This window comes from Bidens hawaiensis, unplaced genomic scaffold (genome assembly GCF_021521415.1).
Source record: "Bidens hawaiensis isolate Kalapana, Puna unplaced genomic scaffold, B.hawaiensis_p1.1 tig00015249_1, whole genome shotgun sequence".
NCBI lineage: Eukaryota > Viridiplantae > Streptophyta > Magnoliopsida > Asterales > Asteraceae > Bidens > Bidens hawaiensis.
The window spans coordinates 12,970-284,973 of record NW_027492358.1 but is presented as its reverse complement, the minus strand read 5'-3'; the positions used below and the strand labels follow the sequence as shown (position 1 = coordinate 284,973).

The 272,004-nt window shown below is 36.7% G+C and overlaps 15 protein-coding genes, 3 non-coding genes and 1 pseudogene across 21 annotated transcripts; 8 read left to right on the top strand and 11 right to left on the bottom strand.

Annotated features, from left to right (window-relative positions):
- Positions 1 to 39,898: 39,898 nt before the first annotated feature.
- Positions 39,899 to 41,139, bottom strand: LOC143548781 (protein LURP-one-related 8-like). Its single transcript, XM_077039868.1, has 2 exons — positions 40,809 to 41,139; positions 39,899 to 40,303 (listed from the first exon to the last, which is right to left on the bottom strand). The coding sequence occupies exons 1-2, from the start codon at positions 41,052 to 41,054 to the stop codon at positions 39,926 to 39,928; spliced, it is 624 nt and encodes a 207-aa protein (XP_076895983.1). The 5' UTR covers positions 41,055 to 41,139; the 3' UTR covers positions 39,899 to 39,925.
- Positions 41,140 to 65,648: 24,509 nt separating this feature from the next.
- On the bottom strand, positions 65,649 to 74,521 carry LOC143548777 (ethanolamine-phosphate cytidylyltransferase-like). The gene is made up of 9 exons (XM_077039865.1): positions 74,137 to 74,521; positions 72,241 to 72,476; positions 71,357 to 71,535; positions 70,261 to 70,332; positions 69,653 to 69,720; positions 68,972 to 69,092; positions 68,720 to 68,785; positions 67,980 to 68,102; positions 65,649 to 66,098 (listed from the first exon to the last, which is right to left on the bottom strand). Exons 1-9 carry the CDS (start codon positions 74,430 to 74,432, stop codon positions 66,027 to 66,029), a joined length of 1,233 nt encoding a protein of 410 aa, XP_076895980.1. The 5' UTR covers positions 74,433 to 74,521; the 3' UTR covers positions 65,649 to 66,026.
- Positions 74,522 to 76,844: 2,323 nt separating this feature from the next.
- LOC143548776 (putative galacturonosyltransferase 7) lies at positions 76,845 to 83,493 on the bottom strand. Its single transcript, XM_077039864.1, has 9 exons — positions 83,321 to 83,493; positions 82,927 to 82,985; positions 82,446 to 82,505; positions 81,124 to 81,178; positions 80,963 to 81,009; positions 80,143 to 80,441; positions 79,324 to 79,651; positions 77,851 to 78,375; positions 76,845 to 77,533 (listed from the first exon to the last, which is right to left on the bottom strand). Exons 1-9 carry the CDS (start codon positions 83,463 to 83,465, stop codon positions 77,270 to 77,272), a joined length of 1,782 nt encoding a protein of 593 aa, XP_076895979.1. The 5' UTR covers positions 83,466 to 83,493; the 3' UTR covers positions 76,845 to 77,269.
- A 6,262-nt stretch (positions 83,494 to 89,755) lies between these two features.
- LOC143548775 (uncharacterized) lies at positions 89,756 to 107,992 on the top strand. Of its 2 annotated transcripts, XM_077039862.1 has the most exons (19): positions 89,756 to 90,043; positions 90,250 to 90,384; positions 91,182 to 91,253; positions 91,611 to 91,681; positions 91,783 to 91,882; positions 91,983 to 92,081; positions 92,704 to 92,830; positions 92,911 to 93,044; positions 93,731 to 93,790; positions 93,892 to 94,109; positions 95,131 to 95,560; positions 96,321 to 96,644; positions 96,970 to 97,557; positions 98,705 to 98,878; positions 102,900 to 103,136; positions 103,920 to 104,203; positions 105,505 to 105,753; positions 106,554 to 106,676; positions 107,564 to 107,992. In XM_077039862.1, exons 1-19 carry the CDS (start codon positions 89,900 to 89,902, stop codon positions 107,694 to 107,696), a joined length of 3,702 nt encoding a protein of 1,233 aa, XP_076895977.1. In that variant the 5' UTR covers positions 89,756 to 89,899; the 3' UTR covers positions 107,697 to 107,992. The 2 variants fall into 2 exon arrangements, with proteins under 2 accessions (XP_076895977.1, XP_076895978.1); XM_077039863.1 differs by lacking the exons at positions 89,756 to 90,043; positions 90,250 to 90,384; positions 91,182 to 91,253; positions 91,611 to 91,681 and having other exon boundaries at positions 91,779 to 91,860.
- Positions 107,993 to 111,252: 3,260 nt separating this feature from the next.
- Positions 111,253 to 119,058, top strand: LOC143548749 (protoporphyrinogen oxidase 1, chloroplastic-like). The gene is made up of 11 exons (XM_077039839.1): positions 111,253 to 111,258; positions 111,798 to 111,816; positions 111,878 to 112,254; positions 112,417 to 112,602; positions 112,678 to 112,762; positions 114,824 to 114,971; positions 115,595 to 115,675; positions 115,923 to 116,094; positions 116,698 to 116,857; positions 116,943 to 117,046; positions 118,567 to 119,058. The coding sequence occupies exons 1-11, from the start codon at positions 111,253 to 111,255 to the stop codon at positions 118,864 to 118,866; spliced, it is 1,638 nt and encodes a 545-aa protein (XP_076895954.1). The 3' UTR covers positions 118,867 to 119,058.
- A 449-nt stretch (positions 119,059 to 119,507) lies between these two features.
- LOC143548774 (ABC transporter B family member 21-like) lies at positions 119,508 to 128,710 on the bottom strand. The gene is made up of 10 exons (XM_077039861.1): positions 128,471 to 128,710; positions 127,620 to 127,674; positions 126,218 to 126,393; positions 125,930 to 126,151; positions 124,543 to 124,781; positions 122,885 to 123,410; positions 122,382 to 122,655; positions 120,905 to 122,253; positions 120,450 to 120,743; positions 119,508 to 119,864 (listed from the first exon to the last, which is right to left on the bottom strand). Exons 1-10 carry the CDS (start codon positions 128,708 to 128,710, stop codon positions 119,511 to 119,513), a joined length of 3,729 nt encoding a protein of 1,242 aa, XP_076895976.1. The 3' UTR covers positions 119,508 to 119,510.
- Positions 128,711 to 140,420: 11,710 nt separating this feature from the next.
- LOC143548773 (ABC transporter B family member 4-like) lies at positions 140,421 to 149,029 on the bottom strand. The gene is made up of 10 exons (XM_077039860.1): positions 148,724 to 149,029; positions 148,582 to 148,636; positions 145,653 to 145,828; positions 145,351 to 145,572; positions 144,943 to 145,181; positions 143,954 to 144,479; positions 143,553 to 143,826; positions 141,511 to 142,877; positions 141,018 to 141,308; positions 140,421 to 140,903 (listed from the first exon to the last, which is right to left on the bottom strand). The coding sequence occupies exons 1-10, from the start codon at positions 149,018 to 149,020 to the stop codon at positions 140,553 to 140,555; spliced, it is 3,798 nt and encodes a 1,265-aa protein (XP_076895975.1). The 5' UTR covers positions 149,021 to 149,029; the 3' UTR covers positions 140,421 to 140,552.
- A 17,224-nt stretch (positions 149,030 to 166,253) lies between these two features.
- LOC143548756 (glycosyl hydrolase 5 family protein-like) lies at positions 166,254 to 168,540 on the top strand. The gene is made up of 3 exons (XM_077039845.1): positions 166,254 to 166,503; positions 166,620 to 167,140; positions 168,041 to 168,540. Exons 1-3 carry the CDS (start codon positions 166,289 to 166,291, stop codon positions 168,520 to 168,522), a joined length of 1,218 nt encoding a protein of 405 aa, XP_076895960.1. The 5' UTR covers positions 166,254 to 166,288; the 3' UTR covers positions 168,523 to 168,540.
- Positions 168,541 to 169,556: 1,016 nt separating this feature from the next.
- On the bottom strand, positions 169,557 to 169,659 carry LOC143548791 (small nucleolar RNA Z103). The gene has a single exon (XR_013138012.1). It is a non-coding gene; the product is annotated as a small nucleolar RNA Z103 (small nucleolar RNA).
- A 210-nt stretch (positions 169,660 to 169,869) lies between these two features.
- Positions 169,870 to 169,963, bottom strand: LOC143548794 (small nucleolar RNA Z159/U59; annotated as a pseudogene).
- A 47-nt stretch (positions 169,964 to 170,010) lies between these two features.
- Positions 170,011 to 170,115, bottom strand: LOC143548793 (small nucleolar RNA Z103). The gene has a single exon (XR_013138014.1). It is a non-coding gene; the product is annotated as a small nucleolar RNA Z103 (small nucleolar RNA).
- An 83-nt stretch (positions 170,116 to 170,198) lies between these two features.
- Positions 170,199 to 170,301, bottom strand: LOC143548792 (small nucleolar RNA Z103). The gene has a single exon (XR_013138013.1). It is a non-coding gene; the product is annotated as a small nucleolar RNA Z103 (small nucleolar RNA).
- A 14,474-nt stretch (positions 170,302 to 184,775) lies between these two features.
- On the top strand, positions 184,776 to 193,545 carry LOC143548772 (putative multidrug resistance protein). The gene is made up of 7 exons (XM_077039859.1): positions 184,776 to 185,015; positions 185,230 to 185,284; positions 185,636 to 185,820; positions 185,926 to 186,383; positions 187,789 to 189,699; positions 191,473 to 192,069; positions 193,122 to 193,545. The coding sequence occupies exons 1-7, from the start codon at positions 184,830 to 184,832 to the stop codon at positions 193,480 to 193,482; spliced, it is 3,753 nt and encodes a 1,250-aa protein (XP_076895974.1). The 5' UTR covers positions 184,776 to 184,829; the 3' UTR covers positions 193,483 to 193,545.
- A 1,148-nt stretch (positions 193,546 to 194,693) lies between these two features.
- Positions 194,694 to 200,083, top strand: LOC143548771 (uncharacterized). 2 transcript variants are annotated; one of them, XM_077039858.1, is made up of 16 exons: positions 194,694 to 195,137; positions 196,733 to 196,909; positions 197,000 to 197,124; positions 197,210 to 197,345; positions 197,445 to 197,597; positions 197,672 to 197,725; positions 197,820 to 197,915; positions 198,030 to 198,089; positions 198,199 to 198,273; positions 198,365 to 198,418; positions 198,538 to 198,639; positions 198,737 to 198,986; positions 199,017 to 199,309; positions 199,385 to 199,519; positions 199,609 to 199,716; positions 199,803 to 200,083. In XM_077039858.1, the coding sequence occupies exons 1-16, from the start codon at positions 194,730 to 194,732 to the stop codon at positions 199,950 to 199,952; spliced, it is 2,376 nt and encodes a 791-aa protein (XP_076895973.1). In that variant the 5' UTR covers positions 194,694 to 194,729; the 3' UTR covers positions 199,953 to 200,083. The 2 variants fall into 2 exon arrangements, with proteins under 2 accessions (XP_076895973.1, XP_076895972.1); XM_077039857.1 differs by having other exon boundaries at positions 198,737 to 199,309.
- Positions 200,084 to 221,462: 21,379 nt separating this feature from the next.
- LOC143548748 (protein neprosin-like) lies at positions 221,463 to 223,191 on the top strand. Its single transcript, XM_077039838.1, has 3 exons — positions 221,463 to 221,555; positions 221,615 to 221,743; positions 222,823 to 223,191. The coding sequence occupies exons 1-3, from the start codon at positions 221,463 to 221,465 to the stop codon at positions 223,189 to 223,191; spliced, it is 591 nt and encodes a 196-aa protein (XP_076895953.1).
- A 2,705-nt stretch (positions 223,192 to 225,896) lies between these two features.
- LOC143548747 (protein neprosin-like) lies at positions 225,897 to 230,060 on the top strand. Its single transcript, XM_077039837.1, has 5 exons — positions 225,897 to 226,061; positions 226,134 to 226,223; positions 226,318 to 226,515; positions 226,982 to 227,041; positions 229,683 to 230,060. Exons 1-5 carry the CDS (start codon positions 225,897 to 225,899, stop codon positions 230,058 to 230,060), a joined length of 891 nt encoding a protein of 296 aa, XP_076895952.1.
- A 5,667-nt stretch (positions 230,061 to 235,727) lies between these two features.
- Positions 235,728 to 237,804, top strand: LOC143548770 (putative pectate lyase 5). The gene is made up of 4 exons (XM_077039856.1): positions 235,728 to 235,948; positions 236,258 to 236,998; positions 237,117 to 237,255; positions 237,336 to 237,804. Exons 1-4 carry the CDS (start codon positions 235,842 to 235,844, stop codon positions 237,555 to 237,557), a joined length of 1,209 nt encoding a protein of 402 aa, XP_076895971.1. The 5' UTR covers positions 235,728 to 235,841; the 3' UTR covers positions 237,558 to 237,804.
- A 10,094-nt stretch (positions 237,805 to 247,898) lies between these two features.
- On the bottom strand, positions 247,899 to 253,304 carry LOC143548768 (uncharacterized). Of its 2 annotated transcripts, XM_077039855.1 has the most exons (16): positions 252,861 to 253,304; positions 251,053 to 251,229; positions 250,838 to 250,962; positions 250,617 to 250,752; positions 250,365 to 250,517; positions 250,237 to 250,290; positions 250,047 to 250,142; positions 249,873 to 249,932; positions 249,689 to 249,763; positions 249,544 to 249,597; positions 249,323 to 249,424; positions 248,976 to 249,225; positions 248,653 to 248,945; positions 248,443 to 248,577; positions 248,247 to 248,354; positions 247,899 to 248,160 (listed from the first exon to the last, which is right to left on the bottom strand). In XM_077039855.1, exons 1-16 carry the CDS (start codon positions 253,266 to 253,268, stop codon positions 248,011 to 248,013), a joined length of 2,376 nt encoding a protein of 791 aa, XP_076895970.1. In that variant the 5' UTR covers positions 253,269 to 253,304; the 3' UTR covers positions 247,899 to 248,010. The 2 variants fall into 2 exon arrangements, with proteins under 2 accessions (XP_076895970.1, XP_076895969.1); XM_077039854.1 differs by having other exon boundaries at positions 248,653 to 249,225.
- Positions 253,305 to 254,558: 1,254 nt separating this feature from the next.
- On the bottom strand, positions 254,559 to 263,348 carry LOC143548755 (putative multidrug resistance protein). Its single transcript, XM_077039844.1, has 7 exons — positions 263,133 to 263,348; positions 262,864 to 262,918; positions 262,285 to 262,469; positions 261,722 to 262,179; positions 258,396 to 260,306; positions 256,024 to 256,620; positions 254,559 to 254,971 (listed from the first exon to the last, which is right to left on the bottom strand). The coding sequence occupies exons 1-7, from the start codon at positions 263,316 to 263,318 to the stop codon at positions 254,611 to 254,613; spliced, it is 3,753 nt and encodes a 1,250-aa protein (XP_076895959.1). The 5' UTR covers positions 263,319 to 263,348; the 3' UTR covers positions 254,559 to 254,610.
- Positions 263,349 to 272,004: the final 8,656 nt, after the last annotated feature.

Here is a 272,004-nt window from a genome sequence, read left to right as displayed (position 1 = left end):
AACTGTGTAACACCAGCTAAATCGAATGATTCGGCCGGGTAATGAGTAATTAGTCCGGTTTACAAATTAAAAAACCAAACTGTTTGGCAAATCCGGCCAACTCAGCTAGCTACTTGCATGTCCTTTTAGTTTCTCCAAAAGTTTTAGTTACGAGTTCAGAATAGAAATTTCATCATAACCGGCTTAGCAAAACCGCAAACATCTGTCGTTACATTTGGTCAATTTGAAATTTCTTTTGACAAATGTGCTTCTAGGAATCTTTTAAATTTAAAGTGTTTTTGATATTTTATGCTAGACATACGAGGTTTGTCTAAAGTGTTATAACTGTAAAACAAATTCGTAAGTTCTCAAGAGTAAATCATATAATTAAATCATTTACAAGTGGTTGATACAAATCAAATCTGGGATGTTACAACTTACAACCCCCAATCGGTATCAGGGTCACTCAAATCATGTTTACCATGGTTAAGGAAATCTTATCATTGTGTTTGCTTGATTATATGCAAAAAATGTATCTCAAATATAAATGCTTGATTTATTATATTTTTTAATTTTAAAATTAAGAATAAAACAAACACAAAAATAACATTACTTTTTGGGACCAATTTAAAAGCATATTATGCGTGTGAGGTTTGGATTGTTGTTACTTGACTCTTAAAACTAGTATCAGGCCTTCGCATTGCGATGGAGCGTCAAACATTGAAATATGCAATGTTGAAATGTTGCATTGGGCTCGTGCTTTGTGACGGGATTGTCAAACTAAACGGAAAGTAGAAATAAAAACCGTTCAACCAGGAACACCTATAGTGATGTCATAACATGTAAAAATTAGACTAAAACAGAGAAAAAAAATAACTAAGTCACCTTATGATCGAAACGTTGAACGTGAAAAGATATAGGAAAACCGTTAAACCACACACGTGCGTTGCAGTGCGTTAACTCGCAAAATTCAAAGTGAAATGTTTAACGCAAAATTTGAAGAAGTAAAAATTATTGGGAACCAAAATTGAATGTGGAAAAGTGTTACTAGTTGGAGTTGAAAATAAAAAAATGTCTTATGACAAAGTTGTAAAAGTTAAAAAAGTATAGGATTAAAATTGAAACTGAAAATTAAAGTTATGAATTAAAATAAAAATAAAAAACTCTTACACCCAATATAAAAGTTTTTATGCACAAAGTTCATGTTTGTCTATATGTAAATTTCGACTGTTAAGAGTTAAAAATGGACCTAGACACAGACACTCTCAACAAATTTCAATCATTAGATAAAAATGAATCGATGATAGTATCTATTGTACTTTCTTTTATTTATTCTACTCCGTTTTTGTTCTCTCTTCACGTTAACAGTTTTCAATCAATATTCTTTCTATTTAAAGATATTTACTATGTATTGAAAAATCATGTAAATAATATGATTCAGATATCCCTAGACAACAATGATTATTCTAAAACAGTTACTTGTAATTGATCATTGTTACTTGAGTCTAGCTAAGAATCATCATTATATAAGAACGGTTTTTATTCACCGAGATAAACATAACATGACTATGCAACCAAATTAACTTGAATAGTTGTAATTGCTTTGATTAAACATGGAGTTGTAATTACTTTGATTAAATAGGATGGGTTGTGATTAAATAAGTATTAAGTATTCTCATTATGTGTTTAAAAGTTCATTTGGGTGCCAATTATCCATTCTAAACTTATAAAAACACAAAACGTCGTAGGTTATAAGTCATTGGATCAGGATCATGAGAGAACCTTTTTGAAATTGAGAATTATGAGAACCATTTTGAACAAAAAAAAAAACCCAAAAATAAAAAAAATCATAAAATTAAAAAAACACAAAAATCAAAAAAGTAAAAAAACCAAAATTCTTATTTTATCATCCCGGTTTCATAAAAAAATAAAAAAAACTCGGTTTAGCTAAATTATATACACATATGTATAATATATACATATATGTACATTTACATGTTTTTTTGCACACATGTGTATAATTTAAGATAAATGATACTGTACATATGTGTATATTACGTAACTAAAGATTATATAAAATTATACATATGTGTATATTACGACGTTTTTTTTATTTTATTATTATTATTTTTTATTTTTTTTAATGAAACCGGAATGAAACATAAGAATTTTGGTTTTTTTACTTTTTTATTATTTTTTGTTGTATGATTTTTTTAAATATTTTTTCAAAAGCTGTTTTTAGTGGCCTAAATATTTCTCAAATTTCTCAATTTGTAAAGTGTTCTCTTAGGATCCTTACCCATAAGTCATTATTATAAACTATATGTATGATTATTAACAAGTAATTTTAATCAAATCATATCTCATATTTGTGGTAAAGATAGTTACAGTATGGCAATAATTAAGTATGTGACGTAGAATCCCTCAAATTTTTTTCCTTTTCGTTTGGTGATATGATGTAGCTCCATTCCTCGGTTTCTTTGGAAAAGAAAGAAAAGGATATTTTGCACAAATTAGTTATAACCGTATGTTAGAGACTTTGAAAAGATGGAAATGAAAAGTTTCATTTACATAAACACGTTAAGATTGAAGACATAATGGGCGATGTTAAAACTTTGAACTTTCCATGGCTAAAAGATAGATCAAATAAACATGTGGGAGATACGTTAAGATTGAAGACATAATAGGCGATGTTAAAACTTTGAACTTTCCATGGCTAAAAGATAGATCAAATAAACATGTGGGAGATTGGGATAGTTGGTGTAACTTCGCGTCAATATAATCTCGTTTTTTTTGGCAGTTGCTCATCAGACCTCTCTAGAGGAGCCTACTAATTTGTCGTTTTGTATATGTTGTGGCTGGTTTTTAATGAAATTCATCTTTCGGAAAAAAATAATAATAAAACATATTATTAATAAACTATTCTAAAAACGTCTTGACATATCAGATATTAAGTTACACTTCTAAATATTTTATAAATTTTAAATAATCTAATTTTGTAACAACGTGAATATAATTAATTAAACTTTTTAGTTTATACGACGTGTTAATATTTTCAGTTTCGAACTCAAGCAATTCGAATAATAAAGTTAAGATACCATCTAATAATATTTCAAAATAATATATCAATTGCTAAACTAATAGTTGTATTTCGATTATACTAATAAACGAAATACCCAAAAGAATACTAATATTTGGGAACAGTTTAAAAGGAATATGAATATGATGCATGTGAGATTCGTACGTCTAGCTCAAGTGAAAGTCATAACCAAAATATCTCTTGAAACTTACTATGGCTTGCTCGACACATTTGCTTTTGCTTATTCCGCCACATCAAATGTGTCGATAGTTGACCTTTTTGTTTCAATATAACTTTTAACATAAATTGCACGTATCTTTCATATGTTAAAGTGAAATTAACTTTTTTATAAAGTGAACGTCTGTCTACTTTGCGAACCAAATGTGTTACACACTTATACTCGAGTAAACGGTTGTAACGCTATACATAGTTTCTTAAAATAAACAACTAAAATAGGAATTTCGACTCACCACACATAACATTATTTTAGAGAATGTTACTAAAGTGAAATATTATGTAGATAATACTTTGATTAAGATTTTAAAACTTCATCCGGTTTATCTTTAATTTAGCCTAGAGGCGGATCCAATGCATAACAAGGGTGGGCCAGTGCCCACCGTCCGACTGTCGGAGTGCCACTTGCCCGTGCTTGCAGGTACGTGTTAGTATATTATTACTCAACAATCAGTATGTGCCCACCGTCCGGCACCAGTCTGTGCTCACAGTTTTAGATACCATTATCGACGGATTTATAGAGGTTTTGAGCTGCGCCTGAAGGATTAATCTTGAATTATTAGTAAAGTTAAGGGTTTATATTGTTAAGTTATAATTTAGTTATTTGAATTTTAGTATGTTAGGAAAGATATGTCTTGTAGAGCAAGTTTAGTAAGTCTATAAATAGGGTCTAGATTATTAGTTTTATGAGTGTGAGAAGTTGAGAGAGAGTCAAGAGAGAGTTAGGAGTCTCATCTCCATGTTCGTTTGATAAGTTCGTGAAGTTCGTTTGGTATGTTCGTTTGATTATATGAAAAGAGTCGAGGGTTGTCACCCCAATATCTCGTGTTAGTTTGTTTGATAGGTTCGTTTGATTCGGTTATTTGATCCGCCTGGACCAACAATTGGTATCAAAGCTTAGGCTCGTTGAAGACACGGTTCGTTGCACGGGAGACGAGTCGCAAAGGAGTTTTGGAAGTCGGTTGGGTTTTGTTCTTTTGGTCAGTTGTAGATCATAAAATCACCCTCTTGGGAGCCGTGTTGAGAAGTATCGTGGAATTTGGTATGCCTTTTCTATTTATCTCGCATCAATCTTAAAGTGTGGATTAAAAATAACACAACTATCGTGTTTGATAATATCAGCCGCCACTTGCAAAATTAGTTTTGCAATTGAAATTAGGTGTTTCGCCTTATGTGAATTAATATTGCAATAATTGTTAGTAGGAGAGTATATTATTCTCGTGAGATTGCAATATATATTGTTTTGTTTCATCAAAAATCAATATAGCAACTTGTGTCAATTGCTTTGTTCGAGAGACGTTTAATAGGAGGCTGTTATTTTGTGGGCACTGGAAACGAAGTGGAAGGTTTTACAATTAATTCACATTGTGGTAATTTTTGAATTGGGTTTGTAAGCAAGGTCGGTGGAAGATTCATTAACAACGGCTAGGCTAGTTAAGCAAAAGAAAAAAATAAGCAAGTTGTTTCTTGCTCGAGTGAAAAGAGAAGTCGAATTAAAGAAAAGTTTGTAGCGTTTGTTTAGTTATTAGAGATTGGTTTTCGGATCGGGTATCAATTCCAACTAAAATAGCAAACTGGAGAAGAAAGTGAAGATAGGAAAGAAACGATGATGATTGGAGGACTTCCAGCATTGACGAAATCGAATTACAAAGTATGGTCGATCAAGATGGAGGGATTTTGAAAGAGTATGGTTTTTGGGAAGTTATTGAACCTACAGTCGGCGTAGCTGTAGATGAAAGGGAGATGTATACAGCGTTAAGGTTCATATGTCAAACCCTACCGGAAGATATCTTGGTACAAGTTGGCATACTTATGAATGCTAGGGAAGTATGGCGTGCTTTGAAGATTCGATATCTTGGAATTGATTATGTACGAAAGGTAGAAGATGAAAAAGCAGCTCAAGAAGCCGCTAAGAAAGAAAGATTGGATAAGATCGTTGAGAAGGAAAGATTGGATGCTATTGTTCAAGAAGAATAAGCACGTAATAATGAAGCTCAGGAAGCTACTGGGAATGAAGAAGCACAAGCTGTTTTGAGAAGTGAGGGAAAAGAAAGGTTGAATGAAGAAAAAGAAAGAAATTCTTCAGAAGAAGAAGAGAAGATGGAGAATCTTAAGGTATGTTTTTATGACTCAAACATTCTTGAAGATGAGAAAATTGATAAGATAAGTGAGAAAGGAAGCAAGAAATTTTCTAGTGATGATGATGAGAGAAAGGTTATGGAATTGAATGAAGGGAATGATGCAGCTAACAAGTCTGCAGATTTAGAATCGTGTGTGAAAGTCAACAATGCATTCGTTGATCAAAAGTCAGAACCGAATGAAAGGTTGAGAAGAATTGCAAGAATGGAAGGTCCAGTAGGGTCTGATAAAGAAGGAATGGATAGCTCATCTGCAAGTTTTGATGAGCAAATAAAGAAAAGAAAAGTGAGAAAGAAGAACGTGGTGAATAAAGTGGTATGTGTAACATCTGCCCCGATCCGACCCGACCCAGGTATTCGTTTCCCTTATCCGATCTCTTTCTTTTGTGATTTAATATTTATTTATACTTATATTTTACTTTTAATAATAATAATATATTTTCCTTCCCGCTCTTTCTTTCCGCCGTCCCCTCCCTCTTCCTTCTCTCTTTCCGCCTTCTTTTCCCTCTTGTCGCCGTCCCGCCCTTAAGCCTTGTTTCCCTCTTTTTCTCCTTGCTCCTTGCTGTCCTTTGTTTCTTCCCGCCTAAGGTTGTCTGCGCAGCTCCACGCGCCAGACTCCTTACAAGGAAGCCTGCGTGAAGACCACCTGTTACTGCGATATGCGAGACGAACTGTCCCCGCAGCGCGCTAAGGATTTTAGTTCTTCCCGCGGCGCGCTATGGATACCGTTCTTCCCGCGACGCGCTAAGGAATATAGTTCTTCTCGCGACGCGCTTAGAATTGAAGTTCTTCCCGCGGCGCGCTTAGAAATGTAGTTCTTCCCGCGACGCGTTAAGGTTGGTTCTGTCTGCCTTCGCGCTCGCGCACTCTTGACCTTCTGTGTCTGCCTTCGCGCTCAAGCTTTCTCGCGCTGTCTTGAGTCTTTTCTTCTGTTTAATCCAGCCGTTTACTTTGTGTTGTCTTATCTTCTGTGCTGTTGACCTGACCTATCTTATGTCTGAAAAGCCACTTTTGGCGCAGCATGCGCACCAACCCCATTGGTTGACAGAAAAAGTGACTGACATTATCTTTTGAGATCTGCTTTCCCATGCTTGACCAGTACCTTTATCTGACCCTCCCATGCCTGTTTACTGTTCCCTGTCAGCTTTCTCTTGTCCCCTGCAGCTGCCATATCTTTTGATATCTTTTGCTTTTGGAATCTTTTACTTTTTGGAGATCTTTTCCTCTTTTCTAGGGATTGTGTTCCCTAGGGTTTCCCTATAAATAATAATATTATTTTTCCTAACACATCACACACAAAGCACTTAAACTCTCCTGTTCTCTCTTGCTCCTTGCCGTTGTTCTTCCTCTGCCGTCTCCTCTCTCTTTGCCTTCGTCTTCTACCCTGTTCTGCCCTGCTTTTCCGGTAATATATATTATATATAATAATTTACTTATTAATTATGCTAACTTATAATCAAGACTTAAAACCAATCATTAAAACAATAATCTTATTTATAGGTTAACTTGTGCTTGTTTAAAGTTGGTTCTTGCTTTATCTTACACCGCACCGATTATCAAGTGAGTAATCTCGTACCTAATCCCTTTTTGCTTTTAATGTTTTGGGATGTTCATGTGTTCATACAAACTTAGAGTCTTAACTGTTTATGAACTTTAGTCGCGCAGTATCCCATGTGTTGAGGATGTAGACTTGGCTGTTTATTTGTATGTGTGGATCATTAACCGTCTTGTCGGTCTATTCCGCAGTTCTCATGGTACCATTGGATGAACACGGGAGAACTATAGTTTATGATTTTCTCTTTTGTTTACACTTGCACAGTCTTTCTTGTTTGTGAGCTCAATTGTGAGCACTGGCAGTCTATGAATCTTAGAGTTGGTCCCGATCGGATTACACCCTTGTTGAAAACCAGACATACACATGTTGCGCGCAGATTTATTGTTATCTATGTATTGTATTAAACTTGATTTCTCACCAACACGCAAGTGTTTGACGTTTATTTTAACACATGTTCAGGTTTGCAGTAGCTGTTTTGGAGTTCGAGGACACGTAGGAAGTTTTCTTTATTTTGGACCTAGATTAAAATGTATCAAGACAAGTTATTGCTGTTCGAATATTATGATTTATAATATATTGATTTATGATGATTTATGTTATCTTATGTCTACTTTGCGCGTGCGCGAATGAATATATTTATTAAATATTGACACCCAATAGTGTCACGGGTAATGAAACAATATGTGGCGCCCCGATGTATAATCCGCCTTTGGTCGGGGTGTTACAGATTGGTATCAGAGCTCGTTGACTTTAGGATAGGTGGTTAGACGTAACGGCCTAGAATACCTAAGAGTCCCTTCTCGCGCATGAGAGAAATCTCATGTTTGCGCGCTTATTGTTAATTACTCGTTATTTATGAATATGCTCGCGCCTGCGCAGTATATGATTTTATGTTTTATTCCGTGATATTTCGATTTTTGTTGAATTTCGATTTTTATTGATTTTACTTACATATTCGTTGTTTGGATTTGAAAATCCGAAAAGTCATGGTGATACATGAATAGTTGATTTTCAATTTCCATTTACGATTATGTACTGAGGTTGGAGACTTGAAAAGTCATGGTGATACATGAATTGTCAACCTCCAATACTCATTTTCTTGTTTATTTCATATTGAAGATTGAAAAGTCATGGTGATACATGAATCGTCAATCTCCAATACTCGTTTGCTCGTATATTTTAAATTGGGAATTCGGAAAGTCATGGTGATACATGAATTGTCGATTCTTGATTCGAATTTGTTACCTTTATTAAGTCTGCATTTAGGGTCATTTATTTTACTTTAATTTTTGACAGTAACTGACTCCGCGAAACCAAGCTTTTCGAGGTTATACTTTGCGCTAAAACCAAGATATTAACTAGAATTAAAACTTTTATAGAATGCCTCCGCTATCTCGCCGCCATCTGAGGAGAGAAGCCTCGCGCAGACGATCGCAGCAACGTTCCCAGGAAATGGCCGCCGCAATAGCCCAAGCTTTGAGCCAAAACAATACCAACACCTCCGGTTACAACATTAAGTCCTTTAACGCGGGTAACCCTCCAAAGTTCACAGGTCTTGAAGGAGCCACCGTGATGCTCCAGTGGCTTGAGAAAATAGAAAACACTTTCCTCCACACCCAATGCCCCTCAGACAGACGAACCCTATATGCCTCCAGTGTCCTGGAAGCAAGGGCGCTTACATGGTGGAATGGAGTAGCTCATGCGCGTGGCGCAGAAGCTGCTTCTAGCATGACATGGGAGGAATTCAAGGAAATTCTGACGCGAGAATTCTGCCCTCCCAACGAAGTTAAGCGCCTGGAGGAGGAATTTTGGAATCTTAAGCAATACAGCGGTGAAGCGCGCGAGTACGCGACGCGCTTCCATGAACTAAGCCTGCTTGTCCCTCACCTTGTTACCCCTTCCCGCCGAGCAATAGAGAAATTCCTTGGGGGTCTCCCCATGGAAATTCAAGATTCTGTATGGGCCAGAAACCCAGTTACCCTCTCTGACGCCATCGAGTTGGCAGCTGTGCTCAGCGACAACCATGTCAGAGCAGGAACTCTGTTCCTGCGGGGAGCTGAGAAGACCAAACCCACCAAGACTGTCCCTGAACCCGCAGAAACCAAACCTGAACCCTCACACCATAACAACCCGAAACGTAGGCGCAGACAAGCTTACGCGCTTACCAGCCCGCCCATAGTCCAGCAACCCGCCTACCAACCTCTAGTATACGCGCCTAACCCACTGTCAGCCTACCCAACACCTCCTGTAGTCCACAACTATGCCCTAACCAATCCAGCACTCCCTGCCTAGCCAACTAAGAAACCTTACACAGGAAACCACCCCTTTTGCCCAACCTGTAGACTCCACCACCCACCTCAAGTCCCATGTCGACTTTGTAACCAATGTGGCCGCGCTGGTCACCTTGCAGAAAACTGTAGAGTCCTTCCCGCCAATCCAATTGCGCCAACACCACCAGTCTACCCGCAGAACCCACAACCAACCTACCAAAACCCACGACCCAGATCGTGCTTCAACTGCGGTGATCCCAGTCATTTCCGGAACGCATGCCCGAGACTACAAGTTCAGATTACGCAAGCGAATCCGGTGAACCAGATTTCGAACCAAGTGACACGCGGGCGAGCTTTTAACATAACCGCGCACCAAGCGCAAGCGAATAATGACGTAGTTAATGGTACATTTTTGTTTAACGGATTTTATGCTTCTGTACTTTTTGATACTGGCGCCGATCGAAGTTTTATTTCTCGCGCGTTTGAGCAGAAGCTTGCGCGACCGCGCGATAACTTAAAAGAAAATTTTTCAGTTGAATTGGCTAATGGTGAAACTGTTTTAATTAACTCCGTGATTAAGGATTGCACGCTTAACCTTAACGAAAACAATTTTCTGATCGACCTCATCCCCATGCCTCTTGGAAGTTTTGATGTTATCATTGGTATGGACTGGCTCTCGAAGAATCGCGCCGAAGTTATTTGCGCCAAGAAGATGATTCGCATACCTCGAGAAAATGGTGATCTTCATATCTACGGCGAGAAACCCTCCCGCGGTCTTAAACTTATGTCTTGCGCCGAAGCCCGAAGGCTCATGCGGAAAAGGTGTATTGCATTCTTAGCCCATGTGGTTAAACCTGCTGAAGAAAAGAAGCTTCGCGATAATCCTGTTGTGCGTGATTTCCCTGAAGTTTTTCCTGATGATCTTCCTGGTATCCCTCCCGCTCGTGAAGTCGAGTTTCGTATTGATCTTATCCCTGGTGCTTCCCCCGTAGCTAAATCTCCTTACCGTCTTGCGCCCGCTGAGATGCAAGAATTGGCAAGCCAACTTCAAGAGTTGACTGCTAAAGGATTCACTTGCCCTAGCTCTTCGCCCTGGGTGCTCCGGTGTTGTTCGTTAAAAAGAAAGATGGATCGTTTCGCATGTGTATTGATTACCGCGAGTTGAACAAACTCACCATTAAAAACCGGTATCCCTTACCGCGTATTGACGACCTCTTTGATCAACTCCAAGGTGCCTCTTGTTTCTCCAAGATCGATCTCCGCTCTGGCTATCACCAGTTGCGCATCCGCAATGAAGATGTTCCGAAGACTGCTTTTCGAACTCGTTATGGCCATTTTGAATTCTTGGTCATGTCCTTCGGTTTAACCAACGCACCCGCCGTTTTCATGGATCTAATGAATCGGGTGTGTAGGCCTTTCTTGGATAAATTCGTGATTGTGTTTATCGATGACGTTCTGATTTATTCTAAGACCAAGGCCGAGCATGAGCAACATCTTCGGTTGGTGTTGCAAAAGCTTAGAGCCGAGCAGCTCTTTGCTAAGCTTTCCAAGTGTGAATTCTGGTCTGATGAAGTACAGTTTCTTGGTCATGTTGTAAACAAGATGGGTATTCATGTCGACCCATCCAAAATTGAAGCAATCAAGAACTGGATTACGCCGACCACTCCTTCCGAGATCCGTTCCTTTCTGGGCTTAGCTGGTTATTACCGGCGCTTCATTTCGAACTTCTCGAAGATCGCTTTGCCTTTAACAGCTCTAACGCACAAAGGTAAACCGTATATTTGGGGCTCGAAGCAAGAAGAAGCCTTTCTAACGCTCAAGCGTTTGTTGTGTGAAGCTCCTGTCCTTGCGCTACCTGAGGGTAATGATGATTTTGTCGTGTACTGCGATGCCTCCAACCAAGGTCTCGGTTGTGTTCTTATGCAACGAGGCAAGGTTATCGCTTACGCATCGAGGCAACTCAAGGTTCACGAGAAGAATTATACAACTCACGACCTCGAACTAGGCGCAGTTGTTTTTGCCTTGAAGATTTGGAGACACTACCTTTATGGTACTAAGTGTATCCTTTACACCGACCATAAAAGCCTTCAGCATATCTTTGATCAGAAGGAACTTAACATGAGGCAACGCCGATGGAACGAACTCATCAGCGATTACGATTGTGAGATCCGGTATCATCCTTGTAAGGCTAATGTGGTAGCCGATGCGCTCAGCCGAAAACCCTGCCAGCTTAACTGTATCTTGCCGCGCACGCAGCTTCACTTTGCGCCGATTCGGAGCAATCTGGAATCACGCATTCGTGACGCGCAGCGCGCATCCATCAGTAATGGTAACCTTCGCGCCGAGTTAGCGTGTGGCGCGGAAGCACATTTTGTGCCCAATCTGAGTGGGATTCTCTGCTACCTCAATCGCATCTGGGTTCCCTTTGATGAGAATCTTCGCGCTGATCTCCTGAGTGAAGCGCACAAATCTCGGTATTCCGTTCATCCTGGCGCTGATAAGATGTACAAGGATTTGCGCATTACTTATTGGTGGCCCGGCATGAAAAAGGATATTGCTGTGTTCGTAGCTAAATGCCTGACTTGTTCTAAGGTAAAAGCTGAACATCAACGCCCATCTGGTTTGCTCGAACAACCAGAAATTCCTACGTGGAAATGGGAATGTGTAGCGATGGACTTTATTACCAAGTTACCTTTGACAGCAAGCAAACATGATAGCATTTGGGTAATAGTGGATCGTTTGACTAAGTCTGCTCACTTTCTGCCCATTCGTGAAAACTACCGTGTTGAGCAACTCGCGCAGCTTTATGTCAAGGAAATTGTCTGCCGCCATGGTACTCCTTTGAGCATCATATCCGATCGCGATGGCCGTTTTATATCTCGCTTTTGGAAATCTCTCCAATCTGCGCTAGGAACTCGCTTGGACATGAGTACGGCATATCATCCTCAGACTGACGGTCAGTCTGAACGAACTATTCAAACTCTTGAGGATATGCTCCGATCTTGTGTTCTTGATTTTGGAGGTAATTGGGATTCACACCTGCCTTTGATTGAGTTCTCTTATAATAACAGCTATCATTCCAGTATCGGTATGGCCCCATTTGAAGCACTTTACGGTCGTAAGTGCCGCTCCCCGATTTGTTGGAGCGAAGTGGGAGAAGCTCAAATCACAGGACCCGAACTTATCCAAGAGACAACCGATAAAATCGCCAAGATCCGTGATCATCTGCTGACTGCCAGAAGCCGACAGAAGAGTTACGCAGATCGTAGGCGGAAGCCTCTCGAATTTCAAGTTGGTGATCTTGTTCTCCTCAAAGTGTCGCCCTGGAAGGGTGTTGTCCGCTTTGGGAAGAAAGGTAAGCTTGCTCCTCGATATGTTGGACCATTTAAGATTCTCGCGCGTGTAGGAAGAGTTGCCTACAGACTTGACCTGCCGCCGGCGCTCAGTAATGTGCATCCAACGTTCCATGTATCCAATCTCAAGAAGTGTTTAGCTGACGAGAACCTTCACATTCCACTTGATGAAGTTCAAGTTGATGAATCTATGCATTTCGTTGAGAAGCCTGTTGAGATTATGGATCGTGAGGTTAAGCAAACCAAGCGCAGTCGCATCCCTATCGTGAAAGTTCGCTGGGAGTCCAAGCGCGGAGCCGAGTTTACATGGGAAAGGGAAGATCAGATGAAGATCAAGTACCCGCACCTGTTCTCTGCGCAACCTACTTCGAGATAAATTTCGGGACGAAATTTCTTAAAGTAGGGGAGACAGTAACATCTGCCCCGATCCGACCCGACCCAGGTACTTGTTTCCCTTATCCGATCTCTTTCTTTTTTGATTTAATATTTATTTATACTTATATTTTACTTTTAATAATAATAATATATTTTCCTTCCCGCTCTTTCTTTCCGCCGTCCCCTCCCTCTTCCTTCTCTCTTTCCGCCTTCTTTTCCCTCTTGTCGCCGTCCCGCCCTTAAGCCTTGTTTCCCTCTTTTTCTCCTTGCTCCTTGCTGTCCTTTGTTTCTTCCCGCCTAAGGTTGTCTGCGCAGCTCCACGCGCCAGACTCCTTACAAGGAAGCCTGCGTGAAGACCACCTGTTACTGCGATATGCGAGACGAACTGTCCCCGCAGCGCGCTAAGGATTTTAGTTCTTCCCGCGGCGCGCTATGGATACCGTTCTTCCCGCGACGCGCTAAGGAATATAGTTCTTCTCGCGACGCGCTTAGAATTGAAGTTCTTCCCGCGGCGCGCTTAGAAATGTAGTTCTTCCCGCGACGCGTTAAGGTTGGTTCTGTCTGCCTTCGCGCTCGCGCACTCTTGACCTTTTGTGTCTGCCTTCGCGCTCAAGCTTTCTCGCGCTGTCTTGAGTCTTTTCTTCTGTTTAATCCAGCCGTTTACTTTTGTGTTGTCTTATCTTCTGTGCTGTTGACCTGACCTATCTTATGTCTGAAAAGCCACTTTTGGCGCAGCATGCGCACCAACCCCATTGGTTGACAGAAAAAGTGACTGACATTATCTTTTGAGATCTGCTTTCCCATGCTTGACCAGTACCTTTATCTGACCCTCCCATGCCTGTTTACTGTTCCCTGTCAGCTTTCTCTTGTCCCCTGCAGCTGCCATATCTTTTGATATCTTTTGCTTTTGGAATCTTTTACTTTTTGGAGATCTTTTCCTCTTTTCTAGGGATTGTGTTCCCTAGGGTTTCCCTATAAATAATAATATTATTTTTCCTAACACATCACACACAAAGCACTTAAACTCTCCTGTTCTCTCTTGCTCATTGCCGTTGTTCTTCCTCTGCCGTCTCCTCTCTCTTTGCCTTCGTCTTCTACCCTGTTCTGCCCTGCTTTTCCGGTAATATATATTATATATAATAATTTACTTATTAATTATGCTAACTTATAATCAAGACTTAAAACCAATCATTAAAACAATAATCTTATTTATAGGTTAACTTGTGCTTGTTTAAAGTTGGTTCTTGCTTTATCTTACACCGCACCGATTATCAAGTGAGTAATCTCGTACCTAATCCCTTTTTGCTTTTAATGTTTTGGGATGTTCATGTGTTCATACAAACTTAGAGTCTTAACTGTTTATGAACTTTAGTCGCGCAGTATCCCATGTGTTGAGGATGTAGACTTGGCTGTTTATTTGTATGTGTGGATCATTAACCGTCTTGTCGGTCTATTCCGCAGTTCTCATGGTACCATTGGATGAACACGGGAGAACTATAGTTTATGATTTTCTCTTTTGTTTACACTTGCACAGTCTTTCTTGTTTGTGAGCTCAATTGTGAGCACTGGCAGTCTATGAATCTTAGAGTTGGTCCCGATCGGATTACACCCTTGTTGAAAACCAGACATACACATGTTGCGCGCAGATTTATTGTTATCTATGTATTGTATTAAACTTGATTTCTCACCAACACGCAAGTGTTTGACGTTTATTTTAACACATGTTCAGGTTTGCAGTAGCTGTTTTGGAGTTCGAGGACACGTAGGAAGTTTTCTTTATTTTGGACCTAGATTAAAATGTATCAAGACAAGTTATTGCTGTTCGAATATTATGATTTATAATATATTGATTTATGATGATTTATGTTATCTTATGTCTACTTTGCGCGTGCGCGAATGAATATATTTATTAAATATTGACACCCAATAGTGTCACGGGTAATGAAACAATATGTGGCGCCCCGATGTATAATCCGCCTTTGGTCGGGGTGTTACAGATTGGTATCAGAGCTCGTTGACTTTAGGATAGGTGGTTAGACGTAACGGCCTAGAATACCTAAGAGTCCCTTCTCGCGCATGAGAGAAATCTCATGTTTGCGCGCTTATTGTTAATTACTCGTTATTTATGAATATGCTCGCGCCTGCGCAGTATATGATTTTATGTTTTATTCCGCGATATTTCGATTTTTGTTGAATTTCGATTTTTATTGATTTTACTTACATATTCGTTGTTTGGATTTGAAAATCCGAAAAGTCATGGTGATACATGAATAGTTGATTTTCAATTTCCATTTACGATTATGTACTGAGGTTGGAGACTTGAAAAGTCATGGTGATACATGAATTGTCAACCTCCAATACTCATTTTCTTGTATATTTCATATTGAAGATTGAAAAGTCATGGTGATACATGAATCGTCAATCTCCAATACTCGTTTGCTCGTATATTTTAAATTGGGAATTCGGAAAGTCATGGTGATACATGAATTGTCGATTCTTGATTCGAATTTGTTACCTTTATTAAGTCTGCATTTAGGGTCATTTATTTTACTTTAATTTTTGACAGTAACTGACTCCGCGAAACCAAGCTTTTCGAGGTTATACTTTGCGCTAAAACCAAGATATTAACTAGAATTAAAACTTTTATAGAATGCCTCCGCTATCTCGCCGCCATCTGAGGAGAGAAGCCTCGCGCAGACGATCGCAGCAACGTTCCCAGGAAATGGCCGCCGCAATAGCCCAAGCTTTGAGCCAAAACAATACCAACACCTCCGGTTACAACATTAAGTCCTTTAACGCGGGTAACCCTCCAAAGTTCACAGGTCTTGAAGGAGCCACCGTGATGCTCCAGTGGCTTGAGAAAATAGAAAACACTTTCCTCCACACCCAATGCCCCTCAGACAGACGAACCCTATATGCCTCCAGTGTCCTGGAAGCAAGGGCGCTTACATGGTGGAATGGAGTAGCTCATGCGCGTGGCGCAGAAGCTGCTTCTAGCATGACATGGGAGGAATTCAAGGAAATTCTGACGCGAGAATTCTGCCCTCCCAACGAAGTTAAGCGCCTGGAGGAGGAATTTTGGAATCTTAAGCAATACAGCGGTGAAGCGCGCGAGTACGCGACGCGCTTCCATGAACTAAGCCTGCTTGTCCTTCACCTTGTTACCCCTTCCCGCCGAGCAATAGAGAAATTCCTTGGGGGTCTCCCCATGGAAATTCAAGATTCTGTATGGGCCAGAAACCCAGTTACCCTCTCTGACGCCATCGAGTTGGCAGCTGTGCTCAGCGACAACCATGTCAGAGCAGGAACTCTGTTCCTGCGGGGAGCTGAGAAGACCAAACCCACCAAGACTGTCCCTGAACCTGCAGAAACCAAACCTGAACCCTCACACCATAACAACCCGAAACGTAGGCGCAGACAAGCTTACGCGCTTACCAGCCCGCCCATAGTCCAGCAACCCGCCTACCAACCTCTAGTATACGCGCCTAACCCACTGTCAGCCTACCCAACACCTCCTGTAGTCCACAACTATGCCCTAACCAATCCAGCACTCCCTGCCTAGCCAACTAAGAAACCTTACACAGGAAACCACCCCTTTTGCCCAACCTGTAGACTCCACCACCCACCTCAAGTCCCATGTCGACTTTGTAACCAATGTGGCCGCGCTGGTCACCTTGCAGAAAACTGTAGAGTCCTTCCCGCCAATCCAATTGCGCCAACACCACCAGTCTACCCGCAGAACCCACAACCAACCTACCAAAACCCACGACCCAGATCGTGCTTCAACTGCGGTGATCCCAGTCATTTCCGGAACGCATGCCCGAGACTACAAGTTCAGATTACGCAAGCGAATCCGGTGAACCAGATTTCGAACCAAGTGACACGCGGGCGAGCTTTTAACATAACCGCGCACCAAGCGCAAGCGAATAATGACGTAGTTAATGGTACATTTTTGCTTAACGGATTTTATGCTTCTGTACTTTTTGATACTGGCGCCGATCGAAGTTTTATTTCTCGCGCGTTTGAGCAGAAGCTTGCGCGACCGCGCGATAACTTAAAAGAAAATTTTTCAGTTGAATTGGCTAATGGTGAAACTGTTTTAATTAACTCCGTGATTAAGGATTGCACGCTTAACCTTAACGAAAACAATTTTCTGATCGACCTCATCCCCATGCCTCTTGGAAGTTTTGATGTTATCATTGGTATGGACTGGCTCTCGAAGAATCGCGCCGAAGTTATTTGCGCCAAGAAGATGATTCGCATACCTCGAGAAAATGGTGATCTTCATATCTACGGCGAGAAACCCTCCCGCGGTCTTAAACTTATGTCTTGCGCCGAAGCCCGAAGGCTCATGCGGAAAAGGTGTATTGCATTCTTAGCCCATGTGGTTAAACCTGCTGAAGAAAAGAAGCTTCGCGATAATCCTGTTGTGCGTGATTTCCCTGAAGTTTTTCCTGATGATCTTCCTGGTATCCCTCCCGCTCGTGAAGTCGAGTTTCGTATTGATCTTATCCCTGGTGCTTCCCCCGTAGCTAAATCTCCTTACCGTCTTGCGCCCGCTGAGATGCAAGAATTGGCAAGCCAACTTCAAGAGTTGACTGCTAAAGGATTCACTCGCCCTAGCTCTTCGCCCTGGGTGCTCCGGTGTTGTTCGTTAAAAAGAAAGATGGATCGTTTCGCATGTGTATTGATTACCGCGAATTGAACAAACTCACCATTAAAAACCGGTATCCCTTACTTCGTATTGACGACCTCTTTGATCAACTCCAAGGTGCCTCTTGTTTCTCCAAGATCGATCTCCGCTCTGGCTATCACCAGTTGCGCATCCGCAATGAAGATGTTCCGAAGACTGCTTTTCGAACTCGTTATGGCCATTTTGAATTCTTGGTCATGTCCTTCGGTTTAACCAACGCACCCGCCGTTTTCATGGATCTAATGAATCGGGTGTGTAGGCCTTTCTTGGATAAATTCGTGATTGTGTTTATCGATGACGTTCTGATTTAGTCTAAGACCAAGGCCGAGCATGAGCAACATCTTCGGTTGGTGTTGCAAAAGCTTAGAGCCGAGCAGCTCTTTGCTAAGCTTTCCAAGTGTGAATTCTGGTCTGATGAAGTACAGTTTCTTGGTCATGTTGTAAACAAGATGGGTATTCATGTCGACCCATCCAAAATTGAAGCAATCAAGAACTGGATTACGCCGACCACTCCTTCCGAGATCCGTTCCTTTCTGGGCTTAGCTGGTTATTACCGGCGCTTCATTTCGAACTTCTCGAAGATCGCTTTGCCTTTAACAGCTCTAACGCACAAAGGTAAACCGTATATTTGGGGCTCGAAGCAAGAAGAAGCCTTTCTAACGCTCAAGCGTTTGTTGTGTGAAGCTCCTGTCCTTGCGCTACCTGAGGGTAATGATGATTTTGTCGTGTACTGCGATGCCTCCTACCAAGGTCTCGGTTGTGTTCTTATGCAACGAGGCAAGGTTATCGCTTACGCATCGAGGCAACTCAAGGTTCACGAGAAGAATTATATAACTCACGACCTCGAACTAGGCGCAGTTGTTTTTGCCTTGAAGATCTGGAGACACTACCTTTATGGTACTAAGTGTATCCTTTACACCGACCATAAAAGCCTTCAGCATATCTTTGATCAGAAGGAACTTAACATGAGGCAACGCCGATGGAACGAACTCATCAGCGATTACGATTGTGAGATCCGGTATCATCCTTGTAAGGCTAATGTGGTAGCCGATGCGCTCAGCCGAAAACCCTGCCAGCTTAACTGTATCTTGCCGCGCACGCAGCTTCACTTTGCGCCGATTCGGAGCAATCTGGAATCACGCATTCGTGACGCGCAGCGCGCATCCATCAGTAATGGTAACCTTCGCGCCGAGTTAGCGTGTGGCGCGGAAGCACATTTTGTGCCCAATCTGAGTGGGATTCTCTGCTACCTCAATCGCATCTGGGTTCCCTTTGATGAGAATCTTCGCGCTGATCTCCTGAGTGAAGCGCACAAATCTCGGTATTCCGTTCATCCTGGCGCTGATAAGATGTACAAGGATTTGCGCATTACTTATTGGTGGCCCGGCATGAAAAAGGATATTGCTGTGTTCGTAGCTAAATGCCTGACTTGTTCTAAGGTAAAAGCTGAACATCAACGCCCATCTGGTTTGCTCGAACAACCAGAAATTCCTACGTGGAAATGGGAATGTGTAGCGATGGACTTTATTACCAAGTTACCTTTGACAGCAAGCAAACATGATAGCATTTGGGTAATAGTGGATCGTTTGACTAAGTCTGCTCACTTTCTGCCCATTCGTGAAAACTACCGTGTTGAGCAACTCGCGCAGCTTTATGTCAAGGAAATTGTCTGCCGCCATGGTACTCCTTTGAGCATCATATCCGATCGCGATGGCCGTTTTATATCTCGCTTTTGGAAATCTCTCCAATCTGCGCTAGGAACTCGCTTGGACATGAGTACGGCATATCATCCTCAGACTGACGGTCAGTCTGAACGAACTATTCAAACTCTTGAGGATATGCTCCGATCTTGTGTTCTTGATTTTGGAGGTAATTGGGATTCACACCTGCCTTTGATTGAGTTCTCTTATAATAACAGCTATCATTCCAGTATCGGTATGGCCCCATTTGAAGCACTTTACGGTCGTAAGTGCCGCTCCCCGATTTGTTGGAGCGAAGTGGGAGAAGCTCAAATCACAGGACCCGAACTTATCCAAGAGACAACCGATAAAATCGCCAAGATCCGTGATCATCTGCTGACTGCCAGAAGCCGACAGAAGAGTTACGCAGATCGTAGGCGGAAGCCTCTCGAATTTCAAGTTGGTGATCTTGTTCTCCTCAAAGTGTCGCCCTGGAAGGGTGTTGTCCGCTTTGGGAAGAAAGGTAAGCTTGCTCCTCGATATGTTGGACCATTTAAGATTCTCGCGCGTGTAGGAAGAGTTGCCTACAGACTTGACCTGCCGCCGGCGCTCAGTAATGTGCATCCAACGTTCCATGTATCCAATCTCAAGAAGTGTTTAGCTGACGAGAACCTTCACATTCCACTTGATGAAGTTCAAGTTGATGAATCTATGCATTTCGTTGAGAAGCCTGTTGAGATTATGGATCGTGAGGTTAAGCAAACCAAGCGCAGTCGCATCCCTATCGTGAAAGTTCGCTGGGAGTCCAAGCGCGGAGCCGAGTTTACATGGGAAAGGGAAGATCATATGAAGATCAAGTACCCGCACCTGTTCTCTGCGCAACCTACTTCGAGATAAATTTCGGGACGAAATTTCTTAAAGTAGGGGAGACTGTAACATCTGCCCCGATCCGACCCGACCCAGGTACTCGTTTCCCTTATCCGATCTCTTTCTTTTGTGATTTAATATTTATTTATACTTATATTTTACTTTTAATAATAATAATATATTTTCCTTCCCGCTCTTTCTTTCCGCCGTCCCCTCCCTCTTCCTTCTCTCTTTCCGCCTTCTTTTCCCTCTTGTCGCCGTCCCGCCCTTAAGCCATGTTTCCCTCTTTTTCTCCTTGCTCCTTGCTGTCCTTTGTTTCTTCCCGCCTAAGGTTGTCTGCGCAGCTCCACGCGCCAGACTCCTTACAAGGAAGCCTGCGTGAAGACCACCTGTTACTGCGATATGCGAGACGAACTGTCCCCGCAGCGCGCTAAGGATTTTAGTTCTTCCCGCGGCGCGCTATAGATACCGTTCTTCCCGCGACGCGCTAAGGAATATAGTTCTTCTCGCGACGCGCTTAGAATTGAAGTTCTTCCCGCGGCGCGCTTAGAAATGTAGTTCTTCCCGCTACGCGTTAAAGTTGGTTCTGTCTGCCTTCGCGCTCGCGCACTCTTGACCTTCTGTGTCTGCCTTCGCGCTCAAGCTTTCTCGCGCTGTCTTGAGTCTTTTCTTCTGTTTAATCCAGCCGTTTACTTTTGTGTTGTCTTATCTTCTGTGCTGTTGACCTGACCTATCTTATGTCTGAAAAGCCACTTTTGGCGCAGCATGCGCACCAACCCCATTGGTTGACAGAAAAAGTGACTGACATTATCTTTTGAGATCTGCTTTCCCATGCTTGACCAGTACCTTTATCTGACCCTCCCATGCCTGTTTACTGTTCCCTGTCAGCTTTCTCTTGTCCCCTGCAGCTGCCATATCTTTTGATATCTTTTGCTTTTGGAATCTTTTACTTTTTGGAGATCTTTTCCTCTTTTCTAGGGATTGTGTTCCCTAGGGTTTCCCTATAAATAATAATATTATTTTTCCTAACACATCACACACAAAGCACTTAAACTCTCCTGTTCTCTCTTGCTCCTTGTCGTTGTTCTTCCTCTGCCGTCTCCTCTCTCTTTGCCTTCGTCTTCTACCCTGTTCTGCCCTGCTTTTCCGGTAATATATATTATATATAATAATTTACTTATTAATTATGCTAACTTATAATCAAGACTTAAAACCAATCATTAAAACAATAATCTTATTTATAGGTTAACTTGTGCTTGTTTAAAGTTGGTTCTTGCTTTATCTTACACCGCACCGATTATCAAGTGAGTAATCTCGTACCTAATCCCTTTTTGCTTTTAATGTTTTGGGATGTTCATGTGTTCATACAAACTTAGAGTCTTAACTGTTTATGAACTTTAGTCGCGCAGTATCCCATGTGTTGAGGATGTAGACTTGGCTGTTTATTTGTATGTGTGGATCATTAACCGTCTTGTCGGTCTATTCCGCAGTTCTCATGGTACCATTGGATGAACACGGGAGAACTATAGTTTATGATTTTCTCTTTTGTTTACACTTGCACAGTCTTTCTTGTTTGTGAGCTCAATTGTGAGCACTGGCAGTCTATGAATCTTAGAGTTGGTCCCGATCGGATTACACCCTTGTTGAAAACCAGACATACACATGTTGCGCGCAGATTTATTGTTATCTATGTATTGTATTAAACTTGATTTCTCACCAACACGCAAGTGTTTGACGTTTATTTTAACACATGTTCAGGTTTGCAGTAGCTGTTTTGGAGTTCGAGGACACGTAGGAAGTTTTCTTTATTTTGGACCTAGATTAAAATGTATCAAGACAAGTTATTGCTGTTCGAATATTATGATTTATAATATATTGATTTATGATGATTTATGTTATCTTATGTCTACTTTGCGCGTGCGCGAATGAATATATTTATTAAATATTGACACCCAATAGTGTCACGGGTAATGAAACAATATGTGGCGCCCCGATGTATAATCCGCCTTTGGTCGGGGTGTTACAGTATGTGAGATCAATGTGGATGGTATGAATGATGAATGTGAAGAACTTGTTAAACAAGTTTGTTACAAACAACTGAGAAGAAAGGGTAAAGATGAACCAATGATTAAATTTGAATTGTTGAGAGTGCTATTGGGAATTCAAGACCTTGGTGGTACAAAAGAGATGAACAATTCAAGATTAAAGGGGTGAATGAAGGATTAATCTTGAATTATTAGTAAAGTTAAGGGTTTATATTGTTAAGTTATAATTTAGTTATTTGAATTTTAGTAGGTTTAGGAAAGATATGTCTTGTAGAGCAAGTTTAGTAAGTCTATAAATAGAGTCTAGATTATTAGTTTTATGAGTGTGAGAAGTTGAGAGAGAGTTAGGAGTCTCATCTCCATGTTCGTTTGATAAGTTCGTGAAGTTCGTTTGGTATGTTTGTTTGATTATATGAAAAGAGTCTAGGGTTGTCACCCCAATATCTCGTGTTAGTTTGTTTGATAAGTTCGTTTGATTCGGTTATTTGATCCGCCTGGACCAACAGCGACAGTCTTGCGATGTTGAAGAATATGAAGTGGAGAGAGAGAATGAGGAAGATGAAAATTAAAATACTTAGGTGAAAATGAAAACTGAGTACTTATATGCTCTTTTTATTTTCGTACATATCTTGTAAACCTAACTTTATTTAACTAAAGGCTTGGTGTTATTATAAACAAAAAGTATACAACGACCATCCAATTAAAAGTTTATGATTCCATCACTGAAGGTCGTGATAATGAATGTGGTGACTGGTGATAGTGTATAATAATCAAGGAGGTGGGTCTAAAATGCAACTTAATTACATATATTACATATGTAATAAAATATGTATTCTAACTTTTAAAGGATAGTGTGTAAAAATACCAATTTACCCTTTCATGTACCCCGAAAGTTTATTCCGCTCTGGGCATCCAAAATGCTTGGTCGGCGTTGGTCTCATTGGCCTGACCCATTTTTAACCTATTCCATTTCGTGCCCGTAGCGAAAATTTCTGAATCCGTCTTTGCTTCCGCCTAATGTTTGCCGTGTGTTTTGCAGATATCTACATGTAGCATTCTACATTCTAGATATGGATGAAAGGTTTGAAAATCTACTTGGTATGTTTTATTTTTTGTATTTGACATTCTTCTTGTAGTAGAAAGTATGCATATTTTAAATATAAACTATACTTTTACAAGTTATGCTATTCTAAACTTAATGAAAACGGATACAATAACTAACATTTCATATCGTGTGGAATATTCCATAAAGAAAATTTGTTTCACATTTACGGTGAAAGAAATATGTTGCATGTTTATCAAATTTATAACTATCATACACATTTTAAGAAATAAAAATGACAATCATGTTCTTTTAGAAACACATACCTTTATTAAAATGCGAATATAGAGGTATACTTCATAGCAACGAAACTGTGAAGCTGTTTTTCACAGTTTTCATTTACTTTTAAAATAGGGGTTAAATGTTTTTATAACTAAACTAAGAGCATTCATCTTTCATTCTCAACCTATAATTTATCTTAAATTATATTTTTTTAAAGTTCTTTTTATCATTTTTTTAAAAACCTTCTAGATCTCATTCACCATGTTTTAACCCGCAAACCAAAGCGTCAACATTCTCATTCACCATGTTGGGGGGATTGGTGTAATTTTGTGAATATGTAGTTGTTTGTTTTTTCCGGCCGGCCCGGTTTTCGGGTTCGGTGTTGTTTTATGAAGTTCACGTTTCAAAAAATATATATATATATATTCTCAATAGCTTTTACTTTCTAAGTTTACTTTTCCTTTTTAAATCCTGGCAACTGACTCTTAACTTGCCCCACCTCGTTGCAAGTCCAACACCTCACATTATTCCGAGCTCTAGACGAACTCCTTCTTCGACTCCCACTATTCCTATTATTTCACATATCAAAAGATGACCCACCACTAGCGACTTTTTCAACAAGTATCCTCATCCGACAAAATATCCAGGACCCCACCCAAAGGTTACGACATCATTGTGCTAGTTTAACGTTAGGCCGTAGTGGCGTAGACATATAACTACAGTTAGTACCTTTTTTATTTTTCTTTCTTTGAGTTAATATGCAATAGAAAACTGTTTGTTTATTATAAAAAAAAATATTTAGCATACACTTCATAAAATAGTGAAATTAAATACTTGTACTGAAAATGCTCGTTACGACGTTACGGTACCAAGTACCAAAGGGGAAAAATCAGTAAAATACTAGTACTGTACCGACCTCGTAACCTCAAAAGGTAGGTACCAAATTGATATGCTATGTAAATAGGTAGGTGATGACATGCTTTTGGGTGTTAACAGGGAATGGTATGTTATGAAGCCACATTTTCTGTACCTAAATTATAAACTCCACAGGACATATATGATTGCACTTCTTTTGCAGAACTAATCCTTTTCATCATGCTATAAACTTCATTCAAGAGTCAAGAGTTAGGGTTCATCAAGAGTCAAACCGAGTTAAGGTTTGACAGCTTGTAATCAGCTTTTTTGAGTTATATTTTCTGATTAATAAACAATAGTTATTTGTTTAAAAGAAAGAAAGATAAGTTAGTCTTATTTTATTTAATCCTATTTGTTTTGAATTCAAATTCTGTATTTGAGTTAGTATAGGATTAGGAACCATGGGTTTATATATACCATTGGTTCAATGTGTTAGTAATTATTAAGTTTTTCTCGTTAGTCGTTTTCTTAATAAAAGAGTCGATCATGTGTTGATCAAATCTCGTGTTTGTGTTCTTGATTCACCTGCTTAAAGTTTAACAAGTGGTATCATAGCCAAGGGCTCGTATCGGGAAGCGTTTTGAAGATCGGGGCAGCCTCCACCGGCGAGTGGGTCCGTCGGTGGAGGGCATGCGTGAAAGAAAGGCTTTGGGTCACAACTAGAAGACTAACAACAGAAGTAGACGAAGAAGGTGATGTGTTCCGCGTCAGTAGGTGTCATGCGGGAGTGCCGCTTGTGACGACATGGGTGGCTGGTAATGAATATTTGGTTTTCTTAGAGACAAGTTTATAATCTCGATTTGAACGAAGGTGTGTTCGGGTTCCGATCGTGAACGAGTTGTGACTTGTTTGTCGGGTTAGTGATTTAACCAATTGAATTTGAAGGAAGCGAATGCCGGCTGTTTTAGTTCGTTTAAAACATAGAATCCGATCGAAGGTGTGTCCATGTTCCGATCGCGGTGAGTTTCCGATCGAACGAAGTTGTGTTTGTTTTCGATTAGCGGTACGATCAAACGAAGGTGTGTCCAGGTTTCGATCGCATTACGTTTCCGATCGAAGGTGTCTGTGTTCCAATCGCAGTATCAATTCGATTAAATGTTATGCCAAGAATTTATTGAAGTGAACCAAGAACGGCAGTAACAACCTTTGATGTGCGAAAAAGAAAATTAACATAGGTCGTTATCATGGTCGAACAGTTTGATGATGACGGCTTCTGTTATGGTGAATTCGTTGTCCGATTGGATGGATGAATACGATAGTCATAAACAAGTATGTTGCAATGGTTTGGTGAATTGTCAGCAACTAGTGAGCATTGCCACATGGGGTTGCATGGTAATGTGGTCTTAAAGTGGTGAAACCTTTTCGGTGGAAAGTTGGTAATTGTTGAAGAATTATTTTGTTTGGCAAATAATATTCTGATTCCATTTATTTGTTATTCGTGGGTCGAGGTTATCCAAAGAAGTAATTGGTTTAAGTTTCAAACCAAATCTGTGTGAGTGGGATTAGTTCCTTGAAGCCAAAGTTACATTTTAGTTCTGAAGAAACACTAATCGACCCCGGGCAGATTACGGATAATCTGGGGGTTAAATAGATGTTTACCACGAGGGGTTAGATCCGGCAAAGATGGTTCTTCTGATAACCTGCAAAACAGACACCGGGAGCTCGTCACTGAGAAGGGGGGGTACCTCCTTGTGACCACCCTCCGGCGTGAGAATCAGACTAGATTGCTCTTGAATATAAGTGTATATTAAGAGAATGACTAGAGCAGATATCAGGTAATATATCAAGATATGAGATATGATATAAGATATAAGATGAGATAATACCATTCCAAGGTGTTGGAGTATTTATAGCCGAATGTAGGTTTCCAAGCAGGTACAGCCGGCTGAATAGTGTTTCTGTTCTGCCAACTGTGGGCTACGCACATGCCATGCTGGTGGTTGGTGGATAGGCAGCGGCTGATAGTGACCAGGCCGGCTGTGTACTATTCCTGTTCCACCAACTGCAGGCCATGCCATGCACGTCCTCCGACAGGTTGGTGAGTAGGCAGCGGCTAATAGTGACATACAGTACAAGAGCGTGCTGCTCGTCATACTGTTGTCAGTGAGCTGTCGTATCTTTGGTCAGATCTTTTGTCCATACCTCGTCAGGTACATTACAAAAGATCCTCCAGTATCATACGGACTGGCTCATTTGGGCGGGAGTTTTCCCGGCTTTGTGCGGGAGTATTCCCGGCTTTGCTCATTCTTTCTTCAGGTGACATTACTGAATTATTATGAGTTAAGTGCCTTGTGCGTGTAGCTTTGCTGCGCAGGTAGCCTTCCCTGATGGCTTGTATCCGCAGCTGCGGGAACAGGCAGAGTACTTCACCATTGGGAGGCTTTTCCTGCGGGAACAGCTTGCGTACTGCGCGTAAGGACGTCACGTCTCTGAGCATGGTGGGTCCTTCGGACCCAGTTGGTTTCTGCGCAGACGTCCTTATAGGTGAGTCTTGCGGGTCCAACTGGGCTCTGCTGGGACATACCTCTTCAAGTCCCCCCAGTCCAATGTTCTTCTCATGAATTTAATAAGTGAGGTGAACTTTTGGACTTAAGCAAAGGGTTTTGAAAAGGGTTTAGTTTCAAGGTTTTCCATGGGGATTCTTCCCGCGGAAGTCCTAATGTCACGTGCAGAAATTCCCGACTTTTCTGCTTGATCTTTGGGTGTGATGCGGGTAGGTCTGTAACCTCCTCGCAAGTCAGGAGCGTTGAGTTCCACTTGTGTAGATTCTCAATGAGGTTTTGGTAGTTTTGAACATAGTGATCAATTATGTTTAAACAACCAATTCCATCTTGGAGGTTCAAACAATCTAGTTCTCGACGTTCCCGCTATGCGGGGATGTTATTCCCGTTTCCGCAAGCACTGCCCAGAAGATCCTTCTTGGTTTCAATTCCCTGCGGAGTGCTAGGTATGTGAAGGGTTTCGCCTTGACACTGTACCCGCACTCGTCTTATAGTTACTTTACTTCCAAGGTATTCCTGGCTTCAATTCCCTGCGGGTGCTAAGTATGTGAAGGGTTTTGCCTTGACACTGTACTCGCACCCGTCTTATGGTTACTTGGTTGCCGAGGTATTCTTGGCTTCAATTCCCTGCAGGTGCTAAGTATGTGAAGGGTTTTGCCTTAACACTGTACTCGCATCTGTCTTATAGTTACTTGGTTGCCAAGGTAAGGGGTATTTTCCCGCTTACTTTTGAATCTTTTTGAAATTCGAAGAGTTGGTGAAAGGATAAGAACAGTCCAAACTGGTGAAACGTCGTCCGATGGTTTCATCTGACAGTGTCAGGACGTGCAGGAAGTTATGGCGACGTGACAGTATATGGTAATTCCAGGCGCTTTTTCAGGCGCGTGGGCGCGATTTTTCGGGCGCGTGGCCGCGAAATTAATGGCACGCGTCCTTTCAACAGCTGTTGCCAGCTTGCTCTTTGCCACGTGTCATAGTTTCACTGCACCTGCGATTTCTCTATCTTCCGCATTAAATTCATCGCATTAATTGCGATGAGTATATAAAGGGCGAGAGGGTGCACCTTAGTTCACACTTTCACTTCTCTCTTCATCTTCTAAACGATTTCCGGCGAATACTCACCATTCCGTCGAGCATTCTTCTGAAATCGTTGTTATGTACATCCAAAACATGTCTTCTACCCGTGATTTTGAGGCCACTGCCGAGGAGTCTGAGTTGTTCGTCGAGAACCCGACGTCGACGTCCGAAAAGGACGACAAGAGCACTGCTGGCGAGTGCCAGTGCGCTCTTCCTATTGACCTCTACCAGTACATCGTCCGGAAGTTCATGCTCGAGCCGTTCGAGCCTGAGTTTCCGGAGCCACACCAGACGGTGTACGATGCCCCCAAGGGCAAGATAGGGGTGTACGCTGCATTTTTCGTTTATGGGAATCTCATGTTCCCACTGACGAAGTTTGTATACCGTGTCTTGGAGAGGTACGGTGTGCATCTGACGGAGGTACACCCGATGGCGATCGCCAAGATCCGCCACTTTGAGTGGGTGTGCCTCATTCTGGGCGTGGAGCCCCATGTTGATCGGTTGATGACTTTCTACTCCTGGAGGTGCATCCAGGGGTGGTACACCTTGGTCAATCGGATCAAGGGTTTGAAGATCTGCGCTACCGAGCGCAGTCTTCGGTCGTGGAAGCGGGAGTTTTTCTATATCTCCGCTCGCTTCGTCCCCCTTGCGATGACGTTTAAGAATGGGAGAGCACTCCCCGCCCTTCACGCCCCCAATTACCAGGAGGCGGATTGGTTCGCCAATATCTCCCGGGTCCAGACTCCGGTGTACCGCTTTGCGGAGTCTGGGATGGCGATGCTCGGGATGAGCCGGGTGTGAAAGGAGGCGTCACAGATTCCCATCGTCCTCGAATACGGTTTGAACTCTGTCCCTTACGGTATGCTCTGTCTTTTTTGTTGATATAGGTTTTTCTTCTAACTGTTTCTTCTTTTTATTTCAGAGGGAAACGACTTGCAGTCGCTCCTGCATCCGCGGGAGGCTGATGGTCCCGCTCGGATGGGTACTCGTGCTCTCGATGAGAACGAGTTGCCCATCTTGGAGCAAACGAGTGATCGGTTTGTGGAGGTCTACCCGCCAGGCCACCCCATTCTGAGTGCCACGCGGCCAGGTAAGGAGTTATTCAACCCTCGACCTCTCAATGCTGAAACCTCTGCTGGAATTCCTCTAATCTTGTCATCTTCTGATGAGGAATCCGCAGATGGTCCTCCGTTGGTGCGGAAAAAGAAGGCCACTGGCGCGAAGGGCAAGGCGAAGGTTGCCTCCACCGCCGATCCGGTTGTCCGGTCTGACTCGGAAACCCAGAGCGAGGAGGCGGCGGGGAACCCTGGTGGTAGTGAGACCACTGTTCCGGAGGTTGAGACGGCTGTCACCTCCGGGCAGCCCAGTGTGACGACGGTGAGCGGCGTGAAGAGGCCGGCTCCATCGGGTTCGTCCCCGCCTGTCAGAACCTTTAGGCTCAAGAAAACCCGTAAGTATAATCTTCCTTTACTTTAACTGCATAGCTTTCCACCATTATACTTATATCTTCTTTGTGCAGGCGTGGATGTTACCGCATTCCAGGGTGGAGCGGGGGGGAGCAACTCCGGACCCATGACGGTAGGTTTGGTCAACCTACCTGAGGCGATGACCCAGGCGTCTGCGCCTGCTTCAGTTGGTTCAGTTGCTCACCCGGTTGAGCCAACTGTTCCAACTGTGATGACATCTCCGCCGGCTGTCAGTGCCATATTTACTGATTCCTTCACTGAGCCGGCAGTGAATGTTACTGTGGATTCTTCCGCAGCCGCTGCCGCGGTTGTGAGTTCACCTCCGGTGAGTTCACCTCCGCTGGTTTCTACCAAGGCAGCCTCCGCTATGCCTCCTCCTGCGCCGGCGACTACGGCCGGTCCTTCAGGTATGTCCGGGGTTGGGGCGTTAAGCCAATCTCTGCCTCCTTCCCATCTGCCTGACCTCTTGGATGGATATCCGTTAGGTTCGGGTGATGGGTTTGGCGGCTACAGGCCTGTCGTCGACCCTACAGGTGCGTAGGGTTATTTTGGCCTTTATTTATATATATATATATATATATATATATATATATATATATATATATTTTATCATCTTTCCTAACTGCTTTTTTGCTTTTGCAGTGTCGGATTCCAATGAAGTGTATGTTCCACGATGGAACATCCGCCTAGGAACAACCCTTCGGACGCCTGTAGAATGCGTCGAATGGGCGCGCCACGCCGCCCCCGCCGGTGCGCTGGGGGAAGCCATGTCCAGCTACCAGGAGGGTAGGCTGTCGAATGAATTGCGGATTCTCCTTGCCCGGATGCAGCCGCGCGTCGAGTTACTTTGTCGTGAAAACGACAAGTTAAAGACGGCGCGTAGCCTGGAAGTGGCTCAGGCGCGGGCCATCCGGGAGGAGAACAAGAGGCTTGCCGCAGTGGCTGCGGAAAAGGAGAAGGCCTTCCAGGCCCTTGAAGTTGAAGTTCAGGCCCGTCTCGAGGCCCGTTCCAAGGCTGCCCAAGCTGTTAATGAACAGCTTCGGCTGGCTAAGGAAACTGCCCGGAACGCAACTGAGAGGGCCACCAAGGCTGAAGCTGTTGCTGAGCCTCTACGCATTGAGAATGAGGAGCTTAAAGCCAAGCTAGAGAGGCTCCAGCAGGCTCATGATGCCTTGGCTATGGAAGACGCCAAGAAGCTCCAAGAGATCTTGGACCAGAGGGGCGTGCTTGACCACACTGAGCGGAAGCTAAAGGGCGTTGAAGAGGCTGCTGCTAAGGAAGTGTTGCTTGCCAACCTTAACAAAAGTGAAGCCGAACGCGCCCGTAACCAAGCTCAAGCCGCCCTCCAGGAGGCTCTGGTTGCCAAGGAATGGCTTCTTTGAGAAGCGTTGTCTCAGGTATGCGTAATTTTATAATATCTTTACGCTTTTCTTTGTAAATAGAAAAGGTTTTGATACTTATATTTTTTCTTGTAGGTTGTGCATCGAGTCTTCACGGACACATCATACGACGATGCCATGAGCGCAGCCCTCAACGCTTCTCATGAGGATGGGGAAAAGGCCGGCTTCCTGCTTGGTCTAGGATTCGTTGAGAAAGGCATCCCGCCTTCCAACTTCCCTTTATATGATGTGGATACTGAAGCTGTATATGACCAAGCAGTGAACCAGTATGCCGCCTTCCCGCATCCGGTGGTGGAGAAGGTGAACGAAGTTGCTGCTGCTGATGATGGGCTAGCCATTCTAAAGACCTTCCTTGAACCGCCACAGCCAACTGATGGTGCGGGTACAAGTGGGTTTGGAGAGAGTGGTCCTGAAGCTTGAACCTTAAGATCCCTTCCCACTGTTAGGATATGTTTACATTGTATAGATTTATATTCATGTAGGCGGGTAGTTACCCGGCCATTCTTGTAATGAATTATTATGAAATATAAATCTTTGTGCGGGTAGGACCGCTACTTTCACTGGATGACTTGCTTTACAAACGTTATATGACTTGCTCATGCATACTTTAGTTTAAATTAGCAACCTTCCAAGTGTTCTAAATAAGTTAACCTTTGAACGTGGTAGATAATAGGTTGAAGTTTTGCTTCCTCCTTCGTGATTGTGCGAGTAAGACCGTCACTTGCACTTAGGATGGCTAAACTTACCTATATCTGACCTGCGTGGAGGTTTTCCTCATCTTTTCTTTAGAAATTTTCTAAGTGTTTAGAATAAGTTAACCTTTGAACGTGGTAGATAATAGGTTGAAGTTTTGCTTCCTCCTTCGTGATTGTGCGGGTAAGACCGTCACTTGCACTTAGGATGGCTAAACTTTACCAATATCTGACCTGCGTGGAGGTTTTCCTGATCCTTCTGTTAGAAATTTTCTATAAGTATTTTGAATAAGTTAACCGTTCGACGCGCGATTGTCAATAGGTTAGTTCGGTTTCTTCTATCATGATTTGTGCGGTTAGGACCGGCACTTTCATTTAGTGGGATGACCAAACTTTACCTATGACTGACCTGCGTGAAGGTTTGCCGTTTTTTTGTGTTTATGCGGGTTTTGCCGACTTCCACACGCAACGATTTCTTTACACTTATTTATGCGGTGAAAACCGGCATATCAGTGTTTTGAATAAATTAACCGTTCGACGCATGGTTGTCAATAGGTTAGTTCGGTGTCCTCTATCATGATTTGTGCGGTTAGGACCGGCACTTTCATTTAGTGGGATGACCAAACTTTACCTATGACTGACCTGCGTGAAGGTTTGCCGTTTTTTTTTTGTTTATGCGGGTTTTGCCGCCTTCCACACGCAACGACTTCTTTACACTTATTTATGCGGTGAAAACCGGCATATCAGTGTTTTGAATAAATTAACCGTTCGACGCATGGTTGTCAATAGGTTAGTTCGGTGTCCTCTATCATGATTTGTGCGGTTAGGACCGGCTCTTTCATTTAGTGGGATGACCAAACTTTACCTATGACTGACCTGCGTGAAGTTTGCCGTTTTTTTTTATGCGGGTTTTGCCGCCTTCCACACGCAACGACTTCTTTCCCCACTTATGTATGCGGTGAAGACCGGCATATCAGTGTGAAAAGTTCGTAAGTATAAATGTAAGACCATCAGCGTCAATGTGATAAGGAGAATCATTTCCATTAGAAGTGGCTCTGGGCATTTTCTTTTACAAGTTTGGAATTGATCTACATGCAGACTGTGTAATTGAGCTCCCTTCCATGTTCTTGGGAGTGTCATCGAGCCTTTCGAGCCGATATGCACTTGGTTCGGAATCTCGTTGTTTACGCAGTATGTAGTCTCCAACATTGAAGCTGCAGTTTTATTCGTGTTTTCCCCAACTGGGGTTCTACACGCATCAGCCTGCTCAGCGTTCGTTACGCCACGAGGTGCGCGAGCGTCCCATCTCTGACAAATGCTTCGACGACGTCCTTCACGTCTGTGCATTCTTTAGTGTTGTGGCCTTTTGTCCTGTGAAAGTCACAGTATTTGTTCCGATCAGCATTGTGACGATGTCGGATTATTGGAGCCTTTGGCCATGGGAGCTTCTCAGTGGCGAATATCTCGGTGACGCTTTTGGTGAGTGGCGTCCATCTGGAGTTCTGGTTCGACTGTACGTTATCCCTTCCGCCTAACCGATGTTGCAAGCCGGATGAGGTGTCAAAGTTTACCCTTGACTGCCAAATGCCTAGCTTCCGCTTTTTGTTTAGTCGGGCGGTAAGGACGTTGTCTTCTCTTGTTTTCTGGGTGTAGAGGTTTGTGCTCTAGGGGAGATCTCTACCCAGTTGCTTCTCCGTTTCCGCAAAGCGTTTAGCTGCTGTCATGATGGCATCCCATGTGGATGGCATGCCATCTTTACCCGTTAAGGTGCGGATGAGCTCTGGGTCGTTCGCGCCCTGGATGAAAGCAGCGCGAACAAGATCTTCGCTAATATTACCCAGACTTAGCTTCTTTGAGTTGAAGCGAGTGATAAATTCTGGCAAAGATTCATCTTCTTCTCGAATGCAATTGAAGATTGTCCATTGCTCTTCGGTATACTTTCTTTGTTGGCTGAAGTGTTGGCTGAACTTCTGCTGGAAGTCTGCCCAATCGTAGATGTGGTGGACCGGTAGACGATCGAACCACGCTCTAGCTGCCCCAACAAGCGTCATTTGGAACATGTAACACCACGTGGGTTCCGTCCAACTACTGACGGCTGCCCCCGCTATGAATCTGTTCAAATGATCGTCTGGATCAGATATACCATCGTAAGTGCCGATGTTGGACATCTGTTTGGCACTTTTCGGGGCGATTGCTTCCGCAATGTCCCTTGCAAATTTGGACGTTCCCGCATTTGCAGCAGTTGGTCTAAATGTTTTGGAGAAGTCACGTGGGTTTCCCCCCGCGTTTTTTGGTTTGAAGGTTTCTCCAAAATGCCTTCTCGGTTGGGAGTCCGTTTCCTTACGCTTCCCTTTCGCCCTATGACGAGGGTTTGCGTCACTATCGGATTCCTCCGAATCATCGTCCAAGTACTCTCCGAATTCATCAGCCTGTTGGAGTGAACGTAAGCGTTCATCCAACTCAGCTTGGAATTCTTTTTGACGTGCTTCCGCCCACGCTTTAACTTCATCGAGTGTTTGGCGGGGGAGCCTCGTCCGTTGTCTCTCTAACTGGGTATCGGTGAATCCCAGTGAGAGATTATTTACTGCACTTGCCCCAGCTCGGGTAACTGGGGTAGTGTTCGTAAATTTTACTGCACTTGCCCCGGTTTGGGTAACCGGGGTGGTGTTCGTAAAAACTGTATAGTCGCCGGTATTCCCCCCAGTAGCTGGGGTTGTGGTTACCGGGGTTTCTTGGTCACTCGTTGGTTTTTGGACCGGAGTGACTTTAACCATCTTTCCAGAAGTTTTGAGAAAACTGAAAGAATTAAGTTCTAGCTTTTATGCACGGATGGCGCCAATGAAGAAACACTAATCGACCCCGGGCAGATTACGAATAATCTGGGGGTTAAATAGATGTTTCCCACGAGGGGTTAGATCCGGCAAAGATGGTTCTTCTGATAACCTGCAAAACAGACACCGGGAGCTCGTCACTGAGAAGGGGGGTGTACCTCCTTGTGACCACCCTCCGGCGTGAGAATCAGACTAGATTGCTCTTGAATATAAGTGTATATTAAGAGAATGACTAGAGCAGATATCAGGTAATATATCAAGATATGAGATATGATATAAGATATAAGATGAGATAATACCATTCCAAGGTGTTGGAGTATTTATAGCCGAAGGTAGGTTTCCAAGCAGGTACAGCCGGCTGAATAGTGTTCCTGTTCTGCCAACTGTGGGCTACGCACATGCCATGCTGGTGGTTGGTGGATAGGCAGCGGCTGATAGTGATCAGGCCGGCTGTGTACTATTCATGTTCCACCAACTGCAGGCCATGCCATGCACGTCCTCCGACAGGTTGGTGAGTAGGCAGCGGCTAATAGTGACATACAGTACAAGAGCGTGCTGCTCGTCATACTGTTGTCAGTGAGCTGTCGTATCTTTGGTCAGATCTTTTGTCCATACCTCGTCAGGTACAGTACAAAAGATCCTCCAGTATCGTACGGACTGGCTCATTTGGGCGGGAGTTTTCCCGGCTTTGTGCGGGAGTATTCCCGGCTTTGCTCATTCCTTCTTCAGGTGACATTACTGAATTATTATGAGTTAAGTGCCTTGTGCGTGTAGCTTTGCTGCGCAGATAGCCTTCCCTGATGGCTTGTATCCGCAGCTGCGGGAACAGGCAGAGTACTTCACCATTGGGAGGCTTTTCCTGCGGGAACAGCTTGCGTACTGCGCGTAAGGACGTCACGTCTCTGAGCATGGTGGGTCCTGCGGACCCAGTTGGTTTCTGCGCAGACGTCCTTAAAGGTGAGTCTTGCGGGTCCAACTGGGCTCTGCTGGGACCTACCTCTTCAAGTTCTTTCTTGTTCATACTGAAGAGGTGGATCAAGTGCAACTCTTTACTTGGTTTTTTTGTGATTATCACTTTTGAAACTCTCCTTGGTTTAAGTTTGAAGTTGTTTTTCGAGAGATGTTTAACTGATTCATAGTGGTTGACCGGCTAATTAGTGATAGTGAGGGAGGTATAAGGTGGTTCATGTATGCCGATATAACGAAGTACAACGAGGTTGTGTGTCAACTTGGTTTTGGTGTTCATCGAGTTGAAGGTTTCGGTGATGATGAGCCATCACCGTGAGTATGACAAACTGAAATTTTTCTTACTTTTTCAGACACTCATCACGACTTGACTCAAATTTTCGGCACGAAAATTCTTTAACATGGGAATGATGTGACAATCGTCAATTTCAGGTTAACTCAACTCTGTCAATTCAAACTTAAGATCATTGAATCTATAACGCACACTTCATTACATTTAAACTAGGGTTTAAATGACGCTTAACACTTACTACATGTGTAGTCTTTCGGGATTTGCACCGAAACGCAAACGAGTTGACGCAAACGATTGATGAATAAACGAAAAACGTTAAAACAGTAATTATGTGATAATTATGTGTTAGACTTATGTGTTATGTGATAACATGGTTATAGACGTTAACTCAAGATGTAAACAAGTAGTTAGGCTAGAAAAGTAACACTTGAAAGTAGAGGGACTTGAGTGTAACTTGTATATCTATAAATATATCCTTAACAAACCCTAACGCATTATTACTCTAAACCCAAAAACCCCGATCGGAGCTTCTCATACCCCTCCCCTAAGGCTGCCGTCCATAATACACACACATACAACATCAAATCAAGTGTTTGATTGAAGAACTAGGTGCTAGGAAGGTATAATTGATCATCCTTTACATTCTTGTTGCTTGATTTTGATGTTTAATGGGTTAATTGAAAACCCTAGGCAGCCGATTTGGTGTGTATGTATAACTAATATGATTGTTGTTGATTGAATGATGATTTGATAACTAGATTGAATCTTGTTGCATGTTGATTGTTGTGTCTTTGATTTGAGTTCAAACACAAACCCTAATCAAGTATGTAATATGTAATTGATGTGCATGGATGGTGTTTATGGAGTCTAGAGGGTTATATGAATGCATGATAGTTCATAGATTGTTATCATGTGGAGTTTGGATGCAAACAGTTTCTGGACAGAATGTGTATACGATGTTTAAGTGACTGTAACGAAGTGTAAACGTGAAAGTTGGTTGAGATTGTGGGTACTGCAGTAAACTAGGTTGAGTCTAGTTTCTATAAAGTATAAGTTTGTAATTTTTGGACAAGTAGAAGTTAACTTTTATGATTTTATAAAAACGTTGTGCAAAGCTGAGCTGTTAGACCTGCTGTTAGGTTATGTTGTAAATGTTATATCTCATGAACTACGAGACCAATTGGGTTGGTTCCACTTCTGGAAGTTGACTCATTGAGTTAGGAACCAAACCCAAGTGGTCTTGCATTTATTGGATTTTTCGTTTAACGGGAATTGCAAGTAACATTCTGTTGTGCATGAATCTGACTGTTATGAGTTTGCTGTATTGATTTGATGATTGTGAGAAAACTATGAGGAATAAAAATGTAATAAAATATGTTCTGGAAACCTAAGACATATGTGCTTCTGTGATGATTTTTGGTAAATTAATTGAGATGCTATGATCGGTGAAATAGTAAAATCTTTCTAGTAGGATTTCTGTCTCGGTGAAACTAGCTGCTGAGTTTTGTGAAAATGCATGAAATATGATACTTGCTAATTTATTATCGTGTTATGACCAAATTGCCCTTGAGGGGAATGATTGCAAGATAATTGTCGTGTTTTGACTAAAATGCCCTTGCGGGGAGTAACTGCTAATTGATTGTCATAATTTGACCAAAATGCCCTTATGGGGAATAATGGCTAGTTAATTGTTATTTGTTGACCAAAATGCCCTTACGGGAAAAATTGCTAGTAATGTACGATATGAATACATGAAACGTATATGATTGCTTACACATGTGAGGTGTCACAAAAACACTTGTTAAAGTCACACACGATTCACAAACGAAACACGAAACATGTTATGTGCATAGGTATTATGTGCCGGGTCTAGAGACTCGATAATATTCCGACACTTAGAAAAATCTCTTTGTTGTTTTAGAACGTTAGAGAGAGTTTTTCGGTGACGCGCATCTTGGTGATTTATTTTGGGAAATTCTTCGCAAACAGTGAGTTTCACTTTCCCCTCTTTTAACTGTTTTCAAACGCTTTTCACTTGGGGGAGATAACATACTCCACAACGCATTTAAGATTTTGTTATAAATTATATATCACTTGTAAAGGCTAAGTGGCAAAAGAAATATTTGAAGTCCTACACATCGAACCGGTTAATATTTAGAATAGCGAGTCACTGTTGAGTAGTACTACTGGGTTTGACAAACCCCACCCAACGCTAAACTCGACTGGAGGTCGAGCGGGTGTAATTTTGGCTAACACGTACCATGGTCTGGAGGACCTGGTGACAAGGCACTTACTAAACGAGTCAGCTTCGGTGTCGAACACTTAGTAATACTTGTTGTATAGACTAGCTACCTATCGATATATAATTTGACATAACACTATCTGGTAACGCAAAACGCCGTAACGTGGTTACGCAAAACGCTTAACGTAAAACGCTGAACGCAAATGCTAAACGATTTATTTTATATAACTTGTGAACTCACCAACCTTGTGTTGACACTTTTAGTATGTTATTCTCAAGTAGCCAAGGCGGGCGCGCGGTTTAGGAACATGCATTGATTGAAAACGCTTTTGTCATGCAAACTTATTTTTAACGATTATCTTTGGTTTTAAGTCGTCCTGCATGACGCAACTTTTGATTAAAGGTTTTTACGCTTCCGCATTTAAATTACTCGTAAACGTTTTCATGGTTTTGAAACTTTATTTTATGGTTTGATTATAACTGATGATTCCGATCCTGCCAGTTCACACCCTCTGACGGTAAAACTCCGTTAGTGGATTTTGAGGGTGTGACAGTGAGTCGGGATGGTTAACTCTCCAGGTGTCGGGCAGTGATATGATGTGCCATTACTGTGTTTCGGGATGGTTAAATCTTCGTGTTTCGAGCAATGTTGTTGTGCCATGATCGTGTGTCGATATGGTTAAATCTCCGTGTGTCGGGATGGTTAAAGCTCTGTGTGTCGAGCAATGATGTTATGCCATGATCGAGTGTCGGTATGGTTAAATCTCCGTTTGTCGGGGTAGTTTAGTGGGTTGGATCGATGACCCAACAGTCCGAGTGGTAGCGTTATCGGGCTGTCTAAACGAGACAACAACATCATATGTTGGGATCCGATTTCGGGACCAAATCGTAATGTACAGGTCACTGGCGGTTTAGGTTGTTGACAACAACGAGAGGTGAATTTCGGAGCTGGAACCGGTGGCTAAAAATGGCCACATAGTTATGGTTTTGGGGCTGTCAAAATAGAATACAGCGGACTCAATGGTTTCGGTTTGTACGAACAATGGGTTCGTAGGAGACCACCGGAGTAAGGCATGCAACAAATGTGTTTAGAGGTAGTAAGTTGAATATATCCTAGATCTTGTGTAGATTAAGGAGTGACGGACCAAGATGCAACTTTGTGTGAAGGCGTGTGACGAGTCCAAGAATCAAGTCCAAAGATATACGAGTGTTGAAGGTTGTGAAAGACCTTAAAGGAACAAGTATGAATCTAGAGGGAGTGTTGAATTTGACACTTGAGTCGAAGTCGAAAGACGTGTTGTGTTGATTCGCGGGTTGTTTTGAGTTGAGGTGCTTCGTGTGTGTCATGGTTAGAAGAAGTTTGGTGTTGAGAGGGAGTGTTAACCGTGTCCAACACCAAATCAGATTGTCTAGGAGAATATTTAATATAATAATTTGTTTATTATAATAAGATAAGTTAGTCTTATTTTATTTAATCCTATTTGTTTTGAATTCAAATTCTGTATTTGAGTTAGTATAGGATTAGGAACCATGGTTTATATATACCATTGGTTCAATGTGTTAGTAATTATAAAGTTTTCCTCGTTAGTCGTTTTCTTAATAAAAGAGTCGATCGTGTGTTGATCGGATCTCGTGTTTGTGTTCTTGATTCACCCGCTTAAAGTTTAACAATCTAGACTGGCTTTTTCGATCCATAGCAACACGCGAGTTACAACAACTAGTTGAGTCTTTAATTGATAATATACCAAAACAAAAGTCACTATGGTAATTCTAACATTTGATGATCTCCTTACGGAAGAACAGCGTACACAGTCTATAAACTCACTCATACTCAGTTCCAACAAATGTATGCTGGGCCACCTAATCCATCTCTCTTTATTTTTCCTATAGCCCAAGCTCAAAGTGGAAGTATTTTGATCCAAATGTCAATTTGTCTTCACGTCGGAAGTGATTCACGTATGGAACCTTCTAGAAGAACCACCATACATTTGATCTAGAACCACCACGAGACCCATTGCAACCGTGGAATCGATCTCCGGCTGCATAACCAGACGGAAAACATCTCCGCCAAACGCCACACCTCCCACGGCTTCCTTCCGCTTGATCTCGGCCACACACCGCCGCTTGTCATCGTACACCACGCAGCACCTCTGCGCATATGAGCCTTCGACCTCGTACACCAGGCTCTTTTTCTTCGGTGATCCTGCTGCACTACTCACATGAGCTAGCGACTTTGCTTTCATTAAATTCACGTGTTTCGCCACCGAGAAACGAGGATTCACCGTCGTTTCTCCATCGTACACTAGCCAGTTGTCGGTAATGCTTGCTCTCTGTTGAATTCAAAGATTTGCAAATTCAGTCATAATTACCCAATCAAATGATCAAATGTTGCACCATTTATCCAATACCGGTACATTGTTACCGTACAACACAGTTGGTACCAGTATTGGTACTTGTTTTTAAAATTTTAGTGTTTTCTGTACCAGTACCTTTAGTTTTCGAATCTAATTGGTGCTGGTACCAGACCGGAAAAAAAATAGGTACTGTGGTTATTAAATTTAAATGTTTTCGGTAAAAGTACCTTTTAGTTTTCGAATTTAATTGGTACCGGTATCGGACCAGAAAAAAAAATAGGTACTGTTGTTTTTAAATTTTAATGTTTTCGGTGCTAGCATCCTTTAGTTTTCGAATCTAGTTGGTACCGGTATCATAATGAAAAAAAAAGGTACAGTATTCAGTATATGGTTTCATTTGTTTTTGGTGTAGTATTTTTCTTAACACGTTTGGTTTGGTACCGGTACAATACTGATCTCATCCCTGTTTATTTATATATACCTTGTGGCGGACGGTGAGGAGAGGGTGGCCAGAGGCGTCCATGAGAACAACTTCTGATTTTTTGCTGCCAGCGTAATTATCGACTCGAAAGACGAGATTGCCGTTGGAATCGTAGACCGTAAATCCATCGCAATTGAACAGAAGTGATTTTTTCCAAACGGTGAGGACGACGGGGTTAATATTCCGGCTGGAGGTGGAGGTTTGCTGTTGAGGGGGGCTAGCAGCTTTAGGGTATACTTTTGTCATATTGTTGAAGTTAAGGGGTGGATTGTGTAAGCTTAATTGTAAGGAAATGAGAGAGATGAGATTTTGTTTTTGATGAATGGCTTTGAGCTTTGAGCAAGTGGTGTGATGGGGATATTTATAGTGTCAAGTAACATGGGAGAAAATGACCAAAGTACCCTGGCAGGAGATAAAGATTGAAAACGTTGCTATTGATTTGTTTGCCCTTATGAGGACTTGTAGGGGATAGGTCAAAACTCAAATGCGTGTCTACTGTTCAATTTTTTTATTTTTTAAATTACCAAATACAACTCACCCCTCATATGAGAGGGCTTGTGAATTTGAATTGAGGTTTATTTGAGAAGATAACAAAACTCCTCACATGAGGGAGCACACTGATGAGTTTAACGACCATATTTACTAGGGTAAAAAATTCGGGTTTAATTCCTAGTGAAATGAAACCACACGACGAAAATCGCAAATTTGAAACTATTTGACTAAAACAGCATATTTGGACAAACCACAGTTCACTCAAAAATAAAAGAAAAGGGTCAAACCGTGGTTTCAAACCACGACTTGACTAGCAAAACCGGCACACAGTTGGAAGTGGTATTAGGTTTAATTTTTTGATGTAATCCGTGGTTTCGAACCATAGCTTGACTTATTTTAATCAAAAGTATTATTTTATGAAATACTCATATGATATATTCATGGAGAAAGTAGCCAAACCGTGTTTTCAAACCACGGTTACACCATCTTTGTAACAATCCTTAAAATCATACCATTTTTTAAACAACTTTTATATATAAACACCATTTGTAAAAAAATTTCTCATATATTAAATAAAAAAAATATCATTGAAAAATATGCATTGATCCCATAATTTCTAAGCATATCTTTTCTCTGATTTTTTACTGGTATGTCTATTAAATTTATAAATGTTTTCTTTTACCTAATCATTTTATTACATGTAACCATTTTTTAAAATGAACTATCAACATTTCAAATGGTTATTATATTTTGCTTGATTTTATCATGTTTAATTTTTTAAAATACCAATTAAATAATCACAAAGTTTTCCATTCAATTGTAATTGTAAGTCTACATACACCCAAGAATAAACTTACAATTTCTTTATTCATGGGACCAATTTAAAAGCATATGTGGTTTGGACTTTGGACATATGACACTAACAAATTTCAATCGTTTTTAGTTTTAAAAATGAATCGGTATAGAAGTATCTCGTGAACTCCCTTTATTCTCATATTCTCATCAACATAATATAATTTTTGTTCAGAGGAAATTACTAAAGTGAGAAATTTTATTATATGCAACATTTTTTAAATTAAATTTAAAACCTCACCTACTTTGTCTTTAATTTCCTATGATTCATCTTCACATGCGTAGTAAGATAGATAGATTTACAATTTTTCCGTTTTAATGGTAAATTTTACGCTCTAAAATGATTAAACTCTGACCTTTTATTTTACACATAACCAATTATCATGTCAGTATAAGAGGAATGAGTATTGGTTTTTAATACTCTCAACTTTCATCTGTTTGCTGATATCACTCCCAACTTTTGATTTGTTATCCACTACTCCCAACTTTTAATATATTTTCTTCCACCACTCCCGAACTTAACGGACCCTAACCCCGCTAGTGTTTTTGCTGAGGTGGCATTTTTTGCTGACATGGCTTGCATTGGTGGCGTTTTTATATGAAAATCTGGTCCCACATTACCACTTCATTATTAAAAATTAAAAGGCCTAAAATAAAAACAAAATATAATATCTCAATATATCAAGACTCTCTAACTCTTCCCAACTCAAATCCACTAGCCTATACCACCACTGACCACCAACACCCAGCTCCGCCACTACCCACCCTTCCCCATGAATTTCCGGTCACAAACTTTTACCTCTCTTCTAGCACGTTAGGTTAACTGCCACCACCATGAAATCACTACCCCCACTCAATGAATCACCACCAATATGTAGTTCCGATTACCACTATGCACCCCAGCATGAACCTCGACATCACCTCCGGCGGCCCCACCATAACGCATCTCATCCTTCAATCGTTTTCTACCACAAGTGTCTCCAGAAGATATAGGTTTCAACACCGGAAAAAGGAGATATATGATGACCTGCAACCAAATGAAACATATAGATCGAGAGAGATACAATGGATGAAGTCAACTTCTCTGTTTACGGTTGTTGATTGAAGCCCAACTGTTGAGTGAAGCCCTAATCGGAAAGTTGAGGGTGAGGTTCCTGATGCAAAGTTTTGTTGGCGTCCATATTTGGGGGATTACGATTCTAGTTTCATCTTGAGTAGAGATGGTGGTTATGAGGCAGATATGGTGGTCGGTGGTAGAAGGGGATGAATAGATGATGATTTCTGGATTTTAGGGTTAATAGGATGGGATGTATAGATGATGAATTCTGGATTTTAAGGTTGATAGGAGGGGATGAATAGATGATGATTTCTGGATATTAGGGTTGATGGGCAGGGGGAAAGTGGTCTGGGTATAATGGATTAAAAAAAGAATAAAAAAATGCCACCTATTCATGCCAAGTCATCAAAAAATGTCACGTCAACAAGAAAAACTAACGGAGTTAGGGTCCGTTATTCGGGAGTACCATAAACAAATAAAGTGGAAGTTGGGAGTGATGGGTAACAAATCGAAAGTTGGGAGTGATATCAACTAACGGGTGAAAATTAAGAGTATTAAAAACCAATATCCCTAAAAGGAATGACAACAAGTTTCAGAAGGAATGACAACAAGTTTTCGATGGAAAAGCTCAATCCAATTTATGTAATTATCAAACAATTTCACTCTACTTTAATTTTGTAAATTAAAAATAATTATTTATGTTTTGCAATAAACCCCCTCCCTATTTTGACGTCAAATTTAGGGTTAAGCTAAATGTACCCCCCTGGTTGTTTGTCATACCCCCTCCCCCTTGGAAAAATCAACTTTCATATTAACCCTTGAAATCATATAATTACCAAATTAGCACAAAAGTAAAGATTTAATATTATTTTTTTACAAGTTGCGTTTTCTTTTTATGATTTCGAGTTTAGAGTTTTGGGTTTCGGTTTTAGGGTTTAGGGTTTAGGGTTCGGTTTCGGGTTTCGGGTTTAGGGTTCGGTTTCGGGTTTAGGGTTCGGTTTCGGGTTTAGGGTTCGGTTTCGGGTTTAGGGTTTAGGGTTCGGTTTCGAGTTTCGGGTTTAGGGTTTATGATTTCGGGTTTAGGGTTTCGGGTTTAGGGTTTTGGGTGTTGGGTTTTTAGTTTATTTTGTAAAAGATAAAGTGGTAAAATAAGAATATTATAAATATATATATTATTAAAATTAAAAAAAGGTATTATAAATATTTATAATATTAATATTAAAAATATTAATATTAAAAAAATAAATTAATAGTAATACTTGATAGTTTTTAATTTAATATATGTAGTGGAGGTTATCAAATGAAAGTAATGTTGTAGGGACTAATATTTATATAAATAATGTCAAGATCTAATTGTAAATTATGTAACAAGTTCAGTGAGGGAGTATATTTAGTAAAAATGGAGTAAATGAGGGTACGTTTAGCAGTTCTTTTCATTTTTATTGTTTGTGAGATCTAAACTTAAAGTGTTTAAATGCTTTGTCTTTGTTAATCTACCGCCAACCCTACTTGCAATACTCCTATGTTGCCTCTAAATAGTCATGAACAAACGTTAATAAAGTAATTATCCAGAAACCAATTATTAGAATTTATTAGAAAACTATTAGAGATATTTAAGGAAGGATAATATATTTTTTGTATTAGAATAAGTAGTATTATCTATTTGTTGTTTAGTTTGGATGGAATAATATTAAGAATGATGGAAATCTGTGGCCGAGGATGAGTTTCCGGTGAAGAGGCGGGCCCACAGCTGAAAGATTTCTCATGGGGCGGCTACGTTATACGTAGATATATTATTAGTTTATTACAATATTCATTTCTCTTTGACCTAATTTTCTTATTATTATTTTAATTATCGTAAAATATACCCAAATCATCTTAGATCTATCGCTATTGATGTTTTCGTCATCATACCGTTATCAAATCGGTTTCATAATCTATTGGTTGGATAACTTTTAAAAATCAAGAAACATTATGAATATCTTAAGTACAAAATTATGTATAATGAATTTAAGTAAAATACTAATTAATTTTATTTATTGCGTAAGTTAGAACGTTAACAAAATCCGAAGGATTATGTAATAGATAAATCGAAAAATAAGATTTTAGAATGACTTTATTTTTTATAAAATTCAATATAATAATCGTTTTGGTTCACCAATTTAACCAGATTCTATAACCAGCTGAGCCACATTAACATATTTCAAGCTAGTCAAGTATACCAATTGTATATGCTGTTTCGACCGACTATTTTGGTTCTGGAAAGTGGAAACACACTTATAATAAAAAATATAAAGTAGTTATTCTAAGAACTTATTACAATTTTATAACCATTAAGTATAAATTTATTTTCAAAGCTATAACCAACACCCGTATTTATACCCTTTTAATTATTCTTAAATGTTGTTATTAAAACTATAGTAGGTGGTTAAAATTTCAAGTCCTTGGTTTTTTCAAGACCACAAAATTAGTTTTCTTCAAAACAAGTACAAAAATGCCATGTTTTGTATTTTCTAATAAAAAAAAGTTGTATAAATCTATCAATATAGTTTTTTTAATATATAAATATATCAATGTAGTATTGACTTCAAGATCTTCAATGTAGTGTTTAAAAGATTGCAATTCAAAAATGACTCGCGGCGCGACTTGTTACCCGTTTGCCTTCTATCTTAATTAAACATTATATTTTATTAAAATAAATTTGAATAAATAATTATTTTAAAAAAAAGTCCATAATATTTTTTTTTTCACACGTTTTCATTAGTATAAATGTAGTGATGTACAATGATTTCGTTATGACGATTAAATTCATGTTTTTTTCTAGAATGTTTTTAACATAATAGTAATGTAACAAAGTACATGCTATTCAATAATATTTTAGCATTATAATTACAATTTTAAAAATACCCAGGTTGATAAATTAGCACATAAACGACTAATATAGCCGTCATTAGACATGTCAGCCGTCAAAGCACGTCATTAGAAGTAAACTATAGTTTGATAGCTAATTTCAAAACTTAATGATAAATTAACCATCTCATGTTATTTGTGTATAACTATCATAGCGAGCCATCACATCAGCCGTATTACATTTTATCAGGCCAAGGGAGAAAAAAGGAGACATATTGGATTATCGTCTTCGAATTTTTTTAATCAATAAATGTGATCAAAGTGCAAGAAAAAAAAAGAGAGAATAGTATTTTTAAATTAGTCATTTTTGTTGGACAGAATTACAAATTTTGTCCTTTAAAAAAAGCCAAAAACCGGTTCGTGTCCTTTTCTAAGTTTCCTTGCAGGCGGTGTACTTTAAACTTTTTTTTTCTGCACGTTATGTCCTTTACGCTAACTGGGTTAGAAAAACTCAGTTAAATGCCCTCACGTGAGACGCATGTGAGGGCATTTTTGTCTTTTCACCACCTGCAACTTCTTCTTCCTCTTTCTTCTTCATTTCATTTTTGTTCTTCATTTCACCACCTGCAATTTGTAATTCTGTCAAAAACAAAAACAAAAACCATCTGTCTCTCTCACCCTTTCCAATCCATCCCCCATAATTCCAAACCCCCCAAAATCAACAGCACCACCGTACCCGATACATCTCACCGCCGACCCGCCACCAACAGGACTGCCGCGCCTATTGCATCCCACCATCACGGACGGCCACCATAGGCATCTCAATCATCATCGTCTTCTGCTAGCAATCCACCATAGCTGACCACTTCATCTTCTTTTCCAAATGTAATACCAAGAGTTTGATTAGGAGTTTTAAGAGATAAATCGAGGATCATAGACTGATAGTGATCGCATAGATCTACCTTAGCTAAAAGTCGAAGTTTCCGGCGACCTCCAACACCATCGCCTGAAACCGAAGCCGCCGCCACCGCCATCAAACCAACCCATTCCTCCTCGGCTAGATCTACAATGATCGAAACCCTAGATCTATGCTAGAACAAACCAAAATCCACCACAAAACCCTATTTTGAATCAATAAGGGATTTGGGTTTGCAAACAGTGAACAGTGAAATGATTTAGGGTTTGGGTTTGGATCTTTAGTGGCCTCCCAAATCTCTATTCAATTTCAACCTTCTGCTGCCGGTGGAAATTAGTGGTCGCAACAGCAGGTGATGGGTGGTGATGGCGGTGGTGGCATGTGGTGGCTGGTTGGTGATGGTGGTAGTTCTGAATCTTATGAATGTTAGAGAGAGAGAGAGAGAGAGAGAGAGTGAAGAAGATGAATGTTATAAGAGTGTGTTGGTAGGATGAAAGAACAAAAATGAAATGAAGAAGAAAGAGGAAGAAGAAGTTACAGGTGGTGAAAAGACAAAAATGCCCTCACATGCGTCTCACGTGAGGGCATTTAACTGAGTTTTTCTAACCCAGTTAGCGTAAAGGACATAACGTGCAGAAAAAAAAAGTTTAAAGTACACCGCCTGCAAGGAAACTTAGAAAAGGACACGAACCGGTTTTTGGCTTTTTTTAAAGGACAAAATTTGTAATTCTGTCTTTTTGTTGATTTTATTTTTAAACATTATCCTTTTTATTAATGTCTTAAATGATATTATTTATAACAAAAAATAAAATTACATCATAAAATCGAGTATTTTTGTATTTGTATAACATTTTGTGCTAAATATTGACGGAAACAAAGTGTGAGCCTTGTTTTAGGACCAAAATCCTCGTAAATCCTATTTCTTAGGATCGTTAAATATCATATTTATAATCTTTTTAATTATGTTACTTACAATCACACCTTTCAGGGGATCCTCCCCTTATATTTTATTTTACTTTATCTTCGTATTCGATAAATTCTATCAACAGTAAAACTATGCTAACGTCTGAGGAAAAGAGAGGATCCCAGCAGTGAGACCCCCGACTCGATAGCGGTTTGCATCAAGCCTTGGATATAAGACACATAACATTCAACCATCGAGACACTGGTTGATTTGTGCATACACATTTGTCTTTCGGTTGTCAACACCACCACATTAACATTTTGCCACTTTTAATGCTATTTTCACGAAACTAGTAAAATAATGTCAAAATTAATGCAGTTTCACGTTTCCTATAAATACAAATCAAACAATATGTAAATCAAACAATGAGGGCAAAATTTATTTATAATTAAATTCGATTCTTTGTGATTGGTGTTTAGGTATTTTTATTAGACTGTTCGTACGTTAAAAATTAAGGTGTGGTTAACGAGTAATAAGTGTTGATATAACTTTACCATTATTCCATTCACTATGTAGATACCCACTTACCACGAAGTATATGTACTATCGTGTGGAGTGATAATTTTCTACACTATCGAAATTATATTTTTACGTCGATTTCAACGGGTTATGCATAGTAATATTATAACTTCAAAATCAATCAATGTAGTTCATAAAAGATATAGTTTTGTGATCCAAAAAGAGCTAATGACGCAGGTTGTTACCCGTTTGTATTCTATTTCGTTGTAGATCACTCTTTATATAAATGATTATAAATTCAACATGTTTAATAAATGGGTCCTTTACTCATATTTGAGTTTATCTGTATAACTAAACGAACCGTGTCCAGATTAACTTGTTTAATTAAATAGACCGACTCGCTATCCTGTCTATTAAATGTTTAATCCATTGTTTACAACTCATCATTAAAATGTCTACAACTTGATTACTAGGTGTAAATTAGTCAACCCGTTTAATAAATTTAGATAAAGAGTTATGGTTGTGTTTGGGTTAGATGATTTTAAGTTTCTCCACATCCGCTGACGTTTTATATATGAATAAAAATGTTGGTCCTATCTGCGTTGTAAAAGCTAACCCACCACTTAGAAACTTATTAACCGAAACTAGAATTAGCCGCTTTGTACCAATATAAATAATTTAATCTAGTTTTAACGGTTTATCAGTAACATTAACCACTTTGATAAATGTTTAAATATTGTTATTCCATTTCCGATGTTGATATCCACTATATATGCATTATTGCATCTTGATGTTCATTTGCTCTTTTATAAACGCTAACAATATAACATTACCAACAACTTTGTTTTTTGTTTTTTTTTTCACGTTTTTTTAATATCTAAAAACTTTCACCATCCGTAATCAGTGAATCACCCTGAAGAAACACTAAGTGACCCCGGCAGATTATGGATAATCTGAGGGTTAAGTAGATGTTTCCCACGAGGGTTAGGTCCGGCAAAGATGGTTATTCTTCTTGACCTGCAAAACAGACACCGTGAGCTCGTCACTGAGAAGGGGGGGTTCCTCCTTGTGACCACCCTCCGGCGTGAGAATCAGACTAGATTGCTCTGAATATAAGTGTATATTAAGAGAAATAGCTAGGGAGGATCAGATAAGATAAGATGCCAATACCGTTTCAAGGTGTTGGAGTATTTATAGCCGAAGGTAGGTTTCCAAGCAGGTACGGCCAGCTTTATAATATTCCTTTTCCACCAACTACGGGCTATGTACGTGCCACGATCGGAGTTGGTGGGTAGGCAGCGGCTGATAGTGACATGGTCGGCTGTATACTATTCCTTTTCCACCAACTACGGGCTATGTACGTGCCACGATGGGAGTTGGTGGGTAGGCAGCGGCTGATAGTGACATTTTGTACTAGAGCGTGCTCCTCCTCGTACTATTGTCGGTGAGCTGTCACCCTGTGATTGGTTCATGGGCTTCTTTGGTCAGATCTTGTCTATTTTGTCCATACCTTGGCAGGTATAGTACAAAAGATCTTCCAGAAGCGTACGGACTGACTCTTTTGGGCGGGAATATTCCCGCCTTGCTCATTCCTTCTTCAGGTGACATTGCTGAAGTATAAGAGTTAGTGCTTTATGCGTGTAGTCTTACCGTTAGTGCGGGTAGCCTTCCTTCTTGGCTTGTACCCATAGCTGCGGGAACAGGCAGGGTACTGTACCAAGGGAGGCTTTCCTGCGGGAACAGCTGGCTTACTGCGTATAAGGTCTTCATCTCTCCGAGCATGGTGGGTCCTGCGGGACCAGTTAGTCTTTGCGCAGACGTACCTCTTCAAGGTGTGTCTTGCCGGTCCAACTGGGCTTTGCGGGGACCTACCTCTTCAAGTCCCCCCAGTCCATTGTTCTTTTCATGAATTGTTAATGAGTGAGGTGAACTTTTGGACTTTAAGCAAGGGGTTTTAAAGAGGTTTTTGTTTTTTAAGGTTTTCCGTGGGGATTCTTCCCGCGGTATTCCTAATGTCACTTGCAGAAATTCCCGACTTTTCTGCCTGATCTTTGGTTATGATGCGGGTAGGTGTTTAACCTCTTCGCAAGTCGGGAGCGTTGCATTTCACTTGTATAGACTTCACGAGGTTTTGGTAGTTTTGGACATAGTGATCAGTTATGCTAAACTACCAATTCCACCTTGAAGTTTCAAACAATCTAGTTCTCAACGTTCCCGCCATGCGGAGGTGTTATTTCCCTTTCGGCAAGCATGGCCCATAAGATCCTTCTTGGCTTCAATTCCCTGCAAGTGCTAAGTATGTGAAGGGTTTTGCCTTGACACTGTACCCGCACTTGTCTTATGGTTTTTTGCTTCCCAAGGTAAGGGGGTATATTCCCTCTTATTTTTGAATCTTTTTGAATCTTTTTGAAATTCGAAGAGTTAGTGAGGATAAGAACAGTCCAAACTGTTGAAGTGACGTTGGCGTCTCTTGACGGTTTCTTCTGACGGTTTCAGGACGTGCAGGAAGTTATGGCGACGTGACAGTATATGGTCATTCTGGACGCTTTTTCAGGCGCGTGGGCGCGAGTTTTCTGGCGCGTGGGCGCGATTTTTACGGCACGCGTCCTTTCGACAGCTGTTGCCAGCCTGTTTTTTCCACGTGTCGCCGTTTCATTGCACCTGCGCTTTCTCTCTCCTCCGCATTAAATTCATCGCATTTATTGCGATGAGTATATAAAGGGGGAGAGGGTGCATCTCAATTCACACCTTCACTTCACTCTTCTTCTTCTAAGCGATTTCCGGCGAATACTCTAACTTTTCTGTCGAGCATTCTCCTGAAATCGTTCTCTTTCATACCCAAAACATGTCTTTTATTCATGATCCTGAGGTTACTGCGGAGGAGTCCGATGTATACCCCGAAAACCCGATGTCCGCGTCTGACAAGGACGACAAGAGTACTGCTGGCGAGTGCCAGTGTGCTCTTTCTGTCGATCTATACAACTATATCGTCAAGAAGTTCATGCTCGATCCTTACGAGCCTGAGTTTCCGGATCCTCACCAGACGGTGTATACCCAAGGGCAAGATAGGGGTTTATGCCTCATTCTTCATGTATGGGAATCTCAGATTCCCATTAACGAAGTTTGTATACCGTGTTTTGGAGAAACACGGTGTACACTTGACGGAGGTACACCCAATGGCGATCGCTAAGGTCCGCCTTTTTGAATGGGTGTGCCACATTCTGGGCATCGAGCCCCGTGTCGACCGCCTGATGACCTTCTACTCCTGGAGGTGCATCCAGGGCTGGTATACCTTGGTCACTCGGATCAAGGGTTTGAAGATCTGCGCTACCGAGCGCAGTCTTCGGTCTTGGAAACGGGAGTTCTTCTACATCTCTGCCCGCGTCTTCCCCATTGCGATGACGTTCAAGAACGGGAGAGCACTCCCCAACCTTCACGCCTCCAACTACCAGGAGACGGAATGGTTTACCAAGATCTCCCAGATCCAGACTCCGGCTTACCGCTTTGCGGAGTCTGGGATGGTGATGCTCGGGATGAAACGGGTATGGAAGGATGCCGGTTCAGGGACGCCGCAAGTACCTATCATCCTCGAATACGGTTTGAATTCTACTCCCTACGGTATGCTCCGTCTTTTGTGCTGATTTAGGGTTTTTCTTCTAACTGTTTCTTTCTTTTTATTTTCAGAGGGAAACAACTTACAATCGCTTCTGCAACCGCGGGAAACTGGTGGTCCCGCTCGACTGGGTACTCGTGATCTCGACGAGAACGAGTTGCCCATTTTGGAGCAAACGGCGGATAGGTTCGTGGAGGTCTACCCGCCGGGCCACGAGATTTTGAGCGCCACGCGGCCAGGTAAGGGATTCTTTAACCCTCGCCCTTTTCATGCTGAAACCTCTGCTGGAGTTCCTCTAATTTTGTCATCTTCTGATGAGGAATCCGCAGATGGTCTTTTCTTCGTGAGGAAGAAGAAAGCTGCCGGCGTGAAGGGCAAGGCGAAGGTTACCTCCACCGCTGATCAGGGAAATCGGTCTGATTCGGAGACCGAAAGCGATGAGGCGGCGGGGAACCCTGGTGAGACCATTTTCTCGGAGGTTGGGACAGCTGTCACCTCCGAGCAGCCAAACGTTACGACGGTGACTGGCGTGAAGAGGCCAGTTCCATCGGGTTCGTCCCCGCCCGTCAGAACCTTCAAGCTTAAGAAAACCCGTAAGTATAAATTTTATTTATCTTTCCCGCATTTCTTTCCGCCGTTGTTTCTAATATTTTATCTTCATGCAGGCGTGGATGCAACCGCATTCCAGAGTGGTGTGGGCGGAAGCAGTTCTGGACCCACGACGATAGGTTTGGTCAACCTATCCGAGGCGATGACCCAGGCGGCTGCGCCTGTTTCCCGTGTTGGTTCAGTTGCTCATCCCGTTGAGTCAACTGTTCCAATTGTGTCGTCATCTCCGCCGGCTGTCAGTGCCATCTTCACCGCATCCTTCACTGAGCCGGCGGTGATTTTTTCTGCGGGCTCCTCCGCAGCGGCGGCCACGGTTGTGGGTTCACCTCCAGTGAGTTCACCTCCGATGGTCTCTACCGCGGCGGCTTCTACCGTGCCTTCTCCGGCACCGGCGACTACCTCGTCCGTGGCCGGTTCATCAGGTATGTTCAGGGTTGGGGCTTCTAGCCAATCTTTGCCTCCTTCCCATCTCTTTGACCTCTTGGATGGATATCCCTTAGGTTCAGGTGATGGGTTTGGTGGCTACCGGCCTGTTACCGACCCTACAGGTGCGTGGGGTTCTTTTGGCCCATTATCCATTTTTATCATTTTTTCCTAACTGTTTTTTTTTTGTTTTTGCAGTTTCGGATTCTAATGAGGTGTATGTTCCACGGTGGAACATCTGCCGGGGAACAACCCTTCGAACGGCTGTGGACTGCGTCGAATGGGCGCGCCATGCCGCCCCAAGCGGTGCGTTGGGGGAGGCAATGGCTAGCTACCAGGAGGGTAGGCTAACCAATGAGCTCCGAATTCTCCTTGCTCGGATGCAGCCGCGCGTCGAGTTGCTTTATCGTGAAAACGACAAGTTAAAGACGGCGCGTAGCCTGGAAGTGGCTCAGGCGCGAGCATTGCGGGAGGAGAATAGGAGGCTTGCTGCTACTGCTGCAGAGAAGGAGAAGACCTTCAAGGACCTTGAGTTCGAGGTTCAGGCCAGGCATGAGGCCCGTTCCAAGGCTACCCAAGCTGTTAACGAACAGCTTAGGTTGGCCAAGGAAACTGCGCGGAACGCGACCGAGAGGGCCACCAAAGCTGAAGCCATTGCTGAGCCTTTGAGCACTGAGAACGAAGAGCTTAAAGCCAAATTAGAAAAGCTCCAGCAGGCTCATGATGCTTTGGCCTTAGAAGATGCCAAGAAGCTCCAAGAGCTCCTGGATCAGAAGGGTATGCTTGACCGCACTGAGCGTAAGCTGAAGGACGTTGAAGAGGCTGCTGCTAAGGATGTGTTGCTTGCCAACCTTAACAAAAATGAAGCCGAACGCGCCCGTGATCAAGCTCAAGCTGCCCTCCAGGAAGCTCTGATCACCAAGGAATGGCTTCTACGAGAAGCGTTGTCGCAGGTATGCGTAGTTCCGTAATTTCTTTACGCTTTTCTTCATACTTAGAAAAGTTTTTGATATATATATATATATATTTTTTGTATTCACGAACACATCTTATGACGATGCCATGAGCGCAGTCCTCAACGCTTCTCATGAGGATGGGGAAAAGGCTGGTTTCCTGCTTGGTCTGGGGTTTGTTGAGAAGGGCATCCCGCCTTCCAACTTTCCTCTATATGACGTAGACACTGAAGCTGCCTACGACCAAGCAGTGAACCAGTATGCTGCCTTCCCGCATCCGGTGGTGGAGAAGGTGAACGCGATTGCTGCTGCTGATGATGGGCTAACTATTCTCAAGGCTTTCCTTGAACCGCCACAGCCAACTGATGGTACGGGTTCAAGTGGATTTGGAGGGAGTGGTCCTGAAGTTTGAACCTTGAGATCCCTTCCCACCATTATGATAGATTTATATTTTTGTAGGCGGGTAGATACCCAACTATTCTTGTAATGTTTGAATCTTTATGGAATATAAATGTTTTGTTAATGCCTTGCCTTGTAAACCTTATATGTTTTGCTCATGCATATTTTAGTTTAACTTAGCAACTTTCTAAGTGTTTTGGATAAGTTAACCTGTCAACGTGGTAGATAATAAGTTCAAGTTTTGCTTCCTCTATCATGATTGTGCGGGTAAGACCGTCACTTTCACTTAGTAGGATGGCCAAACTTTACCTATATCTGACCTGCGTGAAGGTTTTCCTCATCTTTTCCTTAGAAATTTTTACCGTTTTTATGTTTATGCGGGTTTTGCCGCCTTCCACACGCAACGACTTACTTCTTTCCACACTTATTTATGCGGTGAATACCGGCATATCAGTGTGGAAAGTTCATAAGTATAAAGGTAAGGCTATCAACACAATGTGATAAAGGAGAATCATTTCCATTAGAAGTGGCTCTAGGCCTTTTCTTTACATGTTTGGAATTGATCTACATGTAACATTTGCGTAATTGAGCTCCATTCCATGTTCTTGGGATGGGGGTGCCATCGAGCCTTTCGAGCCGGTATGCGCCCTTTTCCAAAACTTCTTTGATAATATATGGCCCTTCCCAGATCGGGGCCAGCTTTCCTGGGCGTTCTTGGTTCGAAGCCTCGTTGTTACGCAGTATGTAGTCTCCGACATTGAAGTTGCAGAGTTTTACCCGCGTGTTGTAGTACTTTTGCATTTGTCGCTTGTAGTTCTCTTCACGCGCTGCGGCTAAGTCTCTGCGTTCTTCGGTTAGCATAAGGTCTAACCGTCTTTCCGCATCATTGTTTTCTGGTTGAGTCAAGACCCTTGGTGAGGGTAGACCAATTTCGACCGGGACCATGGCTTCAGTGCCATAGGTGAGGCTGAACGGGGTTTCTCCCGTACTTGCCTTTTTTAACGTAAACGTTCATCCAACTCAGCTTGGAATTCTTTCTAACGTGCTTCCGCCCACGCTTTAACTTGATCAAGTGTTTGGCGGAGGAGACTCGTCTGTTGTTTCTCCAACTGGGTATCAATGAATCCCAGGGAAGGATTGTTTACTGCACTTGCCCCGGCTTGGGTAACCGGGGTAGTGTTCGTAAAAATTGTGTACTCGCCGGTGTTCCCCCCAGTAGCTGGGGTTGTGGTTACCGGAGTTTCTTGGTCACTCGTTGGCCTTGGCATCAGAGTAACCTTAACCATCTTTCCTGACTGGGGTTGTGGTTACCGGAATTAGTTCTAGCTTTTATGCACGGATGGCGCCAATGAAGAAACACTAAGTGACCCCGGCAGATTATGGATAATCTGAGGGTTAAGTAGATGTTTCCCACGAGGGTTAGGTCCGACAAAGATGGTTATTCTTCTTGACCTGCAAAACAGACACCGTGAGCTCGTCACTGAGAAGGGGGGGTTCCTCCTTGTGACCACCCTCCGGCGTGAGAATCAGACTAGATTGCTCTGAATATAAGTGTATATTAAGAGAAATAGCTAGAGAGGATCAGATAAGATAAGATGTCGATACCGTTCCAAGGTGTTGGAGTATTTATAGCCGAAGGTAGGTTTCCAAGCAGGTACGGCCAGCTGTATAATATTCCTTTCCCACCAACTACGGGCTATGTACGTGCCACGATGGGAGTTGGTGGGTAGGCAGCGGCTGATAGTGACATGGCCGGCTGTATACTATTCATTTTCCACCAACTACGGGCTATGTACGTGCCACGATGGGAGTTGGTGGGTAGGCAGCGGCTGATAGTGACATTTTGTACTAGAGCGTGTTCCTCCTCGTACTATTGTCGGTGAGCTGTCACCCTGTGATTGGTTCATGGGCTTCTTTGGTCAGATCTTGTCTATTTTGTCCTTACCTTGGCAGGTATAGTACAAAAGATCTTCCAGAAGCGTACGGACTGGCTCTTTTGGGCGGGAATATTCCCGCCTTGCTCATTCCTTCTTCAGGTGACATTGCTGAAGTATAAGAGTTAGTGCTTTATGCGTGTAGTCTTACCGTTAGTGCGGGTAGCCTTCTTTCTTGGCTTGTACCCATAGCTGCGGGAACAGGCAGGGTACTGTACCAAGGGAGGCTTTCCTGCGGGAACAGCTGGCTTACTGCGTATAAGGTCTTCATCTCTCTGAGCATGGTGGGTCCTGCGGGACCAGTTAGTCTTTGCGCTGACGTACCTCTTCAAGGTGTGTCTTGCGGGTCTAACTGGGCTTTGCGGAGACCTACCTCTTCACACCCACTTCCTGAAGCTATTAAATAATCTGTAGTTTAACCTTTTCTTTTATATAAAACAAATCAAGAAGAAAAAAAAAATTAAAATAATCTTCTTATGACGAGTCACGACACAATGGATGAAGAGATAACGTTCCTTTAAAAGGTTAATTTCTAGGTCGTCTATTTAAACAATATTATTACAGACTTAAATTTGGACTACATTATTTCTTTTATTATTGATTATGATTTTGGAATACGTATATTATAGTTGATTATTAATAAACTTTGTTTAGTTTTAAGACAGAATTACAAATTTTGTCCTTTAAAATAAGACGAATTTCGGTTCGTGTCCTTTTCTAAGTTTCCTTGCAGGCGGTGTACTTTAAACTTTTTTTTCCTACAAGTTTTGTCCTTTATGCTAACTGGGTTAGAAAAAGTCAGTTAAATCCCATCACGTGAGTCGCATGTGAGGGTACTTTTGTCCTTTCTTATATCTCTGCAACTAAGCCTCTGTATCACTCTTCCCCCTCCCTCTCAATCGAATCAAGTGCCGGCGATCAAAAACCTTAAACCCTCGTGTCCGACGACGCGACTCAATTAGGGCTTCAATCAATTGCAAATCATTCTCAGAACTTAAACACGTAAGATGGATGATCTTCCTCATCCTCCATTCTACATTCGTGAAGCTGATGAACAATCAGATGCTGATGCGTTTTATGGTAAGTTAAAACTTTAGGGTTTATAATTGGGTTTATTTAACTAACAGCTGTTTAATCTTGTTTGTATAGTAAATAATCCACATTTGTTCACGATCAAGATGCACCATGGTGGCAGTTTCACTAAATTTCCAGGACGGGTTTATAAGAGAGCCGTTGTCCATTTTGTTGACATGCTAGATATTGACAAGTTTTCAGTTCACGAGCTTGATCGAATCTTGCTTGAATTATCCTATCCTACAGATAAGGTTAGATTCTACCATTATGTAGTACCGGGTTCAGTATTGGATTGGGGGCTTAGAGCTTTGGGAAGTGATGATGATGTTAGGGGATTTGCTAAGTATATTGGAGCTTTTAATCAGTTAATGAATGTGTATGTTGAGCATGAGTTCACCTCTATACACACATACTTCTGCTCACCCTCAAAGTTTACCATTGAAGAGATAACAGATGAGGAGTTTCTTGCAAGTGAGGTCGTACTAGATAAAGCAAACTCAGTTAAGAAAATGTTGTTGTTGGAATGGCAAGATAGCACAAATGAGGTAGTTGTGGAACAAGACAAACAGGATGCAAATGTGAATGTTGTAGAAGAGAATAATGTTGGTGTTGTTGAACAACAAGACCAGATTGATATATGTCATGAGGATCCAGAATTTGACCCTATGTTTGGAGAGGATGCTTTTGGTGTGCAACCTACAAATGAGGTGGAGATTGATTACAATGGTGATGTAGATGGAGGTGGGGATGGAGGTGGATATGGTGTGCAGCCTACAAATGAGGTGGATATGGATTACAATGGAGGTGGGGATGGAGGTGGGGATGGAGGTGGGGATGAAGATAGTGAAGATTCTTCAATTTCAGATGAAGACAGTGGAGATGAGTCTTCAAGTTCAGATGAAAGTGGAACTGATGATAGTAGGGATTCTAACTATGAAATGAGAGATGAGAGTTCTGATGATGATGAACATCTAGAGGGTTGTCCAGTTAAGAAACCAAAGAATGTGAAGAAATCTAAGAACAAAAAGAAATCTAAAAATGTTAAGAAAACTAGGGATGGTGATGAAGATTCAGAAAGTGATTCAGATAGTGACTTCAACTATGAAGATGGTGAAATACATGATGTAGATGTAGATATGAGGGATTTCAGACTGCATACTGATTTTGAAGTTGAACAGCAGGATGCAAATTGTAGTTTAGAGGTTTTGGACATAGAAATGGATGATGTGATGTTGGATAATGATAGGATGTATAATGAGAAACATATAATTGGAAATTTCAGAGGCCAATATGGGTTATTGAGGGATTATATTGAAGAGTTGAAGATGACTAATCCAGATACAACAGTGAAGCTTGAATTAGAAGAATGCTCAGATCCAACATCTGAGACAAGACAATTCAAGAGGATATACATCTGTTTGGGGTCTTTGAAAAAGGGGTTCAAAGCAATAGGTAGGGATCTGTTGGGACTGGATGGGGCTTTCCTTAAAAGTGCTTGGCCTGGTCAACTTTTAACAGCAGTTGCTCTAGATCCAAACAATGGATACTACCCTGTTGCATATGCTGTAGTTGAAGCTGAAACATTGAACTCTTGGGAATGGTTCTTGGAATGCCTTGGTGATGACTTGGATATAAACAACAGATCCAAGTTTACCTTTATGAGTGACAGGCAAAAGGGTCTTATACAGGCTGTAGATAAGTTGTTTCCTTCTGCAGAGCATAGGTTTTGTGTGAGGCACATTGAAGATAACCTAAGATCACTCTTCAAAGGAAAGCTTTTAAGGGATGCTCTTTGGAAGCTGGCTAGATGTACATCACCTACACAATATGAGAGAGAGATGAACAACCTAAAAAACTTGAACAAAAGGTGTCATCTTTGGGTATCTAAGATCCCACCAGAAACATGGTCAAGGTCACACTTCTCTGGTAAGTTTTTAATTTTGTATCCTTTATTCTCTCATAACTTTCAAGTTTTGTCCTTTATCTGTTGTGTTTTGTTATAATAGGTAGAGCAATGTCTGATGTGTTGACCAACAACATGTGTGAATGTTTCAATTCAAAGCTGGTAGATGGAAGGGACAAGCCTATTATCACATTGCTGGAATACATCAGAGAATATGTGATGAGGAAGATTGTTACTGTGTTGAAGGTAATTGATAGGTCATCAGGGTTACTAACACCATATGCTACACAAATTATGGAGTCAGTGAAGAAGGAAGCAAGCGGGTGAGTTGTATGTGAATATTTACTTGTCTTGTAAATGATGTGAATGGTTTACATATTTGGATGATAGGTACACTGTGAATTGGAACGGTGAGGATCATTATCAGGTAACAGGTCCATATGGTGATCAGTGTGTAGTGAACATGAGCACAAGTACATGTGCATGTAGGAGATGGGAGATAACTGGGATACCTTGTAGACATGTGGTGGCATGTATTTGGGTGAAGGGTGCACATGACAGATCTGTTGGCAGGCCAGAAACATTTGTCAAACCAATTTACACAATGGATAGGTGGAAGGCAGTGTATAGCTACAAGGTGTATCCCATCAATGGTATGAGTATGTGGCCCAAATCACAAGTCCCAATCCAGATCACAGCTCCTAAATTAAAAAAGCAAACTGGAAGGCCAAAGAAATCAAGGAAAAAGTCAGTAGTGGAAAGGGAAGATGGTGGTTCAAGGAAAAAGTCAAAGGTTGATGCAAAGGGCAAGGGAAAGGCTGTGGAGGGTGAAGGCCAGAAAGTGAAGGCAGTGAGAAAGACAAAGCCAAAAGGATCAAACACTTGTGGGACATGTGGTCAAAAGGGTCACAACAAGAGATCATGCATGAAAAATTTTGCAGATTAATGTGCCTACTGTTTGACTGTTTTTGTAGTTTTTATGACTTTATGGTATGGATATTTTTATGACTGTTTTTGCAGATTAAGTTGTTAGACTTTTTTTGAAGTTTTTCATGGTATGGATGTATTAAGTTGTTGTCTGGACTTATTTTAAGTTTTTCAAACACTTGTATGGATGTATTAAGTTGTTATGGATGTATTAAGTTTTTCATGTTTTTGAAGTTTTTCATGGTATGGTAATGGTTGTGCATAACTGCAGATGGATGGATAAATGTTACTTATTTTAAGGGTTTGGACATATTTGCCCTTGGATCAGATTTTACTTAATTTAATGGTTTGGCAGTTTTTACTTATTTGTCCTTGGATCAGATGTGCAGATAGATAGTGCACAATGTGCAGATTGTGCATGATGTGCAGATAGATGGATGTGTAGATAGATAGTGCACAATGTGCAGATTGTGCATGATGTGCAGATAGATGGATGTGCAGATTGCAGATTGTGCATGATGTGCAGATAGATGGATGTGCAGATTGTGTATGATGTGCAGATTGTGCATGATGTGCAGATAGATGGATGTGCAGATTGCAGATTGTGCATGATGTGCAGATAGATGGATGTGCAGATTGTGTATGATGTGCAGATTGTGCATGATGTGCAGATAGATGGATGTGTAGATAGATAGTGCACAATGTGCAGATTGTGCATGATGTGCAGATAGATGGATGTGCAGATTGTGTATGATGTGCAGATTGTGCATAATGTGCAGATTCTGCATAATGTGTAGATTGTGCATAATGTGTAGATAGTGCACAATGTGCAGATTGTGCATCATGTGTAGATAGTGCACAATGTGCAGATTGTGTATACAATCCATCCAAAAGTCCAAAATAAACTAACCAAAGATCCAAAATAAACTGATGATACATTGCTTAAAAGGGATCCAAAATTACATCCAAAATAAAGTCAAAATACATAATACTTAAACTGCATAAAGTCCTAAATTAACTAATAAAGTCAAAATACAAATAGTCAACAACTTCAAATTCAGTCAACTAGTTACATTTTCATTGCAATTACAGTTGCAATGAAAATGATCCAACTAATGACCAATCTGTTCTTCATCTTCCTTGCTTGTTCTTTATAACTCTCTAAACTTTGTTCAACCTTGTTTTTCGACTTCAATAAGCCCGGGATAATCTCCAATGCCCGTTCACACATTGGTGGGTCACGCCATCCAAGAAAGGGGCAATCCGATGTCTGGAAAAGAGGAGAAACATGAAGTATAAACAATTGACTGGAACTTAAATCGAATTACACACTTACCATGTCCGGACAAGAGAAAAACCGACGACCTGGATTTCTATCAGTCCATGAAGTTCGAACAACTGCTACCTTGCCACAAACACAGTAAGCCATCATCAATTGAGCCCTGGTATTTGAATTTCGCATCGAGCCCTAATTGATTGAAGCCCTAATTGAGTCGCGTCGGACACGAGCCCTAATTGAAGCCCGATTGAAGCCCTAATTGAGTCGCGTCGCCGGAGAATTGAATCGATTGAAGGACACACTGATGGAAAAGAGGGGGAAGAGTGATACAGAGGCTTAGTTGCAGGTAATACGAAATGACAAAAATGCCCTCACATGCGTCTCACGTGAGGGCATTTAACTGAGTTTTTCTAACCCAGTTAGCGTAAAGGACAAAACTTGTAGGAAAAAAAAGTTTAAAGTACACCGCCTGCAAGGAAACTTAGAAAAGGACACGAACCGAAATTCGTCTTATTTTAAAGGACAAAATTTGTAATTCTGTCTAGTTTTAAATGTCACGACTTTTCAGTTTTATATTTTACTATAATCGTTATTTATAAGATAAGAAACCCTTAAATTATGTTAGATATTAAATTATGCTAAATTTTGGCATAAACTATCTGATGGCCAAAAATTATTAATAATTTTATAAATAAATGTTAGGTTAGTATTGGGAGCTCGTTTAGTTATTGAGGCTGAGATCGAGCCTTGTATGGGGAGCTCGTTTAGGCTAGTCGAGCCTTCACGAACATTGTGTAAGTTTGGGTCGGTTTTGGGCTAAATCCGAAGTTTCATTTATTGGATTTGAAACCGTTCATTTTTCTTTTTTTCGGTTTTCATTGATTTACATTCGGTTTCGTCATTGAAGCTTAAAAATTTTGGGTCAAAAATAAAAAAATTGTCCCATAAAATTAGTTATAGGCCTAAATATTTTTCTAATTATTGTACATTTGATCTATTATTAGAGTTACATACTTAATAAGTTTATGTAAATTACTTAGAATAGAAAATAATTAATGCAAATCTAGAAATTTGATTCATTGCGTTTTTCTGGTTACATACAAAACCAAAACCGAACCATAACTTTAGTTTTTAAAAAAACATAAAACCAAAAAATCGATTTTTGTTTCGGTTTTTTTTGTTTCGAATGAGTTTATTCAATTTCATGCACACCCAACAAGAATAGGAATATGCATGAGTGCAAACGAACCAAGCAGCTTGCGAGCTACTTGAGAACAGATTGATCAAAAGCTCGAAACATATGAAAATAACTTGAAACAAACAAGCACATACTGATTAATGGAGTGATGACGAGAAGTTGAAACAAGGTAATCCGAATCCACCTCTGGTAGTCGTTAAGAAAGTGGCAATCGAGACGATAACACCAACAGCGATGGTGAGAAGGGAGCTTATGGCTACGATCGAGTAGATCCTAGTCGTACGAATAAATGACGTTTGCGTTAGTCTAGTCTCCAAGTCGGTCTCCCCGATAGGCGGATGGTTCAGCATCTTGATGAAAGTAAGGTTTGTGATTGGAGAAATGGCATAAGATTCATATCACAATAATAGTGATGATGGTGATTTTCTGTTGAAGCTTGAAATTTGAGTCTTTGCATAAAGGACATCCAAAAACAGCATGGTGGAATGGGATTGGATGTATACATTTTAAACTTTATGTAACAGTATATAATTATTAGTTTCATATCATTTTCAACTAAATGATTTGTTTTGATCAACTAAACACTTTGTTAAAAATAATATAAGTAATTATTCTTGATATATACATAATTACTCTAAATTGTGAACCAAGTCAGTTTCTCGTATCTTGAATCATTCTCTTATAAACATACCTTATTATTTTGACATAGTATCGATGAGTTTTTGCTCGGTGACGGTATTGATTTGGGTCTAGTGGTGTTTTTGGTGAGAGTCTTGGGCAGGGACTGCCTATTTTGTTTTTGCTAGGTGATACCTTATTCAAGACAATGCTTCCGATATAATGACTACGCAAGACCACGAAGGCTATTGATATCCTAAAATCTCCCCCTAGCTAATCACAGACAGTGGGCAAGTTATCGTTTGTAATGTTGGTTCAGTTATTACAATCAAGGACGGTAAATAGCAATTGAGAACGAAACGATTACAAAGTTTTTCAAACTCTTGATAAGATAAGCAGCACCTGCGGAAGTTTGCTTGAGTTTGAAAAGGGTTGCATGGTGGTACTCATAGGTCGGAAGGGCCAAATTAAAGTTCAAGGGTCCGTCGACCAAGTACCCAACAGCCTAGTGGTGTTTTTGGTGAGAGTCTTGGGCAGGTCGGAAGGGCCAAATTAAAGTTCAAGGGTCCGTCGACCAAGTACCCAACAGCCTAGATACTTAGGTGCTCTGCAGTGTGTTTGTTTTTGCGAAGACGTTTCATTAAAAAACGTCTGCGCGTCCTCTTCCCCTAGAAGTCTTGTACATGTGACTTCTCACCTCTTCTCCACTTCTTCTTCTTTGTTCCTTCATCATCAGACACTTCACTCCAACCCTTTCTCCTCTCCAACCCTAACCTCTCTTCCTCCACTCCTCCACTGTCTCGGCCGACGGCGGCCTCCACTCCACCGCCTCCACTCCTCCACTTCTCCACCGCCGCCTCCACTCCTCCACCGCCGGCCCCTCCACTTACCATCAAGCTCAATCAGGGTTGACCCGGATGGACCAGGTTTTCACCCGGTTAACCGTATATCACAGGCGAGGTCATACCCGCACCCGATTGTAGACACCTCCTTCTCAGCCGCTGATTGAAGATAGAAGAAATTGTTCTTGTAAATTGACATCGGAATTCTCGAATCAATTGGGGTTTCTGGGTTTTGGAATTTATTTATTTATAAAATTGGTGGGTGTGAATGCCAGGTGGAAATTGATTAGTTAATGGTGTTTACCCATAATGAATGATATGAACGTAAATGGTGTAAGGGGTTGAACTTTCGGACCCAAATTCCTTTATCCGGAGCATGATTTTGAATTGATGATATCTCTCAAATTAAGATGGTGTTTGGGATTGCTTATCAAAACAACTTATTAACTTTTAAATTTTATAAATTAAAAAGATGTATGGGTAACGTTATTTTTTAACTTTTTAAAGAAGGAAAAATGAGTTTTTGATAAGTCAGAAGGGAATGACTTATCAAAACAACTTATAAAAGTTAAAAAGAGGTAATATATAAGCAATCTCGGCCTTATTAGTCATTTTGATTGGTTACTTACGCTAAATTTAGATTTATGTTTGAACAGCGGGAGTTGAAGTTGAAAGGTACTTGCTTTTATATAAAGGTTTTGTTTTTAATGACTTTATTTTAACAGTTTGCAGACGTTAAAAAACAAACAGTCTTCTTCTTACAGTCTGCAGATGTTTGGTCCACCTCTTCTGCTGCAGATGCCTGCAGATATGGTCCGCAGACTGCAGATGTTTTACCTCTGAAAAACAAACAGCACCTTATACTCAAGGCCTCCCCCATGAATTGCTTGGGTTTCGAGGATGTTAGTAGTTGTCGGCTTGGAAAAGCCAGTCTAACTAACTGGTTAAGAAAAGAAGTGTATTCGTTCATGCTCGTCTGTTAATAGTATAAACAAACGGTTCATGAATGTAAAGGAACACAAATGAATGAACATCTATATAATAGATGAAAGAGACATAATCGGGAGAATTAGACGTGCACAAATCGGGTATTTAAAAAACCCGGAACCGGTTCAAATCGGGTATTTAAAAAACCCGGAACCGGGTAGGAACCGGTTCCGGGTATGGTCAACAAAAGTCAAACCAGGTTCGGTTCCGGAACCGGTTCCGGGTATAGTCGGGTATTTGACCGGGTTTTGACCAGTTCCGGGTCGGGTTTTGACCGGTTCCTCCGGGTTTTTTCCACCGGTTCCGGGGTCGGTTCCGGTTCCGGAACCGGCTCCGAGGAGAAATCCTATACCCGGTCAGGAACCGGTTCCGGGTATGGGTTAGAACCGGTTCCGGGTCGGTTCCACCGGTTCGGTTCCGGAACCGGTTATTTTGTGCACGTCTAGGGTGAATATCAACTAAAAGTACACGTAAGCATCGATATATTGTGCCTAAAAAAATCATAAAACTAGATTAAAGTGTAATGAGCCTAAATATTTAAATAATATACTAATGAATGTAAGCAAACAAAGATAAACAAACTTAAACTAACGAACAAATACGTTCATAACACAAATAAATAGCTTTTCATTCTATTAGCATTATTACAAAGACAACAGAAAGTTACGGGATTAGGGGAACAAATTTTGTCCAATAAGACATCTTAAAGTAAATCTACACGAATCCTACACGCGGTCAAAGTCAACGTCAAAGATTCAAATGCCGATCCCCCAACACCAAGAAAACAAAAATGTATTGGCGAAGACGAGCTTTTCACTACTCAGCTACACACATACCCTTCAAAATATGACTTCATGTGTATGCATATATTAATCACCTGATATGTAACTCTTACCCTCGTAATACCTTCTCTCACTTTCTCCCTTCCTTTCGTTACATTTCTGAAAAGCGACCGAGAGTTAGTGCAAACCCATCTAAGATTTTAGGTTTTGTGTATTGAAACTATATATATTTAGAATCAGATAAGTAGTTGTAATATGAGACGATCATTTGTTCGAGTGTTGAACAAAATCTGATTTAATGATGAAGTGGTCGAAAAGGACACTTTTTTTATGATGGTATAAAAAAAGACAGAATTACAAATTTTGTCCTTTAAAATAAGACGAATTACGGTTCGTGTCCTTTTCTAAGTTTCCTTGCAGGCGGTGTACTTTAAACTTTTTTTTCCTACAAGTTATGTCCTTTACGCTAACTGGGTTAGAAAAACTCTGTTAAATCCCATCACGTGAGAAGCATGTGAGGGCATTTTTGTCTTTTCACATGTACCTGCAACTTCTTCTTCTTCTTCAAAATAGAAAAATACCAAAAAACTCGCTGGCCGGACTCGAACCCGCGACCTCAGGCCGGACCAGAGCGTAACACACACACACCAGCCAACTGCGCTGGTGTGTCAGTTGGTTTAAGATCGTAAACGTTTTAATATATACATAAACATATCTAAACCCAATTTAATATATACATAAACTAATTATCTTATACGTGTTACAATTGATTGCAGCATTGCATACAGAAAATTAAGCATATGAGTTATGAGAAATCATCAGCCATTCTTTCAAAAGCTATAAAGGATCAAGCAGAGGGGTCTGGACCTAATATCGATAGCAGGTCAAAGATTTCCGAGTTTCTTAACTTGAAGTCGAACCAAGAGCTTCTAATCGAGGCTGTTGCACTAGAAAAATTAAAGGAAAATGCTGAACAAGCTGAAAAATCGGAAGATTTAGAGTGCATTGAGGAAATGATTGCCCTCGTGACCTACATGAACGATTGTTTAATCGAGGCCAAGCAGGCCCAAACCTCTAACCCTGTGCCCATACCTCCTGATTTCTGTTGCCCGTTATCACTTGAACTCATGACTGACCCTGTAATTGTGGCTTCTGGACAGACGATTGAGGTGATGAATTGTATGTTTGAATTCGTCACAGTGAGCTTTACAAAAGCCCTAACATTAATTAAACGAACATAGAACGAATTAATCAATTGCATGGTTAGGGTTTATAATCAAATTGGGTTTAGATATGTTTATGTATATATTAAAACGTTTACGATCTTAAACAAACTGACACACTAGCGCAGTTGGCTGGTGTGTGTGTGTTACGCTCTGGTCCGGCCTGAGGTCGCGGGTTCGAGTCCGGCCAGCGAGTTTTTTGGTATTTTTCTATTTTGAAGAAGAAGAAGAAGTTGCAGGTACATGTGAAAAGACAAAAATGCCCTCACATGCTTCTCAAGTGATGGGATTTAACAGAGTTTTTCTAACCCAGTTAGCGTAAAGGACATAACTTGTAGGAAAAAAAAGTTTAAAGTACACCGCCTGCAAGGAAACTTAGAAAAGGACACGAACCGTAATTCGTCTTATTTTAAAGGACAAAATTTGTAATTCTGTCATAAAAAAAAGATATAATACATTACACAAAATGGCCAGCACGAAATGGTGTAATAAACCCTTAAAAGATATAGATGCTTTTATCAAGTATAACAATCATATGTTTTTATGAATTGTTTATTAATATATATACATATAATAAGTGAGAAAACTACACCCAAATTATATCAATATATAAAAAACAATAAAAAATGGTTGGTTGTTAAGAGTTCTTAAAGTTCTTAAATTATTTATAAGTTATGTAACGATATATAATATGTATTAACTTAACCTAATTTCATCAATATAAACATATAACAAGCCGAGCCAGCTCACTCACACCCCCGAATTTTGGTTAGTTACTGCTTATAAAAATTATGCATTCGAAGGAAAGCAAAGGAACCTGATAAGCCTCATGATTTGATACAATCCTCTTTATTATTGTGCTTGTAGTGATGTCAATAGGACTTTCTAAAACCTTTAATATGTCCATACTTCTTGGAACATCATATGGATCGCGATCATCCTGTCAGATCAATGACAGTAAAAGTTTATGTCAAAGCAGTAAAAAAGATATTTAAAAACACAAAGCTATAAACAATAAAATACAGGACAGTCTGCATGAACAGAGATGAGCTATACAGTTTCTCTGTTTTTCAAACAACCTTAAATTATACACAAAATAGAAACTGATTAACATTTTATTACCAGTTTTAGCAACAAATGATATACCTATAAGGACCATAAAGATTTAATTGCAAAGTTTAAGGACTAAAAGCTCGACTCCATAAAGGATTAAAGGGTATAATGGTACTTAAAAAAATTTAACAGCCGAACTGCCAAATATAAGTTTCAAATTTAAGCACCACCTATGTAATTTTGAAAAGTTAAAAAGAAGAAATCATAATTTCGCACAATCCACAGGCATGATTGATCTATTTTACTCAAATATAAATAAGAATAGATTTAAGTACTATTTCAAACTTGTACATATAATCTTTGTAAAAACTTTTTATGCTCAAGCATTTTTTTTCCATATGTGGTGACTAGTTTGACATCAACCAGTGCCACATCAGCAATTTACAAATAAAATTAGTAAAGTTCATTTTTATTTTGTGCAGCTTGCCCTATAATTTATCATACCTTTTCATAATCATCATCCTCTGCCACTGTACCATGGACAACCAAAGAGATATTAAAGGTTGTGATCTGCATATTTGAAACAAGAGCGATTAAGAATCTCTTTAAACCAAATATGTTTAGACAGAGGAATAAATGATGTATCTTAAAAGGCAATCAAAAGACAGCAATGTAACTTTAAAAGGCAAAAGAGGAATAAATGATGTATCTTATTTAATGAAAAAAGAATATATTTTGAATTCTAATGTAACTCACCATATCCTTTGAAATCTCCCATGGAGCACCAATAATAACCTCATCCACATACCGACAAGCCAAAACACTTAAGCTTCGTTCATGGAGGTTCATGATTGGACGGTGGGCCCCTCTATTAGCGCTGAATTAACAATTAAACAATTTATGTAAGCTTTGCAGCCAAAAATCATACAAGAGGCTAAAGGTAGCAAGATGGACGGGTTGGAGAACAGGTCAAAACGGGTCGGTTTGATTGAAACAGGCCGGGACAGGTTGTCCCGCTTGTCAGTCCATTTAGAAAAAATATAATTAGTTATGATTATGAAAACAATAATATCACAGCTAAAATCTAAATCTTCAAATAGATTATTTAATAGGTTGTATATTTTATAACGTTAAAAGTGGCGGAAGGTTAATCATTCATAATGTGGCGGCGTCTGATAGCCAAAAGACGAGAGTACATGCACCAATCGGCCGGTGTCCCGATGGTGAGTGCTATGTGCCTTATGTCCAAGGCTTGATGAAAATACTATCGAGCTGGGGGTCTCACCGGAAGCAGCCTCTCTATTCCTACGGGGTAAAGGTAAGATTGTCTACATCTTATCCTCCTCAGACACTACCATAACTTTGCTATCACGATTTACTGAGTATGATGATGATGATGCACATAAGCACACATGATTTTGAGGAGGGGGGTCATACCTCACTGTTTGATCTGTGTGGATCCCAACAAGCAGAAAATCTCCAAGCCCATGAGCAAGTCTTAGAATCTGTAATAACACAATTATCTTTGCTGTCAAAGATTTTTAAACACAACTCACAAGAGACGCATAAACCAGATCATAACAATAAATCTTTGTCAAAATATCAACTACTGGTATCCTAATTATGGAAGTCCAAAAATTACTTTGTTAACACTTGTCAAAAAGGTGTATTAATTTCATCTACTTTCTTCTTAAGAGTTCAAAATTCCATACATGCATTTACCCTTTGAAAGCTCTAAAAATACCATATCGATCCACTACATAGTATAATAAAAAGAAAATCAATTAACTATAACAATCTGTTTCACATGAATAAACAAACTGGAAAACATCATTTCTATGGATCATTTAAGCACATAATGTGTTCAGTAAAACCTACTGACATAAGAAACTAATCTTAATTTAAGTGTTTTAAAAAGGCAAATATGATATTGCAAAATTCAGAATGTTGTATCTAAAATTTTGAACTTTTAAGAGGGATAAATGCAAAATACTGACAAAAAATAACAATAGATAACCAGTTATGTGATATAAAAATTGTCCTACCTCCACATGTCCAGCATGGAAAAGGTCAAATGCACCATCTATATAAACTATACGAGCATTAGGCCCAGCTCCCTGCAAAAAGAAAAAAATATATAAAATATAAAAAATAAAAATATGTATAAAGTAATCAGATACTTATAGCTAACTAAGTAAACTTGTATTTAGGGGTCAAAAAAATATAAAATATAAAAATATGTATAAACATATGTGACAAAAAACATACAGGCTGTCACATAATCTTGTGCATATCCCATGTATTGGGATAATGTATGTGGAGGCATCTAACTATACAACTTTTTTTCATTAATGCCACATATATATTAAAATTACTTAACTGGCCTTAAAAAGATTTAGAAAAGACAAGTATATCTTTGATGTGTTGTCAACATAACATGGGTTATAATATTGTACTTCAAATAATTAAGGGCATTTCGTCATCCGTCGTGATTGTATTTTCAGAACTCGTAAAAGTGACATATCTGACAAAATTTGACATTTATATCAATGACCATGTGTTCCAAAAACATGTTAAAAAAGTTGCAATTTTCAATAAAATTGACAGCTTGTCAAGAAAAAGGTTGCAACGGATCTTTTAATGCACCTTTTATGTTGAACAAAGTTCCTTTATAATCAAATGCAACAAACATTAAAAAGGTTGCTTCTAAAAGGTCACATTAAACTCAATTTCTAGTATTGACTTAAAGATGTTGAACAACAAACATACTTGGGTGACCTACAAAGTATCTTTTCAAGGTATAGGTGGCCTTTATGAAAAAAATTGAATACTCGGGTGGCCTTTATGAAAAAATTTGAATACTCCAGTGGCTTCACATACATTATCCCCAATAATTTCTATAATTTGTAATCTTTAATTTATTTATAAGCCCAAAAATCTCATTAATGTATAATCCTTTGCCTTTTGGAAATGAATGGTTCCTTAATCCATATAGCTTTATGAAACATAACTGGCCTAGAAATGTGAAATATTTGAGTCACATTTATAATCATTTTATAGAGTACAGCATAAGGAAATCAAGACTGCAAATACTATAGCTATCAGCCCCTAGAAAACTGAAAACACTATATGAATGAGCACCTTTTCATTAGAAAACTGAACAATCCTGCGAGATGTAGGAAGAAAATGAGAAACGCGGGTCCTACTTCCAGAGCCACCATCATCATATTTCTGGTTGTGACCGTGGCTAAATTGTCTTTGCAAAGAAGCATGACTAGGACTCTCACTACTTCTCTCTCGTACACAAAGAAGCATTCGCCCTGTATTTGTCATATTGCCCGAAAAAAAATGAAAAAGTTATTCACCAAACCAAACAAAACTTAACCTATGGCCAACAAGAGAGCGGGTTATACACAGTTCTAATATTTTTTGAGTTTAAGCATTTATCTAGGGGTGTGCATGAGTCGGTTTTGGCCCAACACAGCAACCATTACAGAACTTTCTGTTAACTGGAGAATGAATGATAACCGATAGATTATCGTTAAATCAGTTATGGTTAATTGGTTTTACATGTAGATTAAGTTCGGTTATGGATCACTTAACCGAAAATAGGTCAGGAAATGCTTGGGACTGACTAAAATAGCCCAAAACAATGTATTGGGTATGAAAGTTTCGACTTGAAATTATTTAATTGTTATTCGACAATTGGGCTTAAAAAATTTGACTAAATCATCGGTTATGGATTGGTTAAAGGTAGTGGGCTGGGTCGATTAGCCATGGTTTACTAAAACATGGGTCAGTCGGTTATGGACTAAATCTCTGTGCAAGTTCGTTCACTTAAACATGCTTATACCTGTTCTTTTACTTTCATTTAGTTACGTGTGTTTATTTCCATTAACATTTTAGGCCCAATATATCGTAGTCTAGTTTTAACAACCTTTAGGCCCAACGTATAGCTCAGTTATGGTCGTTCATCTATGTTGAGTTTGTTATAAAAATGAAGCAAAATGAAGTATAGTTCATACCAACAATATCTGTGCTTGATACACCTTCGGTTCTTTTTATTTGCTTATAACGGCCCACTTTCTTTGCAAGAGCATATGCATCGGTTCCATCAGGGAGAATACACGGATCATCTCCATGAATAATATAATCTATATTATATTCATCAAACAGTTTCCTCATAAATTCTTCAGTTATAGCGTAAGGTGCATCAGGAATGACTTCGTCAACCCATTTCACAGCACTAACCATAAGCATCCTAATATAAACAAAAAAAAGGTGAAAATCACATAATTTGTATTTGATGCTATAATAGATGTAATCATTTAGACAGATAAAATATGCTTACCTTATTATGTATTGATGTCGATAATATTCATATTCTTATTATTCTTTTGGAGAATTACGGGGTAGAATGATGGAAGAAAACCCAGAAATCAATCAGAACCTCAACGGAAACACACAACAATATAGGATTTTAGAATAACTAGCTTAAAGGGGCATAAAACCTCAATGCATAATATTGGTTACAAGCCAATAAGAATATGCCCAGTTGGTACACTAGTGACCACGACAAAAAACATAAGCAAAAGAGACCTAAAAATGCAAAACTAAATACGTATCAGGAAAATAGAAGATAGGAAAACAAGATTACCCAAACGAAAAAAGTTTACGCAGCATTCAACTTCTACGTATTTGCATGTGTAATTGTCAAACTTACATATATAGCATCATAAAAGGCTCAAGGGATTGCCACTTAAGAGGGAATATCTATTTCACACCTTTTTTAGTTGAAGTCACAAGAACGGTGGGTGCCATTTAAATTTAGTGGCATCCATCCTTTGTCATCTAATTTTCTCATAAATTTTATCTACGCAACAAACCACATTAATTCAAGAATTGCCAATATAAAGCAAACATGAAAATGAGAAGGTGTAAACCTATAAACTAAAAATGTCATTTCCAATTTCCATGTATTTATATGTTATAACAACTTATTATCTCGTGTTCACTTTTAGGATTACTCCACTCAACGTGGCACTAATTTTGCCCTCAAGTCCACACAGGTCACCTTTCATAGAACTCACAGTAACTAAAATAATATCAAGTAGTGCTCTACCTAATTGCTAACCCCTTAGACTAGTTATGTTCTTATTTATCGTTATCATAGTGTATAGGGTATCTGTGTGATATCCAACTCTACATATAGAGGCCATATGAACACAGTCAATATACATTACGCTCAGTGGCGAAGCTTGGACTAAAACACCGAGGAGGCCAAATTCAAATTGTATACAAAATTTCACAAACGAAGGGCCCGGGCTCAAATTTTCGGCAAAAACGTCTATATTTACAACACGTATAAAAAAATTCGGGCGAAAATGGCTAAATTTTACACTACGTATAAATAATTTCGGCCGAAAACGGTTAAATTTTTTACACTACGTATAAAAAATTTCGGACAAAAACGGGTAGATTTACACTACTGCATAAAAAACAGGGGAGCCACCCCGGGCCCTAAGCAATCTTCGCCATTGATTATGCTCCTTGGTTTTAAAAAAGTCTGCCATGTAAAAGCCCTGTCTACCATTGGTCAACGACAAAAACTAATCATCGACTCAGTATTAAGCTTATAATGCCCTTTTTCCTTAGTTATTAAAAGCCTCCTCCACTTCTTGCGCCTTCAGTGCGCCTAGCGCCTTTGATACCTATGGTTTTTTCAATCGCCTAATGGTATCATATTTACGGAAATGACAACACATAATTAGATATGGCCCCACACATCTTAACCTGAGTAACAAGCAGTAGACCTAGCAAGATTACAAAGCAAATGCATCAACTAATAACCTAACCAAACATTAGCATCAATTTCCAAATAATAATAATGAACCTAAAAGTGAAGTGAGATAAACTATTACCTTTCATTGAGAGGTGTAACAGGAGGTCCTTTATTAGCAATGATTTCAGCGTCGCTAACAACTCCAACAATCAATTCATATCCCAGAGCACGTGCTTGGCGGAGAGCGTTACAGTGTCCGTAATGCATCATGTCAAAACACCCGTCCATGTACACACGCACAGACCTCTTCTTCTTCTTCAGTTCCGGCCAGGCCGCGGTGGTTACCGCCACTAACGACAGTCCGGCTACCAGACCTCCGATCAACCATGTAGCCAATAATCGCTTCGAAGAAGAAGCTTCTACATCTGAACCCATATTTAGACTGATTGAGATGGATCTTGTTTGTTTGATTGATTGTTATTGTTATGTGTTCGTTTTTACCCTTAATTGCTGCTTTCTCTCGGCTTGTGCTTTGCCTTTTCCTTTTTCATTTTATTCTTCCTTTTTTATATTCCGTCTTTTCTTTTTTCCTCTTTTTAGCATTTTCGGTATTTCACGAATTTTCCACAAAATATATTGACACTGAACCGAATATTTTGGTACCGGTGTCATCCTGAGCTCATCCTTGAATACATGTGTTATGTTCCCAAGTTTTATTTGATGTCAATTGTTCATACTGATTTAATGTTTCAGACGTAACTCACCAAAGAGACTAGAAACATCATCAAGAATGTACTCATTAAGTCAAGTCTCAAACCTAACATCATAAATTCAACCATCATCCTCATGATGGTCATCGTATGGTTGGACATGAATGCCTGTTATTTTTTCTTTTCTTTTCTTAGGTTAAAGGTTTTATGAGAAAACTAAATTTTATGGTGGAAATGTAGCGGGAATACAGTCGATGTCGGTTTTTTTAGTTACAGTGTTGACTCATAGGATATTGAAACTTATGGGGTTGTTTGTGTGCCATTGAATTTGAGGGTTACCAAACTAAAATGTTGTATTTGTGGGTTAAATGTAAAATAAATGAAACTTGTGAGGCAGAGTATGTTAATAAGCTTGTCTAGATTTCAAAACTATACTTTTAATATATATTATAGTGTAAACTGTATAATAAACATATTTTAGATCGTTGTTGAACAGTGCGCGTACATTAACTTGCATGAAGTAATAAAATTTAGACCTTGATGTAAAATATTCATGTAAAAAAGAATAACCAAGTCGTGAAAGTAAAAAAACCCAGATAATAATAATAAGCATGTCGTAACAATATACTTGTAACTTTATAAAATATTATGTTTTAAAGATTATAGGAGAGAATCAAAAATTAAGGATGCAAATAAAATAATAATTAAGAAAATATAAAAGTTGTCCTGTACTCACGTGTAGGGATGAGATCGGGACCGTACCGGTACCGACTGGTCCCGGTCCCGAAAATCGCGGATTCTTGGTACCGGTACCGGTATCGAAATATTCGGTTCGGTACCGGTACCGGGACGGTACCGGTATTTAAGGTAACATTTCGGGAAAATTCGGGAAATATCGGTCCCGTACCGTACCGGTACCGAAACTCAAAACGTTGGTACCGATTCGGTACTGACGATACCAAATCGGTACTGATTTCGGTACCGGTACCAGTCCCGAATTTGCCCATCCCTACTCACGTGTACTAGTGACATGTAAGAAATGTAGACGTCATCTTCTAATTGTTAATTGATCGACTTATTTTGCAACTCTATTTTACTTTTGTGAATGGGTATATTCTTTTATCAAAATGCCCTTGTTTCTTTTTATTCTTCTCAAACACGAAAATATTTGAGAGATTTATGTCCAAATCATATAGATGACAAGATGGTATTCAAGATTTCGAGCCCACAAACTTTTATGACTCAATTGGTGGATATATTTCTTATATTTCTCGTTAGACGGCCAATTTGAGATTTTTTTTAAGGTGACACAACTTTTGTAGCATAATGCTTCTCATAGGAACCAATATCATATACTTGGTTTATTAGGAGCATTTTTGTTTTATGATTATACAAACAAGGGGAGACTTCCAGCAAGATCACCCGTTAGAATTTTTTTTATTTATAGACGCTTAATCGTGAAATCATTCTCTCGCCCACAACCAAAAGTATCAACATGTTGACATTTGAGACCAAATATTCTTTTGGCACATATATGATGAACGAAGTGGGAGGTTATGCATTCTCAAAATCATGTAATTAATAGTATGAGATTTATCTAAGATGTAATATATTAAAAATAAAATCAATCGTAAATTCTTTACTGTAAATTGGAAAAAAGTGTAATCACTTTCAATATTGAAAACTTTTGTGACTTTGACCTTTCTCTAAACATTCATTTTATTTTGATTTTGATTGTACGTCTAAATAAAAAAAATCACTTAATTAATATTCTATTATTGTTTAACAAAAAGAAAAGAAAAATGATGGTGATTTCTAAATAACTCCATATTTGGTAATAAGATTTCTTTCCAATCTCTTATGTTAAGAGGCGAATGCTGAGGGTTTAGATCTTGCAATGTGTAAATGCGGATCGCTTATAGGAGTATTTAGAATTAGATGCGGTGGTAAAACGTTTTCCATCTATCTTAGTCCTTATATGGGGAGTTCAAATTATGCACTATGCAGAGGTATATGTGGTTTAACAAAACAGTCATTCAAAAATAATAATAACAGTAAAAACGTCACGTGTGAAATGATATTTGTTTCATTTTACATTCAAATTCCAGCGAAAGCAATATAGAAGGATATTAGTAGAAATATTAGCTAGTGGCAAGTACAAGTTTACACCAATTAGTCTCGACTCGTTTACACCCTTACAACTTATCAACTCGCCTACACCCTTACGGCTATAAGCCGAGCAAGCTAAAAGGTACATTTTGTAAGTAAATGAATTATTTGCTATCCCTTAATCACCATAATATCCCTAATTACCATGAATACAAATGCTATAGCGACCGTGGAAAAACAAAAACGAAAATCTTATCACTTTCCTACCTACTTTAACATCAACCATTCTTCATATTCCTATCAGTCACATGCGATCACCACAAGAATGATCTCTGAAAATACACACGTTTGCCACATCATCACTTGTGTATCCACAGTTTCTGGAAACCGGGCCCACATATCGAACTTCTCTCTTCCAATTAAAGAATTTGGGCTTCAAATGATGAACCACAATCACGGATTGACATTGCAATCGGTCAAGAAACGGTTTTGTTGATTTAGAAACTTTCTCCAGTGGATTTTATAATTTGGAATACCGAGTTCAAGCCAGGGTTTCATGTTGCCATTGAAGTGTAATACATATGCTTTGTTAATTGCTTCCTTAGTGATACCATAATTATGACCCAGCCCGGATAATACCCATTTGTCATCAAGAGCAAAAAGTAAGCCTTGAAATGTCAACATTGTTGCTCCTAGAGTCGTCGTTTCGGTCAACCGCTGTTCATAGAGAAATAGTGATGGTCAAAATGTGTCCTTGGTGATGTGTGTTTTATTCTAACGGGTATAGCTAATAAATTAATAACAAAATGGTTTTAAAGGAAAGGCGTGAAATGCACTGAACGAGACGAAGGTCACTTTAGAGTGCCTTGGATATCGTTTTATTTAAAATATATATTATTATTAAAAATCGTTTTAACTAACTTATTTTAGGCTCAAGCTCGCTTAAGCTCGGCTTGATTCGAAGCTTTTAACAGGCTGATATCGAGCAGGCCACGAGCGTAAATAAAGAAAGAACAAATCAAGAAATAACTCACCCGCTGCACCAAACCTTGAAACGTTCTAGTGACATTTCTTTCCCTCCACCGAACCAAGTCAACAACATTTAACCCAGACATCCACGTACAGGAATCAGCATCATAACTCTCCTTCCCCAAATAACTCTTAATCGCACCCAGTTTCACCATGCAAAACGGCACTGCGCCGATAACTTTGTCCTTCATATCAACATTCCATAATTCTGACAGATCCCGTTGGGCAACAATATCATCATCAAGAATAATAATTTTCTTCAAAGTCGGGAATATTCTTGGTAGGGAATAATGTAAATGAGAAAACACAGAGATATATTCGGTTCTGCTTTTGGATGTAGATAGGAATGAGACGCGTAACTCTTGTGGCATTGATACATGAGTAGACAGATGACCTTCTAGAAGGTCAAGATCTTCAATGTTCAAAACTTGAACTGTTGCATCTTTGTAAGAATTAGTGAAGAACCACATTTTCATGGAGAAGAAGCTTTGCTTATCTGTTAACACGTGAAATACCTGCTTCTTACTGACCTGAAAATAATATTGATTAGTTCATGTTATAGAAAATAGAGAAAGTATAATTTTATTCATAAAACCCATTTACTTATAAAGTGTAACTTGTGTAATCATATTATAACCCATTTACTTATAAACGAGTCAATTGGGGTAATGTTCTGATTTCCAAGAAGTCAAATAAAAAAATCTGCTAAAAGTAAAACATATGAAAAATCACCCAAAGTGTATTTTTAAAGCATAAAACCACCTAAATCGTTTTTTATTCAAAATCCAACATTATTATTGAAATGAACTTTTTAATCATAATTGACACATTAAAAAAGGATACTGTATGTACATGCCACCAAGTGTTCAGCCTTTTTTCATTGATGCCACCAAGTATATTGAACCTAATATATAACTGATACAAGGGTAGTTTTTGTCTTTTCAAAATGTCTAAGGGCATGTTCATCATTAGGCATGTTTTTCAACCTAGTTTGGTATGAACAAAACCTCAGGCATACTTTAATGAACTATAAAGAAGAATCAATATGTGGCCTTAATGACAGCTTTTGAATACTTGGGTGGCCCCCACATACATTGTCTCTAAAGTAGTTTTTATACATCGATAGCATTGAAAAGGTTAATACTTGAGTCACCTCCACATATATTATCTCTAGAAAGTTTGCAAATTATGGGAAAAAATAATCGCTAGCCCTGTAAACCAGCCGAAAGAACACGAATGAGCATGTTCGTGTTCGTTCGTTTAACTTTAACCAATCGAATACAAACAATTAAACAAATGCCTTCATGTTCAACAAGCATAAATGAACTTCCTGACGAACGGTTAACTAGACGTTTGGTTCGTTTACAAGCCTAGCAAACAAACTTGACCCGACCCGGCCCATTTTAACCAGTACAACAGTTGACCTGTTTTGACCATCTCTTAACATATAGATTATAAATATAGATGCAAGAGCATACCTTTGCATGCATAACAGTCGAGTTGATCACTACGGATGATGCGAGCACGTTGTTGGAGAACATAACATAGTGATGCAGATCCAGGTTCGACAAACTCTCTGACAGATCAGCATCATCAGGTGAAGTTTTAAAATACTCAACAGTTAGTCTCATTGACAAACAATGTAGACTTTTTGGTGTTGTTTGGACTGCAAGTTGGTAAAGAAAAGCACTCTGTTTCATGTGAAAGTTGGCTTCATCTTCTGTTAAGTCAACTAATTGTCTTAATTTTTTGTCAACATTGTTACAGTCAACAACGGTTTCCATTTTTTGAAGCTTCTTGTCAATCCTGATAATAAACAGGTCTTTATTTTAAGTGTGTATCGAGAAACAAGGGAAGTAGAATAAAGTTATAAAAGACAAACTGCACAAAATCAGAAATGAAGTTTACAGTATTCTGCAATGTTTTTTACAGATTGTACCAATCAAGAATCTTGTGTCATAAAGTTTTAGTAAAATAAGGGTAAAATAGTCTCTAAAACTTATTTTAACAAAAACAAATCAAAATGGGTAAGAAAAATTCATTAAGGAAGGGGATATATGCATTTTAGTTTTGGGTTGGATAAATTGCAATTAGTGAAGTTTACAAGGGGATATATCATATAATGCAATTCTCCCTACAATTAAAGAGGAAAAAGACAATATATTCTTAAAAACTTACTGTGGTGAAATATTAGTTTTGGGTTGGGTAAACATGCAATTAGTGAAGTTTACAAGAGGATATATGCAATTCTCCCTAGAACTAAAGAGGAAAACACTGATATATTCTTAAAAACTTACTGTGGTGGAAGATCTGTATCTGAAGAACTTTCACTGAGAATCCGTTCAAACTCTTGAATATTTTGCTTTATTTCTTGGGTAAATTGTTCAAGTTTTGGAAGCTTTGCAACACTAGGGTAATAAGCTCGAGCCACATAAAGCCGGTCCTTCATTTTTTTAACAATAAAATCTTTCATTTTTTCCTTATGTTGTTGTCGCCATAAGCAATAGCTCCCAAATTTTAACTCACACATTTTTTCATTCTGACCAATAACTTGAGCTGTTTTAGTGCCTTCAGTTGACGAACCAGCTCCAACACTCTATAAAATGGGATTAACTAAAATTGCATGAGATGGAAACAGACTTTACGCTCTTTTCTGATTCTAGCAACCAACTTCATATTGGGGCGTCAAATATAAACCAAGTGGTAAATTGCTGGCATGGCACTGGTTAATGGCATGCCAATCAAGACATGAAATGGCACATGTGCAAGTAGGGGTGTAAATGAAACAAGCTGGCCATGAGCTCGTCTAGGCTCGATCTGTTTGACTTACGAGAGCTCAAGCTCGAGCTTGGCTCGTGTAGTTTTAAAAGCTCGAGCTTGGCTCGTTTATTATAATTTATTAATATTCATTTGCTGCTACTGTCAGTAATAAAAAGTAATGAGGTTACTATAACCGGTAATAAAAAAGTGAGTTGGCTTCAATTTTGAGCCAAGTTTAAAGTTGTTGATAAAATAGGGAACATATGTAAGTTTGTTTATATTTTGTGCAGTATAGCCTAAATTCATATAGTACTAAGACAATTTAAATCTTACAAATCATAAAAGAAATATGCATACATGTTTTTTTGGAGGTGGGTTTAATACTTGTGTAGGCACAGCAAAACCTGCAGTCATATCAAAGATGCATAAATGGTTTTGGTTATAAAGGTTGAAAGTCCATGAAAACCAAATTGATTTAAAAGAATAAAATGAAACACATTCTAAGAACAATGATCTACCAGTGGTTTTATTTTCAGTTTCCTTGACAGAGTTGACAGAGTGCCTTCTAAAATCCTGTTAAAAAAAACATACATGACAATGAGGTAACTGGCTTAATTATTCCAGGTATCTTTTTTTCCTTGGCAAAAGTATATTTTTTCTGCATAAAAGTGTTCTTAAGCTTACAAATCTATTATCACGTGGAGATCTAAAGACGTGAATCCAAAATGTAACTAACTATTCAAGGGAGTTTAAAAACCAGTCCCCAAAAAGAGCATGGGCATACATAAGTAGCAAATAAATACAAGTATATACATACAAAGAAGTTCAAACATACTATAATTTAGTTTAGAAACCAATCCTGGAAAGGAGGAGCATACATACATACATATAAATATTTAAATAGTTATGCAAGAAGTTTTAGAACATTCGTATTGTCCTGCAATGAGGAGCACGAATAAGCAGCAGTAAAATATAACAATTTAAATATCTTTAAGGGTTATGCAAGAAGTTTCGAATATGTCAACGATAGTTGGAATCTTTACCATTGGGGAGAGTGTAAATTCATTTTTTCATGCGTGGTTCACAGAATATCACCTAAAATAAAATAGCTATCCCATCATAAGTAGTTTACTAACTCTAAGCAGATATAAGAAGAATTAAGTATCTTTTATTTACACCGACTGTTTAACTGAAAAAAGTTCCTTTTTCCTTTATGCCTGACTAGCTATAGCCCAAATAGGTTACATAGGTCAATAAATCACTAATCACTGGTTTAGTTGAAAAAAGTTCTTTTTCCCTTCATGTCTGACTAGCAATAAATCAAGTACAATATATATATATACATATGTGTGTGTATATATATATACATATGTATATGTGTGGTTACCCGTTATTCTACATTTTAACTTTCAAATGATATACATATGGCTTTTACTGTTAGTGAACATAGCGTTGATGATATTAGTGAGTTGTTGGCACTTAACATAAAAGTTATTAACTAATCAAAAGTTTGAAACTAAAATGCCAAGTTGTTAATGACAACAAAAGTAGAAGATAGTTTCAACTTTCAATCATCAAAAATGTCAAAAGCAATGAAATAGCTGCAGATGTTTGCATAAAGGAACAACAACGAAATAATAGTCCTTTTGTACGCATGATCTAAATGTATAAAAATAGCTTGGGGATGCAACATTAACATGATTGGCTTATTACCAACAGATAAAATTTTGTTAAAACTACTATTAATACCTACAAGAAAACACAGATTGGTTATAGCCAGCATATTGATACAGTTAGTACAAAAGTTGAGTCTTAACCATCAAAGCAGTATGCAATGAACCTTTGGAAGAGTTGGTCCAGGATTTCTCAAGATTCCATGTACATGTTTTGGTAGCCCTTCCTGCAAATAGATCATGTCAGTATACAAGTATACAGATAGTCACATATTCAACTCATATCATAAATTCATAACAAGCATATAACCATGGTTGTGAAAATCCTGCCTAGGAGCCGATTAATCGCAAGTTGGTACCCCACCGACTAGAGGCCGATTAACCGCTGTTTGGTCAAAATCAGTCAAAATTGAAAATCTTATATATAAAGTTATAAACTTGGTATTGTATATTTGAAAAATTACATATAAATTCCAAACCGGTTAATCGCCATTCCCTACCACACCGCTCGACTAGCGCCTAGCGATTTCTACAACACTGCATACAACTATTACATGGTATCGACACTTCATTTGATTAGATTTTTTATCTTTCTTTTAGTTAAACAACAAGCATTAACATAATCAGAGTATGAGAATAAATACTCACTTTAATTAACGGTGACTTTAACGCTGCACCACTTCTCGATGAAGCAGAATTCCTTTGCCCTAGAAAACCATATACAAATAATATTATATCAAGTTCAATTCACTCACGAACATAGTCTTTCAAATAACACAGATCCTGATTTCGAAACACTAATTTTAAACCAAAACCTCACTAAACCTATCCAATCCTCTAAATCTCAAACCACAAAACACAAAACTAACACAATCAGTCTAGATCTAACAACCGCTTGTACAATTGCATAAATGACTACACTGGATCTGATAACTATCAACAGACATTACGAATTCGGTAACAGATCTGGTTGATGACGTGACGGAATTAGGGCAAAATGATGAGTGAAGGATAGGATATATATATATATATATATATATACCTGAGTGAGTAACAGAGTGAAATCCGTTGTGAAGACCGAGTAAGAAGGCAAGAGGAACGAACATTGAAAGCAAAACGAGGCCTAAGACGGCGATTACCAGCCAACTCCATCGTTTCTTCATCACCGTCGTGGCACCACCCTTCATTATGCAGCGTCACTGCTACTTCACTTTCTTTATTATTTATTACTGTATTGTGGTTTAAAGTAGTACAGTAATATTTATGGGGTGGTAAACTAACCGGGATGGATGCTCAGAACGGGTACGGGACTATGGATAAAGTTAGTGGACAAATCGGGTATGGACCGACATAAAGTCGGCACGTAGGGTCGGGTAAGGAGAAACCAGTTTTGTTCAATATCTGGTTTTTGTTTTTGTTTTTGTTTTATACTTTGGGTGTGTTTGGGATTGCTTATTTTAATAAAAAAAATATTTTTTGTTAAAAGCACTTATAAACTTACGGATTTTTTAAAAGAAGTTTTTCAAAAATTGTTTGGATTAGCTTATGTGTTGAAGGAAACCAAAATGACTAAAAAGGACACTCTTTTTTTTAAATGAGTGTAATGTGTTTTGAGAGTTAGAGGGGTGTAATAGATAAATCAAACAATTAAGTTAATAAATTACATATTTCTAACTTTTCAAAACCCTTTTATTTTGCCTTCTCATTAAGTTAATATTCTTAAGTCCTTATGGTTTGCCAAACACCTTATACATTTTATTAACTTTTCAAAAAGTTTGTAAGTTATAAATTGATGAAAATAAGAAATCCCAAACACAACCCTGTATGAGATTAATTTTAAAAAGTTGGGCGTTTATGGTATTAAATGCTATCAGCTCGATATATAAATTCAGTTATATGAAACATATGTATCCGTTTACCCAAACCAAATATACATTTTTTATTATTTTCCTTCTCGTCGATAAGGGTAGGGTACTAATTTGACATTGTTACCAAAAAGTAAATATTTTAGCATTTTAAAGTATGTGAAAAGATGTTTTGATCATGTGGTTGAGACTTATGGGAAATATAATCTCATGATACATAAACGTGTGAATTTAACATTTTTTCCCTTCTATCACGTGTACTCAACTTCATTTATTTTGTTTTTAAGAAATGACAGTATTTAGAAGAAGTAATAAAATTTAGCCTCCGTTTTGTTTAAGTCGCATATAAAACTCCAATGTTTTAAGAACTTACTTAAAGCACACAAGTTTAAGTGAACTTGTAACTCTTCTAAATTATTACTTCTATTAAAAATCAATTTCTATGCCCCTCACCAAAGAATAGTACCTTTAATACACATGTATTTGCCCTATATACAAGTTATCTTGCATCCTTACATTACATGCATCTTTTCCCCACATCGTAGCCCACTCGATGCCACACCCATATGCATATTTTGGTCCTCACATCCTTTCCCGCTTGGTTTCACCATGCCATGCAAAGCAGTTTCTACCGCCACTGTCCTTTACCCCTAAGCCCTTTGAACAATGTCTTTTTAAACGAATTCTCTTTAATTTTCCCATGCAAGTTTTTATTTAATTCATCTCTATGTCCTACATTTTCCATCAATATAACTTTCTTCATCAGTTTCAATTCCAACCTCCTCCACATGACCCATTTTGTTAACCATCACCACCTCTTCGCCGCCAAGACTAGACTCTCAGTTTTCCACATCAACATCGTTTTACTGAAATGAAGGCGCCCATCCAAAGAACTCCCAAACATGAATATCAATCCATTGTCCATAGATGCATACCTTTACTTGGTGTTACCTCTTTAGGCTGCCACACCTTGTGTTGGTATCGTACGGATAAGTATCGTCGAACTTGCACGGGAAATTATACTAGTTTTAATGTAATCATCACAGTCACAGGTATATTGTATAGGACTTAAAACTGGTTTCTTATTGATTTTTTTTAAGTGAAAAGGAAATGAGTAATGCTTGGAAATTGGTCTATGTTCGATCAAAAAATGTTCGATTTGATATTCGCTCGATTTATAAATGAGCCATTCAGTTCGGTTTGTAAATGAGTCAAGCAACGAGCAAGCCCTCGTTCGATTTAGCTCAGCTAATGAACAACCCTACTCCCACCTACCTATTTCACACCAATTAGCAACCACCCATAAACCATTTTTACTAAATTAATACGATTTATATATAATAAAAATGTTTATTTTTTTCAAACTTAAATATAGAAAATTATTTAAAATAAACGAACATTTACGTTCATCATACATAATTGAAGTTACATGCGTGACACTGAAGGTAACAATTACATATACATAAACTACTTAATTACTCATAAAGGGAAGATATTTGCCATATATGCTCAACCATATCATTTTTAGAGTGTTACGAGCTTCCCTGTTGTGAACGTGTGCCATATTACTCATTGTAAGGCCCCGTTACCGGTAGCCCTACTTTCGTGTTGGATTTACTCATAAACGCAGTTCTAAATATCAGAGTTAATTAAAACATTCGCGGAATATAAAAGCTTTCATAAAACATTTCATAACAAAACACGTCTTGTCTTAAAACATCATTTTGTCTTTCAAAGTAAACGAAACATTAAACTTAAACGTCTTGAGTCTTCCGATGCCAGCCTCTTATTCAGTGCCACGTGTCTCCTCAAGCGAGCTGCCTCATCCTACTCACCTGCGTGCATACTAAAAGTCAGCTACGCTGAGTGATTTCTAGTTAATCATACACTATACAATACACATAAACTTATATTCTTTCATTCATACTTTCATACTTTCTTTTGTATTAACTTACTTTCATATCTTACGTTATAAAGAGCATTACGCCCTACATTCCTCGAGTATTATTAGGGCTCGGTACCCTCCTTCCTCGAGTATTATTAGGGCTCGGTATTCTCCTTCCTCGAGTATTATCAGGGCTCGGTACCCTACATTCCTCGAGTATTATTAGGGCTCGGTGCCCTCCTTCCTCGAGTATTATTAGGGCTCGGTGTCCTCCTTCCTCGGGTATTATTAGGGCTCGGTACCCTCTTTCCTCGGGTATTATTAGGGCTCCGTACCCTCTTTCCTCGAATATTAGTAGGGTTCGGTTCCCTAGTTCTCGAATATTAGTAGGGTTCGATTCCCTCCTCGTTACCATACAACCATACATCATACCTCGAGTATTATTAGGGCCCGGTACCCTCTTCGTAACCATACAACCATCATTTCCTTCATTTATTAACTTTATCACATTCATACACATAAGCATACATATCATACTTACCTTATACTTAGCGTTACAACCTGACAGTACGTGCAATACCCGAAGATCGTTCACGTACCGTCAAGCCATCATTCATACATATCACATCATTCACATAAGGCATACACTTATCTCTTAGGATAAGCGTATTAACAAACATATCGAGTAGGCACACAGCCCCGAAAACATAACACATAATTGGGGCTAGAAACTCACCTGAACACGGTTACGTTCACCGTTAATCGTAATCCCTTTATTCAGTTGTGCACGGCTGACTGTATAACAAGTATACGTATCAATTAACTATCACTACTCATATCATCTTTCTAGTCTTAACTTCTACCCACAACGAATGGGGGTCCGGGGGCAGCGCCCCTGGCAGCGGGGTCTAGGGGCGGCAGCCCCTGGCAGGGTCCAAGGGGCAGAGCCCCTGGCTGAGGTCGAGCTGCCAGGTCAGCTTGGAAAAATTTTATTTACATTAACTGTCTTAACACATTTTCCATTAGGTTTTTAATTTATTTTCTAAGCGAACTTAACTTTAGGCGAAGTTAAACCTTAAGCGAACTTGGCCTTAGGCGAAGTTATCAGTTGGGCGAACTTGGCCTTAGGCGAAGTTATCAGTTAGGCGAACTTGGCCGTAGGCGAAGTTATCAATTAGGCGAACTTGGCCGTATGCGAAGTTAAGCTTTGAAGGCCAAGTTAAGCTTTTGCAGGCGAAGTTGTTCAGGTCAGCTACGGGTTTGGTTTTTATCAAGCATTTTGACGATTTTAATACCCTTGTTATGGTTCGACATCACCCCCTACGTTCCCTAACCGTTTTCGTTCGTATATATATCCCGTATATACTATAAAGCTTGGACCTTTAAGGTAAAAACGTTCAATACTACGTAAACTTTAAAGGTCAAGAACATACATTTTATACGTTCGGTGTGGTCGCGGTTTGCTTGGTTATCTCGTATATTGAAGATCTAATAATGGTCGGCTTGATTCTTGGTCTTGGATGTCTCTCTCTCTCTCTCGGCCAAATATGGCGTAGTGTATGTGTGTGTTTTTTTTTTTGAGTGTGTAGAGATTATGATGGAAATGAAATGAGGGTTTAGGTTGGTTTAGGGGATATTTATATCCCTTAAAGCCCATGGACCTAAGGCCTATTCTCATTTAACCCATCTTAATTAATCTAAGTCCATGATCCGTTCTTTACTCGACATTAATTAATTAATAACGCGAAATCACTAAACGTAACTTTCTTTATTTAACATTATAAATTTTAGGATGTTACAATCATATAACTAGATAGATCTATAATTCGTTCAATGGAGTATTGTAAAGATTGTCCATCATCTCCAATAGAGCATGTTTGTTGTTGGTTTGTAGAGGTATCATTTCGAAATTTTGATGGATCATAATAATGAATGTATGTGTCTCGTAACTTGTTCATCCTCAACGATCATATTATAAATGGTTATACATGCAATCATAACTTTCCCCATCATATCCTATTATCCCACACAAGATACGGTTGTAGAAGAAATGAAAATCGAGCTTGTGGAGCTCCAAATGCTCGTTCAGCATCTTTTCTAACGGCCTCATGATACATGACATCCGTGAGATAATACATCCTATTATGTCATAGTGTCGTGTTTCCAGGTGCCTGTTAGTGTATGGCGAGTCAACAATCAATTAGCGTGCACCGTCCATTACCACCATTAATACTCGTAGATTTATTTAAGTGTAGAAAATATAATCAAATTATTTTCCAACAACGTTGACCTCTTAAGGTTGAAGCTCTCTTCAATTGAGAAAATATGATAGAGAGAAGGGAGAATGGAGAAGAAAATGACGTGTTCTATTCAGTTTGAATTTTTTAAGAACATTCATAATAAAGATTCTCAAAACACCAAAAACATGTATAGGAGGATGCCACATTATAAAAACACAATTCTTTAAAAACATCTAAACCCACCCACTATGAAATATTACAAAACACTCTAAAAAACATTGTCACATCATCACCACATTTAAAAAAAAAAAAAGGCCAACCCCCTACTTGCAAAAAAATGATGTTTTTGGTAGTTCCTATGAAAAAGCTCCACTAAAAATACATGTTAAAAACTACATCCACAGTTAAAAAAAAGTGATATACCCAAACAACCAAAAACACTCCCTAAAATACATATTTATACATCAACTTCATTTGTTATTTTATTATTCATTTTTGAACCGTGATTTGTATTAAATTTATTGATTGTAACATTAATATAAATTATTGTTAAGAGACTTGAGATTATTATATATTTCAAAAGTTTATGTTGATCATTTGGTAAGCAAATTAATAACAATACCTTTAAAAAGTAAACAACTTTATACATATATGAATTAAATGTTATAATTACATTTTAGATTAGTTTATCAAGTTTGTTATACATGGTAAGAGATAAATGATATAGATTAGTGAACGTAGAGAAAAAGTATATTATGACCATCTGATTAAAAGCGTTTTTTTTTACCACTGATGGCCATAATAACGACGATGGTGCTTGGTGATAGTGTGTGCAGAGAGATAGGTCCAAAATGCAACTTAATTATATATTATTTTTATTATATATAATATAAAATGAATTTTAACTTTTAAACGGTGATGTGTACAAAACCGATTTACTCACTCATGTGTCTCGAAATCTGTCCTGTTCTCTTTGACCATGCCCATCCTTTACCCAAGACATTCTGTGCCCCCCTGTGCGGGCTTTCCTAGCAAAAATACATAGGTCTACATCTGTCTATGCATAGAAGCGTATATCAATCCATCGGTCACATCATACGAGCTGTATGATGTCAAATAAAGTCCGTACATAAAAGCCTGCCATATTTTGTAGATGATAAAAGATAATATGATTCTTATGAGTTATGAAATAAATCATTTTTTTATGAGCAAAACTCATGATATAATTTTGATTATCTATAATTTTTGTTGTTTATATATAAAAATGAAACACGTTTAAGCACGTGAAAGGTGGATATTCGTTTTACACGGCATCATAAAGAAACGAATCCGATTAGTTCACGCACCCACTTTATGCCCAGCCAGCCACTACCAATCCACACCACTACCCAAACATCCTTCATTCATTCATTCATTCATTCATCCTTGTTCTCGATCCGTTGATCTAACTACTTCCTGCCTGCCGTACCAATCAATAAATGTTGATTAAATCTCACTAGCTCTCTCTTATCCAATACTTGTTCTTTAATTTCATCTCATCATCAAATTGCACATTACATGCACCGATTTAGCATCGTAATCACCGTCAATTGATTGAATAAGTGTACGTGATTAGGTCAGAATCAATCATCATGTCTAAGGAGCCTGAGCAGGTGATGAAGCAACGAGACGGATCTGTGCTTGGAAAGAAGACGATTCTCAAGAGCGATCACTTTCCTGGTTGTCAGAATAAGCGTCTCTCTCCTCAAATCGACGGTGCCCCTAATTACCGTCAGGTTATTTTTCCAATTCAGTGCACACTTTAATATTATGTAACTCGTTTCTAAACCTAGGGTTTGAGATTTTTTCTGGTACACAGTTTTGTTGTTATTGATTAATTAAATGATACTCATATTACTTATCGGACTGGTTTTTCGATCGTGTAGTGATCTGGAAATTATTTGTAATGTTTATGTTTATATTTCGATCGTATTACTATCAGGCTGACTCGTTGCGCGTTCATGGTGTTGCCATCCCTACCATTGATGGGATCCGGAATGTTTTTACGTATCTCGGAGCTCAAGTCGATGGGAAGCAGCAAGCCAATGTGCTTTGGATCAACCTTCGTGAGGAACCGGTAATAAGTTTTAACTTGTTCGTTTTGATTAAGAAGAGTAGATATTTTATCGTCGATAGCCCTGACACTTGACTGTGTTTTGTGGAATATGAATCCGAGTTTAATATATATTTGTTAGTACACATATGCTCTTCCTTGTGAGAAAAATTGAAAGTTGTCTACGTTAGGGACCACAATAGAATGCATCAATTGCAAGGGGCAAACGGGTATTTGACAATGAACTAGGGCTGAACTAAGAAGGCGAATCCATTCTAGTTCTTTTTTTTTCTATATATGGTTAATAACAGCGACAGCAATCTTAAATGAAAAATCAATGATTACAGTTAGAAAGGTGATGAAATCAACAGATGCCTAGAAGAATCAGTTATATGTTTAAAGCATCCTGTGTCGTCACTCGTCAGTCCTCACTAACCGCTCACCACATTGATGTCAATCATTAAATTGCACCGTGCTCCAGTTTTATGAATAAATTATACTCTATTGGGTCTATTTAGTGTGGAAGAGTTTAAAACCATTAAGTAATCTTCAAACTAACATGTTTCATCTAAGAGAAAAACATGGAACAAACACCCCTATCACCTCATAACTCATAAGAAGAGGATCGTGTGTATATATAGTTATATACACACATGTAGAATTTCACTTTAGATAATATATAATGTGTGTGTGTATATATATTTATGTATGTATAAATGGCAACATGCAGATGCACACTGTTGTATTGGTGTGTGTTGTGTGCATATATACATATGTGGTTTGCGTATGTGTGTGACACTGCACCTTTTCTTCTTGAACAGGTGGTTTATATCAATGGACGGCCATTTGTGTTGCGCGAGGTTGAAAGACCCTTCTCCAATCTTGAATACACGGTGAGTTTATTCTTTCTCTACTTTTGTTTACTCTTCACATATAGGAATGATCATGTGCTTGCTATTTACTTAAGTTACACCATTTTGGTGTTTAGATGCATACATTGTAGTTGGTCTAACAGTCACTATTCAGATGAAACCAAATTTAAACAGAACAGATTATATTTGATTGTGAAATTAATCTCTAGTATTTTTGAGAACTTTCAAACACAGTACTCTGACACAAAATGGGAAATGAACATTTGGGTTTTGAGAGAAATTTGAAGATGGATAAAAGAATTTAACAAAATTTTATGGTTTGTTCATTATGGCAGTGTTTTTCATAATAATAATGTGGTGTCACATGTTGATAAACAGGGTATCAATAGAGCACGGGTGGAGCAAATGGAAGACCGGTTAAAGGAAGACATACTGCTAGAAGCTGCTAGGTATTAATTTTGATTGTTTGAATTTTTATGTGTCTTTTATGTATAGTCATCTTTCATCAGTAGTCATTATGCGTTATATGAAAGCTTAACTGACTAAACAGATATGGAAACAAGATCCTAGTAACTGATGAACTGCCAGATGGTCAAATGGTGGACCAATGGGAGCCCGTTACACCTGAGTCCGTGAAAACACCACTACAGGTTTATTAATACCACTTTTCACCGTCACTCTACTTGAACAAAATGAAATTTCATACAAATATATAAATATATTATGTACAATGCTTCTTATCTATTGTAGGTATACATGGAGCTACAAACAAAACAATTCCTTGTCGACTATGAACGCATTCCAGTAACAGATGAGAAGTCGCCAAAGGAACAGGATTTTGATACATTGGTATGCCTTATATTCAGTTTTTCATTTGATTTATTTAAATGATAACGATTTGAGTTTTTTAGTTTTGTAGTTTTTTTGGTTTCCCTTTTCTAGTCTTTTATCTTATAAATAGAGGTCATTACTGCATGGAAAATAAACTCGATTTTTTTGTTGAAGTTTGATCACATCCTGTCATTGTATAATTGGGAGGGGTGTGCATGGGCCAGTTTTGGGCTAAAACCGAACCAAAAACTGAAAATTCGATCTTTGAGTTTTACAAAACTGCTATGTTTTGGTTTTATCATTTGGACTTGAAATTTTTGGCCTGAAATTGTTGTCAAATAGTAATTATTATGGGCCTTAAACTTTGGACTAAATTTTTTATTTATTAATATTTAAGTTAATTATACATTTGGGTTAAAATATTTACGGGTAACACTATTTATTAATTTCTTAGCTACATATAGACATAAATGTATTAACAACATTTTATACGTAACATGTGGCTATAAAATGCTGAAAGTGCATTATGCTGTTTGTACATCATAGTGTAACATCATAGTGTACTCTCTAGTCTCTAGTCTCTACCATACATTTTAAAGTGGAAATATGTAATTTGGTTTCTGTATGGTTTTGTTATCAGGTTGATCGAATTTCTAGAGCTGATCTAAATACGGAAATCATATTTAATTGTCAAATGGGACGGGGTCGAACTACCACAGGGATGGTGATTGCTACATTGATCTATTTTAACAGAATAGGAGCTTCTGGTACTTCTTTATAGTTTTATGTGACTTTTCTTGAGTACTCTTAGTAGACTTTGAAAGTATTATTTCTATGTTATTGTTAGGAATCCCAAGGACAAATTCAATTGGAAAAGTTTCTGTGTATGGGTCAAATGCTAGTGACAATATGATAAATACAGAGGAGGCACTTCGTAGAGGGGAATATACTGTTATAAGAAGCTTAATTCGAGTGTTAGAGGTATTAAACGGTTAATACCGGGTTGTGTTTCTGCCCTAGAAAATATTTTTTTATAGCTAGGACCGATTTTTGTCTGTTTTCTTTTTCCACTAGGCTCGAGCTCAGTTCGTTTAACTTACAGAGAGCTTGAGCTTGGCTTGTTTTGAGCACAATTTCAAAAGCTCGAGCTTGGATTGTGAATAATTTCTCACGCTCGGCTTGTTTATTATGTTCTAATTAGTTTGTGCATATTTGTAAATTGTAATTGCATTTTACATATACGTTGTAATTTTATTTTTAATTTCTATATATAACATAATATATGTTGTTGAATTATTTTCATCTTACATATATATATATTATGTATAATTATAATTATATAAATATATGCAAACCAGACCCATTGTTTTTTTTTGTTTTTTTTTCAAAAAGCTAAAAATCATCATTTTTCCGTGAAACATTTGTCATTCATTACTTACAACAAAGTAACTTTTAAAAAAACTTTCGACAAAATATTATTAATCTTCTATATAACCTGGAATGTAGACAAGAAAACCGAAATCTTGGAAACGAACCGATGAACTGCTCTTTAGGAGGGATTCTGGTCTGATTTTGGACTGTATTTGGTTTTGACCTGTTTTGGATTGTTTTTTGTCCCATTTTGAACTGTTCAGTTTGTTTTCTTCATGATTTTTTCATGCTTTTAGGGTGGTGTTGAAGGCAAACGACAAGTGGACAAAGTAATTGACAAGTGTGCCTCCATGCAGGTTTCTTTTCATTATTCCTTCATCTTGTTTCATACTGAACTTTTCTGACAGTAATTGATTGTGAAATTAACAACTTAAGTACACATTTTTGTGTGTAACAGAATTTACGTGAAGCAATTGCTACATATCGAAATAGTTTTATGAAACAACCCGATGAAATGAAGAGGGCAGCATTGCTTTCGTTTTTTGTTGAATATCTTGAAAGATATTACTACCTCATTTGCTTTGCTGTTTATCTCCATACAGAGAAATCCTCTTCAAATTTCACTTTTTATCATTGGATGAAAGCCAGACCTGAACTTTATACCATCATTCGCAGGTAACAGTTTCTCGGTTCTGTATTTAGGACACGTTTACACAAATTCATAAAATAGCAACGTATTCATTATATGGTCCACTTTGATTATCATACCTTTTTATGTAACATAATTAAGAATGACCAAATATGAGCAAGAAATTGGTCCACTCTTTGAAATCGTCCAATTTGGTTTAATTTTATTTTTGTCTAGGCCTGTAAACGAACACGATAGGGGCATGTTCATGTTCGTTCGTATAACTTTAACTGAACAGCTGGACACGGACAGTTAAACGAAAAGGGTTTTCTTGTTCGTGTTTGTTGACTTGTTCATTAAGAAAACGAACGTGTTCATGTTCGTTTGTTAATAGTATAAACGAACAGTTTACGAACGTGAACAAACATAAATGAACAAATTTATCTGAATGTAGATGATTGAATATAAACGAACATAACTGAGCAAACACCAATTAAAAGTAAACGTGAATATCAAACTGGGTTTAAAAAATAATAAAACTAGACTAAATTGTAATGGGAGTAACAGTTTAATGAATATATTAACGAACAAACTTAGACCAAAAGTAAACTATTTAGCAACGAACGAGATATGTGTTCATGTTCGTTCGTTTAACTAATATAACAAGATGTTTTGTTCATGTTTGTTCGTTTATTAATTTAAGGAACTTCCGCCTAACGGTTCATAGTTTGTTCACTGAATGTTCAGTTTGTTTGCAAGCTAATATGGTAATTGTAGTATAAATAGAAGTTACCAAATAGGGGCAAACAATTATCCACTTTGATAATTTTTTTACTTAGTGTCCCAACTTGGTAATTAAAGTAGTCTGATACTCTGATTCTGATATGGTAATAATAGCGTAAACAATAATCCCCAAATAGGAGCAAAGTATCTCTAATTACCAGATTGGGACATAAAAAAGAATATACTCACCAAATTGGACTATTTTCAAAGTATGCTGCTATTTTATGGAATTTATACACTTTTATAAAACCGGGTTGACTTTTATGTTCTTGAATCTGTTAAAAGGCTGTTGAGGCGGGACCCAATGGGTGCACTTGGTTATGCAAATATAAAACCACTGAACAAAGTAAACGAACCTGGTGACGGTCACCACCCTTCTGAGATGGGCATAGTGGCAGTTTCAAGAACCGGGGAGGTTTTGGGAAGTCAAACTGTTCTTAAAAGTGATCATTGTCCTGGCTGTCAACAACCAAGTTTACCCGAGAGGGTTGAGGGTGCACCTAACTTTAGAGAAATTCCCGGTTTTCCTGTATATGGTGTTGCAAACCCAACTGTTGAAGGGATTAAATCTGTTATACAAAGGGTTGGCAGTTCCAAAAAGGGTAGACCCGTCTTTTGGCATAATATGAGAGAAGAGCCCGTTATCTATATTAATGGAAAACCGTTTGTGCTTCGTGAGGTTGAAAGACCTTACAAAAACATGCTTGAGTATACGGTATTCTATTCATCTCTTTTACCATTTATAAATTAATTATAAAAATTATCCATGTGCTTGAGCTCTAGTTTTGTTTTTTCGTCTCTAAGTTGTTGTAATTGCACCCTTGAGTTCTTATGAGTTTAGCTTTAAAGAAAATAAAAAAATTAAGAAAAATAGCGGTTGAATATGATGGTATTTTGATCATTTTCCAGCATAATAGACTTTGGACCAAAAGGATCTAATTGACACTATTTAGTGGGACCAAAAAGGCAAAACTTTTGTTTTTTTTTCCGTATAAATCGTAGTTTCAGTTTGGTTTCTCTTTTGCATGTAACCAAACCGTGAAAACCAAACCGAATTTATTGATTTCATTTTAAGTATCTTATAAGAATTTAATAAATAGTGTAACCCAAGTTTATTAGCCCAGATGGATAATAGTCAGTTAATTATTGATTAACGGAAACAATTAAGCCCAAATCATTATTTTAGGCCTATTTTTTTCGGCCGAATAATTTCAAGCCCAAATGGCAAAGCCCATAACTGAAATTGAATGCACCTTATGCACTGTTAAATTCAAGGAGGTGGAATATACGCAACAAAAAGTTGATTCATACACGACAACCAGTTCTTTTAATTTACTCTTATGTTTAAAACATTTGTATTTGGCCTTTTTTTTATTTGAGGAAACGATTGTCAATTGATTATATTTGTTAATCACTCCTTGATATAAATCACTTGTTGGGAATGAATTTGATAATTAAAAAAATATTACATGTAGGGAATTGACCGTGAACGAGTAGAGAGAATGGAAGCCCGATTGAAAGAAGATATCCTAAAAGAATCTGAACGTTACGGTGGTGATATTATGGTTATTCATGAAACCGAGGATGGAAAAATATATGATTCTTGGGAGCATGTTAGCAAAAATGTAGTCCAGACCCCATTAGAGGTTTTTAAATCATTAGAAGCTGATGGGTTCCCTATTAAATATGCACGTGTACCCATAACTGATGGAAAAGCCCCCAAAAGTTCAGATTTTGACAGATTGGCTCTTAATATTTCATCCGCATCCAAAGATACGGCTTTTGTGTTTAACTGTCAGGTATTTATCTGCCTTTTGGTAAATTTAAGACACAAATATGTTGAATGAAGTTCAAAGAGAGACACACACACTGACGCACATACAATCCTTCTACATTTCATAATATCCTATTTATCTACCTTTTGGTGACTTTAAGACACAAATATGTTGAATGATCGTTCAAAGATAAACACACACGCACACACCCACCCCCCACACCCCCCCACATATATATATCATATTTATCTGTTTTATATAATATAATATATAATCATTTTCTTACTATGTATTTAATTTTCATTACGAAAGCTAAATCCTTCTTTTTACTTTTTTTTCATCTCTTTAGATGGGTAGAGGGAGAACAACTACTGGCACAGTAATAGCCTGCCTTGTGAAACTTCGACTCGATCACGGTCGACCAGTCAGAATTCTCCATGATGACATGGCATGTGGAGGCGAGTCAGACAACGGGACATCGAGCGGTGACGAAAGTGGGCCCGAATCTATATCTAAAACCAGAACACAAACCAATGCAAGTCATGCATTTGGTATAAACGACATTCTTCTGTTATGGAAAATAACTAGCTTTTTTGACAACGGTGTTGAATGTCGAGAAGCATTAGATGCAGTTATTGACAGGTGTTCAGCACTTCAAAATATTCGCCAGGCTGTACTCCGATATAGAAAGTTATTTAACCAACAACATGTTGAACCGAGAGAAAGACGGGTGGCTTTAAACCGTGGCGCTGAGTATTTAGAACGGTATTTTCGGTTAATTGCGTTTTCAGCGTATCTTGGAAGTGAAGCGTTTGATGGGTTTTGTGAACAAGAGGAATCTAGGGTTACTTTTAAAAGTTGGTTACATCAACGACCCGAAGTTCAAGCCATGAAGTGGTCCATAAGATTGAGACCCGGGCGGTTTTTTACTGTCCCTGTAAGTATTTTCTTTTGTATTGCTTCAACAATAATGATCTAATTATGTGAATATAATGATTTGGAGTAAACAAACACGAAGGGAACATGTTCATGTTCATTTCTTTTACTTTTACCAAACACGAACAACTAAACGAACGGGGTTTTCTTGTCCGTGTTCGTTCATTAAGAAAACGGACATGTTCGTCTTCATTTATGTTCGTTTGTTAACGATATAAACAAACGGTTCCTGAACGTAAATAACTAAGCTAAAACTAGTTAAAAGTAGTGTGAAGAACAATGCGTTGGGCCTAAAAAGTTATTAAAGGTAGAGTAAGCTCTAATGGTCCAAATTTTTTTGAAATGAATATATTAACACTTAGCAGAATGTACACGAACAAACTTAAACAAACATAAACGAACGTTCATGAATGCGACATGTGCTCATGTTTATTTTTAATCAACACAATTTTCTGTTCATGTTCGTTCACTTATTAAATACGTGGACATACATGAACTTCCCTCTGAACGGTTCACAAACTGTTCACTGAACGTTTGGTATGGTTACATGCCAAGGGAGATTAGACACTATAAACAAATGCTTGGTGCCTTTTTTTCAACTCATTGATCTTGTGGTTTTTCATGCAAGTTACTTTAATTTTACCCAGTTGACCTGTTAAATATAAAACGTGACCCGAATTGACCCGTTACTAATATAACCCCTTCGTAAATGAACGTGTATATTAATTGGGATAACATATGCGGAGGCTCCCCAAATATATATATATATTTTTGTTTATACTAGTTTCAGCCTAAAATTTGCCAGATGGTAAAGCATGGCCTTAAAAGACTAGGAAAAGGAAAAAAAGGTTATTAATAATAATCTAATTTAAAATTAAATGATTTAGGAGATTGTGCACATCAAAGTACATTTTGTACGATTTTTAACCCACTGAACTTGTTTTCTTGTATGCTAATTTACTGGATTTTACATGTAAATTGAAAAATGGCCTGAATTGGCTTGTTTCCTATGATGTTAATCCGATTTGACCCATTAGGAGTCAAACTTGAGACAAATCAACCCACTTACAAGTAAACATGCCAAAACTGCCTTCTATTTCTTATCAAGCTTACCTTTTTGCGTAAATTTGGTATGTTTTTTTTTTCAGGAAGAATTAAGAGCTCCACAAGAGTCCCAACACGGTGATGCAGTAATGGAATCCATTGTTAAAAAGCGAAGCGGTTCTGTTTTAGGAAAGGGGTCGATACTCAAGATGTACTTTTTCCCCGGTCAAAGAACTTCTAGTCATATACAAATCCATGGTGCTCCACATGTTTACAAGGTAATATGGTACATAACATTTATAAAAATAAATTGCAGAAATTAAATATAAAAGTAAATTTTAAACTACATAAATTATGTAGTATGTCTAAGGTAGACGGTTTTAATTTTGTTTTTGAAGGATGTAATCCCACTGTTCACTCTCTTATAGCGAGCATAGCAGTGGCGGACACCAGATTCATCTTAATGATGAAAAAAACGGTAAGATTTTTCTCCCTTGAGTCGAATATAGACTTTTGGGAGTCAACAAGGTCACTTTAACTTCAAATTTCAAGCATTAATATTTTAGGTTTATAAAAAGTATAAACCTTAGGTTTTTAATAATCTTAGTTAGGCAAGAAAGTTCTATTTTAGGTTTTGTGAGGTATTAATTTGTTGTTATAAGTGGGGTGGAGCATCTAGTTTAGGTAATGCATATAAAATGTAACACCCCAGCCCGTTCCAACCCGGAACGGGCTGACGTGTCACTATTACAGATATCAAATCAACCTAAGTCACATTATTAAACCAAAATGAATTAACTTTTAAAAGCTTGAACTTCATTATTCTCTCATCACTAGTATCCCCGAGTCCCGGATTACCTGAAAACAAAATAAGAAAAACAAAACAAGAAAAATACGGTTGAGCCAAAAATTGCCCAGTAACGGAAAGAACAATAGTACATGTAAAGACGGGCATACATAAAGCAAATATACATACTGAACTGAAACTGAACTACGTTGACACCAAAACCGATTCGAATATAAACTCGGAACCAATACCAAATCAGGACAGATGCTACCAAAATCCGATACACGATCGGAACATAATCAGAGGTTTATATATAAACATATTAAAACATATCAGAACTATATAACAGAAACATATACAGATACTAAACTACACGACTTGTGATGTAATAATAATAATAAAATAAGCCATGTAAACAGAAGCACCCAGAGCCAGAAACAGAAACAGAGGGGTACGCAGTTAGCTAATCTATGCACCAATGAGATGGCACGTGTGGCGTACACGCGTTGTTCCATCCCCCAGAAATCAGAAGTCAGAAACAGAACAGAACTAGGATCGATCCATACGTCCCTAAGTGACCCTAATACTTCACAAGTACTAATTAGAGACGCCGTGAACTTTAATTGCGCACCGTCACGACAAGTGCCACGCCGTTGACGCCCCAACGACAAGTCAGAAATTGCTCGGGTAACAGAGTACTAAAACTAAAAACATATAACTAAAATATATTATATTAAAATAACTGAACTCAAAATATAACTGTCGCGTAACAAAAATCCGTACTACAACGTAACGGAATAGAGTCAATACTATAAGTAAACGAAAACGGAAACCGTACTATGACGTAACAGAATATAATTTATACTATGAGTGACAGAAACCATAACCCGTACTATGAAGTAACAAGAAGCAGAATCCGTACCTTAGTTGTCAATAAGTAAGCACGCAAAGTCGAGCCACGTTAAGTTGTACTAACACCTACATGTTATTTATAGTTTGAATTAAATTTACAAAACTTAGTTTAGTTGTTTTATTCGTTGGTACCTTCTGCTCCGGGCGACGGAAGCTTTTAAATATTTACTTTGCCATGATGGTGATTGTGTGCATGATGATTGTGTCCAGGTGCGTGTTTACTTGTGTGTTTTGGGTTTTTACCCATATGATCAAATTAAATAGTGATAAAGTAGTTTATTTTATCAAGTACTGTGATTATGATTTTAAGAATTTAATAAGTTTGTTTCACACCTTTTGAACAAAACCATGCACACAGTATACACATGCATTTACACATGCTAACCCACGTACACTTATCACCACACACACACCATACACAAACACGAAAAACGCATGCATCACACACCGCACCCATCCAACACACACATGTTCTTCGTTGAACCAAAACTAAACGAAACCGCGGTCGCCGAAACTAATCAAAACGATACCAAAATTTATATCTTTAAGTTTAAATGATCAGACGGAGGTTTCTATTTGGTACCTTAATAGTCGAACCAACAATCAGAGTATGAGACGAGTGATGGCGCACGAATGCGGGATGGCGGCTAGTTCAGAATGATGGCCAAGGCGGAGAAGTGCATCGGTGGTGGTTAACTACGATCGCGACAACAAGCAGCGAGGAGGGTGGCAGCGTCACAAGGTGGTGCAGCGGCGGATTACCAGACGTGGAGAGCGTGACCTTACTTCTCCTTTGTAAAACAAAGCTTCATATTAGTGAGTATTAGTCGCCGGCCGGAACCAAACAAGGTGGTGTACGTATATAACATAAACACACAAAACAAATTATTAAAACTCACCTCAATGGTTTAGCGAAACGAATAAGAGGACTGAGACGGCAGCGACGTAACTCAAGAACGCGTGCGGGCTGATGATAGTCGTCTCCGACAGCAATCTATAGCGGTGGCGGTAGCTTCCGACACGTTGTGGGACGATGGTGGGGTTAAACTCAGTCGCGAACGGAGGCTGGCGGTGCAACGGAGCCGAAGAAGAATAGTGGCAGTTTATTAACGGGGCGACGGTGTCAAAAGGTGGCGTTGGGTCCTTAAAACAAAGACAGAAGCGGCAGCGGTGGTTGTCTACGGTGATAACAGATTGCGGTGATTATGGTGGGTCACGGCGGGTCGTCAGGGAGTATGAAATTCGTGATGGGTTTAGAATTGATTTACGTGGCTTAAGGGTTATATAAGTCGAGTGATAGGGTTCCCGTCGTGATGCTCATACTTCGGATATTTAGTTTGTAGCAGATAAGAGATAAATGAGGTTCTTGGTCAAAATATCAACACATGATGGAAGGGAAAATAATTTTACGTAGGCTTGTTTTACAAGGATTCAAATCATTAAATAGATTTCTTTTAGTTTATCTAGTTATGTATATAATTCCCTTTTAGCCAAATCTATTTTCAATATTTATTATCATATAAACATTAATATATCCTATTTTATAAAACTTAAATTTACGGGCATTACATAAAAAGTAAAAATCGTTTATTCTTTGCGGTATGAGGATTATTTGTTTGATAAAGAGTAATCTAATTAAACCTAACATAAAAACATGATTAACGTTTCTTGATTGTTTAATTGGCTTCTATATTGAGATTCTTTTATCTATTGGTGATAAGATGGGTGGGTCCTGCGGGTTGTGTAATGGGTCAAAACGGGTCAGGTTAGAATATGTAATATTTTAGTGTGTTGGGTTAACCCACAATCTATTTTTTTGTTAAAAAAATTGTATTAGGTGAATTTCGGGTTTGGATCAAATACAAATTAAATTAGCATGCTAATTGTGAGAATCAAGTAGTGTAATTATATTTACAAGTAGTGTAATTATGTAATTACATCGTAGTGTAATTGTAATTACACTACACTATATTACACTATGCTTTATATATAATTACACTACTTGATTCTCACAATTAGCACATTAATTTAATTTGTACGTTAAATTTCCCCTATATTCCTACAAACTTCTAAAATATCACATATTTACCCATTTCAATCAAATTACTTCAAATTCACCCATTTCAATAAAATTAATTCAAAACATGACTATTTTACTCTTAATATTCTCAAAACAAGATAATTTTATATTTTCTTATTTTAATTTTAAAATATCCATTATGAAACGAATACTCAAAAGTTTTGAAGAAGATATTGGAAGGTAATAAAAAAGATTGCAAAGTAATATATTTGATAAGGGTAAAATTGTCATTGAGTTAAAAAATTATTTGCAAAGGGAATTTATGATTCTTTTCTAATTAAGTTGGGTATATATGATATTTCACAAGTTTTGTAGGGGTATATACAAAATTCTTCCAGTATATTTAAGGCTTTAACTTTAGTACTATTAACCAAAACAATGTCATTGCAATAATGATACAAATATACAAATAAATATCAGACATAGACTTTGGGTGACTTTCAATCCATTTGACCAGTCTGATATAAAAGTTAAACACGGCCCAAATCAATTCATTTACAAGTTTTGACCTTTTTTTCAGGTGGATGGTTATCCTGTGTATTGCATGGCAACTCCCACAGTTGTGGGTGCCAAAGAGATGCTAACTTATTTAGGTGCGGGGCCCGAACCCCCTTCAGAAGGAAATGGTCCTCAAAAAGTAATTTTAACCGATTTGCGGGAAGAAGCTGTTGTATACATCAATGGCACACCCTTTGTTCTTAGAGAACTAAATAAACCTGTAGAGACACTCAAACACGTGGGGATCACCGGTTCAGTGGTTCGTCTTTTTCTTATACAAACTTAAACCCAGAAAAAGTACAGGTGTCAATATGGACGGGTTGGATAGATTGGGTTACAGGTCAAACGGGTTCGGGTAGATTGGGTTACACGTCAAACGGGTTGGGTAGATTGGGTTACAGGTCAAACGGGTTGGGTAGATTGGGTTACAGGTCAAACGGGTTTGGGTAGATTGGGTTACAGGTCAAACAGGGTCGGGTAGATTGGCTTACAGGTTTAACGGGTTCCAGTAGATTGGGTTGATCAACAAACACTTTTTTCCTTTCTGGAAATCTTTGGTACACCTTTTACCTTTTTAGTACGGGTCAAAACTAGCCGGATCATGTTCGGTTTACACACACACACACACACACACTTTCTTTCCTTTTCTAAAGATTTGGTAGGTAGTTAACGTGCTAATGACAATTATGAATAAATTCTTTAAGAAAACAATTTAGGAGGTTTTATTCATTGAAAGTAGACTTTGGGCGTCTTTTAACCCGTCTGACCCGTTTTAACTCTTTTAGCTATGTTTTAAATTTGACGCGTTTGATATAATACAAAACCCTAATTCAACGCATTAAAAATGGACTTTGGGTGACTTTAAACTCGTTTAACCCATTCAATCTGTGATCTTTTAGCTAGCTTTTAAACTGGACCTGTTTAATATAAAACAAAACCCGAGTTCGACCTATTTAAGAAAATGGGTTGAAATTGACACCTCTACAAAAAAAATAACTTGAGTGAATCTGTTTTCAACATGTTTGCTTCTGAACATATGCAGGTAGAACACATGGAGGCTCGGTTAAAGGAGGATATTATATCCGAAATTAAAAAATGTGGTGGTCGAATGCTTTTACACCGTGAAGAATATAACCCTACATCAAATCAAGCGAGTGTAGTAGGATATTGGGAAAATATATTCATAGAAGATGTAAAAACACCTACAGAAGTGTATTCTGCCTTGAGTAATGAAGGGTATGATATGGTGTACAAAAGGATTCCAATGACTCGAGAGAGGGAAGCCTTGCCTTCTGATGTTGATGCAATTCAGAACTGTATGGACAAGTAAGTAGTTTTTTTTGGTTTTATTTAACCATGAGGCCATATACGTACATACATATATGCATGTGGGTGTGTTTATATATATATATCTGTGTGTGTGCATATGTATATATATGTGTATGTATACATATATGTATGTGTGTGTGTATATACATCATGCACTTTATTAACAATTTTAGCAAAAACAGTTGCACCTTATTACTGACTGTAGCAGCGAGTGGCCTGTTCAACTTGACATAGTATTTGTTATAGGCTTGTAAACGTGAACAAGCATGAACGGAGCGTGTTCGTGCTCGTTTAACTTTAATAAGAAAAACGATCGAACACGAACAAATAAACGAACTGGGTTTTCTTGTTTGTGTTCGGTTGTTAAGAAAACGAACATGTTTGTGTTCCTTTATGTTCGTTCGCTAACCGTATAAACGAACGGTTCACGAACGGATATAACTGAACTACTGGACATAGATTAACGAACATATCCGAGCTAAAACTAGTAAAAACTAACGTGAAGAAAAATGTGTTGCACCTAAAACATTATTAAAACTAGACTGTTTTAATGGACCCAAAAAGTTGCAACGAGTATATTAACGAACTTATACAGACGTAAAATAACGAACATAAATGATTTTGAATGACCGAGATTTTAAATGAATGAACGAACGTTCATGAACATAAATGAACAAACGAGACATGTGTTTATGTTCATTTTTTAACTGTATGAACAAATTTTTTTGTTCATTTTTGTTCGTTTATTAAATATAAAAAACATAAGCGATCTGTCGAACGGATTACGAACTGTTCACTGAACATTTGGTTCGTTTACATGCCTGATTTTGTTTGTCATTATAATGTATAATCTTATTGGATATTTTATAATTATTTTCAAATACAAGTTTTAAAAACCTAATATTATGAAAGTTGTACATAGTTTGATTCATAAATTTTTTATTTTACACAATTTTTTCTGCATATAAGTCAGCAATTAGTTGTAAGCCATTTTCTGTTTTTTTCCTGATTTAAGTTGGTTGCTAAGAGAGGAGAAAAGTGTAAAGTTTGTTTCTACTTCGTGTAGTTACATACTATAAGATTATACATACTTTTTTTTAATAGGAGAAAAGTTGTAAGCCATTTTCTGTTACATACCTTTTTTAATCCCTTTTTTTAATCGTTTACAAACTTACCAATTCTTACCGAATTAGGCACTACACATTAGAAGATTAAGAAAACATACATTGCATATATCAGTATATCACAAAAATATGAATATTGAATAATATATTGCACTAACGTGGATTGTTGTGCAGTGGTGCAGGGTCTTATCTGTTTGTGTCACACACAGGATTTGGGGGCGTTGCATATGCTATGGCGATTATATGTTTAAGACTTGAATCAGAAGGAAAATTAGCATCTGATAATCGATATTTATTATCTTCTGATGAAAATCCATGTTTTGAAGCACGTGAAAGGGGTGACTACCGTGATATACTTAGCCTTACCAGAGTTTTGTTGCGTGGGTCCGAGAGCAAATCAGATGTTGACATTTTTATAGAAAGGTATCAAAATTTTAAACTTGTAAAGAACTATATTTATATTCTTTTTTTTCGTACAAGTGTTCTTTTCACATACGTGGCATCGATGGGGCACACGACATCATTTAGTGCCACATCAGCGATTTACGGCAAGTTTGGTTAAAACGAGGTTAAATGCTTAAATTGGTAATACGATGTAAGTTGCTTTCAGTTTGCACCAAACTTAAAGCTGGTTGTTAAAGTTAGGAAAAAAAGTTTAATCTTCATTATAATTGTTAACCATTTATATAGACAAATAGATTCTGATTCTCATTATTTACGGTCAAAATTGACATGATACTAATTTTTTGTTCTTATTGCCAATTGGGTATTAACTTGTTGATTCTAATAAGTTAATTCTAACTGCTAATAATATATATTATTTTTATTGAATATTTGAATGATACTAATGTTAGCTTAATTTGGATCGCTTATTTTTGGTTTTTAACTTTTTTTATTAATTTATTTTGATTAGTATTTATTACTCCCTTATTTTAATTGGTAAGATTTGAATTTGATTAAACAATATGCATATATATCATTTGATTAAACAGAATTTGGGAAACACCCAAATAACTACTTATTTAATTATTAGTACTTCAAGCTGCAAAAGCACATCCAAATACTATATTCTGGCATCCAGTTTTATTGCAGCTAATTATCTGATTAATACAATCCCATATCAGTTAATTACTTTCAAACACCCCCCCCTTTCCCGCGTAATGTGTTTATACATGGTATATTAATGTTATATAATTGTAACAACATTATTTTACTGATATAAGGTGTGCTGGAGCCGGGCATCTTCGAGACGACATTCTGTTCTACAGCAAGGAACTTGAGAAGTTTGATGGTAATGATGATGAACGTAAAGCATACATCATGGATATGGGTATCAAAGCATTAAGGTTAGTTGTACATTTTAAATATTATTTTACAAAGCTTTCTTATGTTAAATACCATTAGTGGTAATATTAGTTTCTCTGTATTAGTTTCAAATACTTCCTTCTAGAAGTTCAAAATTTCATATATCCTAAATTTCGTTATATCATATTTATCATTTCAAAACGCTAAAATTGTCATATTTTTCCATTCCATAGTAAATTAAACATAATCAGTCAGTACTTATGACAGAACTTAATAAACAAATATGATAAAAATGATACTCTTAGTTTGTTATTTTGCTATGAAATTGGTAAATGTGATATTTTTGCTATGAAATTTGTAACTGATTCTTTTAATATAGTCTATGAAATTGGTAAATGTGATATTTTTATTGTTTTGAGAGCATAAATAGGATATTATGAAATGTGGAAGGATGTATATGAAGTTTTAAACCTTTTGGATTATGTCTTGCAAATTGCAATACACTTGTGAAATATTAAAATTGATTATAAAAGTTATATTACTTCAATAATAATCTAGTTTTTTCTTCTTAAAATGATTTAAGAGGTTTTATTTATCTATATACTCATGTTGTCACTAAGATACACAATTTTCAATTTTCAAATTAAATGAGTCGGAATCCAGTGTTAGAAGGGCTGACTGGTAATTTTCCTCGTGTTTTCATCTAAATCCACAAAATAATTGGTTAGCTATTTATATTCGATTGTAAAAGTTAATACTATTTTAATAATAATCTAGTTTGTCTTCTTAAAATTATTTTAGGAGGTTTTATTTATCTATTTCTATTAATGTTACCATTAAGATACAAATAGTTCAATTCTCAAACTAAATGAGTAGGTATCCAGGGTAATAAAACGGATGGTTAACTATTTATCTTATTAATTTGCAGGCGTTATTTTCTACTAATAATGTTTAGATCATATCTTTACGGTACTTCACCTATGGAGACGAAATTCACAACTTGGATGAAAAGCAGGCCCGAACTTGGTCATCTTTGCAACAACCTCAGGATCGATAAATGATGCCGCGTGTGTAAAATGTCTATAATGTCCTTTTATCTTATTCCTGTATAGTCAGCAGCAATCTTTGTTTCTAGTTTATCACAGTTATGCTATTCTACCTATCGACACCCCGAATATTTATGAGGCTATCGTTCCTTGGGATGCTATATGCTGATGATATTGTATCAGTGGTAAAGGTAGGTGGGATCTTATGTAGATTATGAGATGTATGTAGGAGGATAAAACTAGCACAATGTGTTTGTTTTCAAGATTCTTGCTGATCTACCTTAATATTATATATGTAACTTTTAGGACTAGTTTATTTTCAACAATTTTTTTATTGAAGTGGCATTGATCCAAAGCGGTGATTAGGGATGTTCATGGCCAAGTTTGTTTGGTTTTTGACAAATAAAAGTGTCGAAACTGTTGACTACGGTTTTTGTGGAACGCCAAACCAAACCAAACCAGCTGCTGGTTTGTATATCGTAAATACTAGAATATTTGTGGATGTTGAATTCCAAGACATTATGTTGATATGATTATGTTTTGATTACTATGTTAAGTGTTTAGCTGATTTGTTTGGAATTATGATATATGTAATCGTTTATGTCGATTTGCCCGTTAGAGTCATTTCTTTTTGCTTGACCGCTAGAGTTATTTATGCTCGTTTGTCCACTGATGTCCGTACGTTTATTTGTCCATTAGTGTTTATGAACCGATTGTCCGACAAAACTTAACGGACGAACAAGTGCACGGATTTTCGTTTGGTGGAGTGTTTGTGAACTGTTCGTTGTCCGAAAAAAGCTTAACGAACGGACATGTACAAGGTCCCGTTTGATTTGGTTCGTTTACAGCCCTAACCACCACTGACCGTTGCCTAGGCACCATCAAATCGAACAAACAAAAAAATGTTCTTTCAAGGTTTGAAGGTTTTACATATTGTTTGAGGTTGAATTCTCCACTCGTGACACGAGATTTAAGTTTCCATATCACACACTGTAACATACGAAAATCGAAAACCAAAAAAATATCAATTGTCGAATTAATAAGTCGGATATTGTAAGGGTTAATAACCGGTAGGATAGATAAAACGTTAACGAAGAAAAATCGAAGATTTTAAATATAAATGTATTTTGCTAGCTAATAAGGAAAAGATTTTAACAACGACAAGATTAGGGTTGTTTAAAATTATTTCTAAACTTAAAGGTTGGAAGTGTAAATGTTTAAATTAATGGAATGACCATTATTGCCCTTTCATGAAACCTCAATTTGAAGAATGCATGAACTATAACTCTTGGCAGCCGACTTTCCGGCGAAAGGTGATCAACTAAATATTAGATATTACTAACTAATAGATATTATCGCAAATTTTGCGGATCAACTCGTATAAGTATACGTGATAACATGAAGATTTCTTATATCAAACCTTAAAGTCTCTACTTCTCCCTACCGTTTCGCCATCACCACTACCCCTACGAATCGCCAGAAAACCGTCGCCACCGCTAACGGTTGTAGCTTGAGGCAACCATCACTGCCGCATACGTTTTAGTGTTAGCCAGAAATCACCAACATAGTCGTTCCTGTCCATTCGAGTTACGCCACCGACAACGGAACCGCGAGTGCTGGAATACGCCGCCGCCGCCCTGCAACTAGCCGGAGAAACCGCTGACACCGCAGCCACCTCTACGCGGGTTCTCGCTGACGCTGTTGGTAGCCAGGCAACCACCGCTCGCTTGCACTCCCTGCTCGTACACGTGAGGTCTTCGCCGCTACCGTAACCTGTTGTTGCCGGGAATCACCGACGCTATCACATCTCGAGTCGACCTTCCAACTGAATCGCAGTAGAAGGTAAACCCATATGGCCATATCGATCTATAATTGTTTCGTATATCAGTTAACAAAGGACCGGCTTAACAACTCTTGGCTAATGGGTTTAAAGAACAAAAACAAAACATATGTTTTAAGATATATATATATATGTTCGAAACCAAATCTGAAGTCTGAAATAAGAATGCCAACTTTAATATGTTGCTTTTATTCTTATTTATTTACTGTTTATGAATCCAAAGCCAATATTAAATTATATCAATAAAAGTGGAATTACCTATTTAAGTTATGTTGAGAAGCTTGTATAATAGTTTTAGTACTAATATATATAATTGGAATTCAACGTAAACAATTTTATGAATATGAAATAACTACTAAAGTATGTAGTATATATTAATGAAATTGGGGAAATAGTAATTATAATAAGACTATTATATACGTATACAGAGAACATTACCAAATAAATAAAGTGTACATGGATATCAAAGCATAATCTAAATTACAATAATATTATAGGTCCCCGCGACATATAATTCAAGCTTACGGTTACCGCTATTTCGCTTAAAAGGTACGGATTCCGTGTTTCTCTTCTTTTAGCTTTATATTATTTTCACCGTTCTTGCAATGTACGGATTTTGTGGTCTTTTACTTGTAGCGTAAATATTGTTTTTCATCATTCTCATAGTGTACGGACTTTGTGGTCTTGCACTTGTAGCGCCATACCGTGTCTTCGCTATCATAGTATGTGAGTTCTTGGGTTATTGATCGCGTTATAATTATTGAGTTGATTCATAGTATCTTGTCACCATTATTAAATAGTTTCGCTCTTTATTTATTGCAAATTGTTATTGTTATATTGTCATGCATGCGATATATAATATTTTATTGCACTCATTGTCGCATGTTCCTAATAGTCCATTGTACATTGATTGATTGTTATTGAGACATATTATATTGATATTGATCATTGTTATCGTAATTTATTTGACCTCAATACCCGAGCATTTATCCACCTATGGGGACGTAGGGCATCAATCGAGGCACCTTTGACGTGCTCTATCTGTGGCGGAGCGATTAATCCACAGCGTCTCTATTTTGTTGTGCGATTGTGCGATGAGAGCATATACTGATTACTGAGAGGCGTATGGATCGATCCTAGGTAAAATGTTACTGGAGTGAGATGGTTAGGTGTGTGTGTCCACATTCCTATCTCACTTAATTATTGGTGCATTAGTCTGCAACTAATGTACATACTGTTACTGTTACTGGCTCACATGGGTATTTCCAATATATTGTTATTGTACTGATTCATAACTGATCGTTCAGCGTATTGCTAGTGTTATCGGCTCACAGACTGTACTTGTTTCTCCTGTGATCGTTTATTGTATTGCATACACCGTTTGTTACTGCTATTTTCCTCCGTTACTGGGCAATTTTTGGCTCATCCGTGTTTCTTTGTTTTGTGTTTTCTTTAATTTGTTACAGGTACTCAAGGGAATCCGGGGAACGTGTGATAAGAGAGTAAAAGTAAAAGTCTTAATTTGGAAAATGAGGAACTTAAATAATTTCTTTTGAGTGAAACAACTTTATTTATGTTCGTTGTCAATGATATTGAACCTTTTTGGTATTGAATGAGTTTAAACTTTTAAATTTGGATTTTTTATTTATCGTATCAATTGTGGCAGCAACAGTGTTTTAAAAACCGGTTCAAACCGGCCGGTTGAACCGGTTAAACTGGATTTCGCACAACATGCCGGTATTTTCAATCCGGTATTTTTGGCCGGTTTGCTAGAACATCGTATTGGCGGTTTTTGTCTAAAATACCAGTTTTTACCGGCAAACCGGTTCCATGTCAGAGAAATTTTTGATATTTACGGCCCACATTTTTTCAACATTACTTTTAACCCAACAATTAACATTGAAACGTATAAACTTAGAATTATTTTTATAAAAATTGAGTGCTTTTGCATTATTCGTTTTGATATGGATTAACTTTTTGATTACTGTTTGTTATGGAATCATTTATTTTTGGATTGAAGTTATATTTGTAGGAAATTATAAGATAAACTATTCAACCGGTTGAACCTTCTGGTATAACCCGGTTCAACCGGTTGTACCATTTTTTAGCAAAATCCGTTACAAGTAAAATACCAGTTTTTAAAACATTGGTCAGCAATACTATCTTTTTCAACGGTGCCATTCGGATTTAATCGTTCCTTTTTAAAGATTTTGAGTTATAGTTTTTTTATTATTTTGTTGAATTGTTTTAAATCTCCCTCCCTTTATATTGTTGAGCATTGGAAAGTCAACGAGGGTAACAGATTGAAAAGATCAAGGATGATAAGAATAATATCATTTCGCCCAATAATAATAAGATGTCATCTCTTACCTACCTCCCGTCCGTACACCACAACCACCGCCACTTCCGGCACGGCGTCCGTCGACACAAACCAACAGATTGAGATTGAGATTCCGTTGCTCAATAGCCAAGGACTCCCAAACTTCTCCTCCAGTCTCCACCGACTCCGCTTCTCAGCCGTTGCTGGACTGCGTGATCGTCGGCGCAGGAATCAGCGGCCTCTGCATTGCGCAAGCGTTAGCCACCAAGCACGCTGACGTGTCCGCTGACGTCATCGTGACGGAGGCCAGGGATAGGGTTGGGGGAAACATATCGACGGTTGAGAGAGATGGATACCTTTGGGAAGAAGGTCCCAATAGCTTCCAGCCGTCTGATCCCATGCTCACGATGGTGGTATGTATAATGTATGTCATGATTATATAATAGTTATTAGGGTTTTAAATGAACTAGGTTCTGCGTTTATGTTTGTTTGTTTGTTAATGGGATAAACAAACGGTTAGTGGTGAATGTAAGTGGAATTAACGTACTTACATCAATATCATTTTTGCATGACAGGTGGATAGTGGGTTGAAGGATGATTTGGTTTTAGGGGACCCCACTTCACCTCGATTTGTGTTATGGGGTGGTGGTTTGAAGCCGGTACCTTCGAGTCCAACTGATTTGCCTTTCTTTGATCTAATGAGCTTTCCTGGAAAACTCAGAGCGGGATTTGGTGCTCTGGGCCTCCGCCCTCCACCGCCAGTCTGTACCTCCGTTATTCATGTGTCTTTAAATCATTTATCACTATCTTTTCTAGATTTTGATGAAGTTTTACAGGATCGCGAGGAATCCGTTGAAGAATTTGTTCGGTGGAATCTTGGGGATGAAGTTTTTGAACGCTTGATAGAACCATTTTGCTCAGGTAATATCTTGTTCGCTTAATAGAACCAGGTTATGCTATGCCCATTTATCTTAACAAGCTAAAATGTTGGGCTCTAGCCTGGCTTGTCAAGCCGGCTCGTTATTCTTAAAATTTTTGTAATTTAATTACACACAAGTTAATCTTGGTATCGTGATTGTATTGTTGTGAATAATGATGATTAAAAAGGGATAATATAATATAGAAAAAACATAAATTGTAACTCTAAGAGACTTTTCAAAACTTTAGCTATTCATATTCAGTCTAATATTCCCTCGCAATCTAAGGCTGGGTAGTGAGCTGTAGCTTGTCCCATAAAGTCACAAATCTTTCTGAAGGCAGTGGCTTTGTAAAAGCGTCAACAATCTGGCCATTTGCAAAATGAGAATCAATCTCTACTTGTTTTTTACGAGCATGGAAAATAGGATTTGCTGATAAGTATGTGGCTCCTAAGTTGTCACACCATAAGATAGGAATAGACTTTACTAGGACGTCAAGTTCACTTAGAAGGGCTTCAAGCCAAGTGAGTTCGGCAATTGCCTCCGCTACTAACGCTTTGTATTTAGATTCAGTTGATGACCGAGACACTGTTCATTGTTTCCTAGCTGTCCAGGTGACATGATTTGAACTGAGATAGATGGCAAAACCCCCGGTGGATTATTGTTCATCTGGACAACATGCTCAATCCGCATCGGAGAAAGCTGTACGAGACCGGTGATAAGCATCTGTATAGACATGCAACATGGATCCAGAATCCCACTGAATTAGAAGACCATGATTCAAGCTTCCCTGTAGTTGCCTGAGTATTCTTTAAACCCATCGGCGGCTTTCTGTGGGTGAGTGCATAAATTGACAGACTTTGTTTACTGCAAACGTTATGTCAGGTTGTTTCAGGGTGAGATACTGCAGAGCCCCGACAACCAGTCGATATCTTATCGGATTGTCAGAAGGTGGACTGTTACCAAGGGCCAGAATGCCAGATTAGCAGAACTGGAGCAAGGCGAGTGAACAGGTTTTGATTGTGAAAGACCAGCCTTGTATAAAAGCTCCATTATATACTTCCTCAGAGAGAGAACCAAATCAAATCCTTTTGAAGTAACTTAAATACCCAAGAAGTAAGGGAGAGTGCCCATGTCTTGCACTGCAAGTGTAACTCAGATTTCTGACTATGCGATCAATGGCTGCCGAACTGTTGCTTGTCACGATGATGTCGTCAACATATACAAGGATGTATAAACGAGTGCTTGCAGATGAGTGAATAAAGAGTGAAGGATCTGTTTTGGATCCTTTGAAGCCCAATTTGTGAAGTGCTCCAGATTCGCGTTGGAAACATGCTCATGGGGCCTGTTATAAACCATATAGGGACTTGTGCAAAAGACAAGATGGTTCAGTTTGGCGAGATCTACAAATCCAGGAAGTTGGCTCAAATAAAGTGTTTCATGTTGATGAGTTGATCACCATGCAGGATAATGATTGAGTTGAGTCCGAGCTCGGCTCTTTTAACTTACAAGAGCCTGAGCTAGAACCCGGCTCGTTTCGAGCTCTGCCCGTGAGTAGTATTTCAAGCTTGACTGGCTTATTGTTTATTAATTAATTTATATACCTTTTTATTTTTTTTATATTTTTATTTGTAGCTGTTATATATAAAATATAATATATATATGGGTTAGTTATTAGTATTGTAGTTTAATATATAATAGTAATTATTATATAAATATATATTAATATATTAAATAAAAATTGCATAAATAATAGGTTTGCATGCCAGTTAGAACTCGATACGTGAAGTATAGCTCGAGCTCATGTAAGCTCGGCTCAAATCGAGCTTTTAGTGACCCAATCTCGAGTAGCTCATGGGTGGCTTGACTCGTTTACACTCCTAATCTTGACCAGTTAAGGTTTGAATTTTTGGAAGTTGGTTACATAAAATCAAACTTTTTGAAGCTTTGATGGTTTCTTCTGGTACCAAAAGTAGAAACCGGACCAATGCTATCTTTTTATAAAAGTACATTATTTACCCTGTTTAGGTTAGAGGTGGTAAAATGTGAAATTGTGATATTTCAGGTGTTTATGCTGGTGATCCATCAAAACTTAGTATGAAAGCAGCATTTGGAAAGGTTTGGAAGCTGGAACAAAATGGTGGTAGCATTATTGGTGGAGCTATTAAAGCAATCCAGAACAAAAGTAATAGCACCAAACCTCCGAGAGACCCGTAATGCTCTGTAATTGGCCTTCTTTTACCTTTCTGTTAAATATTATTTTTCATAATATACATTTGTAGGGGTTTAAACGAGCCAAGCCCGAGCTCGATCCTGTTTTAGCCATTGTTTATGTAAACGAGCCGAGCCGAGAGCTCGTTTAATTTACGAGAGGTCGAGCTCGAGTTCGCTTATTAAAGCTTGAGCTATTGAGAAGTTTTTTAAGCTCGAGCTCCTCTCGGGATCGACACGCTTATTATATATTGATTAATTTATAACATTTATAGTTGTTTTGCATATGCATTTATAATTATAATATTTATATATAACATTTTATATACTGTTTATTTATTTTTATCATAAAAATATAAATTATTAACTTTTTAAAGCTGACATATTAAGTTATTTACCCAAATGATAAATATATAAGTAAAATTATATAAATAAAGGCTCGTTTGGGCTTGTGAGCTGGCTCAAGCTCGATAAGTGAAGCTTGGGAAGTATTGGCCACTTTATTAATGACTAAAACAGGACAAACCTTTTTACAAGTTGACATATTAACCCAAATGATACATAAATCCGCATAATGACCCAAAACCATTTTGTTCTATTCTTAAATATATGTGGAACCTGACAGGAGATTACCAAAACCAAAGGGGCAAACAGTTGGATCTTTTAGGAAAGGACAACAAATGCTGCCTAATGCAATCTCAGAAAGGTAATCTTCATTCATTAATGACCTATTCAGCTGGTAGCAGGTAATTTTTTGGAAATTTTTCAACAAGTTGCTGACATGGCATCTTATGTCATTCTAGTGTGTAAGATGTCATCTGGCATTTGGTAATTCTTTTTATGACATGGCATCTTGTTTGTCATTTTGGTTAAAGTTTGTTTCCATTTCTTGTAGTTTTTCTTCTAGATGTTATAAATTCTTATGAATAATAATATCATATGCATGCTTGTAGGTTGGGTAACAAAGTGAAGTTGTCATGGAAACTAGTAAGTATTTCAAAATTGAAGAATAAAGGGTACAAATTGACATATGAAACACCAAATGGAGTTATAAATGTGGAGACTAAAACAGTTGTCATGACTGTTCCATCCTACGTTGCAAGTGACTTGTTACGCCCTCTTTCGGTATGTCAAACTTAAGTAAAAAGTTTGAAAAACATTGGAATTTAATGTGATTATATATTAATGCCCATTTATTTTAATTTTTGTTGGAGTAAACCAACTTACAGCTTGCCACTTCTTTTAGCAACCAACCTCATTTGAACTGCTTATACCTAATTGCTGATGTGGCATGGTTGATGCCATGTCAACGGCCAGATCATATTAAGCAAATGCTTATGTGAATAATTTTATTTATAATATAATTGAGATGCTTTTATTTAATTGTGTTCTAAAATAGATCACATCAGATGTCACCTGGCATACCACCAAATTGACAAATAAGATGAGAGTTTTTGAAAATTAACAAACAAATTGATATGTAACTTGGTTACTAAAATCAGTAATAGATGTAAGTTGTTTTCTATTCTGCTCCTAATTTACAGTCGATTATTAAAATGCAAAAGTTATATGGTTTGTTATTTTTAAAGATAACAAGTAGTCAAGTAGATGTAACATTATTATAATTTTATTTTAAAGAAAAAGAAAAATATGCCGGGTCTCCTAACACTTAAGTCACTTCTTTCTAGAAATGATAATAATATTAAAATGCATTATTTTTTGTTTCAGTCAGGAGCAGCAGATGCTTTGTCAAAATTCTATTATCCTCCAGTTGCAGCTGTATCTGTTTCCTATCCAAAAGAGGCAATTCGTGCTGACCGTTTGATTGATGGTCAACTCAAGGGTTTCGGTCAATTACATCCACGTAGTCAAGGCGTCGAAACTTTAGGTCAACTTTCATTTCACTTCTCTACATAAATCACTTCTTGCCCTCTATATTTATTTTTCAATTTGTTTGTTATTGAAATCTTTAGGTACCATTTACAGCTCATCCCTTTTCCCTAACCGGGCCCCACCCAGAAGGGTTTTACTCCTGAACTACATTGGAGGGGCTACAAATCCTGGTATATTAGAAAAGGTAGCCGATATTTTTTTTATGGCAATAAAAAACCATTAAAAGCTTTAACTGCTTTGATTAAGGTAACAAGTTTAAAAAAATTTGGGTTCAAAATGATGCTGTGGCAGCTGGCGTGTCGGTAACTTTTAGGGTTGCAATGATTGTTCAACACTAGACCTCACCAAAATGAAACTGAATTGAAAATATCGTAACCGGGAACCGTATAATGTTGTGAGGGTTTGGTGTTGGTTTAGAATCGGGTGTTAATAAACCGTTTAAAACTAACCGAACCGCTCAAAATCAAAATAAGTCGGCAGGTTTGATATCCAAACAATTCGGTTTGGTTTTCGCTTTTTGGTTGTTTTAACGGTTCGGTCCGGTTCAGCTTGAAACTTGGAACCGGCCGTGTCAACCAAACCGGACATTTCACCTTTATTGTTTTTATATTTCTTTTTTATTTTTGAATTATGTAGTTTGTATATATGCATTATAAATTTATGAGTTAATTACGTCGTTAATGCTTGGGGTTTTTAAAAAGTAACAAGTTTGGGTATTAAGGTTTTTAAGTAACAGGTTTGGGTACTATGCTTTATTTTTGGTAACACACTTAAGTACTAAGTACTAACTCTAACGAGCGTTAAAACTTAACCGAGAAGCTCCTCACATGCCTATCAATAGAGGATATTTTTGCAATTTTTAAATTGAATTGCCCAAATAAATCAAATTTTTAGATAATTACCCCTTTTACAAATACATGCTCGTATTCATCACAATTTCAACCGTCATTCAAGAACTAATCAAGTGCCAGTTAAATATGTGGTTAATCCGAACGGATGATTTTCATTTCGATTACGATATATATCGCAATTATACTCAGCTTTTTTTGTAAATTTCTTTGTGCGAATTGCGATTACATTAAAGGAAGACGAAGACAAAAACTTTTTGGATAAATCTTTGAAACAAAATATCATTATCTTCGTCATCTTTTAATGAAATCACACAAAGAAATTAACATAAAAATTAACTTTTCGATTATGTTATATTTGAAATCATTCCTTCGAATCAACCACATGTTACGATCGTAATTGGCGCCTGATTAGTTCTTGATTAGTTCTGGAATGATTGTTGGAATTGTGATGAACACAAGCAGGGATTTTTAAAAGGGGTATTTATCTAAAAAGTTGATTAATTTGGGCAATTCAATAAAAAAATGATGAAAATACCTTCACATAGACATGTGAGGGGCTTCTCAGTTAAGTTTTGACTTTTATTAGTGTTACTACCTAAGTGTGTTACAAAAAATAAAACATAGTACCCAAATATGTTTCTTAACCTTAATACCCAAACCTGGCGTAAATAACTCCAAGTTTATAATAATGAACCATATTTATCATTTTAAAGAAATACATACATATTGATGACTTTAAGAAAATGAAAGCACCAAGTTTAAATCGCCAAACAAACTAGCAAACTAGTCTTTAGTTTGAAATTTGTTTTATCTATTTTGATTGATGATATAACTTGTATATATTCTATATCAGACTGAAAGTCAAATAGTGGAAGCAGTTGACCAAGACCTAAGGAAAATGCTGATAAACCCGAATGCAGGAGATCCGTTGACTTTGGGGGTCAAAGTATGGCCTCGTGCGATCCCGCAGTTTCTAATTGGTCATTTTGACATTTTAGATGCTGCAAAAAGTGCTCTTAAATATGTCGGATTTGGAGGTATGTTTCTTGGTGGAAACTATGTATCTGGTGTAGCTTTAGGTCGATGTGTGGAGAGTGCTTATGATGTTGCGGACAATGTAAGTAGTTTTTTGTCACAAAGCGTGTATAAGTGATAATAATATGTCACGTTTTGGGATGTTAGCCAGTAATTCATTTTTTTCTGTCACAAGGCATGTAGAATAAATTGTATTCCAGAGAATAAAAGTTGTGTTTTATAAATTTGTTTATTGATTTTCCTTCTAGTTGATCACTGCTGGTCGCTTCTACATGACGCCACAGACCAGTTGAAATGGTTGTTATTGGCCGTGCCAGTCGCACGTCTTAGTAAGTGGACATAGAACGAGGAACGGGCTCAAACAAATTTCTACAAGGCATTCGATATTTCGATCTACCAGAACAGCTACTCAATACTAAGTCTACTTATTATACAAGGCATCACTATATGTAATATAATAATTATAAAAGAGAAATACTTCATACGATCATACATGTAAAAATTAAAACAAAACATAGTAGTAGTAATTTATAGGTTCATACAATTTATTGGAAAGTAGTAAAAACTATTTGAACAAATAACTAACCGTTTAAACATAGAATAATCGCCTAACCACATGTCGTCAGTGTCGCTAGAAAACATTGAAAACTTTTAACAATCATAAGCTTGGATTTGAAAAAGTACAACATATTGAAACACATCACCATTCATTTACCACTAAAATTTAGTACTAAAGATCACACTTTAATAATGAAAAGGCAGCTAATTTGAAGAACTCATATGAAGTGCAACCAAAGATGCATAGAATCCATCCTCAATACTGATGAGTTTTTCATGCTTTCCTTCCTCAACGATTACTCCATTTTTTAAAACAGCAATGTTGTCTGCGCCCTTAATGGTCGATAACCGGTGAGCCACGACTACTGTGGTCCGGTTAACCATGACCTTATCCAATGCATCTTGAACCACTCCTTCTGACTCGGCATCTAATGCACTTGTGGCCTCATCAAGTAGTAGTATCGTGGGACTTTTTACAATGGCTCTAGCAATTGCTATTCTTTGTTTCTGGCCACCCGACATTTGTACTCCTCTTTCCCCTACCATCGTATTGTAACCCTGCAAAAAAATGGTGCGTGTTATTTAGTTCATTGTTACCAATTATTAAATCTTTTTTAATGGAGGTGTCCGTTGATCCGTTAACTTATAAATAAGTTAATTTATTTCAAACGTGTCAAAGTCATATTATAGCTAAAAGTAAGCACATTAGACAAGAGGGTCTTGCATATATTATTATTACTGCATATAAACTTCTAAAAAACACTTTATTTTCATGTATTTAAATTATTATTCTTGTTATCATATTCATTACACTATCTATTAAAAATTTTGCAAACATAAAAAAATAGCTTTAAAGGGCACAAATAAAAAATTTTGCAAACACAATTCTTGATGAATTACTTCTTAAATGTATTTATTCAGACATGTAGATTATTATTAGTTTTAGTAGTGTTTCAAAATCACTTTAGAAACATTACTTATTAAACAATTTTTTTTTTTTTGGAAAATAGTGTTTGCGACCAAACATATTTATCTAAAAGGCGAACGAGTCAAAAGGAATTGAAAGTAACCCAAAGCCCATTTTTTAAGATAAACATAATTTAAAACCATAATTTAGTTATTAGTAATATGGAACAGACAAACCTCAGCAAACCCGCTGATGAAGTTGTGGGCATTAGCCAACTCGGAAGCAGCTAATATTTCAGCCTCGGTTGCATCACCGTCCTTTCCAAAAGCAATATTGGCACGAATGGTGTCATTGAACAACACGGGTTCTTGGCTCACCAGACCCATATGCAACCTTAGCCACTTGAGTTGAAATTTGTGTAACTCGGTTCCATCCAATGTGATACAACCCGAATCTGGATTGTAAAATCTTTGTAAGAGTTGGATAACCGTAGATTTTCCACTCCCACTCTCACCAACCAACGCTACCGTCTGAAGAAAAAAAATAAACAGATTGTGACTTTTAATCGGTTTTTAAACACGCCCAAACAAATTCCTTAAAAGTTGAAAGTTGAAGTGAAATTTCTTATTGAAAGATCATCCATAAAATTTACTACAAGTAAAATAATTATAGTAAAAAGTAGGGAAGTTACCTTGCCACTATGGATGGTTAAGCATAAATCACGAAATATATGAACATCAGGTCGGGTAGGATACGTAAAACTAACATTACGAATCTCAATATCCCCTTTTACGGTTTCCAAAGTCAAACCCGATTCATCACTAGGGTCAATTTCCGACTCTCGGTCGAGAATTGCAAAAACCGAGGCCGCAGAGTTTGTAGCTTTACTTGTATCGGGTGCCAACGCGCTTGTTTCAGAGACTCCCATCGCTGCCATTGTTAAAGCAAAGAAAACCTTAAAAACATCTTCGAATTTTGTTAATCCCGCCTCAACAAACCGAGCTCCTGCGTAAAAACTGGCCGCATACAAACAAAAAATGAAAAAAAGCGAAGCCCCGAACCCAATCCCGCTTATTAAACCTTGTTTAATCCCGGCTCTTTTTGGACCCTCACATTTATTCCTATAAAGTTTCATGATCTTCTCTTCAGCGCAAAAAGATGCTACTGTCCTTATACTCCCAACAGCATCACTCGCGACCTGGCTTGCTTCTTCGTACATCAGTTTAGCATCAGCACTAAACCCTTTTATGAACTCCAACTGAGCATATGCGCTAAAAGTCATTAGCGGAATCAGAGTTAGAACTATGAGAGTTAACTGCCAGCAAGCCGCAAATGAGATTATTAAACTGACGACAGCAGCCGCCAAGTTTTGAACAAGTTGACCAAGCGCGTCACCGGTCAACCCACGAACACTGGCGGCATCTACCGACAGCCTTGCACCAATAGCACCGCTAGAGTTTTCGGGGCGGTCAAACCAACCGACCTCCATGCTGACCACTTTCTTAAAGCATAGTGATCTGATTCTTTTTATAAGTTTAGATCCCGCAACAGCAAAAAGATAAGATCTCCCAGGATAAACTGTAAACGACACTAGTCCCAGGATTAAGAACATCAAAGCCCAGAACTTTGAGTCTGATTTCATTTTTTCCGGTGGTTCATAAAATGTTTTGATCATGCTGGAAAGCATTATGCCAAGAAGCGGGTTTAAGGAACCATTAATAATAGCAGCTATTGAACCGATTATAAGAACTGGTAATTCTGGTTTGTTAAGAAATGCAAGTCGTCGGAGTGGGACTTTTGGCGGGTGTTTTGAAGGTTCATCGGTGTCTTTTTCAATGGATTCTGGCGGCTGGTCATCGATTTGTGGCGGCAAACCAAATGACCGAGACTTTGAGTGGCGGTGGCGGGATATCTTTGCACTTGTGAGTTCTTTATCTTGGTCCTCTAAGTTATGAGGCATGGAATCATTATTAACTTCTTGCAATTTTATAAGCTGAGAATATGCTCCTTCAGGATCCTGGACTAGCTCTGAGTGCGATCCTGATCAAAACCGAATATATTTATACAATATATAATTTAAGAAACATTATATTTATGTTTACCCCCAATAAAACCGAAATGTTGGAATTAATCAAGTCATTGAATGTCATAATAAGGGTAAAAAGTACCTTTCTCAACCATCTTTCCCCTGTGAATAACTGCAATCATGTCAGCATTTCTAACTGTGCTTAAACGATGTGCAACGACGACTGTTGTTCTGTTGACCATTATCCTATCCAAAGCCTCTTGCACAACTCTCTCAGATTCTGCATCCAGAGCACTTGTTGCTTCATCTAGAAGAAGGATTCTTGGATTTTTTATAATGGCTCGAGCAATAGCAATTCTTTGCTTCTGTCCACCAGAGAGTTGTGTTCCATGCTCACCAACCATCGTGTCCAATCCCTAGACGTTTACAAATTATAAAAGCAAATGGGATAATATTTGAACAACTAAACAAGAATATTAATATAGTAATAATTATAACTTATAGTATAAGTGACAACACGGATCTATGAAGTAATTTTTATATAGTAGTTTTTAATCTTTAACTATTCATGTGAGCAATCCTAAACAGCATTAGTTACATATAAAACACAATCAGCAAATAAGGAGTATTAATAAGTTGCAATACCTGTGGCAGTTTATCAATGAACTTAGCAGCATTGGCCAGCTCAACCGCGACTCTAATTTCATCCATAGACGCATCATCTTTCCCATACAAAATATTATCCTTAATGCTTGATGTAAACAGAACTGGTTCTTGGCTAACAAGGCCAATTTTCTCTCTAATCCATTTTAGTTGAAATTCTTTTAAATTAATATTATCAATAAGAATTTCCCCTTGTTGAGGATCATAAAATCTCTCTATTAGGCTAATCACCGTTGACTTTCCGCTTCCGCTTTCGCCAACCAAAGCCACGGTTGTCCCACTAGAGATACAAAGTGAAAAACCACTAAATATTTCTTCATCTGGTCTCGTTGGATATCTGAAATACACATCTTTTAATTCTATGTCACCATGAATATCATTTAATATTTTCCCCTTTGTGTCATACGTGTCTATTTCAGGCTTTCGGTCTATAGTTTCAAACATTTTGAATGCTGCCGCCCGACCCGCAGCAAATGCACTCAAACAAGGAGATGCCTGCCCAAGTGACCTGGAAAACATAATTTTCTGAATTGTTTTAGATGTTCAAAATTAACTGTAGAGGTGACTAAATGGGCAAATCAGATAAGTATATTCGGGTCTAAACAGGTTGCTTCGGGTTGGGTTTAGGGGTGTAAATCTCTCACACGACACAAACCTAACACGAAATTCACGGGTTCGGGTCAGTTTTAGGTTGAACGTGCAAGCCTGTTGATCTAAACTGGACAAAGTTAGGATCAACCTGGTGTGTTCCCTGGACCCTGGTTGGCCCGTATAACGCATCTATTTTTATTTAATTTTTAAAATGCGTATAATGTAATAAATCAAGTTGGTTGGGCATCTTATGCCATTTAAATCTAAAATGGCCATTCATATAAAATGTAAATTTAAAGTATTAATATGTGAAAACATTGATAAGTAAAAAACTCTTGGGTCAAACGGGTAATGTTAGGGTCAACCCGCGAATATGCGTGTCATGTTCGGGCTCACGTGTCAATTTTTGGGGTTCGTGTTCGTGTCAGGTTGGGCCCGTCAACCCATAAACACGATTACACGACCCGTTTACCACCGGTAGTTGGGTTAGGTTGGCAAGAAACACTTTTTATCACGAAAATAAGTTGTTTTTAAATTTATAGTGTGTGCCACATATTTTCACTAAACTTATGTTGTTTTGATAATAACATAATTTATTGAATAAAATGGTTTAAGATGTTTTATACTTATGGGTATCAGTCCAGTCGTGTCAGATTAGCAACTTGAATTGTTCAACCCGAACACGACCCACGTTTTTATTCGTATAAGAAACAACTCTAATGCCAACACACCTGTTTAACCCATGATTCTAGATGTGTCAAGCGGGTTGACGAGTAGTAAACATCTCAAATGGGTTGGAAGGTAGTAAAAAAGTTGTAAACATGTTAATGTGGTTGATGGATTGTGAAAAACGGATTAATCGGGTCAACATGTTTAATTAAAAAGATTTGCAGCTCGACTGTTTGATTAAACTGTTAAATATGGTCACCTCAAACATGACCGGTTTGATAAACAGGTCAACCAGAACACGACTTGTTTATTAAACGAGTTGGACAGAGTCCCACATCTAATTAAATCGAATTGGTAAAGAAAGACAAAAATCTGCTTACATGGATGCAGTCAGCATAGCAAAAACTATAGCCACCACATCCCCACCAGTGTATCCCTTTTCTAGTACCAACTTTGCACCGTACCAAAGAGACAATGCGTAACTACAAAACACAATAAGAGACAATGCTCCCATACCGAAGCCCGTGACCAGGCCTTCATGAACACTAGCATTGTAAGCGTCAACAAGTGATTTATTGTAATCTGCAACTGCTTTTTTCTCCCCTGTGAAAGATGCAACCTAGAACCAAAAAAAATGGTGATCCTTAGACAATCTTAATATGAATGCTGTAAAACTTTAGATATTTTTTTTAAATGCAATTTCAATATTTCATACATATCATTCTAATGCTTTAAATAATTTCATTACTTAAAAAAAATAACGTTAAATGCAATTTCAATATTTCATACATGTGCCCTTGTCTTTCGGCTATCAACGCCCTGCTTGCGGTGCGCGCATATAATGTATATATGTGTGAACCCTCGGGTGGGCAAAAGTAAAATTGCACTAATTTTGACGTTATTTTACTAATCTCGTGAAAATAACGTTAAAAGTGGCGGAAGGTTAATCAGGCATCATGTGGTGGCGTTGATAGCCGAAAGACAAGGGCACATGCACCGATCAGCCGGTGTCCCGATGATTGAGTGCTATGTGCCTTATGTCCAAGGCTTGATGCAAAACTACTATCGAGCCGGGGGTCTCACCGGAAGCAGCCTCTCTATCCCTATGGGATAGAGGTAAGGCTGTCTACATCTTACCCTCCTCAGACCCTACCATAGCATTGCTATTGGTGGTATATACTGAGTACGATGATGATGATGAAAAAAAATCATTAAATAATATGGGGTGGGATCCGGTACAAATAAAAATAACCTACTAAACATACAAATAACTAGTGGAATTAAAGTTTTGAACTAGAGTAATTATGTTATAAAAAATAAAATAGTAATAATTACTATAGTTCAAAAGCTAGAGTAATAATAATAACATTGGTGTTAACATAATTACTATAGACTATAGTTATTTGTACACTTCTCATAATAAAAGTCATTTGTATGTGGTTCATACACATATAATATTTACCCTTTCAAAACAGTTAAAATAACATAGTCACAAATTTCAAAGTAAATAAAACAAAAACCTTACTTATTTAGTGAAACACACTTTTATACGCGCTGATATGATTTAGTGTGATAATGTTGTTTTTCTTTACGTTTATTTAGTGAAACACACTTTTATACGTAACTGAATTATTACATAGAAAATAGATTACTATGATGTGTAGTGTCTTTTGAAAGGATAAATGTGTATAACATTTTAGAATGACATGTATGAAATTTTGAACTTTTGAAAGTACATATACCAAATTATTCCTTTTACTTAATTACCGTCCTGATTGAGCCGATTGTTTGTTCGACTACATTGGCTGCCTTAGCATAAGAGGTTTGGCCACACGATGCCATCTTGGCTATCATAACTGACATGACCCCACCAGAAATTACCATGGGAGGAATTGTGGTTAACAGCACTAGTGTTAGTAACCATCCCCTGCATAATGCCATCGCAAAACCTCCCACAAATGCCGCAACTAGTTGTATAAACTTTCCAACCTACAAAAGAAATCGTTTATTAGGTTCTTTTATATGTTTTGAAAATAGAAATGAAAATATTCAAACCTTTTCCCCCATGGCATCTTGTATGCGTACGGTGTCACCCGACATCCTGCCAACAACTTCCCCTGTATTTGTTTCTTTGTCAAAAAAGGATACATCTTGTCTTAATATGGTTTTTAGATACAAACTCCTTATTCTTGCAGCTTGTCGTTCTCCCGTTATCATCCAGCATGAAACCTCTACAAAAACACTTAAAAAACACTTTTTAGAACAATCAGAGGGTCGCATATTCATAACTGTGGGATGTTTGTAGGGGTGTTTATGAACCGTTGAAATCAAGTGAACGGTCCAAATCAAAGCATTTGAGATTCTGGTTTGGTTAAAAGTTTGTTTTTTTGACGGTTTGGGGTTGGAACTTTGAATAGTAAAGTGAACCAGAAAGTTTATTATTATTTTTTTAACAGTTGAAATATGCAATTATGTGTGTGTGTGCTTCATGCATAACTTATATGTGTATATAAGTTATTCATGAATCATATTTATAATTTTAAAAACTTAACACAAGTCATGAAATAAAACACAATAAAACATTTCCTGTAGATCCAACAGACCCAATTTAGTTTCATGGTGACTCATTTGTGAAAGACAAAGAAGCCTAAGAGGAGGCGGAATGGGCTAGGAGAAACCCAGGGAAGCGCCACTCCTGGCTGGGAGTTTTTAAGAACACCATCACCCCCGGAATGCCGGATACCAGGGGTCTTCTTTTCCATGGAATCCGCGGACTCACCACCGGTTCACGAGGAATGGGGAATGGTAATGTGACCGTTGTCAACGTCACTATGCCATTTTTTGAAAAAAAAATGGCATAGAGTGACCGCTTTTACGTTTGAAGAAAACCAAAAATCATTAAGAAGGTTTTATTATTTTTAATGTATTATTATTTATTTTATTTTACTATTTTTTATGTTTTAACTTATTAATTATTTTTAACAAGGCATGTGCATAGAGATGACCGTCAAGAGTCTCATAACCGGTTAGTGAAACAATACTTCGATGATGACAATCCAACATTCGCACCCCGAAAGTTTTTGAAGAATATTTCGAATGAACAAAGAACTATTTTTAAAAATAGTTAGTGACTTAGAGGTATAATTTGTGTACTTCCAAATGCGTTATAAAAAAACCCTGTGGGAGAAAATGTGTTTAAAGTTGTGCCTGTTCTCATACATTTCTTTAGTTGGATTAGCAATTGTCCAATAACTTAAAGTTTGGATCATTAAAATCCAATTTTCCTTAATTTTATTAATCAAAATCGTTTCCTATTATTTTATCACCTTTTGTTATTTTCTTTGACTTGACCCAAACGTGATTATCAAGTAATCAACTTTGTTTATCAATTTCATAACCCAAAGCGAAAACAATTGAACTAACAAGATTAGGTTGCAATGATAACATGTGTACTTACGGAGGAACGACGCAATACCAGACCCAATAGCCAGGTAAAGAAATTTCAATGATACCTGTATATAGCCCAATCGGTTGATTCATCAATAAGACTTTGTGGATAACAAATATTTATGGTAAATCATTTAATTAGCAGGTTATATAAAAAAAAAATAGGCTGGCAAATCGTGTCTCATGTTAGAGACGACATGATATTAATACAAGCAGTGGCGTAGCTTAGTTGGGGCCAGGGGTGGCCCCGGCCCCATTCGTTTTTTCGCTCGGTGGTGTAAATTTATCATTTTTCAGCCGAAATTTTTTATACATAGTGTAAATATACTTGTTTCAGAAAGAAATTTTGAGTCCGGCTCCATCCGTTTTTCGCTCGGTAGGGTTAATTTATCCTTTTTCGGGCGCAAATTTTTATACATAGTGTAAATTTATTCGTTTCCGGCCGAAATTTTGAGCATGGCCCCTCCGTTTTTATGCTCAGTAGTGTAAATTTATCCCTTTTCGGCCGAAAAATTTTATACATGGTGTGAATTTACTCTTTTCCGACTGAAATTTTGAGCCCTCCCCTCTCTGGTTTATGAATTTTTTTATACATATTGAGTCTAACCCATCGACGTGTATGTACGTCTAAGCTTCGCCACTGAATACAAGTATCAAACATGAAAATGACTGGTTTAACACTTGGCTTTAATGGTTTGAGCATGACCAGTTATATATTTTATGTATCAAAAAAGAGAAATGATGAAACCTTAGAAATAAAAATGAAAAGGAATTTATAAATTCGAGGCCTCCAAATTCAAATTCCAAAACTTTCCATGAACCAAGTGTCCCTTATAAACTTATATATAATATTTGTAGTACCTTGGCAACAAGGGCGGTAACTTGATTACCATTATTGATGTTCTGACCAAAAGAATTAACAAGGTCCCCGAATATAATAGTCATGAGAGGCATGCTCACTCCGTTACTCATCCCGCAAACGGTACCCACCACCATTAACATATAATCAGTGACATCAGCGAACGCAAACAGCTTATGAAACGGCACCGTTTCAGTGCTGCTCTCTTTCCCCAAATTTGACTCCTCTACACCGTCGTTCATCTTAATCACTGATTAATTACTAGATGATTGATTAACATGCAAGCAATGGATTAAATTAATTAGATGATTTTAGGGCTCAGAAGTTGCGAATCCGAATCCAGATCCGAAGTGAAGTGGAACAACTTAATTAATGCATGCATACAGAGAATAATAATTAATAAGTTGAAAAGAGAAGTGAAGCTTACTTGTAATTAGAATGGCGGTGTGATTGATGAGAGTGAAGATGCTGCTTGTAGTTGAGAATATGCGCCACGTATATATGAGCAGGATTTGGGAATAGTGAAGGTTGACGGTGAAAGTGAAAGATCGGTACTTTTGCATGCGGATTGCCATTCCTCATTGGCTCTCCCATATTATTATTATTATTATTATTATTATTATTATTATTATTTGTTTTAGAGGCGGATGATACATTGGTTTTTGAAAATTCTTGATTTCTATAATATAATTGTTTACTTTTTTCAACTGTGTGTTTGAAAGTTGAAACCATTATCAATACCATCAAGAAGAAGAAAACTAATTAATGTGGAAAAATATACTTTACTTAGGTTTTGAAGTTGAGACCTTAAAATCTGAAGTATTAACTATCAATCTTATGCTATTAAACCAGAATACTAATGACATCAATATAATTGTTGCAAAAAGGTTTTTTTTTTATGCTTTAATAAGGCTAAAGGGTGTGGTTCGGTGAAGAACCTTATCTGGTCTTATGTGGCACATCTTTTCTCCCAATGACCACATTTAAACACCCCCACCCCCACTCTTTCTCATTTCAGTAGTGAAATGAGGGGAATGACCATCGTCAAACGTCTCATTCATTTCAAAGGGGGAGGAGGTAAGAGCCAATCACAATTTTATTTCTATTTTTCGTTTTCAGTCTTTTTTTCTTTTTTAATTATTTATATTATTTAGTAATGAAATGATGGAGATGAAGAGAATGATTTATACCACTAGTTGAAGGGTGAAATTGAATGATGAAGGAAAAGTTGACGTGACGAATGAAAGCAAATGACTCAAATTAGCCATACCCTTTGCTAAGGTGTTTGAAAGTAGGAATGAAAAGTTGGTGAAAATCTGTCAAATTGTTTTAAGTCTATTTTCATTTCAACTTCATTTTAATTATTAGTTTCCAATTTTATATTTACACGTTTGTCCAAGTTAATTTTAATTGATGAAATTATAAGCTTACATTTATTTTTCATTTATGACCGGCACAACTTGTAACGTCTTGAACTCTTTTGTAGTAGTTTAGGACTTTAGGTTGTTTTCGAATACCACTTTCTTGAACAGCTTGTTGTTGGGAACCTTAAAGAAGTAGGCCATTCGCTCATGTGTGTAATGAATTCGATGCAGTTGTTTCCAAGATGGCATGAGAAGATTGATATGTCAAGTTTGTTTTTTGGATGAGCTAGTCTAAGTTACACAGGATTTGAAATGTTTGAATTAGACCATCCTCTATAGTGGTGGGGGTGGGGGAGGGGGATCGAAGTCCTCCACAGTGCCACGTCAGCGCCCCGTAAGTAATGAGGGCATCTAAGTCCCAACCAATGATGCTTCCCTATGGTTTAATGCCCCAAGGGCGCCTATATATATATATGTATGCGCATATGTATGTGTGAGAGAGACGGAGAGAGCTGTTGGAGAGGGGGGGCACCTTCACACCACAAAGGCGCCAATCGTTGGAACGCCCCTTGACTTCGCGTCCCATCAACAAGGGCGCCCATTTTGGCCATCAACGGCGCCCCATAGTGAGTGGTCTTAGACGGAGGAAGAAGGAAATTAAATCGGGTTTTCTTTTTTGGCTATTATTATTCAACACATAATTTATTTTTAATGATACATTGATACGCAACATTTAACATTTTAAGAACAAATAATTTCAAATCACATTAATTTTTTTTTTGTTGTCATATGAATAAAGAAAATAATGAATAAACAAACAACAGGATTTGCTTAAGAAAAATGTAAATTATCTAAAACTAATGTTAAAAAACACTAAAAATTTATAGAAAAAACGTTTTTTTTTTGTTATTTTAAAGAGTTTATTATTTAAAAATAAACAATAATGCTTTTTATTACTTAATATTTTTGTGATATAAAAAACCTTAGAAAACGTTCTCTTTAAAAAGGTCAAAAGAAATTTTTAATAATATTTTTGCAGTTAGTTTTTTCATCTTTTTTTTTTGTATTTATCTTATTGTTTGCTCCGTTTCCGAACTAAGATTATCCACTATCACAACTCAAACTAACCCAACCCAATCATTTATTAAAAACTATTTTTTTTCTCTTTCACCTATACAACCCAACCCAATCCAATATTTAACTCACTATAACAACCAAGGGTGAGCAAAAAACGGTTCGGAACAGCCAAAACCGCAGAATTGGAACCGAACCGGTGTCTCAGAACCGCTAACCTGTGTTACATTACGGTTCTTGGTTCTCAGAATTTGCATTAAACGGTTCGCGGTTCGGTTCCTGTTAAACCCAACGGTTCTAGACTTGGAACCGAAGAACCGGAATATTAAAAACGTTTTAACTAAATTTATCAATACCCATTTTTTATAGAGCAACTTATTAACCCGCATCCATTCAATTATTATTTAATTCAAATATTCTTTCTTTGCGTTCAAGACCTAGCAACCATGATCAATTTTAACTTAAGCTATCAAGGTAATTTAATATAAAATGATATGATCTTCCTTTAATCTATCGTTGCTAATGATTTATTTAACTTTGACAATTAAGTTTTAATAAAAAAATATAACAGATGTTCATGTTTTAACCTAAATTAATTTTACCGTGAAAGAAGACATACAATTATATAAACTTGTTTTGTAATTTGCAAAGTTTGGACAACATATTTGATAAATATACAACGGAAACGGTTCTGGCCAGAACCGATTAGCGAGAATCGACTTTACCGGTTCTGGAACCGAACCGGTTACTATAATAGGTTCCGGTTCCGGTTCTAAATTTTAGTCATTTTCGGTTCCGGTTCAGTTCTCACGGTTCTGAACCGTTGCACAGCCCTAATCACAACCCAACCTAAACCAATATTTTATTAAAATTTTTTATCAAATTTATATCAAAATGTTCAATATATTTTTATGAATAAAACCCATGTTGTTACATTTTTTTTAAAAGGTTAAAAGTTGTAATTTTGATGAAAAAACCAAATTAGATATAAAAGTTTGGTTGCAAACTTGGGTTGCTGGAACAACTTAGGTTGCAACCGGTTGTGGATAAAAAATAATTTCTTATTTAATTAAAATATCTTTTTGTCATTTTATGTCACCTTACTGGTTATGATAAATGATCACTATAATGGACAAAAAAAGAAAGTCAAATCACATTGATTTTTTTGTTGTCATATGAATAAAGAAAAGAATGAATAACAAAAAAAAATATGATTTGCTTTCAGAGAAATGGAAATTATCTAAAACTAATGTTAAAAAATATCTAATTAATTATAGAAAAAAACATTTTTTGTTATCATAAAGAATTTAGTTTAACGTTAATAAATATAAAAAAACAAAATGAACTCTTTCTTTAAAAAATTAAAAAGAACATTTTTTAAAACAAAAGGATTTGAATAGTATTAACCTCATATATAAAGAATGGAGCACATTCAACAAAAATAAAAGGGACACCCAATATTAATACATGACGCAATATTTAATATCCACCAATATCATACAAATATTAATGTTTGATGTCAAAATACATTAATGGTTTGTGCTTTATAAATTAACAGTGCTTCAACTATTTGAAAGGACTCATCCATCTATAATCTTCTGTTTTCAATATATCAAGAAATTATAAGTCATGTCATCTAAGAAGGTTTATGTTGTAATTTTGCTTATACTTATAGTTGCTGGTAAGGCACATCTTTGTTGATACTTATAGAATGTTTATGATTTCACTTTGAAAATTGTCACTTATGACTAAAGCTTTATTAATTATTTACTTTTTTTAATTGTTGATCGGCGTTTCTTTACCAAATTAAGAAAGCATGGTGATGATTGGTGAAGCGTGTGAAGAAAGTTGGGACGATTATCCATGTGATTGGAACCGTTGTCAGAGAGCATGCAAGGCTAAAAGAGGGCAACGGGCGCGTGGTCGATGCTCGTATGTAGATACTTGTACATGCACCTATCGTTGTCCAGTGAATTTTCCTAAAATGTTTGTTCATTAAGTTTTCAATAAAAGAGTTTTGCGTTTGAAGAACATGATATCCATTTAGGAGTATGAAAATGTTTTAGGTAAGAAATTGAGAAGATATATTAACACACTGTGACACAGATTAGTCGTTTAAAGTATTGGACATAATATGTATCTGACTTGTTTTTTTAGGAAGAAAGTGAATAAGGTGCTGTAACACGTGTAACCTTTCACGTAAAATCAATCAAAACTGCGTAGTTTTTATTTAAAACCCCTATTTAATTAAAATCTTTTCGTATTTACAAAAATTTCTTAGCTATAGCTCGTCCACTTTTAGTGCTTTAGAAGGTGAAAACATTGACTCTAAAAAATTCAATGTTGAGAAACATAATTATTTTGGCTATTTTGTATTAGAAAAAAACAAAAGATTTTGCGGGTTTTTAAAGATGGAATTTTAATGTTTTTATTGATTAAATTTGATTTACACTTATGTAACATCTTACTTTTGATTATAATAAATAAATGGAATTTCGTTTATTCGATAAAGTGTCGTGTGTCGGTTTAGATAAATAAACTATATGATGATGGGCTTGGACCTTAAAGATAGAATAAAAGATGGAATGGGCCTTAGGTCCATGGGCTTAAGGGAGTATAAATACCAATTAAACCCTAAACCTTTCCATTTTTATCCATCTCTACACCCTAGCCTACACCATCAAAAACACACACAAACCCGAACAAAGATCCGAAGGCGAAAACCCGAGCTTGTTGGTGCTGGAACGTCGTGACGGACCAAAACAACATCAAAGACCAGCTCGTGTTCGTATACCGACTCGTTTAAGGTACGTTTATATTTAGAAATTGTTCATATAGGTTCGGTTTGGTTTGAGTAATCATAGACCTGTGTTAGTTTGTTATAAACGAATCCGAAACAACAAATTTTATGGAAATTGATTAACATTTGATGGGTTAATTGTTAACCTAAAGAAACCCGTATATGTATGCCCAAATCGCACCCTGTAAACGTGAATGTTTGGCCTATTGGACATCTAGGGTTTGTAGGCGCTATGATTCCGAGTTCATTGATACCCAAATCGTAATATTTCGTTGAGAAATGAAGGTTTAATTGTAGATCTGGTATATGTTGACTGATTCGTGTTCTTGGCAATTTTGACTTTGACTCTCAGTCAAAGCCTGAATAAGAACAGGGATGATTCGTTAAGATTGATACAATTCGTCATGTTCGGGTAGCGAATTAGCTCACCCGGTTCGTTACATCAAGTTAACGAAGTAGACTAACGAACTAGGATGGTGAACCAGGTAACGAATCAGGTGATTCGTTACTCACCAGTTCGCTAAGCTCGAATAACGAATTAGAACACGAATCTAGTCATGTGCAGATAATGAATTAGAATGGCGAATCAGAGGATAAGATGACGAATTAAGATAACGAGTTAAGGAAGAAAACATAACGAATCATATCAAAGGATAACGAATTAGCTATCGAATTAGGCTTAATTCGTTAAAGAAAATGAGTTAGCAAATTAGAAAATAATTCAAAATCCTAATGGAAAATGTGTTAAGACAGTTAATGGAAATAAAACTTTTCCAAGCTGACCTGGCAGCTTAACCCCAGCCAGGGGCTCTGCCCCTTGGACCCCGCTAGGGGTTGCCGCCCCTAGAACCCTGCTGCCAGGGGCGCTGCCCCCGGACCCTCGTTCGTTGTGGGTTATAGAAAGATAGAAATACGATATGAGTAGTAATACTTAATTGATACATGCAAATATTATACAGTTAGCCGTGCGCAGCTCAAGAAGGGAATAACTATTAACGGTGAACGTAACCGCATTCAGGTGAGTTTCTAGCCCCACTTCCTTTACGTTTTCAGGGCTGTGTGCATACTCGATGTGATAGTTAATACACTTACCTTGAGTGGGAAGTGTATGCCTTGTATGATTTATGTATGACGATTGCTTAACGGTGTGTGAACGATCTTCGGATATTGCATGTGCCGACTGTAACACCCTGACCAATGGCGGATTATACATCGGGGCGCCACGTATTGTTTCATTACTCGTAACACTAATTGGGTGTCAATATTTATTAAATACATTTACCGCGCACGCGCAACACAATTTCACGAAGTAACATAAAATTAATCATATCATAACTCAAAATATTCAAATAACATAAACTTGTCTTGTTACATTTTAAACTAGGTCCAAAAGAAAAGAAAACATCCTATGTGTCCTCAAGCTTTCAGAAACAGCTACAGCAAACCTGAACATGTGTTAAAATAAAACGTCAACACTTGCGTGTCGGTGAGAAATCAAGTTTAATACATATAAATAGATAACAATAACTGCGCGCATCATGTGTATAACTGGTGTTCAACAAGGGTGTAATCAGATTGTGATCAAGCCTAATAGATCATAGCTCATAGTTCAACCCGTGCTCCCAATTGAGCACAAAAACAAGAAAACTGTGCAAGTGTAAACAAAAGAGAAATCATAAACGATAGTTCTCCCGTGTTCATCTAATGGATCCATGAAAACTGCGGAATAGGCCGACAAGACGGTTAATGATCCACACATACAAATAAACAGCCAAGTCTACGTCCATAACACATGGGGTTTTGCGCGACAAAAGTTTATAAACAAGTTTAAGACTCAAGTTTGTACGAACACATGAACATCCCAAAACATTGAAAATAAAAAAAAAAAGGGATTAGGTACGAGATTACTCACTTGTAAACGGTGCAAAGAAAGATAATGCAAGAACCAACTTTTAAACAAGCACAAGCTAACCTAAAATAAGAGGTTATTGATTTAATGATTTGTTTTATGCCTTGAATATATGTTAGCATATTAATGTGAATCTTTAACAAATTATTATATATTATATATTACCGGAAATCTGGGCAGGACAAGGGAAAAGACGAAGGCAGAGAGAGGAGGCGGCTGAGGAACAACGGCAGAGGGCAAAGAGAAGAGAGCAGAGGGGAGTTTAAGTGTTTGTGTGTGTAGTGTTAAATAACAAGAAAATAATATTATATATAGGGAAACCCTAGGGAACACAATCCCATAAAAAGAGGAAAAGATCAGATCAAATCAAGCAAAAGATATCAAAAGGCAAAAGATTCCAAAAGCAAAAGATACCAAAAGATATGGCAGAAGGGGAACAGGAAAAAGGGCTGACAGGTTACAGAATAAAGCATGGGAGGAGTCTGATAAAGGTACTGGTCAAGGCATGGGAAAAGCAGATTTCAAAAGATTATGTCAGTCACTTTTTCTGCCAACCAATGGGGTTGGTGCGCATGCTGCGCCGAAAGTGACAATTCAGACAGAAGATAAGATATCACAAAAGTAAACGGGCTGGCAAAAACAGAAAAAGATACAAGTCTAGCGCGAGAAAGCTGCGCGCGAGGGCGAAGGCACAGAGAACAATCCTTAGCGCGCCGCGGGAAGAACTACAATCCTTAGCGCGCTGCGGGAAGAACTATAATCCTTAGCGCACCGCGGGAAGGACTATAATCCTTCGCGCGCTGCGGGAAGAAATACCATTCTTAGCGCGCCGCGGGAATAGTTCGCCTCGCGTATCGCAGGAACAGCTGGTCTCCCTTGTAAGGAGTCTGGCGCGTGGAGCTGCGCAGACATCCTTAGGCGGGAAGAACCAAAGGACAAGCAAGGAGTTAGAGAAAGGGGGTCAAGGCTCAAGGGTTAAGCAAAGGGGCGGGACGGCGACAAGAGAGAAAAAGGAAGGCGGGACGGCGACAAGAGAGAAAGGAGCGGGACGGCGGAAAGAAAGAGAGGGGAAATTATTACTAGTAATAAAAATGTATATATATATAATTTATTAAATGTTAAACTTACAAAGATTAATAATCAAATTTTAAATTATAAAAAGAATCGGATTCGAAAACGGGTACCTGGGTCGGGTCGGATAGGGCAGTTGTCACAGTCTCCCCTACTTTAAGAAATTTCGTCCCGAAATTTATCTCGAAGTAGGTTGCGCAGAGAAAAGGTGCGGGTACTTGATCTTCATCTGATCTTCCCTTTCCCAAGTGAACTCGGCTCCGCGCTTGGACTGCCAACGAACTTTCACGATAGGGATGCGACTGCGCTTGGTTTGCTTCACTTCGCGCCGATTCAAAGCAATCTTGAATCACGCATTCGTGACGCGCAGCGCGCATCCATCAGCAATGGCAACCTTCGTGCCGAGTTAGCGTGTGGCGCGGAAGCGCATTTTGTCCCTAATCTGAGTGGAATTTTCTGCTATCTCGATCGCATCTGGATTCCCAATGATGAGAATCTTCGCACTGTCCTTCTGTGTGAAGCGCACAAATCTCGGTATTCCGTTCATCCTGGTGCTGACAATATTTATTAAATATTGTTTCATTACTCGTAACACTATTTGGGTGTCAATATTTATTAAATACATTTACCGCGCACGCGCAACACAATTTCACGAAGTAACATAAAATTAATCATATCATAACTCAAAATATTCAAATAACATAAACTTGTCTTGTTACATTTTAAACTAGGTCCAAAAGAAAAGAAAACATCCTATGTGTCCTCAAGCTTTCAGAAACAGCTACATCAAACCTGAACATGTGTTAAAATAAAACGTCAACACTTGCGTGTCGGTGAGAAATCAAGTTTAATACATATAAATAGATAACAATAACTGCGCGCATCATGTGTATAACTGGTGTTCAACAAGGGTGTAATCAGATTGTGATCAAGCCTAATAGATCATAGCTCATAGTTCAACCCGTGCTCCCAATTGAGCACAAAAACAAGAAAACTGTGCAAGTGTAAACAAAAGAGAAATCATAAACGATAGTTCTCCCGTGTTCATCTAATGGATCCATGAAAACTGCGGAATAGGCCGACAAGACGGTTAATGATCCACACATACAAATAAACAGCCAAGTTTACGTCCATAACACATGGGGTTTTGCGCGACAAAAGTTTATAAACAAGTTTAAGACTCAAGTTTGTACGAACACATGAACATCCCAAAACATTGAAAATAAAAAAAAAGGGATTAGGTACGAGATTACTCACTTGTATACGGTGCAAAGAAAGATAATGCAAGAACCAACTTTTAAACAAGCACAAGCTAACCTATAATAAGAGGTTATTGATTTAATGATTTGTTTTATGCCTTGAATATATGTTAGCATATTAATGTGAATCTTTAACAAATTATTATATATTATATATTACCGGAAATCTGGGCAGGACAAGGGAAAAGACGAAGGCAGAGAGAGGAGGCGGCTGAGGAACAACGGCAGAGGGCAAAGAGAAGAGAGCAGAGGGGAGTTTAAGTGTTTGTGTGTGTAGTGTTAAATAACAAGAAAATAGTATTATATATAGGGAAATCCTAGGGAACACAATCCCATAAAAGAGGAAAAGATCAGATCAAATCAAGCAAAAGATATCAAAAGGCAAAAGATTCCAAAAGCAAAAGATACCAAAAGATATGGCAGAAGGGGAACAGGAAAAAGGGCTGACAGGTTACAGAATAAAGCATGGGAGGAGTCTGATAAAGGTACTGGTCAAGGCATGGGAAAAGCAGATTTCAAAAGATTATGTCAGTCACTTTTTCTGCCAACCAATGGGGTTGGTGCGCATGCTGCGCCGAAAGTGACAATTCAGACAGAAGATAAGATATCACAAAAGTAAACGGGCTGGCAAAAACAGAAAAAGATACAAGTCTAGCGCGAGAAAGCTGCGCGCGAGGGCGAAGGCACAGAGAACAATCCTTAGCGCGCCGCGGGAAGAACTACAATCCTTAGCGCGCTGCGGGAAGAACTATAATCCTTAGCGCACCGCGGGAAGGACTATAATCCTTCGCGCGCTGCGGGAAGAAATACCATTCTTAGCGCGCCGCGGGAATAGTTCGCCTCGCGTATCGCAGGAACAGCTGGTCTCCCTTGTAAGGAGTCTGGCGCGTGGAGCTGCGCAGACATCCTTAGGCGGGAAGAACCAAAGGACAAGCAAGGAGTTAGAGAAATGGGGTCAAGGCTCAAGGGTTAAGCAAAGGGGCGGGACGGCGACAAGAGAGAAAAAGGAAGGCGGGACGGCGACAAGAGAGAAAGGAGCGGGACGGCGGAAAGAAAGAGAGGGGAAATTATTACTAGTAATAAAAATGTATATATATATAATTTATTAAATGTTAAACTTACAAAGATTAATAATCAAATTTTAAATTATAAAAAGAATCGGATTCGAAAACGGGTACCTGGGTCGGGTCGGATAGGGCAGTTGTCACACCGACAGGTAGTAGTTAACGATATGATTGATATATATGATGTATGAATGTTGTATGTATGAATATACATGATGTATAAATGATGTATGAAAGGTTAAGTATGATGTAAGTATGATATGTTGCTGGTACGTGAACGCTCTTCGGAGATTGCACGTACTGTCAAGGAAAATACGTAAAGGACCGGTAGGTTATAGTAGTACGAAACAAAGGGTGACCGGACCCTAATAATATCCGAGGATGGAGGGTGACCGGACCCTAATAATATCCGAGGTATGTAGGGCGAATGCTCTTTATAATGTACGGTTAGTTATGAATGTATATGAAGGACTGATTGACAGGTTAAGTATGAAATGCGTACCTTCGGGCACGTATATGTGTATGTAAAGTAAGTTATGTGATTAACTAGAACTCACTCAGCGTAGCTGATTTTTAGTATGCACGCAGACAAATAGGTTGAGGCAGCTCGCATGATTGAAGACGCATGGCATGGAGTCGAAGATACTGGCATATTGAAGAAATGTTGTGATGTTTTAAAAGACTATGTTTTGTTTTAAATGACTATGAATGTTTTATAAGATAAGATTTGAAGGTTATGTAAGATATTATGATTGAGGTTTTATATTCCGCGTAAAGTTTTAATTAACTCTGATATTTAAAACTGTGTTTATGAGTAAATCCAACACTAAAGTAGGGTTATCGGTAACAGGGCCTTACAACTTATATTTAATTGATGTATTATCTATGACATCATTGTGAATATGAGGTTTTCGTGTATTTATTATATAAATATGTTTTTCATTTATTTATTACTAAACTATCATATATATAACCTCATTGTGAATACATAAATTATATTAAAAAAATAGAATAATCCAAGAACGTCAAGCCAATTATGTACAAGCTGATCTAATGAAAATTAAGTTATGTTTTGTGGTAGAATTTGAGAAAAACTTAAGAAAAAAATGTTTTTAACATTCAAGATTACTATATAATATTATCATAAATGGGGAAGGTATTTTACTTGACTTTTTTTTTTTTGTTTTTTTTTTTCAAAACTATGTAGTTTTGATTGGTTTTGCGTGTAAGGTTACACGTCTCATAACATTGTATTCGCTTTCCCCATATAATAAATAGTAAATTATAAAAATCCAGTCCAACTTTGTATCAAGCTCATCGGTTCAATCAATCGACGCTCTAACCCAAATGAATACACTTTAATAAATAACAGTTTTTGATCAATTACGAGTACGGTAAAACTCCCACTACATTATACATATCATAATCTTGTATATATATAAAAAATTGACATTTACTGAAACACATTAACATTCACGCTCCAATGATATTTAAAAAAGTATACACTTCTATAATACAAACCACAAAATAAACTTGAGGGTAGCTAATTTGAAGAGTTACGAAGTGCAACTAATGATGCATAGAATCCATCCTTAATATTGATCAATTTTTCATGATTTTCCTTTTCAACGATTACTCCATTTTTTACAACCGCGATGACATCAGCTCCCTTAACTGTCGTTAATCGATGAGCCACCACCACTGTGGTCCGGCTAACCATGACCCTATCCAAAGCGTCTTGAACCACTCTTTCTGACTCAGCATCCAGTGCACTTGTGGCCTCGTCTAGTAGTAGTATCTTGGGACTTTTTACGATGGCTCTAGCAATTGCCACTCTTTGTTTTTGGCCACCCGACATTTGTACCCCTCTTTCCCCTACCATCGTATTGTAACCCTGGAAATTCACATGTTATTTAGTTACCAATTATTGAACCTTTATTTGTATATATTTTAATAGAACGTACTTTTAAACATTAATTTACTTTTTAGCAATATGAAACATACTAACCTGGTGCAACCCGCTGATGAAGTTGTGGGCATTGGCTAACTCAGAAGCAGCTAATATTTCGGCCTCGGTTGCATCCTCCTTTCCATAAGCAATATTGGCTCGAATAGTGTCATTGAACAACACCGGCTCTTGACTAACCAAACCCATCTGCATCCTTAGCCATTTTAGTTGAAATTTGTGTAACTCGATTCCATCTAATGTGATAGAACCCGAATCCGGATTGTAAAATCTTTGTAAGAGCTGGATCACCGTTGATTTTCCACTTCCGCTCTCACCAACCAATGCCACCGTCTAAATTGACATCCATTTTGTTAGATCCTACGACACATCAGCGCAAAAATACGGAAATTGTACACCCCTTGCGCCATGTTAAGCGCAAGATAGAATTGATAAAAAGTTTTAAAAACTTTTATAAGTTAATAAAATGTTAATAAGTAACATTCTTGAAATTTACACTAACAAAAATAATACTAGTAAAGAGATGGCAAGTTACCTTGCCACTATGGATGGTTAAGCATAAATCACGAAATATCTGAACATCAGGGCGGGTAGGATACGTAAAACTAACGTGACGAATCTTGATTTCACCTTTGACCGTCTCCAAAGTCAAACCCGATTCATCACTCGGGTCAATTTCCGACTCTCGGTCAAGAATTGCAAAAACCGAGACCGCAGAGCTTTTAGCTTTAGTTGCATCGGGCGCAAACGAGCTCGATTGAGACACTCCTAACGCCGCAAACGTGAGAGCAAAGAAAACCCTAAAAACATCTCCGAAATTTGTTATACCCGCTTCAACAAACCGGGCTCCCGCATAAAAACTCGTCGCATACATACAAAAAAGTAAAAAGAACGAAACCCCAAACCCGATCCCGCTTATTAAACCCTGCTTAATTCCTGTCTTTTTCGGGCCCTCGCATTTATTTTTATACAGTTTCATAACCTTCTCTTCCGCGCAAAAAGACGCTACTGTCCTTATACTCCCGACAGCATCATTCGCCACCTGGCTCGCTTCCTCGTACATCAATTTAGCATCAGCACTAAACCCTTTCATGAACTGCATTTGGACATACCCATTGACACTCATCAAGGGAATCAATGCAAGAATAATGAATGCTAACTGCCAGCAAGCCACGAAAGCGATCACTAAACCGGCGGCTGCAGAAGCCGAGTCTTGCACAATTTGAGCAAGTGCATCACCTACCAACCCACGAACACTGGCTGCGTCCGCAGACAGCCGTGCACCGATGGCACCACTAGAGTTTTCGGGCTTATCAAACCAACCCACCTCCATGTTAACCACTTTCTCAAAACATAGTGATCTAATTCTTTTTACAAGTTTAGACCCGGCAACCGCAAACATATAAGATCTCCCAGGATACGCTATTAATGATACCACTCCCAATATTACAAACATTATAGCCCAGAACTTTGAGTCGGATTTCATTTTATTCGGTGGTTCATAAAATGTTTTGATCATGTTGGCAAGTATTAGGCTAAAAATTGGGTATATTGCACCATTAATAATAGCACCTATTGAACCGGCTACAAGAACTGGTATTTCTGGTTTGTTAAGATATGCAAGTCGTCGAAGTGGGACTTTCGACGGGTTCTTTGAGGGTTCATCGACTTCTTTTTCCATGGATTCTGGATGCAGGGCTTCTCTTTGTGGTGACAAGCCAAATGACATAGACTTTGAGTGACCAAAGCTGCTAGATGACCGCCGATGGGATATCTTTCTGTCTGATAGACTTCTGAGTTCTTGATCTTGGTTGTCTTGTTCTGATACATTACTAACTTCTTGTAGTTCTATAAGTTGAGAGTATGCTCCTTCAGGATCTAGGATTAGCTCTGAATGTGATCCTGAATAATGTTTAAACACGGTAATTAGAAATAGGGACAACGTGAAAGGCCCAACCAAAAAATAAGTCATCTTAGAACGTTGCCATGTCGATCAATTACGTTAAATCATAGCAAAATGTAAGGAGCATGCGCTTTTTGGCACTGAACCCCTTTATAAGCACCACGAGTCCCACCAGACGATCACTCAAAGAGTGACACGTGTCCACTCGAAGGCTAAATTTAGCCTTCCAATCCACCTCTTTAACCCACACTGCCACGTAGATCAGTAGGCTATATTAGCCTGCCAAATAACACTCGGTTTGATCTACGCAAGCATAGGCTAAATATTTTAGAGCGTAGAGTAGTTCAGATGTTTAGCCAACGCTTTCAGATGGTTAGCCTACACTTACATAAATGATTACCCAAACCCGTCTCGTGCCCATCCCATAGTGATTCCTCATCATAACCATCTTGAAGTTATTAAGCAAATAAGCATATTTTATTAAGCAACCCCAAACACACAAAATGTTAAATAACATAAGAACATCTGCAACGTTGAGGTCACAGATGTCACTGTGCCACACGGCTCGAAGCTGGCAGAGGGAAGGACACAGACGGAACCATATACAGACCAAAAGCATGTGGCCCGTCCATCATATTCCCAACTATATATTCTATAATAAGGATAAAGAGTACCTTTCTCGACCATCTTTCCTTTGTGAATTACTGCAATCATGTCAGCATTTCTGACTGTGCTTAAACGATGCGCAACAACAATGGTTGTTCTATTGACCATTATCCTGTCCAAAGCCTCTTGCACAACTCTCTCAGATTCTGCATCCAAAGCACTTGTTGCTTCGTCCAGAAGAAGGATTCTGGGATCTTTAAGAATGGCTCGAGCAATAGCAATTCTTTGCTTCTGTCCACCAGAGAGTTGTGTTCCGTGCTCACCAACCATCGTGTCCAATCCCTAAATGTTAGTATATATACTTAAGTGATATAAAAATGTATGAATGACATGTTTGAAAGTACATCCATGCTTTCTCAATTATTATTCAAAAATACAAGTAGAAAATAAGTTTTAATAAGATAGAAACCTGAGGTAGTTTATCAATGAACTTAGCAGCATTTGCAAGCTCGATCGCAACTCTAATTTCATCCATAGATGCGCCATCTTTCCCGTACAAAATATTATCCTTAATGCTGGATGTAAACAGAACTGGTTCTTGGCTAACAAGACCTATTTTTTGTCTAATCCATTTTAGTTGAAATTCTTTTAAGTTAATATTATCAATTAGAACTTCTCCTTGTTGAGGGTCATAAAATCTTTCTATTAGGCTAATCACCGTTGACTTTCCGCTCCCACTTTGACCAACCAAAGCTGCAGTTGTTCCACTAGAGATGCAAAGTGAAAACCCACTAAATATTTCTTCATCTGGTCTGGCTGGATATCTAAAATACACATCTTTTAATTCAATGTCACCGCGGATATCGTTTAGCACTTTCCCCTTTGTGTCATATGCGTCTATTTCAGGCTTTCGGTTTATAGTTTCAAACATCTTGAATGCCGCTGCCCGACCCGCAGCAAATGCACTCAAACAGGGAGATGCCTGCCCAAGTGACCTAAAAAACATATAATGGGCAAGTTAAGTAAATGGTCAAAATGGGTAAATGTTGTGCCGGTCGAAACGGGTGGGTTGGTTTGACTAAAAACACTTTTATCCTGTAAAAATTAGGTTATATACGCTGCAAGTGCAAAAGGAACAAATCTGAAGTGTAAAAAATTTTCTATGAATGGTTCATATTTTTAAATCTTGTATTTCTTACATACAAATGTCCACTGTTATACTTATGTATGAAATAAGTCATTAAACTAATTTGTTTAAATGTTTAATTTTCCATTTTGAAATGTTTGCCTATGTTCAAAATTCATTTTGGACTATGTTCTACCCGTTGGACGTTTTCTAACCATTTGACGCGTTTCCTTTAAAGCTAACTTTTTTACCCGCTGAAGTTAAAACATGATCCAACCCGACCCATATCTAGTTAATTAGGTAAAAATAAAAGGAATTCTTTTTTTGCTTACATGGATCCAGTAAGTACAGCAAAAACTACAGTAAGCACATCTCCACCAGTGTACCCATTTTCTAGTATCATCTTTGTACCATACCAAACTGCCATTGCGTAACTGCTGAACATAATAAAAACCATCGATCCAAGACCGAAGCCAGCGACCATGCCTTCAGTAACACTAGAGTTATAAGCATCAATAAGTGATTTATTGTAATCTGCAACCGCTTTTTTCTCGCCTGTGAAAGATGCAACCTAGAACAAAAAGAAACAGGTGATCCTTAAAAATAACATATTTCCCAATTCCATAATCCATATTAAAAATATAACGAAACTCTTCGTTTTTACAACTTGTTTCTTGTAATAACATTGATTTTATTAATCCATATGAAATTTTGAACTTATAAAACTACATATTTATTACCGTCCTGATTGAGCCGATAGTTTGTTCGACTACAGTAGCTGCTTTAGCATAAGCAGTTTGGCCACGCGATGCCATTTTGGCTATCACTACCGACATAATTGAAACCGAAATAACCATTGGAGGAATTGAAGTTAACATAACTAGTGTAAGAAGCCATCCCTTGACTAATGCTACCACAAAACCTCCCACAAATGTTGAAAATAGTTGTGTGAATTTTCCAACCTGGAATAGATTATATTTTATCAGTTTTGAGCAATGTTTTTTTTATAAAAATAGGAAATAAAAAATAAAAATATACAAACCTTCTCCCCCATGGCATCTTGTATGCGTACAGTATCACCCGACATCCTACCAATAACTTCCCCGGTGTTTGTTTCTTTGTCGAAGAAGGATACATCTTGTCGTAATATAGTTTTAAGATACAAACTCCTTATTCTTGCAGCCTGTCTTTCTCCAGTTATCATCCAGCATGAAACCTCTACAAAAACACAAACACTTAGATCAATTGGTAACTAGCTGTTGGGTTATGGAAACTCGATCGGTTTGTTTAGAAACTAAATTGTGGCAGCAGTTAAAGGGCAGGCAGCCTGGTTTTAATATATATCTAGCATGTTTATGATTTTCTAGTTGAACTTAACCTGTGACCTTAATCTGTAATTATAAAAAAGCGAAGTAGTGAGTGGCTGAGAAATAAAGAAATACTACATGGTTGCAGCCCGTGCACGCAGGTCAGTTTAAACTTAATCACATTAAATTCTTGCGTTCTTTTATTTTATAGCGTTTGATTGTGATTGTGTGTTGTTGCTTCCATGTGCATATACTCTTTAACACTAGCAGCTGTTTCTATTCTCTTAACACCATCATGGTATTTTCTTTACATATATTATTATTATTATTATTATTAATTTTTATATTACTGTTGTTTAACTTTGATTTCCTTTGTATTGTTTCATATATATGTACTTTAGAGCTGAGGGTCTCTCTGAAAGCCACCTCTTTATCCCTTTGGATAGAGGTACGGTGTGCCTACATTCCACCCTCCCCGGACCCTACTTATAACTTTGCTGTTGATGAAAGTTTACTGGGTATAATTGATTGATTGATTGACTAACAGTTGTTTCTAGGAGTGTCTATAAGTTGTTGAATTGAATAATTATTGCATAGTTCACCGCAAGTTACTGATCAACCGTTTGGAACTTTGAGTTGTAAAGTGAACCAGCGGTTCATACCTTTTTATTTATTTATTGATTGATTTTATTATTATTATTATTATTATTATTATTATTATTATTTCTGAAAAACTTCCAAAAAAAATGTAAGAAAAGTAGAGGTGAGTCTCACTGAGAACATCTAATCCATCACCCACTAACTCTTACGTCTAAAATTCTACTGGTACATTTGTTTGTTATTTATAAATATGATGATATATGAATTATATTCATAAACTGTAAAATCATTTGAAAAACATTAATACAAACAAAATAGTCAAACATTTAGTGGCCCGACCGGCGGATTGGTTGACCCACTTATGAAAGAGAAAAAGAAAAAAAAACAAATAGACTTTTTCTTGACCTTTCTTTTTCTTGTGCACACATGAATAAAAATAAAAAACACTCGATTGATTAAATGACCCACTGATAGCTAGCACTAACCCACTAAACCAGCAACCTGGAATCCACTAACAAATACAAAATCATAGGACTAATTAATGGTTAAAATATGCAGCAACCCACACTTATCACGTGTACATGGCATGGAACCCATTGGGAATGGCTATTATCATAAGCCTTTTCAATGGGATATTGGTTTTTAATACTCCCAACTTTCTCTCATTGGTAGATAACAATCCCAACTTTCGATTTGTCACCCACCACTCCCAACTTTCATCATATTTTCCTGTACCACTCTCCATCTAAATGAACACTAACCTCGTTAATGTTTTGGACTAAAAATGTCATTCAAATTAGTTGAGGGGGTAAAACAGAAATTTTATTTTTAACACACAACCTCCATTTCCGGTGACCTCGTTTTTCCGGCGACCTCTTTTTTCCGGCGAATTTGAGTTTTCCGACTATCTCGTCTTTCAGAAAATGGAGAGGGTTCAGAGGTGTAAAAGGGTGATGGAGATCATGAAGATTGTGTACCGGTGGAGATATGATGAAGATGGTGCTCGCCGGAAACTTGCAACTCGATTTTCCGGCAGGCAGTCGATCCCGGAAGGTGGTTGGGTGAGACACTGGTGGTGCCGGGGGGGGGGGTTGCGGTTTTGGGGCGGTGGGCGGTGAAATGATGGATATGGTGTTCGCCGGAAACCTGCAACTCGCCGGAAAAATCAAATTCATATGTGAAGCTCCGTGAAATTATGGATATGGTGTTCTGTAAGACAAGATAGCCGGAAAACTCAAATTCTCCGGAAAAAATGAGGTCGCCGGAAAAACGAGGTCACCGGAAATGGAGGTTGTGTGTTAAAAATAAAATTTCTGTTTTACCCCATCAACTAATTTGAATGACATTTTTAGTCCAAAACATTAATGAGGTTAGTGTTCATTTAGACGATGAGTGGTACATGAAATAATGGTGAAAGTTGAGAGTGGTGGGTGACAAATCAAAAGTTACGAGTGGTATCTACCAATGCGGGAAAGTTGAGAGTATTAAAACCAATATCCCCTTTTCAATCAATGGCTAAGTTTCTAGGGGAACCCCTTGAAACAGTGTCCAGGACTTTCGGTCTCTCTATATACTGATTCAAGCTTCGTCATTGTTTTCAACTTATATCCTAAGTTTTAAGGGAATCGAGTTAGTTTCTAAATCCAATAATTTAATTTAAAATTTTAAAAATTTAAAAATTCTAAACATAGAGCTTAAATCTTAATCATCTTCTAAAACATTGAACAAGTGTTATGAATAATCATTACTTAACTAATTACTAGACTAGTTAATATAACTAGTTTCGTTTAATTTAATAACTTCATTTGTCATTATTTATTTGTCATTTTTATTTGTCACTATGGCGTTCCCATCAAACCTATCTTGTTTTGTTGTTTCCTAAACTCATAGTTAGTGGTTCGGCATAGGCATAGAATTATTCTCGGCCGCCACATGCAAGAATCATACATTCATACTCATACAATTAGCTGTAACAAAACGTTATAATCAAGTAATCAACTATGTTTAATCAGTTATCACAATTAGCTAGGTACCGTAATCAAGTTTGGTAACATTTGTACTTACGGAGGAATGATGCCACACCACACCCAACACCAAGGTACACATATTTTAGCGTAACCTGTACATATATATTGCCCAAACAAGTGATAAATATATTAACTTGTAATTGATAACTCATATATATATATATATATAATATTCGTACCTTGGAAACAACTTCGACAGTATGATGAACATTATTCTGGTTGTGACCAAAAGAATTAATAAGATCACCCAAAAGAACAGTCATTAGAGGGAGACATAATCCATTACCAATAGCACTAATGGTACCAGTAATCATTAAGACATAATCAGTAAGATCAGCGAAAGCAAATAGCTTATAAAACGGCACCGTTTCGGTGCTTTCCTTTTCCTTTTCCTTTCCTTTCTTTAATTCCGAGTCTTCAACACCCGTGATGGAGCTGGTTGATGCGTCTGTCTTCTTTTCATGACCCGGGTTCATCGTGCCGGCTTAATCAGTGATTACTGAATTTGCAGATTTATAAGTACGTAAAGATGATGGCAGAATACACAGCTTACTCTAAACGATGGCAGGAAGGAATATGATTGATGAAAGAAATGAGAAGATTGAATACGTATATGTATGTGTATGTATCATCAGTTGGGATAGTGAGGGTTGGTGGATGAGAGAGTGATTTGAATGTTTCTCCTCGATGGTCAAAGCAGCACTCATGAAGCATGTAACATGATAATGATAAATTATAATATTTGTTTGAGATAATGCTTCACTAAAGAAGATTCTATTCGAATGGGTTCGGTTTCTAGTTTAAATTTCGGTTGCAGCAACGTATGTGGCTTGACAGTATTACAAAAAGAACAAAAAAGTTTATTAATGAAAACATAAAAATTTAACATATATATATATACACACACACACAAGTTTAGGGGAAGGAAAGTTAACTTACAAATGAAATTAATGTGTTAAACGTGAGAATTAAATAGAGTAATTATGTAATTACATCATAGAGTAATATGTAATTACTCTACTTGATTCTCACGTTTAACACGTTAACTTTATTTGTATTTGATCCAAACTATATATATGTATAAATATATATTAAAACTTACATGAAAGTGTCCGTTTGTTATTAGCCAACATAACATAAGTAGTTAGGTGAGGTGTCATACTATCTTTGATACTATCTTTCAGTATCATCTTTGATCCTTCTATTTAATTCTAGTTAACGAGATATGTCTTCTATTTAATTGTCTGTTTCGCTCTTAATGGATGGCTAATTCAAGAACTTATGGATTTGTTTTTTATTTTCTTGGTGGAGATTTCTCAGAAGGTCACTCATCCTACTACTAGTCCTATTTAAGCACGCTTAACTATGGTGTTTTCATATGCTCCACAACCAACTAAACCCACAATACGTTGATGATTTAAGAGGCAATGCATTCCTTATGTTTAATCTTCTCCGTGTTTTTACAAAAAGGAATGTCATGCCACTTAAATCAACGCATTTTGGGATTAGTTGGTCGTGGAGCATGTGAAAACTACGTAGTTAAGTACATGGTTTTGAAACCCGGCCCGGCCTTAATACCGGCCCGGGTCAGGGTGTATAACCCGTTTTCTATTGGACCGGCTGGACTGCGCGGGTGCCGGTTGGACCGGACCCGGTGACTCAGCGGTCGGACCGGTAAAACCACTTTTTTTGGTATTAAATCAAAATACCCTCCGGTTGGACCGGACCCGGTGACTCGGCGGTCGGACCGGTAAAACCACTTTTTTTGGTATTAAATCAAAATTTTTGAACCAAACGGGAATCGAACGGACCGGTAAAACCACTTTTTTTGGTATTAAATCAAAATTTTTGAACCAAACGGGAATCGAACTCGAGCAGATACCGGCTTGAATGCATAATGAATCATCAAATGCCAACTAGCCAAGCCGTTTGGATGTTGTAGTTGTCGATTTGTGATACTAAAACCATTTGAAAGCAGGCATGGAACTTCAAAAGAAAAGCCATGCAAGAGTAAAACCTCACGTTATGAATTCGGCACCATCTGTTTAGTAGTTATTAGTGTGATAGTTTTATTTTTTTTTTACTTTTCCAAAGTGTAGCTCCACATGAAGTTGATTATTATTATTAATATTATTTTATATATATATATATATATATATATATATATATATATATATATATATATATATAAATTATTTACGCCATCATCCGGGTCAAATATCGGTCCGCCCTCCCGGGTCGATCCGACCTTTGACCCGGTAAGGCGTCCGGGCCGGGTCTGAAAACATTGGTTAAGTATCCTCATGTGTGAGCAATGCCAGAATGGGCGATTTTCTGGAAAGTCTACAACAACCAAAAACAAATGTATGAGTACCTAGATGAACTATTCATCATATCAAAACGAACAATATTGATGATAAGAGAGGTCGGATGGTACACAAGAACACATAGTTAAAAAAAACCAAACATTCTTAATAAAAAGATTCGAAAGTCTAAAGGCTTTGATCGAGTTCTAAAATAAAAAAAAGTAAAGTCTAAAAAAACCATAGACTTAGATCCCGATATTAGATAGGACCTTATTACAAATAGGAGACAAACATAAAAAATAAGAAATCAAAATTGAAACAGTTTCCAAATATAGTAAAAAACAAAAAAACCTCAGTTCTTTATAGTTCCATGACGACCATCCTTACCTAGACGAACCCACACTCGATCTTAATGCCACACAAGATTAATATACTTAGAGCTTCCACAACAAGGTGTGGATACCAAAATTTGGATAGGTGAATTCTAATGAATAAGAGAGACATGAACTTTCCTTGTTATGAGCTAAAAGTTTTTTTTTTTTTTGCAAAGTCTGCATACACAAACTTCTTCCAAACCACATGGGGGTAAAGGGTGAGGACTTACTCTCCCAAACACACACACACATATATATATATGGTGGGTTTATAATAAGAAGTGGAATGTGTCTAAGAAGTGTAAGAAGTAATTTGGTGCGTTAGATATATTGATTGGACGATGAATATGAAAAGTGTATTTATTGTGTGGTGTGTTTTATTAGATCTAATGGTGAAAACACATTTTTTATACTTTTTAGGAAAAAACTGCTTATTATAACCTTGCTCTCTCTCTCTCTCTTTATATATATATATATATATATATATATATATATATATATAATATATATAAACGAAAACATAAAAATTCTATGTGTCGCGATGTGTTCGCTCCCCTTTTATTTTGGAGTTATCAGATTTGCTTGATTTTTAAATGAAGGCGTCTCATGTATTTGACCCAAATTCACGGGTATGGGTCTAACCAAACCCGGATATTCATTAAACGGGTTATAAATACTCATTAATTTAAAAATTATTCTCACCAAGTTATTGATGTGAAAATCCTATTAAATAGGATATACTGAAAATTATTATATGATTTTTTTAAAAAAAATATTATTTATAATTAAGAAACAATTTTATAGTAAAAAAAATAAGCGGGTCTTGGGTCTTACTAAACCCAGTAACTTTTAAACCGGGTTATAACACCTTAGTTATTTGTGAAACCTTTTTATCATCAAACAATGTAGTCACTCCCCCTTTTTTTGGAGTTATCAGATTTGCTTGATTTTTTAATGGAGGCTTCTCATGCATTTGACCCGAATTCACGGGTACGGGTCTTACTAAACCCAGATATTCCTTAAATGGGTTATAACATCTCATTAAATTAAAAATTATTCTCACCAAGTTATTGATTTGAAAATCCTATAAAATAGGATATACTAAAAATTATTATATGATTTTTTTTAAAAAAAATATTATTTATAATTAAAAAATAATTTTATAGTAAAAAAATAAGCGGGTCTTGTGTCTTACCAAACCTATTTTAAACCGGGTTATAACATCTTAGTTATTTGTAAAACTTTTTTATTATCAAACTCTAAGTATATTATAAATTTCATTAAAATAAATATACTTAAACCCAAAAAGGTATATAAATATTAAAAACGAGTAATGTAAAACAGCCACCGTAATACAGGGGATAAAAACTAGTGTATATATATATGTATATTGTATTATTATAATATTATTTGATGAGGTTTGTGAGGGTTTGTGTGAAAAAATATGAAGTTTTTAAGAAAAGTTTGAAATCAAACGTGACGATATAACGGTTTGTGAAGGTTTGTTGTTGTAGATGCTGTTAGACGCAACCTGACTATGCACACGAGTCAAGCATGGGAGCATGTAGATTCTCTTGTCGCTAATAGTCTTTTGACTTGTAATGCCTATTTTCTTCCACATGGATATTTGACAATGCATTCGATCAACTAAAAAAACATATATATTTGATTATGTGTTGTCATTGAATTCATCCCCAGAATTGATCATCAAATAATATTGTGTCATACGATGTTGAGTGGACGCTTACTGTATACTTATTGAAGCCCGTTAAAGCCATTGTTAAAGTCACCTGAGCATGTTTGGTTTACACGAACGGTGACTTCAATGAATTTTTTGTTGTTAATATAAAACAATATTGTAAACTTAAAAAAATTATAATAAAAAAACATTAAACATCTTAAAAACGTAAAAAAAATACAAATTAAAAAATACAAAATTATTCCCTAGCTCCGTCTCTTCCTCTCCGCCTTTGTTCTTGATCTTTTCTGATTTCCTCTAGAACAAGTGTCTGTTCTTGATCAAATACCTCTCGGCGTATCGGTCCTATGTTGCTAAAGTTATTGGTAAGAAAGTATAGCTTCTTAAACCTTTCTTTGAAATTTTCAACTCCGCTGCTTCGATACTACTCAATATTTTGTGGATGTCTTTGGAAATTCTGGATTGACATCGGTAGTTGTTCTTTTTTCCCTGGTCCCTTCCGACTGAATGACGTAGGACTTATGGTTGATCTTCTTGTCTGACCACGTTTAGGTCAATCCCTATATGAGTATTCGAGCTACTAGATGAGACATATGCACCCACCAAAGAAGTTTTCATACGCTTTGGCATCGAGCCACCTTGTACACCTGAACTAAATCGACCCATTTCGAGCACGGCCTAGGAATTTTCAACAAGTAGTCGTCCAACATTTTTACCATCCCGTACATATTCAACAAGGGACATGTCCTTAACCCTGCCTAGGTGCTACCCCAAACTTGCCAAGAGGTGGTGTCCCTTGCAACCTACTTATTGTATCAAATTTTGTAAGAACAAAAAATAATAACCTATGATCCGCCCCTCTTTCATTTTCGTACTCGGAAAACCAATACCTGTCTTCCAAAGTTGCTAACAACCCCAATCTACGACCACGGGGACTTATGACCTCCCAACGTTTTATGAAAAATAATGTTCCACTCCTATAAGAGGGGTGGTTGTTGACACGTCAAGGGTGAGAAGTGGACGTCACCTCAACATAAATCATAGAGGAACATCGTCCACACGTGGTTTCAGTTTGGTATCGAAAGGGACGACATACCACATACCCATGCCAAATGACTATTATAAAGAAAATCAGTTATATAAATAGCTTTAACCAACACATATTTTTACACCAATTTCATATCAATCTTCTTTCTCCACCATTTTTATTTTTCAAAGACTATTTTTTTTTCAATACCAAATAATACATCTTCAATAACTTTAGATTTTTTGTTTCTTTTCTTGTTTTTTATTATGCGGCAACTTCAAGCACGAAAACGTATATAGATAAAGATTGTGTGGCTTCTCAATAACATCTCATGAATATTATTTGGCCAAGTTTGTTTACATGGTGCTGACATGAAAAATGGAATACCTTATTTTTAGAGTATCAAGAAAGTGCATAAAGAATTACATTGCTAAGAATCCTTCCACGGCATACGAGCCCGGTCGAGCATGTTTCAATGAATTTTAATTTTTGAATATATTATTAGTTTATTATTATTATTATTATTTTATTCTTGTTAGTATATTTTAAGGCTTATGCTACTTAAAAGTTAAAACAATCACCATAAAGATCCGAATAAAAAAGTCTATAATCCGGATGACAACATTATTTGTCAAGTCTTTCTAAAATTCACCATTTGTACAAAAACAAGCAACTGATTAGAGAACAAACATTTGAGATTGATAACTACATATTTTGTTCTTAATAGTTCGTAATCTTTGGGATAATTGATCAATGACATTTGAGAGATTCCATATCTCAAATTCCACATCTCAGTTATAACAATTTCTCGAAATGGCAACATCTCTAGTTCATCAAGTTATAACAATTCACAATTTAATGCGAATTTTCATAACTTACAATTTCTCGTTACAGCTGTTTAAAGTAACATCTCTTTCAGCACGTAATGAAGTTGAAGATATCGCAAGTTCAGAAGTTCGTATTGAAAGAGATTCAGGATCGCTAATTAGCAGCATTGGTTATACACATTGGACTTGGAGTAAGTGTTTAAGTAAATATCAAGGGAAATACGAGAGGTGCTCATCAATACCCGATTATTACGCTCGAAATGGTAACCTTGCAAGAGAGAGAGGTTTTGCATGTTTTCATTAACGTAGTCGATTTCAACAATGACAAAAACGTCCTCCATCAATTGTCATTATTGAACGACGTTGTACACGAAGCCAAATCCAAGTGTCAATCTTAGCCTCTTAGGTAAATAAAGTATATATAATACACGCATAGGTATTATAAGTTGGAGGGTCAAAATTGAACTGCTTTACGTAAACATGTGGTAGTGAAGAACTGAAGAATAGCTATGTTTTTACAAACCAAAATAGGGAATCTTTTGAAACACTATACTAAAATTACTTTTTTTTTTACAATAATTGTACGTTTTTTGTTTTGTATTCTTCTTAAAGGTATCAAAAAGTCGGCTTATATATTTTTTTCATAAAATTTATTTGATTTTGTTTTTACTTTGAAGTACTCCATCGATGGTGATCATCATCGGTGAAGAGGTAGGTCCCAGCAGAGCCCAGTTGGACCCGCAAGACTCACCTTAAACAGGGACGTCTGCGCAGAGACCAACTGGATCCGCAGGACCAACCATGCTCAGAGACGTAACGTCCTTACGCGCAGTACGCAAGCTGGTCCCGCAGGAAATGCCTCCCAATGGTGAAGGACTCCGCCTGTCCCCGCAGCCTCGGATACAAGCCATTAGGGAAGGCCACCCGCGCAGCATGGCTACACGCACAAGGCACTTAACTCTCCCCAGTGTCACCTGAAGGAATGAGCAAAGGCGGGAGGGGGAAAACTCCCGCCTAAATGAGCCAGTCCGTATGGAGGATCTTTTGTGTGATATCTGACGAGGTACAGACAAAAGATCTGACCAAGAATGCGACAGCTCACTGACAGCAGCATGGCAGACAGCACGCCACAGCACTGTGACCAATAGCCGCCGCCTACCCACCAACTCCTGCCATACCACGTGCCTAGCCTGTAGTTGGCAGAAGAGGAAGAGTGCACGACACGCCTGCTCTGTGTCAGCCGCTACCTATCCACCACTCACAGGCAGGGCACGTGCATAGGTTACAGTTGGTAGCGTGTTGGGCCGGCTAAACCCCTTGGAAACCTACCTTCGGCTATAAATACCCCAATGGTATGATCATCTTACAACATCTTATCTTATCATATATACCTGATATCTGCTCTAGCAATCTCTTAATATACTTTTATATTTAAAGAGCAATCTAGTCTGATTCTCACGCCGGAGGGTGGTCACAAGGAGGAACCCCCCCTTCTCAGTGACGAGCTCACGGTGTCTGTTTTGCAGGTTATCAGAAGAACCATCTTCCAAGGGTCTAACCCCTCGTGGGAAACATCTATCCAACCCCCAGGTTACCAGTAATCTGCCCGGGGTCCGGTTAGTGTTTCTTCATTGGCGCCATCCGTGCATAAAGCTAGAACTTCATTTTTCTCCAGTTTTTTCAAACTTCTAGAAAGATGGTTAAAGAAACTCCGGTAACCACAACCCCAGCTACTGGAGGGAATACCGGCAACACAGTTTTTACAAACACTACCCCGGTTACCCAAGCCGGGGCAAGTGAAGTAAATTTTACGAACACTACCCCAGTTACCCAAGCTGGGGCAAGTGCAGTAAATAATCGCCCACTGGGATTCACCGATACCCAGTTTAAAAAACGAACAAGACTCCCCCGCCAAACTCTCGATGAAGTTAAGGCATGGGCGGAGGCACGACAAAAGGAATTCCAAGCTGAGTTGGACGAACGCTTGCGTTCCGTCCAACAGGCCGACGAATTCGAAGAATACTTGGACAATGACTCGGAGGAATCCGACTCCGACGCGAACCCTCGCCATAGGGCAAAAGGGAAGCGTAAGGAAACGGACTCCCAACCGAGAAGGCATTTTGGACAAGCCTTCAAACCAAAAAGCACAGGTGGAAGTTCACGAGACTTCTCCAAAACGTATAGACCGAACGTTGCAAATGCGGGAACGTCCAAATTTGCAAGGGACATTGCGGAAGCAATTGCCCCAAAAAGTGCCAAACAAATGCCCAACATAGGCACTTATGATGGTATGTCCGACCCAGACGACCATTTGAACAGGTTCATAGCAGGGGCAACCGTCAGCAACTGGACGGAACCCACGTGGTGTTACATGTTTCAAATGACGCTGGTGGGGGCTGCTAGGGTTTGGTTTGATCGTTTACCGGTTAACCACATTTACGACTGGGCAGACTTCCAGCAGAAGTTTAGCCAACACTTCAGCCAGCAGCGAAAGTATACCGAGGAGCAATGGACAATCCTCAAATGCATACGGGAAGAAGATGAATCTCTGCCAAACTTCATCACTCGCTTCAACTCAAAGAAGTTAAGTTTGGGCAATATCAGCGAGGATCTTGTTCGCGCAGCCTTCATCCAGGGCGCGCAGGACCCAGAGCTTATCCGCACCCTAACGGGTAAAGATGGAATGCCATCCACATGGGATGGCATCATGACAGCAGCTAAACGCTATGCGGAAACGGAGAAGCAACTGGGTAGAGACCTTCCGCAGAGCACAAACCTTTACACCCAGAGGACGAGAGAGGACAACGTCCTCACCGCCCGATTGAACAAAAAACGGAAGCAAGGCATTTGGCAGTCAAGGGTAAACTTTGACACCTCATCCGGCTTACAGCACCGATTGGGTGAAAGGGATAATGTAAAGCTGCACCGGAACTCCAGATGGACGCCACTTACCAAAAGCGTCACTGACATATTTGCTACTGAAGAGCTCCCATGGCCAAAGCCTCCAGTAATCCGACATCGTCACGATGCTGATCGGAGCAAGTACTGTGACTATCACAGAACAAAAGGCCACAACACTGAAGAATGCATAGACGTAAAAGACATGGTCGAAACATTCGTCAGAGATGGGACGCTCGCACACCTCGTGGCGAAATAAAAGCTAAGCAGGCAGGCAGGTGCGTGTGGAACCATGGCTGGGGTAAACATGAATAAAAAATCAGCTTCAATATGGAGACTACATGCTGCGTAAAGAACGAGATCCCGAAACAGGTGCGTGTCGGCTCGATGGCACTCCTGTCCCAACATGGAAGGGAGTTCAATTACACAGTTTGCATGTAATCAATTCCAATTTGTACAGAAAAGGCCAAGAGCCACTTCTAATGGAAATGATTCTCTTTCAAACGTCGAAGCTGATGATTTACATTTATACTTTTGTACACACTAATATGCCGGTTTTCACCGCATAATTACAAAAAACGTCATTGCATGGGAAGGCGGTCCTACCCGCACGAACCCAAAAAGCATGATAAACCTTCACGCAGGTCAGTTGAAGGGGAAAAAAGTTACCATATGAAAGTGCTGGTCTATCCGCATGAATCATTCGAGGGAACTGCACCAACCTATCAACAACCGCGCGTGGGACAGTTCAAAATTCTTAAGAGGAAAAGGTAAACCTATACGCAGGTCAGATATGGGTAAAGTTATGCCATCCTACTAAGTGCAAGTGACGGGTCTACCCGCACAATCACGAAAGAGGAAGCAAAACTTCACACCTATTATCAGCCACGTTCAAAGGTTAACTTATCCTCAACAGGCAAACCTTCACGCAGGTCAGTTGAAGGAGTTAAATTATTCCATTAAATGAAAGTGCCGGTCTATCCGCACGAATCATGAAAGGAAGATGAACACTAACCTATCAACAACCGCGCGTCGAACGGTTAAAACTATCCAACACTGGTGACGGCATTCACATTACGTGAAGTCGTTGCGTGGGAAGGCGGTCTTACCCGCACGAACCCAATAACGTGGCAAACCTTCACGCAGGTCAGTTGAAGGAGAAGAGTTCAATTATTCCATTAAATGAAAGTGCCGGTCTATCCGCACGAATCATGAAAGGAAGATGAACACTAACCTATCAACAACCGCGCGTCGAACGGTTAAAACAATCCAACACTGGTGACGGCATTCACATTACGTGAAGTCGTTGCGTGGGAAGGCGGTCTTACCCGCACGAACCCAATAACGTGGCAAACCTTCACGCAGGTCAGTTGAAGGAGAAGAGTTCAATTATTCCATTAAATGAAAGTGCCGGTCTATCCGCACGAATCATGAAAGGAAGATGAACACTAACCTATCGACAACCGCGCGTCGAACGGTTCAAAACAAAATTCTTAAAAAGGTAAGAAAAACCTACACGCAGGTCAGGTATGGGTAAAGTTTTGCCATCCTACCAAGTGCAAGTGACGGTTCTACCCGCGCTATCACGAAAGAGGAAGCAAAACTTCACACCTATTATCAACCACGTTCAAAGGTTAACTTATCCTCAAAAAGTAAGAAAAACCTACACGCAGGTTAGATAAAAGTTAAAGTTTAGCCATCCTACCAAGTGCAAGTGACGGTTCTACCCGCACAATCACGAAGGAGGAAGCGAAACTTTAACCCACTATCAACCACGTTCAAAGGTTCTTATTCTAAACACTTGGAAAATTGCTATTTTAAACTAAGTATGCAAGTCATAAGTTTATAAAGCAAAGAATCCAATGAAAGGAATAACAATCGTATATTTCAATGATATATTACAACAGTGGCCGGGTAACTACCCGCCTAAAAGAAATCTATACAAAGCTGTCTATCCTAGCAGTGGGAAGGGATCTTCAGGATCAGGCTTCAGGGCCACCTCCGCTTGGACCAGCACCGTCAGAGAGCGGCTGCCCAAGGAAAGCCTTAAGGATGTTTAGCCCATCATCAGCAGCAGCAGCTTCATTCACCTTCTCCACCACTGGATGCGGGAAGGCAGCGTACTGGTTCACAGCTTGGTCATAAGCAGCTTCAGTATTAACATTGAATAAAGGGAAGTTGGAGGGCGGAAAGCCTCTCTCAGCAAACCCAAGACCAAGCAGGAAGCCAGTCTTCTCCCCATCCTCATGAGAAGCGTTGAGGGCTGCGCTCATCGCATCGTCATAAGAGGTCTCTGAAAGGACCCGACGCACAACCTACAAAAGAATACAAGTTAGAACATTTTCTAATTACGAGCGGAAAGCGTAAAGAAAAAGATAAAGATACCTGAGGCAACGCTTCTCGAAGCAGCCATTGGAGGGTAGCTTGACTTTCTTTGTAAGCACGTTCGGCTCCGCTTTTATCAAGGTTGGCAAGTTGAACTTCCTTGGCGGCAGCCTCTTCGACGCTTTTGAGTTTCCTTTCAGTGCGGTCAAGCACCCCCCTCTGGTCAAGGATCTCCTGCAGCTTCTTGGCATCTTCCATTGCCAAGGCGTCATGAGCATGCTGAAGAGCCTTTAATTTGCATTTAAGCTGCTCATTCTCTTCGCGAAGCGGCTCAGCAACAGCTTCAGCCTTGGCAGCCCTCTCAGTTGAGTTTCGCGCAGTCTCCTTAGCCAGCCGAAGCTGTTCATTCACAGCTTGGGCAGCCTTGGAGCGGGCCTCGAGTCGCGCCTGGACTTCAACCTCGAGGGCCTTGAATGCTCTCTCCTTCTCGGCGGCGGCAGCGGCCAACTGCCGGTTCTCCTCCCGCAGAGCCCGCGTCTCAGATATTTCTTTGGCGCGAGCTGCTTTTAACTTGTCGTTTTCACGACAAAGCAGCTCGACGCGGGGCTGCATCCGGGCTTGGAGAACCCGAAGCTCATTGGTTAGCCTACCCTCCTGGTAGCTAGCCATGGCTTCCCCCAACGCACCATGAGGAGCAGCGTGGCGAGCCCAATCCACGCACTCCACAGGGGTGCGAAGGGTTGTTCCTCGGCGTATGTTCCATCTTGGAACATACACTTCATTGGAATCCGACACTGCAAAAGAAACAAAGGCAGTTAGGAAAAGATGACAAAAATATACAAAGGAAAAAGAACCCTACGTACCTGTAGGGTCAATAACAGGCCGATAGCCGCCAAACCCATCACCTGAACCTAAAGGAAATCCATCCAACAGGTCAGGCAGATGGGAAGGTGGCATAGATCGGCGGGAAGCCCGGCGCGTACCTGATGGTCCGGCCGTCGGTGCCGGTGGCGCAGGTATAGTGGCAGCCGCTGTGGTAGCCATTGTTGGCGTCGCCTCCTCAGCAACAGTAACCGCCGGCTCCGTGAAAGATGCTGTAAAAATTGCACTCACGGCCGGCGGAGACACCTTCTCAGCTGGAACAGCCTCAGGAAGGCTGGAACCAACGGAAGCAGGCGCAGACGCCTGGGTCGACGCCTCGGGAAGGCTGACCGAGCCTTCCCTCATTGGCGGGGGAATACTTGCTCCAACTACACCCGGGAATGCGTCAACATCCACACCTGCACAAGCAAAAGTGTTAGAAAAATTTATTTGAAACAACAAATCTAGACAAGAATTATAGGGGTACTTACGGGGTTTCTTGAGCTTGAACGTACGGACGAGCGGGGGCGAACCCGATGGAGCCGGCCTCTTGACACCGGTAACCGTCGTCGTCGCTGCCTCCCCGGAGGTAACAGCTACAGCCTCCGGAGCGGTGGTCTCCTCACCACCGGGCTTCCCCGCCACCTCTGCACTATCTGACTCCGAGTCAGATAGGACTACCGGGTCGGCCGTAGAGGCCACCTTCTCTTTGCCTTTCCCGACGGCAGCCTTTTTCTTCCGCACCAGTGGAGGACCTTCTGCGGATTCCTCAGAAGAAGAAATGTCAACTCCAGCAGCAGGCACAACATTGAGAGGTTCAGGGTAGAAGATAGGCTTACCTGGCCGTCGGTGGCTCAGGATCTCTTGGCCTGGTGGGTAAACCTCCACGAACCGACCCGCGGTCTGCTCTAAGATGGGCAACTCGTTCTCGTCCAGAGCACGAGTACCCATCCGCGCGGGACCATCTTCCTCCCGCGGGTTCAGGAGCGACTGAAGATCGTTCCCCTCTGAAATCAACAAGAAAGTTAGAAAAAATCGAAGTCAGCAAAATGAAACAAGACGTACCATAAGGGATAGAGTTCGAACCATATTCAAGGACGATCGGAACCTTATCCGCATTCGCCGCCTTCCACACCCGGCTCATCCCCAGCATCACCATCGCCGACTCCGGAAAACGGAAAACCGGGGACTGGACCCGAGATATCTTCGAGAACCATTCCGCCTCCTCGTAGTTGAGGGCGGGAAGGTTCGGAAGCGCCTGGCCATTCTTGAACTTCATGGCGATGGGGATGGCGCGAGCGGATATGAAGAAGAACTCTCTTCTCCATGAGCGAAGACTCCGCTCGGTGGTACAAATCTTTAAACCCTTGATACGGGTTGTAAGAGTGTACCACCCCTGGATGCACCTCCAAGTGTAGAAGGTCATCAGACGGTCAACGAGGGGCTCAAGGCCCAGTATCCGGCACACCCACTCAAAGTGCCGGACCTTGGCAATGGCCATGGGGTGCACCTCTGTCAGGTGCACACCGTGCCTCTCCAGGACACGGTACACAAACTTTGTCAACGGAAACCTAAGGTTTCCGTAGACAAAGAATGCAGCATAAACCCCGATCTTGCCACTAGGGGCATCGTACACAGTATGGTGGGGTTCAGGAAACTCAGGCTCGAGAGACTCGAGCATGAACTTCCTGACGATATACTGGTACAGATCGACAGGAAGAGAGCACTGGCATTCGCCAGCAGTCTTCTGGTCATCAGCATCATGAGAAGACATGGTGGAAGAAAGATGAAGAGATTTCAGGGTAATGCTTTACTGAACAGAAAAATTCGCCGGAAATTACTTGAGAAGAAGAGATGAAAGTGAAAAGTGTGAATTGCAAATAACCCTCTCCCCCTTTATATAGTAATCGCAATTAATGCGATGAATTTAATACGGAAGAGAGAGAAATCAAAGGTGCAATGAAACTAGGACGCGTGGCAAAAGCAAGCTGGCAACATCTGTCACAAGGACGTATGCCAAAGATTTCGCGGCTACGCGCCCGAAATCCCGTGCCCACGCGCCTGAAAAAGCAACTGGAATGACCATGTTCTGTCACGTCACCATAACTCCCTGCACGTCCTGACACAGTCAGAAGAAACCGTCGCACGACGTTTCAGAGGTTTGGACTTATCTTTTCACCAACTCTTCGAATTTCAAAATTCAAAATTCGAAAATATTAAAAAGTAAGCGGGAAAATACCCCTTACCCCTTGGCAAGCAAGTAACCGTAAGACGGATGCGGGTACAGTGTAAAGGCAAAACCCTTCACATACCTAGCACCCGCAGGGAATTGAAGCCAAATAAACCTTGGCAAACAAATAACCGTAAGACGGCTGTGGGTACAGTGTTAAGGCAAAACCCTTCACATACCTAACACCCGCAGGGAATTGAAGCCAAGAAAACCTTGAACAAGTAACCGTAAGACGGATGCGGGTACAGTGTTAAGGCAAAACCCTTCACATACCTAGCACCCGCAGGGAATTGAAGCCAAGTACCTCGGCAACCAAGTAACTATAAGACGGGTGCGGGTACAGTGTAAAGGCAAAACCCTTCACATACCTAGCACCCGCAGGGAATTGACGCCAGGAATACCTTGGAAGTAAAGTAACCGTAAGACGAGCACAGGTACAGTGTTAAGGCAAAACCCTTCACATACCTAGCGCTCCGCTGGGAATTGAAACCAAGAAGGATCTTCTGGGCAATGCTTGCGGAAACGGAAATAACATCCCCGCATAGCGGGAACGTCGAGAACTACGTTGTTTGAAGCTCCAAGATGGAATTGGTGGTCTTAACATAATTGATCACTATGTTCAAAACTACCAAAACCTCATGGAAAATACATACAACTGGGACTCAATGCTCCTGACTTGCGAGGAGGTTACAGACCTACCCGCATCATACCCAAAGACCAAGCAGGAAACTCGGGCATTTCTGCAAGTGACAAGGACTTCCGCGGAAAGAATCCCCATGGAAAACCTTACAAAACCCTTTTCAAAACCCTTTGCTCAAGTCCAAAAGTTCACCTCATTTTATTAAACACTCATGAGAAGAACATTGGACTGGGGGGACTTGAAGAGGTAGGTCCCAGCAGAGCCCAGTTGGACCCGCAAGACTCACCTTAAACAGGGACGTCTGCGCAGAGACCAACTGGATCCGCAGGACCAACCATGCTCAGAGACGTAACGTCCTTACGCGCAGTACGCAAGCTGGTCCCGCAGGAAATGCCTCCCAATGGTGAAGGACTCCGCCTGTCCCCGCAGCCTCGGATACAAGCAATTAGGGAAGGCCACCCGCGCAGCATGGCTACACGCACAAGGCACTTAACTCTCCCCAGTGTCACCTGAAGGAATGAGCAAAGGCGGGAGGGGGAAAACTCCCGCCTAAATGAGCCAGTCCGTATGATGGAGGATCTTTTGTGTGATACCTGACGAGGTACAGACAAAAGATCTGACCAAGAATGCGACAGCTCACTGACAGCAGCATGGCAGACAGCACGCCACAGCACTGTGACCAATAGCCGCCGCCTACCCACCAACTCCTGCCATACCACGTGCCTAGCCTGTAGTTGGCAGAAGAGGAAGAGTGCACGACACGCCTGCTCTGTGTCAGCCGCTACCTATCCACCACTCACAGGCAGGGCACGTGCATAGGTTACAGTTGGTAGCGTGTTGGGCCGGCTAAACCCCTTGGAAACCTACCTTCGGCTATAAATACCCCAATGGTATGATCATCTTACAACATCTTATCTTATCATATATACCTGATATCTGCTCTAGCAATCTCTTAATATACTTTTATATTTAAAGAGCAATCTAGTCTGATTCTCACGCCGGAGGGTGGTCACAAGGAGGAACCCCCCCTTCTCAGTGACGAGCTCACGGTGTCTGTTTTGCAGGTTATCAGAAGAACCATCTTCCAAGGGTCTAACCCCTCGTGGGAAACATCTATCTAACCCCCAGGTTACCAGTAATCTGCCCGGGGTCCGGTTAGTGTTTCTTCATGTTCAAAATCAATTTTCACGATATAAGTAATAATTAATAACCAAATGAAAGTATATAAAGAAAATGATCAAAATGTTCATTTGACCGATCAAAGTAATAAGATATTCGTTAGATTGGTTATTCTTATAACTTTAGAATGACTACCTCTCGTTAACTAGTATACTTTTTAATCGTTATCTGATGATATTTTCAAGCAACAAGATTTTGTCATGCGTAATAATACTGTGGGGTCGATAGTTATTAATTTTTTTTAAATCGTTGGAGTCGAGGGGATTTTTTAGGCGTCCGTAAAGATTTTTTTTGACTTCCGACGAGATTTTGTTTGCCGTTCAGATGAAAGTTTTTTGGTTTCTGACGAGATTTTTTAGACAAATGAGAGAATCTAGTTGGTTAAAAATCACGTCGAATATAATTAAAAGTCATCACTTCGACGAGATTTAGAAATAAACAATTTGAAAATAAGATGATGAAACGTATATTTTCTTGACTTTAACCTTTAAAATGAATATCTTAGCCATTTTTCCTTGTATATATAACTTTTTTTATTAGTGGACACTATCATCAAAATCAAATTTCACAATAAATTTAATAATCAATCACAGAAAGTGTGTTATGTACATCATAGACTAGAACTTGTCAAAGAGTGATAAGTTTTTGAAAATGACTAAATATTTATTTATTTATTAAATTAATGGAGTGGAAGACAAGAATATGAGAATAACACACATGTCTCAACTGCAAGGAAAAAACAAGATGAAGCTTTAGATCAATTATTGAGAAGAATTTAATTTTTAGGTAATTAGGTTCATTTAGTTTTCATGATTTGACAAAGAGAGCAAACGGTATGAGCTTTTTTAGTTAAAACTCACTTTGAATTTATTAAACGCGTTTGTGGGTCTTTTACAAAATTATATACAAAACATGTGTCATTATTCTTATTCGAGAATTTTTTTTTCCATGCTTCAGAAAGGTTGCGTCGTCTCTGGAATAATATCAGCATGACTAGTTTTTTAATCAGTTATGTTACATAATTAAAATATAAATATAAATTTTAAAAATCATAACTTGCTAGAAAAGCTTTAACTTTCATATGGTATTATTTTTCAAAAGTAAAAACATTCAAAAAAAAGACTCGTATGAAATGATGTTGTTCAAAGTGCTTTAGTATATAATAATTAAGAATATTATATGGCTAATGCAATGGGTGTGTAATAATTTAAAGATTATGATTAATAAATATGAAGTTGGGTAGGTAGTGTTTCATATTAAACTTCTAAATTTAAATAAGTTAATTAATCAATCCATTATTAAAATAACTATTAAAATAAAATTGTCAATATATGTGTTAAAACAGGAAGTAGTTTCAAACCTTAATGACAACAATGTGATGATAATACTAGACAATCATATAAGCAAGCCCGGATGGTGTTGTAATGACAATGACGGTAACGGATTTTTTGGTGACGTGTACTTTGACCCTGAAGTTTGGATGGAGGGACTCAGTCGTGTTGCGTCTATGTTCAAAGGTTATGACAATGTCATAGGTATGAGCTTGAGAAACGAACTTCGTGGGCGTAGACAGAATATTCAAACTTGGTACAAGTACGTGTATCTGTTTAAAACATGTTTACGATATTATTTCATATTATTTCCCAATGTTTTATGGTTTCATAATGAAGATTCAAGTGGTCGGATGCTTCTATTGTCGCATGAATCAGGTACATGCAAAAAGGTGCGGAGAGGGTTCACGCAGTGAACCCTGATGTTCTGGTCATTGTATCAGGATTGAACTATGACCTAGATTTGTCTTTTCTTCAAAAGAATCCAGTAACTTTATCTTTCAGTAAAAAGTTAGTTTTCGAGATTCACTGGTATGGCTTCTCGGATGGAAACGACTGGATAACGAGTAACGTGAATGAAGAGTGTGGTCGGGTTATCGATAGGATGGAGACTAATGCATTGTTTTTGTTGGACCAAGGTTACCCTTTGTTTATGAGTGAGTGGGGTGTGGACCAAAGTGGTACAAATGACAATGACAATAGATATTTGAATTGCTTATTGGGTTGGGCTGCTGAACATGACCTTGATTGGGCTTTGTGGACTATTGTTGGGAGTTATTATTATAGAGAAGGTGTGGGTGGTATGGAGGAGTCTTACGGTGTTTTAAATTGGAATTGGCATGAGCCTAGAAATTCAAATTTTCTTGAAAAGATTTCACCTCTTCAATCTCCTTTTCAAGGTAATACAAAATATATTCATCAATTCATGTTAGTTTTAAGTTCGTGTTGGTTTGATCTGTCAACTCATGAAAACAACCCATTTAACAACCCTAGTTAGGGGGTGCAAAAGTGAAATTGCACTAATTTTAACGTTATTTTACTAATCTCGTGAAAATAACGTTAAAAGTGACGGACGGTTAATCAGGCATCATGTAGTGGCGTTGATAGCTGAAAGATAAGGGTACATGCACCGATCAGCCGGTGTCCCGATGATTGAGTGCTATGTGCCTTATGTCCAAGGCTTGATGCAAAACTACTATCGAGCCGGGGGTCTCACCGGAAGCAGCCTCTCTATCCCTATGGGGTAGAGGTAAGGCTGCCTACATCTTACCCTCCTCAGACCCTACCATAGCTTTGCTATTGGTGGGATATACTGAGTACGATGATGATGATGATGATGATGATGATGATGAGTTAGGGGGTGCAAATGAGCCGAGTCGCTCGCAAGCTACTCGAAATCGGCTTATGAAAAGCTCGATCGAGCCGAGCTTAATCGAACCCGGGCCTAAAAGTAAGCTCATTTAAAATACGAGCTCGAGCTTCACTTATCGAGTTTAAGCCGGCTCGCGAGCCTAAAACGAGTTTGTCTTTTATATAATTTTTTTATAATATAAATTTAATAATTACAAATTAGTTATTATGAAGAAACAAATAAAAATAACTAAATAATTTACATTATTCTATACATAAAATTATAATTGAAGTAATATATACAAAAATAATTAAAACTAACTAATAAATAGTGCCCAAGCCAAGCTCGAGCCTAGTCGAGCTCGGGCTCAGCTCGGCTCGTTTTCATCCCTAACCCTAGTCTTTAGAAAGATATTGTTTCACTGAACACACATGTCGTTTATGAACAGCAGCACCAGGTTTATCAAGTAACGACGGTGAACATAAAATCTTGTTTCATCCATCTACCGGGCTATGTATGCAAAGCAATTCCACGAGTTTAGGCCCATGCTCCAATGCAGTGAGACTCGACTACACACCCGATAAGTTTATAAGAGTGAAGGATACAAATTATTGTCTTGAAGCGTACGAGGTGAATACGCTGTTGCAAGTTATTATGTGTGACGATGACTTATCGTCTAAATGGGAGGCCATTTCAGCCTCTAAAATGCACCTTTCATCAATAACCAAGAATGGCACTATTGTTTGCCTTGACATAGACTCCAACAATACCATTGTTACTAATTATTGTAAATGCTTAAGTGATGACTACTCTTGTGATCCGTCGTCCCAATGGTTTAAAGTCATCAATAGCACGAGTTTTAGTATTGCACCACCTTTCGACGATATCTCACAATATTCAACATCGGATGGCTCGGTCTCAACCACTTGATGGATATCTGATTTCACACTAACTGGTGTATCACGCGTTGGCTTATCTTGTGTACATATGTTTCATGATCAGTATAGAATGTATAATTGTAACACAAGTTTTTTGAGTGCATGCAACCTATAAAGGATTCACATTCCCAACAATAAACCAAAAAACCGAACCTCGATGACTAAATGTTCTTTTTAGACAAAATTTTATTGAGTATAAGACATTTATTTTTAATTTTAAATATGAAAACAAAATTAAAACATTAGCTAACAATATTAATCAATAAAAGTATAAAACCCAAAAACCAAAACCGAACAATTTTGAAAAACCAAAAAGTTAGTTTTTGGTTCAATTTTAGCCAAAACCGCACCAACCTTTACCATGCACACCTATAGTGTAAAGAAACGGTGAATGAGATGATGAGATGTAATCATATGCACACCTATAGTGAATGAGATCATGAGATGCAGATCATTTTTTAAAGTTTTTTGAAGGTTTAAAAGATTTGTGAAGGGAGGGTGGAAAAGATGTGAAGCGCTATAAAGTTTTTTTAAGGTTTAAAAGATTTGTAGAGGGAGGGTGGAAAAGATGTAAACGCTATATAACATTTGGATATGAGTCGACAATATTATTAATTTTAAATATTTCATAGGCGATGCATAACCAAATAAGTGCACAGAACAAGACAACCAACTCTCGAATCGAAACTTGATCAAAAAAAGTATTTTCCGTATGAAACAATTAACCTTAATCAGGGTCCTTTAAACCGAAAGCCCCCATCCATGAATTGGAAACCCAAGTTATCGAATTCCCATCTAATTTTAACTTCAGATTTATTCTTCAAGCCATACGCATTTTGTCAAAACAAAGACATCACAAAAATTATTTGGCAGAATTATCTCGAGTCTCAATCTATATATCACTACTTAATATGTACCATTTGGTTTCAAAATGATCATGAAGAAGCTTAAGTGACCAATGCAAGAAGAATTACATTTATTTTTATAAAATGAGGATACATTTGTAAAAACAAATAAATATGCACAATGGATCAGATTTCTGGCTTGGGTTTCTCAGAAATGAGAAACATAAATTTAGCGCTCAGTTATTTCAGATTCGATCATCTTGGGAAATCGTCATCATATCCATAAACAAAAACATGAAGATAAAATAAACAACAGGATAAAATAAATAAAGTTAGGGCCTTTTTGGTAGTTTCATAATAGATAATAAGAGGTAACTTCTTATTTGACTATATAAAAAACGAAAGATTAACCAAATATATAAAAATATAAACTCAACACCAATCATATACGAACAAAAGAACTCAATAAATTCAACTTTCATAAAAAAAATTTATCCACTTCAGTTCAGGTCTCCAATAATCGTTTCCGCATAGACGTTTAACACCCTCAGAAGAACGAAAGTTATTATTTGAATCATCATTAGAGGAACCAACTACTTTATAAATTTAAAAAAAATAACAAAATAAATAGAGTAAGATCAGATTTCTGGCTTGGATTCTATATAATAAAATAGATAATTTAAATAATGCGCTCAGTATAATCAACTTCAAACATATGGGGAAATAATCATCATTTCAATACTCTAATAAACAATAATATTACTAATAAGAATAATAATATAATAACACTCTAATAAACAAAATTAATAATATTATAATAACAATGGATCAGATTTCTGGCTTGAGTTTCACAAAAATGAGAAACATAAATAGAGCGCTCAGTTATTTCATATTCGATCATCTGAGGAAATTATCATCATATCGATCACCTAGAGCTACAAAATAAAAAAAAATTACGTAAATTGCAAATTATGTTTCAACAGTTTGGCAACAGTATTTGTTTCTAGTACTAGATAGAGTTGAATCTCCCTGGATATAACGCCTTCTAACTGAAAGAACAGACTCTTAAATACACTTTTATACATAAACCAATTACTATTACAGAGGTTTAATTATAAAAGTAAAATGTTGAGTATGTCCTAACAACACAAATGCGGTACTTCCTGAAAAGTTTCCCGCAAACAAAAACAAATAAACCCAACAACTGCGGAAAAACACAATTTGAAATTCACTTTTAAAAAATAAATCCAAAAATTTCTCCAGATCTGAATAAACATAGCTAAAATAATATTAGCTACATTTAATTTATCAAACACCGGATAATTAATATCGCATCGGCTCATACACAACACCTATTAAATCTAAGAGTGCCGGTAATCAGTATTTCGATGCTAAATCAACAACTAACAATTTACATATATTAATATTATTTAAGTAAATAATTGTGCCAGGAGACAGGTAGCATCGGTGCAATTGTATACACACCGAGGTGTTTAATATTATTTACATTAACAAGACAGACAGTGTGTTTAATCGATCATGAATATTATTATTATTAATATTTTTATTATTATTATTATAAGTTCACGAGCTCAGACTCGAAATTAAACGAGGCATCTCTGCTAAGTTCAAGCTCGATTTTGAAGTTAAATACGCCTAAGATAGAGCTGAGCTGAGCCGAGTTTGGGACGAGTTTGGTTCGGTTACATAAATGAGTCAACTCAGTTTAGGTTGTTTCAAATCAAGTTTTTTTAGCTAAGTTTTATTCGAGTTTTTATCAAGCGAGTCGCGAGTTTTTTGAACAGCCTTGTTGTCAACCTTCGTTTTTTATTTTAAAAATGTTGTTTTTTAGGGCTTACTTATTTATCGATGTTTACGATTTAGTGTTGATACCATGAATATCACCCAAATTCGTGTCAGTTCGCCATCGCAGCGCACGAGGTTTCGTCCTTTTTTGTTTTAAACTTTTATTATGTTTCTGTTTTTCGGGGCTTACTCATTTATTTTTGCGATTTAATGCTCGTGCCGTCATTACTGACCGAATACCAGTGGAGTTTTATTTTTTAGTTGTTTAAATATGTTAGCATTGGTTTTATTTTAATATGTTAATTTGTTGTATTTGGGCATCGACAAATTTACTCTTTGGTTTAGTCCTATTGTCATAACCCGATACTGATTGAATTCACGTCGACTTCACGGGCTTTACCAACTTGTTACACGTCGTTTTAAATAAATTGTTTTATCATAAGTTATACGAGTACTAGTACTTTTATTTCTATTTACCTTTTTGTGTTTATTGTCATTTCCGTTATTAACCAAATGAATTCGTGTCGTTGTACCACCGTAACGTGACGGGTTTTGATACCGAGTTATCTTTTAATACCAACCACCATCCACCAAGATTCATCTTATTAAATGAAATAAGCTTACCAAAACAAAGAACTCAAAATAATTGTCCAAAAACATTATTGTTGGTCCAGGTATTTTCACTGTTCATGCATCATGGGCTTTATCACCAGTCAATTTTTTCATTTAAATGCATTATTGATTTATTGATAATATCAAGAGAACATAGCTAAAATGTAACCTCTCTTCTTTCGGGTTGGTGACTCAATGACAGAGACAGATGCTCAGCCTCTCAGACAGATAAAGGGCATAGGTTCAAGTTCAAAAAAGTAAGAAATGTGTCATTAATTTATTATATTTTTTTAAATAGTCGTTAAAAAAACGAACCTCTACATTGGGCTCAACCCCCCCCCCCCCTCTTTCACCTCTATCGCAAATCCCGTCCTTTGCAACCTTTGTAGCGGGTGCCTAGCTCCTTCATGGATCTTCACCACCAGGCGACCGCCCTTCACATCCCTTCATGTGGGCCACGGGCATGCGATGGAATTGGTCTAACAAATATTGTTATAGGTATTAAAAGTAAGAATAATAAAGTAATGTACATGTAGCGTTAAATAAGCGGTGTTCGAAGGTTGAACACGATAAAAATTTGAAAACTTAACACTAACCCGAAATAATATTAGACACGTGAACTCAAACATGACAGTATATTTATAAATGAGTGAGTCAAACGGTAACGATCTTCTAGTAGTGTTTAAATTATAAGTTTTTTTGTCATTGCCCCATTTCATGTGATTTTTCACCAGACTGGTCTCCTATCATCATGATAAATGAGATACTCAGAATCTCAGATGAAAAAAAATAAGTACTATTAAATAGCAAAACTATTTAAGTACAAAATTGAGAAGGGCATTTTGTCTTATGTTGTGGACTGTGGGCCCATTGTCGTGAAAAATCATGTCTTCAAGTGGGCTTAAGGTATCCATTCATGATTAATGGGCTACGTGGTGCCCACCAGATCCACTAATGCCACGTAGCAAGAGTATAGTAGATTAGGCCTTGAAAGTTGAAATGAGCCAACCTCTATTCGGTAACTGCTTGTGAACCGTACAATAAAAAGTTCGTATAAGTTCGTTTATTAATAAACGAATGAACATTAACACATGTTTCATTTGCTCATTTATGTCCGTGAATTGGTGGCTTGTAAATGAACGAACATACGAACATGTTCTTGTTCGTCTTCGTTCAGTTTATTGGCAAACCCCTATAGTAGATATAGAACAGTGAAGTAGGATGGCATTACTTCGTTATATAAGGATTATTTTTCATACCCGTCCCGACCTCCCTAATTATTATTATTATTATTATTATTATTATTATTATTATTATTATTATTATTATGTTGAATGGTACTGAGAGTTGGTTCTTCCACCAATTATGAAGTTATTTCTACCATGCATTCATATTCATGAATACATCAGTTTTGCGCTGGTCGGTCAAATTATACCATGTGTAGTGGAAGGAGCTCATATGAGGATGTTTTTCATCATGTGACGTCACGTCATCATATGTGCTTTTTACTATAAAATAAAAGATTTGATTGGTTGGAGTTTGTAGAAAAAACCTGATTGCTTGGATGAATAATGGGTGAGACACATTGTAGGAAGCGCTATGGGGGTGGTGTGCCCGGGCGCTTTTGGGCGTTTTTGTGGGCTGAAGATGCCCACTGCGCATAGTTTTAAAAGGTTAAACTTTTATGGTCTAAGTTACTATTTTTACTGATTAAAGTACTACTTTTAGAGCAACACTAGTTGTTACAACTACTACTAAATAAAGTAAAGACAACACATGTACATTTATTTGCATTTACTAGTGGAAAGCTAGTTAACTTGATTAGTAAGACAAATTTAGATAAAAGGAAACATTGTCCTTTCTTTGTCAAAGATGTGTACAATAAATGATAGATACAGTGGCAACAGCTCATGAAAATTACATTTCAAATAGCATATTAATATGCCTTTACAAAAAAAGTATATTAATATATCATGAATTCATGATAGACATGAAAAATTTATCAAAATAGATAGATATAGACCATAGACATATCTTTTGAGTCGATCAGAGTCGAGTATTTTGTAAATGTTTGCTAAAAGGGCTAGCGGCTTAGTCGTCGCCACTAGCTATGAAATTCATGAAATTTCACACGTGACTGACTGCTAGACGCGACCCTTGTAAAGCTACAGGTTAAACTAGATACCAAGTCCACGTCTCTAGCCGATAGGTCTGCATAAGCTTGCAGGCTAATTCAACCAACCAACTCGACCAAGATACAAGCTTAGCCGGCGGCTCAATAAAATTGTTAATATTTTCATGTTTGAGGCGAAGATGCAAATTGAGTTGTCGAATTAAGCCATAGCCTATGGCTTTCATTTTTTGATATTTTTTTCATAACACCTTTTTGTTTTATTTTTATCATTTTTTATATAATTATATTTTTTACTAAATTGTTTTGTCATTATTCCAATAATTTGATTTTTTTTAATATGTATTTGTTTACTCCATAAATGCCACTTATACTATCATCAATTGTGTTAAAAATTATTCTCCAAGATTAGTACTGTATCGGAATACCGAAAACGAGTAGAAACACAAACCAAAGACCGTCGGATTATGATTATACAATACTGATTTGGCATGTGTAGTACCAAAAAAAGAAAAAAAAACCCGAAATTGTCTTGTATATTGAAACCGAAAACCATAAAATGAATTAACACCTATACTGATAACGATGTTATTCAGTTGATATTAGTTTTGTATGGTAATGATAGTAAGTTAATCCCTAGCTAACGATACCAAAAATTACTTTATTTTGAAGGCGTACATACTTTGTATTCGATAAAAGTTATATTGGATTGTTGACAAAATAAAAATAAACATAATCGTGTAAATTTTTTAATTTTTTTTTTTTTGAAAGTTATCAAATGCAAGTTAAAGAAAATAAATTAAATTATTAATGAAATATTATAAAGAAAAAAAATATTCACACCTTTTCTTTTTACCATTAAAAGTGATATAATTTCTAGCAGATACATTGTAGAGTTAATTATACACGTACGTTACATGAATACGATGTTTAATGAAAAAATACAACAATTTAACTGGAGTGCTACTAAATATACCCCACCTTACACCATTTTTACTAAATATACACCCCCTTAACTTATTAGATAATTTACTATTACCCTTTAACATTAATTATTATATTAGTCCCTACCACATATTTTTCACTTAATAATCTTCACTACATATATCAAATTAAAAACTATGAAGTATTACTATTAATTTATTTTTTTAGTATTAATATTGTAAATATTTATAATATTTTTTTTATTTTAATAGTATATACATTTATAATATCCTTATTTTACCTCTTTATCTTTTACAAAAGAAACCCGAAACTCAAAAACCTAAAACCCTAAACCCGAACCCTAAGCCCGAAACCTAAACCCTAAACCCGAAACCCTAAACCCTAAACCCGAACCCTAAACTCTAAACCCGAAACCGGAAACCCGAAAAACTAAACCCTAAACCCGAACCCTAAACCCTAAACCCGAAACCTAAACCCTAAACCCAAAAACCTAAACCCTAAACCCGAACCCTAAACCCAAAACCCGAAACCCAAAACTTGAAATCATAAAAAAAAAACGCAACTTGTAAAAAAAATATAAAATCCTTGTTTTTGTGCTAATTTGGTAATTATATAACTTCAAGGGGTAATATTAAAGTTGATTTTTCCAATGAGGAGGGTATGACAAGCAACCAGGGGGGTACATTTAGCCACACCCTTTAACTGGTGTTGTAAAGCTGGTCCGGTGTCACCTGGTCAGGTGTGTACCATGTGACATGCTTTTGTATCCAAATTAAGTGTCATATAAACCCTATAACCATCTCATACACTAACATATCAACAATGTCACATTCAATCTCCCTCACCACCTCCTCTGCCTCAACTCCGATCACTCGTCTGTCGCTCCTCATATTATCTGCTAGCAAAGCATCAATATGTTCGGATTGGTACATTCGACGTGAATTTATTCGTCCACCCAACACGCTCGGTTTGAGAGCTATGTAAGGCTTAGGTACCTGTAAATATAGTACCACATCAAGTACAAATTATATAAAAAGTTAAATACATAAAATATAGAAAGAAAACATATCTTACGTTAAAGCTGATAATATCTTTATCGTTAGGTCAAGTCATCCCGTTCCCCGACCAATTTCATTCAAGAAAAGTACATTTTTTTGCTTAAGGATCTCCTAATAACCAATTAACTTATAGATTGTTAAATATATAGACATCTTTTTACGTTCGCATTATATTTTTTATTCAGCATGTGCATTTCAGTTGCTAACCAGTAAAAATATAAAGAAAACATTACTTTACAGTGGTTTTGATATCCTAATAGTAGTGTTGCATGTGGGTACTAGGTTAGGCAAGTACCTGTTTTTTAGGTAATATTGTACTTGATGCCAAGTCTTTCTTTAAAGATAAAAACTTTGTTGTGGTGTTGACTTTCTTTGGGTCCATTTTTTTCCTTCTCTCACATTTTCCACTTGCTAAGGCTGGACGGAGTGCTCTTCGAGGACTTTCATTCAAGAGGAACTTTTGATCGGTACCACAAGGGAAGGGACGGTGTTCCCGCTCTCCCGATTCCCTTTTCCTCAAAATCTTTTCCTTTTCTTTACAACTTTTCTTGTTGACGTTCTTTGTACCATTTTGTTTACGTGGCAAGCATCCTGATCCTTCATCCCGAGGGCACTCCCTCCACCCTGACGGGGCTATAGCTTCCGAAGTAGATGAAAATATTATTGGTGAATTCATGTTTTTATAATAATAATAATAATAATACTTACCTTGATGATCATGATTTCTTGATTTATCCTTGGCTTTTGTTTTGTTTACCACAAGAAACTCATCTCTTCTTTGTTCTTTTTTCTTGCTTACTCTTGAAGTTATAGGGTTTAATGGGGAACATGAAGGTCTTGGAGAATTAGTTAAAGAAGATCTAGGAGATGAAGTACTATAATCCGGAATAAGATCAAGACCCATTAATCTTGCAACAAGATTAGGTGTTTTTGTACTAGGCGAGCTACAACATGATTCCGATGACACATTATCTTCTATCAATCTTGAACCTTTTGTTTTAATATTTTCAATACCACTCTTGATCTGACAATAAATAATCATCATCATCGTACTCAGTAAATCTCATTAATTGTTTTTTTATTGCACTCGAAAGATAAAGTTAAGAAACTTACATAAATGTTAAAGTTTGTTTCTTGGTTAAGTTTAGATGAAGATATTGAAGCAACCTCTTCATGAACCTCTTTTTCCTCTTTAAATTGTGCACAAATTTATTGCAAACAATTATAGATAGATACATACATACATATATACATTGAGAGAGAAGGATACCTTTGAAGATATTGCTTGGTTGTTGATGGATAATGTAAGTTTCCGAGTTGAAAGAAGATTGGTGAAAATGAAGGCGACGATTGTGCGTATGAAACATATGAAAAATGGCACTCATGCAACCCGAGGAAGGAGGAGGAGGATGAATGTGTCTGTCTCCGCTTATTTTTCTTGATTTTCTAGCGGACATTGTGTTCGTGGTGGAAGATGATGTTATGCTAGAGTGACTGCAACCGGAGTCACCGACACCGGTAACCTTGTGAAGTAGCCATGGTTTCCCCATATGAGACTTATCAAAGTTGAGTAAATAACTAAATATAACAAAAGTAAATTATATTTTCTATCCTTTAACTATACATAAATTATATCTCTCGTCCTTTATCTTTATAACTCTTCATTTACTATTAATGTTTATGGCTTGTTACATAGTCCTCATTTCACTAATATACGTTAAAAGATTTTATGGCTCTTATTATAACTTATAAATAAGATACTATTTTTTATTTGATCTATGACTTTGGTAGAGTTATGATGTATACATTAATGACTAGGTTACAATAAGGGAATATTTGGTTGAAAGGAATGAAATAAAGGAGGAATGGAATGGACAAAGGAATTAAATGGATCATTATCATTCCTATGTCTTGTTTGGTTAACATATGTGAATGAAATGAATAATTACTTTATGTTGTTTGGTATCCGAAAAAAATTTTAGGAATGAAATAGAAATAATAAAAATATTCCTATCCCAAAATATATATACATTTTTACAAAAAAAAAACATGAAATGGCGATGGTGGTGGTAGATCTGGAGATGAAAATGGTGGTGACGGTGATGGTGGTGGCGGTCAGGCGATGGGGGTGGTGGTTGTGGTGGTGGTGGTCAAGCGATGGTAGCATTAGTAGTGATGGCGGTGGTAGGGTGGTGATGACGGTAGTGGTGGCCAGGCAGTGATAGTGGTGGTGGCAGTTATGGTCGGGTGGCGATGGTGACAATGGTTGACGTGGTTATGGCGATGATGGTGGCGGTGGTAGCTTTGGTGGTAAGCTGGTGGTGGTGATGGCGACGGTGGCGGTCAGGTGATGGTGGCGGCGACGGTGGTGGCGACGGAGGTGGTGGTGACGGTGGCGGTGGTGGTCAGATGATGGTGGTGGCTTTGGTGGCGGTGGCGGTGGCGGTGGCGGTGGCGGTGGTTGTTGTTAGATGATGGTGTTATTGAGAAAGTAGGTTGAAGGAGGAATGAAATGAAAAAAAAAAGAAGGGGGGTGGGAATGAATGGTTTTGATGGAATGAGATTTATGTGCAATGGATTATTCCATTCCATTGTGCAACCAAACACCTCTTATTTCATTCCCACGTAATGAATCATTCCATTTCGTCTGTCATTACTGCAAAACAAACGCTACCTAAGTCTTATTAATAAGCTTAGGGTTGTTAATTAATAGCATCATTAGATAGGGTAAACTTGTCAATATTGAATCTACATGGGCTTATGAGATTAAGCGAAGTAAACTTGATTTAATAATAATTTTCGATAATACTTTGGACATATATTGAATGAAGGATTTGAGCTAGTCCTTGCGAGGTTATCAGTTCGAATCCCGAACTCACCCGGGTTTTGATCTATCGTATGTCGCTAAAGAGTTCTACTCTTGCGATGACACAACGACTGTCAAGTACGTGGCAGTCGGCGGTATGGTTTCTCGGGGGAACACCCAAACCAAACTCTGAAGCCAGCGTGAGCCCGATTAAAACAACATAATCCGGCCAGAATGAGACAATAGTATTTTTCAAATTGAAAAGTGCAGTGGCCTAACACACAAAAAAATCGACGTTCTAAAAAAGTAATTCTTGGCCTACACTTAAGTTTCATCACTTCATGTTGATTAGGGGAGGTTTGATGATAGGCATAGGTGCTTTACCTTTGAGATTATAATTTATATAAGTTGTATTAGTCAAAACAAGTGTTGAATCTTCTAAAAGTACTTTGGTAAGGTATGGTATCGGTTCGTTACAGTATATAACAACAAAATATTGGTACTGTATTGATCCTAAAAACTCAAAAAACGAGTGCCGAATTAGTACCGAAAATATCCGGTTCGGTTTGCTCTTTCTACATTGTGATGAGATGTGGATATCAATGCGATCAACACCCGTTTTGCATTTAGTACATGACAGTATGGCACTGGCGATCCAGTAGACACCACTTAGCCCATGCATGAAGTTAAAATTTTGAAGATACAAATAGTAATAATAATATTTTGTCTTACTTTAAGCCCATTCATTTGAGAGGCGATTTCTCTAGAACGTGGGCCCACATCTAGAGATGCATAAATCAGTTTGTTTAATATCTGGTTACGGGCATAAAACCGCATTCAGGTATGACGTATGACTGAGTATTGGAAAATCGGGTATTGACAAAATCGTAATGCCCGGGTTGGGGTCGGGTTCGGGTTTGGGTATGTTTCTAAAAACCATACTCTATGCACCAGGTTCAGTGCGGTTATAAAATTGGGTATTCTAAAACTGGGTATTTGAATACCCTATTTTCGGGTATTTAAAAGACACTATCTTTGGGGGTTTTGGGGTATTTTTCATATATAGATTGTGGGTCTTAAGGGGACGCACATTTTTGGGGTATTTTTCACGTAATTTCGCGTATAGATCGGGTATCTGGAAAACCCAGTTTCGGGTATTGGAAAAATCCGGTTTCGGGTATGGAACCGGTTTCGGTTTTCGAGTATTAACGGGTAAAAATCAGGTCCGGTTTCCGATACGGGTTTTTGTACCGAAATGCATACTCTTTCATTCCTTTCGTGTAAGATCGTGTACGGGTTCAGGGAATAAAAGCGTGGGCATAAAAAAACCCGGTTCCATATTCCTTTTTTTTTCACCTCTAGCCACATGGTTCCACAACATAAAACAAAATGCCCTTCTCAAATTTGGACTTTATATTCTACTTTTGATGTTCTTGTTATTCGATCAATCATTGCGAATCATGATAGAAGAGCAGTACAAAAGCTTGAATTAACTAAATAAATTGGTCTATGATAGCCACATACTTTCCTTATGGAAGCATTTTGTTACGGGTAAGATAGGAGTTTTCTCAGTTGTGGGTTTTCTAATAAGTCGATAGACCGGATCACCACGTTGGATAGCATGCTGATTCAATTGCCATGGCGATCCAAAGTGTCCGAGCCTTTGTTGTTAAAAAAATAAAAATTAAAAACTAGATAAACTTTCATATAAAAAGAGGGTGTTGTTTATGAGCAAAATGGGTATCGTACTATCGTTACACGTTCGGTTTTTTTGGACTTGACATTGGACTTCCTAATTCGGACCAAGTAAAATTATATTAAGAAAAATGTGTCGGCCCATAAGAATCGAAATTTTGTTTTTAGTAGGATTGTGTTTGCTATCCAAAAGGGGGTTGCGGCGCAGCTTGTTGCCCGCTTACCTGCCACTTCATTGTAAATCGTTTGGATGTTTCTATATTTCAATCATATATTATTTAATTAAAAAAATGTGTTGTTTTTGCGTAAAAAGCTTAAATATATTGGTTGCGTGATTATTAACATATGTTGCATGATTATTTTATAAGTTGTGTAAAAGGGTTTCATTCAGGATACAGAGTAGCGATTAGGCCCAAACCCATAAACGCTTATGATTGTTTGATGTACTTTTCTCTTGCTCCTTTTAAGTGTGTATGCATATTATCGCATGATCTTTCTTGAGAACCAAATTTGACGATCGTTATGTGATTCACAACCGCATAACTTTTGACAAGGGTTTCATTCAGGATACATTCCAATTACTCCTTAAGACAATATACAATTTTATTATGCTGCTTCACGTCAATCATACTTCGATCAAATTAAATTAAGCTTGTGTTTAAGAAATTTCCATTGACAACGACAACGTGTTGTTTGACACGAGGAAACCAATCAAAATCTTGAACTAGTCCTTGAACGGCTGATAGCATATTATGGAAATCCAAATAGGTAAAAACAAGATGATCAAAATGCACTTTACCTTTGATCTATAAAAGACAATAGTGTGACCCAATATTAAACTATGACATAATCGTGACATTGATGTTTGATGCATATATATTTAGTGCATTACTCACATACCATCATTGTTGATCAACACCGGCCTGCTTTGTAATTGGTTTAATAGTCAACTTCTACATAGCTTATATACACACACGCATAATGAATAATAAAAAGAACTTTAAAATGTTCTACGTCATTGTACATCACACCCCGACCAAAGGCGGCGGAACATGCCGGGGTGCAACGTGATTGGATAAATACACAAGACACTATTAAAGTGACAATATTTAATCAACTCATTAATTTCATTCAATCACCAAAGTAACACATATTGTTCATACAAATAACATCAAAACATAAGAAATAGATATTGTTCATTCTTCTAATAACCTAGCGGTATCAAAATAGAATGACGTCTTCAAACTCCAACTCAAGTAATAATCAAACCTGTAACATGCATAAAATAACATTTGTCAACACGTATGTTGGTGAGCAATTTCATAGTTTTGAGTATATATAATATGAGTGAAATCCACAAACGTATATGAGACTATAAATAAAAGCATCAATCATGGTATATAAAACATATGTAAATGAAGATCCTTTCTAATCGGTAAGAATACCGACATACTTGGATAATGAGGCCCTATTCTACTAGCACAAGGCTAAGTAGTTAGGGGAGCGTATGATCATACTTAATGAGGCTCAACAACAACATAAAAATAAACACTCGCGCACGTAAAGCATATGAGACATATAACACACAATAGAGCAAGTATTCTAGCATCATATACCCTAAAGTTTGTGGTTTGAGAAATGAGTATAATATAAATCATTTTTGTTTGAATAAGTATGCATGTTACCCCCAAAAGATAAAAGTGAAAACGGGGGATGAAATGTACTCACGTTAACTAAGTAACTTGAAAGATTGATTCGTGAATAATCGGATATCGGGTTTAACGAGCAAGACCTAGATTAAACGGGTCTTAAGTTAGTAGGTAGTCTTGGAAGGGTTTAAAATAAAATATGACAAGTAAAGTAAATAAATGAAGTTTGTGGTTTAAAAATGTAAATACTTGGGAAATTAAAGACATGTTCTAAAAAGTAAGTTAACTCAAAACCGGGTCTTGGTATTTCATTCATAATTATTACTCAACCTATGTTAAGTAACTTATGTGGGTTATAATGTACTAATGCAAGACCCTTTGGGTATATGAACACCAAAACAAGGTTTTAATCGAGTGTTCGGATTTGTTAACTTGGGTCTAGATAATTAACTAAACTCAAAGTTAACTTTCCAAAATGTTTTGAGATAACTCAATAAAATCGAAAGACTCAACCAAGTATATAGTTCTATTATGAAGAACCTTAACGTCCGTTAAGTGTGTATTTGGTATCACCGGTCCAAGCTTGTTATAAGATCAAGTTGATACCGACACACCAAGTAAGTTGATAAAATACTTAAAATTAGTTTAAAATACATTCTTGAAGAAAAGATGAGTTTCGATGGCCAAAAACACACTTGTGTGTCTTAGGCAAGTGAACTCGGTTTTGGTTCGGTCCTTGACTTGGAATGATACCGAGGATGGTTGCCACATACCCAAATACCATAGAACTATCAAAATGGTTTTAGAAGTTACAAGGTTCAAATATTTCATAAACATGTTTATTTAACTATTTTAAACAAAACTAGTAAACAAAACTATTTAAAACAAAAGCTAGTAAACAAGAGTTCGGTCTTGGTTCGGTCTTGATCCGGGTCTAATCTCGGGATGAAACCGAGACTAGTGACTTCATACCAACACCATGGAACTCTTTAAACATGAATTAAAACTAAACTACTTACAATATAAACAAAAGCATTAAAGGGAAATAGTATAAACAAGACTAGTAAACAAGAGTTAGGTCTTGGTTCGGTCTTGATTCGGGTCTAATCTCGGGATAAAACCGAGACTAGTGACTTCATAACCAATACCATGAAACTCTTTAAACATAAATTAAAAGCTAAACTACTTACAATATGAACAAGACTAGGAAAGCATTAAAGGAAAATAGTATAAACAAGAACTACAAAGAGTTCTCCATGTAGCCTTGCCTTGTAGCATATCACCTCCCGAAGAAGATGAAAGCCGAAGGAAACAAGGGGTGCATATTATATATATGTTGTGCCACAAGATATGAATTAATAAGTAACAAACAAGAATTAAAGAAGGTTATTGCTTGATTATTAAGAACCTTAGAGGTTAGAGATATGAACTTTATTTGGGAGAGAAAGAAGATGAATGAGCAAAGAATAATGAAGAGGATGGGGTTGTTTATATAGGGAATGAGTCAAACTTGTTTTCCTTGTTTTATATCAATACTTGCATGTGTTTTTTTTAAATAAAAAGTTTAAATAATACAATTTAGTAACAAATCCAAAAGGTAAGAGATGATTATGAAACATAAAAATCCAACATTTTATGTTAGTGAAAGATTTGGTTTACAAATCGAGTCGGGTTTTGATACAAATACAAATACAAACAGATCGAAAATGACGAATGTTACACTATGGGACTTGGACTCTTTACCAACAATTGCACCTTGGGGGGGGGGGGGGGGGGTTGTTCCAATCACCTCGGCAGGCTCGGAATTTTTCGAAAAAATTTATATATGTATTTTTTTTGAAAAAAAAATGTATATTTAATGTTAAAACTCAATTACCCAATTCATTTAAGCACATTTTTATAAAAAATTTTTTTGCACAACCCATATCATAATCCAAGCAATTTAAAAAATTAATTGTTAAAACCAATAAAAAAACCTTTTTACTTAAAGCCAAATTTTTTTAACGATTCTCAGAGTGGGCCCTTTCAACCAATTAGATGGGCAGAACAGCAGTGACACACATTGATGTCACTAAGCCACATACCCTTCAGTCTGAATTATTATTATAAGTTTATAACCAACATGCTCGTTTAGAGCCTAATCAAACTTATCAACGTATTGAACTTGACTTGATTCAAGCTTTTAGTTGTTCAATCTCGAGTCGTTGAGGTGCAAAACAAAACGCACCATGCAAAACTGAAGATCCCAGTACCACCAAGCAAACATACAAAATTAACGGCAAATCACTCGAAGTTAAACAACCCGTTAAAGAGCATCTTCATAAGTTAAAATTTAAATATTCTTATGATCAAGAACATAGAGTATAACTTTTGGAATCATAGAAAAAAATAAAACAATACTTGCAGGCATTAGAGGTACCAACAAACAACAACCAGCCAACTTATTTTAACAACATATATATATATATTTATTTTGGTTTGATTTTATCAATTGTTGGCAAATGGCAACTTCCAACATTTTATAATAATAACATTTTATAACAATTAAGTCATTGTTTTTGTCATAACAAGTGACAAGTGACTTAAATAGACAAGTATAAGTAGATCTTAACTAAAGATCCCGACACACAAATCCGGTTAACATAAAGGATTATATTACATATGTAACTGTTTATGTTTATGTTTATATATCTATATATATTTTTGTATGTTTGAAGGGTTTAAGATTACAACTAAAGGCGTATTAAGATAGATGGCGAAAAAGGGTCGTGGAATGTTTTATTATGCAGATGGCATAGATAAGGTGCTTATGTTATTCGGTACATTAGGTTGTCTTGGAGATGCGTTAATGTCTCCGTTTACTATGATAATCCTTAGCGGGATTCTTAACGAATATGGAAGTGGTGGTGTTTCTATCTCCGATGACGTGGTGAACAAGGTATGTATATATGAATATATGAACACTTTCTTGATACATAGTTTTCGTCTAAAATGTTGTTTGAACTTTGAACAAGAACCATTTTGGTTATAACTCGTTTTGACCTGAATCCAGTTTAACCCGTTAGCTTACATACCTCAACCGTTTCAAATGAATTAAAAAATAATGATTGTGATAACGTATATATGTGTATTGACATGTTTTTATCTTATAGTACGCGTTGAAGTTGCTCGCTCTTGCAATTGGCGTTGGAACGTCAGCTTTCATTGGTGAGTTTAGTTCCAAACTTTGTAAACAAAAAAAAACTAGTAGTTATTATGTCATTGTGACGAAATTGAAGCGGAATTCGGGTCCCACCGCTAGGCTAGATTGCGTATAAGCTCGTAACTCCATTCGTAGCCCAATTTATGTCAACTAACTATTGAATCAACTTCATATTAGTCATAACACATTAATTCTCATGTGTTATCACTACTTTCCAATTCAAAAGGTAGCAGTGCAGCTTGTTGCATGCTTGCCTTCTGGTTCGATGTAATCACAACTGTGACCAAAATTTAGTGAATAACAATAATATAAATATGTGGGAAATTTTTTTTCTCATATTGACTCGTATTTTACAGAAGGAATTTGTTGGACAAGAACCGCTGAAAGACAAGCATCTCGTCTAAGGATGGAATACCTGAAGTCGGTACTTAGGCAAGAAGTCGGTTTCTTTGACACACAAGTTGGCTCTTCGACAAATTTTGAAGTTATTTCAACCATATCCGGTGATGCACAACTCATTCAAGACGTCATGGCCGATAAGGTTTAAATTTAGCTTATGTTAATATGCATCATAAAAGTATAAAACATATTTTCCACTTCATTGACATAAGTCACATAACTAACCATTAACCAAAATGTAATGTAGTTGCCCAACTGTGTGAATCACCTATCAGCAGTCGTATTCAGTATCATCGTGGCATTCATACTTTCGTGGCGGCTAGCCGTGGCAACCCTTCCTTTCACATTGCTATTTGTGGGTCCCGTGTTAGGCATGGGGGCCTTACTAAAAGGTATTGGGATGAAAATGAAGGATGCATATGATAAAGGAGGTGGAATGGCGGATCAAGCAATCTCGTCGATCAGAATAGTTTATTCTTACGTTGGCGAACAACAAACGATTGATAAGTTTAGTCATGCGCTAGAGACGAGTATGAAGTTGGGTATCAAACAAGGATTAACAAAGGGGTTGATGATTGGAAGTATGGGGATGGTTTTCGTCACTTGGGCGTTCACCGCTTGGTTAGGAAGTTATCTCGTTACTCAGAAAGGAGAAAAAGGGGGTGCGGTTTTCGTTTCAGCGATTTGTATCATCATGGCGGGCTTGTAAGTCACTAACTTATTTAATTTGTTTTACGTACACTGTTGGAAACCATGCCTAAGAACACGGACACAAATATTTATTTTAGTAAGTTTGTATCAGATAAACATCTATACATTTAGTAAGTTTTTTTATTGAGTTAAGTGCCATTTTAGTACATGTGGTTTGACTAACTACGTAACTTTAGTACTTATTCTTTATTTTGTGCAAATGGCTACCTCGGTTTCAAAAAACTTGCAATTTTAGTACTTTTTTTAATTCCGTCTATATTCCTCCGTTAAGTCAGGGGCATTTAGGTAATTTTGCTTTTTCTCTATCTGTCTTCTACCCCATCTCCCCACAACCACACCACCATATTTTTATGTCTCCTCACCATTTCCGGCAAGATACCAACATATCTATGTTTAAATCCACAACTTCGATCGCTTTACATCCACAACCACAACAGCCTGAAATCCTACCACCATAACACTCACCCCCTCTTTCTCTTGCAATTCATCCACTACCACCAAAACCTCCAACAACCGTAACGGAATCAGCCACCACTACATACGCCATCAATACCACCACATCATAAAATCAACACGAAACAACTGCAACAACCCAACAACCACCGCCGGACCGCCGCAACAACCAAACAACCACCGCCGGACCGCCGTAACAACCCAGCAGCCACCGTCGTACCGTCGCAACAACCAAATAACCACCGCCAGACCGCCGCAACAACCCAGCAGCCACCGCCGTACCGTCGCAACAACCAAATAACCATCTCCGGACCGCCGCAACAACCCAGCAGCCACCGCCGGACCGCCACCACTAACCCTAGGCACCATCCACCAGACCTGCCGCCACCAACTCTAACCTTACCTCCAATAACATGCTATGAGAATGCAAAAACACTTCAGATGTTTAGGGTTTGGATTTTGGGATTTAAGGAAAAGAATTTCAAAATGCCCATGATATAACAAGGAATTACCAAAATGCCCATGATTTAATGAACAAAATAAACGGTGTTAAAAAAAGTACCAAAATTTCAAGTTTTTTGAAACTGAGGTAACCACTTGCACAAAATAAAGAACATGTACTAAAGTTGCGTAGTTGACCAAACCACACTATAATGACACTTAACTCTTTTTTATTTGATCTCAACCAAGATCGACTCTTTCTTTCTTTATTATTGTTATTATTATTATTGACACTTGCACTTACATAACGCTAACCATCTATTTATACTAAACTAAAATCTTGCAGAACAAGTTAAACTATTCTTGGAAAGTAAATAATACTTAATATTTTTACCATAATATGAAAACGTGCCTAAATAAACATACTAATATACTTTCACTTAGCCCCTCAACTTTCTTGATAACACATTTCAGGATTAACTTTCAGTACACTGTCCTATTTCAGGTCAGCTATGAGTGCACTACCTAATGTCCCATTCATTTCAGAAGCGAAAGTCGCTACATCAAGAATGTTTGAAATGATCACACGCGTTCCACGCATAGATATTAACAAAACCAAGGGCAAAACACTGCCATCGGTGAAGGGTCACATCGAGTTTATAAGCGTTGACTTTTCGTACCCAGCACGACCCGACACTCCAGTCCTACAAGGGCTCAACCTACGGGTCAAGGCCGGGAAAACAATCGGCCTTGTGGGTGGTAGCGGGTCAGGAAAGTCAACGCTTATTTCGTTGCTAGAAAGATTCTATGATCCGGTCAAAGGAGACATACTTCTTGATGGACATAGAATAAAGGGTCTTAACCTTAAATGGTTAAGATCCCAAATGGGGTTAGTTAACCAAGAACCGGTTTTATTCGCAACATCGATTAAGGAAAACATACTTTTTGGCAACGAAGGTGTTTCGTCGGATCTTGTTGAGCTCGCAGCTAAAAAAGCAAACGCACACGAATTCATCATCAAACTACCCGAGTCTTATGAAACACAAGTTGGCCAGTTTGGGATGCAGTTGTCGGGTGGTCAAAAGCAACGAATCGCTATAGCGAGAGCTTTGCTTAAGGAACCCAAGATTCTTTTGTTAGATGAAGCAACAAGTGCTTTGGATTCGGAATCCGAAAGGGTTGTTCAAGAAGCTCTTGATCAAGCTTCGGTCGGAAGAACAACCATTATTGTTGCGCATAGGCTTACAACAATCCGTAAAGCGGATAAGATCGTGGTTCTCCAGTCTGGAAAAGTTGTCGAATCCGGGTCCCACGACGAATTAATGCAAATGGAAAATGGAGAAGGTGGGGCCTACTACCAAATGGTGCAGTTACAGCAAGCAGCTACAACTACCCAGGATGAAACCTTAGATAGTCTGCATGCTAATAAACAAATGAGTATCACTGACAGACAGTTATATAAGGAAAGATATTATAATCCCGAAACACCAAGAACTCCGGCTAGTATGAGATCAAGCTTCACAAACAGCCCGATGTCACCTTTTAGCCCGATGGACTCCGTTAACATGGCTCATATGTATTCTTATGAAGAAAGTGACGACGAATATAAAGACGAAAAAAACTCTAATCCTTCACAATGGCGTTTGTTGAAAATGAACGCGCCCGAGTGGAAACGGACCGTGTTAGGGTGTCTGGGAGCTAGTGGGTTCGGTGCTATAACGCCGATACACGCATATTGTTTAGGATCGGTTATATGGGTATATTTTTTACCAGACAAGTCGAAAGTAAGATCAGAAACCGCGGTTTATTGTTTTATCTTCATAGGTCTAGGAGCTCTTTGTTTTATCACAAATGTACTGCAACATTATAACTTTGCAGTGATGGGCGAACGCTTAACGAAAAGAGTACGCGAAAAGTTGCTTGAAAACGTGCTCACTTTTGAAGTCGGCTGGTTCGATAGAGATGAAAACACGAGTGCAGCCGTGTGTGCACGCCTTGCAACCGAAGCTAGCTTGATCCGGTCACTAGTTGGGGACAGAATCTCGTTACTCCTGCAAGTGTCCGTGAGTGCGTTTCTTTCGTTTCTGATTTCGTTAATAATCACTTGGAGAGTTGCAGCTGTCATGATCGCAGTCCAACCGTTGCTGATCGCCAGCATTTACTCCAAACTGAGTTTGATGAAGAGGTTGTCGTCGAAAGCAAAGAAGGCGCAAAACAAAGGAACACAGTTAGCAAGTGAAGCGGTTGTGAATCACAGAACGATTACCGCGTTTGTTTCTCAAGAAAGAATAATGAGATTATACGCAGAAACGCTGAAAGGACCGAGAAAAGAATGTATCAAACAGTCATGGTTTTCGGGTTTGGGTTTATGCGCGTCCCAGTTCATTACAACCGCTGCAATTTCATTGGCGTTTTGGTACGTTAGCCGAGTTTATTATCTGTTACAGTTTTCGTAATTTGATTTGTCTTTTATCTTTTATGTATGTTTGTTAGTTATTATTCTATCTAGGGGTGTGCAGTACTGCAGTGTGCATGAAACCGAAAAAACTGATCGCTAACTGTCAAAACTAGACGCTTTGGATTTATGTTTTTCATGAAAACCGAACCAAACTAAATGTATGAATTTACATTTTTAATTCTGAATGTTAAGTAATTTATAAAAAAATAAAAATAGTAAAACCAAAACTGCACCGTAACTGAAAGGTTTTCAAAAACATAAAAACCAAATTTTCGGTTTTGGTTTGAACTCAAAACTGACCCAAGCACACCCTTAATTTCTATTTGTGATATAAAAATATTATGTTAGTTATTAACATTTTATCATGTTTTTTCCAGTTTTACATTATTCGATTTATCATTTATCTTATATGTATATTTGTTAGTTATTATTCAATCTAGGGGTATGCATGAAACCATAAAAACTGACCCGTAACCAAAAAACTGACCCATACCTGAAAAACCGACGGTTTGGCTTTATGCTTTTCGTAAATCCAAATTTGCGGTTCGGTTTTGCATGTGATTAAAACCGAACCAAACTGAATGTATGAGTTTTTATTTTTAATTTTGAATGTTAAGTAATTTATAAAAAAATAATAAATAGTAAAACCGAAACCGCACCGTAACTGAACGGTTTTCAAAAACATAAAAACCGAATTTATGGTTTTGGTTTGAACTCAAAACCGACCCAGGCACCCGCTTAATTTCTATACATGATTTGAATATTATGTTAGTTATTAACATTTTATCATGATTATTACAGTTTCACATCATTTGATTTGTCATTTACGTATGTTTATTAGTTATTATTCAATCATAAAAACCATAAAAAAACTGTAATAAAAACTGTAATACAAGTCGTATGGAGCTTTGAATATAGTTATTAACATTTTATCATTATTATTAGTGGTTATCTTTATCATTATCCTTTGTATAATCTTACTGCATAAAGATATCTGGTTTTTAGTTATTCAATACATAGAAAATATTGTTCACCGCTAATTGGCGGACCTACACCAAATGTGTAGGTGTCGGCCGACCCCTTTGAATTTTTTTGAAAGGTATAATTAGGGGTGAAAACGAGCCGAGCTGAGCCCGAGCTCGACTAGGCTCGAGCTCGGCTCGTTTAACTTACACAGAGCTCGGCTCGTTTCGAGCTCTATATTCAAAGCTCGAGCTCGGCTCGTGAATGGATTTTGAAGCTCGAGCCGGCTCGTTTACTATTTATAAATTATTTTTCCACATAACTATAATTATTTTATATATTTTTTTCTATTATAACTTTATGTATAAAAGAATATATATTATTTAGTTATTTTTATTTATTTTTTCATAACATTATATTTATTAATTAATAATTATTAAATATATATTTTAAAAAAATTATATAAATGGCAGGCTCGTTTAGGCTCGCGAGCCGGCTCGAGCTCGATAAGTAAAGCTCGGGCTCGTTTATTAAACGAGCTTATTTTTAGGCTTGAGCTCGGGCTCGATAAATATCGTCTCGAACGAGCTTTTTAACGAGCTGATCTCGAGTAGCTCGCGAGCAGCTCGGCTCATTTGCACCCCTAGGTATATATATGTTAAAATCCCGATTGACCCCTATAAAATTTGACACCGACCCCCCTGAAAATTTTTCTTGGGTCCATCACTGTCATCACCAGTGTCGTTTTTTAACCGTTCACTCGTTCAGGTACGGTGGGAGAGAGATGAACCGAGGGAATGTAACCGCGAAACAAATGTTTCAAGTATTCTTTATATTAATGACAACCGGCAAGAACATTGCAGACGCGGGAAGCATGAGTTCCGATCTAGCAAAAGGTGGCAGTGCAGTACGGTCCGTGTTAGCAGTACTCGATAGAAAAACCGAGATTAACCCCAATGACCCAAATGGGCTAACTGTTAAAAACATTAAAGGCGATATAGAGCTTAAAAGCATTTACTTTTCGTACCCGTCAAGACCCGAGCAAATGATATTCCAAGGACTTTCTTTAAAAATAGAAGCTGGGAAAACAGTTGCACTAGTGGGCCAGAGCGGGTCGGGTAAGTCCACTGTTATCGGGTTGATAGAGCGGTTTTATGACCCGTCAAGAGGCTGCATACTCATTGACCAAAAAGATGTGAAGAGTTATAATTTGCGAAACTTGAGAGCGCATATCGCGTTGGTGAGTCAAGAACCGACGCTTTTCGCTGGAAGTATTCGGTATAATATTGTGTATGGTAAAGAGGAAGCTAGTGAAGCTGAAATAAGGAAGGCTGCAAAACTTGCAAATGCTCATGAGTTTATAAGGTATGTTCATAAGTTTTACATGTAAAATATTCATATAAAAACTCATGGTCACATGTAAAAAAATTATTTTTTTTTTCTTCAGAACTTTTGCATATAAACACATGTAAAAGGCGTTCTGATAAAAAAATACTTATTTTTGTAAATAAAAAAAAAGGAAAAAATAGTTCTTTTTTAAACTGTTTTTTATACTTTTTTTTAGAAAAGAATAGTTTTATTTCTGAAAACGTCTTTTTCAAGCATAATAGCCTATTTATTTTTAATCGTCGAGATTGAACAAGTCAATTCAATCAAATCACTTGTATTAGTAAAGATACAAATTGATAAAAGAAAAAAGTTAAAAAGTCAATTTGAAGGTTCATTAGTTTCAGTTTATTTATTTTTTACTTTTATTGTGTGTTTATATGCAAAATCTAAAAAAAAATGTAAAAATGAGTTTTTACATGTAAAAATTTATAAAAAAAAACTCATTTTAACAAGTAAAAAAAATTATGTTTGCGTAATTTTTTCAGAACTTTTGCATATAAACACATGTAAAACTTTTGCATATAAACACATGTAAAAGACGACAAAAATTACTCATTTTTGTAAATAAAAAAAAGGAAAAAATAGTTACTTTTTTGTTACCTACCTTTTATACTTAAAAAAATAGTTTTAATTCTGAAAACAGCTTCTACAAGCATAATAGCCTATCTATATTGACTCGTCGAGATTGAACAAGTCAATGCAATCAGATCATTGCTTTAGTAAAGATACAAACTGATAAAAATAAAAATAAAACGAGTTCAAAAGTCAATTTGAAGGTTCATTAATTTCATTTTTTTTACTTTTATTGTGTTTTTATATGCAAAATCTTCAAAAAAAGATTTTTTAAAAATGAGTTTTTCACATGTAAAAACGAAACTTTTACATGTGAAACACATGGTTCTCTGTTCCACACTTTTTTGTGGTCCCCCAACGAAATGTCGGTCCCTTTAACTTTAAATATTATAAAAACACTATTTTATGATTTTATCTTCTAATGGAAATGAATATAACATATAATATCAATGTAGTTCAATGAAAGATGGATATGAAACATATTGTGGAGAAAGAGGAGTCCAACTATCAGGTGGCCAAAAGCAAAGAATAGCACTTGCAAGAGCAATACTCAAGAATCCAACTATTCTTCTTTTAGATGAAGCCACAAGTGCACTTGACAGTGTATCCGAAAACCTCGTCCAGGAAGCGTTGGAGAAAATGATGGTCGGTAGGACTTGCGTGGTCGTGGCTCATCGGTTATCAACTATACAAAAATCCGACTCGATATCAGTGATCAAGAATGGGAAAGTTGTGGAACAAGGGTCACATAATGAGTTGCTTTCATTGGGGAGTAATGGGGCGTATAGCGCGCTTATTAAGTTGCAACATTTGTGAGGATTTGAAAATGTTTGTAGAGTTTTCTAGTATGGTTATAGGTTTGATGTTAGAAACATGGAAGTGTTATAGATTGTCATGGTTATGTTCAAGCCATCATAGTTCACAAACACATGTTATTGACTATTGTGTTCATGTTAAGGGTGTACACAGTTCAGTATAGGTCGTTTGGGCAAAAAGTGAACCAAAAACGCAACTTTGGTATTTGAATTTTTTAAAACCATTCACTTTTGTTTTTTCGGTTTCGTTTTTTTTTCATTTGGGCTTGAAATTTTTGGGCCGAAAAAAACTTGGGCCAAAGTAATGAATTTAGGCCTAAATCATTTGGTTATTTAATAACTAACTGATTATCATACATTTGGGCTAACAATAGGCGAGTTACATATTTAGTAAATTTTCAATAATTTAATATACAAACATAAAAAAAAATGGAAATCTATAAATTTGGTTTGGTCTTTTTCAGCTTGGTTTTTTCGGTTTGATGCACACATCCTAGCGCATGTTTTTCTTGGATAGTTATCAAGAAATTTTTAGATGATCATATTACAAAGCTAATTGTAACATATATTGTGTTAATTATCAACATGCATGTAGTCATGTAGATTAACAAAAAATCACAAATACCAAAATCACCTCAAATGCTCACTCATGCATTTCATCAAGCATAGCACATATTAAATCCAATGTAGTAACATTAAACTATAAATAGTTTATCCCAAATCCACGTATTTTAACTTTGGTTTATTGGATATCAATATGAAAAATGATATTGACCGATAATAATCTTTATTCATTTTATCGTCATCGGCGGTACCAAATTTAAAAAAGTTGGACCCCAATGGTCCCCTGTTAAAAAGGATTTAACGCTGTTATATTTTTTCCGAATTTCGAACTAATGTTTTAGGGCTTTTGATCAGAAGGAGGATGCGTGTTGATTGACGTAAAACTCAGCTCGAAACGGTGATCCAAACGTCTTGATTTTTGTTAATTGTAAACTTAAACACCCGAATTGAAGCATTGTTTCGATTCAGTTAATTCGGTTTTCTGCTCACCCTACTACATATACGCATCTAACTTAATAAAACGAAGATAAAGGCGTTTATGTGTAACTTTATTCAAACTACAAGGGCTAAAATAATATCCAGTCCACACCTTACAACCGTCTTTTAACAACTTAGGGTTTATAAAGATTCATACATAACCACCACAACACACGGCGGCGAACAGAAACACCCGCCGTACCAACCATGCCGGCAACCGAGATCACCGCGGACGCCTTATCCGCGTCCGGCCGTTCGTCCGAAAAGATAAGCCTACCAACACTCCAATCCAAAATGAAATGCGATCCAGAAGGCTATGAAACCGAGCTAACGCTAGTATACAACCAATTCAAGTCGTCCGTACAGTTATTTCAGCAACAGGCGGCGTTAAACTTCACTTCAGCTGTTACCGGTGGCGTTGGAAGTGATCCGAATGTTGCGAAAGACCTCGGTGACCGTGCGATGTTTTTAGCTCACGTTACGCCGTTTTATCCGGTTCAGCTGGTGGAGTATCCGGTTCAGCTTGTGGAGTTTTTGAAGTCGGCTGCTCGTGTGCTGCCGTCGGCGCTTCGGGTTACGGTTACGCAGGCGTTGATTCTTATGCTTAATCGGAAGGTATTGTTTAGTTTGTTAATTATTATTATTATTATTATTATTATTATTATTATTGTTATTGTTATATATTGTGCTAGAGTTTATATAACATTATTGAGGTAGGCTTTGTATAGTATAAGCAGTGTTGTAAAAATAGGTGTGGGCGGCTGAGTAACGAGTTCATTCAGCTCGGTTGACATTATTTAGAATTGGTCAAACTTGTTAGGGACTTAGGACTGGCAATACATGTTAGACACGACACAATAAGACAGAAATACTTGTGGTGATAGATAGGGGTGTAAACAAGTCGAGCTGAGCCTGAGCTCAATTAGGCTTGAGCTTGGCTTGTAAGTAATGAGAGCTTGAGCTTGGCTTGTTTTGAGCTTTTTTTTCTAAAGCTCGAGTTTGTGAGCTCTTTTTGCAATCTTGGGCTCGGATTGGCTCAGTTTGTTTATTGTTTATGAATTAATTTACACATGTTTTCAATTAATTTTATATGTTTTGAGAAAACAACTTTAAACAAGCTTAAGTTTGGCTTGGGCTCGTTTAATATATTAAACAAGTTAAAGTTTGGGTTGACGCTCGATCATGCAGTGTAAAATTATAATATATATATGTTCAAAAGAGGTAAAACTTAAAAATACACAAGGCTTGACAAGCTTTAACGAGGTTCCCATACAAGGCTCGATAACTAAAAGATCTTTATTTGACGCTCAGTTTGGCTCGAGCTTTTATCGATTCCAGCTCGAGTAGCTCTCGAGCGACTCAACTTGTTTTGCACACCTAGTGCTAGAATAGGGGTGCTAAACACGAACCTGTTTAGAAATTAGTTAACTCGACACGACCTATTTAGGAACCTGTTTAGGGACACGATAAACAATACGTCTGTGTTGAAACAAAATTTCCCAAAAGTTCATATAAGTTTAATTAATACATAAATATATAATCTTTAACATGTGTGTAACCTATCAGGATACAAGTTTAAACAGGTCGACCTATTTAAGACACGAAACCTGTTAAGCTCAAACCCAAACGGCCAAACCTAATAATATTCATGTAGTGTTAACAAGATCGTGTTGGAAACTGCCAGCTCCAAAACTCGTAGCTAGTGCCGAGTCGGTCCAACTTGTTCAATTTGGAATTTAGCTCTTTTTTTACCGATGCTCATGTTTTTCATGTATTTTCTCTGTTTGTTGTTTTTTTAAACTGATTTTTGGGGTTTTTCATGAAGATATCTTGGAAGGAAAACGAGAATTAATATATTACTATGTTTATAATATTAAAGGAATATATCAATTTTTGAAATACTATTTGAACATGTATCCTTTATATTTATATTCATATTCACATATTTTGTTACAAGTGTTAGTAAACTTATGAAGTTTGACATAATTATATAATTTCCTGAAAATTGTTTTTTCAATAATTTACCATGTTTATGCCGAGTACTCGCAACTCCGCGGTCGAACGACCTAGCATTGCCTAGCGACTTCTGCATCCATGATTATAAGCAATATGATTTGATTATATAGAGAAGTTGAAATTGTTTTTTGGTCGAACTGATTATATGGTTCTATCATGTTTCTGGTTTGACGTGGAATTTTGTGTTATAATAGATTATTGCTATCAAGGAGACTCTTCCATTGTTCATGGAGCTTCAGGTTTTGAGTGACAAGCCTTTAAAATTACTGGCATTCTCGCATGTCATTCATAGTATTAGGCGGATGAATCAGAAACACAAGAATGAAACAGAAAACAGGGCACTTCAAAGTATTTTATTCTCAATGCTACAGGTATGTAATTGTAGTTGTTTCTGCTGCTTTTTATATCTCATTTTATACTATTACTTATGATCCATAACATATGGTTTTATGGTGTTTTAGGAAGAGGATGAAAAGAAAGCAATGAGGTCACTCGTCACTATATGTGATCTTCATAGGAGGAAGGTTTGGTTTGATGATAGAACAGCCAATGCTATATGCCGGGCCTGTTTTCATCCATCGTCAAGGTTTATTTAATAATATTCATGTTTAAAAAATCTAGTAAATGCATGATATGTAATGTACTTACACTGATATTTGTTTTGTGATCAGGGTTATGATTGCTGCTCTATCATTTCTTCTTGATTATGAAAAAATTGAGCAAGAAAATGACAGTGATGAGTCGAGTGACGAAGAAGAACCAACACACCAACCTCATGTAGTTGTGAGTAAAGAGGCCATTTACAAGGTTAGTTGCTTAATTTGTGGCATTTATTTGATTTAAAGGTTGATATTTTTGTCAAGAAACACGTTTTAATGGGCAATTTTTACTGTTTCATTAATTTAGGCGAAAAACACAGGAACAACGTCTAGTAAAAAGAAGAAGAAAGCAAAGTTGCAGCGTGTAATTCGGAGCATGAAAAAACAGCAACGTATATCTTCAGAGCGTGATAATAACCTGAATTATTATTCACCTTTGACCTCTTTGACAGACCCTCAAGTATGTCTCGACACTTATTTTATTTATATTAAAGAAATAAATCAAGTGTTTTGAGTTCTATAATCTATCTACAGGGATTTGCTGAGAAGCTGTTCTCGAAACTTCAAACTTGTAAAGAACGGTTTGAGGTAATTATTTACGCATTTTTCTTCTGCAGATTGGTTAATTGAAGATAAAAACATGTTTATTATTCTGGCTTACATATTCGTTGTATTATTGTAGATAAAAATGATGATTGTGAAAGTAGTTGCTCGCACTGTTGGCCTTCATAGATTGATTTTGTTGAACTTTTATCCTTTTCTTCAGAAGTATGTTCAGGTATTGTATCCCCTGAAAGCCTTCTATTTATCACTTATCTTCACAAATCACAAGCATTATGCTTTTTATATGTTACCTGCATTCAAATATCATTCTCGTTACTTATATTTGCAGCCCCATCAAAGGGATGTGACAAACTTGCTAGCAGCAGCTGTTCAAGCCTGTCATGATATGGTATCCACTATAACTTATCAAATCTTCATTATAAGTCATTTTAAGTGAAATTATTTGTTTATTCCTTGTGTCCACTACATCATAATTGATCAAATTATATCTGGACCAGGTGCCGCCTGATGCAGTCGAACCATTGTTTAAACAAATAGTCAATCAATTCGTGCATGATCGCTCACGTACAGAGGTATTTATAATTTTATTTTCAATTATATTATTTTTCCATAACGTGATGTAAATGTTTCAGTTAAATTCCAATATTGTTCCCCCCTTTGTAGTCAATTGCTGTTGGATTGAATGTTGTGCGGGAAATATGTTTGAGAATTCCTTTGGTAAGCTTTCTGTTGTTTGTTCTTGTACACATGTTTACATGTTACTTAAGTAGAATAACAGATTTTCGGTTAAACAGAAAAGAAGGTTATGCCTTTCTAATTTTTTTTCTGTTTATTAGTTAATGACAGAAGACTTGCTGCAAGACCTTGTGCTATACAAGAAATCACATGAGAAAGCAGTTTCATCTGCAGCTCGTTCACTTATTTCGTTGTTTAGAGAGGTGATATAGAAAGAATTATTATATGATTTCTATCTATATATGTATCTATATACACGTGTATGCTAGAATAATGTGGCTAATGAAATTGGTTTTTCAGATTTGTCCTTCACTACTTGTAAAGAAAGACCGAGGGCGCCCGACTGATCCAAAGGCTAAACCGAAAGCATTTGGTGAGGTCACTGTTCCCAGTGATGTTCCCGGTGCTGAATTACTTCAGGATGATGTCGGCGATGATGCCAGCAGTTCTTCCGATATGGATGATATCTTAAATGATGAAGATGATGCCAATAGTGATGATAATGATGTCAGCATTCGTGATGGCGGTTCAGAGCTTAACTCTGAAATTGGTGATGACGAAGATGAAGATGAAGATGAAGATGATGATGGTGAAGATGATGATGATACACTGATGGGAAGTGAAGATGATGTAATGTCAGAAGATGAAGGTGATGTTTCAGTTAGTGACAACGATGATGTGAAAAGCGTTGGTGAAAGCAAAGGGCAAAAGCGTAAATTTGCTGATTTCGATGAACAACTTGATTCTGCCAATCAAAGTCTCCGGGCTCTTAAAAGGCTAGCAGGAGCTAAATTAGAGGAGAATAATGATACTTTGGATGTAACAGATGGTATTCTTTCAAACGAGGATTTCCAAAGAATCAAAGAACTAAAAGTAAGTTTCATTTTTACAACAGAAAATATTATTCTGTTTTTCATGCGAATTATAATATCCGATTTGTGAAAACAGGCAAAGAAGGAAGCGAAGCTTGCATTGACTAACCATGGATTATTGAAGAAAGGTTTGGATCCAAAATCAGAGCATTTTAAAGTCCCGAGTTCTGATCAACTCAGTTTGAAACGAGTGGATGGATACTCGCTTGAAGTAAGTTTTTCTAATAGTTTTAACTCGGTTTCTTCTAAAGCTAATTTCAACTTGTTTGGCCGGTTTATATTAACGGTAATTATTTGTAGGCTAACATAAGGAAAAAGATGACCAAGGAAGAAAGGATGGCATTAATTAAAGCAGGAAGAGAAGAGACAGGGACGTATCAAGCACGGGCTGCTGTTAAGCGGAAAAAGGTACGTTTTTAATATTTTGTATCTTGTTATTTATTTTTTTAGTTACTGAATTTTGTTAACACTGATTAATTTATAATGATTGATAGACTGGTGGGTTAAGCAACCGGCAAAAGGAACATAAAAAGGCCATGCCATTGGTTGCCAAGAGATCAAAGATTGCAAGAGTAAAACGTCAGAAAAAGATAAAGCAACGAGGCGCCGACAAACAGTTCAGAGGCCGTAAAGCCTGGAAATGATCCGTCGTCTTGGTAGTCTATTCACAATTTTGCTCTAAATTTTATTTCCTGTCATTTATTTATCGCCTTTTTTAGTTCTTTCGACGGTGAGTGTTTTTGTTGCCAACATGGACAAACTATATTGATGTTTTTTTTAAGTCAAGCTTTTATACATTGATTGCCGCTATCTACTATTTTTTATGTATAAAGTTTCGCAATGACATGTCATACGCACGAAGTCATCTATAGTAACTTCGATTATTTTTTAAAAGTAGGTTTTAAGTTGCAATGTTTAAATCCAACATAAATGGTGCATCAGAAATCTTGGTTGTGACGACTAGATGTGTATATGCACGTTTGCAAGAGTGTTTTATTTCGGCTTGAAGCGAATGGGATTGCTTGGTTCATTTGATATCATATTCGCTTACTAAGTTAGCGGGGCTATCAATGGGCATTTCTCTTGTTTAATTGTTTACAATCGTGAAAACACCCGCATAAAGGATAATTAGTGATAGCTTCTTCTTGTTAATATAAAATCCTGACATGAGAACTACAGTTTTTTTACTGTTAAAATGTTGCATCAGTTTATATACCAAACTTTGGTCATGAAATGACTTTCAACTCGCTTGACTTGTTCTATAGGCTGATTTTTAAATTTTATAAGTCAACACGCTAAGACATAAAATGTATCGAATTTTAAAAGCTTCTTAGTTGGTCGTTCCGAAAAAAAAAAAACGTTGAAATTATAATAGTGTTAGAAATGTTGATTTTTTAAAAATATTATTGGGTTATAATTAGACAAGACCTGTTGTGCCACTTTGGGCCCGGCCTGCATGGGATTTTAACTTTATTCGTTTCCAATATCTATAGAGCCATAGAGGTAGTACCATGGTACGACAATAATTGTTAATAAAAATAAAAAGACAAATTTATTGTAGCAAAATGACTTAATTTGTATTATGAACCAACCGCTTTTGTGGGAATAACAAAGTAAAATATACGGTCTGTATACAGGTATTGAATACCAAAATAGTGTTAAGCCAACAAAACCTTCCCCAAGACACTTTGGGAGGTCCAGTGTTCTTTTTTCGTGTTAGGGTCTTAATTCTACATCTGACGAATATTATGGAGCGCTTAGTGAACCAAAAAGTAGGGCCCTTTGCATTCGCCCACTCGGCACACCATCTAGCCAGTCATGGGTTTTATTAGTGTAATCACATGCTATCTAGTAATGACAAGCGAATATGTGAGTCTTTATATGGTCAGGTTTCAATCCGATCTGACCCACTTCCTATAGGTTCGGATTATCTTCCTTCAAAACCGGGTTGGATTTGTCGGTTTGGCGGTTTAACAGTAATATGTATTTTTTTATGTGGTTATGTAACTATAAGATTATGTTCTACTAACCTAAATTATTTGAACTTTCCGGGTCCAGGTCGTGGGCCCTTGTTTAGGGTCAAGTTCAATAAGCCATGAACATTGAAAGGAAACTTTTTACACTTTAGCAACTAGCAAGCATGTGTGTTGGGCTAGGTGGGCTCTTGTGCCTCCCAATAATACAATTCTCCACTCAACCTTGTCCACGTGTCTAATGTCGGTCGGTAAACGTCGAATCTTTTTTAGTCATTGTCGTATGTGGAACTTGAACAAGACACCCCTCCTCTCCTTCCAGACACATGTGTTTAAAGGTTTTGTTTTTGTCAACTGGCCACTATCCCATTGGTTAGTGTCGGTATTTATGTCTGGTTTGAGTTAGAGTTAGGGTGTTAATCGGTTCGGGTTTTGGATTTCCTTGGTGTTGATTATTTTTCGGTCTAATTGACGTGCAATGTTGAAAAAAGCTTGACTAGTTGACGTCTAATCGCTAGTTGGTCGGTGGCTGGTTAATTTTTGGATTATTGGCGAGAAAATAGGTGGTCGAACCAAATTGGTTCTTACTAAACCTAGTCGGGCCTTAATTCCGACTAATTTCGACCACTTGCGGTAGTTTCCAGCCAATTTCCGACGATTCTGTTTATATATACATAAAACCGTGTGTATATAACTTAAATATAAAAATGTGTATATATAAAAATGTGTTCATATTTAGAAATTACATATAAGCATATGTGTTTATATACATTACTGAAAATTATATATAAAAATTCCAATCTTATTAATCGTTAGTCTTCATCTCATTATCTGATTAGTGACTAGCGAGTTCTACAACAGTGTCGACGTGTAACAAAATTGTGATCCCTAGTAGAAGTGTATGTACAAATAATGTACAATAGCATTTGGATCTCATGAATATAATAGCTAGTACCAAGTTGTCGATAATATTAAATCTCCAACAGTTTAATATATAATTCACTGTCGGTTATGATTACGTATATCATGTTATGTAATATTTTGTTATGGATCTTTGATAATTATTGATAGTGATTTTAGATGTAAAAATACCTTGGGCACACATTTTGTATTTGTTTTCTATGTGACACATGTTCAAGAATACACGTGTCATAATTAAACTTTTAATATTAATATCGTTTTGGGTGAGAAAATAATTGTACTTAATGCTTTGCTCTCATAAAAACATATAAAGATGAAAATGAGAGAGGAGACATTTCATTACATTTTCATATATATACATGATCAGGATCATGAGAGAACCTTTTTGAAATTGAGAACCATTTTAGACTATAGAAAACCCAAAAATAAAAAAAATCATAAAATAAAATAAAACACAAAAATCAAAAAAGTAAAAAAAATCAAAATTCTTATTTTATCATCCCGGTTTCATAAAAAAAACTCGGTTTAGCTAAATTATATACACATATGTATAATATATACATATATGTATATTTACATGTTTTTTTTTACACATGTGTATAATTTAAGATAAATGATACTGTACATATGTGTATATTACGTAACTAAAGATTATATAAAATTATACATATGTGTATAATACGACGTTTTTTTTTTATTTTTTTTAATGAAACCGGAATGAAATATAAGAATTTTGGTTTTTTTTACCTTTTTAAATTTTTTATTTTATGATTTTTTTAAATATTTTTTTAAAGATATTTTTAGTGGTCCAAAATGGTTCTCAAAGTTCTCAATTTGCAAAGGGTTCTCTTAGGATCCTTACCACATATATATATATATATTTATATATATAATTACACTATTTGATTCGAATATTTAGTACAGTTTTTTAGTTTGTACATTTACTTTCCTCTATATGTATAACATGAAATGCCAACAAGTCAACAACACAACTTCAGTTAAAGTTGTATTTCCCATATCAAATATTTGACTATTTATAAACTTTATTATACCAATCAAATATAAAAGAACAATATGAGATTAATCAAATATCAATCTAAGGTATTTATTTTGATTTAGTTAATTAACAACATGACCACGAATCAATTAATAGTAATGCATAATATCACTAGTACATAGGGCTGCAAACGAACTAAACGAACACGAACAAGGCCTTGTTTGTGTTCGTTCGTTAAGGAAATAATGTGTTCATGAACGGTTCATGAACACTTATCGAACGAGATTTTATGTTCGTGTTCGTTCATTAAGGAAATTAATGTGTTCACGAACGGTTCATGAACACAAACGAACACAAATAAAATCGGCAGAGCCTAGAGATTAAGACCGATGTATTCATCAATGTGAATAATGAAAACATGTAAACGAATTGAACGAACACGAACAAGGGAATGTTCGTGTTCGTTCATTTATCTTTAAACGAACACGAACACTTAATCGAAAAAATATTTATGTACATGTTCGTTTATTTAAAAAATGAACATTTGGGTTCGTTTATATCTGTTTTTTTAATCCAAACGAATATAAATGAACAAAAATAAATGAACATATATGAACACAAACAAACATAAACGAACATAAATGAAAACACTTAAATGAACACAAATTAACAAATATAAACTTTAAGTAGATGACTCATCCAAATAATATTTAATTATTGTTTATTAATACATAAACGAACATAAACGAACGTTCATGAACATAAATGAACGAACGTAACATGTGTTCATGTTCGTTCGTTTAATTAAACGAACACAAACTTTTTGTTCATGTTCGTTCGTTTATTAAATAAACGAACTTCCCGCCGAACATTCACGAACAGTTCACCGAACGTTCGGTTCGTTTACAGGCCTACGTATTACAAATCGATTTTACTTTGGAAAAAGATTAAATACTTATTACATGAAGAACACAACATATTTATTTTATGAAAGTCTTAGGTCACGTCGTCACTATAATAAAGCATAATATTTTATGGTTTATATGTTTTTTAGTACCGTCGTATATGATTTTAATATGTTTATGCTATTAGAGAAAAACATTTAAACTATATAACAAACATCAAATAATAGTCGATTTGTTTTTTCAAGAACTTTACAACTACGCGTTCACATAATAATATACTTTTTACCCGTGAATAAACTCTCTACTCTATGTATACTCAATTTTTTTATTAAATTAACACAACTGAATAAAATAATATCTTATGAACAAGATCAAATCACATGCTTTTCTCACAAAAAGAGAGGTTACCATTAACTCTTGTATTTATTTGTTAGAACCCAATATTTATTACTTATTATTTTTCTAAAACTGAGATTTGGTTTAATGCCCCCACATTTAATTTTTGACATGATCATAGTTTTTATTGTAGCTTAAGCATCAAAATTTTAGAAAAAGCTCCTACAACATTATTTCATAAATATTATTTCTGATTCGGTTTTGTTATAAAAGTCGAATAAATTGACACCAACTTTGTGAAAAACAAATCACTATACAAGAATATGGAGTCTATTTCTTGTTATGAGACCCCTTACATCCTATATGTTTTTTTTAGTGTTTCTCTTGTTGTTTTCGCCAACTTTCTCCTCAATGGATTTTCGAGAAGAAAATGGAACTTCCATGACTGGTTACGACGCTAAGAAGATGAAGTTGATTAATTCTCGTCTTAAGAAGATCAACAAGCCTTTTGTTAAGTCAATCAAGGTAACCATAGACCGTATAAAAAGCTTGTTTTTACTGATTATTGTTTATATTACTATTTTATGTATACTGATTTTATTAAATATTTTTTTAATCAGAGTCCGCGTGATATAATAGACTGCGTTTTGTTTCATCTTCAACCATCTCTTAATCATCCTGGATTAAAAGAAAAACTGACATTGGTATGTTTTAAGTACCCTGTATAAATTAATAACAGATGATCAACAAGCCTTTTGTTAAGTCAATCAAGGTAACCATAGACCGTATAAAAAGCTTGTTTTTACTGGTTATTGTTTATATTACTATTTTATGTATACTGATTTTATTAAATATTTTTTTAATCAGAGTCCGCGTGATATAATAGACTGCGTTTTGTTTCATCTTCAACCATCTCTTAATCATCCTGGATTAAAAGAAAAACTGACATTGGTATGTTTTAAGTACCCTGTATAAATTAATAACAGATGATCAACAAGCCTTTTGTTAAGTCAATCAAGGTAACCATAGACCGTATAAAAAGCTTGTTTTTACTGGTTATTGTTTATATTACTATTTTATGTATACTGATTTTATTAAATATTTTTTTAATCAGAGTCCGCGTGATATAATAGACTGCGTTTTGTTTCATCTTCAACCATCTCTTAATCATCCTGGATTAAAAGAAAAACTGACATTGGTATGTTTTAAGTACCCTGTATAAATTAATAACAGATGATCAACAAGCCTTTTGTTAAGTCAATCAAGGTAACCATAGACCGTATAAAAAGCTTGTTTTTACTGGTTATTGTTTATATTACTATTTTATGTATACTGATTTTATTAAATATTTTTTTAATCAGAGTCCGCGTGATATAATAGACTGCGTTTTGTTTCATCTTCAACCATCTCTTAATCATCCTGGATTAAAAGAAAAACTGACATTGGTATGTTTTAAGTACCCTGTATAAATTAATAACAGATGATCAACAAGCCTTTTGTTAAGTCAATCAAGGTAACCATAGACCGTATAAAAAGCTTGTTTTTACTGGTTATTGTTTATATTACTATTTTATGTATACTGATTTTATTAAATATTTTTTTAATCAGAGTCCGCGTGATATAATAGACTGCGTTTTGTTTCATCTTCAACCATCTCTTAATCATCCTGGATTAAAAGAAAAACTGACATTGGTATGTTTTAAGTACCCTGTATAAATTAATAACAGATGATCAACAAGCCTTTTGTTAAGTCAATCAAGGTAACCATAGACCGTATAAAAAGCTTGTTTTTACTGGTTATTGTTTATATTACTATTTTATGTATACTGATTTTATTAAATATTTTTTTAATCAGAGTCCGCGTGATATAATAGACTGCGTTTTGTTTCATCTTCAACCATCTCTTAATCATCCTGGATTAAAAGAAAAACTGACATTGGTATGTTTTAAGTACCCTGTATAAATTAATAACAGAATCGTAAATACGTCTTTATAAAATTTTGCAAATACGTATTTATAATAACTAGGGTATAGCCCGCGTGACACGCGGGTGGAATAACATGTCACTAAACATAATTAACTTAAACATCAATTTAAACAAACATATATTTCTTTAACTATTAAAACTTGATAGATTTACATTGTCACTAAACACATCACCATACCAACCAAAAATTAATAGATTTATATTGTCTTAATATTAAAACTTTCAAATTACAAGAAGTTAATTTGAGCATAACAACCATTACACATCAACAAAATAACTCATAATGTTCTTTGCTATTAAACCATCATCAACATCTTGAAAACTTCAACCGAAAGAAAATCATTTTTCCTAATACACCTGAAAATTGTTACAACACAATAGCAGATTATATAAAATATAAACCACACAAAACAACATGTATAATAATTAGTAACATATAAACATTACTAAAGTTGTTATATGGAACCAATAAATCTTAACTTCTAAATTATAGTTATTAGAAAGTGTAAAGAGGTGTTGACCATCTACTACTTGTATTAAATCTAACAACAATATCTAAAGAATTTATATTGAAAATGTATATTTAGAATGGTTTACTATATTTAAGGTTAATCAAAATCAGTTAACCTTGGGATAAAGGTCGGGGCTAATATGAATAGAGTTTCTAATTGGGAACCGGTTGTAGATTCGATTCGGAATAGATTAAAGTCTTGGAAAGCTAAACTTTTATCTATGGGAGGTCGCCTTACGTTAATTAAATGGGTGCTTTCGATTCTTCCGGTTTACTACCTATCCCTTTTTAAAGTTCCTTTGGCGGTAGTGGAGGATATGGAGAAGATGATGAGAAAATTCTTGTGGACCGGGTGTAGGGATGGTAGAGTGCTGGGAAAAGGTTACTAGACCTAAAAAGAATGGCGGGTTGGGTAATACGGCTCTTCTTGCTAAATGGGCTTTCTGATTCAAAAGTAGCAAGGCTGGATTGTGGCGTTTGGTTATTCAAAGTATTCATGGGGGGATAGGACGATGGTCGTTTCTTCCTTTAAAAAATATGTACACCGGGTGTTGGAAGAATATAGTGCGTCTGTTGGATAGTTTAGTGGTTAGCGACTCATCTTTTAAGTATTGTATCAGGGGTAATTTAGGGAATGGGGCCGGTATAAAGTTCTGGAAAGACTTGTGGTTCGGCAATATTCCGCTTATGCTTCGATGGCCAACTCTTTATGCGCATGATAAGTTTAAAAATGCTGCAGTGAACGATCGGCTTCTGCAGGTTGGAAACCAAGTTGTTATTACTGATTCCTGGACTCTGAAGACAGATTCTGTGGCGGCGATTTCTGAATTTCAAGACGTCTTGTTTGTCATCTCCCAAGTTCAGTTCAAAGAGGCTGCAGATAGTTGGAGTTGGGATCCGAATAAGGATGGTTTATTCTCAGTTGCGGAAGTTAAGAAATGGCTTATTAAAGATTGTTTTCCTCCTTCGATCCAGTGTATGAATTGTGAGAGTTGGGTCCCTTTGAAGGTTAACATTTTTACTTGGAGATCGGAGTTACACCGCATTCCGACTCGAATGGCGCTTCTGAATAGGAAAGTAAATATTCCAGATCCCTTATGCCCTTTGTGTAATGCTATAGACGAAACAGGTACTCACCTTATGATCAATTGCGGATTCTCTTTTGGAGTGTGGAATAACATATGGAATTGGTGTAAACTGTATGGGTGGTGGCCGGGTTTGATATCCGAGTTGTTGGAGCTGCAAGTCGTGGTTAATAATTCTAAATGGGAAAGGAAGATATTGCGAGGCATTATTATGATTACTTGTTGGATGATATGGAGGGAACGAAACAAAAAGGTCTTCCAAAATTCGACACCTCAAGTGATGGAGATAGTCGCTAGTGTGAAGGCTTGTTCCTTTTTTTGGTTGAAATATCGTTCTAGACTTAAGGATGTTGATTGGATTGAATGGGTTAAATACCTTATGTATATGTTGTAATTGGTGTGGCGGGTCTTGATTAGAGGCCTTGCCGTTTGTTAATGAAATTTTCTGTTCAAAAAAAAAAAAAATCAAAATCAGTTAACAAAGACAATAATAAGTTGCTTAATTTGAAAATGAAATACTAATAAGAACAATATATAAACATTAAACTCTTTCCTTAATCATCGTTTTTATAGTCAAACATTATAATATATTTGAATTTCAAATTAGTGTAAAATAAAAGATTAACATTTTTAGAAACTTCTAGAATATATTATATTTTTGGAAAATAAAAGATTGATCATAAAACAAAATATATTTAGAATCTATGACTATATACTATTATATAATTTTATGTAATATTATATAATTTCAGATCACGAATAAACACCTTAACAATCTTTTCTCATATAACAATATCTAGATGATTAGAGATTGTTAATAATATAACCGTAAGAAATTCATAATTAGTTTAATTGAGATAAATAATAAATAATAAAATATGTTGATTTTGAAAACGAAAAGGTGGCCCGATACGTTTACCGGTTATGGGCAAACCGGTCAATTTTAAACAATTAGAAATCCAAGGCTAGCTTTCTAGATTTACCAATGTCAGACTTTAAAAACTTTGAAATCAAAAGGCTTATGCATCATTCTAAGCAGTACCATTTAAGCCACACAAAGTTGCCCATATTTCTAAAATAATAAATATAAGAAAAAATGTAATAAAAAACCATGTTTTTAATTAGTACCTGCAGTTGACGTTGAATTGTTGCACATATTTTAAGTTTGAAGTTGCTCATTGCTTAGTAATAGAAAACTGTAAATGAGTTCAACCAAATTCGCAAAATTAATGATATCATCATATAGCATATCCAAAGATGTGAGCCAAGATTTTGGTCGATGGGAAAACTTTGCTTTATGAGACTTACTAAACAAATATAAGAATAAACCAAATAAAGTGTAAATAATATACTACATATATATATAGACTTACTTGAAGATTATTCATAAAGAATTCAATTGCAGCATTTGTTTCACAGGGTCCTTTCTGCACGAGAAACCAAAAAGAACATAAAGATAATAAAATTTTGAAATGCAATTAAGTTCCAAACAAAAAATATAAATCAAGATGAAACTGTTTTTGTTATTATAATCGAATGATACAACACAACACGACTAATAGATATAGAGGGTTATGCGCACCACAACCTTTGCTATGAACTAATGGAGATATATGTGGCATCCCATTCAAATGGGTCATCTTCACCAACTCCGCGTGCCTACTACATAACAAAAAAGAAAATGGGTCATTTGGTTATTTACATTACATGCATTGCAAAGGGTAGGTTATGAGGTCGATGATGGAAATGGTGTGAAGAATTGCCTACTCATCATGTATGTTATATATTAATTGGACAATAGTTTATTTATGTTAAAGTTCGTAACATAGAAATTGTTATAAATGACATTTAATATTAAACGTAACAACATGCATAACTAAAGGTAATATATTTATGGATAATAACTGAATACAGATTAGAAATAATTTAGGTACAATTGTAAATTTGAAATGATATCAATTAGCATATAGTAGGTAACTGAATATTTGACTAAACAATAAGTTTAAATATAATTAAAGAGCTTTATTGTAAATATTTTTTTTCCTAAAATAAACGATTGATTATATTCAAAATGTATATTTAGAATGTAGTATTATATAATAAATTTAATGTTTCAATATTTAAGGTTAATCAAAATTGTTTAATATTTAATAATAATACGTTGCTTAATTTAGAAATGAAATAATAATAACAATAATAAAAAACATAATAGTTTCATTAACTATCGTTATTATAGTCAAAACCTTTAAATATATTTGAATTTTAAATTTTTGTAAAAATGTCAATTATTATTATTATTATTAAATTATAAAATTCTGGAATAATAACGGATTAATTTAATGTAGATTAATATTTTTAGAAACTTTTATAATAGATTATATTTGGAAAATCAATATTATAGTTTTTTGTTTAATTTTAAAAATCACTATTATGATTTAGTAAATTTACTAAATTTTTAATTCAGTAAATATTAATAAAAATTTAGAAACTTTATGATTATATACGGTTATATAATTTTATTTAATATAATATAAAACATAAATTATTTTTCTTTAATTATAGTTAATTTAATCAAACCTTTAAATATAGACAGTAATAATTTGAATTTGAATTTCAAATTATAGATAAAAGGTCAACTAATAATGGAATCAGTTATGTACATTAATATCTTTATTAAATTCTAGAATAAATTATATGTGAAAGGTGAATATTATAATTTAATATGTATTTTAATTTTAAAAATCAATATTATATTTAGTTTAGTAAATTTAGTATATTTATAATTAGTAAATGTTAATAAAAAATTAGTAATTTTATAATTAATATTTCAGGAATATTAAATTAAAGATTAAAGATCATAACCCAATAAAACATTAAAGACAACTGAATCAAAATTGGCCAGAAAAATATTAAAAATTGGACGAAAATTATGTTTCTTAATAGTTAGTAGAGAAAAAAAAATAAAAAATTGGACAGAAAAAAAACATAAAGTAGACAGAATTTTAGAACTGGACAAATAAAACAATAAAAAAATTGTCCAGAAAACAATTAAGAATTTGGACGGAAATTCAATTCTGAATATTCATTAATCAAAAAAATAACAGATTCACCTGAAAATCTTATTAAACATAAAAATATGCTTATAATAAAGTGGCCGGAATATATTTATCGGATATTATAACAAAACAAAGTGGCCGGAATATATTCATCGGATCTTACTATACTATTAAACCAATATGTGCAAGAATGGACTGTTAATTACCTTTAATATACTAATCGAAGAATAGATCTGTTATAAGATTCATCAATTGAGGAAAAAAACCTTATAACATCTCCTCTGACAAACGATGAATTGAACGGAATCCAAACTATTGGAGACATGTCAACCTATGGAAGTAAAGAATAACATGGTAGATTAAAAAATGATAGTGAATAATGTAGAAGTCAGAATATGACCGCTGGAATTATAGTTGAATATGAGCGGTGGAATTAGGGTTAGTATGTTTGTGAAGAGGTTAGAGAGAAAAATGACTGGTTGCATTGGTTGTGGGTTATGAAAAATGGAGTGGGTTATGTATTTTAGGTTTGTGGTTAATATGACACGTGGCATCATTAGAGAGACTCTTAGAATGAAATATAGTGAGTTGGAGGCCTAGGTGGACAAGCTAGTAGAATGTCATGTGAAAGAATATATTGCTTTAATAGTATTTAAAGATTAAAGATTACTTTGAGAGTTTATAAAAATCAAAACAAAACTATGGATTAATATATTGTTTATATTAATGTTTGATAAATCACCGGCAAATATAAATCCATATTAATGCTTGCTTTTTATTGTGTTTTTTTTTTATTAAATACTTATTGTATGAAAATTTTATTTATGTTTATTAACTCTGTGTGCGTGCGCGGGGCCTTTGTGGTGGTGGGGTGTTAGTTTAAAAATCAACCATATGTTTAAAAATTGTAAGATGTATTTAAAAAGTTATTATTACTCAAACTCTTGAAATTATTTTTACTTACTTTTTTATTATTTTTATGTGTATTATAATGTAGTATAGATATACACGTATATTAATCTGTATAAAAACAAAAGTTATCTTTGTTTTTTGGTTATAAATTAACTTTCTTATACTCTTGTTTAAGGTTTAAAAAACTTGCATAACATTACATACATAATAATGAAATGTGGTCTTTGACAAGTGATTGCTTGTTTATTTTTCTTCTAAAAATGTATATGTGATTGGTGCGGCATATCTAACAAATTTAATTTGTTTACGTGTTTGAACATAAATTATAATAAACAGATTCTGCCAGAGTTACCAAAAGGACATGATAACGAGGGCAGCCCCGAAATCAAACAGTTATGGAATTCTAAGGGTGAGTCATGCCCAAATGGAACCATTCCAATTAGAAGAACAAGTGCTAGTGACATCTATAGATCCATTTCAAGTTCTAAATCTAGAAAGAAATATAGTGGAAAAGATATTCCAATTTACTCAAACCATGAGGTATACACTTTTTTTTACATCTCCAATTTTTCTTTATACAAAAACAATTATTGTACTTGTACTCAAAAGAATACTAAAGAATTTTAGGTTTTAATAATAACACATGCGCATTTAACTCGAAGGGGGTGACATAATGTCACCTTTATGCATAACCGGTTATAGTATTCTTATCCTTTCATCTATTTTTAAATTTAAAATTATACTAAAAACTGTTACATGTTTTTTTTCATTTCAATTAAATAATAACTTTTATACGTTTATTATTATTTTTTATTTTTCAATCACTCACAAACATTTTAAAGAAATATTAAAATATTATTGAAGGTGAATAATAATTTTTCAAATATATAGCAAAGCCATTGTATTTTCTCTCTATTCTATTCACAATACATAAACCACTTCTTAAATTATGAGAATTCCACTCACGTATTATGTGAGACAGAATGGGAAATTTGGAATGGTCTTACCTAAACATATACCCCGTTCATTTAAGCATATCAATTTGGTTGGTGAGGTGCAAATGTGTTGTAATCAAGTTTAAAAGGGCTAGATGGGCATGCCGTAAATGGGTTGACGAGTTAAGCTTATAAATTATATATTTATTTAGTTTCTTTAAATTCTAATTTTAAGTGGTTGATGGACAAGACCATTCATTTACAATTCAACCCGAAATTGGCTTGTTTAAGGGGTTAGGCAGGTCAACCTGATTATTTTCGTGCTGTACGAGGATTAGCCCTAGTAATACATTATAACTTGACAATAATGTGTGTTGCAGCATGCACTTGGATATGTAAATAAAGGAGAATTCTATGGGACAAAGGCACTATTAAATGTTTGGGAACCAAATGTTACTCAATATGATTTTAGCCTTTCCCAAATATGGGTTTTAACAGACATTCCAGATGTTCCCGCGAACAGTGTTGAAGCTGGTTGGTATGTAAGTTCCGTTGGCTCTGTTTCTTGTAGGAGTGTGCGTGGTGCAGTTTTGGGCTAAAACCAAACAAAAAACCAAAACTTCGGTTTTTGGATTTTTAAAAGTTTTCGGTTCGATTTCAGTTTTTCTTGTTTTTGCCATTTGAGCTTGACAATTGTAAACGAAAAGAAAGCTAGCTAAAAATAATGAATTTAGAATTAGGTATAGATATTTTTTTTAATTGTTAACTAATAGAGTATTATACATTTGGCCAAAAGTATTTGAGTTATATTTTTAATTGTTTATATAAGTAAATGTATGCTCACATTTAATATCTAGTTTGCTATCGCAGGTTACCCCAAATAATTATATAGATAGTCTTCCAAGATTGTTTACTTATTGGACGGTTAGTTATATATATGTGTGTGCGCGTGTTAATTTGAAAAATTAGTACTTACAATTTCAAACTAAAATACTACAGCCCGATGGGTATAAATCCGGTTGCTACAATACCGAATGTCCAGGGTTCGTCCAAACCAGTCAAAAGTATTGCCTTGGAGCAGTTATAGATCCAATATCAACGTATAACGGTCAACAATATGATGTCACGTTTATGATATTGAAGGTAAGTTTTTAATAAAATAAATATTGACTTTTGTATTCATGTTGTGATTTATGCAATGTTTTAAAAACCTGTTTTTTACTCGTATCGGATTTGGTTCAAATATGGTACAACCGGGTTGAATAGTTAATCCTGCAATTTCATATAAATTCAACTTCAACTCAAAAAAATAACCCAAAAGTATGTTAATATTAAAAACATGTTTTTTACTCGTACCAGATTTAGTTCAAATATAGTACAACTGGGTTGAATAGTTTACCCTATAATTTCATATAAAACAACTTTAACCAAAAAACCCCAAAAGTACTTTAAAAAACATCACATGTGAACAATAAAGGAGTCAAATAGGAAGTATGTGCTTTATATATGAAATTAATTAGTTACAAAAGATGTAATGAAATCAACCTTGGATTTGTATGATACAAAATTGGATGATTAACGAATCGTTGTTTATTGTGTTTACTTGTTTCAGTTTTATCCGCTAGGTTAAAAGTTATTTTATAAAAATATGGGTCAAAAAATTATCAATAATCCATTGGGGTTTAAAACCGGTATTTAAAAAAAACGGTGGTATGATGTTTTAGCAATACGTCCAGAAATAATGTCATATTGGGATCTAAATTGTAAGGCCCCGTTACCGGTAGCCCAACTTTCGTGTTGGATTTACTCATAAACACAGTTCTAAACATCAGATTTAATTAAAACATTTACGCGGAATATAAAACTTTCATAAAACATTACATAATTCATAACTTGTCTCAAAACATCCTTTGTCTTTCAACATTAACGCATTAAAATTAAAACATCATAAGTCTTCAGATGCCAGGCTCTTGTTCAATGCCACGAGTCTCCTCAAGCGAGCTGCCTCATCCTACTCACCTGCGTGCATACTAAAAGTCAGCTACGCTGAGTGAGTTCTAGTTAATCATACACTATACAATACACATAAACTTATATTCTTTCATTCATACTTTCATACTTTCATACTTTCATTCTTTCTTTTGTATTAACTTACCTTCATATCTTACGTTATAAAGAGCATTACGCCCTACATTCCTCGATTATTATTAGGGCTCGGTACCCTCCTTCCTCGAGTATTATTAAGGCTCGGTACCCTCCTTCCTCGAGTATTATTAGGGCTCGGTACCCTCTTTCCACTAGTATTATTAGGGCTCGGTTTCCCTCTTTCCACGAGTATTATTAGGGCTCGGTTTCCCTCTTTCCTCGAATATTAGTAGGGTTCGGTTCCCTAGTTCTCGAATATTAGTAGGGTTCGATTCCCTCTTCGTTACCATACAACCATACATCATACCTCGAGTATTATTAGGGCTCGGTACCCTTTTCGTAACCATACAACCATGCAACCGTCATTTCCTTCTTTTATTAACTTTATCACGTTCATACACATAAGCATACATATCATACTTACCTTATACATAGCGTTACAACCTGACGGTACGTGCAATACGAAGATCGTTCACGTACCATCAAGCCATCATTCATACATATCATATTATTCACATAAGGCATACACTTATCTCTTAGGATAAGCGTATTTACAAACATATTGAGTATGCACACAGCCCCGAAAACATAACACATAAATGGGGCTAGAAACTCACCTGAACACGGTTACGTTCACCGTTAATCGTAATCCTTTTCTTCAGTTGTGCACGGCTGACTGTATAACAAGTATACGTATCAATTAACTATCACTTCTCATAATGTATTTCTATCTTTATATGACCCACAACGAACGGGGGTGCGGGGGCAGCGCCCCTGGCAGCGGGGTCTAGGGGCGGCAGCCCCTAGCAGGGTCCAAGGGGCAGAGCCCCTGGCTGGGGTCGAGCTGCCAGGTCAGCTTGGAAAAATTTTATTTCCATTAACTGTCTTAACACATTTTTCATTAGATTTTTAATTTATTTTCTAAACGAACTTGACTTTAAGCGAAGTTAAACTTTAGGCGAACTTAGCTTTAGGCGAAGTTATCAGGCGAACTTGGCTTTAGGCGAAGTTAAACCTCAGGCGAACTTAGCTCTAGGCGAAGTTATCAGGCGAACTTGGCTTTAGGCGAAGTTACCAGTTAGGCGAACTTAGCCGTAAGCGAAGTTATCGCTTTGAAGGCGAAGTTATCGCTTTGAAGGCGAAGTTGCTCAGATGCAGGCGAAGTTGCCCAGATCAGCCGCTGTTTTAGTTTCTGACCAGCATTTCGAGCGATTTTAACACCCTTGCTATGGCTCGACATCACCCACTACGTTTCCCAACCATTTTCGGTCGTATCTACACTATAAAACTTGGATCTTTAAACTTCAAAGATCAATAATCATACCTTTTTGAGCTTGTTTGGATCTCACTTACTTGTTAGCCACAACTAATCTCTCTCTCTCTCTCTCTCGGATCTGCCGCCCCTCTCTTCGGCCACCGGCGAAGTTGTGTGAGGTGTGTGTGTGTGTTTTTCTTTTTGGAGTGTGATGGAATGAAAGATATTTTTGGGTTTAGGGGATATTTATATCCCTTAAATCCCATGGACCTAAGGCCCATTCTCATTTAACCCATCTCAATTAATCCGAGTCCATGATCCGCTCCTTACTCAATATCCAATAATTAATAACGCGAAATCACTAAACATAACTTTCTTTATTTAACATTAAAATTTTAGGATGTTACATAAATACCATTAGCCTTACCAAAATCCGGAATAACCAATTCAACCAGATGGTATATACTGGTTTTTAAAACATTGGACTTATGTTTGATGTCGGCCTTTGCAGGATATAAAGAGTGGAAACTGGTGGTTGAGAGTGGCAGGCGAACTTATTGGGTTCTGGCCGAAAGAGTTATTCACAAATCTTCAAGCTCACGCAACGTCAATTCAATATGGCGGAGAAGTGTTTTCTCATGACATCAGTAGTAGGCACACTTCGACTCAAATGGGCAGTGGCCACTTTCCAGATGAAGGTTTTGGTAAAGCTGCTTATATTAGGAGCCTAGAGGTGGTTGATCAGAACAACTATTTAAATGTTGTTACTAATCTTAACTTATTCCCAGAGAAACCCAATTGTTATAGTGTAACAAGTGGGTATAGTGATGTTTGGGGTAATTATGTATATTTTGGAGGACCCGGATATAGTCCAACTTGTCTTTGATATTATATATGTGTAATAGTGTTTCTTTACTACAAATTTTGAATGAAAGTTTATGAATAAATTTCCAAGAAATTGACTAAATAGAGACTTTAATTATATAATTTGCAAGACTTTAAGTGTGCGAATTAGACATGTTTAATAACATTAGGGGCCTGTTTGGTGTGCGATAATAGATTGGAGGGGGAATGCAATGAATTATTACCATTCATATGTTTTATTTGATTAATCTATGAGAATGAAATGATTATATTTCGGTAGTCACAAAAAAGAAGCGGGAATGAAATACAAATGACAAAGATGCCACTACCTTAAAAGTTAAAATAAAAAAAATTTACCAAGATAGAAAAAATGGCCATGGTGGTGGTGGCAGCGGCATGGCGGAGATGGTGCTGGTCACATGGTGGCACTCGTGGTGGTGATCAAGTGGTCAGATGGTGGTGGCGACTGTGACAGTGGTTATGTTCAGGTGGTCGTGTTGAGAAAATAAAGTGAAAGATGAATGGAATGGAAAAAGAAAAAAAATGATGTGAAAATAAAAGATTTTGATGGAATGATTTTTTTATGTAATCATTAATTCCATTACATTTACCAACCGAACATTACATAGAAGTGTAAAACTGTAATAATGAATCAAGTATTATTGTGAATATTTGAAGAACTAAAGGAAATCTTACCAACAAGTATGACCTTGATCCAACATAATTAATTCAATTCCTAGTCAACTATCAGTTCATAAGGCATTAATGGAATAACCGTTATGACATCATATCATTGTTACAAAATAGGTTTCACTTGGGAAATATTAATACTTTCTAAATTACATTACAACATATTAATATTTACGTTCGAAGTAATAATTTTTCGTTATGTTTTGCAGGTTTTAATTAGGAATTAACATTTTAGAATAACCCTATAACATTATCATAATATATATACATGAGTTAAAATAACATTTTAGAATGACCCCACGACATTTTTTCTTAAAATTAATTCTTGATGCGGTTTCTCTAAAAAGAAAATACATCAAATAAGCCACAAAAAAAATATTAAGAAAACACTCGCCAACTATCACAACAATATACAACAATGAAGTCTAGTCCGCGTTGTCACATATCTACGATTATTTCTGTTCTTGTTTTGTTTTCCGTGTTTTCGCCAATTTTCTCTATGGAAGGCAACAAATTGGAGAATATGAAGTCGATTAATGCTCGTCTTAGAAAGATCAACAAGCCTTTTATTAAATCAATTGAGGTATTTGGTTATTCATGCTTTTATTACTATTTCTATTTGTATGATTTAAGATAATATTTTATCTTTTTTATCTGTAGAGTCCGGATGGTGGCGATATAATAGATTGTGTTTTATTTCATCTTCAACTAGCTTTTGATAATCCTGACTTAAGAGCAAGTGTGACACAGGTATGTTTTTATATTTACATGCATGTTACGTACTTACATGTATACATAAACTAAATTAATTTCTTTACTTGTTTGAAATTAATTTATAATAAACATACTATACCAGAGTTACCAGAAGGAGATGATAGTGCGGAAAATAATCAAGATATCAAGCAGTTATGGAATTCAAATGGTGAATCATGCCCAAATGGAACTATTCCAATTAGAAGAACAAATGCTAGTGACATTATTTCGATTTCTAAATATGGAAAGAAGTATAGTAGTAAAGAGGTCCAAGGTTTCCCAATCCATGAGGTATACATATTTTATTTATTTTTATTTATACTAAAACAATTATTGCATTGAAGAATGTATTTATATAAAAGCAAGTATATATATTTAGTCTATTTGTATTGTAGATGTGTTGTTAATTAAATTTAAATTGTCTATATGACGTAAATGGGTTGACGATTTGAATTGACGTCAGTCATTTACAACTCAACTTGAATACGTCTCGTTTATTAATAAGTAACTCATAATCTGACCTTTTAGATAAGTCGATACAAAAAATAAAACTAAAAGCAATATTATTTTTTTAAATTAAGTGTCTAATTAGTTTTTATTTTTATTTTCATATTATAACAAGGCAATGTTGTATGTTGCAGCACTCAATTGGGTATGTAAAGAATGGAGAATATTATGGAGCAAAGGCATCTTTAAATGTATGGAAACCAAATGCTTTTGGAAATGATTTTAGTCTTTCACAAATTTGGGTTATGAGTGATTATTCAAATGATAATGTAAACACTGTTGAGGCTGGTTGGCAGGTAATGAACATCCCTTGCTCTCTTATTATACTATTAGAGTAAATTTTCTTAAAAATTAATACATTTTTCCTTCCTTATATGTGTAATGAATTTCAGGTTTCGTCATTAAATTAAAAAGATAACAAATTAGGTATACTACAATTCTATATTTAGTCCTTAAACTAAGAAAATAACCAGAATCGTGCTAAAACATAAAGAACAGTTTTTGTTATTTTCTTAGTTTAAAGGCGAAATATAGAATTTATAGCATTTATTTTTAAATGGAAAAATTATTTATAAAAAAAATAACTTAAATATGTCTACAATTACCAAATAGCATTTGGTATCAAAGAGCTAAATCAGACTTTGTCTTTCTAATGTGAGTGAGTACAACTCCCGTGGTTGTAAAAAAGTATGTAATTTATTTAATATTAGTTATGTAATTTTTCTATTATTTGTATGCATTTTAATATCTTGTTTGTTACTTGTTATGTAGGTTTACCCACATCTATTTAATAACAACCTTCGAAGATTGTTTGCTTTCTGGACTGTAAGTTAAAAGTTATATGCTTATTAATTATTGCTCGGTATTCATTTATTTGTTAAGTTGGTAAACAATTTACTTATTTATTTGATGCATATGTTGGATATTATTTTGCTATTTTTATTACTAATTATATTTTAAAACTACAGCCTGATGGGTATCGATCTGGTTGTTACAATTTGCAATGTCCAGGGTTCGTCCAAATCAGTCGAAAGCTAGGTTGCCCTTGGAGCGGCTATAGCACCAATATCGACATATGGCGGTTCGCAATATGATGTCTCATTTGCGATATGGAAGGTAAGTATTTAACAAAGTAAATATAGATTTCTGCAATACTATCAGGGGCGCTGGGGCACATGCAGTTTTTGAGAAATGGTTCAGCTGAACCCGTACAGAACTTTTTTTAGTGTTAAGTATTCGTGTATATCAACATCGCACACGTAGAAATTTCAGCATCGAACTCATAGAAACCTTTTTCACCGAATTCATTAGAAACCTTGACAACGAATCTTAACCTACATTTCAATTAAAAATAACGACTTGTTAAGATTATGATATTTATTTATTCTATAAACATAAACCCATAACCCGTAACCATGTAATGGACATATTTTATGTTAGTGATTTTAGTGTAATTAAGGATTAACTTGTTGATCAAGTTAATTGTAATACGAATCTAAATAAGTCGGGTGCGGGGTGCACACTTATTAGATCTTATTATAATTTAGACAGAATTACAAATTTTGTCCTTTAAAAAAAGCCAAAAACCGGTTCGTGTCCTTTTCTAAGTTTCCTTGCAGGCGGTGTACTTTAAACTTTTTTTTTCTACACGTTATGTCCTTTACGCTAACTGGGTTAGAAAAACTCAGTTAAGTATGACATGTGCCAGACATGTGATGGGCATTTTTGTCATTTCGTCTACTGGTAGTTATTTATAATTAAAAAATAAATTAATATATTATAACAAAAATAAATAATAGATATTAAATATATACTCTCTCTCTCTCTTCCCGTCTTCTTCCTCTCTCTCTACTCTCTCCCTCCCTCTCACTACACCTCCCGTCTTCTTCCTCTCTCTCTACTCTCTCCCTCCCTCTCACTACACCTCCCGTCTTCTTTATCTCCAGGCAGGTCAAGAAACCGGGCTCCCAAACCCGGTCGGAGTCAAAGCGGCTCACCCAACTCGGGCCTGCTCCGGAGAAGAAAAGGCAGCAGCCACCATGCGGGTCAACCCGAACCCGTTATGTCAAGATCCGGCAGCTTAAGGCCATTGGAAGCCCTGTCGCCGCTCCGGGAAGGTCCGGATCCGAATGACCCGGCGGCGGACTTCGCCGGAGACCCTACAAATATTACCCCCAATTTCCAACCAAAAACCCTACAACAAAAGATTAACCCGATTAAAACAAAATTTATCCTTCATTAACGGCGATTGGTTTCAAGATTTGGCTAATTACCCATTAATGCCATTTGCCCATAAACCCAACGGGTCAAACCCAAACCCAGATGGAGGTGGGGCCACTGGATGAAGGGTCAGCTGTGTCGTGCTCCGGCGGGTGGTTCACATATGAAGAAATGAAGAAGATGAACACGATCTGGGTGTGGTGTGATGCTTCAATATATTAGAATATTGATTTTATTGATTTGATTTGTGAGAGGGGATTTGTGGGTTTCTGGGTTTCTGGGCGTCAGAACGAGGGGAGTCGACGTCGGAGATGGGAGTCGGCAACGGAGATGGAGCGGTGGTTGGTGGCGGACCTGTGGTGGCGGTGGTGATGGTGTTTGAGGTCTGCAAGAATGGTGATGGTGATGGTGGTCTGCAAGAAGAAGAAGAATAAAAAGAAGAAGAAGAAGAAGAAGAAGAAGTTGCAGGTAGACGAAAAGACAAAAATGCCCTCACATGCGTCTCACGTGAGGGCATTTAACTGACTTTTTCTAACCCAGTTAGCGTAAAGGACATAACGTGTAGAAAAAAAAAGTTTAAAGTACACCGCCTGCAAGGAAACTTAGAAAAGGACACGAACCGGTTTTTGGCTTTTTTTAAAGGACAAAATTTGTAATTCTGTCTATAATTTATAATCCTATTGATACTTAGGGGCAACGCCCCCTTGGCAGGGGTCCGGGGGCAGCGCCCCTGGTAGCGGGGTGCAAGGGGCGGCTGCCCCTGGCAAGGGTCCAAGGGGTAGCGCCCCTGGCTGGGGTCGAGCTGCCAGGTCAGCTTGGAAATTTTTTATTTCGGACATATGTTTCTTTATTAAAAACGTATTAGAAAATTAATTAATTAATTAATATGGTTACAACGTTTAATAAAAACAAGAGCGTATTTGCAGTTATGATAACTACAAAGCAATTTATGATAACTGCATTATCCCTGAAAACCCTAATATAACTTGATCATCAATATACGAAGTTCTTTCTGGTTCATTATAACATACACAAATCCATACTTGATTCTTGCTCATAATTCTGAGTTTCATCTGGTCAAAATATTTGGGAACCACAAATAATTTTGATATGATAGTGTTTACACGACTCTCAGATATCCAAAGATAATCGTTTGCGAAATTCCCCAACATTTTATATTAGTTTAATGAATTTCTACTGACTTTTAATATCGATTGACATATTTTATATTAGTTTTTTGTGTTTTAATTTAGTTTTGCTAGTTTTATCGTGTGATTCAACCCGAACCAGACAAAAAAAAAAGAACCTAACGTTAGTGATAGAAAAAACGGCTGTATGTCCCTCAAAAATTTTCAAACCCGTATGAAAAAGAACCTGGCTACGCCACTGATAATTCTATAATATATCATTGACAGATAAACATAGTTGTGGTTTATGTTTTCATGTATGTCGGGTTTTGAAGGGTCGAAAGACTGGGAAATGGTGGTTGAGGGTGGGGACCGAAGTGGTTGGGTATTGGCCGGCATCTTTATTCAACGAACTTTGTGATTACGCAAAGATAGTTGAATATGGTGGAGAAGTGATGTATGCAAACACGGGTAGGCACACATCGACTCAAATGGGCAGTGGCCATTTCGAAAGCGGTCCTGGGAAAACCGCTTATGCCAGGAACTTGAAAGTGCTTGATTCTAGTAATGCAATGAAAGATGTTACTAATCTAGAAACATTAGCAGAGAAACCTAATTGTTATGGTGTTCAAAAGGGGTATAATGATGTATATCGTAATTATATATATTCTGGAGGACCTGGAAATAGTCCAAAATGTCCTTAAGAGTAGTATATCCATATGTTGAATATCTATCATTCGTTTCTTACAAATAAATAAGAGTTCAGCGGGTCGTGCACAGTAACTCAACGACGCCAAAGAACGATAATTTTATTTTCAGTAGGATCGGTTTTGCCATTCAAAAGGGGGTGACGGCGCAGCTTGTTGCCCGCTTACCTGCCTCTTTATTGTAATTAGATCCTTTTATTTGAAGTTAATGGATTAGAATTATTAAAAAATAATAATAAGATATATATCTTTTTGCAGTTTCGGAAGCGATCAATGGCTCAAGACACTCATGATTAACAAAGACGATAAAATCGAACCAAAGGTTCAAGAACAAAGTTCTTATAATTCAAATTCAATATCAAAAACTTATGAAAACGTTTACAATCAATCCTATTTATACTAGACATAAAAAGATAAACATGGAAACTAGATAAACATAAAAATAATAAAAGATATTAAGAATCCAAATTCAAATAAGAAGATATTCTGCATCATCTTTGTTCAACTTCATGTGAGCGTAATTATGTATTTTCAAATTTGATGTCAACTCCTAACGTAACTTCATGTCAACTTCATTAATTTGTTGATTAGTTGCTCGAGTTCTTTCAAATTGTGTCTTTTTAGTATCATGATTTCAAATTTGAAAACACACAATTACCGATACATGAATGATAGATGATATCATGTTTTCTTTTTCTTTAAAAACTAACTGAGATTAAGGGTGGGGTCTAATCATGCAATCATCTCCCAAGTGTTTATCAAAGTTGCAATAAGCAACCTTTATTTATATCTTACATGCTTCAAATGTGTTGTAATCAAGTTTAAACGGACTAGATGGGCCGTTAATGATTTGATGAATTGTAAGAAAGTCAAAATCAGGTTATGCATGTCGTAAATGGGTTGACGAGTTAAATTTATAAATTTATATTTATCTAGTTTTTTTAAATTCTAATTTTAAGTGGTTGATGGACAAGACCATTCATTCACAATTCAACCTGAAATTGGCTCGTTTAATGGGTTAGGCAGGCAAACTTGATTATTTTCATGTTGTACGAGAATTAGCCCTAGTATTGTATTATACTATGCCAATATTGTGTGTTACAATATGCACTTGGAACCAAATGTTACTCAATATGATATGGGTTTTAAAAAATGAGATGCAAGCCATTAATTGGTTGACGTACAAATTAATTGGTAATATAGATATTTACAGAAATATTTTTAGAAAACCTAACTATAAAAACTTCAAAAGATTGCATCTTTTTAAATAATTAATCAAAGCCCAAATAGGCTCAGATCTAGTTAAATTCCACGGCCCAAACCGTCAACAATACAACTGCGTTCACATTATACTTTTAAATTCGATACAAACTGACCAATTGACAATATATAGTGCAAGGATGAGCTCGGGATGGTATCGGTATCGAAATATTTGGTTCGGTATCGTTACGGTACTAGTATTTCATGCAACCGATACTGAAAACACAAAATTTGGTACCGATTCGGTACCAGTACCGAAGACGCTCTTCCTTATATAGTTGTTTTGGTTACTAAGGAAATTTTGTTGGAATTTATTTCGGTAGACTTTATACGATTGTGGATTCACGAATATAGACCGAGTCTTATATAGGGGTTAGCTAATCAAAAGTATTGTCATGTTTAATGTCGCGTAGGCAATGGAACTATAAGAGATTTATGTGTTGTAGGTCCTACTTTGAACCAGTAATAGCTTTTTTCTTTTTTCTTTTTTTTACCAAAATACTTTTCTTCAACATAAATTGATCTAAATCAAGATAAATATGAAATGTCCAAAACTTGACGGCAATGAGATTGTCATTTTCCATACCATATCAAATATTTGACTTGTTTATTAATAACTACTATTAATAATAATAAAAACAACAACGATAATAATTCTTGGACGTAATTTCGAAAGCCAAGCCACAATTTAATGAACTTTAGTTAATTAAGTTTCCTAACTTTTTTGTAATTATAATAGGTAAATTTTTTCCTAACAAGTTAAGTTAGTCTATATTTGTTTAGATTGTGATTGATTATCAATTGAGACTTGAATAATAATAATAATAATAATAATAATAATAATAATAATAAAATGGCAGTCGGTGGTATGGTTTCCCGAGAAACCGCCCAAGCCAAACTCTGAAGACAGCGTGAGCCCGGCTAAGACAATATAGTCTGACAGAGTGAGGCATCAGGCTCTCTAAATTTGGAGAGTGTGATAGCTAAATACAAAAAAATCATTGTTAAAAAAAATAATGTTATCAAATTAACGAAATCAATCATCCCTAATTCAATTTCTAGTCAACTATCAGTTTTATTGATTTAATGAATTAAAACAACACAACATTAATGGAATAACCGTTATGACATCACATCATTGTTACAAAATAGGTTTCACTTGGGAAATAATAATACTTTCTAAACTACATTACAGCATATTAATATTTACGTGGGAAGTAATAACTTTTCTTTATGTTTAGCAGGTTTTAATTGGGAAGTAACATTTTTGAATAACCCTACGACATTATCATAGTATATATATGAGTTAAAATATCAACATTCTAGAATAAACCTAAATCTTTTCTTGAAAATTATTCTTGGCGCGGTTTCTTTTAAAAAAAAAAGAAATAAAGAAAATAAGCCGCAAAAAAATAAGAAAACACGCCCCAAATAACACAACAATGAAGTCTGGTTCTTGTGACATTTCCACGATCATTTATGTTCTTGTTTTGTTTTCCTTGTTGTTTTCGCCAATTTTCTCCATGGAAGGAAACAAATTGGAGAATATGAAGTCGATTAATGCTCTTCTTAGAAAGATTAACAAGCCTTTTATTAAATCAATTGAGGTAATATGCATGCTTTTATTATTATTTCTATTTGCATTATTTAAAATAATATTTTATTTTTTCTTTTTGTAGAGTCCAGATAACGATGATATAATAGATTGTGTTTTATTTAATCTTCAACCAACTTTTGATAATCCTGAATTAAGAGCAAGCATGACACAGGTGTGTTTTTATATATTCACATGCATGTTACGTACGTACATACATAAACTAATTTAATATCTTTACTTGTTTGAAAATAATTTATAATAAACAGACTATACCAAAGTTACCGGAAGGAGATGATAGTGCAGAAAATAACCAAGAAATCAAGCAGTTATGGAATTCAAATGGTGAATCATGCCCAAATGAAACCATTTCAATTAGAAGAACAACTGCTAGTGAACTTACTTCGATTTCTAAATATGGAAAGAAATATAGTAGTAAAGGGGTCCAAGGTGAACAAATCCATGAGGTATACACTTGTTATTTATTTTTCTTTATACTAAAACAGTTATAGTATTGAAAAAAATGTATTTGTATATAAGCAAGTATGCATATTTAGTTTATGGGTGACAATCATGTCAGTTGGTGTGCTAACTGAAAAATATGGTCTTTTAGATAAGTCGATACTACTTGTAAATATAATTAATTATTTGATTCTTACAGTTAACATTTTAATTTAATTTGTATATTAACTTTCACCTACTTCTTTTTTAAATTAAATGTTTAATAAGTTTGATTTTGCAATTTTGTAGCAATATCATAAATTATGTGCTAAGTTTAACATTTTTTTTTTTTATTTTTCATATTATAACAAGGCCATATTGTATGTTGCAGCACTCAATTGGGTATGTAAACAATGGAGAATTTTATGGAGCAAAGGCATCTTTAAATGTATGGAAACCAAATGTTTTGAAAATGATTTTAGTCTTTCACAGATTTGGGTTATCAGTGATTCTTCAGATGATAATAAAAACACTGTTGAGGCTGGTTGGCAGGTAATGAACAATTGAACATCCCTTGTTCTCTTATTTATTAACTTATTTTTCCTTTTTCAGTTTTTAAAGTTTGAATTGAATGACTTATTGACTTGTATTCAACATAAGTTCTTTTTATGATACTATATAGTACAGTAATTTTTTTAAAAAAATTATAATTTGAGTATATTACATTTTTCATTTCTTGTATCTGTAAAAATAATAATTTGAGTATATTACATTTTCCGTTTCTTATATCTGTAAAAATAACTAATAGGTATACTCAAAATTCTATATTTTGTAAAAAAATAACCAGAATTGTGCTTAAACATAAAGAATGGATTTTGTTATTTTCTTAGTTTAAAGACGAAACATAAAATTTGTTACATACCTAAAGGTTTAAAGTGTAATTAAGTTCTCTAAAAGTTGAAACCATTGGTTATTAAGATTATGTGTTGTGGGGCTATAAAAATTAACATGACATGGCTTTACCATCTCAAAACACCGCGCTGGGGCTGCATGTGTTGGGTGGCAAGGAGGCTGGAGGGGGCTTCGAAATTTTAATAGGCGGCGAGGAAAATGATGGGACCCAAATCTAAAGGGGTGGGCTTTAAGGTTAAAGCCCCCGCTATATAACTTTAACATGGCCTTTAAAGCCCTTTACAACACATTGCATAATCATATGGGTTAATTTTTAATTAGTAAAATTATATATAACTTAAATATGTCTACAACTATCAAAAAAAAGTAAGCTTTTGGTCTAGCAGTATCAAAGAGCTGAATCAGAGTTTGTTTTTTTGATGTGTGTGGGTACAGCTCCCGTAGTTATCAAAAAAATATGTAATTTAGATGTATAGTTAATAAGCGTGAGTTGTCGTCTAAAAAATAATTGTTCTAGGGTTGCCATGTAACTCGTTAACAAACCTGTTTTTTTTTTAATGATTTAAAAGAAATTTACAAATTAAAACATTTTTACGAAGAACATGAATGAATATAAGTGGTAACCAATGATGATATTATTTATTATGAGTTTTGTAATTTTCCTATTTTTTTCAAGTATGTTTTTATTTTATTTTTTGAACAGCAACAATTCATAACACTAAAAAGAGAGTACAATACCTCCAGCAGGTAGCTGGAGGAGTCTACAGAAACAAAACCAAACAGAAACAAACTAATAAACCCCAAACCATTAAACCAATACGCAAGATAAAGGAGACTTGACCCAATCGTTCCATGAAATCTCCTTGTATGTAGATATGTACTTTACCCACCCAAAAACGTAAAGCTTACTTTTGTTGAAATTTACCTTCAGTCCAGAAGATAAATGAAAACATCTAAGCAACCGAGCCAGATTTATCGTGTCACTCATATTCCAATCACCAACAAACATCACATCATCTGCGTACATCACATGTGAAATGACCGGGCCGTTATTTGGCAGCTGCACACCTTTGAAAAGATTCTGCATAATGGCTGATTTCATGATAGCGTTTAGGCCTTCCATCGCGATTATAAAGAGAAAGGGCGCTAGCGGGTCTCCTTGTTTAACGCCACGTTTAAAAACGAACTCTGCGGTGGGCGAACCATTCACTAAAACCGAAGCTTTCCCGGAAGACAAGCAAGACTTAACCCAAGATCTCCATTTATGCCGGAACCCCATTTGATCTAACACCGAATCTAGATAATCCCAATTTACCGAATCAAATGTTTTATCGAAGTCTACTTTGAATAATAAACATTTTTTCTTACAGCTCTTTATCCAAGAAGCAACTTCATTTACGATCAAATGGCCATCAAGAATGTTCCTCCCTTCAATATACGCCGTTTGTTCGGTATCAATAATTAAAGGAATCACTTTTTTAATTCTGGATGCAAGGAGCTTGGAAATTACTTTCGACATGCACCCAACTAAGTTAATAGGCCTGTAGTCTTTAATAGCTATCGGGTCTTTGATTTTCGGAACCAGAGAGATAAAAGCTGAGTTACACTAGGGGACAATGATCCGACAAGTTTCTAAGCAAAGCTGTAACCGAAGCAGAAGGCCATTTACGTAGAAAGTTATTACATAGTAAAATACGATCAATCTTACTTAGATGATTGCCATCATCACTCATCCAAGTAAATCTCCTACCTCCCATGCTATACTCTGATAACCCAGCTGATGCAATGAAATTATTAAACTCAACCATGTCAGGAAGTCTATCCTCCTTGACCCTCGTCTCATTGAAGTCTCCCAAGAAGACCCACAAACTACTAAACGGGATGTCGAGAGTATTTTCCAATTGAGACTCTTGACCACAAATCAACTGGATATTATGTTTCCTTCTTAGATCCCTAATTTATCAACGCCTTAATAAACCACCACGAACACCATCTCCCACAATAGAAGATCTAACTAGAACCCCACCATGGACAGTACTGTTCACTTCGTCCCCAATTGAGTTACAGGCGGCCATAGCCTTGAACCAAAAGATATTATTGACCTGGTCCTCCTTATAAGAGCATCCCTCATAGTAGAAACTGGTAGCGTTCCTATTTTAATTATTAGGAGGAGGACGGCATTTATTCCCGTTAGAAATACCTGGCCACTAATAATCCTATAATATATCATTGATAGAAAAAACATAGTTGTTTATGTTTTCATGTATCTTGGGGTTTTCAGGGTCGAAGTAGCGGGAACTGGTGGTTGAGAGTTGGGACCGAAGTGGTTGGGTATTGGCCGGCATCTTTATTCACAGACCTTCGTAATCATGCAAAGACAGTTGAATATGGTGGAGAAGTGATGTATGAAAACTCGGGTAGACACACATCGACTCAAATGGGAAGTGGCCATTTCGAAGGAGGTCCAGGGAAAACAGCTTATACTAGGAACTTAAAAGTGGTTGATTCTAATAATGTAATGAAAGATGTTTCTAATCTACAAATATTAGCAGATAAACCTAATTTTTATAGTATTCAAAAGGGGTATAATGATGTGTATCGTAATTATATATATATTTTGGAGGACCTGGATATAGTCCAAAATGTCCTTAAAGAGTAGTATATCCATATGTTGAATATCTATCATTCCTTTCTTACAAATAAATAACATATTTATCTTTGTTAACTTGTTGATTAATTGCTTAACTTCTTTTCGGATTGTGTCTTTTATATTATCAAGGTTTCAAATTTACGAAAATTCAATTACAGTCACATGAATAACAGAAAACATCATTTTTTTTTGTTAAAAGTTAAATGAGATTAAGCGTGGGGACTAATCGTCCAACCATTTCATGGTTGAACTAAGTTTGTAATTTTTAAAATCTAGGTAACAAACTTGCAATTTTGTCAAACCACATGGACTATTTGTGCAGTTGACTCTTAATATATAAACAACTTACAACCTTTTATTAATTTATTTATTTATTTATTGTGAACGATCAACAAAGTCCGACCATTAAGGTACACTAATTGACAAAGCCCGACCAACAATCCAGACCACCCGGTGCTGGTGACCCGGTCCACCACCGATTTAAGGAGAAACCTATCGCCCCGAAGTCCACTGCGGTAAAATCCCTGGTTCATACATGACATTTTTGTCATAAACAAAACTTGAGCATGTGACATCCCCTAAAAAAAAGTCGTCGAAGTACCGCTAGATAACTTGTCTATTGTTTATCTTGCATTATCTATTTTATTTTATTTTATTTTATTTTATTATTATTATTATTATTTGCACTTTCTATAATGGGCTAGTTTGAAGTCCAATACACTGTAGCAGTGTGTAGTAAATGGAGGTGTGGGCCAGGCTTAAGCCCAATATAATTTCACAACTCACATGGTGTCACATGCCACCATACCCAAAAGTCCAAGATAAGTACGGATCTTACGGTTTGCATGTGCCTTTATGTCTGACTAGATTGATAGCTATAGGATGTTGTACTTTCTGCAAAACAGAGTTGTACAATCTGTATCATCCAGATACACACCATGGGCTTTCTGTGGTTGTGGATTGGATCTCATCATGATAGTAATTATTTGGTTGAATTATTGGATTCATTTCTGAACGTATGGTTAAATCATAAATGCCAACACTTTATTAATGAAACATAATTAAGTAAAATATTTAATGTTTAGTCACTTAGTACATTAAACACTAGGGCAATTAACCAGGAAAGAGACGAATCAAAAGATCAACTGTAGTCATAACTTTTTTATTATTAGACGTCGTGAATTTGAGTCAAATACTTTTCGTAATTATTGGTTTTCTCTTAGGTGAATGGACTGAGTCACCATGTTATGTTATTTGGGTAGAAAGATAATCTATTTGTCAGGGTGATCCTATATGTATGGCCTTTGTTGTTACGAGTACATTCTTGAATATACTTGAAAATATATAAAAAAATATATATAATTATAATGACATCAAATTTATGTTCTTTTTTTTAATGTATGTGGCATTAATATTATTGTTGTTGTTGTTTAAGTAAGTGGCCGCTAAATTACACTGTTACAAGGTTGTCAATTCGGATCCCGTGTTTATCTGGGTTTTCGTCCCACCGTGTGTTACGTCATATAGTTATGCGCTTGTTGCGGCACAAAAACTGTCAAATGACAGCCAGCGGTATGGTTTCACGGGGGAACACCCAAGCCAAACTCTAAAACCAGCGCATGTCCGGTTAAGACAACATAGTCTGGCCAGATTAAAACAACGAGGGTCTCAAATTGAAGAGTTTAATGGCCTAAACACAAAAAAGAAATTCATCATTCTAAAAATTTTCAAACAAAAAAAAGTGTTAAATTACACAAAATTCAAACAGCAACCCTCAACTATCTAGATGCTGACAGTTTTACTCTACAATAAAAAACAAAGGTGGTATGAAGGATTTTATTTTAGTGTAAAATACAAAATGCCGACAATGAAAAAGAAAAAACAAGTGTCGGTGCCCCTAAATCTTATGTACTAAACACACAGCCTTTATTACTTGTCTCTCTTTATAAATGAACAGACTTGTGTCGTTTTGTCTTTGTGGTTTGCAGGGTGCTAATCTCCGATTAACATCGCTATTAAACTTTTATCAGACTAGGGAACGGTTCACAAAAACATAATCGAACCAAATTTCTTGTTCATGTTTGTTCATTAAGGATTGTCAGTGTCACAAACACATAACCGAACGAACTCAAATAAACACAAACGATGTTTTATTTGATTTGGCTAACCAAGAATTATTAGTGTCAAGGGTTAGGTCTGGCTATCAAGTTTTTGTTGGTGGTTTTTTAAGAGTCATATTTATATGTTAATTTACATATAAAGTTATCGCATAATACTAGTTTTTTTTAACAGTAGAAAATCTCACGTGTAAACCTACCCTTTCGGGGCTAGGTCCAAGGTCGACTCCTTAATCGCCGTGAGACCGTACCCCCTGATTGCGGAAACCAGAAGGAATCCGTAAACCCTTGCCCATGATGGGTTCGAATCCGGGATTAAATCCCTGAATCATCCATTCACCCAGATGTCCTTTGAACTGGTCCAAGTGGGAATCGAACCTGCGATCACCACTTTGAAAGAGCGGAACCCTTACCACTAGACTGACTTCTCAGGACGACTTAATAATAGTTAACAATTTTGTTTAAATCTATATAAAAAGATTAGAAAGTCATTAGAGTTTACATAGAACACAATATAATGAAGTTCACTTTCATAATAAGTGTTTCATCGTATATTAACTTCCGTACAACACAACATCATCGTAGAGTTCACTTTCATAACACAATTTTAATTATAAATCAAATTACATTATTTAGTAATGTCTTTTCATTAGAGTTATATATGTAAACACTAGTTATTACAATTGAATGATATTTGGGTTTTAATGAGAAGTGTCACACCGGATTTCTACTACTACCCAGCAGTGTAGCCTATGGCCACTACTTGGGCATATCTACGGGTCCCCCTAACTCATTTAAAGTAGCGTAAAAGTTGGTCATCATAGACGACTTAACCTTTTAAAAGTAACTATTAAATACCTTTATTTTTTTTGTGAAAACATGACTCAAATTGTAATAGAAATTTAATATTTGATTATAAATCAAATAATAAAACCTGCCATTGGACCAATATTATATATATAAGATAAATATTGCATGTTGGTGTCACAAATCTTGAAAGACATATTTAATTTGGGTATTTAAGTAATTCATTTGAAGTTCACACTAAATGTTTATGTTTGGCATCAACCATGCGCAAGTTCGAATCCCGGCTGGAAACTTTCCTTTTATTTTATTTTTTTGACTTAGATGGATGGTCCATTTTTAGGCGTTTAGGCGGTTCACAAGTTTGTTTTCTTCTTCTTTTTTTTTTTTTTTTGAGTATTGCAATTAGTTTTATTCTCCTTTTTTGCTTTTAATATGTATTTTTTTTGGTTTTTTAGTTACTGTATCATTACCAATGTAACCAAAACCAATTGAACTCGTGATGCTCAAGTTTTACCGACCGATTCACGTAGTTTGAAATGTGTTGTAACTGAGACTGACCAAATTCGTGTCGAGTTACCACCGCGCCACAACGCTCAGGTTTTCCCGACCGAATAAACGTCGTTTGAAATGTGTCGTAACCGAGACCCACTGAATACGTCTCGAGTCGCCACCAAGGTCCGGATACCAACTGTATAAACGTCATTTTAAACATGTTATTTTTTGTATCGTAAGCTATACGAGTTTTTTAGTTCCGGTACCATAATAAACTTAACCGAAACAACCGAATTCGCAATGGGTAATAACCAGATCCGAAACTAGAGCTAGAAAGGTCTTATTTCGTTTATATATATATAGATAAACAATCAAATGTCGGTGCCACTAGTTTCTTTTTTGAATATTATATTAATTTAGTTACGATATGTATGCAAATCATTTTAATAGTTAAACAAATAAGTTTGTGTGGCTTGATGGATCTTCAATTTGTTTGTTTAGCTGTAGGCAAGTTCAAAGCTCTGGTTCGAGTCTCATTAAGCATCCTTTTGTTTTTCTTACTTTTCTCATTTGATTATTTGATATTTTTGTGGAGCACATATCCTTTTTTGTATATGATTTTCTATGCGTTTTTTTATCATTCTATTTGTTTTATTTTAATTTGAAGAATTTATTATTTGCATTTATTTTCGGAACCATTACGAACATATCAGACACCAGCCGAATTCGCAACGACTCACCACCGCAATGCCCGGATTTTAACTATCAAGTAAACATCATTTTAAATATGTTATTTGTATCATAAGCTACATTGTAACCAAGTTCGTGTCATTTTGATCATAAATTATACGTGTGCCAATACAATTTTAAACTTTACATTTTTTTTCCTGATTTATTGCCGGTGTTGGGGCGAACTTAACCAATACTGACTGAATTCACATTGCTGCACTGCCGCAACGCGGCGGTTGTTTACTAGTTAATGTCAATTGCTTAAAACCTTAATAATCAATACTATTCTATTTTACATTCCAGATTTGACAAAAATATATCAAGTCACAACAGCCATAACTTTATCAAACACTCATGAAATTATAAAAGTTACATTATTTACAGTTTTTCAAAGCAAGTCAGCTTTATCTTTTTTGGAATTCTGAAATTATAAGACAAGCTCATTCTTAAAGTTGAGATCAATTTAAAGGTTAGGTATATTGGTTTTTTTTTTTTTAATAACAATGCATCCACCTTCATTGGTTTCTAATCTATTCCAAAAATACTACTATATATCTGTTTTCATACCGCATATACTTAACTGGTTTTTGTGGGAAAGCTTTAAACCTCAAATTAAAACATCACGTCATTGTCACGTAGACAGTAAGACCTTAACTAACAGTCTAACATGCCCTTTAGCACTGCATTGTTATTTAAAGCCTCAATGCCATGATAAAGGCCTGCTATTTCTTTGTTAAAGGGCGTTTCCACACATTACCATTTTCCCTTTTACCATTGAGACGTTAAAACCCAAAAAGTTATAATTGTATATAGACATACAGTAAGTAATAGTATATAGTATTATTAAATATAACGCTATAAGAAAAATGGCATAAAAGACTAGATATAATAGGTAAGATGTAACTTATATTTATATATTTACTTTTCTTTTTAACAAATTTTAATTTCAATCAACTATTAAAGAGCCATTTTACTATTAATTGATTGTCCCCTATGGTTTATAAACATGGTCCAAGCATTTCGTTTTCATAGAAACTATTTTGTACATATTTCATTTTCAGTAGATTAACATTTATCAAAAGCAAAGAATTCTTAATTTAGCACAAAACTACAAATTAAGGACCCACAATTTATAGATCAAAACATAATCATATATGTTTTTTATTTAAGACGGACGTTGCTGAAACGATATATACAGTATATCATAGTATTGGCTAGAGACTTTAAAAGCGACGCGTACGTAGCTCTAAAAGCAAAAACCTTTTACTAAAATCTCTAACATGAATTGTCTACTATCATGTTCATGAAAAGACTGCTTTAAACTTTATTATCTTTGATATACAAATCACTAATTAAAGATGCAACATAAGTGTGTCACAACTTAAGAATTAGAAAGCGTAGTAAAATACATTCTCTAACCCCATTTAACCTATAAGACCTATACTTATAATAAATAATTTTCCTTTTTCTCTTGGATTTTTTTTAAAGTTTTATATCTTGAATGAGCTATAATTGCATGAGTGGAGCACCATGTGGCTTTGTATGTTCTCTCAAAATCCAGTATTAATAATCCCATTCATCACTCATCTTTGACACACATTCTTTCTTCTCTCATTGTATATCTATCTTAAGAGGGAAGAAAAACATGAGCCTACCAATCTTTCTTCTTCTCATTCTTGCCATTTTTGCCCCTATCTTCACTTCATCTTCACAAGTACAAGATCCTGATCTTGTTGTAGAACATGTCCACAGGTATACTAAGATAACCCACCTTTTAATATTCCACTTTTGTCAATGTGTTATATAATAATGTTGTTTTAATTAATGTGAGTATATGACTATGTTACCGGAAAACTTATACAATTACTAATGTAATGGGGTTTTTTAATAGTATTGTTGTTATTAAACAATTAAACAAATAATATTTTATGTATTTGTAATATTAATGTTGTTTTAATTATTGTGAGTATCTGTTATCGGAAAACTTGTACACTTACTAGTGTAATGAGGTTTTTTAATAGTATTGTTAGTAAACAAATAATATTTTATGTGGCAATGTAGGAGTATAAATGAATCTAGGAGGAATTTAGGATCTCTATCATGTGGGACCGGAAACCCAATCGACGATTGTTGGCGATGTGACAAGGGTTGGGAAAAGAACCGCCAACGGCTAGCCGATTGTGCAATTGGCTTTGGAAAACACGCCATTGGAGGGCGTGATGGAAAAATATACGTTGTGACAGACTCTAAAAATGATGATCCAGTAAACCCTAAGCCAGGAACTTTAAGATACGGTGTGATCCAAACTGAACCATTATGGATAATATTCGCACACGACATGACTATTAAACTTAAAGAAGAACTCATGATGAACTCGTTCAAGACCATCGATGGTCGTGGAGCCAATGTTCATATAGCCGGTGGACCATGCATCACTATACAATATGTGACAAACATTATTATACATGGTGTCAATATACATGATTGTAAGCAAGGAGGGAACACCGATGTTCGTGACTCGCCGGACCATTACGGGTTTCGTACGATTTCGGATGGTGATGGGATCTCGATCTTTGGGGGAAGTCATGTATGGGTGGATCATTGTTCTTTGGCTAATTGTCATGATGGGTTAATTGATGCCATACATGGCTCCACAGCCATAACCATATCAAATAATTACATGACACATCATGATAAGGTCATGTTATTGGGACATAGTGACACTTTGCTTCAAGACAAGAATATGCAAGTCACTATTGCATTTAACCATTTTGGTGAAGGCCTTGTACAAAGGATGCCAAGGTATGTTATACTAATTATTATCTATAAATAATTAAAATTGTCTTCATATACATATATGTATCAAGTATAAGCATGTTCAACTATTGATGTACAAAATTTATTTTTTGGATAAATAAAGGTGTAGGCATGGGTATTTTCATGTGGTTAACAATGACTACACACATTGGGAGATGTATGCAATAGGAGGAAGTGCTTCACCAACTATCAATAGCCAAGGGAATAGATTTCTAGCTCCCAATTCTCATGATAACAAAGAAGTGAGTACCAAAAAGATATTAAAGGGTATTTTAATCATTTTATATATTTTTATTTATTAACGTTTTTCTTGTAATTCCAGGTGACAAAACGCGAGGATACAGCAGAAAGTGAATGGAAACACTGGAATTGGCGTTCAGAAGGTGACCTCATGTTAAACGGTGCATATTTCACGCCATCTGGTGCAGGGGCGTCCAAAAGTTATGCACGTGCATCAAGCCTAAGCGCGAGACCATCTTCCATTGTGGGCATGGTCACGGCTAATGCAGGCGTGCTTGGATGCAAGAGAGGCTCTCGGTGCTAGTCTTTAACACCACGAGTCTTTCGATTGTTTTCTAAGTTGACCAAAAAAAGAAGTAATACTGTGTTTATAATTTTATATTAAGTTAATTGTATAAGCAAACAAATTTTGCACTTCAAGTTAGCCTTTCTCTCTGTTTCCATGAACCCTATTTGAAAACAGATGAATCAAGAGCTACATTTGTTATGGCTTGTTAAACTATATTTGATTATTGTGGTAATATTGTTGTTCAAATGTATATTATAAGTACTTCTTAGTTTACTACCTTTGATCTTGTATTCTATTTCCTTTCATTATTATACAATTATATAATATTATTTAAGTACATTTTGAGTATAAGAAACAAATTTCGAAAAAACAGGTTGGGACCTTATAGTAATATAAACTATATAAAAAAACATAAATATTATTCCTTATTGTTCACATGAAAGTTGGATAATATGGTACAAAATTTAATCAATAATTGAGAATGTACAAAAAAGTGAAAAAAACCACCGACTCATCTCATATAGACAAAGGGTAACACAGCATCTAAAAGCAAAAATGTACAACATCTAATGCATGAATGATGCATTAAATTCTTACATAAAGAACCCATCATTTTGGTAGACCTAAAAATGTAGCCAATGACAAGTAACAAGAGGAGAATTTACCTATGGTAATACCAACACTAGAAGCACTAAGGTACAACCAATTAATACACTAAGAAATGCATTTAATTCCGTCTTAAAGAACCCATTGTATTGATAGACCTAATTTAACCGATAACTGATGGGGATTTGACCCAATGATATCTGATGGTGTAATTTGTGTTTTTTTTAAAGTTGAGAGTTTAAATTTTGGGGGGCTTTAAATATACCAAAAGTTTTTATTTGGTATACCAAGTCAACCCTATTAATCTACTACTAATCATTCAATCAACTACTAATCATATCAATCATCATTTTTATTCTATTTTATTTAAATATAACTACTAATCATTACATAATAATTATTTAAACTACTAATATCTATTTTTTAATTAGGTTTTTTTAAAGGCTATTGTAATTAGTTTTTTGCAATACTAGTATTAATAATAGTATATTAAATATTTTATTATACAATTATGAATATTACTAGTCTTCTAAAAAGTACTCAAATATATAAATACGAAAATACAAGTTCATTATGAATGTAAAAACACTAAAATAATTAATCACTTAAATCCACAAACCCACTTTCAGGACGATAAAGTTGGCTGTACAGTTCTAGACGCGTATGATTAAGACAAATTGTTACTTCACACGTATGATACAATTATGACAAGAAACAACAACCAATATCTAAAATGTAGGGTCTGAGGAGGGTAAGATGTAGACAGCCTTACCTCTATCCCATAGGGATAGAGAGGCTGCTTCCGGTGAGACCCCCGGCTCAATAGTAGTTTTGCATCAAGCCTTGGACATAAGGCATATAACACTCAATCATCGGGACACCGGCTGATCGGTGCATGTGCCCTTGTCTTTCGGCTATCAACGCCACCACATGATGCCTGATTAACCTTCCGCCACTTTTAACGTTATTTTCACAAGATTATTTTCACAAGCAGTCCGCTACAAAGCGAATTTTGTCTAAAAAGCGTATACGAATATAAGAATTTAACCCATCTCATAGATTTGATGATCAAGGTACTTATGATGAAGAGAGTGAGTTTGTTAAAACACTTAAACACACATCACATATATTTTTTTTAGTACTTACCATATCCAGTATTATTATAATTTTGTAACTAAAGTTTGATTCCTGTTCCATCATTTAGTTTTGACGGCACCAGGTTATAATAGGAGACTATGCGAGTAGGTGACGTTTATTAGTTAGATCATTGAATTGAACGAATTTAATCTCATCGCACTGTCGTGCCATCAAACAAGTATTCACGGACGTTAGCCTTATCTGAGATAAGCACATCCCAGCATGGTAAATTTATCCTCACAGCTCATTTAAAACATCAGTTGACGGCTAATAAAAAAAAGTTGGGATGCATTTTGATCATGTATAACAACATATAACATGAAAATGAAGAGATAAATGCTTTACATAACATAAAAAACCAAAAAATAAAATGCCGTTGAAAGTAAACGTTGCTTAACGCCACGGCACCTCTTCTCACGTTACCTCCACACACACTTTCTCTTTTATTTTAAAACCCATCACTTCACTTCCATTCTCTCCGTCGGTGATCCTTAATTTACTTCCACTCCACATGGATGATTCATATTCATACTCAAACTCTATCACCGCCACCCTCCGTCTCATCCAATCCGACACCCACGACGATCCTCTTTCCAAAATCCAAGCCGCTAAAGATATCCGTCGCCTCACCAAAACATCCCACCGATGCCGTCGTATGTTTTCCGAAGCCATACCATCCCTCGTTTCCATGCTGCGGTACCCCTCTCTCGATGCCAAAGCCGCCGCTCTCCTCGCTCTACTTAACCTTGCCGTCCGAGATGAGACGTAAGTTATTGGATTTTAATAATTCAAACTAGAACCGATATTTCAATAATAAATTATATTAGTCTGTTCGATAATAATTTTAACTTTCACTTTTTACTGCTAACATAGTTACCTTTTAATATTCCAAACTACTCTATAATAATATTAACTTTCACTTTTGTCCTGTAGTATAATTATTATTAATTTATACTAAAATTAAGCTTGTTTTTAATTTTGTTATTAAGTATAAATCTGTGATGATTATGCTAGGCTGTGGGATTGGTATTGTGAAAATTAGGATCATGGGATTATTTAAATCGAATTTTATTATTATTATTATTATTATTATTATTTTATTTTGAAATTTGATATGATGACAGTTTTTGATATAGATTTGAATTAAATAATTGTTGTATGATTTGGAGTGTGGTTTGTGTCATTTCTGTGCTTATATGTTCATCTTTTTGCCTCGGATTCATCAATTTAAAAAAAGGTGAAGGCAGTGATATTAAATTAAAGTAAATTTTCTTAAAAGTGTTTGACTTTGTATATTTTTTGGTATATTTAACAGAACCCTAAATTTTACAGTAAACGAATGGATTTAAAAGTAGACTATTAGTTTTGAAAAAATGATTTTACTATGTTAGTGCATTTTAGAAGCACAAAGGTACATTCATTAAATGGTGAAGAGAGAGCATTGAATTCTTTCATAAAGAAACACCCATTAGTTTGGTAGACCTAATTGTATCACCAAGAAGAGAAGATATAGTGTTATTAACACTATACCACTGACAAAGGTTACTTTAGCAATAAATGTATTCAAATCTTGTGTTACTTGGACTATGTTTTTAACGGCAATCAATTTTATTAAAATATAAAAAGAAAGTACACATTCAAGAGTATCAAACCCTTATAGAAGAAACATGAGAAACAACCCTATCTAATTAAACAATCTCCTTGTAAGATGATCTGAACTTAATCCAACCATAAAGATTCATCACGATCTCCTTCAAAATAGCCTCCGTTGTTAAGCACGTGTGACTGACAGAGTTGTGATAGTTCACGTATTCCTTTGCTTCTAAATAAACTAAAGCGAAACATAGATAATGCCCTTCAAGATTTCCCTTCCCAAAGTTGAGCTTGGTTCATCCACAACATGCATACGCTATGAAAAGGACCCAAAACCCATCACATCCCAACCACACCATAAGGACATCGACCTCCAAATATCTTTAGCCCGAGAAAACCAAGGAAGACGTGCTCCACAAATTCCTCTATCAAAACACTAAACAAACACTCCAAAGAAACTGTGTTCATACCTCCCGCAATTAAGTTTACTGTCACTGGAATCATATTTACAAAAGCCTCAAAATAAACAGTTAATTTTAATAAGACTCCAATTGTCCCACTTGCACAAAATATCCAGAACCTCCGTAAATGATTTAACTAAAAAGTGAAAAGCGCTCTGTCGCATCCTCTCAACGTAGGCGTAGAGCATGTCACTAACTTTTCTATAAAAGAACTAGTAATGGTTTAACTAACAATACAATTATTATTTATACATTTTTTATTAAAATATAAATGAATTATTCTGATTGGTTGGAAAGTTGATAGACCCTAATCAAGAAGGCTCTCAAACGTTAAGTGGTTAGCGCCCTAAGGAGCTTCTTGTTTGATCTTTGATGCCCCTATTTATTAACAGTGTAGTGGTTTAGCTAAGAAATTGATGGTGAGGTCGCAGGAGGGCGGCCACGCTACATTTGGTCTTGTAGGTCGTTTTTTATTTGTTACTTTTTCAACATTAGTGAGAACTTATAGTGTTATACCATTGATAAAACTTACTTCAACAATTAATGTATCCAAATCTTGTATTCTTGTGTTACTTATAGGTAGTGCATTTCTATTTTATTTTTTTGTAATATTAATGTTCCATTTCTGATCAATTAAGTTCATATGTACCCCACATGATGAGACAGGTAACATGGCTTACTAAATAAAGAAGTTTTGTATGACATTATAACAATATCAATAAATACTAAACTAGAAAGAAAAAACACTTATCCCATCCCCATCTTAATCTTAAACTTATGTAATAAAATTTGTTTACTTGAACCAAAATGTAACACGTATTATAAGTGTGTGCATCCAAATTTCAATAATTCAACAGAAATAAAATCTATGTTTTTTTTTAAATTTTAATAATAAAAAAATATATACATAAACAAATGACAACCCTTAGTTCAAGTCACCTATTACATTAAATGATAAAAATATCATAACATCTCCATCGGTTAACTAAACACGCTCATAAATGTGATAAGTCAGATATCATTGTAGATTTTTATTAATTATTCTAAAACACTAAAGTTCTGTTAAATCGGTTTTGGGGAGTTTAAGCAATTATTACTTCTCTATTTTCAAAACTTCAGAGAAAGTTTTAAAACAACTCGAAAGCAAAAGAAGGAAAAAGAAAAAGTAAGATGGGTGGCTTAATTAGAGCAAAGTTATAAGAGATAAAGAAAGGGGAGGCTTAGGGGTCGGTAGCCTAAAAGTTATGAAAACGTCCTTACTTGCAAAATGCTTGTCCCGGTTCAAATAAGGTAGTAGCTCTTTATGGATAAAAGTTATCTCGTCTATTCATAGAGGGTCTCACAAGTGAGAGTCAGTATCGGTTAAGAGATCATTTGATGGTTCATGAAAACAAATACGTCAAGAGGACAAAGATGGATATGATGGACATAGTATGATGATGAAAAGGTTACTAGTTCAAGTGGGCAAAGGTGACAACCCCCTTTTTTGGCTTGATAAATGGGTTAAATCATTACGGTGAAAGCTTGACAATTCAGATCAGCATGTACAAAAATCTTCATTTTGGCTCAAATGGTTACCCATTATAATAAACGGTTTCATCGACGCTTGTTGCTGGATTGCATTACAACCAAATGTGCTTTAAACACTAGGGGTATTAATGTGGAAGAGTTGGGTTGTGCGGTCTGTGATAAAGAACCAGAGACTACGAAACATTTATTTATGCATTGTAAAGACATAAAAAACATCTAGGCAATTATTTCCGATTGGGTGAAGCTACATCATAGGGCTGATTTTGAGTTAGTAAAAGAGATTATGGATTATCCAAGCAAAATCATCAAATGCAAAGAGAAGTGTTGGACGGTTCGGTCTATTTTGGCGACGACATGATGGATAATTTGGTTTTCGAGGAATGATGTAGTCTTTAATAACATACCCTTCTCAATGTCCAAGATGGTGTTTAAAATCAAATCGACGTCTTTCTTATGGGTCAAACAAATGAGCAAAAGACTTAGTTTCGACTGGGAGAAGTGGTGTCAGTTTAATTCCGTCAATTTCCCTTTATAAACATTGTTATTTAGTTTTTCCGTTTTTCTTTTTTCGGGCTACTTGCCTCTTATAGGTGGTTACTCTTTTTTTTTTCGGGCTAATGTGGCAGCAAGCACCGTCTCCAAAGGAGGCAATGGGTTACACGTAAATCAAACTGCTTAAACGAGCCAAACGATATTACAACGCCTGGAACCAATTACTAGTTAATATATAAATGCTAAAAAGCAAGTAATTAATTTTTCCTATATGGTTTGAATAAGGAGATAAGTTGCTTCAAGTTTTGTAGTCCCAATGAGTGTCACCACATGCTTTCCATTCATACTCACACATCAAAACAACAACCTTCTATTTAATGAAATCCGGTTCCATGTGACTTTTCTGCCGTGTCGGAAAGGCTTGCTTTTATATATTATAATGGTTCACAAAATTAATTTCTATATAATATAATGGAATAATGATTCATATGCTTATTGGTTGTTTAAGCATACCAAACTATTAGTATAATAATAAAAATTATGAGTGTTAAACGAGTCGAATTTAACCTTGATGGAACACCTGTAAATTTCTTGATTGACTTGTTGAAAAAAAGATCTCCATTCATACTAGCTGACATTTTGATCTTTGAATGAATAAAAGGAAGACACGTGTGTAGATCTAACAGGCAGTGACAAAGTTTGGATAAAACGTCGAGAGGGAGGGAACCCATATTGTATTAAGAAAATCATAAATGAGGTGGGATCTGGCTCAAAATTTCGACCGAAAATGGATACATTTACATCACGTATACAATTTTTCGAGCGAAAAACGGGTTGCTTTACATTACTGCGAAAAGGGTGGGGGGGATCTGGCCCTTACTATACTAGTCGGGTCAGGTTGCTTTAAAAGTGGCTTCATGCAAAGTGACTAACATGTGTTTATATCTTTTGTATATGATACAAGCTTGGCGCATAAAGTTGTGAAGCTACGTAACCGAGTCTATGGTGTTATATATGGTAGTGCTATGTCTCCAAAATCAATCAATATAATTTATAAAAATTTGGTTTAGTAATCCGAAAGAGGCTAGCAACATAACTTGTTACTCATTTGCCATCTACTTCAATGTGAATATATATATATATATATATATATATATATATATATATATATATATATATATATATATATAGGGTAAAGATCCTAAGAGAACCCTTTGCAAATTGAGAACTTTGAGAACCATTTTGGACCACTAAAAACATCTTTAAAAAAATATTTAAAAAAATCATAAAACAAAAAATAATAAAAAATTTAAAAAGGTAAAAAAACCAAAATTCTTATATTTCATTCCGGTTTCATTAAAAAAAATAAAAAAAAACGTCGTATTATACACATATGTATAATTTTATATAATCTTTAGTTACGTAATATACACATATGTACAGTATCATTTATCTTAAATTATACACATGTGTACAAAAAAAACATGTAAATATACATATATGTATATATTATACATATGTGTATATAATTTAGCTAAACCGAGTTTTTTTTTATGAAACCGGAATGATAAAATAAGAATTTTGATTTTTTTTACTTTTTTGATTTTTGTGTTTTATTTTATTTTATGATTTTTTTTATTTTTGGGTTTTCTGTGGTCTAAAATGGTTCTCAATTTCAAAAAGGTTCTCTCATGATCCTGATCATATATATATATATGAAAATGTAATGAAATGTCTCCTCTCTCATTTTCATCTTTATATGTTTTTATGAGAGCAAAGCATTAAGTACAATTATTTTCTCACCCAAAACGATATTAATATTAAAAGTTTAATTATGACACGTGTATTCTTGAACATGTGTCACATAGAAAACAAATACAAAATATGTGCCCAAGGTATTTTTACATCTAAAATCACTATCAATAATTATCAAAGATCCATAACAAAATGTTACATAACATGATATACGTAATCATAACCGACAGTGAATTATATATTAAACTGTTGGAGATTTAATATTATCGACAACTTGGTACTAGCTATTATATTCATGAGATCCAAATGCTATTGTACATTATTTGTACATACACTTCTACTAGGGATCACAATTTTGTTACACGTCGACACTGTTGTAGAACTCGCTAGTCACTAGTCAGATAATGAGACGAAGACTAACGATTAATAAGATTGGAATTTTTATATATAATTTTCAGTAATGTATATAAACACATATGCTTATATGTAATTTCTAAATATGAACACATTTTTATATATACACATTTTTATATTTAAGTTATATACACACGGTTTTATGTATATATAAACAGAATCGTCGGAAATTGGCTGGAAACTACCGCAAGTGGTCGAAATTAGTCGGAATTAAGGCCCGACTAGGTTCAGTAAGAACCAATTTGGTTCGACCACCTATTTTCTCGCCAATAATCCAAAAATTAACCAGCCACCGACCAACTAGCGATTAGACGTCAACTAGTCAAGCTTTTTTCAACATCGCACGTCAATTAGACCGAAAAATAATCAACACCAAGGAAATCCAAAACCCGAACCGATTAACACCTAACTCTAACTCAAACCAGACATAAATAACGACACTAACCAATGGGATAGTGGCCAGTTGACAAAAACAAAACCTTTAAACACATGTGTCTGGAAGGAGAGGAGGGGTGTCTTGTTCAAGTTCCACATACGACAATGACTAAAAAAGATTCGACGTTTACCGACCGACATTAGACACGTGGACAAGGTTGGTGGAGAATTGTATTATTGGGAGGCACAAGAGCCCACCTAGCCCAACACACATGCTTGCTAGTTGCTAAAGTGTAAAAAGTTTCCTTTCAATGTTCATGGCTTATTGAACTTGACCCTAAACAAGGGCCCACGACCCGGACCCGGAAAGTTCAAATAATTTAGGTTAGTAGAACATAATCTTATAGTTACATAACCACATAAAAAAATACATATTACTGTTAAACCACCAAACCGACAAATCCAACCCGGTTTTGAAGGAAGATAATCCGAACCTATAGGAAGTGGGTCAGATCGGATTGGAACCTGACCATATATAAGACTCACATATTCGCTTGTCATTACTAGATAGCATGTGATTACACTAATAAAACCCATGACTGGCTAGATGGTGTGCCGAGTGGGCGAATGCAAAGGGCCCTACTTTTTGGTTCACTAAGCGCTCCATAATATTCGTCAGATGTAGAATTAAGACCCTAAGACGAAAAAAGAACACTGGACCTCCCAAAGTGTCTTGGGGAAGGTTTTGTTGGCTTAACACTATTTTGGTATTCAATACCTGTATACAGACCGTATATTTTACTTTGTTATTCCCACAAAAGCGGTTGGTTCATAATACAAATTAAGTCATTTTGCTACAATAAATTTGTCTTTTTATTTTTATTAACAATTATTGTCGTACCACGGTACTACCTCTATGGCTCTATAGATATTGGAAACGAATAAAGTTAAAATCCCATACAGGCCGGGCCCAAAGTGGCACAACAGGTCTTGTCTAATTATAACCCAATAATATTTTTAAAAAATCAACATTTCTAACACTATTATAATTTCAACGTTTTTTTTTTTTCGGAACGACCAACTAAGAAGCTTTTAAAATTCGATACATTTTATGTCTTAGCGTGTTGACTTATAAAAATTAAAAATCAGCCTATAGAACAAGTCAAGCGAGTTGAAAGTCATTTCATGACCAAAGTTTGGTATATAAACTGATGCAACATTTTAACAGTAAAAAAACTGTAGTTCTCATGTCAGGATTTTGTGGTTCGTGTTCTTGTTAGGATTTTGTGTTGACACAATTTGACGATAACAATAATTAGTTACCTTATAATCATGCAATTCCAACACAAATGAAAAAAAAATGTTTCTTAGAAGAAGAAAATTCACCGTTTTAGCACAAATTTATAAACTGATTATCAAAATATCAATATCATATTCTAATAATTAGATAGGATGGCTCACTCACTACATTAATTAATTGCACCATCTTTTTGATTAATAATTAGTGACAACATCTATCACACATTTCATTTCACTGTCTTTTTGTTTGAACAAACACTTTCCTTTTATGTACAAACAAGTTGATGGCGGTATTATATTAACAAGAAGAAGCTATCACTAATTATTCTTTATGCGGGTGTTTTCACGATTGTAAACAATTAAACAAGAGAAATGCCCATTGATAGCCCCGCTAACTTATTAAGCGAATATGATATCAAATGAACCAAGCAATCCCATTCGCTTCAAGCCGAAATAAAACACTCTAGCAAACGTGCATATACACATCTAGTCGTCACAACCAAGATTTCTGATGCACCATTTATGTTGGATTTAAACATTGCAACTTAAAACCTACTTTTAAAAAATAATCGAAGTCACTATAAATGACTTCGTGCGTATGACATGTCACTGCGAAACTTTATACATAAAAAATAGTAGATAGCGGCAATCAATGTATAAAAGCTTGACTTAAAAAAAACATCAACATAGTTTGTCCATGTTGGCAACAAAAACACTCACCGTCGAAAGAACTAAAAAAGGCGATAAATAAATGACAGGAAATAAAATTTAGAGCAAAATTGTGAATAGACTACCAAGACGACGGATCATTTCCAGGCTTTACGGCCTCTGAACTGTTTGTCGGCGCCTCGTTGCTTTATCTTTTTCTGACGTTTTACTCTTGCAATCTTTGATCTCTTGGCAACCAATGGCATGGCCTTTTTATGTTCCTTTTGCCGGTTGCTTAACCCACCAGTCTATCAATCATTATAAATTAATCAGTGTTAACAAAATTCAGTAACTAAAAAAATAAATAACAAGATACAAAATATTAAAAACGTACCTTTTTCCGCTTAACAGCAGCCCGTGCTTGATACGTCCCTGTCTCTTCTCTTCCTGCTTTAATTAACGCCATCCTTTCTTCCTTGGTCATCTTTTTCCTTATGTTAGCCTACAAATAATTACCGTTAATATAAACCGGCCAAACAAGTTGAAATTAGCTTTAGAAGAAACCGAGTTAAACTATTAGAAAAACTTACTTCAAGCGAGTATCCATCCACTCGTTTCAAACTGAGTTGATCAGAACTCGGGACTTTAAAATGCTCTGATTTTGGATCCAAACCTTTCTTCAATAATCCATGGTTAGTCAATGCAAGCTTCGCTTCCTTCTTTGCCTGTTTTCACAAATCGGATATTATAATTCGCATGAAAAACAGAATAATATTTTCTGTTGTAAAAATGAAACTTACTTTTAGTTCTTTGATTCTTTGGAAATCCTCGTTTGAAAGAATACCATCTGTTACATCCAAAGTATCATTATTCTCCTCTAATTTAGCTCCTGCTAGCCTTTTAAGAGCCCGGAGACTTTGATTGGCAGAATCAAGTTGTTCATCGAAATCAGCAAATTTACGCTTTTGCCCTTTGCTTTCACCAACGCTTTTCACATCATCGTTGTCACTAACTGAAACATCACCTTCATCTTCTGACATTACATCATCTTCACTTCCCATCAGTGTATCATCATCATCTTCACCATCATCATCTTCATCTTCATCTTCATCTTCGTCATCACCAATTTCAGAGTTAAGCTCTGAACCGCCATCACGAATGCTGACATCATTATCATCACTATTGGCATCATCTTCATCATTTAAGATATCATCCATATCGGAAGAACTGCTGGCATCATCGCCGACATCATCCTGAAGTAATTCAGCACCGGGAACATCACTGGGAACAGTGACCTCACCAAATGCTTTCGGTTTAGCCTTTGGATCAGTCGGGCGCCCTCGGTCTTTCTTTACAAGTAGTGAAGGACAAATCTGAAAAACCAATTTCATTAGCCACATTATTCTAGCATACACGTGTATATAGATACATATATAGATAGAAATCATATAATAATTCTTTCTATATCACCTCTCTAAACAACGAAATAAGTGAACGAGCTGCAGATGAAACTGCTTTCTCATGTGATTTCTTGTATAGCACAAGGTCTTGCAGCAAGTCTTCTGTCATTAACTAATAAACAGAAAAAAAATTAGAAAGGCATAACCTTCTTTTCTGTTTAACCGAAAATCTGTTATTCTACTTAAGTAACATGTAAACATGTGTACAAGAACAAACAACAGAAAGCTTACCAAAGGAATTCTCAAACATATTTCCCGCACAACATTCAATCCAACAGCAATTGACTACAAAGGGGGGAACAATATTGGAATTTAACTGAAACATTTACATCACGTTATGGAAAAATAATATAATTGAAAATAAAATTATAAATACCTCTGTACGTGAGCGATCATGCACGAATTGATTGACTATTTGTTTAAACAATGGTTCGACTGCATCAGGCGGCACCTGGTCCAGATATAATTTGATCAATTATGATGTAGTGGACACAAGGAATAAACAAATAATTTCACTTAAAATGACTTATAATGAAGATTTGATAAGTTATAGTGGATACCATATCATGACAGGCTTGAACAGCTGCTGCTAGCAAGTTTGTCACATCCCTTTGATGGGGCTGCAAATATAAGTAACGAGAATGATATTTGAATGCAGGTAACATATAAAAAGCATAATGCTTGTGATTTGTGAAGATAAGTGATAAATAGAAGGCTTTCAGGGGATACAATACCTGAACATACTTCTGAAGAAAAGGATAAAAGTTCAACAAAATCAATCTATGAAGGCCAACAGTGCGAGCAACTACTTTCACAATCATCATTTTTATCTACAATAATACAACGAATATGTAAGCCAGAATAATAAACATGTTTTTATCTTCAATTAACCAATCTGCAGAAGAAAAATGCGTAAATAATTACCTCAAACCGTTCTTTACAAGTTTGAAGTTTCGAGAACAGCTTCTCAGCAAATCCCTGTAGATAGATTATAGAACTCAAAACACTTGATTTATTTCTTTAATATAAATAAAATAAGTGTCGAGACATACTTGAGGGTCTGTCAAAGAGGTCAAAGGTGAATAATAATTCAGGTTATTATCACGCTCTGAAGATATACGTTGCTGTTTTTTCATGCTCCGAATTACACGCTGCAACTTTGCTTTCTTCTTCTTTTTACTAGACGTTGTTCCTGTGTTTTTCGCCTAAATTAATGAAAGAGTAAAAATTGCCCATTAAAACGTGTTTCTTGACAAAAATATCAACCTTTAAATCAAATAAATGCCACAAATTAAGCAACTAACCTTGTAAATGGCCTCTTTACTCACAACTACATGAGGTTGGTGTGTTGGTTCTTCTTCGTCACTCGACTCATCACTGTCATTTTCTTGCTCAATTTTTTCATAATCAAGAAGAAATGATAGAGCAGCAATCATAACCCTGATCACAAAACAAATATCAGTGTAAGTACATTACATATCATGCATTTACTAGATTTTTTAAACATGAATATTATTAAATAAACCTTGACGATGGATGAAAACAGGCCCGGCATATAGCATTGGCTGTTCTATCATCAAACCAAACCTTCCTCCTATGAAGATCACATATAGTGACGAGTGACCTCATTGCTTTCTTTTCATCCTCTTCCTAAAACACCATAAAACCATATGTTATGGATCATAAGTAATAGTATAAAATGAGATATAAAAAGCAGCAGAAACAACTACAATTACATACCTGTAGCATTGAGAATAAAATACTTTGAAGTGCCCTGTTTTCTGTTTCATTCTTGTGTTTCTGATTCATCCGCCTAATACTATGAATGACATGCGAGAATGCCAGTAATTTTAAAGGCTTGTCACTCAAAACCTGAAGCTCCATGAACAATGGAAGAGTCTCCTTGATAGCAATAATCTATTATAACACAAAATTCCACGTCAAACCAGAAACATGATAGAACCATATAATCAGTTCGACCAAAAAACAATTTCAACTTCTCTATATAATCAAATCATATTGCTTATAATCATGGATGCAGAAGTCGCTAGGCAATGCTAGGTCGTTCGACCGTGGAGTTGCGAGTACTCGGCATAAACATGGTAAATTATTGAAAAAACAATTTTCAGGAAATTATATAATTATGTCAAACTTCATAAGTTTACTAACACTTGTAACAAAATATGTGAATATGAATATAAATATAAAGGATACATGTTCAAATAGTATTTCAAAAATTGATATATTCCTTTAATATTATAAACATAGTAATATATTAATTCTCGTTTTCCTTCCAAGATATCTTCATGAAAAACCCCAAAAATCAGTTTAAAAAAACAACAAACAGAGAAAATACATGAAAAACATGAGCATCGGTAAAAAAAGAGCTAAATTCCAAATTGAACAAGTTGGACCGACTCGGCACTAGCTACGAGTTTTGGAGCTGGCAGTTTCCAACACGATCTTGTTAACACTACATGAATATTATTAGGTTTGGCCGTTTGGGTTTGAGCTTAACAGGTTTCGTGTCTTAAATAGGTCGACCTGTTTAAACTTGTATCCTGATAGGTTACACACATGTTAAAGATTATATATTTATGTATTAATTAAACTTATATGAACTTTTGGCAAATTTTGTTTCAACACAGACGTATTGTTTATCGTGTCCCTAAACAGGTTCCTAAATAGGTCGTGTCGAGTTAACTAATTTCTAAACAGGTTCGTGTTTAGCACCCCTATTCTAGCACTAGGTGTGCAAAACAAGTTGAGTCGCTCGAGAGCTACTCGAGCTGGAATCGATAAAAGCTCGAGCAAAACTGAGCGTCAAATAAAGATCTTTTAGTTATCGAGCCTTGTATGGGAACCTCGTTAAAGCTTGTCAAGCCTTGTGTATTTTTAAGTTTTACCTCTTTTGAACATATATATATTATAATTTTACACTGCATGATCGAGCGTCAACCCAAACTTTAACTTGTTTAATATATTAAACGAGCCCAAGCCAAACTTAAGCTTGTTTAAAGTTGTTTTCTCAAAACATATAAAATTAATTGAAAACATGTGTAAATTAATTCATAAACAATAAACAAACTGAGCCAATCCGAGCCCAAGCTTGCAAAAAGAGCTCACAAACTCGAGCTTTAGAAAAAAAAGCTCAAAACAAGCCAAGCTCAAGCTCTCATTACTTACAAGCCAAGCTCAAGCCTAATTGAGCTCAGGCTCAGCTCGACTTGTTTACACCCCTATCTATCACCACAAGTATTTCTGTCTTATTGTGTCGTGTCTAACATGTATTGCCAGTCCTAAGTCCCTAACAAGTTTGACCAATTCTAAATAATGTCAACCGAGCTGAATGAACTCGTTACTCAGCCGCCCACACCTATTTTTACAACACTGCTTATACTATACAAAGCCTACCTCAATAATGTTATATAAACTCTAGCACAATATATAACAATAACAATAATAATAATAATAATAATAATAATAATAATAATAATAATAATAATAATAATAATAATAATAATAATAATTAACAAACTAAACAATACCTTCCGATTAAGCATAAGAATCAACGCCTGCGTAACCGTAACCCGAAGCGCCGACGGCAGCACACGAGCAGCCGACTTCAAAAACTCCACAAGCTGAACCGGATACTCCACCAGCTGAACCGGATAAAACGGCGTAACGTGAGCTAAAAACATCGCACGGTCACCGAGGTCTTTCGCAACATTCGGATCACTTCCAACGCCACCGGTAACAGCTGAAGTGAAGTTTAACGCCGCCTGTTGCTGAAATAACTGTACGGACGACTTGAATTGGTTGTATACTAGCGTTAGCTCGGTTTCATAGCCTTCTGGATCGCATTTCATTTTGGATTGGAGTGTTGGTAGGCTTATCTTTTCGGACGAACGGCCGGACGCGGATAAGGCGTCCGCGGTGATCTCGGTTGCCGGCATGGTTGGTACGGCGGGTGTTTCTGTTCGCCGCCGTGTGTTGTGGTGGTTATGTATGAATCTTTATAAACCCTAAGTTGTTAAAAGACGGTTGTAAGGTGTAGACTGGATATTATTTTAGCCCTTGTAGTTTGAATAAAGTTACACATAAACGCCTTTATCTTCGTTTTATTAAGTTAGATGCGTATATGTAGTAGGGTGAGCAGAAAACCGAATTAACTGAATCGAAACAATGCTTCAATTCGGGTGTTTAAGTTTACAATTAACAAAAATCAAGACGTTTGGATCACCGTTTCGAGCTGAGTTTTACGTCAATCAACACGCATCCTCCTTCTGATCAAAAGCCTTAAAACATTAGTTCGAAATTCGGAAAAAATATTACGGCGTTAAATCCTTTTTAACAGGGGACCATTGGGGTCCAACTTTTTTAAATTTGGTACCGCCGATGACGATAAAATGAATAAAGATTATTATCGGTCAATATCATTTTTCATATTGATATCCAATAAACCAAAGTTAAAATACGTGGATTTGGGATAAACTGATTATAGTTTAATGTTACTACATTGGATTTAATATGTGCTATGCTTGATGAAATGCATGAGTGAGCGTTTGAGGTGATTTTGGTATTTGTGATTTTTTGTTAATCTACATGACTACATGCATGTTGATAATTAACACAATATATGTTACAATTAGCTTTGTAATATGATCATCTAAAAATTTCTTGATAACTATCCAAGAAAAACATGCGCTAGGATGTGTGCATCAAACCGAAAAAACCAAACTGAAACAAAATCCAGACGGTTTGGTTTTATGTTTTTGCAATAACCGAACTTACAATTCGGTTTTGTTTTTGCATGTCATAAAAACTGAAAAGCTGAAAAAGACCAAACCAAATTTATAGATTTCCATTTTTTTTTATGTTTGTATATTAAATTATTGAAAATTTACTAAATATGTAACTCGCCTATTGTTAGCCCAAATGTATGATAATCAGTTAGTTATTAAATAACCAAATGATTTAGGCCTAAATTCATTACTTTGGCCCAAGTTTTTTTTCGGCCCAAAAATTTCAAGCCCAAATGAAAAAAAAAACGAAACCGAAAAAACAAAAGTGAATGGTTTTAAAAAATTCAAATACCAAAGTTGCGTTTTTGGTTCACTTTTTGCCCAAACGACCTATACTAAACTGTGTACACCCTTAACATGAACACAATAGTCAATAACATGTGTTTGTGAACTATGATGGCTTGAACATAACCATGACAATCTATAACACTTCCATGTTTCTAACATCAAACCTATAACCATACTAGAAAACTCTACAAACATTTTCAAATCCTCACAAATGTTGCAACTTAATAAGCGCGCTATACGCCCCATTACTCCCCAATGAAAGCAACTCATTATGTGACCCTTGTTCCACAACTTTCCCATTCTTGATCACTGATATCGAGTCGGATTTTTGTATAGTTGATAACCGATGAGCCACGACCACGCAAGTCCTACCGACCATCATTTTCTCCAACGCTTCCTGGACGAGGTTCTCGGATACACTGTCAAGTGCACTTGTGGCTTCATCTAAAAGAAGAATAGTTGGATTCTTGAGTATTGCTCTTGCAAGTGCTATTCTTTGCTTTTGGCCACCTGATAGTTGGACTCCTCTTTCTCCACAATATGTTTCATATCCATCTTTCATTGAACTACATTGATATTATATGTTATATTCATTTCCATTAGAAGATAAAATCATAAAATAGTGTTTTTATAATATTTAAAGTTAAAGGGACCGACATTTCGTTGGGGGACCACAAAAAAGTGTGGAACAGAGAACCATGTGTTTCACATGTAAAAGTTTCGTTTTTACATGTGAAAAACTCATTTTTAAAAAATCTTTTTTTGAAGATTTTGCATATAAAAACACAATAAAAGTAAAAAAAATGAAATTAATGAACCTTCAAATTGACTTTTGAACTCGTTTTATTTTTATTTTTATCAGTTTGTATCTTTACTAAAGCAATGATCTGATTGCATTGACTTGTTCAATCTCGACGAGTGAATATAGATAGGCTATTATGCTTGTAGAAGCTGTTTTCAGAATTAAAACTATTTTTTTAAGTATAAAAGGTAGGTAACAAAAAAGTAACTATTTTTTCCTTTTTTTTATTTACAAAAATGAGTAATTTTTGTCGCCTTTTACATGTGTTTATATGCAAAAGTTTTACATGTGTTTATATGCAAAAGTTCTGAAAAAATTACGCAAACATAATTTTTTTTACTTGTTAAAATGAGTTTTTTTTATAAATTTTTACATGTAAAAACTCATTTTTACATTTTTTTTTTTAGATTTTGCATATAAACACACAATAAAAGTAAAAAATAAATAAACTGAAACTAATGAACCTTCAAATTGACTTTTTAACTTTTTTCTTTTATCAATTTGTATCTTTACTAATACAAGTGATTTGATTGAATTGACTTGTTCAATCTCGACGATTAAAAATAAATAGGCTATTATGCTTGAAAAAGACGTTTTCAGAAATAAAACTATTCTTTTCTAAAAAAAAGTATAAAAAACAGTTTAAAAAGAACTATTTTTTCCTTTTTTTTTATTTACAAAAATAAGTATTTTTTTATCAGAACGCCTTTTACATGTGTTTATATGCAAAAGTTCTGAAGAAAAAAAAAACAATTTTTTTACATGTGACCATGAGTTTTTATATGAATATTTTACATGTAAAACTTATGAACATACCTTATAAACTCATGAGCATTTGCAAGTTTTGCAGCCTTCCTTATTTCAGCTTCACTAGCTTCCTCTTTACCATACACAATATTATACCGAATACTTCCAGCGAAAAGCGTCGGTTCTTGACTCACCAACGCGATATGCGCTCTCAAGTTTCGCAAATTATAACTCTTCACATCTTTTTGGTCAATGAGTATGCAGCCTCTTGACGGGTCATAAAACCGCTCTATCAACCCGATAACAGTGGACTTACCCGACCCGCTCTGGCCCACTAATGCAACTGTTTTCCCAGCTTCTATTTTTAAAGAAAGTCCTTGGAATATCATTTGCTTGGGTCTTGACGGGTACGAAAAGTAAATGCTTTTAAGCTCTATATCGCCTTTAATGTTTTTAACAGTTAGCCCATTTGGGTCATTGGGGTTAATCTCGGTTTTTCTATCGAGTACTGCTAACACGGACCGTACTGCACTGCCACCTTTTGCTAGATCGGAACTCATGCTTCCCGCGTCTGCAATGTTCTTGCCGGTTGTCATTAATATAAAGAATACTTGAAACATTTGTTTCGCGGTTACATTCCCTCGGTTCATCTCTCTCCCACCGTACCTGAACGAGTGAACGGTTAAAAAACGACACTGGTGATGACAGTGACGGACCCAAGAAAAATTTTCAGGGGGGTCGGTGTCAAATTTTATAGGGGTCAATCGGGATTTTAACATATATATACCTAGGGGTGCAAATGAGCCGAGCTGCTCGCGAGCTACTCGAGATCAGCTCGTTAAAAAGCTCGTTCGAGACGATCTTTATCGAGCCCGAGCTCAAGCCTAAAAATAAGCTCTTTTAATAAACGAGCCCGAGCTTTACTTATCGAGCTCGAGCCGGCTCGCGAGCCTAAACGAGCTTGCCATTTATATAATTTTTTTAAAATATATATTTAATAATTATTAATTAATAAATATAATGTTATGAAAAAATAAATAAAAATAACTAAATAATATATATTCTTTTATACATAAAGTTATAATAGAAAAAAATATATAAAATAATTATAGTTATGTGGAAAAATAATTTATAAATAGTAAACGAGCCGGCTCGAGCTTCAAAATCCATTCACGAGCCGAGCTCGAGCTTTGAATATAGAGCTCGAAACGAGCCGAGCTCTGTGTAAGTTAAACGAGCCGAGCTCGAGCCTAGTCGAGCTCGGGCTCAGCTCGGCTCGTTTTCACCCCTAATTATACCTTTCAAAAAAATTCAAAGGGGTCGGCCGACACCTACACATTTGGTGTAGGTCCGCCAATTAGCGGTGAACAATATTTTCTATGTATTGAATAACTAAAAACCAGATATCTTTATGCAGTAAGATTATACAAAGGATAATGATAAAGATAACCACTAATAATAATGATAAAATGTTAATAACTATATTCAAAGCTCCATACGACTTGTATTACAGTTTTTATTACAGTTTTTTTATGGTTTTTATGATTGAATAATAACTAATAAACATACGTAAATGACAAATCAAATGATGTGAAACTGTAATAATCATGATAAAATGTTAATAACTAACATAATATTCAAATCATGTATAGAAATTAAGCGGGTGCCTGGGTCGGTTTTGAGTTCAAACCAAAACCATAAATTCGGTTTTTATGTTTTTGAAAACCGTTCAGTTACGGTGCGGTTTCGGTTTTACTATTTATTATTTTTTTATAAATTACTTAACATTCAAAATTAAAAATAAAAATTCATACATTCAGTTTGGTTCGGTTTTAATCACATGCAAAACCGAACCGCAAATTTGGATTTACGAAAAGCATAAAGCCAAACCGTCGGTTTTTTCAGGTATGGGTCAGTTTTTTGGTTACGGATCAGTTTTTATGGTTTCATGCATACCCCTAGATTGAATAATAACTAACAAATATACATATAAGATAAATGATAAATCGAATAATGTAAAACTGGAAAAAACATGATAAAATGTTAATAACTAACATAATATTTTTATATCACAAATAGAAATTAAGGGTGTGCTTGGGTCAGTTTTGAGTTCAAACCAAAACCGAAAATTTGGTTTTTATGTTTTTGAAAACCTTTCAGTTACGGTGCAGTTTTGGTTTTACTATTTTTATTTTTTTATAAATTACTTAACATTCAGAATTAAAAATGTAAATTCATACATTTAGTTTGGTTCGGTTTTCATGAAAAACATAAATCCAAAGCGTCTAGTTTTGACAGTTAGTGATCAGTTTTTTCGGTTTCATGCACACTGCAGTACTGCACACCCCTAGATAGAATAATAACTAACAAACATACATAAAAGATAAAAGACAAATCAAATTACGAAAAACTGTAACAGATAATAAACTCGGCTAACGTACCAAAACGCCAATGAAATTGCAGCGGTTGTAATGAACTGGGACGCGCATAAACCCAAACCCGAAAACCATGACTGTTTGATACATTCTTTTCTCGGTCCTTTCAGCGTTTCTGCGTATAATCTCATTATTCTTTCTTGAGAAACAAACGCGGTAATCGTTCTGTGATTCACAACCGCTTCACTTGCTAACTGTGTTCCTTTGTTTTGCGCCTTCTTTGCTTTCGACGACAACCTCTTCATCAAACTCAGTTTGGAGTAAATGCTGGCGATCAGCAACGGTTGGACTGCGATCATGACAGCTGCAACTCTCCAAGTGATTATTAACGAAATCAGAAACGAAAGAAACGCACTCACGGACACTTGCAGGAGTAACGAGATTCTGTCCCCAACTAGTGACCGGATCAAGCTAGCTTCGGTTGCAAGGCGTGCACACACGGCTGCACTCGTGTTTTCATCTCTATCGAACCAGCCGACTTCAAAAGTGAGCACGTTTTCAAGCAACTTTTCGCGTACTCTTTTCGTTAAGCGTTCGCCCATCACTGCAAAGTTATAATGTTGCAGTACATTTGTGATAAAACAAAGAGCTCCTAGACCTATGAAGATAAAACAATAAACCGCGGTTTCTGATCTTACTTTCGACTTGTCTGGTAAAAAATATACCCATATAACCGATCCTAAACAATATGCGTGTATCGGCGTTATAGCACCGAACCCACTAGCTCCCAGACACCCTAACACGGCCCGTTTCCACTCGGGCGCGTTCATTTTCAACAAACGCCATTGTGAAGGATTAGAGTTTTTTTCGTCTTTATATTCATCGTCACTTTCTTCATAAGAATACATATGAGCCATGTTAACGGAGTCCATCGGGCTAAAAGGTGACATCGGGCTGTTTGTGAAGCTTGATCTCATACTAGCCGGAGTTCTTGGTGTTTCGGGATTATAATATCTTTCCTTATATAACTGTCTGTCAGTGATACTCATTTGTTTATTAGCATGTTGACTATCTAAGGTTTCATCCTGGGTAGTTGTAGCTGCTTGCTGTAACTGCACCATTTGGTAGTAGGCCCCACCTTCTCCATTTTCCATTTGCATTAATTCGTCGTGGGACCCGGATTCGACAACTTTTCCAGACTGGAGAACCACGATCTTATCCGCTTTACGGATTGTTGTAAGCCTATGCGCAACAATAATGGTTGTTCTTCCGACCGAAGCTTGATCAAGAGCTTCTTGAACAACCCTTTCGGATTCCGAATCCAAAGCACTTGTTGCTTCATCTAACAAAAGAATCTTGGGTTCCTTAAGCAAAGCTCTCGCTATAGCGATTCGTTGCTTTTGACCACCCGACAACTGCATCCCAAACTGGCCAACTTGTGTTTCATAAGACTCGGGTAGTTTGATGATGAATTCGTGTGCGTTTGCTTTTTTAGCTGCGAGCTCAACAAGATCCGACGAAACACCTTCGTTGCCAAAAAGTATGTTTTCCTTAATCGATGTTGCGAATAAAACCGGTTCTTGGTTAACTAACCCCATTTGGGATCTTAACCATTTAAGGTTAAGACCCTTTATTCTATGTCCATCAAGAAGTATGTCTCCTTTGACCGGATCATAGAATCTTTCTAGCAACGAAATAAGCGTTGACTTTCCTGACCCGCTACCACCCACAAGGCCGATTGTTTTCCCGGCCTTGACCCGTAGGTTGAGCCCTTGTAGGACTGGAGTGTCGGGTCGTGCTGGGTACGAAAAGTCAACGCTTATAAACTCGATGTGACCCTTCACCGATGGCAGTGTTTTGCCCTTGGTTTTGTTAATATCTATGCGTGGAACGCGTGTGATCATTTCAAACATTCTTGATGTAGCGACTTTCGCTTCTGAAATGAATGGGACATTAGGTAGTGCACTCATAGCTGACCTGAAATAGGACAGTGTACTGAAAGTTAATCCTGAAATGTGTTATCAAGAAAGTTGAGGGGCTAAGTGAAAGTATATTAGTATGTTTATTTAGGCACGTTTTCATATTATGGTAAAAATATTAAGTATTATTTACTTTCCAAGAATAGTTTAACTTGTTCTGCAAGATTTTAGTTTAGTATAAATAGATGGTTAGCGTTATGTAAGTGCAAGTGTCAATAATAATAATAACAATAATAAAGAAAGAAAGAGTCGATCTTGGTTGAGATCAAATAAAAAAGAGTTAAGTGTCATTATAGTGTGGTTTGGTCAACTACGCAACTTTAGTACATGTTCTTTATTTTGTGCAAGTGGTTACCTCAGTTTCAAAAAACTTGAAATTTTGGTACTTTTTTTAACACCGTTTATTTTGTTCATTAAATCATGGGCATTTTGGTAATTCCTTGTTATATCATGGGCATTTTGAAATTCTTTTCCTTAAATCCCAAAATCCAAACCCTAAACATCTGAAGTGTTTTTGCATTCTCATAGCATGTTATTGGAGGTAAGGTTAGAGTTGGTGGCGGCAGGTCTGGTGGATGGTGCCTAGGGTTAGTGGTGGCGGTCCGGCGGTGGCTGCTGGGTTGTTGCGGCGGTCCGGAGATGGTTATTTGGTTGTTGCGACGGTACGGCGGTGGCTGCTGGGTTGTTGCGGCGGTCTGGCGGTGGTTATTTGGTTGTTGCGACGGTACGACGGTGGCTGCTGGGTTGTTACGGCGGTCCGGCGGTGGTTGTTTGGTTGTTGCGGCGGTCCGACGGTGGTTGTTGGGTTGTTGCAGTTGTTTCGTGTTGATTTTATGATGTGGTGGTATTGATGGCGTATGTAGTGGTGGCTGATTCCGTTACGGTTGTTGGAGGTTTTGGTGGTTAATGGTGGTAGTGGATGAATTGCAAGAGAAAGAGGGGGTGAGTGTTATGGTGGTAGGATTTCAGGCTGTTGTGGTTGTGGATGTAAAGCGATCGAAGTTGTGGATTTAAACATAGATATGTTGGTATCTTGCCGGAAATGGTGAGGAGACATAAAAATATGGTGGTGTGGTTGTGGGGAGATGGGGTAGAAGACAGATAGAGAAAAAGCAAAATTACCTAAATGCCCCTGACTTAACGGAGGAATATAGACGGAATTAAAAAAAGTACTAAAATTGCAAGTTTTTTGAAACCGAGGTAGCCATTTGCACAAAATAAAGAATAGGTACTAAAGTTACGTAGTTAGTTAAACCACATGTACTAAAATGGCACTTAACTCAATAAAAAAACTTACTAAATGTATAGATGTTTATCTAATACAAACTTACTAAAATAAATATTTGTGTCCGTGTTCTTAGGCATGGTTTCCAACAGTGTACGTAAAACAAATTAAATAAGTTAGTGACTTACAAGCCCGCCATGATGATACAAATCGCTGAAACGAAAACCGCACCCCCTTTTTCTCCTTTCTGAGTAACGAGATAACTTCCTAACCAAGCGGTGAACGCCCAAGTGACGAAAACCATCCCCATACTTCCAATCATCAACCCCTTTGTTAATCCTTGTTTGATACCCAACTTCATACTCGTCTCTAGCGCATGACTAAACTTATCAATCGTTTGTTGTTCGCCAACGTAAGAATAAACTATTCTGATCGACGAGATTGCTTGATCCGCCATTCCACCTCCTTTATCATATGCATCCTTCATTTTCATCCCAATACCTTTTAGTAAGGCCCCCATGCCTAACACGGGACCCACAAATAGCAATGCGAAAGGAAGGGTTGCCACGGCTAGCCGCCACGAAAGTATGAATGCCACGATGATACTGAATACGACTGCTGATAGGTGATTCACACAGTTGGGCAACTACATTACATTTTGGTTAATGGTTAGTTATGTGACTTATGTCAATGAAGTGGAAAATATGTTTTATACTTTTATGATGCATATTAACATAAGCTAAATTTAAACCTTATCGGCCATGACGTCTTGAATGAGTTGTGCATCACCGGATATGGTTGAAATAACTTCAAAATTTGTCGAAGAGCCAACTTGTGTGTCAAAGAAACCGACTTCTTGCCTAAGTACCGACTTCAGGTATTCCATCCTTAGACGAGATGCTTGTCTTTCAGCGGTTCTTGTCCAACAAATTCCTTCTGTAAAATACGAGTCAATATGAGAAAAAAAATTTCCCACATATTTATATTATTGTTATTCACTAAATTTTGGTCACAGTTGTGATTACATCGAACCAGAAGGCAAGCATGCAACAAGCTGCACTGCTACCTTTTGAATTGGAAAGTAGTGATAACACATGAGAATTAATGTCCTTTTGAATTGGAAAGTAGTGATAACACATGAGAATTAATGTGTTATGACTAATATGAAGTTGATTCAATAGTTAGTTGACATAAATTGGGCTACAAGTGGAGTTACGAGCTTATACGCAATCTAGCCTAGCGGTGGGACCCGAATTCCGCTTCAATTTCGTCACAATGACATAATAACTACTAGTTTTTTTTTGTTTACAAAGTTTGGAACTAAACTCACCAATGAAAGCTGACGTTCCAACGCCAATTGCAAGAGCGAGCAACTTCAACGCGTACTATAAGATAAAAACATGTCAATACACATATATACGTTATCACAATCATTATTTTTTAATTCATTTGAAACGGTTGAGGTATGTAAGCTAACGGGTTAAACTGGATTCAGGTCAAAACGAGTTATAACCAAAATGGTTCTTGTTCAAAGTTCAAACAACATTTTAGACGAAAACTATGTATCAAGAAAGTGTTCATATATTCATATATACATACCTTGTTCACCACGTCATCGGAGATAGAAACACCACCACTTCCATATTCGTTAAGAATCCCGCTAAGGATTATCATAGTAAGCGGAGACATTAACGCATCTCCAAGACAACCTAATGTACCGAATAACATAAGCACCTTATCTATGCCATCTGCATAATAAAACATTCCACGACCCTTTTTCGCCATCTATCTTAATACGCCTTTAGTTGTAATCTTAAACCCTTCAAACATACAAAAATATATATAGATATATAAACATAAACATAAACAGTTACATATGTAATATAATCCTTTATGTTAACCGGATTTGTGTGTCGGGATCTTTAGTTAAGATCTACTTATACTTGTCTATTTAAGTCACTTGTCACTTGTTATGACAAAAACAATGACTTAATTGTTATAAAATGTTATTATTATAAAATGTTGGAAGTTGCCACTTGCCAACAATTGATAAAATCAAACCAAAATAAATATATATATGTTGTTAAAATAAGTTGGCTGGTTGTTGTTTGTTGGTACCTCTAATGCCTGCAAGTATTGTTTTATTTTTTTCTATGATTCCAAAAGTTATACTCTATGTTCTTGATCATAAGAATATTTAAATTTTAACTTATGAAGATGCTCTTTAACGGGTTGTTTAACTTCGAGTGATTTGCCGTTAATTTTGTATGTTTGCTTGGTGGTACTGGGATCTTCAGTTTTGCATGGTGCGTTTTGTTTTGCACCTCAACGACTCGAGATTGAACAACTAAAAGCTTGAATCAAGTCAAGTTTAATACGTTGATAAGTTTGATTAGGCTCTAAACGAGCATGTTGGTTATAAACTTATAATAATAATTCAGACTGAAGGGTATGTGGCTTAGTGACATCAATGTGTGTCACTGCTGTTCTGCCCATCTAATTGGTTGAAAGGGCCCACTCTGAGAATCGTTAAAAAAAATTTGGCTTTAAGTAAAAAGGTTTTTTTATTGGTTTTAACAATTAATTTTTTAAATTGCTTGGATTATGATATGGGTTGTGCAAAAAAAAATTTTATAAAAATGTGCTTAAATGAATTGGGTAATTGAGTTTTAACATTAAATATACATTTTTTTTCAAAAAAAATACATATATAAATTTTTTCGAAAAATTCCAAGCCTGCCGAGGTGATTGGAACAACCCCCCCCCCCCCCCCCCAAGGTGCAATTGTTGGTTAAGAGTCCAAGTCCCATAGTGTAACATTCGTCATTTTCGATCTTTTTGTATTTGTATTTGTATCAAAACCCGACTCGATTTGTAAACCAAATCTTTCACTAACATAAAATGTTGGATTTTTATGTTTCATAATCATCTCTTACCTTTTGGATTTGTTACTAAATTGTATTATTTAAACTTTTTATTTAAAAAAAACACATGCAAGTATTGATATAAAACAAGGAAAACAAGTTTGACTCATTCCCTATATAAACAACCCCATCCTCTTCATTATTCTTTGCTCATTCATCTTCTTTCTCTCCCAAATAAAGTTCATATCTCTAACCTCTAAGGTTCTTAATAATCAAGCAATAACCTTCTTTAATTCTTGTTTGTTACTTATTAATTCATATCTTGTGGCACAACATATATATAATATGCACCCCTTGTTTCCTTCGGCTTTCATCTTCTTCGGGAGGTGATATGCTACAAGGCAAGGCTACATGGAGAACTCTTTGTAGTTCTTGTTTATACTATTTTCCTTTAATGCTTTCATAGTCTTGTTCATATTGTAAGTAGTTTAGCTTTTAATTTATGTTTAAAGAGTTTCATGGTATTGGTTATGAAGTCACTAGTCTCGGTTTTATCCCGAGATTATACCCGAATCAAGACCGAACCAAGACCTAACTCTTGTTTACTAGTCTTGTTTATACTATTTCCCTTTAATGCTTTTGTTTATATTGTAAGTAGTTTAGTTTTAATTCATGTTTAAAGAGTTCCATGGTGTTGGGTATGAAGTCACTAGTCTCGGTTTCATCCCGAGATTAGACCCGGATCAAGACCGAACCAAGACCGAACTCTTGTTTACTAGCTTTTGTTTTAAATAGTTTTGTTTACTAGTTTTGTTTAAAATAGTTAAATAAACATGTTTATGAAATATTTGAACCTTGTAACTTCTAAAACCATTTTGATAGTTCTATGGTATTTGGGTATGTGGCAACCATCCTCGGTATCATTCCGAGTCAAGGACCGAACCAAAACCGAGTTCACTTGCCTAAGACACACAAGTGTGTTTTTGGCCATCGAAACTCATCTTTTCTTCAAGAATGTATTTTAAACTAATTTTAAGTATTTTATCAACTTACTTGGTGTGTCGGTATCCAACTTGATCTTATAACAAGCTTGGACCGGTGATACCAAATACACACTTAACGGACGTTAAGGTTCTTCATAATAGAACTATATACTTGGTTGAGTCTTTCGATTTTATTGAGTTATCTCAAAACATTTTGGAAAGTTAACTTTGAGTTTAGTTAATTATCTAGACCCAAGTTAACAAATCCGAACACTCGATTAAAACCTTGTTTTGGTGTTCATATACCCAAAGGGTCTTGCATTAGTACATTATAACCCACATAAGTTACTTAACATAGGTTGAGTAATAATTATGAATGAAATACCAAGACCCGGTTTCGAGTAAACTTACTTTTTAGAACATGTATTTAATTTCCCAAGTATTTACATTTTTAAACCACAAACTTCATTTATTTACTTTACTTGTCATATTTTATTTTAAATCCTTCCAAGACTACCTACTAACTTAAGACCCGTTTAATCTAGGTCTTGCTCGTTAAACCCGATATCCGATTATTCACGAATCAATCTTTCAAGTTACTTAGTTAACGTGAGTACATTTCATCCCCCGTTTTCACTTTTATCTTTTGGGGGTAACATGCATACTTATTCAAACAAAAATGATTTATATTATACTCATTTCTCAAACCATAAACTTTAGGGTATATGATGCTAGAATACTTGCTCTATTGTGTGTTATATGTCTCATATGCTTTACGTGCGCGAGTGTTTATTTTTATGTTGTTGTTGAGCCTCATTAAGTATGATCATACGCTCCCCTAACTACTTAGCCTTGTGCTAGTAGAATAGGGCCTCATTATCCAAGTATGTCGGTATTCTTACCGATTAGAAAGGATCTTCATTTACATATGTTTTATATACCATGATTGATGCTTTTATTTATAGTCTCATATACGTTTGTGGATTTCACTCATATTATATATACTCAAAACTATGAAATTGCTCACCAACATACGTGTTGACAAATGTTATTTTATGCATGTTACAGGTTTGATTATTACTTGAGTTGGAGTTTGAAGACGTCATTCTATTTTGATACCGCTAGGTTATTAGAAGAATGAACAATATCTATTTCTTATGTTTTGATGTTATTTGTATGAACAATATGTGTTACTTTGGTGATTGAATGAAATTAATGAGTTGATTAAATATTGTCACTTTAATAGTGTCTTGTGTATTTATCCAATCACGTTGCACCCCGGCATGTTCCGCCGCCTTTGGTCGGGGTGTGATGTACAATGACGTAGAACATTTTAAAGTTCTTTTTATTATTCATTATGCGTGTGTGTATATAAGCTATGTAGAAGTTGACTATTAAACCAATTACAAAGCAGGCCGGTGTTGATCAACAATGATGGTATGTGAGTAATGCACTAAATATATATGCATCAAACATCAATGTCACAATTATGTCATAGTTTAATATTGGGTCACACTATTGTCTTTTATAGATCAAAGGTAAAGTGCATTTTGATCATCTTGTTTTTACCTATTTGGATTTCCATAATATGCTATCAGCCGTTCAAGGACTGGTTCAAGATTTTGATTGGTTTCCTCGTGTCAAACAACACGTTGTCGTTGTCAATGGAAATTTCTTAAACACAAGCTTAATTTAATTTGATCGAAGTATGATTGACGTGAAGCAGCATAATAAAATTGTATATTGTCTTAAGGAGTAATTGGAATGTATCCTGAATGAAACCCTTGTCAAAAGTTATGCGGTTGTGAATCACATAACGATCGTCAAATTTGGTTCTCAAGAAAGATCATGCGATAATATGCATACACACTTAAAAGGAGCAAGAGAAAAATACATCAAACAATCATAAGCGTTTATAGGTTTGGGCCTAATCGCTACTCTGTATCCTGAATGAAACCCTTCTACACAACTTATAAAATAATCATGCAACATATGTTAATAATCACGCAACCAATATATTTAAGCTTTTTACACAAAAACAACACATTTTTTTAATTAAATAATATATGATTGAAATATAGAAACATCCAAACGATTTACAATGAAGTGGCAGGTAAGCGGGCAACAAGCTGCGCCACAACCCCCTTTTGGATAGCAAACACAATCCTACTAAAAACAAAATTTCGATTCTTATGGGCCGACACATTTTTCTTAATATAATTTTACTTGGTCCGAATTAGGAAGTCCAATGTCAAGTCCAAAAACACCGAACGTGTAACGATAGTACGATACCCATTTTGCTCATAAACAACACCCTCTTTTTATATGAAAGTTTATCTAGTTTTTAATTTTTATTTTTTTAACAACAAAGGCTCGGACACTTTGGATCGCCATGGCAATTGAATCAGCATGCTATCCAACGTGGTGATCCGGTCTATCGACTTATTAGAAAACCCACAACTGAGAAAACTCCTATCTTACCCGTAACAAAATGCTTCCATAAGGAAAGTATGTGGCTATCATAGACCAATTTATTTAGTTAATTCAAGCTTTTGTACTGCTCTTCTATCATGATTCGCAATGATTGATCGAATAACAAGAACATCAAAAGTAGAATATAAAGTCCAAATTTGAGAAGGGCATTTTGTTTTATGTTGTGGAACCATGTGGCTAGAGGTGAAAAAAAAGGAATATGGAACCGGGTTTTTTTATGCCCACGCTTTTATTCCCTGAACCCGTACACGATCTTACACGAAAGGAATGAAAGCGTATGCATTTCGGTACAAAAACCCGTATCGGAAACCGGACCTGATTTTTACCCGTTAATACTCGAAAACCGAAACCGGTTCCATACCCGAAACCGGATTTTTCCAATACCCGAAACTGGGTTTTCCAAATACCCGATCTATACGCGAAATTACGTGAAAAATACCCCAAAAATGTGCGTCCCCTTAAGACCCACAATCTATATATGAAAAATACCCCAAAAACCCCAAAGATAGTGTCTTTTAAATACCCGAAAATAGGGTATTCAAATACCCAGTTTTAGAATACCCAATTTTATAACCGCACTGAACCTGGTGCATAGAGTATGGTTTTTAGAAACATACCCAAACCCGAACCCGACCCCAACCCGGGCATTACAATTTTGTCAATACCCGATTTTCCAATACTCAGTCATACGTCATACCTGAATGCGGTTTTATGCCCGTAACCAGATATTAAACAAACTGATTTATGCATCTCTAGATGTGGGCCCACGTTCTAGAGAAATCGCCTCTCAAATGAATGGGCTTAAAGTAAGACAAAATATTATTATTACTATTTGTATCTTCAAAATTTTAACTTCATGCATGGGCTAAGTGGTGTCTACTGGATCGCCAGTGCCATACTGTCATGTACTAAATGCAAAACGGGTGTTGATCGCATTGATATCCACATCTCATCACAATGTAGAAAGAGCAAACCGAACCGGATATTTTCGGTACTAATTCGGCACTCGTTTTTTGAGTTTTTAGGATCAATACAGTACCAATATTTTGTTGTTATATACTGTAACGAACCGATACCATACCTTACCAAAGTACTTTTAGAAGATTCAACACTTGTTTTGACTAATACAACTTATATAAATTATAATCTCAAAGGTAAAGCACCTATGCCTATCATCAAACCTCCCCTAATCAACATGAAGTGATGAAACTTAAGTGTAGGCCAAGAATTACTTTTTTAGAACGTCGATTTTTTTGTGTGTTAGGCCACTGCACTTTTCAATTTGAAAAATACTATTGTCTCATTCTGGCCGGATTATGTTGTTTTAATCGGGCTCACGCTGGCTTCAGAGTTTGGTTTGGGTGTTCCCCCGAGAAACCATACCGCCGACTGCCACGTACTTGACAGTCGTTGTGTCATCGCAAGAGTAGAACTCTCTGGCGAAATACGATAGATCAAAACCCGGGTGAGTTCGGGATTCGAACTAACAACCTCGCAAGGACTAGCTCAAATCCTTCATTCAATATATGTCCAAAGTATTATCGAAAATTATTATTAAATCAAGTTTACTTCGCTTAATCTCATAAGCCCATGTAGATTCAATATTGACAAGTTTACCCTATCTAATGATGCTATTAATTAACAACCCTAAGCTTATTAATAAGACTTAGGTAGCGTTTGTTTTGCAGTAATGACAGACGAAATGGAATGATTCATTACGTGGGAATGAAATAAGAGGTGTTTGGTTGCACAATGGAATGGAATAATCCATTGCACATAAAATCCCATTCCATCAAAACCATTCATTCTCACCCCCCTTCTTTTTTTTTTCATTTCATTCCTCCTTCAACCTACTTTCTCAATAACACCATCATCTAACAACAACCACCGCCACCGCCACCCGCCACCACCACCATTACCATAGCCACCACCATCATCTGACCACCACCGCCACCGTCACCACCACCTCCGTCGCCACCACCGTCGCCGCCACCATCACCTGACCGCCACCGTCGCCATCACCACCACCAGCTTACCACCAAAGCTACCACCGCCACCATCATCGCCATAACCACGTCAACCATTGTCACCATCGCCACCCGACCATAACTGCCACCACCACTATCACTGCCTGGCCACCACCACCGTCATCACCACCCTACCACCGCCATCACTACTAATGCTACCATCGCTTGACCACCACCACCACAACCACCACCCCCATCGCCTGACCGCCACCACCATCACCGTCACCACCATTTTCATCTCCAGATCTACCACCACCATCGCCATTTCATGTTTTTTTTTTTTTTGTAAAAATGTATATATATTTTGGGATAGGAATATTTTTATTATTTCTATTTCATTCCTAAAAATTTTTTCGGATACCAAACAACATAAAGTAATTATTCATTTCATTCACATATGTTAACCAAACAAGACATAGGAATGATAATGATCCATTTCATTCCTTTGTCCATTCCATTCCTCCTTTATTTCATTCCTTTCAACCAAATATTCCCTTATTGTAACCTAGTCATTAATGTATACATCATGACTCTACCAAAGTCATAGATCAAATAAAAAATAGTATCTTATTTATAAGTTATAATAAGAGCCATAAAATCTTTTAACGTATATTAGTGAAATGAGGACTATGTAACAAGCCATAAACATAAATAGTAAATGAAGAGTTATAAAGATAAAGGACGAGAGATGTAATTTATGTATAGTTAAAGGATAGAAAATATAATTTACTTTTGTTATATTTAGTTATTTACTCAACTTTGATAAGTCTCATATGGGGAAACCATGGCTACTTCACAAGGTTACCGGTGTCGGTGACTCCGGTTGCAGTCACGCTAGCATAACATCATCTTCCACCACGAACACAATGTCCGCTAGAAAATCAAGAAAAATAAGCGGAGACAGACACATTCATCCTCCTCCTCCTTCCTCGGGTTGCATGAGTGCCATTTTTCATATGTTTCATACGCACAATCGTCGCCTTCATTTTCACCAATGTTCTTTCAACTCGGAAACTTACATTATCCATCAACAACCAAGCAATATCTTCAAAGGTATCCTTCTCTCTCAATGTATATATGTATGTATGTATCTATCTATAATTGTTTGCAATAAATTTGTGCACAATTTAAAGAGGAAAAAGAGGTTCATGAAGAGGTTGCTTCAATATCTTCATCTAAACTTAACCAAGAAACAAACTTTAACATTTATGTAAGTTTCTTAACTTTATCTTTCGAGTGCAATAAAAAAACAATTAATGAGATTTACTGAGTACGATGATGATGATTATTTATTGTCAGATCAAGAGTGGTATTGAAAATATTAAAACAAAAGGTTCAAGATTGATAGAAGATAATGTGTCATCGGAATCATGTTGTAGCTCGCCTAGTACAAAAACACCTAATCTTGTTGCAAGATTAATGGGTCTTGATCTTATTCCGGATTATAGTACTTCACCTCCTAGATCTTCTTTAACTAATTCTCCAAGACCTTCATGTTCCCCATTAAACCCTATAACTTCAAGAGTAAGCAAGAAAAAAGAACAAAGAAGAGATGAGTTTCTTGTGGTAAACAAAACAAAAGCCAAGGATAAATCAAGAAATCATGATCATCAAGGTAAGTATTATTATTATTATTATTATTATAAAAACATGAATTCACCAATAATATTTTCATCTACTTCGGAAGCTATAGCCCCGTCAGGGTGGAGGGAGTGCCCTCGGGATGAAGGATCAGGATGCTTGCCACGTCAACAAAATGGTACAAAGAACGTCAACAAGAAAAGTTATAAAGAAAAGGAAAAGCTTTTGAGGAAAAAAGAATCGGGAGAGCGGGAACACCGTCCCTTCCCTTGTGGTACCGATCAAAAGTTCCTCTTGAATGAAAGTCCTCGAAGAGCACTCCGTCCAGCCTTAGCAAGTAGAAAATGTGTGAGAAGGAAAAAAATGGACCCAAAGAAAGTCAACACCACAACAAAGTTTTTATCTTTAAAGAAAGACTTGGCATCAAGTACAATATTACCAAAAAAACAGGTACTTGCCTAACCTAGTACCCACATGCAACACTACTATTAGGATATCAAAACCACTGTAAAGTAATGTTTTC

Bases quoted from the DNA above. Each gene is read 5' to 3' on its own strand.
- LOC143548772 (XM_077039859.1), top strand. From the start codon at position 184,830: ATGGCGAAAAAGGGTCGTGGAATGTTTTATTATGCAGATGGCATAGAT. The intron at 185,285-185,635 runs GTGAGTTTAGTT...CGTATTTTACAG, and splicing joins TGGAACGTCAGCTTTCATTG to AAGGAATTTGTTGGACAAGA. The intron at 186,384-187,788 runs GTAAGTCACTAA...GTCCTATTTCAG, and splicing joins TGTATCATCATGGCGGGCTT to GTCAGCTATGAGTGCACTAC.
- LOC143548747 (XM_077039837.1), top strand. From the start codon at position 225,897: ATGAAGTCTGGTTCTTGTGACATTTCCACGATCATTTATGTTCTTGTT. The intron at 226,516-226,981 runs GTATACACTTGT...AGTCTTTCACAG, and splicing joins AAGGTGAACAAATCCATGAG to ATTTGGGTTATCAGTGATTC. The intron at 227,042-229,682 runs GTAATGAACAAT...TGGGGTTTTCAG, and splicing joins CTGTTGAGGCTGGTTGGCAG to GGTCGAAGTAGCGGGAACTG.
- LOC143548770 (XM_077039856.1), top strand. From the start codon at position 235,842: ATGAGCCTACCAATCTTTCTTCTTCTCATTCTTGCCATTTTTGCCCCT. The intron at 235,949-236,257 runs GTATACTAAGAT...GTGGCAATGTAG, and splicing joins GTTGTAGAACATGTCCACAG to GAGTATAAATGAATCTAGGA. The intron at 236,999-237,116 runs GTATGTTATACT...GGATAAATAAAG, and splicing joins CTTGTACAAAGGATGCCAAG to GTGTAGGCATGGGTATTTTC.
- LOC143548777 (XM_077039865.1), bottom strand. From the start codon at position 74,432: ATGGGTTCAGATGTAGAAGCTTCTTCTTCGAAGCGATTATTGGCTACA. The intron at 72,477-74,136 runs GTAATAGTTTAT...TGTTTATATTAG, and splicing joins GTTACACCTCTCAATGAAAG to GATGCTTATGGTTAGTGCTG. The intron at 69,721-70,260 runs GTAGGACAATTT...GTGTTATTACAG, and splicing joins TCCATGCTGGACATGTGGAG to ATTCTAAGACTTGCTCATGG.
- LOC143548781 (XM_077039868.1), bottom strand. From the start codon at position 41,054: ATGACAAAAGTATACCCTAAAGCTGCTAGCCCCCCTCAACAGCAAACC. The intron at 40,304-40,808 runs GTATATATAAAT...TGAATTCAACAG, and splicing joins TCCTCACCGTCCGCCACAAG to AGAGCAAGCATTACCGACAA.
- LOC143548774 (XM_077039861.1), bottom strand. From the start codon at position 128,710: ATGAACGACGGTGTAGAGGAGTCAAATTTGGGGAAAGAGAGCAGCACT. The intron at 126,394-127,619 runs GTAAGTACACAT...GTGTTTTTGTAG, and splicing joins TGGTATTGCGTCGTTCCTCC to AGGTTTCATGCTGGATGATA. The intron at 122,656-122,884 runs GTATTGCAACTT...GTAAACGTCTAG, and splicing joins TCATTGATAAACTGCCACAG to GGATTGGACACGATGGTTGG.
- LOC143548768 (XM_077039854.1), bottom strand. From the start codon at position 253,268: ATGCCGGCAACCGAGATCACCGCGGACGCCTTATCCGCGTCCGGCCGT. The intron at 250,963-251,052 runs GTATGTAATTGT...ATGGTGTTTTAG, and splicing joins TTTTATTCTCAATGCTACAG to GAAGAGGATGAAAAGAAAGC. The intron at 250,518-250,616 runs GTTAGTTGCTTA...TCATTAATTTAG, and splicing joins GTAAAGAGGCCATTTACAAG to GCGAAAAACACAGGAACAAC.
- LOC143548748 (XM_077039838.1), top strand. From the start codon at position 221,463: ATGGAGGTGGGGCCACTGGATGAAGGGTCAGCTGTGTCGTGCTCCGGC. The intron at 221,556-221,614 runs GTGTGGTGTGAT...GATTTGTGAGAG, and splicing joins AGAAGATGAACACGATCTGG to GGGATTTGTGGGTTTCTGGG. The intron at 221,744-222,822 runs GTCTGCAAGAAT...CGGGTTTTGAAG, and splicing joins CGGTGGTGATGGTGTTTGAG to GGTCGAAAGACTGGGAAATG.
- LOC143548756 (XM_077039845.1), top strand. From the start codon at position 166,289: ATGATAATACTAGACAATCATATAAGCAAGCCCGGATGGTGTTGTAAT. The intron at 166,504-166,619 runs GTACGTGTATCT...CGCATGAATCAG, and splicing joins AATATTCAAACTTGGTACAA to GTACATGCAAAAAGGTGCGG. The intron at 167,141-168,040 runs GTAATACAAAAT...GTTTATGAACAG, and splicing joins TCTTCAATCTCCTTTTCAAG to CAGCACCAGGTTTATCAAGT.
- LOC143548771 (XM_077039857.1), top strand. From the start codon at position 194,730: ATGCCGGCAACCGAGATCACCGCGGACGCCTTATCCGCGTCCGGCCGT. The intron at 196,910-196,999 runs GTATGTAATTGT...ATGGTGTTTTAG, and splicing joins TTTTATTCTCAATGCTACAG to GAAGAGGATGAAAAGAAAGC. The intron at 199,520-199,608 runs GTAAGTTTTTCT...AATTATTTGTAG, and splicing joins TGGATGGATACTCGCTTGAA to GCTAACATAAGGAAAAAGAT.
- LOC143548775 (XM_077039862.1), top strand. From the start codon at position 89,900: ATGTCTAAGGAGCCTGAGCAGGTGATGAAGCAACGAGACGGATCTGTG. The intron at 90,385-91,181 runs GTAATAAGTTTT...CTTCTTGAACAG, and splicing joins TCAACCTTCGTGAGGAACCG to GTGGTTTATATCAATGGACG. The intron at 96,645-96,969 runs GTATTTATCTGC...TCATCTCTTTAG, and splicing joins CTTTTGTGTTTAACTGTCAG to ATGGGTAGAGGGAGAACAAC.
- LOC143548755 (XM_077039844.1), bottom strand. From the start codon at position 263,318: ATGGCGAAAAAGGGTCGTGGAATGTTTTATTATGCAGATGGCATAGAT. The intron at 262,470-262,863 runs GTGAGTTTAGTT...CGTATTTTACAG, and splicing joins TGGAACGTCAGCTTTCATTG to AAGGAATTTGTTGGACAAGA. The intron at 260,307-261,721 runs GTAAGTCACTAA...GTCCTATTTCAG, and splicing joins TGTATCATCATGGCGGGCTT to GTCAGCTATGAGTGCACTAC.
- LOC143548773 (XM_077039860.1), bottom strand. From the start codon at position 149,020: ATGAACCCGGGTCATGAAAAGAAGACAGACGCATCAACCAGCTCCATC. The intron at 144,480-144,942 runs GTAAGCAAAAAA...TATGTTTTTTAG, and splicing joins GCTGTACTTACTGGATCCAT to GTCACTTGGGCAGGCATCTC. The intron at 143,827-143,953 runs GTTTCTATCTTA...ACTAACATTTAG, and splicing joins TCATTGATAAACTACCTCAG to GGATTGGACACGATGGTTGG.
- LOC143548749 (XM_077039839.1), top strand. The intron at 116,095-116,697 runs GTATGTCAAACT...TTTTTGTTTCAG, and splicing joins ACTTGTTACGCCCTCTTTCG to TCAGGAGCAGCAGATGCTTT. The intron at 116,858-116,942 runs GTCAACTTTCAT...TGAAATCTTTAG, and splicing joins TCAAGGCGTCGAAACTTTAG to GTACCATTTACAGCTCATCC.
- LOC143548776 (XM_077039864.1), bottom strand. From the start codon at position 83,465: ATGAAGGGTGGTGCCACGACGGTGATGAAGAAACGATGGAGTTGGCTG. The intron at 82,506-82,926 runs GTGAGTATTTAT...ATCTATTTGCAG, and splicing joins TAAAGTCACCGTTAATTAAA to GAAGGGCTACCAAAACATGT. The intron at 80,442-80,962 runs GTATGCATATTT...CCCATTTTATAG, and splicing joins ACCCACCTCCAAAAAAACAT to AGTGTTGGAGCTGGTTCGTC.